This window comes from Salmo salar, chromosome ssa18 (assembly GCF_905237065.1).
Source record: "Salmo salar chromosome ssa18, Ssal_v3.1, whole genome shotgun sequence".
Classification (NCBI taxonomy): Eukaryota; Metazoa; Chordata; class Actinopteri; order Salmoniformes; family Salmonidae; genus Salmo; species Salmo salar.
The window spans coordinates 19,490,790-19,779,147 of NC_059459.1; the positions used below are offsets into that span (position 1 = coordinate 19,490,790).

The 288,358-nt window shown below is 42.2% G+C and overlaps 5 protein-coding genes and 1 long non-coding RNA gene across 13 annotated transcripts; 3 read left to right on the forward strand and 3 right to left on the reverse strand.

Moving 5' to 3' along the window:
• Positions 1-4,153: 4,153 nt before the first annotated feature.
• Positions 4,154-6,285, reverse strand: LOC106577088 (dickkopf-related protein 1). Its single transcript, XM_014154811.2, has 4 exons — positions 5,968-6,285; positions 5,668-5,806; positions 5,304-5,438; positions 4,154-5,061 (listed from the first exon to the last, which is right to left on the reverse strand). Exons 1-4 carry the CDS (start codon positions 6,166-6,168, stop codon positions 4,796-4,798), a joined length of 741 nt encoding a protein of 246 aa, XP_014010286.1. The 5' UTR covers positions 6,169-6,285; the 3' UTR covers positions 4,154-4,795.
• A 3,181-nt stretch (positions 6,286-9,466) lies between these two features.
• On the reverse strand, positions 9,467-153,284 carry LOC106577002 (cGMP-dependent protein kinase 1). 4 transcript variants are annotated; one of them, XM_014154633.2, is made up of 18 exons: positions 152,596-153,284; positions 122,001-122,167; positions 86,583-86,696; positions 56,981-57,086; positions 52,003-52,066; positions 47,526-47,603; positions 46,631-46,725; positions 30,775-30,840; positions 27,790-27,864; positions 17,236-17,332; positions 14,867-15,006; positions 14,421-14,510; positions 13,860-14,001; positions 13,583-13,746; positions 13,356-13,478; positions 11,179-11,241; positions 11,030-11,096; positions 9,467-10,939 (listed from the first exon to the last, which is right to left on the reverse strand). In XM_014154633.2, exons 1-18 carry the CDS (start codon positions 152,853-152,855, stop codon positions 10,841-10,843), a joined length of 2,010 nt encoding a protein of 669 aa, XP_014010108.1. In that variant the 5' UTR covers positions 152,856-153,284; the 3' UTR covers positions 9,467-10,840. The 4 variants fall into 4 exon arrangements, with proteins under 4 accessions (XP_014010108.1, XP_014010107.1, XP_014010110.1 ...); XM_014154632.2 differs by lacking the exon at positions 152,596-153,284 and adding an exon at positions 132,529-133,198; XM_014154635.2 differs by lacking the exons at positions 52,003-52,066; positions 56,981-57,086; positions 86,583-86,696; positions 122,001-122,167; positions 152,596-153,284 and adding an exon at positions 48,148-48,296.
• Positions 69,881-71,341, forward strand: LOC106577005 (uncharacterized). The gene is made up of 3 exons (XR_001322049.2): positions 69,881-70,259; positions 70,484-70,620; positions 71,016-71,341. It is a non-coding gene; the product is annotated as an uncharacterized lncRNA (long non-coding RNA).
• A 37,411-nt stretch (positions 153,285-190,695) lies between the features above and the next one.
• On the reverse strand, positions 190,696-235,678 carry LOC106577006 (phosphatidylcholine:ceramide cholinephosphotransferase 1). Of its 2 annotated transcripts, none has more exons than XM_014154639.2 (6): positions 235,425-235,678; positions 197,396-198,259; positions 196,949-197,066; positions 194,463-194,616; positions 193,797-193,963; positions 190,696-193,686 (listed from the first exon to the last, which is right to left on the reverse strand). In XM_014154639.2, exons 2-6 carry the CDS (start codon positions 198,007-198,009, stop codon positions 193,510-193,512), a joined length of 1,230 nt encoding a protein of 409 aa, XP_014010114.1. In that variant the 5' UTR covers positions 198,010-198,259; positions 235,425-235,678; the 3' UTR covers positions 190,696-193,509. The 2 variants fall into 2 exon arrangements, with proteins under 2 accessions (XP_014010114.1, XP_014010113.1); XM_014154638.2 differs by lacking the exon at positions 235,425-235,678 and adding an exon at positions 211,307-211,447.
• Positions 235,679-247,092: 11,414 nt separating this feature from the next.
• LOC106577007 (multiple inositol polyphosphate phosphatase 1) lies at positions 247,093-262,546 on the forward strand. Of its 4 annotated transcripts, none has more exons than XM_014154640.2 (5): positions 247,093-247,951; positions 249,898-250,092; positions 253,761-253,858; positions 256,241-256,389; positions 261,117-262,546. In XM_014154640.2, the coding sequence occupies exons 1-5, from the start codon at positions 247,369-247,371 to the stop codon at positions 261,493-261,495; spliced, it is 1,404 nt and encodes a 467-aa protein (XP_014010115.1). In that variant the 5' UTR covers positions 247,093-247,368; the 3' UTR covers positions 261,496-262,546. The 4 variants fall into 4 exon arrangements, with proteins under 4 accessions (XP_014010115.1, XP_014010116.1, XP_014010117.1 ...); XM_014154641.2 differs by having other exon boundaries at positions 256,259-256,389; XM_014154642.2 differs by lacking the exon at positions 249,898-250,092.
• A 300-nt stretch (positions 262,547-262,846) lies between these two features.
• LOC106577008 (bifunctional 3'-phosphoadenosine 5'-phosphosulfate synthase 2) lies at positions 262,847-283,487 on the forward strand. Its single transcript, XM_014154644.2, has 12 exons — positions 262,847-263,118; positions 275,643-275,757; positions 275,906-276,141; positions 276,314-276,452; positions 276,843-276,961; positions 277,203-277,316; positions 278,722-278,833; positions 279,076-279,281; positions 279,491-279,626; positions 281,449-281,717; positions 281,947-282,176; positions 282,367-283,487. Exons 1-12 carry the CDS (start codon positions 263,092-263,094, stop codon positions 282,506-282,508), a joined length of 1,845 nt encoding a protein of 614 aa, XP_014010119.1. The 5' UTR covers positions 262,847-263,091; the 3' UTR covers positions 282,509-283,487.
• The last annotated feature ends 4,871 nt before the right edge of the window (positions 283,488-288,358 follow it).

A 288,358-nucleotide genomic window follows, 5' to 3' on the forward strand; every position in this document is an offset into this window, starting at 1 on the left:
AGTAAGAGAGAAAGAAAGTGTGATAGAGAAGGGGGAGGCAGGGGAGAGAGAGACAGATAGCGGAGAGAGAGGGGATGCAGACAGACATCTCCTGTCGGTCGAAGGGTTTCATAATTTAATTTCCAAAACTCTGTTATTAAACAGAATGTCCAGAGACACCTATTTCCTGTTTCAGGGGAAGTGCTCTCTGTCTCCTGTGAGCATACTGAATTAGCTATGGTCACTTGTCTACTGACAAGCATTTACACTGGTTTTTGCCAAGCATTGCATTTTTGACGATTCACACTACTTCAGGCCTTCCACAAATGTGTCTGTGTCACGGATGGATATTAACTATATGTTGCCATTGAGTCAGCTGTTCTGAACACTGCCACTCCACAGGTCTACTCAATTAAAACATTATATGACAGCATAGCTTTCATTTTTACTGAGTAATGACTCTTTTCTCTGTTAGTGTTGATTTTCCAGCGTAGCTGCCATTGCAATTAATCTAATCTCTTTTTACATAGAAAAATGTACAAATAATGAGTAAATTATACGTGTGAAACAGCTTTGCACAACGTGGTTGTGGCTCGGAGAGACTTTATACAGCAGCATTCATGCCAGCTTTCTGGCTGCCAACAGAAAAGTTTCTGGATCAGGGATAATGTAGAGTAGGCATTTTTATTCCTAGCTGTAATTTTGCCCCCCCCCCCCCAACCCCCCTTCCCCCACCCCCCCGGTGCATCTGTTTGCTGTGTTTTGTCTGGCACTGAGGGCAGACATGGCATATTGGCTTATTATTTGTATAAACAATGGGCATATTGTTTGTTTGCAGTGAATGGGACCCAGCTGTGGCCAAGCTGGAATACTGGCACATCAGGAAGGAAGAGACGACCAATTGAATCCACCTGAAGAACGCAGGTGTATGAGACATTCGAAACTGAACACGTGCCAAGATAGCACTTTATAGTAGACTTCCCTTGCTGACATAAATTAGAAAGCCATGAAAGAAGTTAAAAGCATCAAGTGCAATGCAAATTTGTTTATAGGAAATGTAGTGTTCAAATTACAATGTATGACTGGTAGTTTCTCTTCAAGACATGTATGCTCCTTATATCAATGTCAAGACTGAGCCTCTGACATTTCACATGTGATTCAACTCAATGAAATCCAATTATGTGCCAGAATAGGGTCCACAAATCACTAGAATATGCCTAAGTCCTTCCTGTTTCAAGTTTACTACATATGTGGTGTTAAATGTCCTTTAGCATGACATCATCAGAGTGGGACAGACCTGAGACCACAGAGGAGGCGTCGGCCACAGATGGATGGAACACCAGCCTGGATCAAACCAGACACCCAGGGGCCCCCCAGAGCAGCGTTCTTGGGGTAGTACAGAAAGATGCCGAGCCTCCTGGCCGCCATATGAGGAGACCTGCAGACATCACTATGGCTAAGAGAAACATATAGGGAATTAATACATATGATGGGAAGTATATTATATTCTATGGTCTTCAATGGAACCAATGGATTCTAATTTGCCACAGCAAAAAGTTAGGCAACCAGCTGCATCACTGTATCATAACTAAAATAAGCCATTACTCCACTTGAGATACTACAACACTACTAGTTAGTTATTACCATTATTTTAGGACTGTTATAACTTTTGGGGGGAAGTGTAGGTCCCATCATAGCCTTTGAGGAACAAGAGCAATCAACAAGGCAGACTCACCTGTTGAGGGCAGTCTACGACACACCTTTTTGTACCCAATCCAACTTCCTCACTGTGTGAAAGACTCCATCGTAATCATTTTGAATTTGAATCAGTAGGACTCAATTGTTTTCAAATGAGACGGTCAAACACACAAAGCATTGTGTAGGATGACGTGTACCTTTTTAATTACAAATTTCCCAGAGATAGGGAGAGTCCCCCTGTTTCTCAATCTCTCAGATAGTCACTGTGATTACTTCACTAAGATGAATAGTGTGCATTGTGCCTCTATATGGGGCAGACCGTGCCAGCGCCCAACAGTATGATAACATCTCCCTGGGATAAATGTTTTGATAAGAACTTGTTTTGATCAAGATCCACATTCCCCAGATGCATGCCCCTATCATGTGACAGAATAGCAGGTATTATGCATGTGTACACGGCCTCATCTCTTTTGTCTTTTATCTGTGATGGGTCTCACTGCATATTTGTTTATATAGCCTTGTCAGGGATGTTTGGCAAACCTTTTAGAATAATAATGAAGATTACACCAGCCACTTTAGTGGTGAAATGGTTTATTGTGCTTATCAGATCTAAAAGTGAAATAAGAGATTTGAATATAGCTTGAAAATAAACGCAAGTAGGCAGGGTGTTATTATAACTCAATAAAGATTTGGAATTGATATGGGAAAATTGAAAAACACACATACACATAACTCAAAAGACTTATCAATGGTGGCCATCATAAGTGTTATGGTTTTATGGTCAATTGAAATTACAATCCCAGTGCACGTCATAAACAGGAGCGGCGATTCTGTGATCTTCTCGATACGATCAATGAATGTTATGGTAATGTTGAGACTTCTAGATAACACAATGGCATAATAAATCCATCTCAAAGCCCTAGAAGCATAACTGGTGTTTGGTTAATATTTTACTCATGTATAATTTACCACTCCTTGGACATGCCAGTGGGATGTGGGAGTGTGTGGTTAGCCTAATTATGAGTGGCTCTGCAGAGACACTGATTCCAGGAACCCCAGCAAACACGCTTTAGCTCACGCTGGAGCATTAGGATGACAATACAGGAATTGGCAGTCATTTAATTAATAGAAGCATGGGCTACTTTTTGATGTAAAATACATCTGTGTGTTTGTTCACCCAAGTGTATGTCAGTCTGCCAACCGCCATGCACAACTGGGGGTTGGGTGCTACATTTGCAGTGGATATGGTGAATTACCCCCATACAATGTAAAGTGCTTAAAGACCTGGGTCAAATCACTTCTGATATGGTATAAACATCCATCCTTAACCATCACAGTGTACTGTATATGGCCGTGACATGAAAGGTTGCAGAGGGCACTTTGCATGGTTACAAATCAAATGTTTCCCTTTGCCACCCTTTGATCCAAATCACTGGGATGTCAACATGAGAATCCGTCTGCTAGGCTGGGGCAGGAGACACAGTCGTTCCTTCACCGTCATGTAATCCACATCGTCCTAATTACAGACACGCAGGTAGAGTTTGGTCGATGCTTATATGTTATTGCACAAGTGCAGGAAATGCGGTGTGTCCCTGCCGTGCAGTGAGCATGAAGAACACTTGCGTTGCATCACAGTAAACCTAAGTCGTGTGGCATCCCCATTTCATGATCTTTCTTTAGATTGAGTTAGATAAAGTAATTAGAGAGTAAGCTCAGCTAGCTGGTAGCTACATTATCTCTATGTTCTGTTCAGCTTCACATGAAGGCTAGGAGAGGTGTAATTAGAAGTTAGCCAGAAACACCAAAGACTCAAGGAGGACACTGGGATACTTATCATAGACTATTTTCATTGGATACAGCATTACTGTCTTTGTAGTCCCCTGCTGTAGTGTTTCTGTCTTTAATGACTAGGTGTGTTTTTTACAGGAAGCAATGCCTGGCCCAAGGACTGTGCCACACCACTATGATATTTCTCCTATGGTCAAGCCCCCATACAAAGATATGTTGTTTTGTGGTAGTTGATGTGACGTTTGTGTGTGCGCGCGTGTGTGTGAGTGCGTGCGCGTACATGTGTGTATGCCTTTGTGTATGTGTAAAAACCATGACCAGGATAGCTGGGCCAAAAATTCTAACTCTCCAGTCTTAACCACTGATTTGTGTGGACCGGGTTAGGAGTTAAATGCTACCAAGAGCATGCCTAAATAACTCTTGCTCTCCAAAAGGGGTGGTTGTTAGCTTGGAATGCTAAAAACATTCCCTACCCCCTATCTTTGGAGAGCTTGACTGAATCATTAAGCTGTTGGACATCAAATTTGGGATGTAGAGTCAGAAACTATTGGCAGATGGGTTGTTTTGCACCTTTCCCCCGGATCACAATGTCAAATACTAGATTATTGTTGGACAACCATTGTAAAACAGACAAACAAGCTTTTTCCTTGTAGAACTCGAGCAGCCACACTGACAACATCGGTCAGATTATTATAATGTTTTAATAAAACAAATATCTTTACTTTTTTTTTTTTTACAAGTAAATTAAACAAATATACATTTTACATTAAACAGTAAATAACAATATAAATCATATTGTGTACACATTTACAATATTGGAAATGAACCATGCAGCACCGTGTTCTTATTTATCATACTGGTGTTGACAGAATTCAATAGCTCAGTTAAGTACCACCTCCAGTATAGTATTTACAATACAGTAATTTACTGCAATAATCAAGGTTAGTTCCATAAAAAGAGAAACAAAACAACTCTGCCATTTTTAATGACCTATCGATCTTTCCAAGACACATCCAATGACAACTTCCTTATTCGGCATCCTCCAGCATCCAGGAGAATCAGATTGGTCCATTTTACACCATCGCATCCCTCTGAGCATATCACTTTTCTCTGGAATCTGTTCTTCCTTTCCAGGTGGTGTGTGTGTGTGTGTGTGTGTGTGTGTGTGTGTGTGTGTGTGTGTGTGTGTGTGTGTGTGTGTGTGTGTGTGTGTGTGTGTGTGTGTGTGTGTGTGTGTGTGTGTGTGTGTGTCAGCATCTCTGACAGATGTGTAGGTTATGGGCAGTGTGTCAGCATCTTAGGCAGTGTGTATGTCCAGGATGTGTGTGTGTCAGCGTCTCTGGCAGGTGTGTAGGTTCCGGTCTGCGGTTCTGCTGACTCCAGGGTCTTTCTCTCCTCTCTCCGGTCTGCAGGAGAGACCACCTCCACAGTCGCAGCGCTGGAACAGCTCCAGGCCATGGCCACCTTTCCTACGGTGACGTGTGCACGCCTGGCCCTTCGTCAGCACCGGCTTACAGATACGAGACCAGAAGTGGCGTGCACAGCACAGACCCTCAGAGCAGTCAGAGGACCTCAGGCAGTTGTCACTTTCCCGACCTAGAGAAAGAGAGAGAGAAGAGAGAGATGTAAATATGACGTGTTCTGTTGGAAACTCGGGAAAGGCCTAAAAAGCTGGAATTTTTATAATGAAATGTTTTCTTTCAAACCCCTTGGCTTTGTGTTTTCAATGGTAATTTAGTCCGAAGTGGACAGTGTCGGGAGGACAAATCTATAGAATCTTTATGGGTAGTGTTTGTTGTGTGGGTGTGTGCATGTGTGCGTGTGTAATACACACCTACCTTTGACAGAATGTTGTGGTTGACCTTGGGGCAGAGGCAGTCTCTTGCCATGGTGTTCCATGGTATTGTTCTGCCTATTCCCAACACTGGTAGTGACTACAGCTTCAGCATCTTGATCACTGGCCTGACAAACACCTGAGGGAAAAGGTACACGTTATCAATAAACGCTAGTAAAGTTTTCATAATAATTACAATATCTCATGACACCCCAACTTTCTTATCCATTAATTGTTGTTGTACTCCCAATACCTCTCTTACCACATCATTAAAATTCAATACAAGACATCGCATGAATTAAAAGTATCATGATCTGAAAATGGTTGAAAAAATAACAACATGTAACATGTGGATATGTTGAGCTCACCGTTGATGCAGCGGTTCCCAGCGCAGCACATTGAATCCCTTGCGCACCGCTTCCGGATCTTTCGGCATGGGAGGCACGCGCCTCGGATATCATTGCAGAATTCATCGGTCCCACACTCATCATCATGTGTGCAAATAGGCTAAGATAAATAGACATAATAAAATATGTATTGCCATTGGAACTTAAATTCAGAACGCATTTCGGTAAAAGCGCAAAGGTAACGTGTCCAACAAACGTTTGGGCATTTGTTAGTGTTGGTATTACGCACAGCTCCTAGAGCTTTCTAGTAGGGTTTCTTACCTGCAAAGTGTCCACGACTGCTTTCTGTCGGTCACTATCTGGTGAAGACGGGCGTGGGCTCGGGCTAACCGTGTCGGTGCCACCAGGCAAGTTCTTGATGGCATTAGAGTTCAGTAAAACCGCCCCGGCATAAGCATCCCCAAGGTATCCAAACAGCATGAGATACACGGCCATAAAACGAAGCACTGACAGATGAGGCATACTTCTTCTTTATGTAAATTATCGGTCTTATAAATAAATCCGTCAAATGTATTGTTAAAAAGTCCGCGTAAGTCTTGAATCCTACCACAGTCTCAAGAGGTTGTTGTTAGTAGGGTATTTTGAGGTATCCTGACGCATGGCTCTGCGATGTTCTCTTTATACATGTGGGTCTGTATTTATTCCCGCCCCTCGCAGCACACAACAAAGGCGGAGGGTGGAATTTCAAAGGCTCCTGAGCTCCACTGTACGGAAATGGGCAACCGCCCCGCCAGGATTTCGTTTCACAATGTTTGTGTGATCAACAAGTCTCTATTGGGATTGCGCACATCACCTGCCTGGAGACCTCATTATTTAAACGATACTTAAAGGATGCCATTAGGATACAGCTCAGGATAAGTCCTGGCTTATTATGGCATTGTAGCCAATACCACATTTCTGTCAACTGGTTAGTGTAACCAAATGTTGATCAAATTGGCACCAAAGTTATTTACTCACATTTCAGACAAAATAAGTTGTGGAGCTGCTCAAATCCAGAACTTCTAATAGACTACGCTTGACGAGCAGTTGACACGGACCCTATTGCTTATTTTGGGTAAGATGGTCTGAAATCTATGAGCCATTCTGGCTCGCACAAGCCGCTCATGCAAGGCTACTTACTATTTGTACATAGTCTGAAATCTGCGCTCATAACTCGCAAATATTATGATTTAATATAGCATTTTTCCTTATTACCACGTCCTATGATTGAACTGTATCTGTTGTCTGGACACATTCTCCCATTCTTGCGCTCTTTTGGGAAAGTTTGGCACAGTGGAAGGGTCTTTCCTAAAGGCGCACTATTTTTCCTTTGACATTCAAGTAGCCTAACTGTCCTTTGGCTGTGTGTACACGGTGATTGGAAGCTACTTTCCGTAGATTAACTACTTGATTTGATCTCTCTGATTGCAAAGGGCGCAATCATCCTCTAAGTGTGCTTGATTACACTAGTGGCGGACATCAGTATAGGATATGCAAACCATTAAGGGGTGCGAAAGTTTACCGAATTAATGGGCTTCCGTGGAGAGGTCTTTCAGGGCTGACTGGCACATTGAGATAAAAGACAACTCTGATCTTTCATGCTTGCGATCAGGTTGCGCTTGGGAAGGACACAGGATAAAAGAGGCCACCAAATCGGACAGAGTGACTCTCTGCTCTTCCCATGGCCTGTAGCTCACTCCCACACAAATAGTCTTAAAAAGTTTACAATATATCCAGAAAAGGCACCAAAACAGTTCCTGTACGGAGTCAGAAAGCGAGGCCGTAGAGAATGTGCTTGCTTCTCTTGTAGGCTACAGAAATAGTTTGTCACTTGGTCCCCATCTGGTGGTTTATAACTGTATAGACAATGAAGAAGCAATGTCGCCATAGAAATATTGCCTACCTGAACACGAATTGGCTGTAAAGTATGTCTGGTGGTTTGGTTTGATGCTTTAGCTTTTAACCAAGGTGTTAACCAACGTGAATTAACAAGAACCCCTTTGATAGGTTCAAGTGATCACACAGAGGTGACACACTGTTAGGCCTGTCTCATGAGTCAATTCCATCTCTGGGAATACACTTTCGATGGGTCTGATTACTGGCATCGGAAATACTTATGAACCAGATGAAACATCTCTGAAAAGCTTAAGGTCTTCCTGTCAAAGCCTACAAGTTGCTTTCATTTGAATCGGGGTGAACAGGAAGATGCCAACCTTTTGCACACTCTTGTGGCTGTGAATGTTTCCTTCTCTATATTATTGACTTGGTGTTTTGAATAGAAAATCTTAATTTAACTTTAGATTGGCCACATGAAGAAAGGTATGAAAAGTATGTTGTATTTACTTTTTAAAGGGTGTACACGTGGCACTCTGAAAATGTATTTGCGGTAGAAACATAACAAAAACACAAGGAAAATATATCCGGCAACTCAGATTGTAATGGTTGGGGATACACAAATCAGTGGAAATTAAAGCAGTAAGGGTCTGTCAAATTGTGAATGACAAAGTGGTGTACAAGAAACTGAAATGTTTGCAATCTTTTCTATGGATCCCTGCATCAAGGCAACAATAGTGTTTAAAATAAGTAATGCAGGCCTAGGCTTTGTGTTCTTGTCTGTGGTGTATGATCTGGATTATTTGTGGCTTGGGTTGCATATGCTTGTACATGAGTGAAGATTGAAGCAAAATTCCTATTATAATCTCTTGGGCCTTTGCAAACTCAGCACTTTCTTAAATAAAAAAAAAGATTGACAGTGCTAAGCATTCCATCTCAATTTAACAAACCAGCTGTGCCGAAAACTGCAAATCATCTTTGCCATCTCTTTATCTGATTGAAGTGGTCATTCTAAGTGGTGGTTTATCCATCATATTGACATGTGAGTTTCTGTGCCCATTATCCACAAAGCGTCTCAGAGTAGAAATCGGATCTAGGATTAGGTCCCAACCTGCCTATATAGTCTTATTCATTATGATCTAAATGAGAAACTGATCCTAGATCAGCACTCCTACTCTGAGAGGCTTTGTGGATAAGGGCCCAGGTCTCAGTCTTCAGGTGCAACGACCCGCTATCATGTCCAGAGGAGAGTGTTCACATAATGCAGTCAGTGTTTCTACTTTGTTTCCATACCATGTGCACTCAGATTAGGCTACATATCCCTTAAATCTATCTTTTTGTAAAGGGTGAAAAGGAGCAAAATACTGTTTTATAGACAGACTTTCAGTTGTTGTCTACAGTGTTTTTTATTTTATTGTAAAAATATATATGAAAAGCAGCCATCTGGGAGACGGTGTGAGAACAGATTAAATGTTATGAGTCGCTTACTGTTCATGCAGTATTGAAACAATGACATGATGTTAATTGGGATGCCATTGATTTAAGGCACTTGCATTGTTCTACTGATGATGAATGATTACTGGGGTTGGACAGTCAGGTACTGAACCACAAGTGTAGAGAAAATGATGAATGAATGATTAGCATTACTCTTAAAACATAACCATGTTGGTTGTCCAGTCCACCAACTGTTTTACAAAAACTGTTTTTAAAATAGAGCTACTACAAAATATGACTGATGCACACTTCATACTTATGATGTCAACAAGGAATAGTAATTGGTTGCTAACTGTTCTTCTATGTGTGTATCATTGTCCTCTGGATTTAGCGTTCACTCCTATGACTTTACCTAAACACGGAGAATTAACACAACAAAAGTGTCAAATATTAAACAGACTGTCACTTAAGATTACAAACCAACACAATTCTCTAAAGAAAGAAAGCAAGTGCATTACAAAGTAATCAAGCACTTTAATATCAATACACAGTAACAATAACCAGTGCTCATAACATTTCATCCATTCAAATTTAATTCAGCACCTGTATTTACAATACTGTAGAAACGACAGCACTAAAGGCATTCAAATTCCATTAAAAGTGGTAAATTAAACTACCGTGGCGTGAAAATGGGACTTAACTATTTAAAGGGATGGCATTTATATTGATTGGTTAGCAACTACATGATGAAATAGCAACTCATAGGATGAGAATGTAATGAGAATGAGAATGTAAGGTTGATGTGTAGCTAAGAGCATATAGTGGACTTTCAAAATAAATCTTTATTATCTGATCGCTCAACGCCTGTGAAATGAAAGATGGTCCGAGGATCTTCGCTGTTGTTGCTGATGAAGTTTGTTAATAACTGCATAATAACAAATTGCTTTCCAGAAATGAGGGATGAATATGTGTGACTGATTACATTTGTAAGCAGGACATTTGAAAGGTCATCATTTTTCCATCAGAAGCACAGAACAAAAATGTTGCTTTTTTTAAGATAACTAGCTGCTGCATACAGTGTACATGAGTAAAGTAGATGAGTATAGCAGCCTATGTGCATGTGTGAGAATGTAACTTAAAATGATATGTACATATACTCTGTGGTTCTAAAAGTAATATTTTAAGAATAACAGTAACATTCTGGTTCGTCATGAGCACTTGGTATCTGTTTGACTTGTCAGACTCAGTGTTAAGATCCTGTTTCCCTATTGAGGAGGACCAGATACCAGATACTGTAGGTACTAGGTACTGCTGAGCCAAACCTCAGGAACCAGCTATAGTAATAGAAGTCTTGGAGAGAAAACAGGGTGCAGAGGGGAAGCCTTCCAAACATGGACCCAGCCTGTCTGTTTGTGTCTGTAGGAGCAGTGCAGGTCTGTGGCCGCAACAGAAAACTCATCTTCCACCCTATATATTTTACTTTTTTATCGTTCCTTATAGTGTCCTTACACTCTCACATATATTGTACACACACTCATTCTCACACGCGCTCTCTGCTAAAAGAAAAGGCATTGTTTTAGCTCCAGGACTTACCTCAGTGTGTGTGTGTGTGTGTGTGTGTGTGTGTGTGTGTGTGTGTGTGTGTGTGTGTGTGTGTGTGTGTGTGTGTGTGTGAGAACACTGAGGAAATGCTAAGGTCATTAAATTCTAGTCCCAGAGCCACGTATAGCGAAGGCATATTGGTGACCCACAGCGGTTGTGGTCCTCTTCCTCTCTTCCCCCTCTCCTCTTCCTCTTTATCGCAGTCTTTAGAATGCAACTACATAAGGAAGTAGGCCCCCAGGCCAATGACAGAAGAGAATTAGGTATTGGGGGTGGGGGGTGACGTTTAAAAATCGTTGTCCCAGCCAGAGTTGTCATCTGGGGGCGGGTCTTCATTGTCCTCTGGGAAGCTGTCAAAGTTACTCGTGTCCGTCGATGATGTCACCTGATTGACAGACAAAGACAGACAGAGAATTGAACCACTTAAACTTCTTATGAAAGCAGCTTGCTGCTGACATTTTTGTTTGTGACTTACATTAGGGATGATAGGGGGTGTCAGAGTTCCCTTCCGTAGACCTTCCCCGTTAAAGCCCTCGAACCATCTAGAAATGTATAGAAACTGTTATAAATATCAAAATGTGGAAAGATGAGTAGAATAATATGGCTCCATATCCATGAACTTACTTGTGCTTTTGGATGTCTTTAACACCGTTTTTCAAGTTTCCCAGTCTTTCTGAAGGATTGTCCCTAAAATGGACACATCATGGTTAAATTCTCTACTTAAGACCAAATGATATTAAAGGTCCAATGCAGCCATTTTTATCTCCAATATCAAATCATTTCTGGGTGACAATAAACTACATTACTGTGATTGTTTTTAATTAAAATAAGTTACAAAAAAAGCTTCTTAGAAAAGAGGATTTTATTCAGGAAAGAATTTTGCTAGGACTGTCTGGGAGTGGTCTGAGTGGGGACGGGAAAACTGAAAACTAGCTCTTACTGGCGGAGAGGTTCAGAACTCTCTTATTGGTCTATTAACTAATTTACTGTATGTTGATGTCACCATGTAAGGCCAAAACTCCCTCCCACCAAAACAGAAATTTCAGGTGGTCTTTCAAACAAATCTTACACTAACAGGGCATTATCATAATGTTTACAATTTCACAGAATTATTCCAACCTCGTAGTGTGGAAATATATACTGCTCAAAAAAATAAAGGGAACACTTAAACAACACATCCTAGATCAGAATGAAAGAAATAATCTTATTAAATACTTTTTCTTTACATAGTTGAATGTGCTGACAACAAAATCACACAAAAATAATCAATGGAAATCCAATTTATCAACCCATGGAGGTCTGGATTTGGAGTCACACTCAAAATTAAAGTGGAAAACCACACTACAGGCTGATCCAACTTTGATGTAATGTCCTTAAAACAAGTCAAAATGAGGCTCAGTAGTGTGTGGCCTTCACGTGCCTGTATGACCTCCCTACAACGCCTGGGCATGCTCCTGATGAGGTGGCGGATGGTCTCCTGAGGGATCTCCTCCCAGACCTGGACTAAAGCATCCGCCAACTCCTGGACAGTCTGTGGTGCAATGTGGCGTTGGTGGATGGAGCGAGACATGATGTCCCAGATGTGCTCAATTGGATTCAGGTCTGGGGAACGGGCGGGCCAGTCCATAGCATCAATGCCTTCCTCTTGCAGGAACTGCTGACACACTCCAGCCACATGAGGTCTAGCATTGTCTTGCATTAGGAGGAACCCAGGGCCAACCGCACCAGCATATGGTCTCACAAGGGGTCTGAGGATCTCATCTCGGTACCTAATGGCAGTCAGGCTACCTCTGGTGAGCACATGGAGGGCTGTGAGGCCCCCCAAAGAAATGCCACCCCACACCATGACTGACCCACCGCCAAACCGGTCATGCTGGAGGATGTTGCAGGCAGCAGAACATTCTCCACGGCGTCTCCAGACTCTGTCACGTCTGTCACGTGCTCAGTGTGAACCTGCTTTCATCTGTGCAGAGCACAGGGCGCCAGTGGCGAATTTGCCAATCTTGGTGTTCTCTGGCAAATGCCAAACGTCCTGCACGGTGTTGGGCTGCAAGCACAACCCCCACCTGTGGACGTCGGGCCCTCATACCACCCTCATGGAGTCTGTTTCTGACCGTTTGAGCAGACACATGCACATTTGTGGCCTGCTGGAGGTCATTTTGCAGGGCTCTGGCAGTGCTTCTCCTGCTCCTCCTTGCACAAAGGCGGAGGTAGTGGTCCTGCTGTTGGGTTGTTGCCCTCCTACGGCCTCCTCCACGTCTCCTGATGTACTGGCCTGTCTCCTGGTAGCGCCTCCATGCTCTGGACACTACGCTGACAGACACAGCAAACCTTCTTGCCACAGCTCGCATTGATGTGCCATCCTGGATGAGCTGCATTACCTGAGCCACTTGTGTGGGTTGTAGACTTCGTCTCATGCTACCACTAGAGTGAAAGCACCGCCAGCATTCAAAAGTGACCAAAACATCAGCCAGGAAGCATAGGAACTGAGAAGTGGTCTGTGGTCCCCACCTGCAGAACCACTCCTTTATTGGGGGTGTCTTGCTAATTGCCTATAATTTCCACCTGTTGTCTATTCCATTTGCACAACAGCATGTGAAATGTATTGTCAATCAGTGTTGCTTCCTAAGTGGACAGTTTGATTTCACAGAAGTGTGATTGACTTGGAGTTACATTGTGTTGTTTAAGTGTTCCCTTTATTTTTTTGAGCAGTGTATATAAAACACAGGAAAATCATGTTTTTGATTATACAGCATTTAAACAGTAATTGTTGAGGGTGGACCAAATCGTTTGCGACTCACCTGCATAGTTTTTTTATTAAGTTGGCAGCGTTTTTGGTAATCTTCTTTGGAAACTCAATCATGTCAATGCCCCTCAGGATGATGTTATAGGTCTTCATGGGATCAGGGCCAGAGAAGGGAGGGCTGGAAGACCGGGGTAGAAGTAGACACAAACATTTCTCCCAATCTAAATTTACATCTAGCCTTACACTTTTATTTAAGAGTAAGTATCAGGTTTGTCTGTATACCTGCCGGTGAGGAGCTCAAACATGAGGATTCCTAGAGACCAGTAGTCAGCTGAGATGTCGTGACCTTTGTTCAGAATGATCTCTGGTGCCACGTATTCTGGTGTTCCACAGAATGTCCACGTTTTCTTCCCAAACCCGATCTTCTTGGCAAAGCCAAAGTCCACCTAAACAAAGAACATGGGAAAATACATTCTTAGGGGTAACCTGCAGCGTTAATAGTTCAAAAGTTTAGAGGTTTGAGCCATCAAGCTTTGAATCCACAATGTGTGTCCCTTACTAGCTTGGCGTAGCCCCTGTGGTCCAGTATAAGGTTCTCTGGTTTGAGGTCTCTGTAGATGATGCCTTTGGAATGCAGGTAGGCAAATGCTTCCACCACACAAGCTGTGTAGAACCTGGTGGTGGAGTCCTCAAATGAACCCCTGGAGAAGGAAGTGACAATAATCACTAAAATAACCATAATATTTCAAACAAGCCCATATTGACCAGCTCTTCCACAGACTCACTGAAACACATGCGAGGCACAATGAAATGAGTTGAAATATTGGCCTAACATGCTGACTAGGCCGGCCATTCTACAAAGACACAGCAAAAATAGGACCATATGCATTTCAGGTAAAATAACAAAACAATGTTTATCTCCCAGGACAAATTAGCTAACAACAGCAAGCTAGCTAAATGTCCATGAATGTTTCATGTGTGTTTTGACCTGTCCCCAAATTAATATAGTTGATTCACAGTTGGTTTTGGTATTTTAACCTGCGTGTCATGAATGAGTATGGTGGGGATAGACAAAAGCAACAGGCGCACAATGGTGGTTTGGTCAAGGTAAAACACTCACCGGTCTCTAAGAATGGTCCACAGCTCTCCTCCCAGACAAGCCTCCATCAGCATGTATAGATACTTACTGTCCTTAAATGTCCTGTACAGTCTGAATTTCAAACACAGAGTACAAAGATATGAAGACAGTGGCGAGGGGAGGGTGGGTCCTCTGCAGTTTCACTGTGAATTAAAAGTGTCTGTGGACAGGTGTTGTGTAACCGATGTGAAATGGCTAGTTAGTTAGCGGTGGTGCGCGCGAATAGCATTTCAATCGGGTGACGTCACTCGCTCTGAGACCTGAAATAGTTGTTCCCCTTGCTCTGCAAGAGCCGCGGCTTTTGTGGCGCGATGGGTAACGATGCTTCGTGGGGTGTCAGTTGTTGTATGTGTGCAGAGGGTCCCTGGTTCAAGCCCAGGTTGGGGTGAAGACAGGGATGGAAGTTACAGTTGCATGAGTGTCTCTACCTGACAATGGAGTCAGAATGGGCCTCCTGCATAATGAGTTTCTCAGAGCGGATATGCTCCTGCTGCCGTGTGTCCACGATGTGACGCTTCTTCAGGATTTTCATGGCAAAAGTCTTCAGCTCATCACTCTTCAGCTGGACCTGTTGACAGAGGAGAGAGGAGAGCACTGTTAGCTGTAGGCAACAGTTCAATGAGACATCAATGCAATTCAACGTAAGTTGCAGCTTAGTGTGGACTTCTGACATTTGTCGCTAGATTCCAGAAGACTGAACAGTCCCTGTACCAGTCAGAATGTTGAATTAACTGTCTGCTGAGTTCGCCCTTATGCCGTTGGAAATTTTTGACAAAATATCCGTAAAACAGTATTATTAAACCGACTTCAATATACGGGTCTCTGTGCATGGCTCTCATGGTTTGTTTGTTCATCATCTGAGGCACGTGCACATCACGTAAATACAGTGAGGGAAAAAAGTATTTGATACCCTGCTGACGTTGTACGTTTGCTCACTGACAAAGATATGATCAGTCTATAATTTTAATGGTAGGTTTATTTGAACAGTGAGAGACAGAATAACAACAAAAGAAATCCAGAAAAACGCATGTAAAAATTTTTATAAATTGATTTGCATTTTAATGAGCGAAATATGTATTTGAGCCCCTCTCAATCAGAAAGATTTCTGGCTCCCAGGTGTCTTTTATACAGGTAATGAGCTGAGATTAGGAGCACACACTTAAAGGGAGTGCTCCTAATCTCAGCTTGTTACCTTTATAAAAGACACCTGTCCACAGAAGCAATCAATCAATCAGATTCCAAACTCTCCACCATGGCCAAGACCAAAGAGCTCTCCAAGGATGTCAGGGACAAGATTGTAGACCTACACAAGGCTGGAATGGGCTACAAGACCATCGCCAAGCAGCTTGGTGAGAAGGTGACAACAGTTGATGCGATTATTCGCAAATGGAAGAAACACAAAAGAACTGTCAATCTACCTCGGCCTGGGGCTCCATGCAAGATCTCACCTCGTGGAGTTGCAATGATCATGAGAACGGTGAGGAATCAGCCCAGAACTACACGGGAGGATCTTGTCAATGATCTCCAGGCAGCTAGGACCATAGTCACCAAGAAAACAATTGGTAACACACTACGCCGTGAAGGACTGAAATCCTGCAGCGCCCGCAAGGTCCCCCTGAAAAGAATACATATACAGGCCCGTCTGAAGTCTGCCAATGAACATCTGAATGACTCAGAGGACAACTGGTGAAAGTGTTTTGGTCAGATGAGACCAAAATGGAGCTCTTTGGCATCAACTCAACTCGCCATGGTGGGAGGAGGAGGAATGCTGCCTATGACCCCAAGAACACTATCCCCACTGTCAAACATGGAGGTGGAAACATTATGCTTTGGGGGTGTTTTTCTACTAAGGGGACAGGACAACTTCACCGCATAAAAGGGACGATGGACGGGGCCATGTATCGTCAAATCTTGGGTGAGAACCTCCTTCCCTCAGCCAGGGCATTGAAAATGGGTCGTGGATGGGTATTCCAGCATGACAATGACCCAAAACACACGGCCAAGGCAACAAAGGAGTGGCTCAAGAAGAAGCACATTAAGGTCCTGGAGTGACCTAGCCAGTCTCCAGACCTTAATCCCATAAAAAAATCTGTGGAGGGAGCTGAAGGTTCGAGTTGCCAAACGTCAGCCTCGAAACCTTAATGACTTGGAGAAAATCTGCAAAGAGGAGCGGGACAAAATCCCTCCTGAGATGTGTGCAAACCTGGTGGCCAACTACAAGAAACGTCTGACCTCTGTGATTGCCAACAAGGGTTTTGCCACCAAGTACTAAGTCATGTTTTGCAGAGGGGGTCAAATACTTATTTCCCTCATTAAAATGCAAATCAATTTATAACATTTTTGACATGCATTTTTCTGGATTTTTTGTTGTTATTCTGTCTCTCACTGTTCAAATAAACCTACCATTAAAATTATAGACTTATCATTTCTTTGTCAGTGGGCAAACATACAAAATCAGCAGGGGATGAAATATTTTTTCCCTCACTGTACATGCAGGCGATGCATGCTTATTAACCGAACTCGTGCAGGTGTTTACATGGTTTTGCGCATATGCCAGGTGATAGAAATTACAACGGCAGTACCAGCATTTTAAAAAGTCAGTTTAACAATACTTTTCTGTGGATATTTTGTCTCGTGTTTTTTGCACATCAACCATCGAAGTGGACAACCGGCAGAGTAAGTTCAAATGACAGTTTACTCAACATTTTGGCTACACAATGCTATTCAAGGCAATGTTCATTAAGCAATAGCTTGCTATTAGGTCAGGAGGCCAACAAGTGGCAGCTGTGGTTCCTACCAGCTCTACGCGGCCGAAGCCACCAACCCCCAGTGTGTCAATGATGTTGAAGTCAGCCAGATTGAGGTTGGAGAAGAAAGCGTTCTCTGCTTCGTACCTGCAGGGACAGAAAACAAGGACATGTTAACTTTGAGGTAGTACTTATTTTTTACTTATTTTAATTCTACACTGATTAAAACATGGGACAGATGGTGGAATCTCTGGCCAATCATTGGCATTGATCAATTAACTAACAGGTAGAAAAAAGACCTGAGGTACTCCAGACCTGTTTAATGTCTTGAGTCCTGACCTCTATCACAACACAGAACCTCCCTCTCCCGTCTGTTCCCATTGCACCAGAGACAGAGGGGGACAAAAGTCACATGAGATGACTCCTCTGGAACCAAATGGCTAGTCCTGTCACTCCCAGTGTCCTCTCTGGTTATTGTTTAATCCTGTGGGCCTTATCAGCTCAGTAGTGTGATCTAGAGGATCAGGACAGATAGAGGCCTGAGGGTAAAGGGTTACTGGGTCAACACCTTCAGCCTCAGGTGCATGCCAAAACAATCACTGTGACTGTGGACTGGTTCATACTTTTCCATGTGAAAGGGGAGAGAGCAAGGACAGCAGCTTCACAGCGATTGCAAATGTCACACCTGTCCAGCCACATTAACCCATATTGGAATTTTTCCTGGACTATGTGACATTACCAGGAAACATCTTGGCCCTAGTGGAGGGCAATTATGTTCATGATGATGACTCTGTTTGTGGTCTTCTCCACAGTCTCACATGTAGAAGGTGTTGTCTAGAAGGTGCTGTCAATGGAACCAACTTTGCCAGTTGGTACAACTGTCTGTATGTCTGCCCTGTTTCCCAGAAAAAGGACATGTTTAGCAGGGGCAGTGAGGCCCACTTGTCCATGAGCACTGAGTACAGATCTATTGGGCTTCACCAGGCTCTCCTTTCATCACTCCAGTCTACTCTACCCATCTCCTGGAACACAGCCCAGACTGCACTCCAAAAAGGGTGGCCCATTTACAGCTCAGGGTGACTGACAGCTGACCCCTCTTCCTGTCAAGAGTTTTACAAGTCAAGGGGTGACAGCAAGGCCCACTTGTCCCTGAGCACTGAACATGGCTCTATTGGGCTTCACCAGCATCTCCTTTCATCACTCCCCTCTACTCTACCCATCTCCTGGAACACAGCCCAGACTACACTCCAAAGAGGGTGGCTGACAGCTTACCCCTCCCACTGTCAAGAGTTGTACCATTCAAGGGTGATGGGTAAGGTCAAGAGATTTTCCTGACCAAGTGACCTGAGAAGGGAATCGTTACAGCTCATTTCAGATCTACCTCAGTCATAAGTTCATTTGATTGTAAGACTAGTTTATGACCACTAGATGGCGAGGTTGTACCATTGTCATCACAGGTAAAGGAAGTTCAACTTAACTCTTATTTGTGTGTAACCTTTATTTAACTAGGTAAGTCAGTTAAGAACAAAGTCTTATTTACAATGATGGCCTTTCCTAGCTAAACACGAACGACACTGGACCAAATGTGCGCCGCCCTATGAGACTCCCAATCACGGACGGATGTGATTCAGCCTGGGTTCAAAACCAGGGACTGTAGTGTCGCCTCTTGCACTTAGAAGCAGTGCCTTAGACCGCTGCGCCACTCAGGAGCCCATTTCAGTAGTTGAGAATGGAAGAAAGAAGAAATACATTTAAATGTATAGAATTAAGTGGAGGCTCCTCGGAGGAGGAAGGGGAGGACCATCCTCCTTATTGAATTTCATAAAAATAAAAATAGTAAAACATTAAAAAAGTTATGCTTTTTAAATAAAACTATACTAAATATAATCACTTCACCAAATAATTGATTAAAACACACTGTTTTGCAATGAAGATCTACAGTATCCTCAGCAGCACTCTGTAGGGTAGCACTATGGTGTAGCCGGAGGACAGCTGTCCTCCTCTGTTCTGTCCTCCTCTGGGTACATTGACTTCAATAGAAAACCTAGGAGGCTCATGGTTTTCAGCCACTTACATACAGTAGATTTACACAGTAATTATGACAACCACTGGAGGACGTCCTCCAACCTATCAGAGCTCTTGCAGCATGAACTGACATGTTGTCCACCCAATCAAAGGATCAGTTTTTTCGCCTAGTCACAGACAGCTGATGTGTTCTGCAGTTAAATCCACAAGCAAAGGGAAAAGGTGAGAGGAGGAGAGAGTGTAGATCGTTGTGAGATGGAATTATGTATACTGTACAACGAGCAAAGTGATCATGCTGTTTTAATGTGGCTGCTATGAAAGTGAACTGTGTTTGCGTTTGATCAGTGGTGTATTCACTCCGCCGATTCTGTTGAAAAACGTTTCTTAAACGGAAGCAAATGGAACGAAACAGGGATAAACATATCTGAATTTGTCCAGAGAAACTCTCATTTGCAACTGTTGGACTAATGATTACACCCTAGATCAGCTAGATGCAGGCAAGAGTGTGCCAGGCGGTATTGGATGTCCCTGTCTGTCACCTTGATTACTAAAAAGGATCTTGACGTGTGCACCTACGCTGTAAATTGTCATTCATAGGCTAGACTGTAGCAACCTCATGATGGGTACAGGGAAAATTCTAGTATCATGTACTAGCCTAAACCTATCGATGTTACATTGAGCTGGATGAATGGAATATGAATGACAGTCATCCAACATGATGTAATAGAAATAAGGCCATGCTCCCTCCCTCATCTTAAAAGGCACAAACCGCCACTGATAGAACTGCAGAAAATTGCAGATATAAAGAAAAGCAATCAGTTCATCTATACAAGTGTGATGAAAAAATATACACACTAGTGTTATAAATATAAATATACAGACTAGTGTTAAGAGCATTGGGCCAGTAACCGAAAGGTCGCAGGTTTAAATCCCATAGCCGACTCAGTGAAATAAAAAAGGCACTTAACCTTAATTGCTCCTCTAAGTCACTTTAGATAAGAGCGTCTGCTAAATGACTAAAATGTATAACCCGCACGTGGGTCATTAAATATTGTGTGGGGGACATCTAATTGCGATTTTTGGGGGGGCCAGATATTGCAATTGTGATTAGAAATAGCAATTTTTAAACACTTGGCGAAAACTTGGTAATTCCATCAGACATGATTAAAACAACTGTCAAGCTAGAAAACATCACTTCTAAAGTGAAATACGATCATATTAATGCATACATACTGTGCTAATCTTTTCCAACATTGTTATAGGCTACATATGATAATATATAGGATTATTACACCTACATATTAACAAACACATTTTTAACATGATCATCCAAATACACTCACCAGCCAATTTATTGGGTACACCATTCCTTTCAGTTTATTAGGTATACCACCCCTTTCACGAAAATCGTTCACTCCTACAGACAGTAAGTCACGTGGCTTGCTATATAAAGCAGGCAGACAGGCATCTAGGCATTCAGTTCCTGTTCGATTGAATGTTAGAATGGGCAAAATGAGTGACCTAAGCGACTTTGAGCGTGGTATGATCATAGGTGCCAGGCGCGCCAGATACAGTATCTGAGAAACGGCCCCCCTCATGGACTTTTCACGCACAACAGTGTCTAGGGTTTATAGACAACGGTGTGACAAACAAAAAACATCCAGTCAGCGCCAGTCCTGTGGGCGAAAACAGCTTGTTGATGATATATTTTAATGTGGTCACCACAAATCTGAGGTATTTTCTGCACAACACTTGCATGTGGTTGACATCGGTAGCCGAAATACTGCCATAGGCCTACTCTGAAGATGCGCCCTTCTTTGGCACCAAATAGACGTTGTCGTTAGCAGCACTCGTGTTTCCGACGCACACACAGGTAAAACCCTTTCACTCCTCACCAGCGTGTAACTGTGCAGAGAGTGAGAGAGCCTGCTTGTGATTGGTCAGCATCCTCTGTGCATGTAGAGAGTGAATGAACAAAGACTAGCGCATCTCATTGGAGGAGGCACCATAGTCTAGTTTTTGTTGTTTTAAGGGATGGATAAAAATATACAGAATGGTTACTTGGAGGAAAATGGGGGAGGGTCATGCTTTTTCAATTTCAGTTAAGGGGAGGGTTTAGTCGTTTTTTAAATCTAGTCATTTGTAATTGATGAAATTTCAATATTTCTCACTGTTTTAGAATTAGTTGCTTATTAGGCTATACTGTATATCGTGTGCCCAATGCTGCGACTCATCTCTGATTCTCCGCTGGGCGCGCAATATCAAGTGCGCCTATAGGTAATTTAGTGTGGTCTCAGTCAGATGATCCATAGGCTATAGGCTATAGGCTATAGGCTACGAAGTGCATGCTCCGAGAAGAACAAAGCAAAATTATATTTCTAAGATATCTGCTCGGATGGTGTAAATAAAACTAGTCTGCATTACACACTGCAATGGATATTCCAACCCTGAGCCCCGGCCTGCTCTGCACTTTCTGATCCAAAACCTTTTTGTGTGCTGCCTAACCAATGGCCGTGTTGTGTAGGTCTACAGTGGCAGTTCAGGAGGCTTCTTCCGAAAATACATTTTGATGTTGCGCACGGACTAGCCTATAGCCTATGTTCTGAACAGTTTGAGAAGGAGAGCACAAAGTTGAGAAGGAGGACCAGAGGTCAACTTTGATAGCTTGCTACTACTATAATTGATTTTATTAAAAACAATATGTTTCTTGACCATGATGTATTTATCAGAGTCATTGACCTCACAAGAAGCCAGATTTGAGTAACTTACATTGGAGTGCTAAAACAATAAATCGGAAATGGACAGCTTATGGTGTTGAAAGTAGACAAATTCGAGTAAGCATAATTCATTTAAACCGTCTTAATTTTAATTAGATTTGACTAACTTCAAGAGGGCTTTGTGTTGCAGCCTATTTCTTCCTATTTAAGAAGTAAGAGGTAGGCCTACCTATTTTGACATTTTCAATCTCTCCTTGTCCCAGTCTGTAATGCCAACATGTTTCAAGCTGACCACCACTGTCCCTGTTCACAAGCACTCCAAAGAAACCTGCTGGTCACGACACACATCAACACCATCATCCCAGACACCCTAGACCCACTCCAATTCACATACTGTTCCATCAGATCCACAGATGACGCAATCTCAAGTGCACTTCACACTGCCCTTTCCCACCTGGACAAGAAGGGAAATAACTATGAGAATGATGTTCATATATTACAGCTCAGCGTTCAACAACATAGTCCCCTCCAAACTCATCACCAAGCTAGGGATCCTGGGACTAAACCCCTCCCTCTGCAACTGCATCCTGGACTTCCTGATGGGTCGACCCCAGGTGGTGAGAGTAGGCAACAATACCTCCGCCACGCTGACCCTCAACAAGGGGGACCCTCAGGGGTGTATGCTTAGTCCCCTCCTTTACTTCCTGTTCACCCTCGACTCCGTGGCCGCGTATGACTCCAACACCATCATCAAGTTTGCTGATGACACAACAGTGGTAGGCCTGATCATCGACGACGATGAGTCAGCCTAAAGGGAGGAGGTCAGAGACTTAGCAGTGTGGAGCCAGGACAACAACCTCTCCCTCAATGTCAGTAAGACCAAGCAGCTGATTGTGGACTACAGGAGAAAGAGGGGAGAGCACGCCCCAATCCACATTGACAGGGCTGTTGTGGAGCGGGTCCTTGGCATCCACATCACTAAGAACTTAACATGGTCCACATACAGTACACCCGCACAGTCGTGAAAAGGGCACGGAAGCACCTCTTTCCCTTCAGGAGGCTGAAAAGATTAGTCATGGGCCCTCAGATTCTCAAAAGGTTTTACAGATGCACCATCGAGAGCATCTTGGCTGGCTGCATCATCACTTGGTATGGCAATTGCACCTCCTTTGACCGCAAAGTGCTACAATGGGTGGTGCAGACAGTCCAGTACATCACTGGGGCCAAGCTCTCTGCCATCCAGGACCTTTATATCAGGCGGTGTTGAAAAACTGGCAAAGACCCTAGTCACCCAAGTCATAGACTGTTCACTCTGCTACCATCCGGCAAATGGTACCAAAGCATCAGCTCTTGGACCAACAGGCTCAGAGACAGCTTCTACACCCAAGCCATAAGACTGCTAAATAGACAGACTGCTAAATAATCAAATAATGAACTATCTGCTCTGACTCTATCTTGCACTGACCCTACGCACACTTACTAGACTTTATATACACACCATATACACACGCTCTCACACACACACACACACACACACACACACACACACACACACACACACACACACACACACACACACACACACACACACACACACACACACACACACACACACACACACACACGCACACGCACTTGCTGCTGCTACGCTGTTCTTTATTTTACTCTTATTATTATCTATCCGGATGCCTAGTCACTTTACCCTGCCTTCATGTACATATCTACCTCAAGTACCTTGTACCTCTGCACATTGATCTGGTACTGGTACTCCCTGTATATACTGTATCTCCATTGTTGTGTATTTTATTTCATTCTTCTTGTGTTAGTTACTATTTTATTTTGTAAGATTTTTTTTACTATGCATCATTGGGTAAGGTCCGTAAGTAAGCATTTCACTGTAAAGTCTACATCAGTTATATTCGGCGCATGTAATAAATACAATTTGATTTGACTTGATTAAATAGCCTACCTCCGTGTCAGTTAAGTTAAAACCAAAACTCAAATTCAGGGGGTACGCCATAGGCCTACATTTTATTAAAGAAAATGGGACAAAACACAGGCCTACCCCTTGTTAGCTTAAGATTTTGAAGAAAATAAAACTGATCTGATTATATAAAGTGATCTATAACAGAGCTTTGGTCGGCAATGCAAGCTGTGTACACGCGGGAAAGTAGTTACTTTCTTTGACATTCAGAGGCTGAACTACAACCTTCTATAGCCGAGGAGACAAAAAATAGACATTGCTTGGGAAGTAATCTAATTCTGTCACTATCAACTGATTAAGCTATTCACTTTCTGTACAAAAGCCAGACAGCTTTTAGGGAAAAACTTGAGTGACCTTCTCTCGTTGGGTTAAGCCACAGAAGAAGAGTAGCCAGCAGTTAATAGCCAGCCTCCATTTTTTGGCATCAGTAGCTCTACTCTGTCTGGGGTCAAAAGAAAGGCCTAACTTTTGAAAGTACCATGCTCAGATTCCAAATTATGTTTCAGATGTAATTATTTGCAAACAGGGACAGTTTGGTTTAAAACAAGACACATTGATTTGGCATTGGAGAAATATGATCAGATGAACACATAGGCCTATCTTTCTGTCCATTCTTAGCCTGTCATTTCTGTCATTTGTGTGGTATTAAGAAATATTCTGCTGATATGTAAAGTGACGTAGAATTGCATAACATTTTTATAAAAGTAAATTTTTTCTCAGACCTGCAAATACAATGATAGATTCATGCAATGCTTTTACTATAAAGGAGATCTTTCCACCCCTACTCTTGTCCACGGTGGTCTGTGAACCCACAACCTTCTGGCCCACAGCCCTGTGTGCTATCAAAATTCCTGCGTTGCCACGTAATGCTTACAGGACGAAGAAATGTTTCTAAAACTGCATATCTAAGGCTTTGGTCTGTCCAAGAAGGGCGGGTAAACATTAGACATCTTCTCTGCTATCCACTTTGTTTTAATTATAATTTTATGTATAGGGGAGGGTCACTTGTTTTCTTTCTAGCCTTTATTATAAATAACATTCACTCCCTAACAGTGTCAAAGAAAGAAGAAAATCGCAGCCTCTTGCTATATGGATATTGCAATTGCAATTTCTATCTGAATTTGATTAATCGTGCAGTCCTATTTCAACCTAAAATATGCATCCAAGCAGAACAAAAATATTTCCTCTATTTGCGGGTTAGGGTCAGGTGAGGGCATCAGATTTTCACTTTATCACATAATAGTTGGACGGTTGCGGAAGGGTTATCAGAAATTGCAGGCAGGTGAACAAACAGCTGACCCGTGCACCACTAATACCCCCATTTCTTGCAAATCTGCCTAAATTAATTTTGAAAGATGAGATCCTTTATGAGATACAACAACACACGCATTTGTATTGTATAGCAGTGGTGGAAAAAGTACTCAATTGTCATACTTGAGTAAAAGTAAACATACTTCAATAGAAAATGACTCAAGTAAAAGTGAAAGTCACCCAGAAAAACACTACTTGAGTAAAAGTCTAAAAGGATTTGGTTTTAAATATACTTAAGTTTCAAAAGTAAATGGAATTGCTAAAATGTACTTAAGTATCAAAAGTATAAACCATAAGCAAACCAGACGGCACCATTTAACAAAAACAATTGACGAATAGGCAGGGGCACACTCCAACACTCAGACATAATTTACAAACTAAGCATTTGTGTTTAGTCAGTCCACCAGATAAGAGACCGTAGGAATGACCATGGATGTTCTCTTGAAAAGTGTGTGAATTGGACCATTTTCCTGTCAAAATGTAATGAGTACTTTTAGGTGTCAGGGAAAATGTATGGAGTAAAAAGTACATTCTTTTCTTTAGGAATGTAGTGAAGTAAAAGTTGGCAAAAATATAAATAGTAAATTAAAGTACAGATACCCCAAAAAACTACTTAAGTAGTACTTTCAAGTAGTTTTACTTAAGTACTTTACACCACTGGTATACAACAACCTTGAATCCAACTGCACAACCAGGGATGGAAATATTGTTGAAAACATTACCACTGTATCATACTGGACACAATGCAGAAGACTGTACAGTAGGTTCCATGACAAAGACTCTATTCACTGTCTTACTCAGACGTGGGCCTCACTACAGTGACCAACACACAGTATCTTTCTCCATTCTTATCTCTTTCCAGGATGTAAGCAAAACAGTGAAACATTATTTATATTTTGTACACAAAGAATATAATCCTCTGTAGTCCCCCCCGTCCCCCAATATAAGAATTTCAGTATGAGAGAGGCTGACATTTCAAATGTACCATACGAGGTACACAGGTATGGAATTATTGTATGTAAGGTTTATAATAACATGTTTAAACATCATACAGACTTCCAACAAAGAACATAATACTACCAAAATAATTCCCTAAGGTGTAATAAAACAACTATATTTCTGACATTAGTGGATTAGTGAACAGTAGACAGATAAGATCATAAAGAATTATGTCATTCTTGTCTGTAAGTGTGTGCGTGCGCGAGTGTGTGCCTGGCTGTATGAGTGTTTGCCTGCATGTGTGTATCTGTATATGACTGTATATAATGTATCAAACACTCTAACCTCTAATACCCTATTGCTCAAATGCTTCCTGAAGAGAGAGGGAGAGTGCTTCCCAAAGTCCCCCATGAGATCTTCTGATGGGACACAGCTGCCAGTACCTCCATTTTCATCACATCAGGGACTGGAGCCTGGAACAGACCAGACCCTTTCTATACACGGTGTGTCCAAGCGCAAACACACACTCAAAACTAAGTTGTAGGTTTTGCCTTTGTTACTAAATTCTGGATAGAAACACCTGCTTAAGTGACAGAAATTAATACAAATGTTCCACAAACTTTGGTCAGGATATTCCTTTATGTCAAAGGGCGAACTACCACCCTTACTCCATTGAGGAAATAATCAAATGATAAACAAAAAGTGTAGTGTTGAGGAAAAGGCAACTCTCCCTAATAGCGAGAAGCTGTAGTCAAGATGCGGTTGCCGTGTGGCGCCCAGCCAGCTGTGGCCAATTAGACAGGTTCCATCTCAGTAGCGGTCTGATTCGGGCTCCTCAATCTCCCCTGGCGACCGGCTCCCAGGAAGTAACGAACGGGAAAGGAAACTCCGGGGATACAACAGACAGTAGCGGGACGGTGAAAAAGTCATTTTATCAGGGTGACAAAGGCACATATTTTTGATTTGACAGACAGAGGAATTAGAGTTGTATTTATTTGGTCTTGTGTGGCTCAGTCTGTAGAGCATGGAACTATCAATGCCAAGTGTTGTGGGTTTGATTCCCGCTGAGGTCAACCATAAGCAAATGTATCCACGCATGACTGTAAGTCACCTTGGATAAAAGCATCTGCTAAATGATACATTATATTACCACAGAGGGGATGTAGAATAGGGATATACAATAATATAACACTAGATATACCACTGTCAACTCTCTCCGAGTGTCTTGGCTAGTGACAAGCTGACCCCGGTGTTTCACTTTACTCACAGCTTTGCGGCCAGTCTGTCCTGTGTTTCAACCACAGTTCTGGTTTCTCCTCACCTTGTCTCACAACATTACCCTGCTCTGAAATGGCATCTCTTTATGCCAACAAGAACATGCCACAGCACCAAGGTGCCCCTGTGCCAGGGTGTCCAGTGTCTGGTGCTGTGCTCCTGTTCTCATGGTCACAGATAACATATTGGTTCCTCCAAGGGCTGCAGTAGAGGTTACGACCTTCACTTCCATGTCTGTCACCAGAGAATTGCATTATGTAACAGACCGAAGGTTGACCAAACCACAAAGCCAAACAAAGCCAGTTGATAGAATGAGTAATGAGTAGACAGTAAAAGAAAGACAGGGGACTTACCTAGCCTTGGCCTCAGCATCCTCACAGCCTTTACTGGACACCTCCTCCAACCCTCCAATCAGGTGCTTGAAGGAGCTGCAACACAGGAAGTGAAAGAGTGTGAAACATTACTTTTTATATGAGTTCAAGACATTGATCCCATTGCATTGATGTCACCCTCCTCCTCCTTAAATGACATTCAATAAACTGTAATATCGTGATATATAATTATTGTTGTCTTCAAGTAATCACGTCAGTAGCATAAATGACAAAACCATTGCTAATTGGCATTGTGTTTCATTAAGTGTGGTGTAACTGCTCCAGCCCCTTGATAATTGTAATTGACATGACATACTTAATAAGCGGGTCTCTATATACCCCTAGCCACTTATTCTCCATTAGTGACAAATGACTAATCTAGTGCAGCTGTGTATTGCATCTTTATAGTACCTATGAAAACTTTATGAACGTTAAATAAACCTTTGTAAGAGTGTTGTTTGTTTGAAGTGGAAACCACTTGGTCTCAATTTATAAGACCCCAAGACCACCTGATCAATTTATAATACCCAGATTCCTCACACATATCATCTCTGTTTGGATGTGCTTGAACTCTAGACCCATAAATCCTTAAGCAAATATTGATGAATATGAAAATGAAGGATAATAATGATAAATATACATTTCAATTGATATCTTTACAACTGAAATACCAGCTGACAACCCTGGCTGCCAAGGCTAAATCCTCATGCCAAAATACTTACATGGTGTCATACAAACACACGTGCAAGCACACACACACACACACACACACACACACACACACACACACACACACACACACACACACACACACACACACACATATATACAGTTGAAGTCGGAAGTTTACATTCCCGTCGGTTGGAGCCAATAAAACTTGTTTTTTAACCACTCCACACATTTCTTGTTAACAAACTATGGTTTTGGCAAGTCGGTTAGGACATCTACTTTGTTCACGACACAAGCAATTTTTCCAACAATTGTTTAGAAACAGATTATTTCACTTATAACACACAATATCACAATTCCAGTGGGTCAGAAGTTTACATATATTAAGTTGACTGTGCCTTTAAACTGCTTGGAAAATTTCAGAAAATTATGTCATGGCTTTAGAAGTTTCTGATAGGCTAATTGACATCATTTGAGTCAATTGGAGGTGTACCTGTGGATGTATTTCAAGGCCTACCTTCAAACTCAGTGCCTCTTTGCTTGACATCATGGGAAAATCAAAAGAAATCAGCTAAGACCTCAGAAAAAATAAAATTCTAGACCTCCACAAGTCTGGTTCATCCTTGGGAGCAATTTCCAAATGCCTGAATGTACCACGTTCATATGTACAAACAATAGTATGCAAGTATAAACACCATGGGACCACGCAGCCGTCATACCGCTCAGGAAGGAGGCGCGTTCTGTCTCCTAGAGATGAACGTACTTTGGTGCGAAAAGTGCAAATCAATCCCAGAACAACAGCAAAGGACCTTGTAAAGATGCTGGATTAAACAGGTTCAAAAGTATCTATATCCACAGTAAAACGAGTCCTATATCGACATAGCCTGAAAAGCCGCTCAGCAAGGAAGAAGCCACTGCTCCAAAACCGCCATAAAAAATCCAGACTATGGTTTGCAACTGCACATGGGGACAGAGATCGTACTTTTTGGAGAAATGTCCTCTGGTCTGATGAAACAAAAACAGAACTGTTTGGCCATAATGACCATCGTTATGTTTGGAGGAAAAATGTTGAGGCTTGCAAGCCGAAGAACACCATCCCAACCATGAAGCACAGGCGTGGCAGCATCATGTTGTGGGGGTGCTTTGCTGCAGGAGGGACTGGTGCACTTCACAAAATAGATGGCATCATGAGGTAGGACAATTATGTGGATATATTGAAGCAACATCTCAAGACATCAGTCAGGAAGTTAAAGCTTGGTCACAAATGGGTCTTCCAAATGGACAATGACCCCAAGCATACTTCCAAAGTTGTGGCAAAATGGCTTAGGGACAACAAAGTCAAGGTATTGGAGTGGCCATCACAAAGCCCTGACCTTATTCCTATAGAAGATTTGTGAGCAGAACTGAAAAAGGGTGTGCGAGCAAGGAGGCCTACAAACCAGCTCTGTCAGGAGGAATGGGCCAACATTCGCCCAACTTATTATGGGAAGCTTGTGGAAGGCTACCCGAAACGTTTGATACAAGTTAAACAATTTCATTTAAAGGCAATGCTACCAAATACTAATTAAGTGTATGTACACTTCTGACCCACTTGGAACGTGATGAAAGAAATAAAAGCTGAAAAAATAATTCTCTCTACTATTATTCTAACATTTCACATTCTGAAAATAAAGTGGTGATCCTAACTAACCTAAGACAGGGAATGTTTACTAGGATTGACATTTACTAGGAAATGTCAGGAATTGTGAAAAACAGAGTTTAAATGTATTTGGCTAATGTGTATGTAAACTTCTGACTTCAACTGTATCTGTGCTGAAGTTTCCCTCTCACCATTATCCCCTAATTCTCATTATCTCTCTCTTTCCCTCCCTCTCTCTTCCCACCAGAAAGATAGCTAGCAGGCTGCCTGCCACTGCTAACCCCGCATTAGCGGTCTGTGTGACAGAGTGACAGACCATAATAATAATTTCATTCAGATGACTCACTCACTAAGGGTTGCCCATGGGAGGCCTGCTCCATAACAGGGGCTAACCTGATACCACCCAACCCTGCTCTTACATTACAGCTAACTGATATACTGCCTGATGTTAGTAGTGACACAATGAGTGTCCTGTAAGGCTCAGTTGGTAGAGCATGACACTTGCAACATCAGGATTGTGGGTTCAATTGCCATGGCCACTTGTACAAAAAAAAGTTGCTTTGGATAAAAGCTTCTGCCTAATGGCTTATGTTATGTAAGATTCTAGACCAAATTATTAAAACCATTTCAGAATACAAGAGAAGGTTTTGAACACTCACTCTCTGTCGATGACCAGACATGTAACGGCCTCTGCAGCGATGACGTTTGCTGTCCTGATGTCCTCCCTGCAACAGAACACACATATGGTCATTAGTAACAAATATTACACAGAATACAGCAGCACTTTATTTTATTAAACATTAATGACCAGGTATGTGCTTAAAATGACATGGAAAATTAGTTATTACACAATAAAAACATTTTGTTCCACATTTTGATAAATCATTCCAACACCACTTAACAATCAGTAAAATAAAACACAGTATAAAGACATTTGATACATTAAGAAACACAGACTTGCCATAGAAACATTTCATCATAGGATTATCAAGCTTTGTGTTGACAAATACATGGACATTAGCGACAGTAAACGGTACCAAAAGTAAAACCAGCTTTACTCTGTATTGTTAGTGACATCATCGATATCCTCTTCTTCCGAGGACTCGTCTCCCCAGTCGCTCTCAGAGTCTGAGTCGTCCCAGGACTCCATGGCCCCTCCAGTCTAACTAGCACGACCAGTCCTCACACACACACACACACACACACACACACACACACACACACACTCACACACATACACACACTCACACACATACACACTCTACTGAGAACACTCAAATCTACACTTACAGCTGGGAAGGCGAGTCCATGCAAGCTGTCCACACACACTTTAACAGATCTCAGGGTCAAGTGAAGACCACTCTAAGACACACTGAAAGCTAACACTTAATGCGGCAGCTGGAGGAGTCCATACAGTATTCCACTTCATCCAAATTCAGAACAGGAAAACTCTGTTGGCAAAAGATGAGCATACACTAAATACTGTACTGAACAAGTACGGAATCAAGCTTTACTCCGGATCGGTGAGAACGTGTATCAGCATTAGAGCTGTTGACATGTGAGTCAAGTCACACTCTCGTGTCTAAGTAGGGGAGGAATGACCCATATGTTTTAGCTTCTACGCAACCTATTTCACATGGACCGAGGTGACAAGCCCTTCTCATGCCATCTAGCCTCCTCATACACCCCCCCACCACTACCCACTGTCCAAACACACACACACAAACACACACTCCCTATCTCAAAAGGTGACAGCTGCTGGAAACGACAAGGGTTTCACCAGTGGAAAAGAGAGGAGAGGAGGCAACCATTAAGGAGTGTTGGGGCAAAGATGGGCTAAAGAGGAAAGAGAGAGGGTTTTTTCTCACATGGGCATGCACAGGGCATGTGGAGGGAGGGAGGCAGGAGGCTGAAGGGGGTATTAAATTGAACTAAATCCAGTCCCTGAGTGGTACATCCTAGTACTTGCCATCATAAACACCTGCTGGGTGTGAATTGGGACTATGTGCCAAATGTAGCCTCTCTGCCATTGTGCTACTGATGTCAACAGTGTTTTGGCAGATACACCTGCCTCTCAAGAGGACAGGGTACATTGCTTTTTCCATGTCGGAAGAAAGAAACCCCCAACACACACATATACGCATGCACACATTCACACACACACACACACACACACACACACACACACACACACACACACACACAAAATCTATTTCGCTTTCTATCTCAGATAATGAGCAGAGCCCACAAAGAGACTGAGCTGCTAGCTGTTCACTGTTAAAGGGGCAATCTGCAGTTGCTACATCCATTTTTGGACTTAAGTTAATGACGTGATACCATTGATTCTTGAAAGATATAATTTATAAATGCCTCGTGAGCTTAGTTAAACTGTTGAACCCCATCAGAACCCAAAATCTAATCCTGTTTTACTCCACTGTTTGTAAACAAACACTGTATAGGTGACAACTATACTTTTATATCATGGATGATGGTCAGTCCTTGCATCCATAGCTCTGTCTATGAATTTGATATCCAGCCCCATCCCTCAGCTTTTTACAGAAACAGTGGCAGGGGTGGCTTTGTTATTGTTTCAACTCCGAATTGCCCATTTAAGGGACCTCCAGGGTTTCATATTAGAGGGGGATTTCCATCACCTGCTCTCTTCTTCTCCTTTTGTTGCCGGGGTAACGTTTTTGTTGATATTGACAATACTTGTTGTGAAACTATTTCTGCTGTCTGTTAACCTCTGCTAACAATTGATTTACTCTGATCACCGCACACCTTCACAATTGCTTGTAAACACACACACAGAGAGAGAGAGAGAGAGAGAGAGAGAGAGAGAGAGAGAGAGAGAGAGAGAGAGAGAGAGAGAGAGAGAGAGAGAGAGAGAGAGAGAGAGAGAGAGAGAGTAGTCAAATGTAGCCTCTCTGCCATTGTGCTACATTGTGCTGTTGTCAACAGTGTTTTGGCAGATACACCTGCCTCTCAAGAGGACAGGGTACATTGCTTTTTCCATGTCGGAAGAAAGAAACCCCCAACACACACATGTACGTACGCACGCACACACACATAGATTCGCCGGAGGGGATGGCTGCCGTTTTACTGGCTCCTAACCAACTTTACTATTTTGTTTGTTTTTTCGCATTTTTTGTAAATCATTTTGGACATAATGTTGCTGCTACCGTCTCTTATGACCGAAAAAAGCTTCTGAACATCAGAAAAGTGATTTCTCACCTCGAACTGGACAAAGATTTTTCTTTAATGAGTCCAACGCGAAGAACTTACTGCCTCCCAAGACCAGGCCCTCATCCCCATCATTTGTGTGAAGAAAAGACAGGGGGCGGAGGCCTGGTTGCCTTGTGAGAATTCGTTGGCGAGTGAGTAAACCACCACTACCCTTGGTATTATTGGCCAACGTGCAATCATTGGAAAACAGACTGGATGATCTACGTTTAAGAATATCCTACCAACGGGATATTAAAACCTGTAATAACTGGAATAATATGTTTCACAGAGACTTGGCTGAACAACGACATGGATTATATAGAGCTGGCTGGCTTCTCCGTTTTTCGCCAAGACAGAGCAGCTACGCCTGGTAAGACGAGGGGCGGCGGTGTGTGTCTATTTGTCAATAACAGCTGGTGCGCGATGTCTAATATTAAAGAAGTCTCGTGGTATTGCTCGTCTGAAGTAGAATACCTCATGATAAGCTTTAGCCCACACTATCTACCAAGAGAGTTTATTTTCTATATTATTCGTAGCCGTCTATTTACCACCACAAACTGATGCTGGGACTAAGACCACAGGCCATAAGCAAACAAGAAAATGCTCATCCAGAAGCAGCGCTCCTAGTGGCCGGGGACTTTAATGCAGGCAAACTTAAATCCGTTTGACCTAATTTCTACCAGTATGTCACATGTACAACCAGAGGGGAAAAAACTCTAGACTACCTTTTCTCCACAAACAGAGATGCATACAATGCTCTCCCTTGCCCTCCATTTGCCAAATCTAACCATGATCCTATCCTCCTGATTCCTGCTAACAAGCAAAAACTATAGCAAGAAGTACCAGTGACTCGCTCAATACAGAAGTGGTCAGATGACAGATGCTACGCTACAGGACTGTTTTGCTAGCGCAGACTGGAATATGTTCCGGAATTCATCCAATGGCATTGAGGAGTATACCACCTCAGTCACCTGCTTCATCACTAAGTGCATCGACGACGTCATCCCAACAGTGAGCGTACGTACATATCCCAATCAGAAGCCATAGATTATGGTAAAGGCTAGAGCTTCCGCTTTCAAGGAGCGAGACACGAATCCAGACGCTCATAAGAAATGCCGCTATGCCCTCAGACAAACCATCAAACAGGCAAAGTGTCAATACTAAGATTGAATCCTACTACACCGGCTCTGACGCTCGTCGGATGTGGCAGGGATTGAAAACTATTACAGATTACAAAGGGAAAACCAGCCGCGAGCTGCCCAGTGACGGAACCTACCAGACGAGCTAAATGCCTTTTACACTCGCTCTGAGGCAAGAAACACTGAAGCATGCATGAGAGCACCAGCTGTTCCGGACGACTGTGTGATCACGCTCTCTGTAGCCGATGTGAGCAAGACCTTTAAACAGGTCAACATTCACAAAACCGCGGGGCCAGACGGATTACCAGGACGTGTACTCAAAAGCATGCGCAGACCAACTGGCAAGTGTCTTCACTGACATTTTCAACCTCTCTCTCACCGAGTCTGTAATACCTATATGTTTCAAACAGACCACCATATTCCCTGTGCCCATGATAGTGAAGGTAACCTGCCTAAATGATTACTGCCCCGTAGCACTCACGTCGGTAGCCATGAAGTTCTTTGAAAGGCTGGTCATTGCTCACAACACCATCATGCCAGAAACTCTAGACCCACTCCAATTCGCATACCGCCCCAACAGATCCACACATGACGCAATCTCAATCACACTCCAAACTGCCCTTTCCCACCTGGACAAAATTCTCACATATGTGAGAATGCTGTTCATTGACTACAGCTCAGTGTTCAACACCATAGTGCCCACAAAGCTCTTCACTAAGCTAAGGACCCTGGGACTAAACACCTCCCTCTGCAACTGGATCCTGGACTGCCTGACGGGCCGCCGTCAGGTGGTAAGGGTAGGCAACAACACATCTGCCACGCTGATCCTCAACACTGGGGCCCCTCTGAGGTGTGCACCTAGTCTGTACTCCCTGTTCACCCACAACTGCGTGGCCAAGCACCACTCCAACACCATCATTAAGTTTACTGATGACACAACGGTGGAATGCCTGATCACTGACAACGATGAGACAGCCTATAGGGATGAAGTCAGAGACCTGGCAGTGTGGTGACAGGACAACACCTCTCTCTCAATGTGAGCAAGACAAAGGAGCTGATAGTGGACTATAAGAAAAGGAGGGCCGAACAGGCCCCCATTCTCATCGACGGGACTGAAGTGGAGAGGGTCGAGAGTTTCAAGTTCCTTGGTGTCCACATCACCAACAAAGTATCATTGTCCAACCACACCAAGACAGTTGTGAAGTGGGCACGACAACACCTTTTCCCCCTCAGGAGACATGGGTCCCCAGATCCTCAAAAAGTTCTACAGCTGCAACATTGAGAGCATCCTGACCGGTTGTATCACCGCCTGATATGGCAACTGCTCAGCATCTGACCGGAAGGCGCTACAGAGGGTAGTGCGAACGACCCAGTACATCACTGGGGCCAAGCTTCCTGACATCCAGGACCTATATAAACTCAGCAAAAAAAGAAACGTCCCTTTTTTATGACCCTGTCTTGCAAAGATAATTTGTAAAAATCCAAATAACTTCGTAGATCTTCATTGTAAAGGGTTTAAACACTTTCCCATGCTTGTTTAATGAACCATAAACAATTAATGAACATGCACCTGTGGAATGGTTGTTAACCTGTTGGGTCTAGGGGGCAGCATTTGCACGTCTGGATAAAAAAAATGTACCCGATTTAATCTGGTTACTAATCCTACCCAGTAACTAGAATATGCATATACTTATTATATATGGATAGAAAACACTCTAAAGTTTCCAAAACTGTTTGAATGGTGTCTGTGAGTATAACAGAACTCATTTGGCAGGCAAAACCCTGAGACATTTTCTGACAGGAAGTGGATACCTGATGTGTTGTATTGACTTTAAACCTATCCCATTGAAAAACACAGGGGTTTAGGAATATTTTGGCACTTCCTATTGCTTCCACTAGATGTCACCAGCCTTTACAAAGTGTTTTGAGTCTTCTGGAGGGAGATCTGACCGAACAAGAGCCATGGAACGGTGATGTCCCATTAGACACCTGGCGCGCTAGTTCATGTTGGGTACCCCGCGTTCCAATACGTTATAAAAGAGTATGCATTCGTCCACCTTGAATATTATTCATGTTCTGGTTAAAAAAGGCCCTAATGATTTATGCTATACAACGTTTGACATGTTTGAACGAACGGAAATATATTTTTTCCCCTCGTTCATGACGAGAAGTCCGGCTGGCTTACATCATGTGCTAACGAGACGGAGATTTTTGGACATAAATGATGAGCTTTTTTGAACAAAACTACATTCGTTATGGACCTGTGATACCTGGAAGTGACATCTGATGAAGAGAATCAAAGGTAATGGATTATTTACATAGTATTTTCGATTTTAGATCTCCCCAACATGACGTCTAGTCTGTATCGCAACGCGTATTTTTCTGGGCGCAGTGCTCAGATTATTGCAAAGTGTGATTTCCCAGTAAGGTTATTTTTAAATCTGGCAAGTTGATTGCGTTCAAGAGATGTAAATCTATAATTCTTTAAATGACAATATAATATTTTACCAATGTTTTCTAATTTTAATTATTTAATTCTGACGCTGACTTGACTGCCGGTTATTGGAGGGAAACGATTTCCTCAACATCAATGCCATAGTAAAACGCTGTTTTTGTATATAAATATGAACTTGATAGAACTAAAAATGCATGCATTGTCTAACATAATGTCCTAGGAGTGTCATCTGATGGAGATTGTAAAAGGTTAGTGCATCATTTTAGCTGGTTTTATGGTTTTGGTGACCCTGTCTTTGACTTGACAAAACATTACACACAACTCTTGTAAATGTACTGTCCTAACATACTCTAAATTTATGCTTTCGCCGTAAAACCTTTTTGAAATCGTAAAACGTGGTTAGATTAAGGAGATGTTTATCTTTCAAATGGTGTAACATAGTTGTATTTTTGAAAAATTTGAATTTTGACATTTATTTGGATTCAAATTTGCCGCTCTTGAAATGCACCTGCTGTTGATGGAGTGCACCACGGGTGGCACGCTAGCGTCCCACCTAGCCCCAAGAGGTTAAGACACTAACAGCTTTCAGAGGTAGGCAATTAAGGTCACAGTTATAAAAACGTAGGACACTAAAGAGGCCTTTCTACTGACTCTGAAAGACACCAAAAGAAAGATGCCCAGGGTCCCTGCTCATCTGCGTGAATGTGCCGTAGACATGCTGCAAGGAAGCATGAGGACTGCAGATGTGGCCAGGGCAATAAATTGCAATGTCCGTACTGTGAGATGCCTAAGACAGCGTAACAGGGAGACAGGACGGACAGCTGATCATCTTTGCAGTAGCAGACCACATGTAACAACACCTGCACAGGATCGGTACATCCGAACATCACACCTGTGGGACAGGTACAGGATGGCAACAACAACTGCCCGAGTTACACCAGGAACGCACAATCCCTCCATCAGTGCTCAGACTGTCCACAATAGGCTGAGAGAGGCTGGACTGAGGGCTTGTAGGCCTTTTCTAAGGTAGGTCCTCACCAGACATCACCGGTAACAACGTTGCCTATGGGCACAAACCCACTGTCACTGGGCCAGACAGGACAGGCAAAAAGTGCTCTTCACTGACGAGTTGCGGTTTTATTTATATATACTGTATATATATATATATATATATATATATATATATATATATATATATATATTTTTTTTTTTTTTTTTTTCACTGACCTGCCTAGATAAATAAAGGTAAAACATTTTTTATATATATATATATATATATATATATATAAATATATATTTTTTTACCTTTATTTATCTAGGTAGGTCAGTTAAGAACAAATTCTTATTTTCAATGATGGCCTAGGAACAGTTGGTTAACTGCCTTGTTCAGGGACAGAACGACAGATTTTTACCTTGTCAGCTCGGTGATTCAATCATCCAACCTTTCGGTTACCACTCTAACCACTAGGCTACCTGCCGCCCCAGGTAATAAATATTGTCTCACCAGGGGTGATGGTCAGATTCGCGTTTAGGAATAAGCGTTACTCCGAGGCCTGTACTCTGGAGCGGGATCGATTTGGAGGTGGAGGGTCTGTCATGGTCTGGGGCGGTGTGTCATAGCATCATCGGACTGAGCTTGTTGTCATTGCAGGCAATCTCAACGCTGTGCGTTACAGGGAAGACATCCTCCTCCCTCATGTGGTACAATTCCTGCAGGCTCATCCTGACATGACCCTCCAGCATGACAATGCCACCAGCCATATAGTGCTCATTCTGTGCGTGATTTCCCGCAAGACAGGAATGTCAGCGTTCTGCCATTGCCAGCGAAGAGCCCGGATCTCAATCCCATTAAGCACGTCTGGGACCTGTTGGATCGGAGGGTGAGGGCTAGGGCCATTCCCCCCAGAAATGTCCAGGAACTTTGCAGGTGCCTTGGTGGAAGAGTGGGGTAACATCTCACAGCAAGCACTAGCAAATCTGGTGCAGTCCATGAGGAGGAGATGCACTGCAGTACTTAATGCAGCTGGTGGCCACACCAGATACTGACTGTTACTTTTGATTTTGACCCCCTCTTTGTTCAGGGACACCGTATTCCATTTTTGTTAGTCACATGTCTGTGGAACTTGTTCAGGTTATGTCTCAGTTGTTGAATCTTGTTATGTTCAAACAAATATTTACACATGTTAAGTTTGCTGAAAATCAAGGCAGTTGACAGTGAGAGGACGTTTCTTTTTTTGCTGAGTTTACTAGGCGGTGTCAGAGGAACCAGAGCGCCAAGTCTAGGACCAAAACACTCTTCTACCCCCAAGAAAAAAGACTGCTGAACAACTACACTATTCAAATGGCCACCCAGACTATTTACATTGAACACCCCCCACCTCCCCTCACCCGGCTGCTACTCGCGGTTTATTATCTATACATAGTCACTTTACAAATGACCTTGATTAACCTTTACCCCCACACATTGACTCAGTACTGGTACCCCCTGTATATAGCCTCGTTATTGTTATGTACATTTCTTGTGTTACCTTGTGAATGATTCCATTTTTTTTTTAACTTTAGTTAATTTAATAAATATTTTATTAACTCTATTTCTTGAACTGCATTGTTGGTTAAGGGCTTGTAAGTAAGCATTTCACGGTAAGGTTGCTTTCTATCTCAGATAATGAGCAGAGCCTTTTCCTCTAAATGGTACATACACACAGAGACTGAGCTGCTAGCTGCGCTAATTTGCCTCATAAAAGGTGTACAGTTTTTGTATTATTTACACACCATGGTGATTTCCTTTCATTAAGACACCAACAACCCAATACAGCCAGTGTGTGGGATAGATAGATAGATTCACTGTTAAAGGGGCAATCTGCAGTTGCTACATCCATTTTTGGACTTAAGTTAATGACGTGTACCCAATGATTCTTGAAGGATATAATTTATAAATATCTTGTGAGCTTAGTTCAACTGCCGTACCCCACCAGGACCCAAAATATAAGCTTGTTTTACTCCACTGTTTGTAAACTAAGTAAATGTAAACAAACACTGTATAGCCTCAAAACATGGTTACAACTATACTTTTTATATCATGGATGATGGTCAGTCCTTGAATCCATAGCTCTTTCTATGAATTTGAAATCCAGCACCATCACTCAGCTTTTTACAGAAACAGTGGCGGGGATGGCTTTGTTATTGTTTAAACTCCAGATTGCCCATTTAAGAAATATAGGGGGGTCTCCATCACATGCTCTCCTCTTCTCCTTTGGTTGACGGGGTAATGCTTTTGGCTGTCATATTGTTGATATTGACAATAGTAGTTGGAAACTATTTCTGCTGTCTGTTAACCTCTGCAAACAATTGATTTACTCTGATCACCTTCACAATTGCTTGTAAACACACACAGAGAGAGAGCGAGAGAGCGAGAGAGCGAGAGAGCGATAGAGAGAGAAGCTCTGAAATGTCCTTTAGAGCAGCACAGCAGAGACCCGGCCAGCAGTGTACATTTCCAGTCGAGCGTTTGAATTAAACTGGTAATTGGATGGTGATCTGGTGTCCCAAGGAGGGGTTATGAAAATACAGGCTGAGGTGGGACCTGAGACCGGCACCAATCATATTGTTTCCCTTCTCCGTCAACGATGTCACACTCTTTAAATAAGCTCTCATCCTCTACTGACCCTCCTATCAACTCACACACATGAACGCACACGCACAACACACACACTCCCCCGAAGCACAGCACACATCGTCTGAACTGTTGATGGATCTACACCTCAAATGGGAGTTCATACAAGAATGTGACATCAGATACTATGCTGCCCTATCGGGGACAACAACTATGTTTTGAGGTACCTCTGTTCCTAGAACTGCCAACAAGATTTATGTACATGATAGACTATAACCTAAGAGGAGAGTGGAACAATTTCTGTTGCGCCTAAACACGCACACGCATGAAAACACGTGCGCAGGCAGACACACACACACACACACTCCAGTATCATTGCTAAGAACAGAATGTGATGTGCAAATATTGTAACAAAAGATCAAAGTCAGAGTCTTGAGATGTAGCGTGTCCTTCATCACACACGTATTGAGTTTCATAAGCATCGACACACACCATTAACCTCTGATTTAAAACCTAGCTTGAAGCCCCCTGGTCAAAAGCATTCATTGAAGAAGCTGTGGTCTTTATTTCAATTTGGGAGGCATGCTTGACCATCAAAGCAAACGTTGTGCAGACCGCTTTGCTCAAGACGCCCCGAGACAAAGACTTGTTGGTAAATGGTTACAATAATAAGTGAGCACTGCGTCCTTCTGAGGATACATACAGATGGCCTTAGATGTCCTTAGGGAGAATACAAGAGATAGGGAAAATAAACATGATTTTGAAGAAGGTTTTCCCTGAATCTTAAGAGTTATTTACAGCAAACAGACTTTCTAAACTCCATAAAATATTATTCTGAAAGTGTCGCTATGACATATTATTTTAAACAGAAATGTGTACAGATTCTTCTTCTGGGAAAAGCGATGAATCCTATTATAATCAAATGGGTCAGTCCAATCTACGGTATCATTAGCATGACCATCAGAAGAAGGAATGTTTCACTCATTACTGTGAAATGTGGGACACTTTCTTTCTTATATCTGTTTCACATATCGTCTTCCAATGGCAGCAGAGCTACAGTAGCCCTGTCCCATATGTCCCACATACATTTTAATGATGTCATCTTACATCTCTTATGTTCATTAGCTTCAGATAAAGAATAGACCATACTGTACTCAATTTGCTACACTGCATTTGCCATATAATTACCACCTTATGTATGCTGTATTAATATCAGACAATGATCTTATATAACTGTTTGTGTGAGAAATATGACACGCAACAGATGATCTAGACTGGAACATATCTCTCACTCCAAACGGGTAGAGATTTCTCAGTGAATTATTGCTTCCACAGCAATTGGTTGTCTGCATTACTTCTAATCAATACATCAATATGCATTGTAACTGTTTTGCTTCACACAGGTAAATAGAGCTCAATGGGGATTGTTCCTCATTCAGTCACCACAAGATGGTGCTAGCTACATCCCTTACTTTTTACTCACGTGCAGTGTGTGTGTGTGTGTGTGTGTGTGTGTGTGTGTGTGTGTGTGTGTGTGTGTGTGTGTGTGTGTGTGTGTGTGTTTGTGTGTTTGTTTGTGTTTGTGTGTGTAAGGGGGGGATCTATGGAAAGTTTGGTTCCTCTTTTGCTATTATCAAACCCACCCAAGGCTGAAACGCACTGGAGACTAACCGGGTGATTCTCATGAAACCAGTTTTAAACATGTCTGTAGCAAATTGAGTTACAAAACCATGATCCATCTGCAAAAATCAACTACCATTCTGAGAACTAAGATGTCTAGTTCTCAGCAAAGTGTGTTATTTTAAATACGTTTTACACTTTAGCCTGAATTTTGTACATTTTCACCCCAAATTCTCATTACTGAAATGCGTCCGGATTATGTTCTCGGGTCATTTCATACAATTTTACTTTAGAAAAACGTAACTTATTTTAATAAAACACAAAATATGTTGTTGTAGTTTGTCCATAAATCATAAAAATTGTATACTAGTTGATAATATTTATTATGTACAAACAGTGTCTGTGGACATCTCATTACGTAACACTTTTTCAAGTTCCTGTAAAAACTCCAATCAGTTTTTTTACAAAGTTGTATTCATCCATGATGCATCATCTAGAGGAGGAGTAGAGGTTAAGTTAAGGAAACTAGGCATATGTAGCGTGTCACTACTTCACAGGAGAGCTGTTTGAACATAAACTTTTTTAAATGCGTTTTTTTTGTCAGAAATGCCTTCTCAAACATATGAACTTTCATGTGCCTTTATAACAAACTTGTATGCCATCTGCAAACACAAATAAAATTGTTAAATTATGAGCCTAGTTGGTTTAGCCACAGAAAAAGTGAGCAACCTTCCCACTAGCCATGAGTTTAGATTTGTCTGCCATATAGCATGCTTCTGTCTATTTGAGCTGGTCAGTATGTCTACGTGATCCTCTCTAATGCAGGCTTTAAAAAACAATTTATCGTGTAGTAAAACTGCATAAGCCTAATGTCAAGGTAAAGTGTACTGTTAGCTAGCTAACGTTAGCTGACTGGCTCACTAGCTAATGTTACGTGTATGCTCTCCACTTTCTGGAGGACCAAGTTTTTAAATCAGTGGAATTCGAGGATGATAGCTAAGGAGAAGGAGAAAACATCTCTTTCCGGATTAAATCTTCAAACTAAGGGCAACCATGGCATCCAACAGGAGATGTGTCCATCCATGATATATACGGGAAAGATAGTCTAGCTAGCTACATTTTCAGACATTCACATTTCTAATTTTGACAGAAAGTGGTTTCATTTCAAGTTAAAGTGTACTGTTAGCTAGCTAACATTAGCTGGCTCGCTAGCTAACGTTATGTGTATGATCTTATTATTCGTATCTCAGAGCCATTTGCTTGACTAGTTATAGCCTAATGTTAGTTAACTAACATTGAACCTGGTTGGTTAGCTACCTGCAGATTCATTCAGGGTAGTAACGTCATGAGTTGGCATTATGATTCATTGTTTACCTAGCATGTCTTAACAAAAGACTCTCGTCTGAGTGTGTCAAAGCGCAGAATAACTGATGAATTTACGAACACTGAACACCCGTTGAATATGGCCGGTGTCAGTAAACGTCGGCAAAATAGCGTAACTAAATTGTTGCCACCAGCACAGTTACAGTCACCAACGATCTGGATAACATGAAAACAGCCTAACCAGCTCTGCTAGGGTGAATGAAATGGTCAGAGTGGGGTGTTCTCTCATTATATGCCTGGAAGTAGCTAGCAAGCTAGCCAATGTTACCCAGTTAGCTTGGGTGCTTGACTGCCGTTGTGAGGTTAAAACGTTCGGATCAACCCTACTCATCGACCAGAGCGTCCAGTGTGTGCTCTGAACGCTCCGAGAGTGAAACGCTCTGAATATACAAACGGACAATCTGACAGCACAGTTGCAGTCACCAATGCTCTGCATAACATAACAGCCTAACCAGCTCTGCTAGGGCAAGTAATGTTCAGTGAGCTGTTCTCTCATTTGTGTCTGGAAGTAGCTAGCAAGTTAGCTTGGGTGCTTGACTGCTGTTGTTTGTACAGAATGCTTGGATCAACCCTTAAAGAGATGGGTGAGACTAAAGCTTAACCTGTTAGGGCTAGGGGGCAGTATTTGCACGGCTGGATAAAAAAAATGTACCCGATTTAATCTGGTTACTAATCCTACCCAGTAACTAGAATATGCATATACTTATTATATATGGATAGAAAACACTCTAAAGTTTCTAAAACTGTTTGAATGGTGTCTGTGAGTATAACAGAACTCATTTGGCAGGCAAAACCCTGAGACATTTTCTGACAGGAAGTGGATACCTGATGTGTTGTATTACCTTTAAACCTATCCCATTGAAAAACACAGGGGCTGAGGAATATTTTGGCACTTCCTATTGCTTCCACTAGATGTCACCAGCCTTTACAAAGTGTTTTGAGTCTTCTGGAGGGAGATCTGACCGAACAAGAGCCATGGAACGATGATGGCCCATTAGACACCTGGCGCGCGAGTTCATGTTGGGTACCCTCGTTCCAATACGTTATAAAAGAGTATGCATTCGTCCACCTTGAATATTATTCATGTTCTGGTTAAAAAGGCCCTAATGATTTATGCTATACAACGTTTGACATGTTTGAACAAACGTAAATATATTTTTTCCCCTCGTTCATGACGAGAAGTCCGGCTGGCTTAGATCATGTGCTAACAAGACGGAGATTTTTGGACATAAATGATGAGCTTTTTTGAACAAAACTATATTCGTTATGGACCTGTGATACCTGGAAGTGACATCTGATGAAGAGAATCAAAGGTAATGGATTATTTACATAGTATTTTCGATTTTAGATCTCCCCAACATGACGTCTAGTCTGTATCGCAACGCGTATTTTTCTGGGCGCAGTGCTCAGATTATTGCAAAGTGTGATTTCCCAGTAAGGTTATTTTTAAATCTGGCAAGTTGATTGCGTTCAAGAGATGTAAATCTATAATTCTTTAAATGACAATATAATATTTTACCAATGTTTTCTAATTTTAATTATTTAATTTGTGGTGTTGACTTGACTGCCGGTTATTGGAGGGAAACTATTTCCTCAACATCAATGCCATAGTAAAACGCTGTTTTTGGATATAAATCTGAACTTGATAGAACTAAAAATGCATGCATTGTCTAACATAATGTCCTAGGAGTGTCATCTGATGGAGATTGTAAAAGGTTAGTGCATCATTTTAGCTGGTTTTATGGTTTTGGTGACCCTGTCTTTGAATTGACAAAACATTACACACAACTCTTGTAAATGTACTGTCCTAACATACTCTAAATTTATGCTTTCGCCGTAAAACCTTTTTGAAATCGTAAAACGTGGTTAGATTAAGGAGATGTTTATCTTTCAAAGGGTGTAAAATAGTTGTATGTTTGAAAAATTTGAATTTTGACATTTATTTGGATTCAAATTTGCCGCTCTTGAAATGCACCTGCTGTTGATGGAGTGCACCACGGGGGGGACGCTAGCGTCCCACCTAGCCCATAGAGGTTAAGGGGGTGTGAACGATGCTGAATGGGTGTAGACAAAGAAGAGCTCTCCAGTAGCAGTACCAAAACATTCAAAGTCAATTTTCTAAAAAGTGAGTTTACAAGTTTATCAACTTTCAAAGCAAAATTAATTTCCCATTATTCCTGTAGCGTATGATATACAATTTTGTAGCTCTGAGTCTCTACTTTTATCCAATATAAAATCACAATTTCAAATAAGACCGTCACATATGCCTTCAGAATGAGGTTCTTATTCTCAAACACCTCTTTTACCCCACTTGGCATTCTCATTACTGAAACAGCTAAAAAGCTCAAATTAGGGAAAAAGTCTGGTTTAATTTTATTATGTTTTATAATTTCATTTTACATATTTGTCTTTTCAGTGTTATGTTTAATTCAGGCCTTTTCATTAGAGGAGCAATGTTTAAAAATATATTAGAAATTGATTTGTGTATTCCTTTTTTGGACTGTTTTTGGACTGTTGCGGTAGTGGTAAAATGCATAATGTGATCAAAAAAACATAATAATCATTATGAAATACAAGGTAATAAGGAATGAAAAGAAGGCTACGTCAGACATTGGGGTCCTTTGTACAGATGAAGTTCATGAGTACATAACTACAGATAAATACAATGAAGTACATACTGTAAGTACGGTCTTACCCAATACATTTGCGGACAATGATAATGATGCATTGGATTTATACAAACACTTGCTAGGTTCTCAAGGTACTTCACAATGTGTCAGGGGGGAGATCACTCAGGCAATGTGATGCATGTGGTTTATTGGGGGTATGCACATAACAGATATTCTGGTCACAATTCTGATTTCTTCCATTACCACAGAGCACCTGCCTAGAAAGAGGAAGAGGAAAAGAGAATGAAAGGGAGAGAGAGGGTGAGAGAGATGGGCAGGTAGAGAGAAAAAGAAAGAGAAATGGAGGAAAGACAAGGAGGGAAAGAGATAGATAAAGAGAGAGAGAGAAAGAGAGAGGGCAGGGCAAAGAGTGGGAGATAGAAGTGTGAATAGAGGGGTTATCAGTCTTACCCGTGCAGGGCCTTCTCTCCGAACCAGTCTCCTTTCCCCATGCTGCGGAGGTAGACAGGATCCCCGCTGGGCTTGTCTTCCCTGGTCACATTCACCTGGACAAAGGGGTGGGGTGCCACTTTAAATCCATAAGGGGGGAGTGAGCAGTTATACATTCTGAGAGAAGGGACCTATGGGACCATGAGCTGCACTGTAAGTACCACAAACCCTTCTGTAATGGACATTTCTGTAACTGTATGGTTGACTAATCACTACATTATTCAACATCAAAGTGAGGTTAATGCAGAGCAGGGGTGATGGACATATCTGTGCATGCTAAATCTTTGTACATCTTTGATGGACATTATGGTGCTATGGTCTGTGAGGAACCACTAACCAGGTCATTAGCTAGCTGACAACTGAGCGATGGAGGTCCAGCAGAAATGGTCAAAGTGAAGATATAGAAGGTCGTTTGACTTAATTAAGGCTTCTATCTTCATTCATTAGAAGGTTCTATTGCGGTATGACATCACGTCCACCAGAAATACATAGCTAAATCTGAGGGACAGAGTGATAATTCAACTTTTAATATGATCTGGAAGACAAAAAGGGAAAGACAGACCCAGGAAAAGAAACATAAAGAGAGAGAGAGAGAGAGAGAGAGAGAGAGAGAGAGAGAGAGAGAGAGAGAGAGAGAGAGAGAGAGAGAGAGAGAGAGAGAGAGAGAGAGAGAGAGAGAGAGAGAGAGAGAGAGAGAGAGAGAGAGGTTTGTTCCACTAGTTGAGACAGATGGATACTGTACATCTTGATAATTTGAATGGGGTAAATCGTTGACCTTATCTGGCTCCCTGGCTGGGACAGAAGGTAACATGTCTGGCTGAGAGCCCTATATCAATAATGATGATGAGGGTCTCACCATTCCCTTACTGACAATGAAGAAGGTGTCTCCTGTGGCTCCCTGTCTGACGATGTACTCTCCATCCTCATAGTGTGTCTGGAACCAAAGAGGAGAAGATAAGTGAGAAGGATGAGTCACCCAGGCACCTCTGTCTAATACCCACTTCACCCCAGGGTGAGACACCTTGAACACGTTGCATTGGTGAAAAGGTTTTCCCTCAGTACTGTATCTTAGTTGGGGTGCAGAGTCCCCTGAAGCAACAATCCTTTGAAAGCACACACACATTCACACATACAAGCACATAGGCACAGCCGCACGTGCATGTGCACGCACGTGCACGCACGCTTCATATTCTTCACACTCTCATTTCCTGTTTTTTCTCTTGATTTGAAAGCCTCTCCTTGAACCTCATACACACACACAGGTAGGTGTGTTAACCTGTAAAGACAGGATTATGTGTAACACACTGCCATTTATCCAGGTAAAGATGGTTGAATGTGGTATGTGAGAGTGAGTATCTGGCCTTTGTAAGACAAAGCTGTGACATTTAACTTGTAGAGGGCTCAGCCGATCAATACACTGTGACCAATGTGCCACACCAGACCAACTAAACACACTGCCCATGGAAACAGATGCTGACCTTTGTATATTATGGTCATCCAATCTCAAAACGTAGAGGTTACATTGTCTTCTTGTTGTTCGGTCTAGCAGTCAAATCCTGGGTGGTGTTCTAGCGATCTGCCCCAATATACCTGTTAGCAACAGGGTTTAGATGTGTGCGTTCTTTTACTCATCCATCTAGACACAATACCCCATAATGAAAAGCCAAAACAGGTTTTTAGAAATATTAGCAAATGTATAAAAAAATCCCAAACTGAAATATCACATTTACATAAGTATTCAGACCATTTACTCTGTACTTTGTTGAAGCATCTTTGGCAGCGATGACAGCCTCGAGTCTTCTTGTGTAACCATCTGCGCTGAGAGTCGGGAAGCAAGTTTAGGGAGTGAGTGTCTTAATAAAAATAAACGGAACATAATACATAACAAGAACCTGGAACAACGCACAGACATGGAACAGAAACAGAAACAATGATGCCTGAGGAAGGAACCAAAGGGAGTGACATATATAGGGCAGGTAATCAAGGAAGTGATGGAGTCCAGGTGAGCCTGACGATGCGCAGGAGCACGTAACGATGGTGACAGGTGTGCGCCATAACGAGCAGCCTGGTGACCTAGAGCACACTTGACAGTACCCCCTCTCCGACGAGTGGCTCCAGCCTCAGGAAGCAGACCCAAATGACGATCCCGGGAAAGAGGAGCGGACCGGTCACCTCTGCAGAGGTGCAGGAAACCCGTCAATCTGGCTGAGACGCAGGAGCATGGCAACCTAGAGCGCTGGAGAGAAAACATAACTGATGGTACCCCCTCCCCGGCACGTTCGGCTCCAGCCGCAGGACACCAACCCAAGAAACGATCCTGGGGATCAAGAGTGGACTGGTCACCCCTGCTGAAGCGCGGGAACCTGTCGCCGGCTGGGATGCGGGAACATGACAGACCGGCTGAGACAGGGGAGCCGGGCGATCCAGTTGAGGCATGAGAGCCTGACAAGAGTGGAAGCAGGGGAGCCTGGCGATCTGGCGAAGGCATGAAAGCCAGACGAGCCGGCTGAGGCGGGGGGGCCTGTCGATCCGGATGAGGTACGAGAGCCTGTAGTGGCTCCCTAACCCACGTCATTCCCACTGACACAATTTTTTTTAAATAACACTCCCTGATGCTTCCCTTGGGTGAGGAGGCATTCTGTAACAATGTGCGCTGAGAGTCAGGAAGCAAGTTCAGGGAGTGAGTGTTTTAATAAAAATAAACGGAACATAATACAAAACAAGAACCTCGAACAACGCACAGACATGAAACAGAAACATTGACGCCCGGGGAAGGAACCAAAGGAAGTGACATATATAGGGCAGGTAATCAAGGAAGTGATGGAGTCCAGATGAGTCTGACGACACACAGGTGCGCGTAACAATGGAGACAGGTGTGCGCCATAACGAGCAGCCTGGTGAACTAGAAGCCGGAGAGGGAGCACACGTGACATCTTGTGTATGACGCTACAAGCTTGGCATATCTGTATTTGTTGAGTTTCTCCCATTCTTCTCCACAGATCCTCTCAAGCTCTTTCAGGTTGGATGGGGAGCGTCACTGCACAGCTATTTTCAGGTCTCTCCAGAGATGTTCAATCGGGTTCAAGTCCCGGGCTCTTGCAGGGCAATTCAATGACATTCAGAGACTTGTCCCGAACCCACTCCTGCATTGTCTTGGCTGTGTGCTTAGGGTTGTTGTCCTGTTGGAAGGTGAACCTTCGTCCCAGTCTGAGGTCCTGAGCGCTTTGGAGCAGGTTTTCATCAAGGATCTCTCAGTGTTTTGCTCCATTCGTCTTTCCCTCGATCCTGACTAGTCTCCCAGTCCCTGCCGCTGAAAAACATCCCCACAGCATGATGCTGCCACCACCATGCTTCACCGTAGGGATGGTGCCAGGTTTCCTCCAGACGGGACGCTTGGCATTCAGGCCAAAGAGTTCAATCTTGGTTTCATCAGACAAGATAATCTTGTTTCTCATGGTCTGAGAGTCTTTAGGTTCCTTTTGGCCAACACCAAGTGGGCTGTCATGTGCCTTTTACTGAGGAGTGTCTGGCCACTCTACCATAAAGGCCTGATTGGTGGAGTGCTGCAGAGATGGTTGTCCTTCTGGAAGGTTCTCCCATCTCCACAGAGGAACTGGAACTCTGTCAGAGGGACCATCACCTCCCTGACCAAGGCCCTTCTCCCTTGATTGCTCAGTTTGTCCGCGCGGCCAGCCCTAGGAATAGTTTTGGTGGTGCCAAACTTCTTCCATACAAGAATGATGGAGGTCACAGTGTTCTTGGGGACCTTCAATGCTGCAGACATTTTTTAGTACCCTTCCCCAGATCTGTGCCTTGACAAAATCCTGTCTTGGAGCTCTATGAACAATTCCTTTGACTTCATGGCTAGATTCTTGCTCTGACACGCACTGTCAACTGTGAGACCTTATATAGACATGTGTATGCCTTTACAAATCATGTCCAATCAAGTTGTAAAAACATCTCAAGGATGCACCTGAGCTCAATTTCAAGTCTTATAGCAAAGGGTCTGAATACTTATGTAAATAAGGTATTTCTATTTTTTTTATTTTATACATTTGCAAACATTTCTAAAAACCTGTTTTCACTTTGTCATTATGGGGTATTTCCACAAAATGTGGAAAAAGGGAAGAGGTCTGAATACTTTCCGAATGCACTGTATGTCTCAGTCTATCTCAGACAAATCAATAAGACAGCACCTGATTGATATTAGAATGAACAGTACTTTGGTGAATACAACATAGTATTGAATGACACAGAGGGGCTCTCACAAACCTAATGTTAACATGTTATTTTGGTTTGTGTTTGGCAGTCAGTGTATGTCCCAAGCATTATTCAGATGGTCTGTTCTTTTTTAAATGCATTGATTCATTTTACCACTGCAGTCACGAAGGTTCTCATTTTCTACGACATGGCAAGCGATATACACACATTGAATAACATGCAAAAACAATATTATAGCTTTAAAATGAACTTGAATGATTTTGTGTCATGTATTCATTCTCTTGAAAGAGAGGTAAATATTGATGTCGAAAGAAACTAAATGGAATAGGAAAAACCTTAAGTTGTAGAGAGTGCATGGATTTTCATAGTTTAGCATAATTGATAGATTTTTCTGTCCTTGTGAAGTGAACACTTTATGGTCAAAATTGGGACCACTTCCTGGTCATTATCTGAAACACACACACACACACACACACACACACACACACACACACACACACACACACACACACACACACACACACACACACAGAAATGCAAATGCTACAGGCTTCTAAAAGCCTGCAGCACAAAATACATGTAAAAAGCAGTGTGCAGCCAAAGTAAAACTTCAAAACATATCAAAGGAAAAAGGATAACAAATAGAATAAATGGAGCTCAGAAGTGTAGTGCTAAATAAAATCTTTGCTATTGCAATGTCAAAAGAAAACATATAACCTTTTACAAAACCACCAGAAGTCTGAAATAATTCAGAGAGGAAACCTAAACAAAAAAGGTCAACCAGAGAACAGGTACAATATATACATTCCTCTGGGCAAAAGTGGTGATCTGACCATCTTTGACTGGTGAGATTCCTTCAAGAATTTCAATTAGTCTTTCAAGAATGTCAATTATATTTCAATTGTATGCGTTGTCACATCACATACAAGTTCATCAACACCATACCCAGTTGCTCAGAACTCTCAAACGTCCTCTGCCTTCAGCATAGCAAGAACATCCTCAACCCGTAGGCATCCATTATCCATTCACACAATGCACTTTTGTTTCCATAGAAATGTGTATCCTTGGCGAACACATTTGTGTACATAACTGGCTTTCAACGGAGGACCTACCTCCTCAAGGACATCAGCCAGCTTGCTTAGTATCTCCTCCGGAAGTTCATGGAATGTTGGAACACTGCAGGAAGAAAAGAGTCAGGAAGTCAAGGAAGAATAGGGATCCACAATGCAACAGGGCATTGACGCCAATAGACATATACACTGAGTATACAAAACATAACATAGACTGACCAGGTGAATCCAGGTGAAAGCTATGATCCCATGCTGATGTCACCAGTTAAACCCATTCAATCAGTGTAGATGAAGGGTAGGAGCCAGGTTAAATAAGGATTTTTAAGCCTTGAGACACAGAATGTGTACAGTATGTGTGTCATTCAGAGGGTGAATGGGCAAGACAAAAGATTTAAGCGCCTTTGAATGGGCTATGGTAGTAGGTGCTAGGCGCGGGTGCTAGGTGCTAGGTTTGAGTGTCATGAATTGCAACGGTGCTGGGTTTTTCACGCTCGACAGTTTCCAGTGTGTATCTAGAATGGTCTACCACCCAAAGGACATCCAGCCAACTTGGGGAAGAATTGGAGTCAACAAGGGCCAGCATCCCTGTGGAAGACTTTCGACACCTTGTAGAATCCATCCCCTGACGAAATGAGGCTGTTCTGAGGGCAAAAGTGGGTGCAACTCAATATTAGGAAGGTGTTGCTAATGTTTTGTACACTCAGTATACATTGAACAGAAGGTCATGTAATATCGGCAGCTACACAGTCAATAGGTTAGCCTGAATAGAGTTTCTGTTATTACGGTCGCTCAGTTTTCTTAACGTTGGTGAACGTATAATCCAGAAATGAACCTATATAAATACACTACACATGTACTATGTGTGGTATTCTGTATGCGTACACACACACACACACACACACACACACACACACACACACACACACACACACACACAAACACACTCTGAGGTTGAAGAGGCTTGATGTTTGTTCCTTGCAATCCTCTGAATCCTAAATCCTATCTGCTCGTTATCGACATGGACTAAAGAAAACTGGCCAATGTTTATCAGAGGGGAGAGAAAAATAGCACCCAGGCATTGGAACAAAGGCTTTTATCTCTCCATATCATCTCTCTGTTTCTCCATCTCCAACTCCCTCTCGTTTTCCATGCTTTATTAAAGTAATCTGAACCATCTCGCCCCAGCACTGACTCCTGGTGCTGAATTTCCTCCATGGACCCTGGCCAGAAAATGGCTTGTCAGATAGCTCCTTACTATGGGAAACATATGTGACTTTAGGCCCCGAGCCGTGAAACAATTCCGGCAAACAAAAAGCCTCTGTTATGGAAAGTTCTGCATCTAACGACTTAATTGGGTTATAATAAAATGGTAAATTTGATCATCATGTTGTTAGGTTCAAAACTGTTAAAGTGGAATAGGATGGTGTTTACATGTGTCTTTGTGTGTGTGTGAGGGTTTGCATGCACGTGGCTTAGACTCCAGTCTTCTGAAATGGGACTGTGAACCATCTGAACTCGAGTGCCACAGTCCCGCTGATTTTCATTCCCCCCGGCCCTTAATTGATCAATTAAGGTAATTGATTTGCTGGAAAGTGGGTTACCCAGGTGTTATCAATCTCTAATTGAATGGCAATGATGAAAAAGAATTGGGGTCAATTCAGGAAGTAAACTGAAATGCCACCTATTTTCAACAATTTCTCCATACACTGAAAAGAGAAGCTAATTATAAAAAAATTTAAAATCAATTTTTGAATTTAAAATTCAAATCACTTCCTGAATTGAGTGACTTCAATTCTAATTGGCAAAAACCCTGGATGAAAAGCAGCCGTCACTCCAGGACCAGAACTATACCCCCCTGCTAACAAACTAGAACATCTTGGCTCCTGGACCCTGTCCTCGCATTTCAAGGCAGCGTTGAGACAATGACTTATCAGTGACCTAAGCCCTGCTCAGATAATCCTTACCATTGTGCTGCTGAGTTGTCGTAGTGCTGCTGCAAATGTACATTGTCCCAGGGGCGTTGGCAGTCATAATTTAAGTAACCTAAACCTATAATTTAAGTAACCTCCGCTGAATGCCTCTGTCAATCCTACGCTGTAATCATGTGCCTAAGAACCTATACTGTTAGCACTGAGGAGGTAAGCCTCAGCCCTAGTAGGAAGTCCATTTGGGGGCAACTCACCATGCACTGCATCAGCTCAAACATAAATATCACTGTCATGTCTACCTCTGATAAGCCTCCCAGTAAAATCTAATCATATCAAACTTTATTTGTCACATGCGCCGAATACAACAAGTGTACACCTTACAGTGAAATTCTTACTTACAAGCCCTTAACCAACAGTGCAGTTGAAGAAGAGTTAAGAAAATATTTACCAAATAAACTAAAGTAAAAAATAATAAAAAGAAACACAATAACATAACAATAACGAGGCTATATACAGGGGGTACCGGTACTGAGGGGGTACCAGTACAGAATCAGTGTGCGGGGGCACACTGATTCTGTACTGGTACCCCCTCAGTACCGGTACCCCCGGGATAACATAATCCAGGTAGAGTCAGGCATTCCCCAGGGCAGCTTTCTAGGCCCCTTATTTTTTTCAAACTTTACTAATGACTTGCCACCGGCTCTGAGTAAAGCCTGTGTGTCTATGTATGCTGATGTCTCAACACTATACACATCATCTACCACAGCAAGTGAAATCACTGCAACACTTAACAAAGAGCTGCAGTCAGTTTCAGAATGGGTGGCAAGAAATAAGTTAGTTCTAAATATTTCAAAAACTAAAAGCATTGTATTTGGGACAAATCATTGACTAAACCCTAAATCTCAATCTTGTAATGAATAATGTGGAAAATGAGCTGGTTGAGGTGACTAAACTGTTGGAGTAACTCTGGATTGTAAACTAATGGGGAGAGGTCTGTCCATAATAAAGCGCGGTTCTGCCTTCTTAACAATGCTATCAACAAGGCAGGTCCTAAAGGCCCTAGTTTTGTCGCACCTGAACTACTGTCCAGTCGTGTGATCAGGTGCCACAAATAGGGACTTAGGAAAATTGTCCCAGAACCGGGCAGCATGGCTGACCCTTAAATGGACACAGAGAGCTAACATTAATAATATGCATGTCTCCAGGCTCAAAGTATAGGAGAGAATGACTTGTATTTGTGAGACGTATTGACATGGTGAATGCACCGAGCTGTCTGTTTAAACTACTAGCACACAGCTCAGACACCCATGCATACCACACAAGACATGCTACCAGAAGTTTCTTAAGTCCAGAACAGACTATGAGCGCACAGTACTACATAGAGCCATGGCTACATGGAATTCTATTCCACATCAACTAACTCATGCAAGCAGTAAAATCAGATAAAAAAAACCTGATAAAAATAGACCTTATGGAACAGTAGGGACTATGAAGAGATACACACACACACAGACACACGCATACACACACACGATAACATACACAATATACACACACGTACACATAGATTTTTTGTTGTAGATAAGTGGTGGTAGAGGAGTGGCCTTATCTGCACACATTTAATGGGAAATCTGTTGTGAAATGTAATGTAATGTTTTTAATTGTATATAACTGCTTTCTGGACCCCAGGAAGAGTAGCTGCTGCTTGGCAGAAAGAGGGAAAGATTGTGAAAGACAGAACAGGGGGACAATCAGAGGGACAGACAGCAGAACAGACAGAGAAAGCAGTGAAAGCAGTACATTTCCAATGCACCTCATATATCCTGCTTGATGCATATGACACACTCCTCTCCCTCCATCTTTTGATGAGGACATATTTTATCCCATGCAGTGTGTCCGTGCAACAAAAATCTGCCTTTAATATGATAATAGGCTTCCCTGTCTTCAGCCCCTCTCCTCTGCCAAACCCTATGCTAATGTCAACGTCAGATAGAGAGAAAAAAGAGAGCAGGAAGAAGGGATAATAATTTTTTCCGGTAGAGTGGGTACTTCCAGATGCGTAACAAACTTGAAGGAGACATTGGGCTCTATTTTAACAAACCAAACGCAATGGTAAATCTTAGCACTGGTGGTAGGGCTATGGGTCCTGGGCTGTGTCAGACATATTGTTGCTATTTTGATTGTGTGAATTGGGGCTGGGTTTTGATTCATTTACATTCTTTGGGTTTTTGATTAATTAAGAGGTCTCACGAGTCAAACCCTTTATGAAAGGTTTGACTAAATGTCGAATGCATTGGTCAGGACCAAAAACAGCCTTCATTGAGAGGAGGGGAAGCTATGCTTGGTTTTTAATCAAATTAAACGAAATGTGAACAAATATTTGTTTTTATGTTTCTAATTACAAGGTTTACGGGAACAAAAAGAAAATGTAACTTGTTCCATGTGCATGTGGTCGTCATGGCTGGATAGGCTGCACTTCCGCTGTCAAAATCCATACCATAACCAACCAACTTACTGCTAACACCAGCTTATGGTTGGTCTTAAATATCCCCACCAGTGCTGCCTGAAATTGGCACTTTGGCGGATGTTTTTAAGGACACACCTCAGATACCCCACCCCTCCCACCTCAGCGCAAGCGAACTCATATAAGACAGACAGGTCAATTAACAAACCCGGCGCTAGGGTTTGAAAACAGAAGGGCGCCGGCTCTAACAGGTCGAAATTGCAAAAAAGCGTGCGTTTGACAGTTGCACTGGTTAACTATCATTATGTAACTGAATGCGAATGGGGAAATGTGACTTCAATGGTAAATCACTTCAATATCGCCAACCCTAGGTCGTATCAGTCTGGTATATTGATAAATTATAAAATGTTATAATGTAGTCAAATCAAATCCAATGTTATTCATCACATGCACTGAATACAACTGGTGTAGACTTTACATTGAAATGCTTGCTTACAAACCTTTCCCAATGATGCAGAGTTTAAAAATAATAAAATAAAATAAAATAGTAACTAACAAAAGAGGAATAAAATAAAATACATAAGAATGGAGCTATATACAGGGAATATATAGTATTTCTGTTCCTCACCTTTTTAAAAACTCCATGTATTCGGTGTGTTTGATCAGGCCCGTCCTCATCATAATAGTCTGAAAGCATTGTCGGTCGATGGCCCATAACTTCACATTGGTGAGAGCTGGAGAGGGAGAAAAGGAGTGATCAGAATAGTCAGGGAGAAACATGGATACCAGGTCATTTTCACAATAGAATGAGTCATCATTATATCATCATTAACCAGGTATCTACTTGGACAACATGAGTGCACTTTTGAGAGAGATGAGGAGAGTAGGAACTTAAACCGGCCCAGGCTATCCCATAAGAACCCACAGCAGAAAGGCTATTAGAATAACTTCCATCACTGATGAATGGATTCATTTGGCTGACCCTGTCTGTGCATGTTTATCTGTTTGTTGCTTTGCCTGTTTGTTCTGATCCTGACCTGTCTACTTGGATGTCTGTGTCACTGTAACACTGACTCCTCCTCTTCCAATCTAGAACACACACAAACACCAATTCATTGACAAACAGACACTTAAGGGTAGGCAAGATAACACACACACACACCCACATACTTCCAAGGAGCAAGAGTTGAGCCCAGTGTTTTCTGTGTAATCAAACACTGCCAGACCACAGGAGAGATTCTCTCATTAGACGGTCAGGCTCTTTTTAGTCCCAGTTAGATCAGTTTTCTTCACAGGCTGAAACTGTCTGCAGCCCATGTACCAACTAATGAGGAAGGAGATAGCAACAAACACTATGCATCCTTCTTTAAGCACTAAATAACTAAAACACTGAGGCTGGGTCCCATTCCAAAAAACCTACTTCTCTTGGGCCTAGATAACTCACAAACACGTAGCTGAAACACTGGTTAAATGGACGCAATATGGCAGATGGAAATTTCACAGCCTAGCAGAAGTCTTAGTGAAGCCACAGTATCACCCTTTTGTTGTCAGCTTTCCAGTACTATCAGGCTGCATAAAATCAAGGGATACAACCTATGATTACTAGGGAACAGACCGCCATTCCAGACCTCTAAAACCCAAGCCTCAGAGAAGAGGGCTAGAAAATATTTTGGAGTAACATTCCTGTTAGGCGCTAAAGCAACAGCTGTTAAGAGGAGAGACGTAGTTGTGTAAACACAGAGCCAACAGAGTGCTACGGCGGTGAGTGGGCAATTCACAGGGCATGGGGAAATCAGATATTGAGAGGCCAGGAGCGCATTGCAGTGAGGGTAAGTGGGTTATTTGGAGACTTGACTAAATTGCAGTGAGACTTGGGGAGCTAGTTAGCCTGCAATGTGTGTAGATGAATGTCTTAATGCTTGTGGGCCGTTCAGCCATTAGCTCGACAGCGTACTAAAGCCACTCCAGGCCCTGGGTTGACAACAGGCAGGGATGGAGGTGGAATGTGAAGGGTCTTGAGAAGTGTGGGAGTCTGGTAGTGAGGGAATTATGTTGAAGCAGACTGAGAATACATGCATGATGCATACTGAATATAACGTACTAGCAAAAATGCTCATCCCTTAGAGATTGGAACAACACTATTGCAACCTCAAAAAAGGTGTGCGATCAAGTCTGCTATGAAGGCCCATCAGGATTTATGTTCCCCACAGCATACAAAGTGTGATCTTTCAGCCACAGTCTCCTCTTCCTCTACCTTGTCCTTGACAGGCCCATACATATTTACATTTTTTTTTTACTTTCACCCCTTTTTCATGGTCCAATTGGTAGTTCAAATCTTGTCTCATCACTGCAACTCCCCTACGGACTCGGGAGAGGTGAAGGTTGAGAGCCATGCGTCCTCCGAAACATGACCCTGCCAAGCTGCACTGCTTCTTGACACACTGCTTGCTTAACCCGGAAGCCAGCCACACGAATGTGTCAGAGGAAACACCAAAGTCAGCTTGCAGGCGCCCGGCACAACCACAAGGAATCGCTAGAGCACGATGAAACAAGGAAATCCCAGCCGGCCAAACCCTTCCATAACCCGGACGACGCTGGGTCAATTGTGTGCCGCCTCATGGGTCTCCGTGGCCCATACACCCCCCCCCTTCCCTATCTTAAAAAGGCAGTAGCTTTGCCCTGATAGTTTGTAGTTGTTTCCCCTCCCCCTTCTTAATCTGTCCCACTAGCTCTTGAGAAGTTTCCTGTTATCATGCTAGCAAGTCAAAGTGCAGTGATGCCACCATCACTCAGAAGCACCTGTTCATAGGACATCTGTTCTGATTCATATAAGGCATCACCCAAATTAAAGAGTATTGTAAGGTCAATGTTTCCCTTAACATTATCTGGCTCTGTCCCTATTTTTAGTTTCACTTGAACTGTCTCCCATACAAATGTGATCGATTGAGCTGTTGATTGGGATTATCACAAAGCCTGTGTGTAATCAAGGATGTGTGGTAATCAAGGATGCGTGTAATCAAGGATCAGTTGATTTGCCTTGTGTCACCCTCAGGGAGAGAACAGCTTTGTTTAAGCCCTTATACAGCAACTGAGGCCAGAGCTCTGTTTGTCAGGGGCTGGAGAGAAAACTTCACAGAGCAAAGGAGAAAGGATTGAACAGAACTACTTTGTCCAAAGTAACCACAATAAAAAGTATTTGAATATCTTTACTTCTGAATGTATGTCACACCATTTAAATACAAGTGGGGTGACTGCCAAAATGATTTGTAATAGAATTCAATACAATAGAATGTCTGTGTAACTTTGTTTTTAATAGAGGGCAGAAAATAATTATACGTTTTAATTTGTGTACTGATATTGTTCAAAGTTTTTAAAAAAAGAAGCACCCAAATGTTAAACCATCACACCATTGTACTCTCATGGTGAATGTTCTCTATGAAGTTGAAAATGACTCCAATATCTTTGAAACACGGTCCCTCTCTGGTCCCGGATGGCTCTGATACACAGCGCTGCTGCAGTTGCTTTGTAAAACTGCATGGCACCAGGATTATAATGAGTTGTGACACCCCCTCATATCAGTTTCACAAGAACAAAGACAACCATGAGAAAATACACATAAATAAGCAACTTTGTGAATATTCTTACACAGTTCAAGTCACATAATCCTGACTGTCCAATGGAGGGAGAACAATACAATGGCAGGGAGAAGAGACACACAGCATGTATACAACTGCATCTCCTGGGGAACACAGCAGAAAAAAGAATACCAACAAAGGGTGGAGGACAATTGTTCATATCCGGCTCTAAGGACTATGAAAAAGAGTGCCAACTTGTACCGTTCTCGTTAGGAACAATAGAAAGGATACTGAGTTTATGAACCTAGACTCCTATAGGCACTGTTTCACTCAGAAGTAAGGGAGAATTAGATAGTCGCACTTTGAGAGTTACACTTTGTAAGTGGACTGAGGGTTTTCTACAACAGTCACACCCCACTATTATAATGGAGGATAGACTGACTGTATTTCTCTCCCTATCTTTCTCTGATTTTGCCTCTTTAACCCCCCCCTTTCTGTCTCTCTATCAACCCCCCCTCTCTTTCTATGTATCTCTCTCCCTTCTCTCTCTGTAGCCCCATTTCCCCTCATCATACTCTATAATTATATCACTGTGGCATGGAAAGGCAAATGTGTTGGAATACTGAAGGAATATTAATTAACATGCATCTTTATCCGAACCTTCGGAGCGGTGGTTATTAGGGTATTAGCTACTCTGAGAATTATCATAAGTCCCTCTCTGTAATTAACCTGATGATAGTTAGGCAGCTCTGAGAGGACAGGGGGCTTGTCTGTCTCAACTGCTGCTGCTGTTGGGCACAAAATCTGGTCTGAACATTCACAATAAGAAGAGGCATGCTGTCATACTATTGTGGTGTACGACAATGAAGAGCTTTCAAACAGGCTTCAAACACATACCTGCAGTGTCGATCTATGTTACTGTTGTTATACATGTTAATCCTCTTCATTCACTCTTACTTTGTGGCTCACACCGCATATCACCATCTTTCACTATTGTCCTCTCTTGTCCCTCTCTCTCAATTCAATTTACATTTTTAAGGTGCTTTATTCGCATGGGAAGCATATGTTTACATTGCCAAAACAAGTGAAATAGATAATAAACAAAAGTGAAATAAACAATAAAAGTAAACATTACACTCACAAAAGTTCCAAAAGAATAAATGAATTTCAAATGTCATATTATGTCTGTATACGGTGTTGTAATGATGTGAAAATAGTTAAAGTACAAAAGGGAAGATAAATAAAGGTTGTATTTACAATGGTGTTTGTTCTTCACTGGTTGCCCTTTTCTTGTGACAACAGGTCACAAATCTTGCTGTGATGGCACACTGTGGTATTTCACCCAATAGATATGGGAGTTTATCAAAATTGGATTTGTTTTCGAATTCTTTGTATGTCTGTGTAATCTGAGGCAAATATGTGTCTCTGATATGGTCATACATTTGACAGGAGGTTAGGAAGTGCAGCTCAATTTCCACCTCATTTTGTGTGCAGTGTGCACATGTCTGTCTTCTCTTGAGAACCAGGTCTTCCTTTGGCGGCCTTTCTCAATAGTAAGGCTATGCTCACTGAGTCTGTACATAGTCAAAGATTTCCTTAATTTTGGGTCAGTCATTCAGCCACTGTGTACTCTCTGTTTGGGGCGAAATAGCATTCTAGTTCTCAGTTGTTTTGTAAATTCTTTCCAACATGTCAAGTAATTGTCTTTTAGTTTTCTCATGATTTGGTTGGGTCTAATTGTGTTGCTGTTCTGGAGCACCGTGGGGTCTGTTTGCAAACAGAGTCCCAGGACCAGCTTGCTTTTAAAAAAAAAAACTTTATTTAACTAGGCAGGTCAGTTAAAAACAAATTCTTATTTTCAATGACAGCCTAGGAACATTGTAAACTGTCTCATTCAGGGGTAGAAAGACAGATTTGTACTTTGAAAGCGCAGGGATTCGATCTTGCAACCTTTTGGTTACTAGTCCAACGCTCTAACCACTAGGCTACCTGCCGCTGCCTGCTGCCTAGGGGGCTATTCTCCAAGGTTCATTGCTCGGTAGGTGATGGCTTTGTCATGGAAGGTTTGGGAATCGCTAGAATTCTGGATTTTGATCATTAGCGGGTATCGGCCTAATTCTGCTCTGCATGCATTATTTGTTGTTTTACGTTGTACACAGGAGGATATTTTTTGCAGAATTCTGCATGCAGAGTCTCAATTTGGTGTTTATCACATTTTGTAAATTCTTGGTTGGTGAGCAGACCCCAGACCTCACAACTATAAAGGGCAATGGGTTCTATAACTGATTCAAGACTTTTTTGCCAGATCCTAATTGGTATGTCAAATTTTATGTTCCTTTTGATTGTACAGAAGGTCTTTCTTGCCTTGTCTCTCAGATTGTTCACAGCTTTGTGGAAGTTACCTATGGCGCTGATGTTTAGGCCGAGGTATGTATAGTTTTTTGTGTGAATTAGGGCAACAGTGTCTAGATGGAATTTGTATTGTATGGTGCTGGCAACGGGACCATTTTTGGAACACCATTATTTTTGTCTTACTGAGATTTACTGTCAGGGCCCAGGTCTGACAGAATCTGTGCAGAATATCTAGGTACTGCTGTAGCCACTCCTTGGTTCGGGACAGAAGAACCAGAACATCAGCAAACAGTAGACATTTGACTTCAGATTCTAGTAGGATGAGGCTGAGTGCTGCAGCCTGTTCTAGTGCCCTCGCCAATTTGTTGATATACACTACCATTCAAAAGTTTGGGGTCAGTTAGAAATGCCATTGTTTTTGAAAGAAAATCACATTTTTTGTCAATTAAAATAACATCAAATTGATCAGAAATACAGTGTAGACATTGTTAATGTTGTAAATGACTATTGTAGCTGGAAATGGCTGATTTTTAATAGAATATCTACATAGGCGTACAGAGGCCCATTATCAGCAACCATCACTCCTGTGTTCCAATGGCACGTTGTGTTAGCTAATCCAAGTTTATCGTTTTAAAAGGCTAATTGACCATTAGAAAACCATTTTGCAATTATGTTAGCACAGCTGAAAACTGTTGGTCTGATTAAAGAAGCAATAAAACTGGCCTTCTTTAGACTGAGTATCTGGAGCATCAGCATTTGTGGGTTCGATTACAGGCTCAAAATGGATAGAAAGAAAGACTTTTCTCCTGAAACTCTTCATTGGAACCCATTTTTGTTGGTTACGTTGTCGTAGTTGTGTCTAGGGGGTCATATGGGGGCGGGAATGCTGTCACCTCCAGGTAGGTTAGGCCAGGACCATCACAGTAGGAGTGAGCAGAGCATGTTGAGCATCTGATACATACCTCTTAGGTTGCAGGATGGGGCCTGGGCGGGTGTAATAGTGGGGTTGGGCCTGTTGCTGTGCTCACGGCCTGGGTATATGTCCTGCTGTCATGTTGAGGTCCTTGCCGCAGGGGCGGGGGGCATGGTGTGGGGAGAAGTGGCATAGGTCTGATATGGGGGGGGCATATATAGGATGGGGCAAGGGTTTTCTTGGGGTGGTCTTATCTGGTTGTGGTGTGGCTGGTGATGCTGTAGTCTGGGTGTAGGTCCTCTTGGCATGGGTTCGCTCGGTGCAGGTCCTTCAGGAGGGGGTCTTGCAGGTCTGGGAGGGTGTCTCGCTGGTCTGGGCGGGGTGTCCGTTGCTCTGTTGCTCCTGTGTGAGGTGCTGAGGCTACGGTTGAGGGTGACGTCCTTCAGGGTCCTGGCAAAAGTTGGGATTGCTGCCTTGCAGAGGTGGACCTGGTCGTAAAGGCTGTTCAAGTCCAGGGTGGAGTGGTGGGCCAGGTAGACATTAGGTTTTGAGTCACAGCCTCGCAAAATGCTTGCATTCACCCGCTGTATGGTAGCAGGGTGAAAGTCTTTTCATCATAGCAGGGTGGAGATAACCACTTGTATGTTGGGGAAAGTGGAAGTAGCTTTTTCAATCACTCCCTTGAGTGCTGCGGCCACCCTTTCCTCCTGGGCCCTCAGGTCATTTGTGCCGTGTGAATTATGATGTAGCTGGGGGACCCTAGTCTGTCTTCTGACAACAATTCCAAGGCATGCCTAGTGTTTGAGCACCAGAGTTTAGCCACTTTGTGTTTCTCTCTCTCCACACCACACTTCTCTTAATCTCTCTCTTTCTCACTATCACCCCTCTCCACTCCCCCGCTCTCTTTCTCTCTCTCATCTCAGGGGAAGATCCTAGGGCATTAACCGTAGGGCCAATGGAGTCTGTCTGAGAGCCGTAGGGTGCAAAAGACTGCTTGAGAGGCTTAATTTCCTCCCTCCCCAAAGTCATTAATAACTCCAGTCTTATTTGATTACATCTGCATGAGTTCTTAAGAGCGTGAGAAATTTTGACAGGCCATTTTGACTAGGCAAAGTAGAACAGAGCACAAAACAACGTTAATGGAAAATAGGAAGCATCTTACTAACAATGCACACTGAAGTGTTGTGCTATAGCCTCAAAGAATGGATTGACTCTTTGGTGAACAATTATTGATGGTAACACTTGAACTGTAAGAATGTGTATTTTGATTAATTTGTGACCGAAAAATAACATATAACCTTTGATATACTGTGAATGCATAGCTCCCACTTTCAGTGTCAGTGGTAGTTTTGTGCAAAAACTGGTTGCACTAAAACTTTATCAGAACTTAAATGTGCTTGTTACTTTGTCACACGTGACTGACTGAGTGACTAAGTCAGAAGCAAAATGAAGACAATCTCCCAGCTGCAAATGGTCTCCCCATGTGGGAGAGAGGAATCTATGGCCCTACAGTGGAGAAGCTGCTAGAGAAAATATGCCACTGTTCTTCATCCTACCACCACCCACACCTAATCACCATTTACCAGACTCAGAATACAAATCACTACTGTTCACCACATCACATCTAACCGTCTCTACACCAAATGCATATACTGCATACTGTACGATACATCCAGCTATCCGAATGATAATCTATGTCATGCAAATAAGCTAGCTGTTAAAAAAAAGCTCTCAGTTTGGCAATGGTAACACTTTGTTCACTCAAACCAGTGCTACTGTATGACAATTAACACAGGAAATTATTTAGCCTGAGCTGAAGTGATACTGGCTTGCCCATCAGACATGTTTATCACACTGATGTTCCAACTCCATCAAACTAGTGACAATTTTTCTGGGGTAAGACCAAATAGCATTGTTCTTGTACTTAGAGAATTCACCCTTGGGTTCATGTAGTCAATAAAACACATGTAATGTACTCACAGGAAACTGAACTGGATGGTTAGCGTTTTCTCACAGTGTAGGAGGAATGTTGTTTTGCCTCGGAAACTACCAGTTGTCAGTGTTTGATTGAACAGGGCTCTGATTTTTATTACATGGTGGAGACATGGCTTCAACAACCCCGCCTGTATAATATTAACCATACCGCTAAGCCTGCAGTCATCATGTAACTTTGGAGATGTTTTGGAAGTTCACCATAAACATTTTCCCATTAACGGACCAGGTACTTGGTCAATGTAAAGTCAGTGTTATCGTAGAAGCAGAGTGGCCCTTCTGAAAGTACTTTGCAGCATGCCCTGTGATTGCAGGTTTGCTAATGTTATTCATGGCCAAGGGATTACACATTACCTCACATCTTGCGACAACTAGATTGCCTTTCTTTTTTTTTTACATTGCACAGTGAGTTCGGAATATTCTGGATATTGACCAAACATAAACTACCAGTAGCCAGTTACTGTTTCAATATAGAGGATTGTCGAATTAAAATCATTCCTCTATCTAAGGTATTTTTCTCTCAGAGTCAGGGCCCTAGGTTATATCTTTTATAACGTCAAATTAAAATATTAAAGAAACACTTTCACCTGCTCGGTACTATAAATTGAAAAAACTTGTTCAGCAGCACACTGCATCCAGCTCAGAAGCTCTGGGGTTTTATACCCCTTTGCAAAAATATGTAATGAAACTGACCAGGGAGCCTGGATAGTGACAGTGATTGGACAAGTTTGTGGCCACAGTTAAGAAGAATGAGGGAATTAATTAATGATGAGAAAGAAGTGGTTTGAGGGGATGGGTGGTTTGAGGGGACCTGTGATCTGAGTACAGTTGAGATAGGCTGATAAGAGAATGACTTGACATTTGGTGTGTTGATAACTAAAGGCCAAACTTACTGAGAAGCAAACTCTCCACATTTGCAGTTCATACCTGCTATTAATAAAGGAAATGAAAAATGAGAGGTAGGATAAAAGTGCAAATGGGGTGAATGTTAAAACTAAGGCAAAGAATATATGGTATCTATTATCTATCTTTCCAAGTAAAAAATCTAGCATAAGAAATAGCATATGACCTTGTTGAGACTAACAAAAGGTCCCCAGATGTCAGAAGTGTGTGCGTACCAGTGTACCATCTATGTGAAACTTGTCTCCTAAAGAGGACTCTGAAACTGCAGTCTCTCTCTCTCTCTCTCTCTCTCTCTCTCTCTCTCTCTCTCTCTCTCACACTCTCTCTCACACTCTCTCTCACACTCTCTCTCACACTCTCTCTCGCTCTATATATATATATATATAAATATATATATATATATATATATATATATATATATGATCTCTGTGGTAACTTGTATCTCTGTACAGGGTGAACTCTGAATACTCTATGCAAAAGGGTTTTATGGACCTCTCAAGACTTCTGTCTTATTTACATTGGTCTTATCCCCGACACAAGCCTTTTCTCTCTCACCCTGTGTCACAGCCTGGTGGTCAGGTTAATGTCAACTTGGTATAGTTTGATTGGTCAATGGTGTTTGGTTTTGGGTTGAAACAGTTAGACCTTCATATGTTATAAATTGAATTAAATGCCTTTGTTATCTCTTATCCTGTAGCCAGTCCATGGAGGAAAGTTGCATGATCAATTCTAATTTCCTCTGGCCTAGTAGGCATCTCTTTGTTCATATTTTGTCTTGTAAGTTAAAGGGATAATTAGGGATTTGGTGATGTGGGGTGATTTGCTACTTACCCAGAATCAAAACAAACTCATGGATACCATTTGTATGTCTCTGCATGCAGTTTGAAGGAAGTTGAAGATATCATTATCATTACCTTAGCACAATTTCTGGAAGTCAATTGATATGTACTAGCCAGGTATGTACCAAAGCTGTGTGGCTAGCACCTTTTACACTAAGTATTATTTACAAGTATATATAGAATTATAATATACTGCTCAAAAAAATAAAGGGAACACTAAAATAACACATCCTAGATCTGAATGAAAGAAATAATCTTATGAAATACTTTTCTCTTTACATAGTTGAATGTGCTGACAACAAAATCACACAAAAATAATCAATGGAAATCCAATTTATCAACCCATGGAGGTCTGGATTTGGAGTCACACTCAAAATTAAAGTGGAAAACCACACTACAGGCTGATCCAACTTTGATGTAATGTCCTTAAAACAAGTCAAAATGAGGCTCAGTAGTGTGTGTGGCCTCCACGTGCCTGTATGACCTCCCTACAACGCCTGGGCATGCTCCTGATGAGGTGGCGGATGGTCTCCTGAGGGATCTCCTCCCAGACCTGGACTAAAGCATCCGCCAACTCCTGGACAGTCTGTGGTGCATCGTGACGTTGGTGGATGGAGCGAGACATGATGTCCCAGATGTGCTCAATTGGATTCAGGTCTGGGGAACGGGCAGGCCAGTCCATAGCATCAATGCCTTCCTCTTGCAGGAACTGCTGACACACTCCAGCTACATGAGGTCTAGCATTGTCTTGCATTAGGAGGAACCCAGGGCCAACCGCACCAGCATATGGTCTCACAAGAGATCTGAGGATCTCATCTCGGTACCTAATGGCAGTCAGGCTACCTCTGGCGAGCACATGGAGGGCTGTGCGGCCTCCCAAAGAAATGCCACTCCACACCATGACTGACCCACCGCCAAACCGGTCATGCTGGAGGATGTTGCAGGCAGCAGAACGTTCTCCACGGCGTCTCCAGACTCTGTCACGTCTGTCACGTGCTAAGTGTGAACCTGCTTTCATCTGTGAAGAGCACAGGGCGCCAGTGGCGAATTTTCCAATCTTGGTGTTCTCTGGCAAATGCCAAATGTCCTGCACAGTGTTGGGCTGTAAGCACAACCCCCACCTGTGGATGTCGGGCCCTCATACCACCCTCATGGAGTCTGTTTCTGACCGTTTGAGCAGACACATGCACATTTGTGGCCTGCTGGAGGTCATTTTGCAGGGCTCTAGCAGTGCTCCTCCTGCTCCTCCTTGCACAAAGGCGGAGGTAGCAGTCCTGCTGCTGGGTTGTTGCCCTCCTACGGCCTCCTCCACGTCTCCTGATGTACTGGCCTGTCTCCTGGTAGCGCCTCCATGCTCTGGACACTACGCTGACAGACACAGCAAACCTTCTTGCCACAGCTCGCATTGATGTGCCATCCTGGATGAGCTGCACTACCTGAGCCACTTGTGTGGGTTGTAGACTTCGTCTCATGTTACCACTAGAGTGAAAGCACCGCCAGCATTCAAAAGTGACCAAAACATCAGCCAGGAAGCATAGTAACTGAGAAGTGGTCTGTGGTCAACACCTGCAGAACCACTCCTTTATTGGGGGTGTCTTGCTTATTGCCTATAATTTCCACCTGTTGTCTATTCCATTTGCACAACAGCATGTGAAATTTATTGTCAATCAGTGTTGCTTCCTAAGTGGACAGTTTGATTTCACAGAAGTGTGATTGACTTGGAGTTACATTGTGTTGTTTAAGTGTTCCCTTTATTTTTTTGAGCAGTGTATTTTGAAGCATTTATTTTTGTATAAAAAAATTATAATAATCTCAGAACTACTCATTTCATTCATCCGCAGTGATGGTGGGCACACAGATAGGCTGTGTGCGAGTGTGAACACATTTGGCCAGCTGAGACAGCAGGACAGTGGCAGTTAATGAGTCCACTAGATATCAAGTAAGAAAAGTGTGGGAAGAATACATTAACAGACTGCCATTGCTTTTCCAAAGCAATAGTTTTACCTCGCAACCGTGACTGAAGATTGTTGAGACTGCTGGAAGTACTTTCAAGGTATTAGCTATCTTACATCAAGTAGCTAGCTAGCTAGCCCACGTAGCTATCTAACTGTGGTGAGATATGCTACATCGATGGACTACCATCCCTTGTCCAATATGGTTTGTGTGTGTGCTGTTTGCAAAAACAAACCAAGGACGTGGTTGGCTAAAATGTTTCACAAATTTCCATTGCGGGATCCGGATCAATTTACACTATGTCTAGTTGCTCTGAATATTGGTAACAACACTCCAACCGAGGACCTCAGAAAGTAACTAGTTTTCTCTGAAACATTTTCAATGGGGGACTTCATGGGAGGATGGAACTGACAAGCCATAATGATGAGATGTTTCATGTGACAACATCTCAAGCAAATTTGCTGGTACACGAAGCAACTCAAACGCGATTGAAATTGCATGCAACATCCAATCTTGTCATACACCACATCTTGGTTTCACAAATTATTCATTTATCCAACCGTTTTGTAATCGTAACAGCATTTATATAGACAAAATGCAGGCTGTAGAATTTAGATACCTAACTAGCTAGTGCAGTTCATGATGGACAATTACAGTTGAAACTGGACGGAGAAAGGTCTGGGTTAACTGAAAAAAATTACATTTATCGACTGCCAGACCATGTACATAAACCATGAGTAGGCATAATATCTAGAATTCTTTATACATGACATTTTTGGAATGTCTCTTCTGTCGCGGTTTTCAGCAGCACGGACAGCTGTGTTGACTTGACAATTCATGTCAACTTTTTTCTACTCACTGAAATTGCATCCAGTCAGTTGTGTCAGTTGCTTGAAATAGGGTTGATATTCTCTCTCTTACGATGCATCCAGATTGCTTAGAGTGACAGTGTGACATCGTGTAACTGTAGAAAAACAACCCCACTAATATCTCACTCCCCTCAGCTGGTCTCAGACTACTTTGTAGTGTTTGTGACAGTATCACCCATCCCCCGCTGGTGCCATGAGGTCTAGGGCCATACATTTGCCCTGTCTATCAGGAGCCAACAACCTACTCACCCTGACAGCCTCCACTCTTTCACCACTTAATTTCCCAAAACAGTGTGCCGATAGCAACAATGCTATCCGTTGAACTCATGCCTATTTGTGATCAAATGTCATTTTCAGGATTTAAAGCGCAGGTTCAAGTCAATGCTCCATCACATCTGTGGAGTCCATCGCTGGGAAGAGGACAAAGTGGAAGAACGCTGTTACCATGGACAGCTAACAGAGGACCAGCAGAGGAAGCCCTCTACTCAGACAACACTGTTCAAGCACACAGGTTTGTTCCACATTGAATTAGCATGCATATCAAATGAAACACATAGAACCTTTCCTTTTCACAGATGAGAAATGCTTTCTTAGAATCTACTGTGCTCTGATTTGTGTGTAGGTGTTCACAAGCTAAATACTTAGCACATAATAACTATTTGGTACTAGTCATGCCTATGTTATTTCATGCTCCATCTAAGGTTGTCTCTCTTCTCTTTTACTATGTTTTACCAGGAACACGTATATGTTGAAATACTGTCAAAAGCGTCTCCACTTCAAAGACTACAGCATGAAAGCCCAAACCCAGTTGACAGTTTTGGACCACAATGAGAATCAGAACCGGAATAGAGGACAAGCCTCAACTGTTGCTGGTAACTACGAAAACTATGCCATCAATGTTATGATTTACACTTGAGCACTTCCTTGGTCATATTGGGATGGTAATGCAATCATTGGCCTGTCCTGACAGATCTATTCTAACAAAAGGCCAGGTGATTGCCCCTCCAAGATAGGTTGGATGACTTGGGGAAAGTGGGGGGTTTCTTTGGGGGATGGTGCTCAGAGACACCCTTTTTTTTCTCTGTGGGATGTGTGAAACCTGCCTATCTCCACTGCACTTATCTGATCATTTGCATCCAACATGTATCTTGGAGTGTAATGTAGGAAACCAAGAAGTGTGCTTGTGTTTTGTGTTTTATATTTATAAGAAGTGTCCTTGTCCTTGTGTTTTATATTGTATTTATTTTCTTATCTTTCCTGATTTCAGGCAATCCAAGACACAGCATTATTGTGTTGTTGTACAGTGGATTGCCCGGGCCAATATACCAGTTCACCACTCAAACATTCAGGAATGACCTGATGTAGCACGTCCTGCAGAAATGCATGGACAAATTAGTGAAATACTGGGAACCAAAATTCTGTGGAAGCGGCCGTCATCTGGCTGCCAACATAGCCCCATCCCAAAACCCAGCAAGGAGGTTATTGCAGAACACACATCAAGATTCAAGAACACTTGAGTGCCATTTTGAGAATGCCCTGTCTATACTGTGTATTGCTCATTATGTGCAGTGATTTACCTTCAGTATTGAAACGTTACTGACACAGTGATCTGACTGTTTTATTTAATATACAAAACTATCGTGTGACACTGTAATAAATCACTTATAGTTGATAGTAACAAAACAGGTGGTACTGGTTCAAATAATGTAATGTATTACTATGACTCGACAGAACTGTAACAAAATAGAATGTACTGGTTTAGAGTGATTTGACAAAATTAGTTGGTTAGGCAATGTCTGGCTATGAAGATGAGTCATCGTAGTGTAATTACAATAGGCCCCTCACATTCTCTGCCTCCTTGAATCCCACATAAACACCTGTTGGCGAGGGATATTCACGGCAAATGGCACAAACAACACATGAAGCTCATTCAAGCACCGATAAGAAATCAGCCTGTGTTGACTAAGAACACAAATTGTTATTCATGAGTAGCTAGATAAAAATGATCTAATCACAAGAAAATGTTTGATTTGATCAGAGTGCATTTATAAAACTGCAAAGGTGATCAATATATTATCTTTCTTACACTTTGTTAGTGTGTGCCGGGACAAGAAGAATAATGTCACTTACTCGATGGACAGCTGTCCTTTCGGTCCACAGGTCTAGGCTGCTTCTTCCAATTTATTTCCAGGACATGGAAGGATGACTCTGTAACACCACGATTGATGAACACAGAAAAGTCCTTGTGATTTGTTACACTGTCTCTCGTGCGCTGCGTTCTTCCTTGGAGATATCAAGCCACCCAATCGATAGCAGTAACAAGTCCCACTCTGTGAAGCACAAACACTCATCATCCGTTGTCATGAGTTGTCATTTCCCGCAGTTGCACCACCAATCCCCCTTAGACCTGGCTCTCGCCACCGCTCCAGTTAGCTTGTGCACTGGCTCCACCACTGATTCAGGCTCAAATAAATATGGCTCTGAATAAAAATAGTCTTCTTCTACCTCAAAGTCCGACATGATTTTTCAATTGTTATGATGATTTGCCAATAAGAAAGAAAGTAAGCTAGCTAGCTATGTTAGTTACTATAGTAAGTGACAACAATATTATGGTTCAAATAAAATATACTAATTGATAAAGAAAACAATATTTTTGGAGAAAAAAACACTGTATAATCTTTACAAATGATATCATAAATAGGACTGGTGGAGTTGTCACACATGCAGCAAACAAAATATATGGAAGTGTCTGCTCTGCTCAAAATGACAACCAATTACTTGCAGCATTATCGCAAAAATGGAAGAGGCAAGTGGAAAATTAAGGAACTTGTCTGTCGGCCCTGCATTTAAGACCAAAATTGGTTAAAAAAAATAGTGATAGACAGTTTCATTTAAGGACCGGAAAATCGACAGCTGTGCCATATAGTCTGCAAAATAGTTGGGAAGAGATTTTCGATGTACCGATTCCATGGCACATGGTTTATGAACCGATACACAAAACGATGCTGGGTTCAAAACTTTGAGTTTTTCAATTTAAATTATTGTACAAAATTCTTGCAACCAATATAATGTTATATATATCGGGGATACAACCATCCCAGCATTGCAGATTTTGTGGCAAAGAGACAGAATCATTAGATCATTTGTTTTGGTACTGTCCACATATAGCATGTTTTTGGTCACAGGTTCAGGAATGGCTGAAGAATTCCAACATTTACCTGGCACTGCAAATAGCACTGCTGGGTGATTTAAAAAGTCATAGTCAATCGATCAATAATATAATAATACTTTTAGCAACAATGCTTATTTTAATTTACAATCTGTAGACACTATGAGAATAGAAAGGTTCAGAATGTTGTGAAACATCACAGCCCAAATGAAAAATACATGGCAAATAGAAATCAAAACTGGATGGTCTTCAGAAATAGATGGGAAGGGTTGATTGTAGCTGAAAGACGGGACTGAAAACAAACAAAAAATAACTATTGTAAAATATATTGTGTCCGTAAAATGTATATAGAATGTATAAGCTGGAAGTAGAGACCTAAGTGTTGTTGTCCATTAGTTTACTCCAATTAGGGGAGGGGTGGTAGGGTTAGGGGAAAATAATAAAGGAAAATATATTTTAAAAAAAATATATATATATATATATATATATATATATATTTACTATATACATTTTACGGACACAATATATTTTACAATAGTTATTTTTTGTTTGTTTTCAGTCCCAGACAATTACATTGATGGAAGCCACAATCTATCTGCAATATAAAAGCTGATCTTCCCCCTTAATTTTTTTAAATAAAAAAAACATTTGACCTGCTTATACATATCTGGGCATCTAGATTGACGAAAATCTCTTTCAAAAAGCGTGTTGGCCTCCCGAGTGGCGCAGTGGTGTAAGGCGCTGTGCCACTAAAGATCCTGTTTCGAGTCCAGGCTCTGTCGCAGCCGGCCGCAACCGTGAGACCCATGGAGCGGTCCACAATTGGCACAGCGTCGTTCAGGTTGGGGGAGGGGTTTGGCCGGCAGGGATGTTCTTGTCCCATTGCGCACTAGCGACTCCTGTGGCGGGCTGGGCACAATGCACGCTGACACGGTCGCCAGGTATACGGTGTTTCCTCTGACACATTGGTGCGGCTGGCTTCCGGGTTAAGCGGGCATTGTGTCAAGAAGCAGTGTGACTTGGCTGGGTTGTGTTTCGGAGGACGCACGACTCTCGACCTTCGCCTCTCCCGAGTCCATACGGGAGTTGCAGCGATGGGACAAGACTGTAACTACCAATTGGATACCACAAAATTGGGGAGAAAAAGCGGGGAAAAAAACATTATATATATATATATATATATATATATATATTTAAAAAACGTGTTGATGAGTTAGTTAATAAATTGGTACTATGCTTTATTACGGACAATAGGTTCAGTAGACATCACTGCATTCTGTATCAGAAAGTAGGCTGGCTCTCTTTGAAGTCTCGTAGATTGATGCATTTCACTATTTTTGTTTATAAAGCCTTCCTGAAAAAACTTCCGCCGTACCTTACTTCATTGTTAATTTACAGACGTATGAGATACCTGAAGCATTCTCAGGGATGGCCAACTCTGGAGATACCTTCAATCTTCACTGAGTTAGGTTAATCTGATTTGAGTTTTTCTGCACCTTACTTGTGGAGTAATCTCCAAGACTCTCTAAGTGGATGAATTGGTGCCTTTAGGGAAATTCAAAAGAAAGATTGAGGACCTTTTTGCCGAAGAATGTTTTTGTTTTCTATGATTGTGTTTTGCTTTTCTTGTATTGATGTGAATATTGACGTGCACAGTATATCGATGTGTATATTGATGTGTATAGTGTGTATTGATGTGTATACAGGGCTCATCTGTAAAAGAGACCTAGGTCTCAGCATGACTTCCTGTCAAAATAAAGGTTATTTTTTTATCTGAGAGTTTAATTAAAGAGCCTTTTCAGCCAGTCTCAGTCTTCTCTTCAATTCTCAATCAAAACATCGAACAATGACAAAGCTTTGTTGCTGTGATTATTTTGCTTCCCACTGGTGCAGAATGCAGAGACAATATTGTCCGTCCACCCTAGACTGTTTCCTTGGAAGATAAATGGTAATTCTTTATTTTCCACGTCATTACAGAAAATCACCCAAACAATCATTCTCCACCAGGAAATCTATTGGAGTGACCTGGTATATTTTAGTCTGGTCGTTCTGAGAAAATCACACAGAGAAAATTTATGTTTTCATCTATTCATCAATAGATGCGTTATCCTAATCTGGGGCTACAGTCTTCTCATATCTGCTTTCACATATCTCCAACTCAATTGACTTAGTTCCGTCACATTGTTGATAGCCTGCGTCACATAGCAGGGTTGAAGAAAGGCAAGGGACATTGTGTCCAAGTCCTTGCAGCAGGACACTGGCTGGATTTGTCCATCAGCTCAAGAGGGAAAACTGCTTCAACATTAGACCATCAGATGTTGAATACAAATGTAGATTTATTGATAAAGACTAATAGTTTTTTTAGAAAGCTTTTTACCATTGCTACCACAACCGTTTTATGCATCTCTGTTGCCAAAGAAGATGTAATTCCTGGGTTGCACTTCAGAAGCACATCAAGGTACCAGCACCTTCCTGAAATAACTCCAAAATGTAGCAAACATTTCAGAGGGAGATATACACAGCGCCAACAGCAGCATTGTTTTGACCTGTGTGGGTCTACAGGTAGTCTATGTGAGCATCTAAGCAATATGCATCGTTTCTCATTCCTCCTTCCCCTCTGATAACCTTAGCACTAAAATAGCCGGGCCTCAACGAGTACCAATAGCCACCAATGCCGCACCCCTGGGGCATCTTTTCTCAAAGTCTAATCCATCAATTAAATATACTATTATTTTGATTAGGCAGGTCCTAAAGGAATAATCCACTCAAAAGCTATATTTTGGTATTTTTTTCATTAGTCCACTGTGATACAGTCCCAAAATGTTTTGCATGTCAGCAATCAAGTTTTCAAGATATAGGACTTTTACATCATTTTGCATCATCATGATGATGTGGCAAGTGACAATTAGCTTTTTAAAAGTCTTATATCTTGAAAACTAGATTACTGACACGCAAAACATTTTGGGACTGTTTCAACAGTGGACTTATGAAGTGAAGAAAAATAACAAAATATCGTTTTTGAGTGGATTATTACATTATGATGCCAAGAACAAATGTATTTCAAAATAACAGAATAGCCTATTTTGTCCTCCTAAAGCTGCTTTCTGTTTGTGTTATCAAAATACTAACAACGTCAGTGTGTTAAATAGACTTATTTAGGAAAAGTCAAGGACAGAGAGGGACATCACTTTTAAAATGACAGAGATATGTAAATGTTTTATTCACATGGCGTTCAAAAGGCGTCGTTGGCGGTTCTACTGTTCTACAAATTAGTTGCAATGTTTTTGTAGATCGAACAAGGTAGCTGATTCTCATAAGTCTCATCCTCTGACAGCTCAGGTACGACACTTCCCCCCTGAGGCAAAGTGGAACAATCATCAAAACTCTGCTCCAAAAAATAACCCTGGTGCCACTGTAACAATTCTTCTGGCTTTGGCAGCTTATGATGAGTGTCTTAGTGTAGTGTGGTGAGAGAAAGCATCCCTCTCTTTACAGAAACACCAATGACTCTGACTAAGAAGTTTCCTATCTCAGCGGGGGCCTAGGGTTCGGCTACACGTCTGTAAACCCATGTGGGAAATAGCTCATTAAGACGAGCAACCAACCATGGTTCAAAATCACTGTGAAAAAGAGTGAAATGCGAAAAGTTTGTTTGGTAACTTTGCATTCACTCTTGTTTCAATAGTGACTCAAAACACATCCAATGTTCCCTTCGGTTTAGCTGTTCTTGTGGGATACTAACAGTTTAGTCTAAAAAAGATGCACGGACACATGCACACAGATGCACACACATTCACAAACACACATAGACACACACATACCTTTTGTCTAGTTGAATCTTAATGATGACTCACATGTTATTTTCACTATCATGTCCTTCCCTGAGGGAGAAATGCTAGTTCATATTACCATGCCTGTTTCCGCATTCACAAATATTAGCACAGAAATGTCCATCAAACATTGTTTAAAGAGATAGCTGCAGGGCTATTCTCTCACTGTAATTCTGGAGGTCTCTTTCTCTCCCTGTCTTTTCTTTCTCTCTCCCTTTCCCTCCTCTCGTCCTCCACAGCGCACTCTTACTAGGTGTGTTAACTTTTTCAACCGTCTGAAATCCTGATGCAGCCTCTGGCTCCAACACCTGCGTTCTCTCCAAGAAAATAACAGCTTACACAAACACACAAACGTTCACACACGTGCATTTATAAACCCTCTCAGATATAAACTCATACGCAAAGCACAGATATGTAAACGCACACACCGTCTGCAGTCTGGCTTAGGTCTGAGTGACCGTAACCCCCACTGTACTGATCACCCCGATCCCCTTAACCCTCACGCCTCTGTCCCTCCACTGTTCCTCGCAGGAGAGGGTTACCATGGCAGCCAATGGAAGCTGAGGGCTGTTGATTACCACTCATGGAGGACCGTATAAAAACATCTTCCTCCTCCTCCTCACTTTCCATCTTGTTGTCTCTCACCATATCTCTGTCTGTGTCTCTCTCTCTCTCGCTCTCATCACTCATTTTAATTTACCTCTATCTCTTTTTTTCATTGTCTGCAGCTCTCTGACCCCCTATCTCTATTTCTTTCTCTCTCTCTTTCATCTTTCTTTCGAGGGCAGACACACCAACTCCATTAAGACTCCTGTGTGTGGTAATATGAGATGTTTGTGACAAGTGGAGACACAAAAACACAGGATACCTCCTTCCGAGAGTCTGCAAGTGCTCTCCTTTCACTGCCTCCCTCAATTCTGAGTGCCCTCTTCTCCACCAGAGTCCCCATTTAGTCACACCGCGGGAGAATATACCAATGTTTACAATATCCAAATTGCTATTGATTTCAAATAGCACTATCATTTCCTATAGAATGGTTAAAAACAAATGTACATCAGGGAGAAGACGAACCCCAATCACACAAGCATTTGCAAATTAGTGGACATGTGATTGAGTGGGACACATTGTCAGTGATGCCTGCTTTAATCAAGTCGATATTAAATCACTTTACCCTTGCTCCTACTTTAGTTCTTTAAGGCTACAAAACATGATTAGTATTCTGGGTCAACCTCTCTGTGAGCAGAGCAGGCAGTCTGAGAAGGACAAGGAGAGGAGACAGTTTAACATTGTAACAGCTCGCTACTGGAACTACAAGGTCAGTGTCATATGGAGGTTGACTATAGTCTGAAACTCACCACTCAACTGCCTGTTGCCATGGAGAACATGAAATATGTTGTTTACACATGGATGTGGAAGTGTTCTGGGAAGTCTTTTTGTGGTTCATAACCGATTGTATAAGCTCTGCACATACATTAATGTGTGGTGTACAGGGTTGGGTAGGTTACTTTCTAAATGTAAACGGTTACAGTTACAAGTTACCTGTCCAAAATTGTAATCAGTAACGTAATATTTGGATTACCCAAACTCAGTAATGTCTATCAGAATTCCAGTCATTCCAATAAATGTTATACCCCTTGATCTTCAAGAATAGGACTTGGAAATATGGAGGTATAGATTAGCCTAATTGTTTTAGCTGAGCATAATCCCAAAACCAAGGACTTATTAGCCAGCTCTAATCTGTTGTTTGTTTATGATTTTGTTGTTATGGAGGACTGATTGGGCTCATTGATTTGAGTTGAAAATGAAATGCTGCGCTCATGGAATGGCATACTCAACAACAAACTAGAATGGTCCAAACACACCAAGACAGTCGTGAAGAGGGCACGACAAAGCCTATTCCCCCTCAGGAAACTAAAAAGATTTGGCATGGGTCCTGAGATCCTCAAAAGGTTCTACAGCTGCAACATCGAGAGCATCCTGACTGGTTGCATCACTGCCTGGTACGGCAATTGCTCGGCCTCTGACCGCAAGGCACTACAGCGGGTAGTGCGTACAGCCCAGTACATCACTGAGGCCTGCCATCCAGGACCTAAAAGGGGCCCTAAAAAAGGCCCTAAAAATTGTCAAAGACCCCAGCCACCCCAGTCATAGAGTGTTCTCTCTACTACCGCATGGCAAGCGGTACCGGAGTGCCAAGTCAAGGACAAAAAGGCTTCTCAACAGTTTTTACCCCCAAGCCATAAGACTCCTAAACAGGTAATCAAATGGCTACCCGGACTATTTGTATTGTGTGCTCCCCCACCCCTCTTTTTACAGTTATGCTACTCTCTGTTTATCATATATGCATAGTCACTTTAACTATACATTTATGTACATACTACGTCAATTGGGCCGACCAACCAGTGCTCCCGCACATTGGCTAACCGGGCTATCTGCATTGTGGCCCACCCACCACCCGCCAACCCCTCGTTTACGCTACTGCTACTCTCTGTTCATCATATATGCATAGTCACTTTAACCATATCTACATGGACATACTACCTCAATCAGCCTGACTAACCGGTGTCTGTATGTAGCCTCGCTACTGTTATAGCCTCGCTACTGTATATAGCCTGTCTTTTTACTGTTGTTTTATTTCTTTACTTACTCACCTAATACCTTTTTTGTACTATTGGATAGAGCCTGTAAGTAAGCATTTCACTGTTGAATTCGGCGCACGTGACAAATAAACTTTGATTTGATTTGAGCACAATTGAAAAGTGCTATTTACATTTGAAAAATGAATGCCATATGCTGCATTTGCTATAGGCCTATTGTCATGTATACTCACTCTCCGGCGCGCGAGGTCACCAGGCTGATCAATATTACACACACCTGTCACCAACATTACGCGCACCAGCATCTCATCACACTCACCTGGACTCCATCACCTGCCTGATTACCTTTCCTATATACAGCTGAAGTCAGAAGTTTACATACACTTAGGTTGTCATTAAAACTCGTTTTTCAACCACTACACAAATTTCTTGTTAACAAACTATATAGTTTTGGCAAGTTGGTTAGGACATCTACATTGTGCATGACACAAGTAATTTTTCCATCAATTGTTTACCGACAGATTATTTCACTTATAGTTCACTGTATCACAATTCCAGTGGGTCAGAAGTTTACATACACTAAGTTGACTGTGCCTTTAAACAGCTTGGAAAATTCCAGAAAATAATGTCATGGCTTTAGAAGCTTCTGATAGGCTAATTGACTGCATTTGAGTCAATTGGAGGTGTACCTGTGGATGTATTTCAAGGCTTACCTTCAAACTCAGTGCCTCTTTGCTTGACATCATGGGAAAATCAAAAGAAATCAGCCAAGACCTCAGAAAAAAAAGTAGACCTCCACAAGTCTGGTTCATCCTTGGGAGCAATGCCCAAACGCCTAAAGGTACCACGTTCATCTGGACAAACTATAGTACGCAAGTATAAACACCATGGGACCATGCAGCTGTCATATCGTTCAGGAAGGAGACGAGTTCTGTCTCCTAGAGATGAACGTACTTTGGTGCGAAAAGTGAAAATCAATCCCAGAACAACAGCAAAGGACCTTGTGAAGATGCTGGAGGAAACAGGTACAAAAGTATCTATATCCACAGTAAAACGAATCCTGTATCGACATAACCTGAAAGGCCACTCAGCAAGGAAGAAGCCACTGCTCCAAAACTACCATAAAAAAGCCAGTCTATGGTTTGCAACTGTACATGGGGACAAAGATCGTACTTTTTAGAGAAATGTCCTCTGGTCTGATTAAAATTATGTTTGGCCATAATGACCATCATTATGTTTGGAGGGAAAAGGGGGATGCTTGCAAGCCGAAGAACACCATCCCAACCGTGAAGCACAGGGGTGGCAGCATCATGTTGTGGGGGTGCTTTGCTGCAGGAGGGACTGGTGCACTTCACAAAATAGATGGCATCATGAGGAAAGAAAATAATGTGGATATGTTGAAGCAACATCTCAAGACATCAGTCAGGAAGTTAAAGCTTGGTCGCAAATGGATCTCCAAATGGATAATGACCCCAAGCATACTTCCAAGGTTGTGGCAAAATGGCTTAAGGACAACAAAGTCAAGGTATTGAAGTGGCCATCACAAAGCCCTGACCTCAATCCTATAGAAAACTTGTGGGCAGAACTGAAAAAGTGTGTGTGAGCAAGGAGGCCTACAAACCTGACTCAGTTACACCAGCTCTGTCAGGAGGAATGGGACAAAATTCACACAAGCTTGTGGAAGGCTACCTGAAACGCTTGACCCAAGTTAGACAATTTAAAGGCAATGCTACCATATACTAATTGAGTGTATGTAAACTTCTGACCCACTGGGAATTTGATGAAAGAAATACAAGCTGAAATAAATAATTCTCTCTACTATTATTCTGACATTTCACATTCTTAAAATAAAGTGGTGATCCTAACTGACTTAAGACAGGGAATTTTTACTAAGATTAAATGTCAGGAATTGTGAAAAACTGAGTTTAAATGTATTTGGCTAAGGTGTATGTAAACTTCCGACTTCAACTGTATGTCACTCCCTTAGGTTCTTTCCCTAGGCGTTACTGTTCCTGTTTCAGTGTCTCGTGTCTGTACACTACTCGTGTTTCTTCTTTTGTTCCTCGTGTTATTTATGATTAAAGTCACTCCCTGTACTTGCTTTCCGACTCCCAGCGTACACGTTACACCTATTGTTTACATTTTTGTTGGTGACACTTTGATATGTTGATAAGATGCAACTGTTTAAAGGTCAAATCCACAGATGAAACAATAACAAAACGTCTGACCAGCCTATGTTTTGGTAAAACGCTGAAAGATGGGCCTAGAGAAATGTAACCACTCTCACATTAATAGACAGAGCTATGGATGCAAGGACTGACCATCCATGATATTAAAATGATTGTTTTAATCATGTTATGAGGCTATACAGTGTTTGTTAACATTTACAATGTTTACAAACATTGGAGAAAAACAAGCTTATATTTTGGGTTCTCATGGAGTGTGACAGTTGAACTAAGCTCATGAGGCATAAGTTATATTCTTCAAGAATCAATGGATATATATATATATATATATATATATATATAGAAACTACAGATTGCCCCTTTAAGTCTATCAAAAGTGTGCGAGTTTGAGCATGTGTCCATTAGGCCTATAGATTTCTTTTTTTATCACATTGAATAAGATTGCAGCTGCAAAAAAAGGTTGCAAAAGGGCATTTTTCACTGGCTGTCCACTGGTTTCAAAAACAATGATTGATAGGCAGCTTAAACTTCTTGAATTCAACCATTATTGGATTCAAATACACATTTAGATTTGTGAACAGCCATCCACAACGACCACAATCTGTAAGGCGCAAATAACTAAATGTGCAGCAGTGTGATTCACATCAATGCGCTATGTAGATATCAATAATAAGTGATATCCTAATCGCCGTAGACTGCACCACTGCTGTCATCCTTACCTCAAAGCTTTTATTCAAGTTGGATAATCTTTGGATGCCGACAGCAGCCACACCATTTGAAGACATAGCTTGGACTGTAGCCTACAAGAGCCCATTCCTGCTCTTTTCCCATGATCCATCAAACACATTTGGTGTGTCATCATAGTGGTCTCTGATTTGTGGTCAGACTCGCTCAGGTGGAACAAACTTAAACTTGCGCCTTTTTTCAATGCTGATTTGAATGTCATTGAGAAAAACATGTCATTGAGGAAAAAATGATTTTTTTCGCAAACATTCTTTCTGAATGTAGAAGTAATCCTCGAAGTAATCATCTAGTTTTTCAAAAGTATCTGTAATCTGATTACAATATTTTTGCTGGTAACGTAACGGATTACAGTTACCGTTTTTTTGTAATCCGTTACATGTAACGGTTGACATGTAATCCGTTACTCCCCAACCCTGGTGGTGCACATACTGTACATCTACAAACACACCAGGGTTGGGGTCAATTTGAATTGAAGTCAGTCAGTTCAGGAAGTGATTTGAATTAAATAAAAAAAATGGAAAAACCTTTGAAATAAATAGCATCTCCTTTTCAGTTTATTGAGAAATTGTTGAAAATAGATGCCCTTTTTACCATTATTAAATTGGAATTTCAGTTTACTTCCTGAATTGACTGACTTGAAACACAGACACCTGTATAGAGACACACATGTGAAGACACATACATTAACTTACTTAAACACACACACAGAGCCCCTCCCAGCCTCACACATACACAGGAATCTGCCACAGAATTCCAAACAACAAGTTTTATGATTTAAACAGTGAGTCCCTAGTGAAGCTACCACTGTCAGTAGAAAAGTTCCAGTGTTTAGTTTCATGTCTGTTCTCCTGAGGTCAAACCTGTAACTTCCAACTCCTGTCATAACAAAAGCCCAGTAATTTTGGAAAGGGTGAACTGAGAGAAAGCCCAAGAAGGGAACAATGAGTCCCACTAAACTGTCAGACAGACAGACAGACAGACAGACAGACAGACAGACAGACAGACAGACAGACAGACAGACAGACAGACAGACAGACAGACAGACAGACAGACAGACAGACAGACAGACAGACAGACAGACAGACAGACAGACAGACAGACAGACAGACAGACAAGAGTTTGGTCATTCACTGGAGGAAAGGCTTTTCATACATCTCAACTCTCCAAACAATGGAGCCTCTAAAAATGACTACACTGCATTGCAGCCTGACTAAGGTTCATTTTTGTTTTCATTTTTTGCTTTCTGCAATGCAAGGAGAGATAGTGTTGGGTTGGTGACTGTGTGTGTCTAATGAAAGAGGCAGGGTGGTGATGGGTGTGTGTGTGTGTGTGTGTGTGTGTGTGTGTGTGTGTGTGTGTGTGTGTGTGTGTGTGTGTGTGTGTGTGTGTGTGTGTGTGTGTGTGTGTGTGTGTGTGTGTGTGTGTGTGTGTGTGTGTGTGTGTGTGTGTGTGTGAATCCTTATTTGAATGCATTGTTGAACATGAGCAAAATGCTTTCAGAGTTTAATCTCAAGGGAAATTGAGGTATATGTTGGTTTATGTGATCAAATCCACAATAGCTTAGAAAAAGGGTCAGGAATCTACATTACAGAAGGATTATGGGTAGAGAGAAAATATGAATCATAGTATCATAATATCACCGGGGGAATTTCTCTTTAAAGTCAGAGTTTACCTGGAAACACTGTTGAGTGGCAGATATCTCAAGGTCTGAGCTATCTTGTGCTGTACTGCACTGTGTTCTTCAGTGTTGTGCTGATGAGCAGGCTGGACTGCTTTTTCCTAAATGCCACTACCCTCCAGTTCTGGGGAAAAAGCACTGCATATTTTTTCAACATTTAGGCATGCATCTCTCGTTCCTTTCCTTGTTCCCATCCTTGCTCTCTCTATCGTTTCCTTACTTGTTCTCCCTCGCCCAATCTCTCTCTCTCTCTCTCTCTCTCTCCTGGTCTTGAGATTGTAACCTCTTTAAAACCGTCCTTAAAGCCGTTTGTCTTTAATAGGAGAGAAAGTGATGCATGACTTGTTTGAGTCCTAGTGGAAATATAACATTGTTTATTGTTGACGCTACAGATATGACCCGGTGGAATTTATAAATCCTTTTGAAATGTGTCTAATAATTCTCCAGGGTCTGTAATGAGTAATCTTAGAGCATGGACCATACAATCAGAAACATGTGAACCGAGAATAGCCCTGGAGTGATTTGGCTAGCTTTAATCATTGTCTTCAGCTCAATTGTATTTGACTGTAGTCTCAAATCTATTCATATTTAATACTTAATGTATTTATAATTGATAAGCTGATGTTCCTTCAGTGTGTATATTTAATTATAAGTCTACATGATCGTGACAATCTCTCTCTCTCCTCTAACCCCCTCCCTCCCTCTGCCAGACCCAAATCCCTCTATCCTTACAGCATGGCATGTGATAATGAGTGTTAGGCGTCAAACAAAGAGAGATCTCTGCAAACCTGTAGTCTGTATTTCAACACAGAGACCAACCCTCTTGGATTGATGTAACACTTTATGTAGCAACGAATGTGGTGCTTTTCCAGATGCTCAAAGAAGCATGACATTGTAATTTAGTATTTCTTAAGAAAAGCCATCATCTGTAATAACAGCACTCTTGTGAAACAGTTATTGTCCTCAACTTCTCATATTGCTTTATGATTATGCCATGTAATCCACAGATATGCAATTATGTTTCATGTTGTCGGTACATTTAAAGGAGGGAGGGGGTGGGCGGGTAGCAGGGTGGGTTTGTATTATGGAGAATCTTTATTGACAGGCTCATTTAACATCTGAAGAAAATGCTCCTCAAATGCCAAGTCATAATTACACATGCAAATTATACTTTAAGGAGCGCACACTGGAATAATCCCTTAGAAGAACATGTGCATATGCATTCCTAGATGCTTCATAATGGCAGCACAATGAATTGGTTGATTAGATAACACACACACACAGACTTCCTCATGCACCTAGATAAATTCAACAGGTCTTGTGTGTGAGCAGTGGTTGTGGGAGACATGTGAGTGGGAGTGTAGGGAGTCAGGGGACCGTGATGGTTGAGACACTCTGTAACTGTTGTGTAGTAGATCTAATCCCTCAGATACTCAGTCCCAACCCTCCCTTAGGACTCCTCACCATGGCAACTGAGTCATGAGATCCAACACTTTGGAGGAACCAGAGGAACAGGTAGGAGGTGGCAGACTGACTGATAGCGTGACGGCTTCCTCACCTCTCATCTTTCCATTCCTCACCTATCTCCCTTCTTTTCTGCGCCTCACCTCTCCCTTCTCATCACTTTCCCGCGCATCTCTCCTCTCAGCTCACCCTTCAACTCTCTCCCCCCAACCCCCTTCCTCCCATCTTTCTCCTCCAATCTCAGCCATCACCTCAGGGACTCTATCTCCTTCACACCTTGGCTACTGCACATCCTAGCGGTTTAGTCACCAGCCACTACCTCATGAAAATCCATCAACTATGTGAGTAATTGATTAATGAATCAATAGTGGTTAAGTGATTTAAGGGATTTTATGTGAAGCTGACTGGGGCCTGTCAATGAAACTGTTTCAGATACAACATTCTTCAGCTGTGGTGTACAAAAGTGTACAGTACGTGCGTATGTGCACACGTGTGAGAAGAGAGTGCTTGCGTCCCTTGTAAATGTCCTAACACACAGTTCTATGTCGATCCCGTGTTATTCATATCCAAACCCTACAGCTCCAGCCTGTACCCATTTCCTCTTTGCTCCATAAACACACATTCCTCATCCTGACACACTCTCATAACACACACAGGCTCACTGAAATATGGACACAGACTTAGAAACCTTTCGGTGTATGTATATATTCATGTGTGTAGGCCTGTGATGATAAAACCTGAGGTGAAAACTAAAGCACAACCATTAGGAGAAAAAAAGAATGGTGAGCTGCATGTCAAATGCACCACTTTGGGTGTTCTGAGCTACTCAACCAGAGTAAAATCCAACATGTTTTGGCTAGAGGGCTGTTTCACCTTGACTGGAACAATGCTATCAGTGTGTTCCATGCTTCTGCTAGTACATAACAGGGTGATTCCTTCCTATGTCTACTGAGGGATGACTCACCGTCCGGCAGGTCCTGATTGACTCCACACTGAGCTCTCTCTCTCTCTGTGTGTGTGTGTGTGTGTGTGTGTGTGTGTGTGTGTGTGTGTGTGTGTGTGTGTGTGTGTGTGTGTGTGTGTGTGTGTGTGTGTGTGTGTGTGTGTGTGTGTGTGTGTGTGTGTGTGTTTAGACAGCGATATAGGGTTGGTGTGTGTCGACTCACTCTTGACAGTTGCTGTCCTGGTACAGTTGTAGAGGATGGCCAGCTCTCCAAACACCTTCCCAGGTCCCATGGTGCACAGCTTCACACTCTCCTTTGTCACCTCCACTCTACCATCTGAAAAACACACACACACTTTTAATATATCTGGAAACACACATACAAATACACACTCTTAATAATATAACTGAAAATACAGTTATATATCCCTTGTACTTGACTTTGCACATCATCGTGGCCCATCTAGCAAAGTACATCAGAGCAGGATGCTAATAAACTGATAGACTGCAGGTTCAATCTCTGTATGGATCACATACTATTATCCCCTAGTATGCATGACTAAGCAGTAAGATACAGCATAAAGTAGACTGTGAAATCACACAGTTCACAATGGCTTGGCATTCAGCAGCAACAGTATGACAGATCAATATAAAATATTAAACCCAAACCAAGGAAATAGTTCAGAGACAACGGGTTATGTCCTGAAATTGTGCAGGACATCCTTTCTGTGTAATTGGGGCCTGTGAAGGCTGATGGGTGTGATTGCCCAGCCTGTTTGTCTGTGATTGGAGCAGAGTATAGCTATTGTGTTTGGATGCACCTCATCACGGAGATATCCATACTCCAGAGGAACTAGAGCTCTGATTGGGTAAGAAAAGGGGAACTGGGAAAAAAGACTGTGGTGATTGGCAGGTACCTGAAGAAAATAACTGAAGCAGAAGATTAGAAAGGAGGTGAGAAAAGGAGAAGAGAATAGTGAGTCACATTCTGGAAGTTGAACTTTCAGAAGCTCTAGTCCCAAACACCTGTCAGAGTTTGTGATAATACAAGGGTGACAGACATGCATATGTGATGTCACACCTCACCACCACCAAAAAACAGAACTTTCGCTTTGTAAAACAATAAAAAAAATTGGGGGGGGGGGACGTACAACTTCTTTACTGCTCTTCAAAGCTCACTTTGTGTTACGACCTTTGTGTAAACTCATCCTCTTTCGCTAAGCAGACAGAGAGACAGCTGGAGAAGAGAGGATAAACCAGAATGCTCCACCATAAAAAAACACATTACCTCTTATATGTTAAGTTACCTATTTGGGAGACTTTAAGCGGTTCTGGACTGGTTCCGACTGACATTTTGGTGTACAAAGTGCTCTGTGAACGCTCTCCACTACCACTCTCAGCAGAGTTGACTTGAAGTATCAGGTTTCAGACCCCACATTTGCATAGGGAGTGACGTGTCATATTTTCTGGCCTATCCAGTCAAAGAATCAAGTTGCTCTTCCTCTGAGCGATGGAGCTCAGCCTGGAAGACAGTATATGCAAAGCGACAGTTGAGCGAATCCAAAAGTTGAGGTTTCATCTCACTGTGTATCAGCAAAGCTCAGTGGATGTTTAGGAGAAAAGACTGTCGTCAGTTATATGAAATGGTGGCAATGTTGTACCGTCACTAAGTATGATAATATTTATTTTACAGTTATAAGAAAGGTAAAATCTTATAGTCAATTCAATTTTTACTATATTTAAAAAGAATTTCAGTCAATTCAATCCCTATTTTGTTGAATAGGAAAAAAGATCTTAGGATTTTTCACATTTGTACAATGTAATTGAGCTTGTGTCCTCAAAAGTGAGTACACCTCAGCAATGTGTATTTATTTTTACAAGAAAGGTGAGTTCCAGACCTTTCTAAAACTATGCAACATTACAAATGATTGTTTATGGCCATCTCATGAAAATAATTACGCTTCGGTATGTCTATTTAGGCGGAAATCAACATTTGTCCCGATTATTAAACACTGCAATGGTTCACCCCGCGCTATCATTGCATTCTAATCAAACTGAAGGCTAGCCAATAAACCACCATGGCTCAGTCCGTAAGGACAGATGCTGGGAGATGAGAAGCAAGTACAGGGAGTGAACACAATAAATAACCGACATAAAACAAACAAGGACAGTGTCACGGTTGTCGTAAGGAGAAGCGGACCAAAGTGCAGCGTGTGTGTTGGTCCACATTTTATTTACACTGTGAAACTATGCAATACATATAAATAACTGAAAAACAAAAACAACAAACCGTGATGCAGAGGTGAAACATACACTGACTCAAAGATAATCTCCCACAAACCCAGGTGGGAAAAACCCCTACTTAAGTATGATCTCCAATTAGAGACAACAAGGACCAGCTGCCTCTAATTGGAGATCATCCCAAATAAAACCCCAACATAGAAATACAAAACTAGAACTTGAACATAGAAATAGAAAACATAGAGAGAAAAATCTGTCACGCCCTGACCTACTCTACCATAGAAAAAAACATATTTCTATGGTCAGGACGTGACAGACAGCGTCTGGACAGGGGAATCATAACGACAATAAGGCTGACACGGGGAACAAACTGAGGAACAGACAGATATAGAGGGAACAATCAACAAAGTTAAGGAGTCCAGGTGAGTCCAATATTGCGGTGATGCACGTAATGGTGGTGACAGGTGTGCATAATGATGGGCAGCCTGGCGCCCTCGAGCGCCAGGGAGGGGGAACAGGCATGACAGTACCCTGCCCCCCCTCTAGGGGTGCCATCCGACGTCCCACCTGGGCGAGCCTGACAGGCCGGCCGAGACATGGGAGTCGGATGAGCCAGCTGAGGTGTGGAAGCCCAACAAGCCAGCTGAGGCGTGGGAGCCTGACAAGCCGTAAAAGCATGACGATCCCGCTGAGGTCTGGGAGCCTGGCGATCCTGCTGAGACGTGGGAGCCTGATGAGCCGGCTGAGAAGTGGGAGCCTGACGAGCCGGCTGAGGCATGTGAGCCAGGCAAACCGGCTAAGGCATGACGTGGAGTGGAAGCCAGACGAGCCAACCGAGGAACCCCGGTTTCTTCGGCAGAGGCCGCGGACCCGACTTCACCAACCGAAACAAAAAACTTGTTGTGTCTGCATTCTGTAAGGACAGACGCTGGGAGATGAGAAGCAAGTACAGGGAGTGAACATATAGTAAATAACCGACATAAAACAAACAAGGAAACAACCAAGTCTTCCCTGTGGCTCAGTTGGTAGAGCATGGTATTTCCCACGCCAGCATGGTGTGTGCAACGCTAGGGTTGTGGGTTTGATTCCCACGGGGGGCCAGTACAAAAAGAATGTATGAAATGTATGCATTCACTACTGTAGGTCACTCTGGATAAGAGTGTCTGCTAAATGTAAGGACAGTGTAAGGACAGTGTAAAATGTAAGGACAGTGTCTGGACAGGGGAAAAATTACGACAATAATGAGGAACAGACAGATATAGAGGGGGCAATCAACAAAGTAAAGGAGTCCAGGTGAGTCCAATATTGCCTTGATGCATGTAATGATGGTTACAGGTGTGTGTAATGATGGGCAGCCTGGTGCCCTTGAGTGCCAGTGAGTGGGAACAGGTGTGACACAGTCTGTTGAAAACGCATAATATTCTAATGTCACTCCTGCATGCAGCACTGACTTTGTCCACAGTATATAAAACTCCCATTTAACCCCTTAGTTATTCTGCTAGAACATATCAAACTCACATTAACACCTAAACACAATGTTACTACTTCAATACACAGGCTATGTAGTTGGCTATAAGAAGGACACACAGGTAGTTAAAACAATAATCTGAACTGCTGGAAATGTGTTTCTTGCAGTCTATGGACCATGAAGGTCAAAATATTTATTATTATGCAGCGATGTGAGAAGACACTTGGACGCCTGAACTTATAGGCTATATCCAGTGGATATAAAATGTCCAAGTAAATTGGTACCCTAGCCTAGATAAAATCTAGACGATATCTAGATGATAACGTTCTATGCAGACAAGTGAAAATCCAATTCAATATTCTATGGTAATAGAAGCAGTCAGTCAGTTCAAAAAGGGGATTTGTTTTGCGTGAGTTCATCTGATGACACGATGTATGATTACCGTGCGTTATAGGCAAATAATGCATGCACTAGAACAGTAGTTCGCAAACTCGAGCACGCATAGGTCAGCATTTCTATTATTATTATGTTTTAAAGGAACTCAGTCCGGCTTTAAACTTACTCTTGAACGTTGTAATAGTAGAATGCACAAGGTGCAATTTCGAAATCGGGTAGTGCAGCATCAGTTCCTCTTGTCATGTTAGTCTTTGCATACCTTAAAGAGCTATTTATAACTTGTCAGAAATGTCTACATCAACTAGCCCATGTCAGGCACCATTTTTTTATTTTGGTTTTTTAGCCCATAGATATTGTTGTATTTTCTTTGTCACTCAAATAACACATGAATACACATCAGACACGGCAAAATGTATAGAATTGCAAGAAAATAAGCTTTAAAACTACAACATTTTCTTTGCACCCCATGACAAAATGTGTAAAATAAGTTTTAAACCTGCAAAATTATCTCCACCAAAAGGGTTGAGGACAGTTTGTCTCATGAATAGTGCTTGTGCCCATAGAAACAGATATGGCATGCGTGTGCTGGGGGTGGCGCGGGATGTTCCCCAACGATGGAAGGGTGGCCCAGAGTGAAAAAGTTTGGGAACCCCCGCTCTAGAATGCCGTTCAAGCCAATCAGAAACAAGTATTCAACAATGAAATAATACCCGAGGGGTATTTAGTATTTAAGCAATAAGGCATGAGAACCTGGGGATTATCAATAATAATTCATGTTCATGTACTACATCATGTAATTGTGGTCACAGGCAGGCAATGGTCATACACAGGTAGGCAAACAGGCAGGTGAAAGGTGAACCTTACAAGTAAGGGCTGTTCTTAGGCCTGAGGGAAGGTCTGTTCTTAGGCCAGGGTTCGAGGGCCTTAATGCTTTTATAAAACGGTTGCCAACATACTTATAAAATATTCATGACATTTCTTCAGTAAAAAACGTTATTTTTCATGAGTACATTTGTTTTTGCATTCTGAAGTTGCTGGTCAAGCGGGCTGATTGTTAGTTCTTTTCTAGCCTCTTCACAAACCAGGTTTCCCTAAAATGGGAAGCTTGGGGAAGTTCCATGGCAGAAATCAGCTAAAGAGGGGTGGTAACCTGGTATAAATCAGTGATGCCTCGTAACACGTCATACCGATCAAATGCCTTGCTTGGGCGGAGCTCCAAAGGTGCTCACTAGATTAGTGCTACAGGATCAACAGTGCATGAGGGCAAATCATTTCCACAAAACAAGCACTGGTGACAATTGTTTTTTGAATGTTTACAGCACGCTGGTTTTCACAGCATTTCTATGTTATTTCGAGATGAGCTAAAGCTGCAGCATGAGGGGATAAATGGTCTACAATGCTGGCCATATCAATATTTTTTATTTAGATGTTTCTGAAGTGATATTTGTCTGAAAAGGCGACCATGAGGTACAAGAAGTAGCTAGCCACAATGAGGTTTGTTTTGGGAAAAGTCAGCTAACCTAGGTATAACTAATTATACAGTGTCTACTGGTATCATTTTAAATTGAGCTGTTCTCTGCTTCAGATGGCCAGTAATGCCATCAAACTGTAGGCCAATGGTTGCATGGACGATGCATCCCATATGATAAACTGGAAAATGGATTCACATAGCATATACTGTGAGAGAGTGACAATCAAATAAAACAGATTGGAGATCTTACAACTAGACAAAAGGAAATGTTCATTTGAGAATACAACACAGAAACAAAGACACATGAAATACATAACTGCACTTTATTGCATGATTGTGTTATGTGATTCATCAACATCCACACTAGTTCATTTTGAATAATAGTTTAAACACTTCACTTCAAAGAAGCAACACTTCATCACTTCAAAATGTACAAATAAGCTAACTTGTATGTAAAGATTATTTCACACCCTGATCTGTTTCACCTGTCTTTGTGATTGTCCCCACCCCCTCCAAGTGTCGCCCATCTTCCCCATTATTCCATTATCCCCTGTGTTACAGTGAGGGAAAAAAGTATTTGATCCCCTGCTGATTTTGTACGTTTGCCCACTGACAAAGAAATGATCAGTCTATAATTTTAATGGTAGGTTTATTTGAACAATGCGAGACAGAATAACAACAAAAAAATCCAGAAAAACGCATGTAAAAAATGTTATAAATTGATTTGCATTTTAATGAGGGAAATAAGTATTTGACCCCCCTCTCAATCAGAAAGATTTCTGTCTCCCAGGTGTCTTTTATACAGGTAACGAGCTGAGATTAGGAGCACACTCTTAAAGGGAGTGCTCCTAATCTCAGTTTGTTACCTGTATAAAAGACACCTGTCCACAGAAGCAATCAATCCATCAGATTCCAAACTCTCCACCATGGCCAAGACCAAAGAGCTCTCCAAGGATGTCAGGGACAAGATTGTAGACCTACACAAGGCTGGAATGGGCTACAAGACCATCGCCAAGCAGCTTGGTGAGAAGGTGACAACATTTGGTGTGATTATTCGCAAATGGAAGAAACACAAAAGAACTGTCAATATCCCTCGGCCTGGGGCTCCATGCAAGATCTCACCTCGTGGAGTTGCAATGATCATGAGAAAGGTGAGGAATCAGCCCAGAACTACACGGGAGGATCTTGTCAATGATCTCAAGGCAGCTGGGACCATAGTCACCAAGAAAACAATTGGTGGCACACTACGCCGTGAAGGACTGAAATCCTGCAGCGCCCGCAAGGTCCCCCTGCTCAAGAAAGCACATATACATGCCCGTCTGAAGTTTGCCAATGAACATCTGAATGACTCAGAGGACAACTGGGTGAAAGTGATGTGGTCAGATGAGACCAAAATGGAGCTCTTTGGCATCAACTCAACTCGCCGTGTTTGGAGGAGGAGGAATGCTGCCTATGACCCCAAGAACACCATCCCCACCGTCAAACATGGAGGTAGGGATGTCAAACAACATTATGCTTTGGGGGTGTTTTTCTGCTAAGGGGACAGGACAACTTCACCGCATCAAAGGGACGATGGACGGGGCCATGTACCGTCAAATCTTGGGTGAGAATCTCCTTTCCTCAGCCAGGGCATTGAAAATGGGTCGTGGATGGGTATTCCAGCATGACGATGACCCAAAACACACGGCCAAGGCAACAAAGGAGTGGCTCAGGAAGAAGCACATTAAGGTCCTGGAGTGGCCTAGCAGTCTCCAGACCTTAATCCCATAGAAAATCTGTGGAGGGGGCTGAAGGTTCGAGTTGCCAAACGTCAGCCTCGAAACCTTAATGACTTGGAGAAGATCTGCAAAGAGGAGTGGGACAAAATCCCTCCTGAGATGTGTGCAAACCTGGTGGCCAACTACAAGAAACGTCTGACCTCTGTGATTGCCAACAAGGGTTTTGCCACCTAGTACTAAGTCATGTTTTGCAGAGGGGTCAAATACTTATTTCCCTCATTAAAATGCAAATCATTTTATAACATTTTTGACATGCGTTTTTCTGGATTTTTTTGTTGTTATTCTGTCTCTCACTGTTCAAATAAACCTACCATTAAAATTATAGACTGATCATTTCTTTGTCAGTGGGCAAACGTACAAAATCAGCAGGGGATCAAATACTTTCCCCCCTCACTGTATACCTGTGTTCTCTGTTTGTCTGTTGCCAGTTCGTATTGTTTGTCAAGTCAACCAGCGTTTTTGTCTCAGCTCCTGCTTCTCCCCAGTCTCTCTTTTTCGCACCCTCCTGGTTTTGACCCTTGCCTGTCCTGTCCTGTCCCTGAGCCCGCCTGCCTGACCACTCTGCCTGCCCCTGACCCTGAGCCTGTCTGCCATCCTGTAGCTTTGCCCCGCCTCTGGATTACCGACCTCTGCCTGACCCGGCCCTGAGCCTGCCTGCCGTCCTGTACTTTTCCCCCACTACTCTGGTTATTGACCCCTGCCTGCCTTGATCTGGCGTTTTGCCTGCCCTCTTGCTGTAATAAACATTGCTACTTCGACACAGTCTGCATCTGGGTCTTGCCTTCAAACCTGATAGATTAGACATCTTAGTGTAAACAGCAATATATAGTTGAGTAGTAACATGTAGGCTATTATTACTAAAGCATCATTTCAGGTGAACAAAAAAACTCCATAACAGCGGTGGCCAACCTTGCTCCACAGATCCCTGATCTACTGGGTGAGCACACTTCCAGCCCAGCAATAGCACACTTACATTTGATAAGTTCAGTCAGGTGTGTTATTGCTGGGCTGAAACAGAACCCTGCACACCCAGCAGACCACCAGCAGGGTTGGCCTGCTGCAATTGTAATAGGTTGATACATTGTGTGTGATGTTTAAGTGTATTTTTTTATATAACATGTGCTAACATAGATAGGCCTACACATATAACCCATGGTATAGGATATACCCTTAGTCTCTTGGGACATTCATTGAGACGTCTCTCTTGAGCTGAAAACAGGCTTTCACAGCTTTCCATATCTGAGGACAGAAAGTATCACAAAGAAGCAGGCTTCATTATACTCAGACAGCACTGAATATTACAGTGCCTTCAGAAAGTATTCATACCCCTTGACATATTCCACATTTTTTTGTGTTACAGCCTGAATTCAAAAGGAATTAAATATTTTTTTCTCACCCATCTACACACAATACCCCATAATGAAAAAGTGAAAACATGTTTTTAGAAATTATAGCAAATTTCTTGACAATTAAATACAGAAATATCACATTTACATAAAGTATTCCCACCCCTGAGTCAATACTTTGTAGAAGCACCTTTGGAGCATAAGAACATTCAATGTTGTCTTGGTAAGCAACTCCAGTGTAGATTTGGCCTTGTGTTTTAGTTTATAGTCCTGCTGGAAGGTGAATTAGTCTCCCAGTGCCTCTCAGATTTTGCCTGTGCTCATAGCTATATTCTGTTTCTTTTTATCCTAAAAAAACCTCCCTAGTCCTTGCTGATGTCAAGCATACCTATAACATGATGCAGGCACCACCATGCTTGAAAATATGAAGAGTGGTACTCAGTGATGTGTTGTGTTTGCCCCAAACCTAACGCTTTGTATTCAGAATAAAAAGTTAATTTATTTAGCAAATTTTTTTGTGGTACTACATAAGGATCGGACCCTTTTTTTACATTTTCGCCTAAAATGACATACCCAAATCTAACTTCCTGTAGTTAGACCTGAAGACCTTCAAGACCTGAAGTAAGGATATGCATATTCTGTGCAGAGACACAGCAGGGGTTCAAACTGTAGAATCCAGTTCCTACATTTGAATATAAAAATGTATTTTCTCAAACAAAACTATGCTACATTTTATCTCTGAGACCCTCAGGATGAAAAATCTGAGAAAGATTACTGAATGTCAGTACATTATTTACCTTCAGAGGTGAATGTATCAAACCAGTTGCCGTGGTAAAAGTTTTTTGTTGTTGTGCACTCTCCTCAAACAATAGCATGTTTTTTTTGTGGTGGGAGGCAGAATGCCTAGTGGTTAGAGTGTTGGGCCAGTAACCAAAAGGTTGCTGGATCGAATCCCCGAGCTGTCAAGGTAAAAATCTGTTGTTCTTCCCATGAGCAAGGCTGTTAACATACCTTTCCCCGGGCGCCGAAGATGTGGATGTCGATTAAGGCACATTTCTGATTCAGAGGGGTTGGGTTAAATGCGGAAGACACATTTCAGTTGAATACATTAATTTGGACAACTGACTAGGTTTTTCCCCTTTCACTGTAATAGCTACTGTAAATTCAACAGTGCAGTTAGATTAACAATAATTTAAGCTTTCTGCCCAGATAAGACATGTCTATGTCCTGGGAGATTCTCTTGTTACTTACAACTTCGTACTAATCACATTAGCGCACATTAGCTCAACCGTCCCGTGGGGTGGGGACCGATCCCGTAGAGGTTAAGTGACTTGTTGCAAACAGAATGCATGCTTAGGAATATTTTTATTCTGTACAGGTTTCCTTCTTTACACTCTGTCACATTAGGTTAATATTGTGGAGTAAATACAATGTAACTGTTTTAAAATCACCATTGGCCTCATTGTGAAATCCCTGAGCAGTTTCCTTCCTCTCCGGCAACTGAGTTAGGAAGGACACCTGTATCTTTGTAGTCACTGGGTGTATTGATACACCATCCAAAGCCTAATGAATAACTTCACCATGCTCAAAGGGATATTCACTGTCAGCTTTATTTTTTTTACACAACTACCAATCGATGCCATTCTTTGCAAGGCATTGAAAAAACCTTCCTGGTCTTTGTGGTTGCATCTGTGCTTGAAATTCACTATCTATTGAGGGACCTTACAGATAATTGTATTGTATGTGTGGGGTACAGATATGGGGTAGTTAAAAAATGTAACAATCCTGTGAACCACTATTACTGAACACGGAATGAGTCCATGCAACTTATTATGAGATTTGTTAAGCACATTTTTACTCACATTTCAGCTTTAAATGTTTTATTAATTTTGGTTCTACAAACAAAATTCCACTGGGACATTATAGGATTTGTGTGTAGATCAGTGATCAGTAAATTTAAATTCAGGTTGTAACACAACAAAATGTGGTAAAAGTGCAGGGGTTTGAATACTTTCTCAAGGCACTTTTTATTGCTATTATCTCTCTGCCCTCAAAGTTTCCCCTCTATGGACTGGAGAATCTTTTTATAATGTCCTCCCACAAAATGACCTTCCCTATCCAGTACAGTAACCTACACTCACCCTTACTCACTCTCCCTTTACTGACAGCTGAAGCTGCAATTTCACCCTTTTCCATGGCTGCTGTCTACAAAGACATTTGGAAACTGTGTTTTTAATTTACAATGATTTCGTCAACATAGCTAGCTAATAGGAATTTAGATAGCTGACGACACTTAATTAACTTAGTTTAACATTGTGTAAAGTTAGCTAGCTAGCTAGCAGCTAAGTTAACTTGACCTACAAAGTGGCCTACTGTAGCCAGCTAGCTTGCTAATAATAAATAGTTTTTTAACATAAAAAAAAGTATTTACTTACTTGAATAGGTTCTCCCACTGCCTCTGTTTTTTCGGTCCCTATAATGATAATCTTCCAAATAATGAGTAATCTTCACTATTTTTGGTGGTAGCAAAGCGCACCCAGCAGCCATGTGGGGAAAAAAAGTATGTTTGTCATCAGTGCGGTTTAGAACGTGTTATGACATTTGACTTTACCAGCGTAATCCACTTTCAATTTAAAATGATATAAATCGCAGACTGTCGGCCACACTTGATAACTTGAAAACTAGCATTTGATACTAGCATAGGCAACACCTAACCGGACGTAAAACAGTGACGCATATAACACAGCAGCCCTTCTATGTGCATCTGAGGGGAGGGTTCTTGAAATGTAACATCCATTTAAAATCTTGCCAGTGTACTGTTCAAACCATTTTTGCAATACAAAATTCTCCAGACCTCCAAGGGAGGCATGACAACAACATGATTTTGGAGGTATGGCGAGACTAGTTATTTTCTCATGTTTTGACCCAGTCATTAATTCTAATCATTCTATTCATTTGACGTTGCTATGCTAAACAAATAATTGGTGTGTAGCTAGCTAGCAGAGATTCAATGATGATGAGAGACAAGAACTTCAATAAATAATGATTTAATAAATATCCAATAGGCCTACATAGGCCAAAATGCGCTGGTTAATGAATTCATGGAATTCTGAGTGTTTCCGGTTTCTATGGTGAATTATTAGTTTCACGTTTATTCTTGGACTAGTTAGCCTACTGGCACATGAATGGTCGCATTTGTAAAATTATACATTGTTGCACAGTTATTATAGGCAGTCAGTTAGGTTTATACAATCCCCAACTGTTGTAAATCAAATAGTAGCATGGAAAAATAACGTGTAGGAGCTTTTATCCCCAAGGGAGATTAAGTTTATGAATTTCCTGCCTGGGCTGCGGGACAGTGGAATTATGACATTAACACATCATGGTATTTTGTGGCATATCAACCAATCAGCATCCAGAATCCAAAAAAACAGTTTTATAAATGGTCACAATGGCTACGATGCCTGAGCCTACTACCCGTTTTATAATAGAGAAAAAGGCTGCAGGTAAGACTCATGTTTTGCCTTCATATGCATATGACTGTGTACTGGATCTGTCAACGAGTATTATAAAATATATACTGAGCGTACAAAACATTAGGAACAACTGCACTTTTTATGACATACACTGACCAGGTGAATGCTATAATCCCTTATTGATATCACCTGTTAAATCCACGTCAATTAGTGTAGATGAAGGGGAGGAGACAGGTTAAAGAGGATTTTTAAGCCTTGAGACAATTGTGGCAAGTGGATTGTGCATGTGCGCCATTCAGAGGGTGAATCGGCAAGACAAAATGGGTATGGTAGTAGGTGTCAGACGCACCGGTTTGTGTCAAGAACTGCAACGCTGCTGGGTTTTTCATGCTCAACAGTTTCCCGTGTATATCAAGAATGGTCCCCACCCAAAGAACATCCAGCCAACTTGACACAACTGGAAGCATGGAAGTGAACATGGGCCAGCATCCCTGTGGAACGCTTTCGACACCTTGTAGAGTCATTGCCCTGAATTATTGAGGCCATTCTGAGGGCAAAAGTGGGTGCAACTTAATATTAGGAAGTTGCACCCTTAAATGTAATGTAAATGTGTTCCTAATGTTTTGTACGCTCAGTGTATATAGACATGCAGGCATAATCAATTTGTATCTTATCGTACTTTACCATTTACATTTACATTTACATTTAAGTCATTTAGCAGACGCTCTTATCCAGAGCGACTTACAAAATGGTGCATTCACCTTATGATATCCAGTGGAACAACCACTTTACAATAGTGCATCTAAATCTTTTAAGGGGGGGGTTAGAAGGATTACTTTATCCTATCCTAGGTATTCCTTAAAGAGGTGGGGTTTCAGGTGTCTCCAGAAGGTGGTGATTGACTCCGCTGTCCTGGCGTCGTGAGGGAGCTTGTTCCACCATTGGGGTGCCAGAGCAGCGAACAGTTTTGACTGGGCTGAGCGGGAATTTGAATTACCATTTGCTGAATGGTTAATTCTTCCCGACCAAGATGGTCCAGCAGCTTATTGTTGATCCAGTGTAATTTGTTGGGATTGTTCAAGCAGAACTACATGCATGATTACATGCTGATCTAATTAGCTAAAATCCACAAAAGCTGTTTGTTCAGGGAAATTCCATAGCTCAGACAGATCGTGCTCTCTCACACACACACACACACACACACACACACAGCCTATTCTTACATCATTACATTCATTTGGAGATTTGTTTTGAGGATCTGTTAAGAGGACGTGGTGTTGAGACACTGAGGTCATCTAGATCACCACGTCCATGCAAACTCAACGGCAGTGCTATTCAAATCCCATTCAAATAGAACTGTGCTGTGATGACCCCGTTCACTGCCTATGAGGGCCATACTGTAGAGCAACTGAACATCAGCATGTCCATTCACCACCCCAGTCACTGAATTACAGGCTGCGCTAGAGGGCCAATAAAATAGTTGATATCTGAAGTGAAAATGCAAAGTACCATAAAACACTTATCTACAGTGCTTGCTAAATGTAATCAAGCTTTGTACTCGTATTTTATTGGGGCACATCCCGTTCTCTTGCTCGCCTATTGTATATACCCTCATTAATGTGGGTTCACATTTTAATGTGAGTGATAAGGGAGACTTCAGGGCTCAGTTTAAGGCAGAGGAAACACTGGATGCATTCCAAACCAGAGGCCTGCTGCTTTTCCTTTGCCCTTGATGTTGGGAGCAGCCCGGGGTAAGAGATATGGCCTCGGCTCCACCCTGCCTACTCCTAAACGGTAAACGACACAGGTCTATTATATCCATATATCCACCCTCGTCATCTCAAGTCCGTTTGGATGAGTAATACAAATGGTTTAGTGCAAAGGGGAATACATAGTATACCTTGGGAAAGAGGAGACACTTGAGACAGTACCGTTTAAAATGGTTTGTAGCAAGGCCATTGTCTGGGCGCCATTCAGTGAAATTTCATGCAATGCTTATTTATTACTATACGTAAACCTAATTTGGAAAAGCATCAGTTCATTTCCTGCAGGCTATTAGGTAATGAGTTTCAAGGAGTTTGAAGGGTCATCCATGGGGTACAGCGCAATTATTTCTTTATGACAGATATTTTTTTCTCACAACACAACATCATGGACAGGAAATGGGGGAGGATTTGTCTCATAGAGGATAACACATAGCCCAGGCACAGTTGACAGTCCCACTTCTATGCTCGGGGTAGAAGGTCCCCCAAGCCACAGATCTAGGATCAGATTACCCTTCCTCCAATGTGTAACCTTAAAATAATAACATCTACACGATGAATTTAGATCAGTTTATCAAATATAATTAGATTGAATATGAAATTTACATTTAGCAGATAATCCTAATTACTCCTGGATAAGAGTAAGTGCCTTACTCATGGGCACATTGACATATTTTTATCTGGTGAGCTCAGGGATTCGAACCCCCGACGCCCTTTGGGTTACTGGCTTAATGTTCTTAACTGCTAGGCTACTTAATATGAAGAGATTTGAAACTATAGTCAAAGATAATTGAGCAGAAGATTATTTCTGATTGTATGGGCCGTGCTCTAATTAAGTTTAGTCATTACAGACCCTGGTGAATGATTAGCCAACTTGGATAATGATTTATAAATTCCTCCTGATCATATCTGTAACGTCAACAATGAACCATGTCATTTTTCCAATACACTCTTAGAAAAAAAAGTGCCATCTAGAACCTAAAAGGGTTCTTCGGCTGTCTCCGTAGGAGAACCCTTTTAAGAACCCTTTTTGGTTCCAGATAGAATCATTTTGGTTCCAGGTAGAACCCATTTGGGCTCTATGTCGAACCCTTTCCACAGAGGGTTATTTTTAGCACACTATGACATTAGCGGTTAGTGCCGCATATTATTGTGACATTTAAAGTACACTAATGGGCCGACTTCATTTTCTTCCTGGCCCGGCGAATCAGAGCGCAGATATCGCTGAGGCTCATTTACCAAGAGGATTCAATTCCTCTGTCTATTTCAACATAGTGCCGGACGCACACACACAAACTCACACACACTGTTGGCATGGGTTGACAGGGTGACATTACATGCCGTGTTAACACATGGAACACGCTAGCCTATTCTACCAAACATAAAAGATTTGACATGATAATTTCACAATTGTCAAATGACATGACAAAGGAACACAGCAGAGGATTTATTTTATTTTATGCCTCAGGGCAGCCTAGACTTCATGCTTTTTGGGGCTGCTTCAGCACAACGAGACTAAAAAACTACCTTTTACCTATCTTTACCTTGCTTGTTATCTCAAAAATAAGGCTTGATTTAAGTGGCATACTTGACTAATGGGCTATACTATTTTGAACATTCTGAAACCCTATTCAAATATGTTCTTCCAAGTACCTTGCCCTAACATCCAGAGCACAGGAAATGCAATTACTGAAAATACCATACAACAAAGGTCAGTGCTTCAAAGCTGGATATTTTCACATGGCGGTAATGACGGCTGCTCTCCATACAGCCATGATGTTTTGCAGCTTCTAACAAGGCCAAAAAAGGTCTCAATGCATGCTGAACCTGAGCAAAAAGAGAGAGAGTAAGCCAGCCAGAGCTCCATCAGTCTCTTCCCTAGACTAGAACATAGGGCTACCTCACACACTCTAGGCAAACAGGCACAGATATAGACCACACACACACACACACACACACACACACACACACACACACACACACACACACACACACACACACACACACACACACACACACACACACACACACACACACACACACACACCCTGTCCACAGTTGACAGTCCCACTCCTACATTGGGGGTAGAAGGTCTCCCAAACCACAGCTCTAGGATCAGATTACCTTGCCTCCAATGTGTAACCTTAACCTTCAGGGGATGAAAAAATAGCTGACCCTGTATCAGTGGTTAGGGGAGGAGGAGAAGACATGGCCTCTAAAGATTATAGATAGGAGAAGGATTAAGTCGCCCCTGGACACTGACCTAATTTCTGTATTTTGACCCTTATAGTTAAGGTTAGGATTGGGGGAGGGTAATCCTAGATCTGTGCCTAAAGCCAACTTCTACACTGGGAGGTTATAGATTTCCCCCAATCCCTGTGGCTCAGTTGGTAGAGCATGGTGTTTGCAACGCGAGCATGGTGTGTGCAACGCCAGGGTTGTGGGTTCGATTCCCACGGGGGGCCAGTACAACATATATTTTTTTAAATACATGAAATGTATGCATTCACTACTGCAAGTCGCTCTGGATAAGAGCGTCTGCTAAATGACTAAAATGTAAAATGTAATAGACGAGGCTTTGATGGGTCCTCTAGAAAAAACTGAACTCATGATCCACTTTTCAAAGGGGAGTTCAAGAAGCTTGAGGTTGGCACACATATACACACATGCAAACTTTACGAAGTGTAAATGTATCACCTTATTGTTGAGGAGCTCTCAACAGTAGGTTTATACAGAGTGAGAGTTAAAGACTCAGGGATCCCTCACAAATGACTCATTAAGTCTCCCTCTAAAGCATATTCATCTAACCCACAGACTGGGAATATGAATCAATATAGCCTCCTGGGATAAATACTAAACATAGAGAAAGAGAAAAAGGAAGATGGGGGCTGACGGAAAGAAAAGAAAGGAAGTGGATAGAAAGGGAAAAGTGGGACAGATAGATACAGAAAGAGATTAATAATAAGGACAAGGACACATTAGAGTGAAAAGGGAGGAGGACAGAGAGTGACAAAGAGAAGTTGGGAATGATAGGTGAAACGAGACTGGACAGTTCTCATTGGGTAGATGAAGGACGGATCAATAATAACACGTTGAATGGAACCTATAAAGTTTGTTATAACGTGTCCTTTTTTTTAACAGGAACTCTTTCTTTCTCTGCAAAAAGCTTATTTTCTTTATCACACAGATCACTACAGAGCACAGATGTCATGCATATTTTGCAAACTGCAAATTAACTTTTTCATTCTCATATACAAAGTAGAAATCAAATGAGAGAAAAGTGTATTAGAGAGAAAAAATAATCTATTTTTCGTACCTCCTGATTAAATCAGCAATCCAATCTCAAGGACACACACACACACACACACACACACACACACACACACACACACACACACACACACACACACACACACACACACACACACACACACACACACACACACACACACACACACACACACACACACACACACACACACACACACACACACACACAGTACCTTCAGAAAGTATTCACACTCCTTGACCTTTTCCACATTTTGTTGTGTTACAGCCTGAATATAAAATGGATTAAATTGAGATGTTGTCTCACTGATCTACACACAATACCCAATAATTTAAAGTGGAATTATGTTTTAGAAATGCTCATTGATTTATAAAAAATTGAAAAGCTGAAATGTCTTGAGTCAATAAGTATTCAACCCTTTTGTTATGGCAAGCCTAAATAAGTTCAGGAATAAAAATGTTTTTAACAAGTCACATAATAAATTGCATGGACTCACTCTGTGTGCAATAACAGTGCATGCTTTTTGAATGACTTCCTCATATCTGTACCCCACATATACAATTATCTGTAAGGTCCCTCAGTCGAGCAGCGAATTTCAACCACAGATTCAACCACAAAGACCAGGGAGATTTTCCAACGACGTCACTCCAATCAAATCCCATTGAAAGCATACGTCACTGACAGAAAAACTGGAATTGTTGCGTCTCATTGTGTTGTTGTCCTCCGGTGGCTAGCTAGCTAGCTAAAACGGTCCCTTTCCTAAATTAACCAGGGATGGAGATAGGGTTTTTATTTAATTCTCCGTGTTGGCCAATGATTATAACGCCGATTCTGATCCAACCATTAATTCATACATTGTTGTGCCCCTGGCCTGAGAGTATGGAAGTTCAATATGTAGCTAGATCTACTAGGCTAATGTTAACTAGCTAACGTTACCCATGAATGGAAGTTAGGCTAGCGAGCAAGCATTTTAGCCAGGTAGCCTAGGACAATAAATAAATAAAAGTGTGTACTGTATGACAGAGTGATAGACTGTTTCATCAACATGAAAGAGAGGAAGATGGCATTGGTGTTTCTCTACAAGTAGGGTGAGTCAACATGTTTTTCTACATGCACACACACGCACACAAACACACACACACAAAAATCAGAACCATGGACAGCCACATTATATTTAGCTTACGTTGATTGGACTAAATTGTTTTTGGTATCTTTTAGCTGTCACTGTATTAGACTAAGCAGAGGTGATTTAATGATGTTGAAATGGTGCAGCTCCTGTTTTCCTTGCGACTTGCGGTAACTCTGTGGTTCTAAAACAATAGTTGTTTAGTGGTCCGAAAATGTCGGAAAACATTAACTTGCTTGAACATGCATAGATCATGTAACTGTCTGTTACTGTACATGCAATATGCTTTGTGGAATTCACTGGACAGAGGTTGCTATCCGGTTTTGCGATAAAACTAAAGTATGGGGCCTCCCGAGTGGCACAGTGGTCTAAGGCACTGCATCACAGTTTTGCAGGGTCATTACAGCCTTGGGTTTGATTCCAGGCTGTGTCACAACTGGCCATTACCGGGAGTCCCATATGGCGGTGCACAATTGTACCAGTGTCGTCTCGGTTAGGGGAGGGTTTGGCCGGGGGGGCTTTACTTGGCTCATCGCACTCTGGCGACTCCTTGTGGCGGGCCGGGCGCCTGCAGGCTGACTACGGTCGTCAGTTGAACAGTGTTTCTTCCGACACATTGGTGCAGCTGGCTTCCGGGTTAAGCCAGCAGGTATTAAGAAGAGTGGCTTGGCAGGTCATGCTTCAGAGGACGCATGATATGACCTTCGCCTCTCCCGAGACCGTTGGGGAGTTGCAGCGATGAGACATGATTGTAATCCCCAAAAAATGGGGCAAAAAAACAAAGGTGTGGTTGAATTTATTCTGCCATTGGGTCTTTTTATTGTCTCTGCCTTTAGGCCTATATATCATGGTTGCAAAGCATATAAAGTAACAGGTTATAGAACAAACAATGCAATTATCACAACGATGGTCGTTCGGTAACGAAAGGTTGTTTTTGAACGGATCGTTTTGGTGAACGTCGGTAACCGAATTGCATCGGTGAAAGAGCCGTTGTTTACGCTGCTGTGCGTTTTGTTGCCGATCTTACTTTGTTACCTGACGGTTTTTTACTTTTTCATTACCGTATATTTTTACTTTTTCCCTCACTCAACTTTTTCATTCAACTTTTTCACCCCGAAGGTTTTATCTGGACATGGTTCGTCAGGACTTCAAACAGCCGAAGCTAAGTAACATTAACATGATGCCTTCTAATTGCAGTCGTTGTACTTATAATATACAGGAGAACGATCGCCTTACGGCAAGGATAGCTGTGCTGCAAGCCCAGCTTCAGACGCGATCGTTAGGCAAGGGTAATTTCAGTGTAGGAAAGGATGAAACAGCGTCTGTGCCACCAGTAAGTACAGATAGTAACGTTAGTATAAACCCCCTCGCACGGTCCCCGCAGCCGGACATCTTTCTCATGGCTTCTGGAGGGAAACGCTGTAGGAATGCTCAACCGGTGTCGCTTATTCAGCCGACAGAAACTTTCAACCGGTTCTCCCCATTAAGCGAGTCGGAGTCGGAGGCCGAGACTTCTCTGGTCTCTACTCCTCCCGTTGTGGGGTCTGAGACGCCGACGGCTCCCACCATTAGCTCTGACAAATTGAAAACCCTAGTCATTGGCGACTCCATTACCCGCAGTATTAGACTTAAAACTAATCATCCAGCGATCATACACTGTTTACCAGGGGGCAGGGCTACCGACGTTAAGGCTAATCTAAAGACGGTGCTGGCTAAAGCTAAAACTGGCGAGTGTAGAGAGTATAGGGATATTGTTATCCACGTCGGCACCAACGATGTTAGGATGAAACAGTCAGAGGTCACCAAGCGCAACATAGCTTCAGCGTGTAAATCAGCTAGAAAGATGTGTCGGCATCGATTAATTGTCTCTGGCCCCCTCCCAGTTAGGGGGAGTGATGAGCGCTACAGCAGAGTCTCACAACTCAATCGCTGGTTGAAAACTGTTTTCTGCCCCTCCCAAAAGATAGAATTTGTAGATAATTGGCCCTCTTTCTGGGACTCACCCACAAACAGGACCAAGCCTGGCCTGTTGAGGAGTGACGGACTCCATCCTAGCTGGAGGGGTGCTCTCATCTTATCTACGAACATAGACAGGGCTCTAACTCCTCTAGCTCCACAATGAGATAGGGTGCAGGCCAGGCAGCAGGCTGTTAGCCAGCCTGCTAGTTTAGTGGAGTCTGCCACTAGCACAGTCAGCGTAGTCAGCTCAGCTTTCCCCATTGAGACCGTGTCTGTGCCTCGATCTAGGTTGGGCAAAATTAAAAATGGCGGTGTTCGCTTTAGCAATCTCACTAGTATAAAGACCTCCTCCATTCCTGCCATTATTGAAAGAGATTGTGATACCTCACATCTCAAAATTGGGTTACTTAATGTTAGATCCCTCACTTCCAAGGCAGTTATAGTCAATGAACTAATCACTGATAATAATCTTGATGTGATTGGCCTGACTGAAACATGGCTTAAGCCTGATGAATTTACTGTGTTAAATGAGGCCTCACCCCCTGGTTACACTAGTGACCATGCCCCCCGTGCATCCGGCAAAGGCGGAGGTGTTGCTAACATTTACGATAGCAAATTTCAATTTACAAAAAAAAAACAATGACGTTTTCGTCTTTTGAGCTTCTAGTCATGAAATCTATGCAGCCTACTCACTCACTTTTTATAGCTACTGTTTACAGGCCTCCTGGGCCATATGCAGTGTTCCTCACTGAGTTCCCTGAATTCCTATCGGATCTTGTAGTCATAGCAGATAATATTCTAATTTTTGGTGACTTTAACATTCACATGGAAAAGTCCACAGACCCACTCCAAAAGGCTTTCGGAGCCATCATCGACTCAGTGGGTTTTGTCCAACATGTCTCTGGACCTACTCACTGCCACAGTCATACTCTGGACCTAGTTTTGTCCCATGGAATAAATGTTGTGGATCTAAATGTTTTTCCTCATAATCCTGGACTATCAGACCACCAATTTATTACGTTTGCAATTGCAACAAATAATCTGCTCAGACCCCAACCAAGGAGCATTAAAAGTCGTGCTATAAATTCTCAGACAACCCAAAGATTCCTTGATGCCCTTCCAGACTGCCTCTGCCTACCCAAGGACGTCAGAGGACAAAAATCAGTTAACCACCTAACCGAGGAACTCAATTTAACCTTGCGCAATACCCTAGATGCAGTTGCACCCCTAAAAACTAAAAACATCTGTCATAAGAAACTAGCTCCCTGGTATACAGAAAATACACGAGCTCTGAAGCAAGCTTCCAGAAAATTGGAACGGAAATGGCGCCACACCAAACTGGAAGTCTTCCGACTAGCTTGGAAAGACAGTACCGTGCAGTATAGAAGAGCCCTCACTGCTGCTCGATCATCCTATTTTTCCAACTTAATTGAGGAAAATAAGAACAATCCGAAATTTCTTTTTGATACTGTCGCAAAGCTAACTAAAAAGCAGCCTTCGCAAATAGAGGATGGCTTTCACTTCAGCAGTAATACATTAATGAACTTCTTTGAGGAAAAGATCATGATCATTAGAAAGCAAATTACAGACTCCTCTTTAAATCTGGGTATTCCTCCAAAGCTCCATTGTCCTGAGTCTACACAACTCTGCCAGGACCTAGGATCAAGGGAGATACTAAAGTGTTTTAGTACTATATCTCTTGACGCAATGATGAAAATAATCATGGCCTCCAAACCCTCAAGCTGCATACTGGACCCTATTCCAACTAAACTACTGAAAGAGCTGCTTCCTGTGCTTGGCCCTCCTATGTTGAACATAATAAACGGCTCTCTATCCACCGGAGGTGTACCAAGCTCACTAAAAGTGGCAGTAATAAAGCCTCTCTTGAAAAAGCCGAATCTTGATCCAGAAATTATAAAAAACTATCGGCCTATATCGAATCTTCCATTCCTCTCAAAAATTTTAGAAAAAGCTGTTGCACAGCAACTCACTGCCTTCCTGAAGACAAACAATGTATACGAAACGCTTCAGTCTGGTTTTAGACCCCATCATAGCACTGAGACTGCACTTGTGAAGGTGGTAAATGACCTTTTAATGACGTCAGACCGAGGCTCTGCATCTGTCCTCGTGCTCCTAGATCTTAGTGCCGCTTTTGATACCATCGATCACCACATTCTTTTGGAGAGATTGGAAACCCAAATTGGTCTACATGGACAAGTTCTGGCCTGGTTTAGATCTTATCTGTCGGAAAGATATCAGTTTGTCTCTGTGAATGGTTTGTCCTCTGACAAATCAATTGTAAATTTCAAGGTTCCGTTTTAGGACCACTATTGTTTTCACTATATATTTTACCTCTTGGGGATGTCATTCGAAAACATAATGTTAAATTTCACTGCTATGCGGACGACACACAGCTGTACATTTCAATGAAACATGGTGAAGCCCCAAAATTGCCCTCGCTAGAAGCCTGTGTTTCAGACATAAAGAAGTGGATGGCTGCAAACTTTCTACTTTTAAACTCGGACAAAACAGAGATGCTTGTTCTAGGTCCCAAGAAACAAAGAGATCTTCTGTTGAATCTGACAATTAATCTGGATGGTTGTACAGTCGTCTCAAATAAAACTGTGAAGGACCTTGGCGTTACTCTGGACCCTGATCTCTCTTTTGAAGAACATATCAAGACTGTTTCAAGGACAGCTTTTTTCCATCTACGTAACATTGCAAAAATCAGAAATTTTCTGTCCAAAAATGACGCAGAAAAATTAATCCATGCTTTTGTTACTTCTAGGCTGGACTACTGCAATGCTCTACTTTCCGGCTACCCGGATAAAGCACTAAATAAACTTCAGTTAGTGCTAAATACGGCTGCTAGAATCCTGACTAGAACCAAAAAATGTGATCATATTACTCCAGTGCTAGCCTCCCTACACTGGCTTCCTGTTAAGGCAAGGGCTGATTTCAAGGTTTTACTGCTAACCTACAAAGCATTACATGGGCTTGCTCCTACCTATCTTTCCGATTTGGTCCTGCCGTACATACCTACACGTACGCTACGGTCACAAGACGCAGGCCTCCTAATTGTCCCTAGAATTTCTAAGCAAACGGCTGGAGGTAGGGCTTTCTCCTATAGAGCTCCATTTTTATGGAATGGTCTGCCTACCAATGTGAGAGACGCAGACTCAGTCTCAACCTTTAAGTCTTTACTGAAGACTTATCTCTTCAGTAGGTCCTATGATTAAGTATAGTCTGGCCCAGGGGTGTGAAGGTGAACGGAAAGGCTGGAGCAACGAACCGCCCTTGCTGTCTCTGCCTTGCCGGTTCCCCTCTTTCCACTGGGATTCTCTGCCTCTAACCCTTTTACAGGGGCTGAGTCACTGGCCTACTGGTGTTCTTCCATGCCGTCCATGGGAGGGGTGCGTCACTTGAGTGGGTTGAGTCACTGACGTGGTCTTCCTGTCTGGGTTGGCGCCCCCCCTTGGGTTGTGCCATGGCGGAGATCGTTGTGGGCTATACTCGGCCTTGTCTTAGGACGGTAAGTTGGTGGTTGGAGACATCCCTCTAGTGGTGTGGGGGCTGTGCTTTGGCAAAGTGGGTGGGGTTATATCCTGCCTGTTTGGCCCTGTCCGGGGGTATCATCGGATGGGGCCACAGTGTCTTCTGATCCCTCCTGTCTCAGCCTCCAGTATTTATGCTGCAGTAGTTTATGTGTCGGGGGGCTAGGGTCAGTCTGTTACATCTGGAGTATTTCTCGTCTTATCTGGTGTCCTGTGTGTATTTAAATATGCTCTCTCTAATTCTCTCTTTCTCTCTTTCTGTCTTTCTCTCGGAGGACCTGAGCCCTAGGACCATGCCTCAGGACTACCTGGTATGATGACTCCTTGCTGTCCCCAGTCCACCTGGCCGTGCTGCTGCTCCAGTTTCAACTGTTCTGCCTGCGGCTATGGAACCCTGACCTGTTCACCGGACGTGCTTGTTGCACCCTCGACAACTACTATGATTATTATTATTTGACCATGCTGGTCATTTATGAACATTTTAACATTTTAACATCTTGACCATGTTCTGTTATAATATCCACCCTGCACAGCCAGAAGAGGACTGGCCACCCCTCATAGCCTGGTTCCTCTCTAGGTTTCTTCCTAGGTTTTTGGCCTTTCTAGGGAGTTTTTCCTAGGGAGTTTTTCCTAGCCACCGTGCTTCTTTCACATGCTTTGCTTGCTGTTTGGGGTTTTAGGCTGGGTTTCTGTACAGCACTTTGAGAATATCAGCTGATGTACGAAGGGCTATATAAAAATACATTTGATTTGATTTGATTTGATTTGAACACATGGGGGAGGTTTTGGCTTCCCCAGTGATTTCAATCGCTACTGAGATGGGGTATCAATACACCCAGTCACTACCAAGATACAGGCGCCCTTCCTAACTCACTTGCCGGAGAGGAAGTAAACCGCTCAGGGATTTCACCATGAGGCCAATGGAGATTTTAACCCTTTGACACATACCAACACATGGGTGTGATCATTCTACAGTGGTCCCTGCAGCGTACGCTCAAACCGGTGGGATTAGACTGCTTATTTAGAACGTCCAGCTACGATTGACGCAACAGTCTGCATTTGAGCAGGCCGAACAGTTTTTTCAAAGAACCATTTTGTACAAACAGTCCTTACAACGTTATGTCCTGAATGTAAGCAGTTTATTGTTGGATGAAATATTCAGACATTAACAGAAGAAGCATAAGAGCATTACACAATCATCTAAACAGGAAAATGTAGGCTACATTAGTCTTAGTGCTAAGTGAGGAAAGATAAGACATAAGATTGACATAAGATTGACATAACACAAGCAGTCATATTTATCTAACTCTCAGCTGGTGTTCTAATCACAGCGGTTTGAGCGTACGCTAAAGGGATACCTAGAATGGCACCGGAGGGAATGGCTGCCATTTTACGGGCTCCTAACCAACTGTGCTATTTTATTTATTTTTTTGCGTTGTTTGAAAGTAAATTTTTTTACTTAATTTGTACATAATGTTGCTGCTACCTTCTCTTATGACCGAAAATAACTTCTGGACATCAGAACAGCGATTACTCAACTCAAATTGGACGAAGATTTTTGCTTTAACGAGTCCGACGCAAAGGATACAGTTGAAGTCAGAAGTTTACATACACTTAGGTTGGAGTCATTAAAACTCGTTTCTCAAACACTTCACAAATATCCTGATAACAAACTATATCGTTTTGGCAAGTCGGTTAGGACATCTACTTTGTGCATGACACAAGTAATTCTTCCAACAATTGTTTACAGACAGATTATTTCACTTATAGTTCACTGTATCACAATTCCAGTGGGTCAGAAGTTTACATACACTATGTTGACTGTGCCTTTAAACAGCTTGGAAAATTCCAGAAAATAATGTCATGGCTTTAGAAGCTTCTGATAGGCTAATCAACATCATTTGAATCAATTGGAGGTGTACCTGTGGATTTATTTCAAGGCCTACCTTCAAACTCAGTGCCTCTTTGCTTGACATCATGGGAAAATCAAAAGAACTCAGCCAAGACCTCAGAGGTCTTTTTTTAAGACCTCCACAAGTCTGGTTCATCCTTGGGAGCAATTTCCAAACGCCTGAAGGTACCACGTTCATCTGTACAAACAATAGTACACAAGTATAAACACCATGGGACCACGCAGTCGTCATACCGCTCAGGAAGGTGATGCATTCTGTCTCCTAGAGAGGAACATACTTTGGTGCGAAAAGTGCAAATCAATCCCAGAACAACAGCCAAAAACCTTGTGAAGATGCTGGAGGAAACAGGTACAAAAGTATCTATATCCACAGCAAAACGAGTCCTATATCGACATAACCTGAAAGGCCGCTCAGCAAGGAAGAAGCCACTGCTCCAAAACCGCCATAAAAAAGACAGACTATGGTTTGCAACTGCACATGGGGACAAAGATTGTACTTTTTGGAGAAATGTCCTCTGGTCTGATTAAACAAAAATAGAACTATTTGGCCATAATGTCCATTGCTATGTTTGGAGGAAAAAGGGGGAGGCTTGCAAGCCAAAAAACACCATCCCAACCGTGAAACACGGGGGTGGGAGCATCATGTTGTGGGGGTGCTTTGCTGCAGGAGGGACTGGTGCACTTCACAAAATAGATGGCATCATGAGGCAGGAAAATGATGTGGATATATTGAAGCAACATCTCAAGACATCAGTCAGAAAGTTAAAGCTGGGTTGCAAATGGGTCTTCCAAATGGACAATGACCCCAAGCATACATCCAAAGTTGTGGCAAAATGGCTTAAGGACAACAAAAATCAAGGTACTGGAGTTGCCATCACAAAGCCCTGACCTCAATCCTATAGAAAATGTGTGGGCGAAACTGAAAAAGTGTGTGCGAGCAAGGAGGCATATCAAGAAGATGATCGTGGACTTCAGGAAACAGCAGAGGGAGCACCCCCCTATCCACATCGACGGGACAGTAGCGGAGAAGGTGGAAAGTTTTAAGTTCCTCGGCGTACACATCACGGACAAACTGAAATGGTCCACCCACACAGACAGCGTGGTGAAGAAGGAACAACAGCGCCACTTCAACCTCAGGAGGCTGAAGAAATTCGGCTTGTCACCGAAAACACTTACAAACTTTTACAGATGCACAATCGAGAGCATCCTGTTGGGCTGTAACACCGCCTGGTACGGCAACTGCTCCGCCCACAACCATAAGGCTCACCAGAGGGTAGTGAGGTCTCCACAACGCATCACCGGGGGGCAAACTACCTGCCCTCCTGGACACCTACACCACCCGATGTCACAGGAAGGCCAAAAAGATAATCAAGGACAACAACCACCCGAGCCACTACCTGTTCACCCCGCTATCATCCAGAAGTCGCGGTCAGTACAGGTGCATCAAAGCTGGGACCGAGAGACTGAAAAACAGCTTCTATCTCAAGGCCATTAGACTGTTAAACAGCCATCACTAACATTGAGTGGCTGCTGCCAACATACAGCCTCAAATCTCACAAGCATTTCGCTACACTCGCATTAACATCTGCTAACCATGTGTATGTGACCAATAAAATTTGATTTGATTTGAAGTGCTTTGAAAGGCTGGTCATGGTTCACATTAACAGCATCATGCCGGATACCCTAGACCCACACCAATTCGCATAACGCCCCAACAGAGCCACAGATGACGCAATCTCAATCGCACTCCACACTGCCCTTTTCCACCTGGATAAAAGGAACACCTATGTGAGAATGCTGTTCATTGACTACAGCTCAGCGTTCAACACCATAGTGCCCAGAAAGATCATCACTAAGCTTAGGACCCTGGGACTAAACACCTCCCTCTGCAACTGGATCCTGGACTTCCTGACGGGCCAACCCAGGTGTAAGGGTAGGCAACAACACGTCTGCCACGCTGGGGCCCCTCAGGGGTGCATGCTTAGTCGCCTCCTGTACTCCCTGTTCACCCACGACTTCGTGGCCAAACACGACTCCAACACCATCATTAAGTTTACTGACGACACAACAGTGGTTGTTCTGTCACTTGAGTAGGTTGAGTCACTGACGTGATCTTCCTGTCCGGGTTGGCACCCCCCTCGGGTTCGTGCCGTGAGGGAGATCTTCGTGGGCTATACTCGGTCTTGTCTTAGGGTAGTAAGTTGTTGGTTTGAAGACATCCCTTTAGTGGTGTGGGGGCTGTGTCTTGGCAAAGTGGGTGGGGTTATATCCTGCCTGGTTGGCCCTGTCCGGGGGTATCGTCTCCCGACCCCTCCTGTCTCAGCCTCCAGTATTTATGCTGCAATAGTTTATGTGTCGGGGGGCTAGGATCAGTCTGTTATATTTGAAGTATTTCTCCTGTCTTATCCGGTGTCCTGTGTGAATTTAAGTCTGCTCTAACTCTCTCTCTCTTTCTCTATTTTCTCTCTGAGGACCTGAGCCCTAGGACCATGCCTCAGGACTACCTGACCTGATGACTCCTTACTGTCCCCAGTCCACCTGGTAGTGCTGCTGCTCCAGTTTCAACTCTTCTGCCTGCAACTATGGAACCCTGACCTGTTCACCGGACGTTCTACCTTGTCCCAGACCTGCTGTTTTTGACTCTCTCTCTCTCTACCGCACCTGCTGTCTCTAACTCTGAATTATTGACTATGAAAAGCCAACTGACATTTACTGCTGAGGTGCTGACCTATTGCACCCTTTACAACCACTGTGATTATTATTATTTGACCCTGCTGGTCATCTATGAACATTTGAACATCTTGGCCATGTATCGTTATAATCTCCACCCAGCACATCCAGAAGAGGACTGGCCACCCCTCAGAACCTGGTTCCCCTCTAGGTTTCTTCCTAGCTTCCTGCCTTTGTAGGGAGTTTTTTCTAGCCACCGTGGTTCTACATCTGCATTGCCTGCTGTTTGGGGTTTTAGGCTGAGTTTCTGTATAGCACTTTGTGACATCGGATTATGTAAAAAGGGCTTTATAAATAGCTACAGTAGGTGAAACAAACAATTATCCCATGCCATGATAAAATAATTTAAAAAACACACCAATCTCTTTCATAATTTCTTTCAACAATTAAAGTTCAGCTACACAAATACATCATTTATAACAGCGAATTTCACACATAATAGTGTACAGGAACAAGTTTATGTCTCTTGGCATTTCAAGTCAATTGCATTGAGTCTATGAGATCAAGTAGCTTATAAGGTTACATGGAGGGGAGGGGATGGCAGGGAAACTAAGGGGTGTAGCCTATCACATTAATAAAATATGCATAATAGAATAAAAAGTGGGAAAAAAGTAAACACTTGCATCATTTTCTGATAGCTTTTATATTAGATTAATATGCAAACAAAGAATAGAAAAGGAACAGTTAAGGAGAGCACATATGAATTGGGGTATATCAGGACAATATCAACTAGAGTATCATAGGAAAACTTGTTAAGGTATTTCACAACATTAACAATACAATCAAGCGTCAAGCAAAGTTGACCTTTCGGAAGACTTAGAGAAAAGGAACAAAAAAAATGCAAATGCTCTGTTAGTCGACAACGTCTTTCAAGGGACTATGCATAAGCCTCAGACAGTGTGTATTATTTGCCAAAGTGTGTCATTTTTTATCTGACTGGTTCTAAACGTGGTGGTGACATCTAAAACAGACCTTCAATCCAACAATTGAACTCTAATAGGAGCCAATACATCACAATGCAACATTTCTCATTTCTTAAAGTGTGGTCGAAAAACATAATTGGGGAGTGTGTCCAATTTGTGTCAAAACGCAAAACGCTAAATCCCTCAGGATATGCCATTAACTTTAAATCCCCTGAATCCAATAGTGTAGATTTTTTCTGGTCTCGTAGAAATTCTGAAACGAGGGAAAGAAGGGAAAGTCTGGACAAACTTGGGATCAAGAGAGGCGGATTCAGCTGAGGCCCTCTACATAAGTGGGAAATACATTTGATTATAACAGATTTATAACTTAATGGGAGTTGTAAATTGCATTGTCAAGGAAACACTTGATAATAATGGGATCTAATTAACTCCATTGTTATCACCATTATCAACCTGTAAGAGCGTTCAGATCCCAAGCACCCAATCAGAACCCCCAGTCTTCAAGAGCAGCTCCATGTCAACTACATTGGACCAGAGACTTAAGTCAAACTCATTAATTTAGGCCATTATTCATCAAATTGAACAGCACAGTAAGTTTACCTCAGCCCAAGTTCTGCAACTATTCAATCCTCAAAAAACTGGTTCCATTTTAAAGTGCTGAATGTACACTCCCCATCCTGACCGCAAGGCATTACAAAGGGTAGTGTGCACGGCCCAGTATATCACTGGGGCTAAGCTGCCTGCCATCCAGGACCACTACACCAGGCGGTGTCAGAGGAAGGCCCTAAAAATTGTCAAAGGCCCCAGCCACCCCAGTCATAGACTGTTCTCTCTACTACCGCATGGCAAGCGGTACCAGAGTGCCAAGTCTAGGACAAAAAGGCTTCTCAACAGTTTTTACCCCCAAGCCATAAGACTCCTGAACAGGTAATCAAATGGCTACCCGGACTATTTGCATTGTGTGCCCCCCTAACCCACCCACCCCTCTTCTTACGCTGCTGCTACTCTCTGTTTATCATATATGCATAGTCACTTTAACTATACATTCATGTACATACTCCTCAATTGGGCCGACCAACCAGTGCTCCCGCACATTGGCTAACCGGGCTATCTGCATTGTGTCCCACCCACCACCCGCCAACCCCTCTTTTACGCTACTGCTACTCTTTGTTCATCATATATGCATAGTCACTTTAACCATATCTACATGTACATACTACCTCAATCAGCCCGACTAACCGGTGTCTGTATGTAGCCTCGCTACTGTTATAGCCTCGCTACTGTATATAGCCTGTCTTTTTACTGTTGTTTTATTTCTTTACTTACCTATTGTTCACCTAATACCTTTTTTTTACTATTGGTTAGAGCCTGTAAGTAAGCAGTTCACTGTAAGGTCTACACCTGTTGTATTCAGCGCACGTGACAAATATACTTTGGTTTGATTTGATTTTATGCTGCAGGAGAGTGGCTACCCCGGGGCTAACGGTTCGTCACAAACACTGATACAATTGAGTTACACCAGTAGGCAGGTTTCCATTGACCCAGGTTTATTCGACAAAAGCATTGTAAACTGCAGATATCCTGTTAGGGCTAGGGGGCAGCATTTGCACGTCTGGATAAAAAAAATGTACCCGATTTAATCTGGTTACTAATCCTACCCAGTAACTAGAATATGCATATACTTATTATATATGGATAGAAAACACTCTAAAGTTTCTAAAACTGTTTGAATGGTGTCTGTGAGTATAACAGAACTCATTTGGCAGGCAAAAACCTGAGACATTTTCTGACAGGAAGTGGATACCTGATGTGTTGTATTGACTTTAAACCTATCCCATTGAAAAACACAGGGGTTTAGGAATATTTTGGCACTTCCTATTGCTTCCACTAGATGTCACCAGCCTTTACAAAGTGTTTTGAGTCTTCTGGAGGGAGATCTGACCGAACAAGAGCCATGGAACGATGATGTCCCATTAGACACCTGGCGCGCGAGTTCATGTTGGGTACCCTCGTTCCAATACGTTATAAAAGAGTATGCATTCGTCCACCTTGAATATTATTCATGTTCTGGTTAAAAAAGGCCCTAATGATTTATGCTATACAACGTTTGACATGTTTGAACGAACGGAAATATATTTTTTCCCCTCGTTCATGACGAGAAGTCCGGCTGGCTTACATCATGTGCTAACGAGACGGAGATTTTTGGGCATAAATGATGAGCTTTTTTGAACAAAACTACATTCGTTATGGACCTGTGATACCTGGAAGTGACATCTGATGAAGAGAATCAAAGGTAATGGATTATTTACATAGTATTTTCGATTTTAGATCTCCCCAACATGACGTCTAGTCTGTATCGCAACGCGTATTTTTCTGGGCGCAGTGCTCAGATTATTGCAAAGTGTGATTTCCCAGTAAGGTTATTTTTAAATCTGGCAAGTTGATTGCGTTCAAGAGATGTAAATCTATAATTCTTTAAATGACAATATAATATTTTACCAATGTTTTCTAATTTTAATTATTTAATTTGTGACGCTGACTTGACTGACGGTTATTGGAGGGAAACGATTTCCTCAACATCAATGCCATAGTAAAACGCTGTTTTTGGATATAAATATGAACTTGATAGAACTAAAAATGCATGCATTGTCTAACATAATGTCCTAGGAGTGTCATCTGATGGAGATTGTAAAAGGTTAGTGCATCATTTTAGCTGGTTTTATGGTTTTGGTGACCCTGTCTTTGACTTGACAAAACATTACACACAACTCTTGTAAATGTACTGTCCTAACATACTCTAAATTTATGCTTTCGCCGTAAAACCTTTTTGAAATCGTAAAACGTGGTTAGATTAAGGAGATGTTTATCTTTCAAATGGTGTAAAATAGTTGTATTTTTGAAAAATTTGAATTTTGACATTTATTTGGATTCAAATTTGCCGCTCTTGAAATGCACCTGCTGTTGATGGAGTGCACCACGGGTGGCACGCTAGCGTCCCACCTAGCCCATAGAGGATATAGGAGACGTTTTCGAAAGATCAACAACATTTTTATCTGTTTGACACGGGTGGATTTTTAAAACTTTTATTATGACAAATGATGAGAGAAACTGTGTTTTCGGATAAATTATGATTTGAAGGTACGCAGAGCACGTGATGTCAAGACGTAGCTATGAAGCTCCACTCCACATTTAATTCTAAATGCCTACTGCCTGCTAAATATACTTTCAACTATAAAAATGTTCTTTCTTTGCAGGATCCTTGTCCTGACTTTAAAGAATGGATGAATTACTTCACCTTGCTTTTCTGGCTGGCTGGATGCAAGTTTCCCCATCCAATTATTACAGATCTAGAGGAGGGCAAGTTTCACCATGGCACGGACCGTGGCGATAAATTGGCACATGAGAATTATTAGAACATGGCAAATATTAGTAAATTATTGCAATTTATCCATGTTGGCTTTTGCATCACTACGTCCAGCTGTTTTTATCGAAGCAAGATAGTTAGATGGAACGCACCATAGTAGGCAATTGTCAAATCTATTTTCTATGCAAAGTTTCTAAATGTCGACAAAAAAACCATTGGACAAGTTAATGGAAACATAGTTACTGACAGCAGAAATAAAGGCCAGAGGATGCTGGCTGTCAAAGGCTTGGCAAGGCCACGGCCAGCAGTCCTGTCGACAGTCCTGCTTAAAGGTCACAGACTGGACCTTTTCCCACTTAAATCAAGGCTCTTGACCTCAGGGTGAAACTACTAACATTTACCACTGAAGCAGATTGTGTTCAGGTAGAAACCTACAGCGGAAGTAAGGACAGAAGGTTAGGAGAGGTCTCCTACACACAAAAGAGCTCAGATAAGTCATTAAAAATGAAGATGTCAAGAGAAGTGGTTGAATGAAAGGAGGGTGCAGGGTAAATAAAGGCTTTATCCAACACTGTTTTAATCTCCTTTCATTCAAATAAAGGTTATATATAAAACGTTTAAATTTAAAAGTATCAAGCCTCTCAAGCCAATTCAAAAACCTTTTATTGAGAAAGCACCTTTTACTATGTGATTGTCACTGAGAAAAACCCAGTCTCCAAACAAACCCTCTGAAGCATGCTCCACATCATCTGTCTGAATGTGTCCATCCTGTGGGGAGATGTATTATCATGTGGTGAGGGAGACACTTGCACTCAACAGGAGATCCAACTCTATTGATGCAGATGGTGATATCGAATGCCACACACACTGTGAAAAATGTATTTGTGCGTGTGTGTGCATGGGGTTATTTGAGTGTGTGTGTGTGTGTGTGTGTGTGTGTGTGTGTGTGTGTGTGTGTGTGTGTGTGTGTGTGTGTGTGTGTGTGTGTGTGTGTGTGTGTGTGTGCGTGTGTGTGTCTTGCTTTCAGAACTAGTTTGGTGTCTGAGTCAAACTAATGGGAAAGTATAGGTGGTATTGATCAATGAGGTACAGGTAGCTGCCAAAATAAAGGAAACACTTGAGTAAATGAGGGATACAAAGTATATTGAAAGCAGGTCCTTCCACACAGGTGTGGTTCCTGAGTTAATTAAGCAAGTAACATCACATCATGCTTGGGGTCATGTATACAAATGCCCATTTGCCCATTGTTTTGGCTACCATGGCTAGAAGAAGGGATCACAGAGACTTTGAAAGAGGGGTCTCAAATAAGCATATAGGGGGTTTAAAGGGTGTGTGTGTGTGTGTGTGTGCTCGCGCGTGTGTGTGTGTAAAACACCAAATTATGGAATTTCCAGTGGAAGAATGGTGTCGCATCCCTCGAATATAAATATATATATAAATATATATATTTAAATATATAAATCCAGACACTTGTAGAATCTATGCCAAGGTGCATTGAAGCTATTCTGGCGGCCCGTGGTGGCCCAATGCCCTATCTATACACAGCTCACCTTGAGCCAAATTACCCCTGAGTAGATTCCACCTACATCACACACACCCATCCTGTATATAAACAATACAATCTGAAAACCTCTGCACACCCACAATCTCGCTGATGCTGTCAATCAATCTGACGAAGGCTAACCTTCTCATAAACATAATCAACTTTAAATGCCGCAGTGCTGATATCTACCTCTTGAGGTGTTCATATTTTAAGTCTACAGGCGAAGGAACCAGCTGTCTCTCCTAAACTCAAAGTAATATGTGATCTAAAAGGAGTTTATTTTAGCAGCCTTCCTGTTGAAGAGCCGTCAATGTCAGTGACAATGAGACAGCTCAGTCAACATAGTGTGCTTCCTTCAACACATGCCACTCGTTTTTACAGGTGGAGAGGATTAGCCGAGCTAGAGGACCACAATAGAAATGTGTACCAGACTTCTTTCCCCGATATACTCAATTCATGTACACTATGTGCTGCTATTTCAGAGGTGTTGGGACTGTATTCATTTTATAATGTCAAATATATTCAGTCAGCATTGGCCGTGATGGGGATTCCTCTCATGACCAGATCTAAAGAGAGAAAAATCCTGTTTGGGTTCATTTAAATTGACAACACAATGTTTACTGCATGACAGAAAAATCGTACCAAATGTTTATCCAATAACGCACCTAGAATCAATGACATAATTTAAATCAGTAGACTGCTCCTCCACTGGCGTCAATCAATAATCGCTCTAATTAACTTTAAATGCCACTCTAACTATTACACACACACATTTATCTCTGAGTAGTATCCCCCATAGACAAGCAAAGATAACACTATTGCAAACAGATAACTTTTAATAATGTTTCAAATTACTATTGCTATGGGTCGGTGGAGGTTTATAGTGCAGGGCAGTGACTTTTTCATTGTCAAGATCACTTAAATTCACTTATCTTTCCACAACTTTTTAGACACTAAAAGTTGTCTAAATGGCCCCATTCCAGAATCCTAGAAGTCAAGCCTGTGTTGATTATGGAAAAGAAAAAGTGTTCTGTGAAGGTTTTATTTGTGTAGGACTTTTTTAATACAATGTCATTGTGGTAAAGCATTAAACTAAATGGCACATTCCAAAATCCCTTGAGATTCAGTCTGGACAGAGGGGTCAAGCCCTGATCTCCTAACTGTAACGGTTATTCCCAATAATGCTTATCATTTCCTGTTTCAAACAACAACAACAACATTTAAGAGCTTCAAACAACCCCAATACCAGACATACACATCACAGTGTGTGACGCAGGGAGAGAGTAAAGCTACGGTATTTACCTTCCATGACGTAGACCAGTGAGCCCACATCACCTTCCTTGATGATACAGCTGTCTTTGCCATACTCCACAGGGTACATGCAGTCCACGATCTCCTGGATCTGAGACAGCTCCAGGTTCTTCATGAAGTCATTGTCCAATATGGCTTCCTTGATCAGGTCCTTAGACCTGGGGGTTAGAGGAGAAGGAGGTAGAAAAAATGGGATTAATATGGTAATATGTAATTGTAAGGAATTTGTGTTTTCCTTAGCATTGTTTAGGTGGAGTGGATACCCCCTAGCCATTTCTTTGCCTCTTTTTTACATCTTAATGTGCCTAAAAAAGCAAGGTGGAAACACTAAACAATTGCATAATACCCAACAAAAAGTTTACTTAATTTAGATTCAGCAGTTCAGTGTCTACTGTGGTTTATTTTGAGCCTGCAGAATTTGAAATCCTTTTTCAAATGAATTTTCAGAAAATAACTCATTAAAAAAACATGTTCTCAATTCTGTGGTTTCAAGGTGACTCGTATTTTATTTGCTTCAACAGCTGGAACAAGAAACACAGGAAATCAATGCCTAACAGAAATGGATTGATCTGATTAAAAGTACACTTTGTAAAGACTAATTCGCTTAGACTTTTCTACAATGGTAATCCACATTGCTCGTTTAGGAGATGTGAACAGAGTTGTTTTATGCTACGAATATGCTGTGCAACCTCTTGCTAAGGGATAGTATGAGCCAAAGCGCAGTAATAAAGGTCAGGGGTGTATTCATTAGTCACACACCGTAGCAAAGCGTTTTGCAACTGAAACAGTTAAAACCTCTTAAGGATCCGCCCCTTTTTTAAAATGTTTGCCTAAAATGACATACCCAAATCTAACTGCCTGTAGCTCAGGCCCTGAAGCAAGGATATGTATATTCTTGGTAGCATTTGAAAGGAAACACTTTGAAGTTTGTGGAAATGTGAAAAGAACGTAGGAGAATATAACACAATAGATCTGGTAAAAGATAATACAAAGAAGAAAAAAAACTTTCTTTTGTATTTTTTTGTACCATCTTTGAAATGCAAGAGAAAGGACATAATGTATTATTCCAGCCCAGGTGCAATTTAGATTTTGGCCACTAGATGGCAGCAGTGTATGTGCAACGTTTTAGACTGATCCAATGAACCATTGGATTTCGGTTCAAAGTTTGGTATCAAGACTGTCCAAGTGTGCCTAATTTGTTTATTCAAAATTGTGCGCTCTCCTCAAACAATAGCATGGTATTCTTTCACTGTAATAGCTAATGTAAATTGGACAGTGCAATTAGATTAACAAGAATTTAAGCTTTCTGCCAATATCAGATGTGTCTATGTCCTGGGAAATGTTCTTGTTACTTACAACCTCATGCTAATCGCATTAGTCTACATTAGCTCAACCATCCTGTGGAAAGGACACCGATCCCGAAGAAGTTAAATACTGTTTTTCTGTTTCTGTTTTGCACCGAAAACAAATATTTCTATTGCATAAATTCCGTCCCTGTTATTTTCTGTTTGCTTCCGTTCCGTTTGTTTGTTAGTGAATAGGCCTACACCCCTGGTGTATGCAGGAACCAAAAAACACAGAGTACAAGGCTAATGCCAAGTTTTCTATTCAAAACTGCCTCATTTTCCCAGCTGCTTTAGAAGCAAAATTCAAAGAAAGCCAGAGAGAATAACATATTCATATCAAAAGAGATGGGGACAGGGAGGGATGTCAATTTAGGCAGAGCCAAACTGAACAAATGCCCAAAATCTGTACAATCCTTTCAGACATGGGTTTGCAGAGAACAGTTTGTTGATTGAGTATTTTCTCAGAATGAGGTTCAGAAAAAGTGACAGATGGAGAGAAAGTGAAATGTATGTAGAGGTTGACCATTGAGAAGAAAGTAAACGAGGGGGAGAAAATTGGAAAAGGAAGGAGGGCGAAGATGCAGGGAGGGGGAGCAGTGCAGGAACCGGGGGCCATAAAAAAAAGTGGAGTTCTGTCAAATGTTTATGTGGCAATGCCACACATTCCACTCCAACGCATTTCCCTCATCTGGCGCCAACCACAATTTGCAAATCATTGCTAATGCTTGTTCATTTTGCTAGCATTTCCAAACATATTCCTATCGCTTAACATGTCCAACAGTTATTTCACAAAATAACACACACGAGAAGAAATGTAAACATTCTTTAATAGAGTTTAAAGTTACCACGGATTGTGTGATTGAACTGCACGTTCTCATTACTGACCACACGCACCTGATGGATAACTATGCGAATGTGACCGGCACGCACGCACGCTCAGTAATTAGAATGTTGAGGGCTATTTTCATAATCATCATTCATTATTCAAATGCTTTTTATGTGATATCATGTCCTCATATGTTGAAATGTACTATGGTATTGAACATTCATGTTTAAATTATTGTGAGTGATCTGATTATAGAGTGACATTTAATTGATGTGTTAGGTTCTAAATGACTGTAAAAACTGATGGACAACTATTAAAAACTCAAACCAAGTTTATTTAACCAATGGGTCAGACAGCTGAACAGACCAAGACGGTGTTCCCACCAGCACAAGTGTATATATACCCCAATTTAGGTGAAGTCTCCTCCTTCCCTCGAAACATGAATTATTTATTGCTAGGCAGGAAGTTAAGTGATGTGGGTAATAAACTGCTCCTTCTCCCTTAATGTGACCTGACCTGACCTTGGCCACCATTCCTCTCTAATCCACAACTCTCCACCCTTATCAGTGATCGCAACCATGTGATTGCCTTACCCTTACTCAATAACATTCCAATCCCCTGGCTCATATCCAACCTTAATTGACTCCACCATATGCATTCCTCCTACAGACAACCATTAACTGCTGGTGTAACAACCAGACTGTGGCCCTTCTCCTTTCCATAGGACACCTGTAACAATATTTGAAGTTTATAAATCAGAACCCATCAGATTAAATACCTGTTAAAGTGCATTTTGGATAACCCTATTTATATTATTGTTTATTCTTTTAAGAGTCTCTGTTTATATATCAGTGTTAGTTAACATCTTGTTAATATCCATGGTCCCAGCTCACCTTCTGCACCTAAACACCACAATTTTGCACCTGATTCCGTTGATGCTTTGCAGCCCCTTGACAAAATCTCAAATAAAACCCTATTCCCTAGTGCACTACTTTTGAACAGAATATAGAATTAGACTAGACAAGATTGGGTGTAATGTGCAGTATACTGAGATGTTCTGTGTCTGTTTTGTACTGAAATCCTTTCACAGGGAAGCAGACAGTGTAGTGTCATGCGGCTCTCTATCATCCAATTCTGTAAAAGAGGCTAATCACATGTAACAGGGTTAATCCAACGAGAACTGCTGTCTTCAAAGAGAAGCTTGTATAAAATAGGGACAGGAAACCCTTTCTAACTCTCAAAGGATGCTGAGAATAGAACTCACAAAAGGGAGACGGTTTGAAGTGTTGCCCGAGCTTCTAAAGTCCCGCCCAGAATTCTGTGGCAACACACCACCAAACACAACTCTGTTCCTAGCCTAGTGGTTAGAGCATTGGGCCAGTAACTAAAAGGTTGCTGGATCAAATCCCTGAGCTGACAAGGTAAAAATCTGTCGTTCTGCCCCTGAGCAAGACAGTTAACCCACTGTTCCCCGGGCGCTGAAGATGTGGATGTCAGAGGGGTTGGGTTAAATGCTGAAAACACATTTCAGTTGAAGGCATTCAGTTGTACCACTGACTAGGTATTCCCCTTTCCTCTTTAGGAGCGACCACACACAGCCAGGCTGACAAAATATAATACAATAATATATGTAATTTAGCAGACACTTTTATCCAAAGTGACTTACTTACAGTCATGCGTGCATACATTTTATGCTTATCTTTTTTGATGTTATGAAGGTATAAAAGGAGCATACTTTAAAAACAACACTATATTTCAATCTATACTTTAATCCTAACCATGAGAGAGTAAAGAGAAGCACAGTAGGGAGGGGTAACATTTTAGCATACCTCCAGAAACTTCTCTCCTTAACCCTAACCCGGACTTTGACAGATTTACACCCAGGAAAGGAGGGAGGGTTCCTGGCTTCCCTACTACACTACGGACCCCAGAGTGAAGGAGCCTGCAGTCCAGTAAAATCTCTCTGTTTCATGTCCTCTATACTCTAGCCAGCCACCCCATTACACACCCAACCTCCTCTCCTCCTCCTCTCCTTCCTCTTCTCTTTCTCTCCGTTGGAAGGGAAGATACACACACTCAGTCAGGTTTGGGGACTGAACACGGTCTGTCTTCCTTAAAAGGAGAAAATATGCTCTTTTAGAAGAATAAGGGAGAGAGAGGCTGAGCGAGTGAAAATAGAGATAGAGAGAGAGACCAACAGACATATTCCAGAGAACTAGTTTTAAATATAAAGAGAGTAAAACTGGGAGAGAAAGAACAAGGCCATTAATATACCTCAGCATTTTAAAGGCCACATCTTTTCAAAAACAGGTTTTCTAAACCCTCTGACGAAGGCCAATAGGCCGACACATACGCTGAATAAACAAAGTATTACTGACAAGAGCAGTCTGCTGTTTTTTCATTTTTTTCAGCTATCTAAACCAAAACAGACAAATAAATAAATATTGAAAGTTGGTCAAACAGAGGAGAGACATTGATTTCCAAGCCATTGAGTAAACATCACAGTGCTCTGTTCTAATTGATAGAGGAGCAGCTCTATTGAAACTCATTACTCTGTACCCAAAATGGTTGTCAAAGGCCTCTGCATTGACAACCATAAATGTCTGCTTGTTCAAGACAATGACGACAATATGCTTTTACTTAAAAAATGCGCCAAAGCTGTTATGAAGTTTTCATAAGGTGCATGAAAGTGAAGTATAACCTGTCAAACACTGACGGTACAAAACTTTTCACATTAAGTAATTGTCATTCATACATTTCTGAAATATCATATAGAGACAGAGGATGTGACATACAGACTTTCCAAAACATAATTTGATCCCTCCTTGCTGACACCAACACAGATAAGGGGAAGGAAAATAAGGGTCATTTTTGGCCTCCGTCTCGTGTCCTCATCTGGCACCAGGACAGATACCCAGCTGACCAACACAACCAATTTAATTTGCCTCACTGAAGAAAAACAAAGGAATGAAGCCAGAGGATTAAAAAGGGGCTTTGGGTGATATGCTGCACAATGCTGACATATACAACTAAGAAAAATAACTTTTTCCTCTTCAAATAATAACCTCCCTTCATGTTGACTCTTCCTCAATGAAACCCTAAAAGCATATTACATGTGCAGCAGGCCACCAGGACAGAACCATTCTTATCTGGCTTCAATGGACACAGCTGGCCACTCAGCAAGGCTTATTATTCAGCTGATTTCTATGCGTCTTTGATGTTTCATGTAGACTAAAACACCTTTTATAGCTACAGTACCACACATCTAATAAGCCTATCAGAATAACAGAAAATCTGAGAAAACATATCATCACCACCACAATCATATTCTCAAGGTAAGTGATTTCCAGGCTTTTTAAATTGATTAAACCTCAACTTAATTTTGAAGACAGTAAATAATTATAGCATCAATAACCCTTTTTGTTCAGGAGACAAGCATCAAATGTTTCTCATCCACCTTGAGGTGTGTATTGATTTTGAGTGACATGTTAGACAAACAATGCAACATGAGGTGCGGAATGTGTCTCTAAATGCATGAGACCACACACAAGTTTGTTGGCGAGAGAGAGAGGGAGACGTGTGTGTTGATTGCATACTGTACGTATGTGCATGTGTGCAGAGACAACAAGAGGAGTGTGTGTTTCTGTGTAGAGAGACAGATTTTACTGAGTTACAGTTTATATAAGGAAATCAGTCAATTGAAATAAATTCCTTAGGCCCTAATGTATGGATTTCACATGACTGGGAATACAGATATGCATCTGTTGGTCACAGATATTTTAAAAAGGTAGGGGCATGGATCAGAAAACCAGTCAGTATCTGGTGGGACCACCATGTCCCTCATGTAGTGCGACACATCTCCTTCAATAGGTGACCTTCTTTGCGAGGCATTGGAAAATGTTCCTTGTCTTTGTGGTTGAATCTGTTTGAAATTCACTGCTTGACTGAGGGACCTTACCGATAATTGTATGTGTGGGGTACAGAGATTAGGTAGTCAAAAATCCTGTTAAACACTATTACAGCCAGAAGAGGACTGGCCACCCCTCATAGCCTGGTTCCTCTCTAGGTTTCTTCCTAGGTTCTGGCCTTTCTAGAGAGTTTTTCCTAGCCACCGTGCTTCTACACCTGCATGACTTGCTGTTTGGGGTTTTAGGCTGGGTTTCTGTACAGCACTTTGAGATATCAGCTGATGTAAGAAGGGCTTTATAAATACATTTGATTTGATTTGATTTACTGCACAAAGACTGAGTCCATGTAACTTATCATGTGACTTGTTAAGCACATTTTTACTCCTGAACTTATTTAGGCATGCCATAACAAAGGGGTTGACTACTTATTGACTCAAGATATTTCAGCTTAATATTTTTAATTCAGGAATTAGTAAACATGTCTAAAAACACAAATCCACTTTGACATTATGGGATATTGTGTGTAAACCAGTGAGTGACTGTCACAACTTTCGCCGAAGTCGGTCCCTCTCCTTGTTTGGGCGGTGTTCGGCGGTCGAGGTCACCGACCTTCTAGCCATCACTGATCCATTTTTCATTTTCCATTGGTTTTGTCTTGTCTTCCTTCACACCTGGTTCCAATCCCATCAATTACATGTTGTGTATTTAACCCTCTGTTTCCCCTCATGTCCTTGTCAGAGATTGTTTATTTTAAGTGTTTGTGTACGTCTGTACTGGTGTGCGTCGGGTTATGTTTACCCATTGATTTTTATTATTATGTTTTCCGGTGGGTTTTTTGTAATAAACTGCGCCATGGGAAACACAGTTATTTCTCTCCTGCGTCTGACTTCTCTGCCGCCAGTTAAACACCCCTTACAGAATCTCCGTCCTTACTATGGAGTCAGCAGGAGATGGTACCCCGGCCATAGGAGTGGAGGAGCGAGTCCAGGAGCATGCAGCAATACTACACCATCTTGGCACCACCATGGACCGCGTTGTCCAGACAATGGACCGCTGGGAGAGACAGGGAGTTCTTCCAGCGTCTCCACCAGCACAGCCAGGGTCTCCCCTGAGCGCCCCTTTCCCGCCTGAACCCAGTGGGATTCGTCTCTCCTTGCCCCAGGAGTAGGACCGGAGTGCTGCGAACTGCCAGGGGTTCCTGTTACAATTAGACCTCTACCTGGCCACCATCCACCCAGCTCCATCGGGTCGTGAGAGGGTGTCCGCCCTCGTCTCGTGCCTCACCGGGAGAGCCCTGGAGTGGGCCAACACCATGTGGAGAGAGGGAGATGCGGCGTTGGACCAGTTTGAGGAGTTCACCCGCCGTTTCCGGGCAGTCTTCAACCACCCGCCCGAGGGTAGAGTGGTGGGTGAACGCCTCTACCATCTGAGGCAGGAGACGAGGAGTGTCCAGGAGTTCACGCTGGAGTTTAGGACCCTGGCTGCCGGCGCGGGATGGAACAACAGGGCCCTGATTGACCATTACCGTTGCAGTCTGCGCGAGGACGTCTGTAGTGAGCTGGCCTGCAGAGACACCACCCTCCCATTCAACCAGCTGGTGGATCTGTCCATCCGGCTGAACAACCTGCTGGCTACTCGCGGATGTCCAGATCAGGGTCTGGTGGTTCCATCCTCCCGCACCCCCTCTCCGATACCCATGGAGCTGGGAGGGGCGGTGCACAGGGAGACCGGAGGGGGTTCCCGCTTGTGCACCATCTGTGGCTGCAGAGGTCACACTGCCGGTCGGTGCCGGGTTGGTTCCTTTGGGAATCGAGGCAGCAGGCAGGGCGCTCTGGCGTCACCCCAGGTGAGCCGGCACCATTCTCACCCAGAGCCCTCTGTTGCACATATGTTTGTGTCTGTCACTTTTCCTGAGTTTCCCCCGCATTCCCAGCATAAGGCGCTCGTAGATTCAGGCGCGGCTGGGAATTTCATTGATAGAGCGTTAGCGCATAGTTTAGGGACCCCCATTGTTCCTGTGGATATGCCCTTCCCCGTTCACGCCTTAGATAGTCGACCTTAGGGTCAGGGTTGATTAGGGAGGTCACCGCGCCTTTGGGCATGGTGACGAAGGGGGGTCATACGGAGAGAATTAGTCTCTTCCTTATTGACTCTCCTGCGTTTCCTGTGGTGCTGGGCCTACCCTGGTTAGCTTGTCATAACCCCACTGCTTCTTGGCCACAGAGGGCTCTCACGGGGTGGTCGCGAGAGTGCTCAGGTAGGTGTTTAGGGGTTTCCGTTGGTGCTACAACGGTGGAGAGTCCAGACCAGGTCTCCACCGTGCGCATTCCCCCTGAATATGCCGATTTGGCTCTCGTCTTCTCCAAAAAGAAGGCGACTCAATTACCACCTCATCGACAGGGCGATTGTGCGATAGACCTCCTGGTAGACGCTGCACTTCCCAGGAGTCACGTGTATCCCCTCTCACAGGCGGAGACGGAGGCTATGGAAACATATGTCTCCGAATTCCTGCGTCAAGGATACATTCGGTCCTCCACTTCACCCGCCTCCTCGAGTTTATTTTTTGTGAAGAAGAAGGAGGGGGGTCTGCGCCCGTGTATTGACTATCGGGGTCTGAATCAGATCACTGTGAGGTATAGTTACCCGCTACCGCTCATAGCCACAGCGATAGAGTCAAGGCACGGGGCGCGCTTCTTCACCAAACAAGATCTCAGGAGCGCCTATAACCTGGTGCGTATCCGAGAGGGAGACGAGTGGAAGATGGCTTTCAGTACCACCTCTGGGCACTATGAGTACCTCGTCATGCCGTACGGGTTGATGAATGCGCCATCAGTCTTCCAAGCCTTTGTAGATGAGATTTTCAGGGACCTGCACGGGCGGGGTGTAGTGGTGTATATTGATGACATGTACTGGTGTGCGTCGGGTTATGTTTACCCATAGATTTTTATTATTATGTTTTCCGGTGGGTTTTCTGTAATAAACTGCGCCGTTGGAAACACAGTTATTTCTCTCCTGCATCTGACTTCTCTGCCACCAGTTAAACACCCCTTACAGTGACACAAAATGTGGAAAAAGTCAAGAGGTGTGGATACTTTCTGAAGGCACTATATGTGGTTATAGTTCCCCATCAATTTAAAATATATAGTGGACAGATTGGAGTGACAGCTAGTCTTGAACCTTAAATGGTTGAGCATCATCCCATATCTATTTGGTCTGTTTTGCCCTGTAGTTGCTGCCAGTTTGGAAGCCTTTGCTAATGCCTCTAGAAGTGCAAGTGACATAAAACACCAAATATTCATTAATATGATGTAATGTGTAAATACTTTACCTAGTAGCCAACCTGCTTGCACCTATCCCTTGTAAGTACATTCATTCATCCATTAATTCATTGCGATTATTGTAGCATTTGCTTTTTTACAGTATAATACAGTCAATTTTACAGTATTGTACTGTGTGTCATTACACAGAATTTGCCACCGAGCTGCCTGTAAATGACTGTCGAATTCATGGTAATCCCTTTACAGTGCATCTGTTGGGTGTCAGACATGATTAATCTACAGAAAGCTAAATGAGTTTATTATTCAACAGTAAAAAAGCTGCAATAAAGCTGGTATTTTCTGCCCTCTGTCTTTCTCCTGTTTATGTACTCACCCACATACATTTGCATATATCCTACTGACTGACTCTGCCAGGCTGGTGTGTTTGTGTGTGTGAGAGAGAGCGAGAGAGAGCGAAAATGAATTAAAGATGCAATACGTAACTTTTTGGGGACACACAAAACTCACATAGAAATTTGACTTGAAGAGCTGTCATTCTCATTGAAAGCAAGTCTAAGAAGCATTAGATCTGTTCTATGTGCAATATATTACTTCCAGTTTTTAAGTTTTGTTTTGTTTTTGCTCTTTTACTGTCGGTTTTGCACACCAGCTTCAAACAGCTGAAAATACAATATTATTGGATATGGAAAACAATATTTCACTGCGGTTTAGATGGTACAATGGTTCTCTACACTATACTTGCTTGTTTTGTCATAAACTGAAAATAGGTGAACTATTAGAATTTTACCAACCAGGAAATAGCAGACACAGTTCTGCATAGTGTATCTTTAATATTAATGGATGTGTGGATACATGAATGAATGAATGAATGAATTATTTGCCATTCTTCTTTCGGCTTCTAAAGAATTTACTCACTGAGCCATTACAGTCAAATGAGGTCTATCATTTGATACGCAATGGCAAAGTGCAAAAATAAAAATCATTCAATGTGGGAAACCCTTGATTTGAAATGGCAATATGATAGGTCTCACACCTGATGCGCCATACGCACACTTAAAATAATGCACAATGGATAAACACAGCCACGGGCTGTATCACATAACGTCAAAACATGATACAGTAATGCAGAAACAGGCACCCCTGTTGTAATTGTACACCTACTGTGGACTTTTGGGGTAGAAAGGCAGCGTGACATGGCTAAGTTCATGGATGTCGAATGCGGTGGGTTCGGCAGATATCGCCTGTCTCTTAGTTCGTTGGTGCTCGTGCAGCTCGGTCTGTTTGACGACCTGTTGGGTGGCCGGTTTGATAACGGACCGGTATTTATCCAGTTCGTTCTGTAGTTTTTGTATCAGTTCATCTTTCTGGTCAAGCTCCAGTTCTAGCTCATCAATGAGCGCGTCCCGCTGCCGCAGCTCCTCAATCTTCTCCTGAAGCGCGTATTGGAGGTCGCGCAAGGTACCCATGTTAATCCCAGACGCCAAGGGAACTTCAGAAAACTTTATCCAAAGCTATCCAGTTGATACTGTAGCCTATTCCTTCTCCTCTTCTACCCTGACTGAAAGCTGTATCCTGCATCAACAGCTTTAAACATATATCCTCTCTCCAGTCCTTGATTCCCAAACGGCTTGCTCTCCGTTGATGACAGTTTGAATATTTAAATAGGCAAATACAGTAGATGAGGCGACACTGAAGGTGAACCACCGAGAGCACCGCAGTCTGGAAATGTAAAGTTTGTCTTTATATCTCTGGCTGAGAGTGTCAGTGGTCAGGCAGGCTGGTCCTCCCCGAGTGCGTCAAACTGCGACCTGGAGAGAGCGCAAGGCGAGAAGGGCGCCTACAGGAATCCGAGGTACAATGCAGCCTGTGCGCACGTGAGTGAATCCTGTGAGAACAACATTTACAGGGGAACTGGACCAGTCTTTGGCTAAGGTAAGTTGTCATTGAAATACATACATAGCGGGGAAGTAGGGGTGCTGAGGGTGCTGCAGCCCCCCCCCCCCCCCCCTGAAAAATCTGAATCCCCGCAAAATATTAATAAAAAATTATTTTATTAGTGGACTGCTATAGCCATCTGTAGTGCAGGCAAAACCTTTTTTCAAGGTCACATTTCCCATCATCAATCATGAATGATAATTCTTCAAGTTGTACCTGTGAAACGTCTCCATGCCAACCATTTGATCTCAATCATTTTCATGGGAATATGAATGTAGATCTTGAGTTATGTACAGTGTTGTTTCGAAGTACCGTGATGTTTAGAATTATGTACAGTGTGCTAATTTTAGAGCAAATAGTGTTAACAAACTGTAGAATAACTGTGTTTTGTTTCAATCAAAGCACATACACTGAGTTAACAAAACATTAACAAGAATGAGTTGAAGAGAGACTGTGCTTAAAGTAGAGAATTCAGCACATGCGCAGAAGCTTCGAACCTTTAGGCAGCCACTCCAAAAGATGTAGCGTTATTACAATATTGCTAATATGCTATATATAAATAAGTATGTGGACACCCCTTCAAATGACGGGATTCGGCTATTTCAACCAAAATAGAGCACAGAGCCATGCAATCTCCATTGACAAACAATTGCAGTACAATGGCCTTACTGAAAAGCTCAATGACGTTCAACGTGGCACCATCATTGGATACCACCTTTCCAACAAGTCAGTTGGTAAAAGTGCTGCCCTGCTAAAGCTGCTAAAGTCAACTGTAAATGCTGTTTTTGTGAAGTGGAAATGTCTAGGAGCAACAACAGCTCAGCGGCGAAGTGGTCAGCCACACAAGCTCACAGAATGGGACCGCCGAGGGCTGAAGCGCGCAGCCCATAAAAATCGTGTGTCCTCGGTTACAACACTCACTACCGAGTTCCAATCTGCCTCTGGAAGCAACATCAGCACAATAACTGTTAGTCAGGAGCTTCATGAAATGGGTTTCCATGGCCAAGCAGCCACACACAAGCCTGAAAAGCCAAGCAGCAGCTGGAGTGGTGTAAAGCTCACTGCCATTGGACTCTGGAGCAGTGGAAACACATTCTCTGGAGTGATGAATCAAGCTTCACCATCTGGCAGTCCGACAGACGAATCTGGGTTTGGCAGATGCCAGGAGAACGCTACCTGCCCGAATGCATAGTGCCAACAGTAATGTTTGGTGGAGGAATAATGGTCTGGGGCTGTTTTTCATGGATCGGGCTAGGCCCCTTAGTTCCAGTGAAGGGAAAGCTAAACGCTACAGCATACGTTGTAGACTATTCTGCTCTTCCAACTTTGTTGCAAAAGTTTAGGGAAGGCCCTGTTTCAGCATGACAATGCCCCCGTGCATAAAGCGAGGCGCATACAGAAATGGTTGGTTGAGATTGGTGTGGAAGAACTTGATTGGCCTCCACAGGGCCCTGAGCTCAACCCCATCGAACACCTTTGGGATGAATTGGAAGGCCGACTGCAAGCCAGGCTTAATCGCCCAGCATCAGTGCCCGACCTCAGTAATGCTCTTGTGGCTGAATGGAAGCAAATCCCAGTAGCAATATTCCAACATCTAGTGGAAAGCCTTCCCAGAAGAGTGGAGACTGTTATAGCAGCAAAGGGGGGACCATCTCCATATTAATGCCTGTGGTTGTGGAATGAGATGTTCGATCAGCAGGTGTCCACATACTTTTGGTCATGTAGTGTACCGTTTTAAGTCCTTTCAGATGTCTGATGCACGAGGGGTCAAAAAGCTATACAAGGACTTGATTCATATGCACCATATAAAGGCAGAGGGATGGAGGGTGATAATGAGAATGATGATGGTGACCTGAGTAGGAGGTAACTGTATCCCTCTGGTGAGGTAATGACCAGCACCTTCCTTATCTAATCTGCAGTCTTCGCTCTGAGCTGTGGTGTCAGCTTGTGTTATGTCATTAATGCATCTAAAACCCACTGAACTTCATTAGACCTTATACTCACTGGTCTCATCCAGAAGACGTTACATCACTGATGAAGGCAAATGCAGCTGAGGGTTTATGTTAAATCAAAATGCAGGGATGTGTGATATTGTAAAATCAAAGGACGGTAGTCACTAGATGGTCATGTCAAAAACGCCATTGTAATTTCGTCACTAATGACAAACAAGTAGCCTACATTAGCTTTTTATTCTTAATTTAGTGGTAGGGTCAGGCTTAAGGTCAAGGTTGGGGTTAATGGTTAGAATCTTATTTGTGGTTAGAAAGCGCTGTAGCTCTGATCCTTCCACCATGGCCAGTCACCAGACAGTATGATGACCTGAAAAAAAGATAAAAACTGCCCTCTTGTGGTTGTATGTGATACCAGTGACTGAGCAGTTAGGGAGAATATCAGACAGCTAATAAAATGTCTGGTGCACACACACTTTTGTTCAATGCAACTTAGAAACCAATGATCTAGAGAATCCCATTATTCGATCCTAACCATGCTGAACTGTAATATATATCTTAATAATAATATTATTAATAATATTTTATTAATAATGATAATAATATATAATAATATATGCTTTTAGCGGCTTACAGTCATGCGTGCATACATTTTACATACGGGTGGTCCCGGGAATCAAACCCACTATACTGGCTTTGCAAGCGCCATGCTCTACAAACTAAGCTATAGAGGACCACAAACTGTGATCACACACCACAAACTGTGTCTAAAGGATCCTTCTCCATGTTTTCGAAAAGTCTAGATAGAAGAGTTTGTGCTGCCCAACCATTCAACAGCTGATTTAACCATGTTATTATGTGCTATGACAATGCTATTACAGCTCTATTATCACACTGTAAGACTGGCTATGATACGGTGACAGTGATATATCATATTGGCTGTAATAGTGTGGCGATGAGAGTTGGCTTGAAGATCAAGAGCCTGAACCTTTTAGTGGGTGCTTCAGGGACAACAAAGTTTAAACAACTCGGACATAATATATGATATGGTAAAACAAAAATGCTTATCACTTATGCAAAGGAACAATTTAAGTGCCAAATTTATCCTCGTTTCCCTTTTAGCTTCAGATGTAATTTGTGAGGAAATAAAGTATTAGTGTAAACAAAATACTTTACTGAAGACCATATTACATAAACCTACAGACCTACATATTCAGGATCTTAATTTGATCACCCTGTTGCAGGATAACTTTTCTGAAACTTTCCAGGAAATGTAAAACTTGTAGTGTATTTGAAGTTTGAAAAGGCTTCTGAAGTTTGAAGTTCCACTTTGAAATTCCAGTTGATTTTCCCTTACGAAAAATGTATTAACCCCTACAAAAATGTCCAATAATTATAATCCACATAATAATTCACATTTCCTGTCGCTGCAGGATTATTTTCCTGCTGTAGCAAACTGGCTCAAATTAAGATCCTACAACTGTATGAGGCATTCTAGGTACAGGACTTTTTCCTGGCCAAGTAATATGACCAGGAAAACATGCCCTGCATCACAATACTTCCCTTTATGGAAAAAAAAGACTGGAATAAGAAGTATAGTGGATGGACACTCAGTCGAACCCATGCTAAAACCAATGCTTTTATATTTGTAGGGAGTAGGGCACTGATCACATCAACTCCTGGCCCTAGGAATTATTTACATCTTCTGGATGGTCGCTGTTTTGCAAACTCCGACCCAACTTTGCTATTTTGACATTTATTTTTACTCTATTTTCACGAAATGTATCCGTTATTATTTCTTACAACCAACAAGAACTCTTGAACATCAGATCGGCAGTTACTTACCCCAATTCCTTCTTCTACTTCGATTCATCTGCCCCCGACTCTCTCTGTAATTCCAACCCAATTTCCGGGCTACCCAAGAGGAAAAACCGGTGTTACAGAGGCAAGAGAGGGGGGATCCTGGTGAGATTAAGGCAAAGGGAAAGCCGGCCACCTCTTCCCTCCATTCTACTGGTTAATGTACAGTCACTTGATAATAAAATGGATGACCTCTGATCGCGGATTGTCTACCAACGGGACTCTCGGAACTGCAATATTCTTTGCTTTTCAAAAACCTGGCTCTCGGACAAGATAACCCCATGGCTATCCAACTCGATGGATTCTCCATTCACCGGGTGGACAGGATAGTGAAGTCAGGGAAATCGAGAGGGGAGGGGTTTGCCTCTTCATCAACTCCAAGTGGTGTGCTAATTCCAGTGCGGTGGAAGTGTCAACCCACTGTTTACCCATCTTGGAATACCTGATGGTCAAATGCTGACCCTTCTACCTCCTGAGGGAGTTTTCAGCTGTTATAGTGACTGCTGTATGCAGGACAATGAAAAGAACAAGCCGGCGCTTGTTCGAACTGTACAAGGCTATAAACAAGCAGGAAAACCTAAACCCAGAGGCTGCCTTTCTGGTTGCCGCGATTTTAATTCGGCGTCACTAAGACATGTGATGCCCTATCTTCCATCAACACGTCTCCAACGCCACAAGCAGCGATAAAGTCCTAGACCACTGCTATTGTGCATGAAGCAAACTTGACAATGAAGCATTAGGTACACCTCTACTCCACAATGATGGTCAATAGGTCAACTTTCAGCAACCAGATAAGTAGATAATAAGCAAGCATACAAGGCCCTCCCTTGTCCGCCATTCGGTAAATCAGATCATTACTGCGTACTTTCGCTTCCTGTTTACAAGCTGAAGCTGAAACAGAAAGTACCAACAATTCGCTCCATTGAGATATGGTCACCAGAATCAGAGGTTATGCTACAGGACTGCTTTGCTAGCGTTGATTGGAATATGTTTCGGGACATTGGAAATACATCAGCGACATTGTACCCATGGTGAGTGTTTGCTGCTTCTCCAATCAAAAGCCCTGGATTAACACTGAGGTTGGTACTAAACTAAAGAACAGGGCTACCACACATGGAGCTTTTTCCTGGCCAAGTGATATGCTACAGCAAAAGACTGAAATAAGTACAAGAAGGCCTGCTATTTCCTTCGCAGAGTCATCAAACGAGCAAAAGAACAATATAGGAATTAGGTGGAATCATATTGCACAGGCTCCGATGCCCGCCGCATGTGGCAGGGGCTACAGTCCATTACAGATTACAAAGGAAGACCCAACCGTGATCTGCCCAACGATGCCTCTCTACCAGACAAACTCAATGCATTTTATGCACGTTTTGACAACAACAACATCGAGACGGGTGTGAGGGCTGTCACCGACCCAGAGGATTGGGCGATGTCGCTCTCCGAGGCTGACGTGAGAGGGTCTTTAATCAGGTCAACACGCGGGCCCCGAAGGTTTTCCAAGGTGCATTCTCAGAGCATGCGCAAAACAGCTGGAAGGCATATTCACAATAATTTTCAACCTCTCCTTGTCCCAGTCTGTAATCCCCACATGTTTTAAGATGACCACAATCATTCCTGTTCCTAAGAACTCTAAGGCTTCAAGCCACTATGACTACCGCACTGTAGCACTCACTTCTGTAATCATGAAGTGCTTTGAGAGGCTTGTTATGGCACACATTAACTCCACCATCCCAGCCACTCTAGACTCACTCCAATTAGCATACCGCCTCAACAGATCCATAGACGACACAATCTCAATTGCTCTCCACACTGCCCTCACCGACCTAGATAAGAGGAATACCTATGTGAGAATACTGTTCATTGACTACACCTCAATGTTCAACACCATTGTCCCCTCCCAGATCGTCACCGAGCTTAGGACACTGGGTCTGAACACCTTGCTCTGCAACTGGATCCCAACTTCCTGACGGGCCGACCCCAGATGGTGAGGGTAGGCAACATCACCTCTGCCATGCTGACCCTTAACACAGGGGTGTGTGCTTAGTCCCCTTCTGCACTCCCTCTTCACCCACAACTGTGTGGCCACGCACGACTCCAACACCATTATCAAGTTCGCTGACGACACGACGGTAGTAGGCCTGATCACCGATGACGATGAGTCAGCCTACAGGGAGGAGGTCAGTAATCTGGTAGTGTGGTGCTGGACCAACAACCTCTCCCTCAATGTTAGCAAAACCAAGGAGCTGATCGTGGGCTACAGGAAACGGGGGGGGGGGCGAGCACGCCCCAATCCACATCGACTGGGCGGCAGTGGAGCAGGTAGACAGCTTCAAATTCCTCTGTGTCCAAATCACTAAAGACTTAAAAGGATCTAAACACACATGCACAGTCGTGAAGAAAGCGTGACAGTGTCTCTTCCCCCTCAGGAGGTTGAAAAGGTTTGGCACGGGCCCTCAAATCCTTAAAAGGTTCTATAGCTGTACCATTGAGAGCATATTGACTGGCTGCATCACTGCTTGGTTTGGCAATAGCACCGCCCTCGATTGCATGGTGCTACAGAGGGTTGTGCAGACAGCCAAGTATATCACTGGGGCCGAGCTCCCTGTCATCCAGGACCTCTATATCAGGTGGTGTGAAAAGAAGGCCCGGAAAGACTCATCAAAGACTTCAACCACCCAAGCCATAGACTATTTTCTCTGCTGCTGCATGGCAAGAGGTACCGGTGCATCAAGTCTAACACCAACAGGCTCTTGAACAGCTTCTATCACCAAACAATACGACTGATAAATAGCTAACAAATTAGCTACACAGACTATCTGTACACCTTGTATCTTTAATGACCTTTTATTTTATTATGCACACTCACAGGGCCCTACACACTCACACACATCACACCCAAACACTCCATCATTTGCTCACTCACATATAATATGCACATACTGACTCTACACACCCGCACACCCAGTCACATACAAGCTGCTGCTACTCTGTTTATCCTATCTCCTGTTGCCTAGTCCCCTTACCCCTCTACATACAGTGCATTCGGAAAGTATTCAGACCCCTTGACCTTTTCCACATTTTGTTACGTTACAACCTTATTCTACAATGGATTAAATAAAAAATGTTCCTCATCAATCTACACACAATACCCCATAATGGCAAAGTGAAAATAGATTTTTAGAAAATGCTTACAAATGTATTCAAAATAAAAAACAGAAATAACTTATGTACTTAAGTATTCAGACCCTTTGCTATGAGACCCGAAATTGAGCTCAGGTGTATCCTGTTTCAATTGATCATCCTTGAGATGTTTCTACAACTTGACTGGAGTCCACCTGTGGTAAATTAAATGTATTGGTCATGATTTGGAAAGGCACATACCTGTCTATATAAGGGCCCACAGTTAACAATGCATGTCAGAGCAAAAACCAAGCCATGAGGTTGAAGGAATTGTCTGTAGAGCTTCGAGACAGGGTTGTTTCGAGGCCTAGATCTGGGGAAGGGTACCAAAAAATGTCTGCGGCATTGAAGGTCACCAGGGACACAGTGGCTTCCATCATTCTTAAATGGGAGAAGTTTGGAACCACCAAGACTCTACCTAGAGTTGGCCGCCCGGCCAAACTGAGCAATCGGGGGAGAAGGGCCTTGGTCAGGGAGGTGACCAAGAACCCAATGGTCACTCTGACAGAGCTCCAGAGTTCCTCTATGGAGATGGAAGAACCTTCCAGAAGGACAACCATCTCTGCAGCACTCCACCAATCAGGCCTTTATGGTAGAGTGGCCAGACGGAAGCCAAAAGGCACCTAAAGGACTCAGACCGTGAGAAACAAGATTCTCTCGTCTGATGAAACCAAGATTGAACTCTTTGGCCTGAATGCCAAGTGTCACGTGTGTAGGAAACTTGCACCATCCCTACGGTGAAGTATGGTGGTGGCAGAATCATGCTGTGGGGATGTTTTTCAGTGGCAGGGACTGTGAGACTATCAGGATCGAGGGAAAGATGAACAGAGCAAAGTACAGAAAGATCCTTGATGAAAACCTGCTCCAGAGCACTCAGGAACTCAGACTGGGGCGCAGGTTCACCTTCCAACAGGACAACAACCCTAACCATACAGCCAAGACAGCGCAGGAGTGGCTTCGGGACAAGTCTCTGCATGTCCTTGAGTGGCCCAGCCAGAGCCCAGACTTGAACCTGATCGAACATCTCTGGAGAGACCTGAGCTGTGCAGCAATGTTCCCATCCAACCTGACAGATCTTGAGAGCATCTGCACAGAAGAATGGGAGAAACTCCCCAAATACAGGTGTGCCAAGCTTGTAGCATCATACCCAAGAAGACTCAGGGCTGTAATCACTGCCAAAGGTGCTTCAACAAAGTACTGAGTAAAGGTCTGAATACTTATGTAAATGTGATATTGCAGTTTTTTTTGGGGGGGGGGTTTGCTAAAATATCTAAAAACCATATATATATTTTTTTGTTCTAGTAAAACATTGTTATTGATTATTGCATTGATGGGTTTTGAGTTTTCAAGAAAAGCATTTCACTGTACTTGTGCATGAAGCAAACTTGACAATGAAGCATTAGGGACACCTCTACTCCACAATGATGGTCAATAGGTCAACTTTCAGCAACCAGATAAGTAGATAATAACCTAAATGGCACCTGACCCTACTCCTTCTGGCTACGTCTTGAAGTTTCATCCACATACTGGCCAAATTTACATTACACATTAAATATGTGTTGCTCCCTTTGATCTTCCTCCTCTCATCCCCTCCTTTCCCCTCCATCCCTCCCAGCTTTGCAGCCTCCCTATGCCCTTCAAACCAACTCTGTGTCGGAGACAGGCTTTAAATTTCATCTCCCTTTACTTCCAGCTCAGCCCTTTCCTATGGCGATCAATAGGAACAGGATCCATTGCTACAGGCTCTGTAATCCGATGATGGCTGGTGCCAGGTTCTGACACTAATAGAGGTCACCCTGTCTCAGTGTCTCGGACCCCTAGCGGAGCCACGAGCAGGTAGACAAAGCCAGATCCGTTAAATAACGACACACATCCCATTCTTTAACCAGGAATTAAGACATGCCATCCTTTTCATCAGCTAACTGTGGCCTTGGAACACTACTGTAACAGCAACCCTGAAGGTATTCTTCTTAATAGAAGAGAACAAATACCAGAAGACTTGAAAGGAATTATTTTTCACTTTCATGGCATTACTCTTTATGGATAATGACATTGTCTTCTGACAGATGGCGTCATGCTAAAGTGACACATGTTTCCAGGAGCCAGCTGCCTTGCAAACTGTGGAAAAATCTAGATTTTGTTCATCAGCGTGACACTAGTTCCTAACTTCTGAAAATCACTGCGCTTTCCCGTTAATCGCTATGGAACACCAGCAGACCTAAAGGCCTGAATACATTTGTTATCAAAACATTATTTCTAAACATTTCTTCATTATTCTTATTTTTTCAGAAGGATCATTATGGCCTGACAGAGCACTGTATAATTCATTAACACTCTTGTCATCTTCTTGTCATTTAGTTCTTTCAGAGCAATTTGTTTGTGTAAAAATGTAAATTCCTTTTATCTGGTTACCTGACAGTCAGTTTCTATTGGCCTTTTATTGTTTGTGCAGTGGGTTCTGTTTCCAATTGAATCCAGACCCACATAATGGTTAGTATTTGATAACTGTAGGCAGATAATAACCCAAATCTAGTCTTGAGTTTCAGTAATGTAAATTAACAATGACGAGAGACAGTGCGAAATTGTCTCGCCACAAATTAGCTCATGTTAACACAATTTGGCTCTGTAATTTCACTGTGCACATCATGTCAGCATTGAGTCGTTCCATGTCATTTCAGCAAGCCATAACACCCACCATCTCAGATTGTTCTAAAATCCTTTGTGTAGTTAGAAACAGGTAAGATAGGCATAACTGAAACATTATTTTGTTGAAATGTAATTTGATCTCTTAGAAATTAAGCTAATTAAGTGCATCTAAATTGGTCATTTTAATCTATAGCATTCAGATAATATTCAATAAATATAGTACCCAAAATCCGATCTGGACGAAACTTCTTCCAATCAATGAACACATGAGAAATCAATTGAAATGGTCAAAACACCCACATATATTTTTACCTGTTCAGAGATATTAGTCATTGAAGTCACTTGCATTATTTACCATAAATTAGTGTGAAAGTACCTGGTTTTGACCACTAGATGCAGCGGTTCCTACTATACTGCCACACTCTTTCATCCATTCTGCTTGTTTCTTGTGTTTATTTTATAGATAATGATAATAAAATAATAATAATTGATTTAACTTGTTTATAGCTTTTCATTAAATTAAATCATCTCAAAGTGCATAAAAAGCGAAACAAACAAACAACACATTTAAATTGACATGGTACAGATGGAGATTGAATGTCTCTGTTCGGCTTGGGATGAAAGGCTGGGAGTTGAGGCAGTTTGGATTGGAAAGGCAGTGTAGCTTCATGGGAGGGGGCATCGATGGTACAGCCAGAGAGAAACAAAGACAGTCTGACAAACAGTTCACATCATCTGTTTCTCCAACGGTAAATTCCTCTATTGGACCCACTCCTCCGTAGGTACTGGTCCTCCATTGCTGAACATGTGGCACCCACCTGGGTGATGCCACGGCTGCTGCACAAATAAACACCACATCTTGCCAGTGGTCAAGAACAATCCCTGAGCCTCTTCTGCCATCTCTAGAAACAGCATGCAGTACTTGCTGTAATTCTTCCCAACAGATTAAACAACAGAGCCGGGGATGCATTATTTGAATCAAAACAGCCAGCTAGCTATAAGCCAAAAACACTGTATATACTTTCCAATCACAATTCTGCAACTCTAAAAGTCAAGATCACGAGATGTAAGTGATCAACCCCCAAAGCAGTCAAACCCCAAAACATCTATATAAGAAAATGCTACAAACATCCGATAGATCACAACATTTTCTTTGCAACTTTGTTTAGAAAACCAATAGCTTTTGTTGATGATGAAAATAAATTGTGTGGCCATCATTACAATTCAAGCAAGTTCTCCATGAAATTAATTCAGTTTGTCCTTCTCTTAGAAACCTAATTCTTCAACCCCAACTCTTCTTGAATAGTGCAACACATAGAAGCTCTCTGAGAGGGCTATCCCTATGGTGCAATTATCATACTGTATGAAGAATTTTGCTACAAGCCCAAAACTTTGATGGAGAAATGGGCTAGGGGGTAAAATGTTGCGACAACCCTAAAAATAAAAAAAATAAAATTCTAAACCATTGCATGGCAGTCGTATGTTTTTCAATCAAATTCTTAGAAAGCAGCTCTATCTGTAGTGTTTTTAGTGACATTTACTATTAAACCCAACCCAGCCCAATACCATTACCATTGCAAAACAATATACAGTGTGCGTTTGAGACTGTTACCATTGAAGAGCATTATAGGCCATAACATTGAAACCATTAGAACTTCAGTAACCTAAGGGTTTGCTTGTTCACCGTGAATGATCTAACACACACAAAGAGGCCGTGGACACAGATTAAGCATAAGAATTGCTTTTATGGAAGACTGGTATGAATTGTCGGCAGAAGCTACTGGTTTTCTATCCAAAGTTGCAAAGGAAATGTGATCTAAATAATAAACGCAAGAGACCAGCAAAATGTATAAAAGAGCGTGGCAGTATAGCAGGAAAAGTGGCATCTAGTGGTCAAAATCTAGTACTTTCACACTAATGGATGGTAAATAACGCAAGCAACTTCAATGACACATTTCTTTGAACAGGGGAAAATAACCATCACCAGATTCACAGGGAATACATTACATACAGTTTCAGTCAAAAGTTTGAACACACCTACATATTCAAGGGTTTTCTTTATTTTTACTATTTTCTACATTGTAGAATAATAGTGTAATGACCCGGCTGGGTCATAAAGGAAAAAGAGACGGACTCTAGGTGTGCAGGTCAGAACACAGGTTTATTCCTAAACTGGGCTATTGTTCAGGCCACAGCCCACGCCGCTAAATGCCGAATGTACACAATTATACCAAGTCTAATTAATGTTTACTCCCATAGGAACAGATCAAGGCCCCGAACAGAAAGAGAGAGAAGATGAGACAGTAATCCCTATTTATCATTTCCAAATCCCGCTGGATTACCCATCATACCCCCCCAACCTTTCCCTCTGTCCTGACATATTTAACCCCTGCTAGTAGCCATGAGAACCATAACACACCCACAAACACAGAACACAATACCGGGTCGTTACAATAGTGAAGACATCAAAGCTATTAAATAACACATATGGAATCATGTAGTAACCAAAAAAGTGTTAAACAAATCAAAATATATGTTAGATTTTAGATTATTCCAAGTAGCCACCCTTTGCCTTGATGATAGCTTTGCACAGTCTTGGCATTCTCTCAACCAGCTTCACCTGGAATGCTTTGCCAGTCTTGAAGGAGTTCCCACATATACTGAGCACTTGTTGGCTGCTTTTCCTTAACTGCTTTTCCTTAACTCTGTGGTCCAACTCCTCCCAAACCATCTCAATTGGGTTGAGGTCGGGTGATTTTGGAGGCCAGGTCATCAGGTCATCTGATGCAGCACACAGCCTGGAGGTGTTTTGGGACATTGTCCTGTTGAAAAACAAATGATAGTCCCACTGGGATGGCGTATCACTGACTGGGATGGCGTATCACTGAAGAATGCTGTGGTAGCCATGCTGGTTAAGTGTGCCTTGAATTCTAAATAAATCACAGACAGTGTCACCAGCAAATCACCCCCACACCATCACACCTCCTCCATGCGTAATGGTAGGAATCACACATGTGGAGATCATCTGTTCACCTACTCTGCGTCTCACAAAGACACAGCGGTTCAGAACCAAAAATATACAATTTTGACTCATCAGACAAAAGGACAGATTTCCACCGGTCTAATGTTCATTGCTCGTGTTTCTTGGCCCAAGCAAGTCTCTTCTTCTTATTGGTGTCCTTTAGTAGTGGTTTCTATGCAGCAATTCAACCATGAAGGCCTGATTCACTCAGTCTCCTCTGAACAGTTGATGTTGAGATGTGTCTGTTACTTGAACTCTGTGAAGCATTTATTTGGTCCTCGTTAGAGCCAGTTTCATCATAGCGCTTGATGGTTTTTGCGATTGCACTTGAAGAAACTTTCAAACTTCTTGAAAGTTTCCGGATTGACTGACCTTCATGTCTTAAAGTAATGTGAGCGTTTAGTCATGGTAATTAGGCTTCTCCAAGTTCTGATGATGCTGATGGTCATTAGTAGCCTACCAAACTAACTAACTGCCTGGTACTCAGCACTCTGTTAATCAAACACTTCATGAGAGCCCTTGAGCTCATATTGCACAATAACTATTATATAGGCTATGCAATTGCGTGAGAAAACAGAGTGAAGGCCTCTATTAAAAGAGGAGGACCCCATCAGCTTTCTACAGGATAGACCTACTATATTTATTTCTTAACTTTCCTACTATTAAGCACATTGCTTCTCTTTAAAACAGGACTATAGCCTACCTGGCTTTGATGAAAATGAACCACGGGAAAGCGCCCTCCAATCGTTATTTAAGTGCATACAGTAGATTACATTTTGTTTCGAGACAGATGTAGGATAATGGTCCATTCTAAATCAAAAGACATTTCACACATATTATTTAGTATATGTAAAGACAAGATTAAATCAAGAATAGTCTGATGGGTGATAATATTAGCCTATCACTTGTGAATAATATATTATCACTTGTGAATGCTGCCCAACTTGTGTCCAGTAAGGCAATAAACAGCGCATGCCTTTTTTTGCAACTTATTCAAATCATAGTCGCACACCTCATGTAGCCTAGCGAATAGGCCTATATGTTTTGATAAGGTTTGTATCACAACTAAAGTGGCCAAATAACTTCTTAAAATGAAGCATATTAATCCGCTTTACAACAGGTGTAGATGTCACAGTTGTCGTAGGCTGAAGGAGAAGCGGACCAAAGTGCAGCGTGTGTGTTGTTCCACATTTTATTTATACTGTGAAACTATGCAATACATAAATAAACTGAATGACAAAAAAAAAAAACGTGACACAGAGGTGAAAACATACACTACTCAAAATTAATCTCCCACAAAGCCACGTGGGAAAAAAAATCTACTTAAGTATGATCTCCAATTAGAGACAACGAGAACCAGCTGCCTCTAATTGGAGATCAACCTAAAAAACAACAACATCGAAATACAAAACTAGAACATGAACATAGAAATACACAACATTGAAAAACAACCCCTGTCACGCCCTGACCTACTCTACCATAGAAAACAAAATCTTATTATGGTCAGGAGGTGACAGTAGAGCCTAACTGGCATACTGTACATTCACAGCGCATGAGTTTCAAGTTTAAAAATACACCTTTATAACAAAAGCATTACATGCATAATCGCATTTGCGGTCACTTTTGAGAATGGGGTTTTTCCGCTATGGAACATTCGCACTTATAGCCTACTGCCATGTGCACATTGCTGTGCTTATAATATGAAGAAATAGCCTAATAACATTTCAACATTTTAAGCTAAACATTCTGATCCGTTGCGTCAGCCTCAATGCTTAAAAAAGTTTTTTTGATGCAAGTGGATGTATTAATTTGGGATGTATCGCATCACACAACTGTCCAAGACTATGTTTGGAATATTTATTTCTCGCACAGAACAGAATAGGTCAACTTTTGTATTATGGGGGAGAGTAGATTAAAATAGGCTAGTGCTTTTGCTGTTCATTAGGCCTACTCATCATGTTGACTGACAAAAAGAAAATGTAGACAGTTCTTCCAATATCTTCAATATGCGCCTTGGAATTGGATAAGGACGCACGCAGTTGTGTCCCCGATGTGTCTGTCTTCACTTGTAGCCTTTGAGACAGACCCGATCACGTGACGGACATTGGCTAATAATTATTGACCTATTTGAGAGAGCCATGTGAGTGACAGGGGCTTTGAAGCATGCAGCCAGGAGAAGGGATTTGTAATTATTATATTCAGCCCAAGGGCACAATGGCCACTGGCAGCAAAAGGCATGTTTTTTATTAAGGGGCATTATGGCCACACAAAGGGGATCCCGCCGGGAAATTTGAGAATGAATTGTGAATGAAGTGTGTACAGCCTTGAGGTCGACCGATAAATCGGCATGGCCAATTAATTAGGGTCGATTTCAAGTTTTCACAACAATCGGTAATCTGCATTTTTGGACGCCGATTATGGCCGATTACATTGCAATCCACGAGGAGACTGCATGGCAGGCTGACCACCTGTTACGAGAGTGCAGCAAGGAGCCAAGGTAAGTTGCTAGCTAGTATTAAACTTATCTTGTAAAAAACAATCAATCTTAACATAATCACTATTTAACTACACATGGTTGATGATATTACTAGTTTAACTAGCTTGTCCCGCGTTGCATTTAATCAATGCGTTGCCTGTTAATTTATCATCGAATCACAGTCTACTTCGCTAAACGTGTGATGATTTAACAAAAGCGCATTCGCGTCAGGGTATCTGCAGCAGTTTGGGCCGCCTGGCTCATTGCGAACTGTGTGAAGACCATTTCTTCCTAACAAAGACCGTAATTAATTTGCCAGAATTTTACATAATTATGACATCACACTGAAGGTTGTGCAATGTAACAGCAATATTTAGACATAGGGTTGCCACCCTTTCGATAAAATACGGAACGGTTCCGTATTGTTTTCGAAATGATAGTTTCTGGATTTGACCATTTATGACCTAAGGCTTGTGTTTCTGTGTGTTATTATATTATAATTAAGTGTATGATTTGATATTTGATAGAGCAATCTGACTGAGCGGTGGTAGGCAGCAGCAGGCTCATAAGCATTAATTCAAACAGAGCTTTCCTGCGTTTGCAAGCAGCTCTACGCAATGCTTGAAGCACAGCGCTGTTTATGACTTCAAGCCTATCAACTCCCGAGATTAGGCTGGCAATACTATAGTGCCTATAAGAACATCCAATAGTCAAAGGTATATGAAATACAAATGGTATAGAGAGAAATAGTCCTATAATTCCTATAATAACTACAACCTAAAACTTCTTAACTGGGAATATTGAAGACTCGTATTAAAAGGAACCACCAGCTCTCATAGGTTCTCATGTTCTGAGCAAGGAACTTAAACGTCAGCTTTTTTTACATGGCACATATTGCACTTTTACTTTCTTCTCCAACACTGTGTTTTTGCATTATTTAAACCAAATTGAACATTTCATTATTTATTTGAGACTATATTGATTTTATTGATGTATTATGTTAAGTTAAAATAAAAGTGTTCATTCAGTATTGTTGTAATTGTCAGTATTACAAATATATATATGAAAATCGTCTGATTAAATCGGTATCAGCTTTTTTTGGTCCACCAATAATCGGTATCGGCGTTGAAAAATATTAATCGGTCGACCTCTAGTACAGCCTGCGCAAAAAACAAAGCAGAGCTCATGCGTTTCATGCAACTTTTTGACAACAACAACAAAATCCTCATGTCTTACTCATTGGTAGTAAGAAGTCTGGTCCAAATTGGATATTTTTTACCTCTATTTATTGAATATTAGCTGGATCCTATAAATTAAAATGGCTAGTTTGGGTGCAATCAATAAGCTTCATTTCTCAGAGATCTAATTCAATTTCAACAAAAAGTTTCATAGATTCCAATTTGATCTGTTACTAACTACAGAAGCAATTTCAGGACAATCTGAAATGGTGGGTTTCAAAATCTTCTTTCTTGTGCTTTTTGAAGTGGAACGACCCTATGACAAGCCATTTGTCCTGATTAGCTTTTATTACTGTACTGAGGATATGTGGTGTGTGTGTGTGTGTGTCAATATCACAGGAATAAAAAGGAAATGACAGTGAAATCCACAGTGAAGCAGACTTTATGAATGAGCTTGTGTTGTTCAGGAAGCATATAAAATAACAGAAAACTAATGTAGGTGCTATTTGTGCATGACTGTGGTATGTTGAATTGCCCTTGTTAAATTGTCAGGAATATATTCCAATATTTTTATCAATACTTTATCTGAAGTGTATGCTTAGTAACTTCTTAGGCCGGATATCATTGAATCAATCTGATTAGGCCTACAGAAGAGGCATTCATCCCATTCTAAAATAACAGATCTGTATCCATTCATTTCCTCTGTGTTTGCTATCATGATGTAAAATTTCACAGTCAGTTACCAGACCAAGGGAGTCGGTCCTTCAAAGAATGAACCCTAATATTTTAGAACATCAAACACTGAAGCTACAAAGGCGCAAAGCAAGGTGATGAGGAGAGCATATTGTCAAACAAAGAGTTTTCTATTGGAGTATTTAAGGGGTAGTTCACCCAAATTACAAAATGAAATTGGTTTCCTTACCCTGTAGGCAGCCTATGGACGATGTACGACAGCAATCCATGCACTGGTTTTATTTCCCTGGTAATGTTTCCAAATGCTAATGTTCAAGAATTTTTGGCACATATTCCATTCAGGTCATGGGACCAATATTATAATTTTTAATGTCTAAACCATCCGAAAGTATCTCAGATGTATTGTGAAGCTCAACAAAGTCCCTTATTATAGAATGCTGTTTTAACATGTATTCATTAAAAAAATATATAAATAATTGCATTTTTATATTAATAATGATATTTTTATATCAAAAAAGTATTTATCAATATCAAAAATGTGAATTGTTCATATAACATTTACAATTGTCAATATTAATTATTCAAATGTTTTATATCGATAATTTAATTATTGATATCAATAATGTATTTATATCAAACATTTTATTATAATGACCTTTTTATTTGATTTATTTAACCTTTATTTAACTAGAAGAAATTGTTATTTACAATGACGGCCTACTCCGGCCAAACCCGGACGACGCTCGGCCAATTGTGCGCCGCCCTATGGGACTCCAAATCACGGCCTGATGTGATGCAGTCTGGATTCAAACCAGGGACTGGTTCATGGGGGCGGGATTATATTTGCATGCTCCTACGTACAGTGCCTTGTGAAAGTCTACACACCCCTTGCAGTCTTCACATTATGCTACCTTAAAATTAAATCAAAACAGCTATTCAATTTGATATTTTTCCTACTGATTAAATCAAAACATGTATTACATTTTATATTTTTCCTTAAAATTAAATCAAAACATCTATTCAATTTGATATTTTTCCTACTGATTAAATCAAAACATGTATTACATTTTATATTTTTCCTTAAAATGAAATCAAAACATTTATTGAATTTTATATTTTTCCTACAGATGTACACAACCTACTCCACATTTTCAAAGTGAAAGAAAAATGATAGAACATTTTCAACATTTATTGAAAATAAACTAAGATGTCTTGATTGCATATGTTTCCACACCCCAGGGTTAATAATTGGTGGAAGCACCTTTGGCAGCCATAACAGCTATGAATCATTTTGAATAACATTATACCAGCTTTGCACAACTATTAGGGCAACATATATGCATCGTTTTTGTCAAAATTGCTCAAACTCAGTAAATTTGGTTGGGAATCACTGATGGCCAGCAATATTCAATGATTGTCACTGATTTTCAATCAGATTAAGGTCAGGACTGAGACTACTAGACCATTCAGGAACACCCAACACCTCTTGGAAAGTCATTCTGGTGTGTCTGACATGAAAAATTCCAATTATTGATATTGAAAATTCCATTATTGATATAAAAAATACAGTTATTGATATAAAATATAATGAATATACGGCTTTCCATACACTTATAGATGATTTCAACATGATTAACTAAAAATGCTAATATCGGTCCCATGGCTTGAATGTGATTTGTGCCAATGCTAAATGGGATTTGTGCCACAATTGTTTTCTGAGTGCCAGGGAAAATAAACCAAACAATGTATTTCTGTCATACCTTGTCAATACACTGCTTATAGGGTAAGGTAACTGATGTAATTTTGTAATTTGGGTGAACTATCCCTTTAAATATCCTCAGACGTGCACTTCGGGCGCTCAGCATCCAGCTACTAAAACCAATAATGCATCGTGGTTCTTCCACTCTACCTCCGGTGGGAATGCAAAGATGGATCGGATCAATCATAAACTTCTCTCGGAAGCCTACCTTGGCGCTACGCCATCCGCCCCAAGAATGAACGCGCTCGCGCTACCCCATTCACGGAAGCGCGTCTCCATCTCCACAGTAGGAGGGCTCAGCCATGTTGTGATTGTGAATGATTGACATCCAATGGGCTGACATCACACTCATGTCTACCTATCTGTTTCAAGTAGGCTAGTCTAAATGCAACCCGTACCATTAGGCTACATTTGTTCCGTTTTTTCTATACTCCATCAATTGCACACGATGGATAAACAGACTTGTTTTGCCGTATATAAACCCTAAATAAATCGACACCAATAACAACCACTTTAAACTCTCTTACCAGTCGGACTTGACATATTTCCGAAAGGCTTGTCTCGACAGGTCTTGGTAGTTTTGAGGCTCCGCCGAGATGCCTTGCGCCCGAGTCCTGGTCCTCGGTCCTATAAGTTGAGCGCTGGGCAATACGGACTGACATTTGTGCAGTTTCCTCTTCAATTCTTGGATCTCGTCCTCCCTGTCCGCCAGACGCCTCTCCAAGTCCCGTATCCTGTCCTCCTTCAACATTAAAATCTTGGCAAAGTCCTCTTCCAGGTCGCTCATGATGAAATCTGCGGAGACTTCACCGTTGTTTACCCTCGAAAAACACAATTCCGATATTTACGGTCAGAATTCCGTTGTTTACAATGGATAAACGAGGCTCCGCCGTGCGTATTGAGAAGGATCCCCTTGTAATCCACGTGTTTATTTCGGAAGGTGCTGAGGGGTGGGGATTTAAATCGGTGTTCAAAACCGTCGAGCCGGCTGTTGATAAATCCGAGCAGCACTGGTCCACATACAGAGACCCTGAACCTCCAGGGAAGTTGGGAACTATTGATGATCCTTCATTGACAAACCAATTAGAGCAGCCCTTCCTCTTTGGGGACGCAGGCCGTCATGCTGCAGAGAAACTCGGTGTGCGCTCCAGACTGTAACCGCGACTGTGCATCACTGACTGCCCCAACACAGCCTAGAGATTTTTTTGCGTTGTCAAATTCTCACCGTTACAATCATCAACACAAAGCTTCTGGAACGCCCTTTGATCCGAGAGGCTGACCCAGCCCAGTGAAACTCGATCTGGCCAGGGATCTGATTTACAAGGTTGTTAGATTAGAGTGCTAGTTTAGGCATCCCCAAAAACACCCACCCTGTCGTTTTGTCATTAGACTAGCCAAATGAAACTCCTTTAGGCTATAACAACTCATGCAATTACTTTAGACATGGAATTTGTGGTTCCATACAAGGACCATTTCATTATTCAATCAAACATTTAGAGTCCCTTCAACCGAACACAATGTTTCATAGAATAAACTGTAATATGTAAACTAAACTGTGTAAGCAGCACATCACTGTCACTATCCTTGGTGGTCTGTAGCAGAGTAGTACCCCAGCAAACATGATGTGGGCCCAATGTAGGCTACAATATTGGCCACACTAGGCTTCCTACATTTGGCAAATCCGATGCGCATTTGCTCATCAGCCTCACATTGGCCCCCAAGGCATTGGCCCAGTGTAGCCCAGTGTGGGCAGCCCATATCAGGCAGCCCTCACTTTGCCTAAAATAAGCCCATCTTTTCCCAGCAAACATGCCCATATTGCCACGATGTGGGCCCAATGCAGGTTAAAACACTGGACCCATGTAGGCTGCCCACATTGGGCCGATATGCCTTTGCTCATCAGCTCCTCATTGGCCCCAAGGCAGGTGGCCCCAAGGACAGCCCTCACAACGCCTGAAATTAGTATTGGAAATCGAGACTTTCTGAAGGCTTTGGCGCTTTCACCAAATTGTTCCGAAAAACTGTTAATTACTCGGAGCTTCATTATCTGTTCACAATGCAAATGAGTGATATCTGGTCAGCAATAAATAGCATCGTGTGATTATCATAGACATGTTTTTCTGCTCTGTTTTCAGCAAAACTCCATGGCGCAGCGGTAAGTCAATTGCGTTAGTAGCGTTTTATACCTTGGCATTTTTGAAAACTTGTTTCTTATTGGCTTGAAGGGCATTCTAGGGCGTGCATTATTTCCCAATATAAACTGGGTGGTTCGAGCAGGGTATGACAACACATTTATTTTTACTGCTCTAATGACGTTGGTAACCAGTTTATAATAACAATAAGGCACCTCGGGGGTTAGTGGTATATGGCCAATATACCACGGCTACGGGCTGTATCTAGGCACTCCTGCGGAAGAACAACCCTTAGCAGTGGTATATTGGCCATATACCACACCCCCTCGTGCCTTATTGCTTAAATAACACACAGTACATTGGCACATTAGAATCTAATGGCTAAAGTTAATTCTTACATGTTTTGTTTGAGCTGCTTTTTAAAGCAAATGTTGAATTGAAAACATGATGGGTATTGTTGAATTTGATTTCATAATGGCAAGCTAGGACTGATGGTTTGGTTAGCTAAACTAGCAAGTCTGTTTGTTTGGTTACCACAGCAACTACTGTAACTATCTAGTTAACTTGCTGGTTAGTTCAGTGGATGTTGAACACATTTCTACCAACAAGAGAACACATTTCTAGAGGCAAATGTGTTCAATTATAGCCATGGTATAAAAGGGATAATCACCTCGGGCCTCTATGTGTTCTCTAGAAATGAATGCAACTCCATGTGTCGTGGAACACACCTTCCACGTTGTTCATTATTTTCAATAGAATGCATAGTTCCTCGTTGATTATCTTTTAAATAATGAGTTGGAATATCAGGTTAGCATCTTAAATCATGCTGCACTTCTTTGCCTTCAAGTTCACTATTTTTCAAAAACTGAATCTATGGCATTATTTAGGATGCTTAAGACAGAAGCTTATGCTATACTAGATATTCAACAGTGCAGAAAGTGTAGTTTCACATAAAAACAAATCTAAATAGCATGCATTAGACAGGATTCAACCTCTTACCCTAACAACCATGAATGTGCCATAGTTTCCTACTCTACCTGTTAAGCTACCAGTCAAGTGAACCTTCTTGCACAAAATCCTAATTATACTGAACAAAAATATAAATGCAACAGGCAACAATTTCAACGATTTTACTGAGTTAAAAATCAAATCAAGCTACAGCTCATATAAAGAAATCAGTCAATTAAAATAAATTAATTGGGCCCTAATCTATGGATTTCACATGACTGGGAATACAGATATGAATATGTTGGTCACTGATATATTTGAAAAAGGTAGGGGCGTGGATCAGAAAACCAGTCAGTATCTCGTGTGACCACCATTTGCTTCATGCAGTACGACACATCTCCTTCGCATAGAGTTGATCAGGTTGTTGATTGTGGAATGTTGTCCACTCCTCGTCAATGGCGGGAACTGGAACACACTGTCGTACACATCGATCCAGAGCATCCCACACATGCTCAATGGGTGACTGGTGGGTATGCAGGCCATGGAAGAACTGGGACATTTTCAGCTTCCAGGAATTGTGGACAGATCCATGTGACATGGGGCCGGGAATTATATGGATATGATCTTGTTGCCTTCTAATGCATATTCAAATGTCATAAATCAACACTGCAGAGCTCTCCCTGTCCTCTGCCGTGCCTTGATTGTATTACTGTTGATGATATCTGGAAATGTGCATGTACACCCTGGCCCATCTACTGTTGCTAGCCCCAATTCTGACTTATGCTCTGATATCTGTTTCACTGATTTCTGCTCTCGTAAAAGCCTGGGTTTTCTGCATGTTAACACTAGAAGCGTATTACCTAAAATGGATAAATTGAAAGTGTGGGTTCACAGCTCCAATCCAGATGTGTTGGTCATTACTGAGACAGAGTTAATGTAGGATAATATAACACATTAGATCTGGTCAAAGATAATACAAAGCAAAAACATGCATATATATATATTTTTGTTGTTGTTGTTGTTGTTGTACCATCATCTTTGAAATGCAAGAGAAAGGCCATGATGTATTATTCCAGCACAGGCGCAATTTAGATTTTGGCCACTAGATGGCAGAAGTGTATGTGCAAAGGTTTAGACTGATCCAATGAACCATTGCATATCTGTTCAAAATATGGTATCAAGACTGCCCAAATGTGCCTAATTGGTTTATTAATACATTTTCAAGTTCATAATTGTGCACTCTCCTCAAACAATAGCATGGCATTCTTTCACTGTAATAGCTACTGTAAATTGGACAGTGCAGTTAGATTAACAAGAATTGAAGCTTTCTGCCCATATCAGAAATGTCTATGCCCTGGGATCTTTTTTTTGTTACTTACAACCTCATGCTAATCACATTAGCCTAAGTTAGCTCAACCGTCCCGCGGGGGGGACATCGATCCCGTAGGGGTTAAAGTTGATGATGTGGTTGTTACTGACAAGAAGCACATGGCTGAGCTCTTTAGTCACCACTTCATTAAGTCAGGATTCCTATTTGACTCAGCCTTGCCTCCTTGCCCTTCCAACATTTCCTCATTTCCCACCCCTTCTAATGCGACGAGCCCCGATGCCGCTCCCTCTTTTTCTCCTGCCCCACTACAAAGTTTCTCCCTGCAGGCGTTCACTGAGTCCGAGGTGCTAAAGGAGCTCCTTAAACTTGACCCCCAAAAAACATAATTTCTTCTTTAAGGTTGCTGCCCCTATAATCGCCAAGCCTATCTCGGACCTTTTTAACCTGTCTCTCCTCTCTGGGGAGGTTCCCATTGCCGGGAAGGCAGCCACAGTTCATCCTTTATTTAAAGGGGAGATCAAGCTGATCCTAACTGTTATAGGCCTATTTCTATTTTGCCCTGTTTATAAAAAGTGTTGGAAAAACTTGCCAATAATCTACTGACTGGCTTTTTTGATGTCTATAGTATTCTCTCTGGTATGCAATCTGGTTTCCGCAAAGGTTATGGATGTGTCACTGCAACCTTAAAGGCCCTCAATGATGTCACCATTGCCCTTGATTCTAAGCAATATTGTACTGCTATTTTTATTGACCTGGCCAAAGCTTTTGATACGGTAGACCATTCCATTCTTGTGGGCCGGCTAAGGAGTATTGATCAAATTTCAATCAAATGTATTCATAAAGCCCTTCTTACATCAGCTGATGTCACAAAGTGCTGTACAGAAACCCAGCCTAAAAACCCAAACAGCAAGCAATGCAGGTGTAGAAGCACGGTGGCTAGGAAAAACTCCCTAGAAAGGCCAGAACCTAGGAAGAAACCTAGAGAGGAACCAGGCTATGAGGGGTGGCCAGTCCTTTTCTGGCGGTGCCGGGTGGAGATTATAACAGAACATGCCCAAGATGTTGAAATGTTCATAGAGGACCAGCAGGGTCAAATAATAATCATAGTGGTTGTCGAGGGTGCAACAGGTCAGCACTTCAGGAGTAAATGTCAGTTGGCTTTTCATAGCCGATCATTCAGAGTATCTCTATCGCTCCTGCTGTCTCTAGAGAGTTGAAAACAGCAGGTCTGGGACAGGTAGCACGTCCGGTGAACAGGTCAGGGTTCCATAGCCGCAGGCAGTATTGGTGTCTCTGAGGGTTCTTTGGCCTGGTTTGCTAACAACCTCTCTCAAAGAGTGCAGTGTATAAAGTCAGAACATCTGCTGTCTCAGCCACTGCCTGTCACCAAAGTTGTAACCCAAGGCTCGATCCTAGGCCCCACGCTCTTCTCAATTAACATCAACAACATAGCTCAGGCAGTAGGAAGCTCTCTAAGCCATTTATATGCAGATGATACAGTCTTATACTCAGCTGGCCCCTCCCCGGATTTTGTGTTAAACACTACAACAAAGCTTTCTCAGTGTTCAACATGCTTTCTCTGCCCTTAACCTTGTTGTGAACACCTTCAAAACAAAGGTCATGTGGTTTGGTAAGAAGAATGCTCCACTCCCTACTGTTGTGTCTTGGGAGTATGGCCAGACAGTACACTGTCCTTCTCTCAGCACATATCAAAGCTGCAAACTAAAGTTAAATCTAGACTTGGTTTCCTCTATCGTAATCGCTCCTCTTTCACCCCAGCTGCCAAACTAACCCTGATTCAGAATGCAAATACATGATATATACGAATGCATATACATGATTTATGAATGTATATGCATTCGTAAATCAAGACCTTTCTTGAGTTGGGCTCTGGGATGGTGCAACTGTTGAGAATGTGAGCCTATGGTTGTGTGGGGGAACGGGGTTGAGTGTGTATGAGTGTGTGGGTGTATGTGTATCCCACAACTATTGCGAAGGAGTAAAAGATGTTAGGGACAATATAGGATGATTCACAATAATTGTTTGCTAATATAATAATTGCTTGCAATAATGTAATTTGGTAATGGCGAGACTGGTGAGAGGTAAAATCCTTTGCATAAATTGCCCACATTACTACAAATATTAATAGCTAATTATGGAAAATAAGAAACATGATTTAAAAAAGAATATATATATACACTGCTCAAAAAAATAAAGGGAACACTTAAACAACACAATGTAAGTCCAAGTCAATCACACTTCTGTGAAATCAAACTGTCCACTTAGGAAGCAACAATGATTGACAACAAATTTCACATGCTGTTGTGCAAATGGAATAGACAACAGGTGGAAATTATAGGCAATTAGCAAGACACCCCCAATAAAGGAGTGGTTCTGCAGGTGGGGACCACAGACCACTTATCAGTTCCTATGCTTCCTGGCTGATGTTTTGGTCACTTTTGAATGCTGGCAGTGCTTTCATTCTAGTGGTAGCATGAGACGGAGTCTACAACCCACACAAGTGGCTCAGGTAGTGCAGCTCATCCAGGATGGCACATCAATGCAAGCTGTGGCAAGAAGGTTTGCTGTGTCTGTCAGTGTAGTGTCCAGAGCATGGAGGCGCTACCAGGAGACAGGCCAGTACATCAGGAGATGTGGAGGAGGCCGTAGGAGGGCAACAACCCAGCAGCAGGACCACTACCTCCGCCTTTGTGCAAGGAGGAGCAGGAGAAGCACTGCCAGAGCCCTGCAAAATGACCTCCAGCAGGCCACAAATGTGCATGTGTCTGCTCAAACGGTCAGAAACAGGCTCCATGAGGGTGGTATGAGGGCCCGACGTCCACAGGTGGGAGTTGTGCTTACAGCCCAAAACCGTGCAGGACATTTGGCATTTGCCAGAGAACACCAAGATTGGCAAATTCGTCACTGGCGCCCATTGCTTTTCATAGATGAAAGCAGGTTCACACTGAGCACGTGACAGACATGAGAGTCTGGAGACGTCGTGGAGAACGTTCTGCTGCCTGCAACATCCTCCAGCATGACCGGTTTGGCGGTGGGTCAGTCATGGTGTGGGGTGGCATTTCTTTGGGGGGCCGCACAGCCCTCCATGTGCTCACCAGATGTAGCCTGACTGCCATTAGGTACAGAGATGAGATCCTCAGACCCCTTGTGAGACCATATGCTGGTGCGGTTGGCCCTGGGTTCCTCCTAATGCAAGACAATGCTAGACCTCATGTGGCTGGAGTGTGTCAGCAGTTCCTGCAAGAGGAAGGCATTGATGCTATGGACTGGCCCGCCCGTTCCCCAGACCTGAATCCAATTGAGCACATCTGGGACATCATGTCTCGCTCCATCCACCAACGCCACGTTGCACCACAGACTGTCCAGGAGTTGGCGGATGCTTTAGTCCAGGTCTGTGAGGAGATCCCTCAGGAGACCATCCACCACCTCATCAGGAGCATGCCCAGGTGTTGTAGGGAGGTCATACAGGCACGTGGAGGCCACACACACTACTGAGCCTCATTTTGACTTGTTTTAAGGGCATTACATCAAAGTTGGATCAGCCTGTAGTGTGGTTTTCCACTTTAATTTTGAGTGTGACTCCAAATCCAGACCTCCATGGGTTGATAAATTGGATTTCCATTGATTATTTTTGTGTGATTTTGTTGTCAGCACATTCAACTATGTAAAGGAAAAAGTATTTAATAAGATTATTTCTTTCATTCAGATCTAGGATGTGTTGTTTAAGTGTTCCCTTTATTTTTTTGAGCAGTGTATATATATATATATATATTATTTTTTTATGGCTATATATAATACAGATCGAGGTGAGGGCGATGGAAATGCATTTGGCGGTTGATCTACTTCTGTTCTGTAAATGGCACTGTGTGCTCTTTTCAAAGGATGGATCCCAGTCTCTTCAGGGCTATGGGATACAGGGGGTCGGGGGTGGTCTGCCGGGCATTGGGATGACAACCCAACTCGGGATGAAGAGGGCTTTTAGAGGGTGGAATAGTGGGGACCAATTGGAGGCTTACTTAGTAGCAATGCAAATATCATGGTACAGCTATATAGACACTCAATCATCATGTTACTTTTTAATGGTATGTTTACAAACATATTTTGATAAATAGAATGGAAAGTTGTGTCTCATTATGTGTCACGTCCTGGCCAGTATAAAGGTTAATTAGTGTTGTAGTTTGGTCAGGACGTGGCAGAGGGTATTCGTTTTATGTGGTTCGGGGTGGTGTGTTTTGTTGAAGGGGCATTTGGTTTAAGTATTCCGGGGTTTTTGGGCACTGTTTGGTTTTCAGGTATTCTATGTTTAGTCTAGTATGTCTGTTTCTATGTTTGGTTAATTGGGGTTGGGACTCTCAGTTGAAGGCAGGTGTTGTCTATCTGCCTTTGATTGAGAGTCCCATATATTAGGGTGTGTTTGTTATTGGTGGGTGATTGTTCTGTGTTTCGCCTTGTGCCTTACCAGACTGTTTTTGTTGATCGTTCGTGTTTTGTTATTTTTGTACGTTCATTTTGAAAGTAAATAAACAGCAAGATGAGCATACACATACCTGCTGCGTTTTGGTCCTCCTTAACCGACGACAACCGTGACCGAATCACCCACCAACTATGGACCAAGCAGCAGAAGAAGGAGCAGAGGGACTTCGAGTTGGACTGGCGGGAGAAGTTCTGGACGGGGCCGGACCTTGGCACCAGGCTGGGGATTATCGCCGCCCGCAGTGGGAAATTGAGGCAGCCAAGGCAGAGAGGCGGAGGTACGAGGCCATGGACGCGCTGAGGGTGAAGCACGAGAGGCACCCCCAAGAAATGTTTTGGGGGGGGCACACGGGTAGTTTGGCTAGGCATAGGAAGAGCCGGAAGCCAGCTACCCGTGGTTATATGGAGGAGCGTATGGGGTGGAGAGCGCCATGTTTCGCTGAGGAGCGCACTATCTCACCCATACGCACGCACAGTCCGGTGCGCGCTATTCCAGCCCCTCGCAGGTGCCGTGCTAGAGCGGGCATCCAGCCTGGTAGGAGGATGCCTGCGCAGCGCATCTGGTCGCCAGTACGCCTCCGAGGACCAGGCTACCCAACTCCCGCTCTACGCACGGCTACCATCAGGCCCCTGCACAGCCCAGTCTGCCCTGTACAAGCACCCCGCTCGTACAGGGCTACTAGTTCCATCCAGCCAAGACGGGTTGTGCAGGAGGTAAGATCAAGACCGACTGTGCGCCTCCATAGCCCTGGGTTTCCAGCTCCTGTCTCTCGTGCGAACCCGGAAGTGCGTCAACCCAGTCCGACTCGTCCTGTTCCCGCTCCCCGCACTAGCCTGGAGGTGCGTGTTCAAAATCTGGTAAGCCCAGTACCAGCACCACGCACCAGGCTTCAAGTGCGTAAACCCAGCCTCACCAGTCAACAGTCAACAGAGCTGCCCGCCAGTCAACAGTCGTCGTCGGAGCTGCCCGCCAGTCAACAGTCGTCGTCGGAGCTGCCCGCCAGTCAACAGTCGCCGTCGGAGCTGCCGGCCAGACTGCGCCGAACTGCCGGAGCTGCCGGCCAGACTGCCCCGAACTGCCAGACTGGCCCGACTGCCCCCCGGCGATGCCAGAGTGGCCCGACAGCCTGGAACGGCCGGAACCAGAGCCACCTCCAGATATAGGTGGGTTGGGGAGGGGGGGGGGGTGTAGCACAGTGCCGTCGTTGACGGCAGCCACCCTCCCTTCCCTCCCTTTAGTAGAGGGGAATTTTGGTTTTGTTGTTTTTAAAAATAAAAATAAATGTATGGTGCTTCCGGGGTTAGCACCTTTAAGGGGGGGGGGGGGTACTGTCACGTCCTGGCCAGTATAAAGGTTAATTAGTGTTGTAGTTTGGTCAGGACGTGGCAGAGGGTATTCGTTTTGTGGTTCGGGGTGGTGTGTTTTGTTGAAGGGGCATTTGGTTTAAGTATTCCGGGGTTTTTGGGCACTGTTTGGTTTTCAGGTATTCTATGTTTAGTCTAGTATGTCTGTTTCTATGTTTTGGTTAATTGGGGTTGGGACTCTCAGTTGAAGGCAGGTGTTGTCTATCTGCCTTTGCTTGAGAGTCCCATATATTAGGGTGTGTTTGTGTTTGTTATTGGTGGGTGATTGTTCTGTGTTTCGCCTTGTGCCTTACCAGACTGTTTTTGTTGATCGTTCGTGTTTTGTTGTTTTTGTACGTTCATTTTGAAAGTAAATAAACAGCAAGATGAGCATGCACATACCTGCTGCGTTTTGGTCCTCCTTAACCGACGACAACCGTGACATTATGGTAAGTGGTGAAATAAGTATAGCCAGTTACAAATGTAATGGCTTAGCAGATAATAAGAAAAAACAATACGTTTTTACCTGGCTAAAAGAGAAGGAATATAACATCTATTGTTTACCGGAAACTCATTCAACAATTTTAGATGAAGTTTTGTGGAAAAAGGATGGGGGGGGGGGGACGAAATATATTTCTCCCATGGGCAAAGAAATTCAAAAGGGGCAATGGTATTAATTAACAGTAATTTTGATGCAAATGTGCAAATTGTCCAAACAGATCATCAAGGTAGATGGATTATTTTAAATATGTTATTGGACAATAAACAGATGGCTTATTAACCTATACGCTCCAAATAATGATGATCCAAGCTTCTTTGAAAATATATATAAGAATTTATCAACTCTACAAGCAACACTAGACTCTATTATTATGGTGGGAGATTTTAATACGGTCTTAAATACCTCTATGGACCGGAAAGTTTGTAGTGTGATTTCCTATCACCCTCAGGCACTTAAGGAAATCATGAATGTCATGGATATATTGGAATTAGTGGATATATGGAGGCTTAAATACCCTGACCAAATGAGATGTACATGGCGGAGGCTTAATCAAGATAGTCGTTTTGACTACTTTCTTATGCCATTCTCTCTGGCACCAAACGTTAAAAGTGTTGATAGGGGACAGAATGCGGTTGGATCATCACATAATTGGCATATATATTACTCTTACAGAATTTCCACGTGGGCGAGAATATTGGAAATTTAATCAAAGCCTACTAGATTAAATTTTTTTCGAACTAGGACAGAAGTATTTATAACTGACTTTTTCAGACATAACATAGGTACAGCAGATCCCCTTATTGTATGGGACACTTTTAAATGTGCCTTTTGAGGCCATGCAATTCAGTACTCATCTATAAAACAAAAGCAATTTAGATCAAAAGAGTCCATATTAACAAAGGAACTTGAAGGACTAACACTACAGTTAGATAGAAATAAAAACTGTACCATAGAGGCACAGAATAAGTTAGAGGAAAAACAAAAATAAATGGTGGAACTTATTCAAGAAAGATCCAGTGTAATATATTATAAAAATAAAGCGAACTGAATGGAATATGGGGAAAAATGCACCAAATGATTTTTCAATCTTCAATATAGAAATGCTACTATAAACAATGTATTGAAACTTGTTACAAATGATGGAGTCACGCATGATTCACCGAATTATATTTTGAAAGAGGAAGTAAAGTACTTTAACAATATTTTTTGTTTCAGTCTCCTCCATCTCCACTAACCGAAGCTAATTGTATGGATTTTGTTTCCTAATACTAATGTAAAATTAACATCTGTACAGAAAGACTCATGTGAAGGCAAAATTACAGAGGAGGAACTTCTTGATGCAATTAAAGACTTTAAGGCTGGGAAAACTCCATGGCTGGATGGCATACCAGTGGAAGTACACCAAACTTTTTTTGACATACACAGAGGACCATTATTAGCATGTTTTAACCACTCCTATATAAATGGTAGATTATCGGACACGCAACAAGAAGGTCTGATATCATTATTACTGAAACAGGACCCAAGTGGTAAATATAAAGATCCAGTCCATTTAAAAAATTGGAGGCCTCTTACACTTCAGTGTTGTGATGCAAAAATCCTAGCAAAATGCTTGGCGCATGGAATTAAAAAAGTATTGTCAGATATTATTCATCCTAATCAGACAGTTTTTTTTTACATGGATGATACATTGGAGATAATATAAGACAAGTACTGGAAACAATAGAATACGATGAAATATCAGGGACACCAGGCCTGGTTTTCATAGCTGATTTTGAAAAGGCTTTTGATAATGTATGACTGGAGTTTATATATAAATGCCTAGAATATTTCAATTTTGGGGAATCGCTTATGAAATGGGTTAAAGTTATGTATAGTAACCCTAGGTGTAAAATAGTAAATAATGGCTACATCTCAGATAGTTTAAAACTGTCTAGAGGAGTAAAACAAGGTTGTCCACTATCGGCATATCTATTTATTATTGCCATCAAAATGTTAGCTGTTAAAATTAGATCCAACAATAATATTAAGGGATTAGAAATCCGTGGCTTAAAAACTAAGGTGTCATTGTACGCTGATGAGTCATGTTTTCTTTGAAAACCACAATTAGAATCTCTCCACGGCCTCATAGAGGATCTAGATACTTTTGCTATCCTCTCTGGATTAAAAAAGTGTACTATATTACGTATTGGATCACAAAAAAATGCAAATTTTACATTACCATTAAATGGTCTGACGGAGATGTGGACATACTCGGTATACAAATTGCAAAAGAAAGAAATGATCTCACTCCAATAGATATTTATAGAAAGTTAGCAAAGAATAGATACGATCTTGCTACCAAGGAAGGGAAAATACCTGTCTATTTGTGGAAAAATCACCCTGATTAACTCTTTAGTCATATCACAGTTTACCTATTTGCTTAAGGTTTTGCCTACACCTAGTGACCTGCTTTTTAAATTATATGAACAAAAAATATTCAATTTTATTTGGAATGGCAAGCCGGACAATATTAAAAGGGCCTATTTATATAACGAATATGAATTCGGAGGGCAGAATTTATTAAATATTAAAGCATTAGACCTCTCACTAAAGACATCAGTCATACAAAAGTTATACTTAAATCCAAACTGGTTCTCTAGTAAATTGGTAGGAATGTCTCATCCTATGTTCAAGAATGGCCTTTTTCCCTTTATTCAGATTACAACTGCTCACTTCCGGTTGTTTGAAAAGGAAATAAATCTCCAAAATATAATTATTTTTTAAACAAGCTTTAGAAACTTGGTTGCAATTTCAGTTTAATCCACCTGAAAAGACAGAACAAATAATACAACAAATATTGTGGTTAAACTAAAATATACTAATTTATAAAAAAACCCTGAAATGTTTAAAAAAGGTATAATTTCAGAGAGAGAGTCAGCTTTGGCAGAGCAGAGAGCCTCTGTGAGACAGAGGAGAGTGATCTCAGTTGAGTGAGCCGCCTTGAAGCCTGACAAGTTAGGGTCAGGAAGATCTTAGGCGTCACTCCCCCCATCTGAGAAATCTGCAGCCCTCATCCTCCCTCATACAACACCTGTTCTGCCAGTCACATTCTGTTAAAGATCCCCAAAGCTCACACATCCCTGGGTCACTTGTCTTTTCAGTTCGCTGCAGCTAGCGACTGGAACAAGTTGCAACAAACACTCAATCTGGACAGTTTTATCTCAATCTCTTCATTCAAAGACTCAATCATGGACACTCTGTATTTTTAATCCCAGCCCTCGTCCCCGCAGGAGGCCTTTTGCCTTTTGGTAGGCCGTCATTGTAAATAAGAATTTGTTCTTAACTGACTTGCCTAGTTAAGTAAAGGTACAATATTTTTGTATATACAATTATAACCCCGAAACATGAGGTGATGGCGGCGGATGAATGACACGATAATGAGCCTCAGGATCTTATCACGGTATGTCTGTGCATTTAAATTACCATCAATAAAATGCGACTGTGTTTGTTGTCCATAGCTTAAGCCTGCCCATTCCATAACCCCACCGCTACCATGGGGCACAATGTTGACATCAGCAAACCGCTCGCCCACACGACACCATACACATAGTCTGCGGTTGTGAAGCCATTTGGACGTACGACAAAATTATTTAAAACAACATTGGAGGCGGCTCAGAAACAAATATTCAATTCTCTGGCAACAGCTCTGGTGGACATTGTGTTATGTGACAAAACTGCACATTTTAGAGTGGCCTTTTATTGACCCCAGCACAAGGTGCACCTGTGTAATGATCATGCTGCTTAATCAGCTTCTTGATGTGCCACAATTGTCAGGTGGATGGTTTATCTTGGCAAAGGAGAATGCTCACTAACAGGGATGGAAACAAATTTGTGCACATTTTAGAGAAATTAGCTTTTTCCGCGTATGGAAAATTGAAGGGATCTTTTATTTCAGCTCATGAAACATGGGATCAACACTTTACATGTGTTTATATTTTTGTTCAGTGTATATTTGTAAGTACAGTGTCCAGTAGAGGTCGGTGTTTTAAAGCAGCTTGGAATCGAAGAAAGCACCAGATCCACAGTGAAATCAGGGGGATCTCGCATTTTGCAACACATGATTTGAAAAACTTGTGATCAAATTAAGCTTTAGACGTCATTGATGACGTTCATTGATGACGTTCTAATAGTGATAAACGCATCGGCACACTGCTTCAAAGTTAGCTGCTTAGAGAATTTGACACATGCGTCGGAGCTCCAGTACCAAACATAACATCACTGTCTGAAATAAGGCCTCACTTTTGGATCATACATTGTATCAGAAAGACAACTATAATAACAGTTGCACAAAAATAACCTGTGAACTATAAGGTTCTATCTGATAAAAGATTATTCAGAGATAATTGGCTTTCTTGGTCCGAACCCTCAATGGTTTGAATGGTGCCAGCAATTTTTTAACATAACAACATGAATTGGATTGTTTGCTAACCACACCCTCAAATATTCTAATGAGCCCCACCTACACATTATGAAGTAGCTGGGCTTGGTGTTGGCTAGCCTGTGCAGGGCTTGATGTAGGCTAGTCCGTGTTGGGCTGTTGTGGGCTAGCCTGTGTTGGGCTGGTGTAGGCTAGCCCATGTTGGGCTGATGTGGGCTAGCCTGTGCTGGGCTGGTGTAGGCTAGCCCATGTTGGGCTGGTGTGGGCCTGGTGTGGGCTAGCCCGTGTTGGGCTGGTGTGGGCTAGCCTGTATTGGGCTGGTGTGGGCTAGCCTGTATTGGGCTGGTGTAGGCTAGCCCGTGTTGGGCTGGTGTGGGCTAGCCTGTATTGGGCTGGTGTAGGCTAGCCCGTGTTGGGCTGTTGTAGGCTTGGTGTGGTCTAGTCCATGCTGGGAGTGGTGTGGGCCAGCCCATGTCGGGCTGGTGTGCGCTAGACCGTGTTGTGCTGATGTGGGATTGCTGTGGGCTTTGTGTGGGCTAGCCCCTGCACACAATGGGGTCATGTTTGCTGGGAGGCTATGTTGAGTTTTGCAATAGGTAAATGTAGAGAAAGGCCAATGTTGTCACACACACACACACACACACACACACACACACACACACACACACGTTGAGCACTCTGTAAGCCTAATCTTCAAACAGAGCCAACCATTTCTCTGCATTATTTTTCATCCTCTGACTAAATCCATTTCAGCTCAATGAATTCATCGAAAGAGCGACTTGGGCTGCAGGGGGAATGTTTCGTTAATATTCTGAGTTAAAAATAGTGCCAGGGGATCCATCATTTGCAAGTGGAGTTCATAGTATTATGCCCCTGTTTTCCTACTCTCCTTCCCAAGTCCATAGAGTCTGGGTGGCTCAAAAGTAGTGCAAGTGACAGGAAAGGTAGGCTGCTTTCCAACTACTACCACAGACATAGACATCTTTGCTCATCACTTTTCCTTTTAAATTAGAATTCCAATCTCTAATGTTTTAGTTTTCAAAGTGAGGAGAAAGTACTTCAAATGACTCACACTGAAAAAAGGCTAAGATTTGAAGAGCAGTACCTTTTGATATACTGTTCAAGTGCAAAAGATCACTTAGAGACATGCTTGAGACCTTGGCCACATGACAAATCTTGGCATGAAGGGCACATCTTTACAGACATTCAGCTTTCTTTACGTGTGGTAAAGCTGTGTCAGTTACATTTAACAGTTTTGTCATTCAGTAGACACTCTTATCCAGAATTACTTACAATGTGAGGGGAACGTCAGGGGCTCAATGAAAGTTATTGAAGATACTCTTCAAAGAGGTAGGGTTTCAGACATTTTAGAAAGATTGGCAGGGACTCTGCTGTCCTGACTTTAGGGGGACACTTGTTCCCCCATTGGGGTGCCAGGACAGAGAAGAGCTTGGACTGGGCAGCGCGGAAGCGGCCCTTCCGTAGGGGTGGAAGGGCCAAGAGACCAGAGAGGCTGGAACAGAGTGCTCAGGTTGGAATGTCATTTTTTAGCATAGCCTGAAGGCAAGGAGTGGCAGTTCCCTTCGCTGCTTCATAGGCACACCAGGGTCTTGAAGATGATGCTAACTTCGACTGGAAGCCAGTGTGCAGAGGAGCGGGTGACATGGGAGAACTTAGGAAGGTTGAACAGCAGGTGGGCTGTGGCATTCTGGATAAGTCTCAGTGGTTTGATGGCACACGCCGGGAGCCCAGGACCTGCGCCACTTCCTCTGTGAGCAAAGGTCGTACTCTACGGATGTTGTAGATCATGAACCTGCAGGAGCGAGTCACTGCTTTGATATTTGCTGAGAATAACAGGGTGTTGTCCATGGTCACACCAAGGTTATTTGCACTCTGATAGGGGGACACCATGGAGTTGTCAACCATGATGGAGAGTTGTTGGAGTGGGCAGGGCTTCCCCGCGAGGAAGAGCATCTCAGTTTTGTGAAGGTTGAGCTTGACGTGGTGGGCCCACATCCAAGCTGAGATGTCTGCCAGGCAGAAGGGGTTAAGAAGAAGAGTAGTTTAGTGTCATCCGCAGAGCAATGATAGGAGAGACCATGTGAGGATATGACAAAGCAGAGTGCCTTGGGGTAAAGAGAAAAGAGAAGAGGGCCTGCAAATTAGTGCAGGTGTAGCGAAATGCTTGTAAAAGCAACCTGCCAGGTAGGATACAATCCAGGAGTGTGCAGAGCCTGAGACGCCCAACCCTGAGAGGAGATGGTGGAGAGGAGGATCTAATGGTTTACAGTGTCGAAGGCAGCGGATAGATCAAGGTGGATGAGAACAGTGGAGAGAGAGTCAGCTTTGGCAGAGCGGAGAGCCTCTGTGAGACAGAGGAGAGCGATCTCAGTTGAGTGAGCCGCCTTGAAGCCTGACAAGTTAGGGTCAAGAAGATCATTCTGAGAAAGATAAAGAGATAGTTGGTCAGAGACAGCATGCTCAAGTGTTTTGGAAACAAACGAAAGATGGGATACCAGTCTGTAGTTTTTGACGTCGACCCCTCTCTGGGTTGACCCTTCTGGTCGGGTGAGTTTCAGTTTTTTGAGGAGGGGAGCAACTCTGACCATCTTGAAGTCAGAGGGGATGCAGCCAGTGGTCAGGGATGAGTTGATGAGGGAAGTGAGGAATGAGAGAAGATCTGGAGAAGGGTAGGAGGGGATGGGTTCAAATTGGCCGGTTGTTGGGCAACCGGACATCACTAGTCGCAGCATTTCATCTGGAGAGAGAGAGTAGAAAGAGGCCAAGGCGTAGGGTAGTTCTGTGTAAGTGGGACCAGTGGACTCAGTAAGCTGATTGAATGAGGAACAGATTACGTCAAACTTTTTTTCAAAGTGGTTGACAAAGTCGTCCGCAGATCGGGATAAGGGAGGGGAGGAGGTTTAGGGAAGGAGGAGAAAGTGGAGAAAATAGTTTCCCAGGGTTGGAGGCAGAAGCTAGAGTGATAGAAAACGGCTTAAGAAGAGGATACAGAGGAAGAGAAGGTAGAGGGGGGGAGTGCAAGGATGATAGGTCCTCCGGAAGTTTAGTTTTCTTCCATTTCCACTCAGCTGCCCGCAGCCCAGTTCTGTTAGCACAGTGAGACACTCAGCTATAGATATGGCCTATGGACTGTGATCCAACTGGATGTGACAGGATCTGGGTGACAGGGTCATGACTGGAACAGCGCAATGGGCAGTGTAGATCAATCAATCATAGTTTAGTTCCTAACTGTACTCTTTATCCCACTAGCAAATATTCTCTACGTTTACAGTATCTAGGGCACTCCAGTATATCCATATTGTTGATAGGAATGAAAGAATGTTCATCCAATGACATTTGTACATAGGCCTGGGTCTGACATTTAGAGGTCATGTCAGGGTAATTGAGAAACAGAGTGTTGTTTGTGGCAATTTAAAGCATTGAACGTCAGTTCTGAATGTATTGAGTATGCCTAGTTTAGTCTCATTGTTTGTCTCAGAGAGTATGACTGGATGTGAGTGGTACCATTGTTATCAAGTGATTTCACATTGAGCCATTGCATTGCTGTAATGCATGGTTTAGTCAATGTTATTGGAGTGCTCCCAAAGCGTCTGGGCAGACTAAGCCCTCCCGATAGCCTTGGGGACAGATCAGTTTACAGATGAGCGTGGGCAGACGTTAGTCACTGCTTTCCTGTAACATGCACACAGACGCACACACACACACACACACACACACACACACACACACACACACACACACACACACACACAGACGCACACACACGAATGCATGGATGCATATACTCGTAGGCACAACTTTACATGTCCATACAAACTCACACACATTTACAGTAAACCAGCACAGACATCCCCATAAATCCTTAACCACCCACTACCACAAATGTTTACTAACGCACACACAACCTCTAACACACACACACCTTCATGGCTGCCTGCCACCCATATGGAAACCCTAGAGCGGTTGAGGGTGGTGGTGGCGGTCGATAAGGTGGCTGCTGGTGCCTGTGATGCAGTGATGCCAGCAGCTGGTTGGAGGCTGGGGCGTCTGCCTCAGAGGAGTCCGAAGAGGGGACGGGGATACGGAGAGACTGCAGACTACTGAACTACCTGTCTCTGAGCCTCAATACCCACATCATCACATCACACCACAGCAAAGAAACCCTGACTGATCATTCGACACGAGCCAAGGGAAACAGAGCCAGTGTTCTCTCCTCTGCAATTTGAGAGCATTGAAATATGATACTTAAAAAAATGTCATGCATCCCTCTTACCTGCCGTAGTGTCATCCTCTCTTAGGGGTTCTATAGTCTATTCAAATTGGAAATTGTATAAGCAAAATTATGTTTTCCATGATAATCAGCTTGAGGGTGGACAGATGCTCTTGTATTGTATTTACAGAACAGTTGTGCAAGATGGGTGTCTAGAGAGACACACACAGGGAACAGGCATGTGAGATGTGCAACAGTTCAGAGGTCAGAGGCTGGAATGTTCCCCTCCCCTCACCATCCAGGTGTGCCATGTAACTGGCTAAATGACCCAGATCATGTGACCGCAGGCCCAACAGGATCCAGACGGATGGGAAAAACAAGACGACAGAGTAAATGCTGTACTATATACTCAAACATCTGTTTATTTCAGGTCAACTTACCATGTTGGGCCATATGTGATGGCAATATTAGTTACAAAAATAGTCCTTATGCAATTATTGGAATTTTAAGTGCATGCTATGTAAGGCTAAGACAATACAACAGTGACGTGCAGTCAGGATAGACAGTGCTTACACTGTGATGATCTAATAAAAAAGCTGTTATGAAAAGCCAAATAAAAAATACAATTATATAAAAAATTGTCATTCTTTTTTATCTATTGTTTTTTCTCAATTATTCTGGTGGTTTTTATGTTCAAAGTCTAAACATTTGCTAAAATTGCATCAAAAGCTCAGGAAAGGCACTAGGGTATTCATGTCTTTCTTTCCATCCATTCGAATCCATTAAAATCCTTGAAGCATGCTGCCTTTCCTGACTCCAGTGACTGTCAATGAACAGGGTCATTGCCTAGCTTGAAGTAGCTCGAGCCTATTTTATATTTTGCACATTCGTATTGCCTAAACGTGTTGTGTGGCTATTGCCTGGGGTAGGCTGTGCAAATTTGAGCATGTCTACAGTACATAATTTGGTGCTCGCATCCCTTGGCTAGAACTGAACAATGCTAGATAGCTAGCAAAAACAACCTGACAAATTGACACTACTATACTGCGCCTCAACTATTTTCCAAGTTGGAATAGTGCCGTTTGGAGGGTTTGAAGAGTGGAACGTCAACTATAATGAAAGGTAGGACCAGACAGAGGCAGCATACAGCATACAAGATGTGACTTTATTCATGACAGGCAAGACAACCAACATCAATCTCCCTCACTGCTATCTGTCGGGCAGGCGAACAGTGAGTACTGGACAGTCCACTCATTACCAGTTAATACTTTATACCCAGACTTTTAAACATCTTGGACATTTTTGTTATTTTTTATTTATTCAACCTTTTTTTATTTGGGAGTCAAACTGAGACCAAATTATCTTTTACAGATGAGCCCTGAATTACATAAATTCCAGAAAATACAGACATCAAAATATAAATACAAAAAGCAAGCAGAAAGAAAAACACAGTCATAAAAAACAAACACATTCATCAGTAATAAGGCCCTCAATCAGCTTTCTGAACTTGCCCAAGAGGCACCAGCACATCAAATTTATGAACATTTTGAAGATTTCTCCAGAAATAAGGTGCAAGAAAACTAAAAGCTGATTTACCTAACTCAGTAGAGACCAAAGGAATTTCCAGAGTTAGCCATCCCTGAGAGCAGGTGTGGTAACTGGTATGTGTAAAGTTTAGTAATGATGTTCTGTATAGTACTTTTTGTATAAATGAAAACATAGCAATGTATCAACCTAAAGTATGTGACGTCAGAGGGCCAACCAAGTTTCTGGTAGAGAATGCAGTGATGAGTACTAAAATTGTCGCCCGTAATAAAGCGTAGTGAGCATCTAACGGCTTTAATGAAGTGGCAGCTGCGTTCATAAAGATGTCGCAATAGTCTAGGACCGATAGGAATGCTGACTGAATAATCTGCTTTCTACTATTTAGTGAGAGGCAGGACCTATTTCTATAGAAGAAGCCCATTTATATTCTAAGCTTCTTAACTAACTCATCAATATACTTTTTAAACGACCGTTTTTCATCTATCCAGATGCACAGATATTTGTAAGCATGGACATGATCAATATGGACACCATCCAAAGTGCATATGTGTAAACCTCAGGAGGCCTAAGAAATTTGGCTTGGCCCCTAAGACCCTCAAAAACTTTTACAGATACACAATTGAGAGCATCCTGTCGGGCTGTACGGCAACTGCACAGCCCAAAACCGCAGGGCTCTCCAGAGCGTGGAACGGTCTGCCCAACGAATCACTGGGGGCACACTGCCTGCCCTCCAGGACACCTACAGCACCCGATGTCACATGAAGGCCACAAACATCATCAAGGACATCAACCACCCGAGCCATGGCCTGTTCACCCCGCTATCATCCAGAAGGCGAGGTCAGTACAAGTGCATTTAACAGGCCATCAGACTGTTAAATAGCCATCACTAGCCAGGTAGCGCCTGGCTACTGAACCCTGCACCTTTGAGGCTGCTGCCCTATATACATAGACATGGAATCACTGGCCACTTGAAATAATGGAACACTAGTCACTTTAATAATGTTTGCACACTGCTATACTCACCTCATACATGTATGTATATACTGTATTCTATTTTACTGAATTTAGTCAATGCCACTCCGACATTGCTCGTCCTAATATTTATGTTTATATATTTCTTAATTCCATTCTTTTAATTTAGATGTGTGTATTGTTGTGAATTCTTAGATACTACTGCACTGTTGGAGCTAGGAACACAAGCATTTCACTACACCCGCAATAACATCTGCTAAATAGTGTATGTGACCAATAAAATTTGATTTGATTTGAAAATCATCAAACTTGTTTTTATGCGCTATAGAACAACATATACTTAGTTTTACCTGCATTCAGTACTAATTTCAGGTCAATTAAGTTGTTCTGTAATATAATAAAGGCAGACGGTAGATCAGATAGAGCCTGGTTAACTGTGGGGGCAATAGAATACACAACAGTATCCTAGGCATACAAGTGCAGATTACAGATTTTTTATAGACATGTCGATATTGTTAATGTAAACAGTACAGGACCCAGAATCAACCCCTGCGGGACACCTTTTGTAATATCCAGGAAACCTGATTTAACACCATCAGTAGATCTACATTGTGTTCTATCTGTCAAGTAATTTTTAAACCAGTTGCAAGCAGCCTGGTCTTGGCCAATTGAGGACAGCCAGTGAGTGATCAACAGTATCAAAAGCATTTGACAGGTCAATGAAGATGGCAGCACAATGTTGCCTTTCATCCATACAGTTAACCACATCATTTACAACTAGGGATACAGCAGAGATAGTGCTATGACCTGGTCTAAAACCTGACTGACGTACATTTAGAACACATTTCATCCTAGCTGAGAATTAATCAAGGATTCTAATATTTTAGCCAAGCAAGAAAATTATTATTTAGGTCACAAGGTTCACCACATTTTTGGAGGGGGAGTACATGGGCTGCCTTCCAATTCTTGGGGATAGTACCAGATATACAGTAATCGTCAGGTTAAAAATGTGGGTTAATGATTCAGCAATAAGAGGGGCAGAGAACTGCAGCAAAATTTGATCAAGCAACAGCTCCAGTGGATTTTTTGTTTTTTACATCAATCTTAAGCAAGGCATCTAGCACATCACAGATAGCAAATTGTTGAAACAAAAACTAAAATTCACTAGAAGTTGACGGGTTAACCCTCGAGTCAGCTAGAGGCTGGCATAGGCAAGAGCAGTCGATTGACTTACCAGGGTCAACTACACCACCGTTTCTCTCAAATAAAATTCCTGCCGAGATAAAACGATAGTTAAAAGCATCTCTTATCCCATTCTTCTCAGTTATGATGCCAGAGTCAGACAGAACTTGCTTAGGCAGGGCAGAAGAAGAATTTGTACTCTTCAGTGCATTTACTGTTTTATAAAATGTAGGATCACCAGCAGAGTCAGAGATAGAGCTTAACAAGTAGCTTGATATGGCTTTCTTAATCAAGATAGTACATCTTTTGCTTACAATTTGTACAATTTAGCACACATTTACATTTGCTTTGTGAACGTAGTGGGATAGGGGCTTCTTCTGTCCCTCAATGCAGGCCCTAGCCTTGGCTTACACAAGATGAATGTGCCTATCTGCACTACAACCATTCTATGTGCATGGCTGCCCTGCTGTGTGCATGCAGAATACAGTAATGGACATGGGGTTCTGCTGTGACTTCTACAACGCTTTCACCGAGAGGGAAGGACAGACAAATTGACTTAATTTACAAGTAAAGTTAGGCCTAAATGCATTTTCCTTAGCAATTTGCGAGTTAGGCTACTTTTGAATCATGGGAATAGACAACAACCCATTGAATGCTTTTGATTTACCAAGCTAGAATTTCATTTTGATGAGACACTTTTTTTGACGTTTTGAACTGCATTTTTCAGTCATTTCGATTGTTGATATGGACAGTTCGAAAACCTCTTTGTTATATATGTTTGTGTAATGATATTTCACATAATAATGTTATTATGTGTGTGTGTGTGTTTGTGCATTGGAAGAATTGTAAATCTATTGTAAAGCCTATGGCGTTTGCGTTGCGAATTATTTACATTTTGGTCTTTTAGTGCCACCTATTGGCGTAGCTGTGGATGCTGCATTGGTCTATGGCTGAGCCGAGTTGAGCAGTGTGTCATTTTGTCAGATTATATGATATATGCCTCCATCAAAGGCTAATGTGTATCTAGTCTACATTGGTATTTACATTCACAATTATTTTTTTGTCCGTTTCAGTTAGTAGTCTATGTCACTCTGATTGTTGGACCTATCTGTTGTATGGTGAAATTGGGCTTCATCAAGGTTTATTCGTGAGTAAATCTGGCTTTGATAATAGCCCATGCTTACACAGCCACCGACCTCACATCACTGCAACACAATGTTATGACCGCTCTACCAATTAGCTGCTTAAAAACATCATGTTTGGGAGGCATTTGCGAATATTACAGTAAGAAGTGAAGTAAAGTCTGTAACTTCGATTCTCATACCAAAAATAGACACTGCTGTATGTAGTCAGTCCTATGGTGCTGTCCTCTGATGAGGACATAGGGTTCTTCAGCGTAACCTTAGAGGGGTAATATGAAGTGGCAGCCTCATCAGTCTGATTCTGCACTGTCATCCTCTCCACTCAGCCCCAAGTTATTCACATATCATCTTCTTTTTGAGGAGAGGCGAGAGTTTCCTCTCTGTGTCCGCTGAGTTGAAACAGGATTATTTTGGGCCCTGCTTCTCCAATTATTCCTCAATTGCTTTTCCTACCTGTCCCAAACTGTCTGACACGGCTCTATCAGGGCAATGGTACACTGCAGTGTCATTCTGTTTCTTTTTCATTCAAAGCGCGACTTGGGCTGCAGGGGGAATGTTTTGTTAATATTCTGAGTTAAAAATAGTGCCAGGGGATCCATCATTTGCAAGTGGAGTTCATAGTATTATGCCCCTGTTTTCCTACTCTCCTTCCCAAGTCCATAGAGTCTGGGTGGCTCAAAAGTAATGCAAGTGACAGGAAAGGTAGGCTGCTTTCCAACTACTACCACAGACATAGACATCTTTGCTCATCACTTTTAAATTTAAATTAGAATTCCAATCCCTAATGTTTTCGTTTTCAAAGTGAGGAGAAAGTACTTCAAATGAATTGCACTGAAATAGTCTATGCTTTGAAGAGCAGTACCTTTTGATATGCTGTGCAAGAGATAATTTTGTGACATGCTTGAGACCTTGGCCACAGGAGAAATGCTCTTGGCTTGAAGGGCACATCTTTACAGACATTCAGCCTTCACTACGTGTGGTAAAGCTGTGTCAATAGGCTTGATATGGTGGATATGATCTGGTTCTGGGTGACAGGGTCATGACTGGAACAGTGCCTTGGGCATCGTAGATCAATCAATCATAGATTAGATCCTAACTGTACCCTTCAGCCCACTGGCAAATGTCCGGTGCATTCATTTAGGGCACTCCAGTATATCCATGTTGTTGATAGGGGTGGAAGGACGTTCATCGTTCTGTGTCCTTTTCAAGCTAATTTACTAGGTTTCTTCAGGACAATCATTTGGTTTCAGTGTCCTTTCAGGGTACTTTTTACTGTACTCCAACATGCTTTTTCACCATATTTTCCATGCTGTCGTAAAAGCAGTGTTTTGAAATAGCTCTATTCTTCAACTGCTCTATCTATGGTCCTAATATTGGTCTTTGTCCATCTGCTTCTGCTAAGTTGTTCTCTCAAAAACAGCACTCTTAAATGGATATGTAGCAGACCTTTATGACTGCACTGTTGGGCTAATATATGGGAATTTATTTATCGAAATGTGTTGTCCTAATTCTATGATTTTACTATTACTATTTCTGTTCTATCTGAATACTTTGTTGGTTGTTCTGTTTGGCTGCTTCAGGAAACCCAATGTAATATTGGATTCTCATACAGACTGATGGGGTGGACAGACAGAGTGTGTGTGTGTGCGCGCGTGCGTGTGTGTGTAAACATTTGTCTGGGTAGGGTAAGCAGCCGTTTGAAAAGGTCACCACCCATACCATACTGTTTTAGTCTCAGAGAACGAAGCTGTCAGGGAAGAGAAGTTGCTGTGTATTTTACTGGGAGAAGGCAACATGTGGCAACACTGGTGGGGAATACTTCTCTTCTCCAGAGATGCTCTTACGTAATAGGGACGTAAACACACCGGGTGACTCATGGAGCATTAGGTACCATGCTGTGTTCTGTGTGTATGCGATGGTTGATGGAGGAATCTCTGTTGAAGATTGTGGAAGATAAACACTGTATACGTGGAGTACACAACATGATCACTGAACACCTGGGTTGCAGTAGGCGGAATTTCATTTCAGTTGTAGTCAATTGCAGGTATTCTTGCAAAAGCAGGAAGAAATATTGCATTTCAAAACATAAGACTAATGAAAGTAGTTCTGTTCCACTCCAGCGCATGCCTATCTCTGTTGGTCACCTTTCATTCCGAGCACGCCTCCCTCCGACCAGCCAAACATGCCCACCATGACACTGTTAAGAAGCAGGCATCCCGGGTATGTTTATGCAAAGGTAGGAAATTACGTCAGTCACGGCAGAGGCCCTGTTGCGAGCGGCTGGGGTCAGGCCTGCTTGCCATCTCTGCCACAGCAGGCCTTCACTTAAACACTCTCATAAAATTCTGCCTGACTAAAGATAGACGCAGGCAGTCTAAGGGACAGACGTAAATCAGAAGGCCCCTGCTGCTGCTGGGAAGGACTTGTATGTGGGGGAGAGTCTTTCACTGACCTCCAACCTCTGCTAAAGTGAACCCCGTCTCTTCAACCCGTCTGTAGCTACAACCCAGGCGCTTACGTGTACCTCTTTTCTACTGCTGAACAGAGGCCATAGCTTTGCTCTAATGTTTCTCTGTCCCCAGTGAACTTATTTCAGCGTGGACTTCTGCAGGGACAGTACAGGTGGACTGTATTTACTGTATGTGTGATGGGTTATATGGGCTAGTTCTCTTACAAATACGTCTGTCGAAACATTGTGTTTGCACATCGAAATGTTGTGTTTACATTGCTGAAAGCTGAATTGAACATCAGTTGTTGGGCCTGGAAATAGTGAACGGGAATAGACATTACAATATTTATTTTAGTTGTCCTTTTTTGTCTCGGTCCTGTGCCAAGTGTGGATGTATGTAAAGTAAACACTGTGTTTTAGTAACTCTTCCCTATCCCCCTTCCTGTCCCAGGCTGTGAAGTTGATCTCAGCTATCCCATGCCCAGAGGGTATCCACATTCCTGCGTTAGCTTGACACTCAGCAGGCCACCACCTGCATGGTGTCAACAACCCAGAAGTTAACTACCCAGGGTTAACTTTTTCCCCTCTGCATTTACTACCACTTCTAACTGGTAGCAGTTATATACATGCCAGAAAATACAAAGGGGAAAATGTGATAGTTAACTGAAATTTCTTCAATATTTGAAGAGAGAGGGATAAGACTGTGAGACTGATAGTATTTAACATACAGTACAATGAGAGAAAGAGAGAGAGAGAGAGAGAGAGAGGGTGATTTATAGACAGGGGGAAATTAAGGGAGTCAGAGGAAGGCCAGGAGAAGTAGAGGGAGAAGGACAAGGACTGGGAAGCAAGATAGAAAATGTAAGACAGGAGAAGAGATAAAGATAGGGAAGAGATAGAAACAGATAGAGGTGCCAGAGAAACAGAGAGCCAGGTGGGGAGAAACTTGGGGAGAGGACAGGTGGGGAGAGATAGTACTAAAGAAAAATATGAATAAAATAACCTGAAATACAGACAAATCCTGCATAATGTGATCTGTGATGAGAAGTCACACTGTGTTCTGCTCCTCATGTTTTTATCCTCATCCTAAAAACAAGAGTGATGTTTTCCGGCCTGAGGTAGTGTGTGATAAAGATGATGAGAGCAGTTGGAGACATGGCGTCTTCTTTATGTATGTGTGTGTGTGTGTGTGTGTAAGAGAGAGAGAATGAGAGAGAGAGAGAATGAGAGAGAGAGAGAATGAGAGAGAGTGAGTGAGTGAGTGAGTGAGTGAGTGAGTGAGTGAGTGAGTGAGTGAGTGAGTGAGTGAGTGAGTGAGTGAGTGAGTGAGTGAGAGTGTGAATCTGCCCGCCTCAGGAGGATAGTCAGTCTAGTTTATGAGTCAAAGTCTAAACCTCAAAGCATTGCATTGACTACTCTTGACAAGCAATCACTGTCAGTAAATGTCATAGAGAGCAATTGCAACTACTCTCTATCAGTCAACTATTATCACTTGAATTTAGACAATGCATATTACAGTTGTGTTTGCTCTACTGTACACATCAGCCCCGACCTTGATATCTCAAGAAATCCTCCTATGGGAGATGAAGCTGCATGCTTCCTTGCTAATCAAGTGCAAATGTAATTACCCACACAGGCATGCAAAAACGAAAAGCTGATTGTTCTTGTCAGAGATAGTGGTCGGGGTATCAGTAATTCCCCTCACATTGTTTTCTGATTTGCGCCTCATTGCAGTTGCCTAGGAGCCAGTGGTGGCCTCTTCATTTGACTTCACACGGTGCCAGCGAAGCTCACCTGGAATAACAGAACAGGCCTTCAGAGACAACTGCTCGCTAATGTGATTCGCGGAAATTGGACTGGCAATGCCGACATCTCTATCACTGATATCACGGATGGAGAGACGGAGGACGGGGGAGAAGAAAGGGAGGGAGGGAGAGAAGAGATAGGGAGATTCCTTTGAGTTGCTTGGGTAATTTGTTCATGTATTGCATAATACACTCACATTGAATTTGTTCAGAATGGCACTTGTGATGTCCTAAAGGGTGAGCGAAGAGATGTCTCACAGTAAAGTTGTGTAATACAATATGGGGAATACTAGTACAAAGGGTGGTATATGGATTCAAGGTTTTAGCAGGCTTATTGCAAAGCCTCTAAGCATTGGCCTAATGGACCTGGTAGCTTCATGATCATAAACAGTTATAGGCTCCTACATCCATTTAAAAAGAATGTCTATCCTCCTTGTGCGTAGTTTCTACTGGCATGACCTCACTAGTCCACAGCTATGTCACAAGAGTTTTATTATTATTCCAGGGCTGCGATTACATGTGCAATTGCAACATTTTATCGGAGCAAAAGGTTATTCTCCCACAGCAAACAACTCCCATCATTCAAAATTGACAACTCATTGCAGTCAGTGGGAGGGGTTCAGTAGATAAATCAGCTTCAACTCCAATAAAGTTAAAGACTTCATTGGGTCTTACTGGTTCTGTATGAGAAATTCTAACCTCCAGTTAACCATTGGTAAGAGCCAGCATCTCTGTAGGTTACAGAGTATAGCGTTTCATTAGATATTTTCACGTCAGAGATTAAATGATATATGATGATTCTTTGGTCCATTGACCCTAGAGTCATCAATAAACCAATGGCCTACATACATAAAACAATGAACCTGCTCTCTGCCAATATGATTACTGTATGTTGGGTTGTTATTCTTATTTCTATATGAAACATACAGATGTAGGATCTTAATTTGACCACCCTGTTGCAGGAGAACTTTCCCGCAATGCTGGAAATGTAAAACTTCTAGTGTATTTGAGGCTTAAATAGGCTTCTGAAGTTTGTAGTTTCCACTTTGAAATTTCAGACTTGATTTAACCTTGTGAAAAATGTATCAACCACCACAAAATATGTCAATTAATTATAATCCACATAATAATTCACATTTCCTGTTGCTGCAGAATAATTTTCCTTCTGTAGCAAACTAAATTAAGATCCTACATCTGTATAACTCTTGAGGGTAATTGAATGTTGCACAGCTCTAGAGTTTTTGTTGAAGGATCCTCATAAGAGTATGAAATACCTTGATTCGTAATGTGATGGTTCTAATCCCAGTAAGAGCTAAAAGACTTTCAACACTGACCCACTGGGCATTGTCATACCCACTAGAAAATCAACATGATTTATTTCAGAAATATACACTACCAGTCAAAAGTTTTAGAACACCTACTCATTCAAGGGTTTTTCTTTATTTGTACTATTTTCTACATTGTAGAATAATAGTGAAGACATCAAAACTATGAAATAACACATATGGAACCATGTAGTAACCAAAAAAATGTTGAACAAATATATTTTATATTTGAGATTATTCAAAGTAGCCACCCTTTGCCTTGATGACAGCTTTGCACATTTTTTTAAAATCATGGATCTCTTGGAACTGCCTAAGGGCCAATGTCTGGGTCTGAGACCACATGTTGAGAGCCACTGCGGATTGAACACTTAGCTAACTAAACTAGATCATTAATCAAACTGTCCATTATATACAGTACATACAGTACATACAGCATGAGACAGATGTGTCAATTGTAGTCGCCACAATAATCCATATGACTGTGAAGAAGAGCAGCCAGCTACAGCTACTATGACGCATTGAGTTAGAGAGCATTTCATTATAGACTAAGCTGCATTATCTAGGTGACACTCTGACAAACACGCTCTGACAGGCGTCAATGGAGACCAGACAGACATTCTGACATCTGCTCAGACACGGTCACAAACATTTCCCATTTCCACCCTCCCCCAACCAAAAGAAACCTGCTAACAGCCAGAGATGAAACCCAGAGCTGAAGATGAAAGTAGCCTTCTGGGTAAAGGATGATATATGGAGGAAGTCACTTTCCTTGGCACCATAAGATTGTGGAGGACAGGAGCATGTTTAGTTTCACTGATGCTGAGAATCTACAAGGTAAAAGTGTCTCTACTATAAGACTTTCTACTTACTCTCTCCAGGCATAAGTGACATATGCGGATGATTATTAATTTATACACTATTTATACAAAAGTATGTGGACACCCCTCAAAATAAATTGATTTGGCTATTTGGTGTATAAAATCAAGCACACAGCCATGCAATCTCCATTGAAAAACATTGGCAGTAGAATGGCCTTACTTAAGAGCTCAGTGGCCTTCAACATGGCACTGTCATAGGATGCCACCTTTCCAACAAGTCAGTTCCTCAAATTTCTGCCTTGCTAGAGCTGCCCTGGTCAACTGTAAGTGCTGTTACTGTGAAGGCCATGTTCTGTTATAATCTCCACCCGGCACAGCCAGAAGAGGACTGGCCACCCCTCATAGCCTGGTTCCTCTCTAGGTTTCTTCCTAGGTTTTGGCCTTTCTAGGGAGTTTTTCCTAGCCACCGTGCTTCTACACCTGCATTGCTTGCTGTTGGGGTTTTAGGCTGGGTTTCTGTACAGCACTTTGAGATATCAGCTGATGTAAGAAGGGCTTTATAAATAGATTTGAAGTGGAAATGTCTAGGAGCAACAATGGCTCAGTTGTGAAGTGGTAGGCCACACAAGCTCAGAGAACGGGACCTCCGAGTGCTGAAGCACGGAGTAAAAATCATCTGTCCTTGTTGCAACACTCACTACCGAGTTACAAACTGCCTCTGGAAGCAACGTCAGCACAATAACTGTTTGTCGGGAGCTTCATGAAATGGGTTTCCATGGCCGAGCAGCCGCACACAAGCCTAAGATCACCATGCGCAATGGCAAGCATCGGCTGGAGTGGTGTAAAGCTCGCTGCCATTGGACTCTGAAGCAATGAAAACGTGTTCTCTGGAGTGATGAATCACGCTTCACCATCTGTTTTTCATGGTTCTGGCTACAGCATACATTGGCATTCTAGACGATTCCGTGCTTTACAACTTTGTTGCAACAGTTTGGGGAAGGCCCTTTCCTGTTTCCCCATGTCAATGCTCCCGTGCACATAGCAATGTCCATACAGAAATGGGTTGTCAAGATTGGTGTGGAAGAACTTGACTGGCCTGCACAGAGCCCTGACCTCAACCCCATCGAACACCTTTGGTATGAATTGGAAAACCGACTGCGAGCCAGGCCTAATCGCCCAACATCAGTGGCCGACCTCACTAAGTTCCTGCAGCAACGTTCCAACATCTAGTGGAAAGCCTTCCCAGAATGTCCACATACTTTTGGTCATGTAGTGAGTATATATATTATTTGTTTATTTATTGGGGGGGGGGCTCAGTCAGGTCTCAATTTACTGTTGAGAGTTAGAATAGTAGAGTACACAAGTTGCATTACCCCCATTAAGTTGCCCATCCCTGCTCTAGACTACAGAGACACATACAGTAAAAGAATAAGAATATCCCCATGGAGGTTTGGACCCACAAATCCTATTTTCCCATGATACCTTCTTTCCAGTCACCCATAAATAAATCTCGTTCTCCATTTGCTCTCCAAGAACGTGCTCCCAGACTAAGTTTGGTATTATGTTTTGAGAATGCACTTCTACTTGGAATAGAATGGCTTTGTGAACTCCTCCAGCAGAGTGATGTTTGCCTTGGCAGCATCTTGGTGAAAGGAACGGCAGAGCTGACATCACAGTGTAATGGCTTCATCTAGGCTGTTTTAGTATTGGTTTATTCTGGCCATGATAGTGTCACAGGGTCAGGTTCTGGTCATGTAATTGTACACACCAGTAGTTCATTTGTGACACATGTTGATCATATTGTGATTGTAGCACTGTGTTACAGAGCACTTTTAAGTAATATTTGTATTATTCAAGATGATTTGCAACTATGAGTGCATACAGCATAGCCTTGGGATGGTTAAATGTTGGTAGAAGACATGATGGCAGAGGACCGTAGAGTGGCCAGATTGGAAGACAGACTGATCCATTCTGCAAAGTGCCCCATGCCAGAAAAGACACAATGTCCTTGTGGACAGTTTCTCTCTATAGATCAGCTTATATCAAATCAAATCAAATTGTTTTAGTCACATACACATATTTAGCAGATTTTATTGTGGGTGTAGCAAAATGCTTGTGTTTCTAGCTCCAACAGTGCAGTAGTATATAACAATTCATAACAATACACACCAATCTAAAAGTAAAATAATGGAATTAAGAAATAAATAAATATTAGGATGAGCAATGTCAGAGTGACATTGACTAAAATTCAGTAGAATAGAATACAGTATATACATATGAAATGAGTAAAGCAGTATGTAAACATTATTAAAGTGATTAGTGTTCCATTACTAAAGTGACAGGTGATTCCATGTCTATGTATATAGAGCAGCAGCCTCTAAGGTGCAGGGTTGAGTAACCGGGTGGTAGCCAGATAGTGATGGCTTTTTAACAGTCTGATGGCCTTGAGATAGAAGCTGTTTTTCAGTCACTCTGTCCCAGCTTTGATGCACCTGTACTGACCTCCCCTTCTGGATGATAGCGGGGTGAACAGGCAGTGGCTCGGGTGGTTGATGTCCTTGATAATCTTTTTTGCCTTCCTGTGACATTGGGTGCTGTAGGTATCCTAGAGGGCAGGTAGTTTGCCCCCGGTGATGCGTTGGGAAGAACGTACCTCCCTCTGGAGAGCCTTGCGGTTGCGGGATGTGCAGTTGCCGTACCAGGCAGTGATACAGCCCTACAGGATTCTCACAATTGTGCATCAGTAAAAGTTTTTTGAGGGTCTTAGGGGCTAAGCCAAATTTCTTCAGCCTCCTGAGGTTGAAGAGGCGCTGTTGCGCCTTATTCACCACACTGTCTGTGTGGACCATTTCAGATTGTCAGTGATGTGTACGCCGAGGAACTTGAAGCTTTCCACCTGCTCCACTACGGTCCCGTCGATGTGGATAGAGGCGTGCGCCCTCTGCTGTTTCCTGAAGTTCACTATCAGCTCCTTCATTTTGTTGACGTTGAGGGAGAGGTTTATTTTCCTGGCATCACTCCACCAGGGCACTCACCTCCTACCTGTAGGCTGTCTCATCATTGTTGGTAATCAGGCCTACTACTGTTGTGTTGTCTGCAAACTTGATGATTGAGATGGAGGCGTGCTTGGCCACGCAGTCATGGGTGAACAGGGAGTACAGGAGGGGGTTGACCACGCACGCTTGTGGGGTCCCTGTGTTGAGGATCAGCGAAGTGGAGGTGTTGTTTCCTACCTTCACCACCTGGGGGTGGCCCGTCAGGAAGTCCAGGACCCAGTTGCACAGGACGAGTTTCAGACCCAGGGCCCCAAACTTAATGATAGGGTTCATAGTAAATAGAGCACACACAGAAGAGTGAATGTACAAGCCTTCATTCTAAAGTAGATTCACTCTCCAACCCTCCCAGAGACCATGATCACTCTGGCCTAATTATTGAAGTAAGTCTGTGTAGTAGTGTGTGGGAGTCAGGCTTGGCTGGCCAGCACAATCTTTCCAGACTGCCAGTAAATAGTTGAGTGAGCCGAGGACCCAGCACTTGAGATAAATATAATCTGCAGCTTCTTTCATCCAGTGAATAAAACTTCAGGGTTCTCCAGCTTTTCACAAGCCATTAGAATTACACTGGAGGTTATGCAAACTCCCCATCATCTAGAATGTAGGCCATGGCCATGCCCTAATAGGATGACAATGCCCCAATGTAGAACCATGGCCATGCCCTAATAGGATGACAATGCCCTCATCCTCAGGGCTCTAGTGGTCACTAAACGGTTTGATGAGCATGAAAACAATGTAAACCATATGCCGTGGCCGTCTGTCACCAGATATCAACGCAATTGAACACTTACAGGAGATACTGGAGCAGCGTCTGACAGCGTTTTCTACCACCATCAACAAAACACCAAATTACTCTTGAAAGTTGTAATAGTAGATTGCACAAGATGCAATTTCGAATTTGGGTAGTGAGTCATCAGTTTTTCTCTTGTCATGTCATTGCATACCTTAGAGGAGAACTATTTATAATTTCTAAGAAATGTCCAGATCAACTAGCCCATGTCAGCTAACAATTTTTTGCTAGCTTTTTTTTATCCCATAGATCTGGTTGTAATGTTTGAGTCACTCAAATATCACATGAATGCATGCACAATAGACATGGCAAAATGTATAGAATTGCAGGAAATAAGATTAAAACCTGCAAAATGTTCTCCTTGCCAACAAGAGGGGTGTGAACAGTGCCTGTGCCTATAGAAATAGACGTGGTGTATATACACACGGGGGGGGGGGGGATGATCCTCTGTGTTACACCATGTTGAAGGGGGCCCCAGAGTGAAAATGTTTATGAACCTCTGTGCTTCGTCCGGGTGGGACATAAGACCACAGCAATCTTGGGTTCCGTCTAGCCACAGCTTCCAATCATGGACAGAGGACACTGCTAAAATGCTGAATAATAAATTGTTTTATTTGAAAGCCTCCCAGATATAACTCTCTGTCCTATTCATTTATTCTAGCTTACAGCCATCTGGTATACACAAAAAAAACACATGAAAAATTGTAATGTTGATTCACACAAATTAAACATACATAATTACGTTAGCTGTCATTATTCTAAAATAAAAATGTTTTTTCCAGCTTAGTTTGCAACCATGGACTAACTTCTCTCCCAAACTATGGCCAGGAGACAAAAAAAGTGTTATATACAGTACCAGTCAAACGTTTGGACACACCTACAGTACTCAAAGGTTTTTGTTTATTTTGACTATTTTCTACATTGAAATAACACATATGGAATCATGTAGTAACCCCCAAAAAAAAAAGTGTTAAACAAATCAAAATATATTTTATATTTGAGATTCTTCAAAGTAGCCACCGTTTGCCTTGATGACAGCTTTGCACACTCTTGGCATTCTCTCAACCAGCTTCACTTGAAAATGATTTTCCAACAGTCTTGAAGGAGTTCCCACATATGCTGAGGTCATCTAATGCAGCACTCCATCATACTCCTTCTTGGTCAAATAGCCCTAACACAGCCTAAGCACAAACCAGATGGGATGGCGTATCGCTGCAGAATGCTGTGGTAGCCATGCTGGTTAAGTGTGCCTGGAATTCTAAATAAATCACAGACAGTGTCACCAGCAATGCACCCCCACACTATCACACCTCCTCCTCCATGCTTCACAGTGGGAACCACACATGCGGAGACCTGTATTTTTGGAACCAAACATCTCATATTTGGACTCATAAGACCAAAGGACAGATTTCCACCGGTCTAATGTCCATTGCTCGTGTTTCTTGGCCCAAGCAAGTCTGTTCTTCTTATCGCTGCCCTTTAGTAATGGTTTCTTTGCAGCAAGTCAACCACAAAGGCCTGGTTTCCAGTTTCCGAGCTAGTCATGGGTGCACCTCAGCCACGCTCAAGGTACTAAACGATATCATAACCGCCATCGATAAAAGACAGTACTGTACAGCCGTCTTCATCGACATGGCCAAGGCTTTCGACTCTGTCAATCACCACATTCTTATCGGCAGACTCAACAGCCTTGGTTTCTTAAATGACTGCCTTGCCTGGTTCACCAACTACTTTTCAGAGTTCAGTGTGTCAAATCAGAGGGCCTGTTGTCCGGACCTCTGGCAGTCTCTATGGGGGTGCCACAGGGTTCAATTCCCGGGCCGACTCTTTTCTCTGTATATATCAACGATGTCTCTCTTGCTTCGGGTGATTCCCTGATCCACCTCTATGCAGACGACACCATTCTGTATACATTTGGCCCTTCTTTGGACCTCCAAATGAGCTTCAATGTCATAGAACACTCCTTCCGTGGCCTCTAACTGCTCTTAAACGCTCGTAAAACTAAGTGCATGCTTTTCAACCGTTCGCTGCTTGCACACGCCCACCCGACTAGCATCACTACTCTGGACGGTTCTGACTTAGAATATGTTGACAACTACAAATACCTAGGTGTCTGGCTAGAGCGTAAACTCTCCTTCCAGACTCATATTAAACATCTCCAATCCAAAATAAAATCTAGAAATCGGCCTCCTTTACTCAACCTGCCAAACATACCCTCGTAAAACTGACTATCCTACAGATCCTCGACTTCAGCGGTCATTTACAAAATAGCCAACAAACACTCTACTCAGCAAACTGGATGCAGTCTATCACAGTGCCATCCGTTTTGTCACCAAAGCCCCATATACCACCCACTACTGCGACCTGTATGCTCTTGTCGGTTTGTCCTTGCTACCTATTCCTCGCCAGACCCACCGGCTCCAGGTCATCTATAAGTCTATGCTAGATAAAGCTCCGCCTTATCTCAGCTCACTGGTCACAAATAACAACTCCCACCCGTAGCATGTGCTCCAGCAGGTATCTCTCACTGGTCATCCCCAAAGCCAACACCTGCTTTGGCCGCATTTCCTTCCGGTTCTCTGCTGCCAATGACTGGAAAGAATTGCAAAAAAAATAAAAAAATGGCTGAAGCTGGATACTTATATTTCCCTCACTAACTTTAAACATCAGCTAACTGAGCAGCTAACCGATCGCTGCAGCTGTACATAGCCCATCTGTAAATAGCCCGTCTGATCTACCTACCTCATCCCCATATTGTTTTTATTTACTTTTCTGCTCTTTTGCACACCACTATTTCTACTTGCACATCATCATCTGCACATCTACCACTCCAGTGTTAATTTGCTAAATTGTAATAACTTCGCTACTATGGCCTGTTTATTGCCTTACCTCCTCATGCCATTTGCACATACTGTATATAGACTTTCTTTTTTCTATTGTGTTATTGACTGTACGCTTGTTTATTCCATGTGTAACTCTGTGTTGTTGTTTGTGTCGCACTGCTTTGCTTTATCTTGGCCAGGTCTCAGTTGTAAATGAGAACTTGTTCTCAACTAGCCTACCTGGTTAAATAAAGGTGAAATAAAAAAAAATAATTCACGCAGTCTCCTCTGAACAGTTGATGTTGAGATGTGTCTGTTACTTGAACTCTGAAGCATTTATTTGGGCTGCAATTTCTGAGGCTGGTATCTCGAATGAACTTATCCTCTGCAGCAGAGGTAACTCTGGGTCTTCCTTTCCTGTGGCGGTCCTCTTGAGAGTCAGTTGCATCATAGCGCTTGATGGTTTTTGTGACTGCACTTTCAAAGTTCTTGACATTTTCCAGATTGATTGACCTTAATGTCTTAAAGTAATGATGGACTGTCATTTCTCTTTGCTTATTTGAGCTGTTCTTGCCGTAATATGGAATAGGGCCATCTTCTGTATACCACTCCTACCTTGTCACAACACAACTGATTGGCTCAAATGCATTAAGGAAACAAAAACCCACAAATTAACTTCTAACAAGGCACACCTGTTCATTGAAATGCATTCCAGGTGACTACCTCATAAAGCTGGTTGAGAGAATGCCAAGCGTGTGCAAAGCTGTCATCAAGGGAAAGGTTAGCTACTTTGAAGAATCTCAAATATATTTTGATTTGTTTAACACTTTTTTGGTTACTACATGATTCCATGTGTTATTTCATAGTTTTGATGTCTTCACTATTATTCTACAATGTAGAAAATAGTACAAATAAAGAAAAACCCTTGAATGAGTAGGTGTCCAAACCTTTGACTGGTACTGTATATATATTTATCAGGGCACATATTCCGACTTTCACTGCCCGGTTTAAGTTAGGCATGTGCACTTCAAGTCAAAATATGGCCCTTAATGCATCTAACGTCGAAGGATTTCAGAAATGGTTCAAACATTCCACCACTACTGGCTTCCTTTTTAAGAGAGAAATGTCTGGATTGAAGGGGCTCAAGGCGAATATCCCCAAACTCCTCTCATGTTACAGCTGTAGATGGCTTTAGAGAGGTTTACATCAATAAGCCTATATAGAGACATCTGATCTGCCATTCACATTCATACATTTTTGACATAGCCGAAGCTGTCAATGAGACCAGCATTGTGTCTGTCACATGGGTACATGCTAAACTCATTAAAGTTTATGTACTTTTAATATAGCCATAAACATACAACCTTATACCCCTTGAACGAAGGTGTCCCAACCTTTTCTTTAGAGGACAACCACCGCTGCCTCCTCAAGCTAAGAGGCAAAATAACATTTGTCAAAACATTCACCATTAGAAGAAATAGCACATCAATTCAGCATTCAAATTATGTCATCATTATCGATTTAGTACTGCTACTCTTTAGGACACAAAAAAACCCCATCATGACATAAAAATGTACAACAATGATTAGAGGCTAGACCTCTTTTTAAAGAATAAATACAATTGAGGTCCATTATATTAACCTGTCCTGTCTCACCATTCAGTTCTATTATACTGGGCCATGCTGCATTTTCATAACAGAAAGTGTCATGTTATCATCAGTTCAGTCTCTCCAGTCAGACAGCTGAACTGAGGTAATTTCTTAAGACTCGATCCAGCTCTACTTCAGAGAAAACATGTTGTGCTGTTGGAATGGTAACACAAATCATTTTAATGCACCAGTGTATCGAGGATCATTAGAGACCATTTTCACATTCATGGTAATCAGTACGTTGTCTGTTGTGTGGATTTGTCCGTACATTAGATCCCCAGTACTGTGCATTTGGCCCCCTCGCCCATTGGCTTTGTACAATTTGTTAGCTTCTTTAGTAGGTAGTTGTGACTAAAGTATTTTTGGCATTGCAAACTTGCCAGCCAATGTAATTCAGGACAGTACCAATACATGATTGTAACTACCAACGTCCCCTTTCAGCCTCAAGATAACTTTGCCTCAAACTTCTGTTTTTAAACAAGTCAACATTGAAAAGCCCTATACATTTGACAAAGTTCAAAGATGGCATATCACCACTGAACTGCATTAAGATCAACATGTATGTCAATAAGACAGATAAATAATCACAAGAAGCTTGTCTTTATCAGTAGGGCCAGGATGATACCAGTATCAAGATACTCGTCAGTATCGTGGCAGGGAAACAAAGCACGAAGCGGGATTAACTTCTTTAGGAAAACAGTCCTAATGTCAGAAACAAACATCATTATGATGTCATCTATAGTCACATTTATTTCTTTTCCGAGCTATTTTTTTTATTTACCTTTATTTAACTAGGCAAGTCAGTTATGAACAAATTCTTATTTACAATGACGGCCTACACCAGCCAAACCCAGACGACGCTGGGCCAATTGTGCGCCGCCCTATGGGACTCTCAATCACGGCCGGTTGTGATACAGCCTGGATTCGAACCAGGGTGTCTGTAGTGACGCCTCTAGCACTGAGATGCAGTGCCTTAGACAGCTGCGCCACTCAGGAGCTATAGCACACTATTTTACATACAGTAGGTTTTTAAAAGGACCAAAGAGTTAGCCTGCTTCGGGTTTTCATTTTTGCAATGGAAAAAATATTGTGATACTGGTGTCCTTCCGGCCCTATTTATCAGTAAGACATTCTGGCAGGCTGCATTCAGGAACACACTGCTCTATTGGCCAAGTCTACAACAGCCAGTAAGATGTATTTTCTGGGTCTGTATCGAGAACACTGTTTGACAAAATAGGGATTCAGTATCTCTTACAAAGACTTGTAGGTGTGCTGCACAACTCTAGTACAGTCCTTGAGGTCCAGAGGGTTTCCTGGTTTTCATCATTCTTTCAAAGTTAGCAACTAGCCTTTGATACAAGATTATTAGCAAGTCAATGAGCTTTAAAATCTTAATGACATGTTAGAGGACTGAAAACCCTCTGGGACCATCTTGCAAGGACATGGTTGGAATAGGATTGGAACAAGATTAGAACACGGTCAAGACTGGCTAAGGGTCAGTAAATGATTAGGACATAACCAAACAATTTAACGGTCCTTCATTAACTGCTATAACATCACCGGCTATGGAAAAAAAATATTATATATGAAAACATAAATAAATAGACAGGACATTTCACTCGTCTCACTGTTTTTGGTTTTGGGAAGACTAATTACCATATAAGGCTGGCATTATTATTCTTACATTCATGCGAACAGGACTTGAACGATCATTTGGAACCGCTTCATGCCAACCTTGTGGGCAGTCAGACAGACACGCGCGAGGCAGAGGAACACAGACACATAGTACAATCAAGCTAAGGAAGGCACTGGAACAATTCTAAATACCACAGATTCTTCTGCTTTCAGCATTCAATCTTGAAAAAGGTAAAAATCTAAAAATATTTTTGGGGACATTATTTGTTTTGAAAAATAAAGTTGCAATTGTTAGAAAAAAATTTTTTTTTGCACCATTGCCACGTTGTAGTTGACAAAAAAGTAATTTGTTAAAAAATAAAAAAAATGCTTTGCATCTAAAACTCCCCCAGACAACGTATGGCATTTTGGTTATCAAATAAACATTTCAGTGACATGATTTGCACTTGGTCGACCTTATCGGACCAGAATTTCTCAAATTATTTGCAGAGAAAAAGAGTCTAAACTACTTGTTACAGCCACGGTCAAAACAAAAAAACTAAAATAATTGAAATATAATATTTAAATATCAACCAGATCTGCTGTAGACAACGCAACATTGCAAAGTGTCTCAAGCAAAAAAGACATGATCAAAGTAGTGTGCTAAGTTTTCAAAAACCTTTCCCCAAATAAAATTATTTTTAGCGCTAGTGTAAGACTATGGTCACAGTGCTAGCCAGAACTGGGATTTTTCTAATATGAGCCCAACAAGTCAAGGGAACAGCACTGGCTTGGCAACACGACACCATCTCCTTCAGACGATCACAACTTCAGGAGGTCTCTCGCTCAGCTCCCACCCCTCACGTAACCTGGGTCACTGGGTGTCCACTTTGCTGTACTTTACCCCCTGGCTCCACAGAGACGATCGCCATGAACACGGCAGCTGATAATTTCGAGGGACAATGCCCTTGACGTTTTCCTCAAAGTACTGGAACAGTCGAAACCACCAGACTCTGGAGAATGGGTTACTCTGGGACGTCTCTTTCAGCGCCTGAATGAAAACACAACAGAGAAAATAAATACAAGTAGAATAATGCCACTTAAGCTAAAATAAGCCACATTTAACATCAGATAATGGAGACCGGCGTGTTGGCTCCCCACCTGCTGGTTGGCCATGGTGTGGTACCACCAGAAGAGACGTGTTGTGATGAAATAAGCCACCACCACGTCCACAGTATAGTGGTCATGGGCCAGCAGGATGCAGAAGATGCCTACTGCACTCAGAGTCCAGCAGAACCAGTGGTACCACCAAAACCTCTTAGGGGAATCTGACAACAGAGAGAGACAGGGAAGGGTTAATGGAATATACAGAGAGACATTATTTTGTTTCAATAATCAACAATGAAATGCATTTACCTAACACATTGTTCCAAAGCAAACTATGTAGTCTTTCAAACCAGACTTCCACAACCATCCACTAGATGTCACTGCAGCATAAAAGACATGGCTAACATCACAACAGTACAGTTCAACATAATGTGACACCACTGTTATTAACACAGAATTTACACAAGAAGTCGGCTTATCTCTCTATTGCTTGGGCAAACCTTTACTGAAATTCTAAAACCTTTTGTATGAGCAGTGGAAAACAGCCAACTGGTAATCTCAGAGAAGAGAACAGAGAAAAGGTGAAAGGACAGAAGTGCTAAGCTTATAATGATAGAGTAAAGTGATGGTGTTAGCATGACGGTAAACCTGTAGCCTACTTTTACCCTTTGATAAAGGGATAGGTTAGCATTAGCATGGTTGTGTCTATGTAATACTTACACTCTTTGATAAAGAGATATGATAGCGTTAGAATGACTGTGTGGCCGCTGTACAGGTAGTCTCCACACATGGTGTGGGAGCCGGTGATTGACAGGCCTCCGCCGGCGATCAGCTTTATGATCCTCCTCATCTGAACCTCCCAGTTCCCAAATAGCTGCAACGACACACATACCGTTATGTGTCAATTTATGTGTCAATATGTCAATCATTCAACAATGTCCAGTAGAGGTCGACCGATTAATCGGAATGGCCGATTAATTAGGGCCGATTTCAAGTTTTCATAACAAAATCGGTAATCGGTATTTTATTACACCTTTATTTAACTAGGCAAGTCAGATTAAGAACACATTCTTATTTTCAATAACGGAATGGGGGTTAGCTGCCTTGTTCAGGGGGGATTCGGGGATTAGTTTTTGCAACCTTCCAGTTACTAGTCCAACGCTCTAACCACCTGCCTTACATTGCACTCCACGAGAAGCCTGCATGGCAGGCTGACTACCTGTTATGCGAGGGCAGCAAGAAGCCAAGTTAAGTTGCTAGCTAGCATTAAACTTATCTTATAAAAAACTATCAATCTTAACATAATCACTAGTTAACTACACATGGTTGATGATATTACTAGTTTATCTAACGTGTCCTGTGTTGCATATAATCGATGCGGTGCCAGTTCATTTATCATCGAATCACAGCCTACTTCGACAAACGGGTGATGATTTAACAAGCGCATTTGCGAAAAAAGCACTGTCGTTGCACCAATGTACCCAACTATAAACATCAATGCCTTTCTTTAAATTCAATATACAAGTATATATTTTTAAACCTGCATATTTAGTTAATATTGCCTGCTAACATGAATTTGTGTCACTTCTCTTGCGTTCCGTGCAAGCAGTCAGGGTATATACAGCAGTTTGGGCCGCCTGGCTCATTGCGAACTGTGTGAAGTCCATTTATTCCTAACAAAGGCCGTAATTAATTTGCCAGAATTGTACATAATTATGACATAACATTGAAGGTTGTGCAATGTAACAGGAATATTTAGGCTTAGGGATGCCACCCGTTAGATAAAATATGGAACGGTTCCGTATTTCACTAAAATAATAAACGTTTCGTTTTTGATATGATGTTTCCGGATTTGACCAAATTAATGACCAAAGGCTCGTATTTCTGTGTATTATTATGTTATAATTAAGTTAAAATAAGTGTTTATTCAGTATTGTTGTAATTGTCATTATTACAAATAAATAAATAAATACAAAAAAAAGCTACAAAAAAAAGGGCAAAAAATTAATAATATATATATAATACATATTTTTTTATTATTTTTTAATATAAAATCGGCGGATTAATCGGTATCGGATTTTTTGGGTCCTCCAATAATCGTTATCGGCTTCGAAAAATCATAATCGGTCGACCTCTAATGTCCAGTCAGCTAGTCACATGTCTGTATGCGCTCTCTTAAGGTTTTTGTTCTCCATTATGTATGCTACAGTTTAACTCAAATAGGGAACACAGAAGACAAACTTTGTGGATCAGGTACAGCAGGTGACTCAACCAACACTACATTGCATGCATGCATGTGGTAGGCACACACACACAAAAATAACCCCATGCACACACACGCACAAATAAACACGCGCACACACACACACACACACACACACACACACACACACACACAAATAAGCACAAGAGGAAGCCACTTCACAGTTGGTCTGTGTGATGGAGGACAGCCTGTTCCAATTCAGATAGAGGTTTAGAACAGGAAACCAGGCCCAGGGCATGACAGTACATAAAAAGACCTTCATCTGTTGCTGGGAGGGGAATAGAGTAGAGGAGGAGGGGAGGAAAGTTGGAGGGCGGAACGAGGGAACAATACACATCCCTCCCAATGGCCTTGGGCAACAGAGGGAGTGGGAACGTTTCTATACACTGAACTCCCACCCACCGCTTTGTTCTGTGGTGGGAGGAGCTACCATTTTGTAAACTTAAATTCTTCGATACTTCAAAAGAGTTTCAATAGGGAACTATATAGTATTAAGATGAGTCACATTTAAACCACATGCTACCTCAGTATAACTTGACCTCATCTGGCTCTTTAGTCACAGGGTTAGGATGTGAGAAGCGAAAACAGTGAAAGGAAACTCATGCCTGATGAGCACTCGAGCAGTTTAAAAAATAGCTCTTTTAAGTTGTACACATGCAACAGAATGGTTTTTATCTTTTTCATGTGATCAATGTCCTGTGAAGAGGACTGGGGGGCGTTAAACTGAAAACAAGGTCTAGATCTCTTTCTGTTGAGTTTGTCTTTAGGGGGTGTTGTTTTTAATATCCAACTGTAATGTTTATATGCAAGAATAGCCCAGAGAATCAGAATACTATAGCAGCAATGACACATCATTGATGGAAATAGATGCGGGTGCTGGTAGGTCACAGTGAGTGTTAGCAACTGACTGCCTACTGTTGCTTGGATTTGGAAGGAAACAAACCTTTGGAGAGCATTGGAAGTGCATCCCTGGAACAGGCAGAGTTGTTATGTACATGGTGACACATCTGTACAGGTAGAGGGTACCCACAATGAAGAAGAACCGACGGATGATTATTGATCTGGACACAGAGATACAGGTTATTGGTTAGTTATCTACGGTCACATTCCAGGCTGACTACATTGCAGATGTTGCATTGCATCAACCTATGGTTGCATGCCACATCATTAACTGCCAAGTCGAGCATCAGATTGCTATATCATATGTGGTTAGCTGATATGTTAAACGCATATCCAGGCGTGGTGAGATCTGGCAGACGATTGCAATTTAGTCAGCCTGTAATGTAGCCATTGGGTATCCCAGAAAAATAAAGTTCAAAGTTGAAGGTTACAATTTAAACAGGTAAACACTGCCCCATGGTCTACTCTTATCACACTAATGTTGTCTCACCTGTACTTGAGCAGGGTCCACTGCAGCAGCCACAGACTCACCAGCAGCATGCCATTGATCTCGCAGATAGAGAAGGCCCACTCCACCCGGTCAAAAATGTCAAAGAACTTATCGGGCAGCGGTGGGGTATGCTCCTTGGCCGGCACCCTCTCATGGACCACCGAGATGACCACAGTGGTAGTGACAAAGCAGCACACTGCGTAGAGGAACGCTACGCCTGTCTTGCCCCACTCCTGGGGGAACCCAGAGCGTTCAGCCTCCAACATGGGGATGGGGATTTGGACCATCTCCTTCCGGAAGCCATTAAGCCCCAGCGAGCTTTTCCGCAGGGGCTTGGCAGTGCCGTTGGGCAGCCTCCCATGGCCATTGGCGTGGCCGTTTTTTTGGTGCTCCTCAATGTGGTGCTCGATCCGTAGGGTCTCCAGCCGTTCCAAGAGCTGCCGCCCGTTGTCTGAGGAGACCAGTGAGAGGGGCGGGGTCAGGAAGTCATTCGGGGTGAGCCGCAGCAGGGCAGGGCCGTCCGCCTGCTGGAGGGAGTCGCCGTACTCCTGCATCCCCTCCTCGCTCAGCCAATGGGACACCTCCTCCGCCGACCACTGCCCCACCTTCTTCATCTCGGCCAATGGGGAAGGGGGGAAGGGGCCAAGGGGGGCCCGAGGACAGAGAGGGAAAGGCTGCAGGAGATATGGCAGTCTATGGAGTAGTAAATCCTCCCCAGCTGTGGCTCATGGCGTTTCAGGAGCATTGGATGGGGACACCCGGAAGACTTAGCAGAGTATGGAAGGTAGCTAGTAGCCAGCTGCTTCAGCCTGCTATGTGCTTCTTCACCTCATTACTTCAATGGGGTTCCCGTATGTCTCTTTCCTGGGAAAGGAGAGAAAAAGGGTTGAGACTTGAGATTCAACCTAGAGCAGACAGTGACCAATCGTTGAATTATAGAAAAGGATAATTAGCTTGTAACATGGCCTTTAGTACCACAGGTAGGTCACTGAAATCAACACTGAAACCAGTTAAGCTCTATTTCCTTCAGATGAACACATGCTATCAATTACGCACATCATTCAAAAGCTATTTTTACAACAGCAACACTCATAGGAACAACCCAATAGAAGCACGTTTCCGTCTTTGATCTCTACAGTAGACAATCCTTTCAGAGGACACACATCCTGTGTGGCTTTAGCCTTTTTATGTACCAAGCCACTGAGAAATATCTATGACTATCATATTCTGACAGCCAATTAAAACCAGTAAAACCACAACAGACAATGACATTGAGATCCCATTGTAAACTGTCAACATACTGTATATTACAGCCCTAAAAAAAAGGTAAATATTGCTGGTTAGGAATCTCCCTACAGTTTGATACAGTATACTGATTTATCAAAGACTTTGATAAGCAGAAGTGACAGGACTTGCTTCAGTATACCCTAAAACTAACCTAAGTCAGTCATCTTTTAGACAGTTACCACCTAAAACCACTGAACAAATTACAGACCAAGCAATATGATTGCTACTGTTGGGCGACCCAGACCCCAAAGTGATTCTTATCACCTGTATGCTAGGATTTCCTTTGTGTTGTTTTAGGAATGTTGTATTCTCCCTCTAACATGCTGACCACACCGCTCGCACAAAATAAATGTACAAATACATGTTATTCAAATCATTGAGCCAACCAGCGTCTGCGTTGCCAAGCGCTAAAATAGAAGAAGTCAGTTTTATTTGTGACGCTGAACGCGGTGCAAGTCCGGTCTATCCCATCTCCTCATTGGTTTATAGAAGCATATACCCAAGTGCCATCTCCTCATTGGTTATACCCACGTGGGTGATTGAAAGATAAACTGAGGTTGGTCGGGATAATACAGCTTATTATGAAAGTTAGATGCCAATTGCCATATAAAGATCAATGAAGAAAAAGCCTGGAAGGAGGAGAGATGACTAGAAAGATTCCGTTGACCGTTTTGTGTGGATTAATTGTCAGAGTAGAGGACCTTGTGCATTTCAGATAAAATAACTCTACGTTTATATCCCAGGACAAATTAGCTAGCAACAGCAAGCTAGCTAAATAGGACAAATTAGTGAGCAACTGCAAGCTAGCTAGCTAAATTGCCATAAACGTTTAATGCTTTTCAACCTGAATTAATATAATTGGTTAAGATTTTGTTTTGATATTTCAACCTGCGTGTCGTGATCGCGTTTGGTGTGGGGGGACAAAATCAATTTGCGGACGCACCCGCGCATCTGGTTTGGGCATGGTGTAACCCCCATTCTGTCTCACTGGGTAGCAGAGGTTCTGTTGTCTTTACATCCTGTAGGTCTGATATCTGATTGGAGGTTAACTCAACAGTAATGCTGTTGGTCAACAACTCAGATTTTGAATCCAAACAACTGTTATAAAAAGGGTTCTCAGATGCATCGTCTCCCTCCCTTTGATCCTGACCTGCGCTGGTGAGATATACCCCCTTTCTTTTGCTCTCTGCCCCTGGGACTCCTGGAGCCTGGCCTTTAAGGCTATGACTTCTCTTTCTCCCTCTCTGATCATGCCCAGAATAAGGCCTTGTAAAGCTTGTTAATGCTTTGTAACTTAAGCTTTATGCCTTGTATAATGTATTGTTCATTTTACAATGGTATTAAATATCTGCCTTTGATATGGACAATTCTCAGACCTTTCTATTACTTTTACTAATCTATAGACTCTTGCATATTGCTAAATAATCTTTATGGAGTTAGATAATTTTTATTTAACTAGGCAAGTCCGTTAAGAACAAATTCTTAATTACAATGACGGCCTAGGAACAGTGGGTTAACTGCCTTGTTCAGGGGCAGAATGACAGATTTTTACCTTGTCAGCTCGGGGATTCGATCTAGCAACCTTTCAGTTACTGGACAAACGCTCTAACCACTAGGCTACCTGCCGCCCCAAACACTTCTACATTAATATTGCTTGGTTATTTTATAGACTGTTAACATATTAATTGCATAGTCTTATTACGGGTCACATGTGAGGTATGCACATATTGTAAATACACTGCTCAAAAAAATAAAGGGAACACTTAAACAACACAATGTAACTCCAAGTCAATCACACTTCTGTGAAATCAAACTGTCCACTTAGGAAGCAACACTGATTGACAATACATTTCACATGCTGCTGTGCAAATGGAATAGACAACAGGTGGAAATTATAGGCAATTAGCAAGACACCCCCAATAAAGGAGTGGTTCTGCAGGTGGGGACCACAGACAACTTCTCAGTTCCTATGCTTCCTGGCTGATGTTTTGGTCACTTTTGAATGCTGGCGGTGCTTTCACTCTAGTGGTAGCATGAGACAGAGTCTACAACCCACACAAGTGGCTCAGGTAGTGCAGCTCATCCAGGATGGCACATCAATGCGAGCTGTGGCAAGAAGGTTTGCTGTGTCTGTCAGCGTAGTGTCCAGAGCATGGAGGCGCTACCAGGAGACAGGCCAGTACATCAGGAGACGTGGAAGAGGCCGTAGGAGGGCAACAACCCAGCAGCAGGACCGCTACCTCCGCCTTTGTGCAAGGAGGAGCAGGAGAAGCACTGCCAGAGCCCTGCAAAATGACCTCCAGCAGGCCACAAATGTGCATGTGTCTGCTCAAACGGTCAGAAACAGACTCCATGAGGGTGGTATGAGGGCCCGACGTCCACAGGTGGGGGTTGTGCTTACAGCCCAACACCGTGCAGGACGTTTGGCATTTGCCAGAGAACACCAAGATTGGCAAATTCGCCACTGGCGCCCTGTGCTCTTCACAGATGAAAGCAGGTTCACACTGAGCACGTGACAGACGTGACAGAGTCTGGCGACGCCGTGGAGAACGTTCTGCTGCCTGCAAAATCCTCCAGCATGACCGGTTTGGCGGTGGGTCAGTCATGGTGTGGGGTGGCATTTCTTTGGGGGGCCGCACAGCCCTCCATGTGTTCGCCAGAGGTAGCCTGACTGCCATTAGGTACCGAGATGAGATCCTCAGACCCCTTGTGAGACCATATGCTGGTGCGGTTGGCCCTGGGTTCCTCCTAATGCAAGACAATACTAGACCTCATGTGGCAGGAGTGTGTCAGCAGTTCCTGCAAGAGGAAGGCATTGATGCTATGGACTGGCCCGCCCGTTCCCCAGACCTGAATCCAATTGAGCACATCTGGGACATCATGTCTCGCTCCATCCACCAACGCCACGTTGCACCACAGACTGTCCAGGAGTTGGCAGATGCTTTAGTCCAGGTCTGGGAGGAGATCCCTCAGGAGACCATCCGCCATCTCATCAGGAGCATGCCCAGGCGTTGTAGGGAGGTCATACAGGCACGTGGAGGCCACACACACTACTGAGCCTCATTTTGACTTGTTTTAAGGACATTACATCAAAGTTGGATCAGCCTGTAGTGTGGTTTTCCACTTTAATTTTGAGTGTGACTCCAAATCCAGACCTCCATGGGTTGATAAATTGGATTTCCATTGATTATTTTTGTGTGATTTTGTTGTCAGCACATTCAACTATGTAAAGAAAAAAGTATTTAATAAGATTATTTCTTTCATTCAGATCTAGGATGTGTTGTTTAGGCATTCCCTTTATTTTTTTGAGCAGTATATTACCTCACTACTCTCGGTTTCCCGTTTTTCCAGCTGTAGTAACCACCACTCAACGGTATGCCTCTATTGCTTTAACTTAAAGCACAACAGCAACAGCTCACTTTATCCACTGTAGTGTAAACTGAAACAATCCACATCTGCTGGCTGGGGTGTGTTTATAAACAGTGTTGACAGCAATGGACACAGAGTGTCCCTGCTTATGTTTCAGGGAGTCCATGGTTCAGCTGGAGGCCAAGGCTGTGTTTCTGGAGGCTGGAGGCTCAGGGAGGAACTCATAAATCAGCCAGGCTGAGGGTCAGTGCTCAGCAGTGCTCTGTTCAGCCTGGGCCCCACCCCAGTCACAGGGCAAGCAGCCAACAGAACCATTCAACCCTTACCTCAGCCAACCGCCCTACAGACTGGGATACAGGTGTATAGGCACCAGCTGCCTGCTTTCATGAATACAACTGACAAGGCTTCAACTCTGATGAGACTGATGAGCAAAAAGTACAACTTATTTTAACATTCCAACAATGTCCGTAACAACAGGTTAGCCCACCACGATGAATGACAGAATGAACAGCTATAAAATGCTCTGTGTAAGGGCTGGCTGTAGCCTGTTTTGACACAGTGTGAGAGGTAACTCACGACAGGAGTGAAGTAGGGGAAAGGGTAACCCACAGAGGTGGTGTGTGTGTGTGTGTGTGTGTGTGTGTGTGTGTGTGTGTGTGTGTGTGTGTGTGTGTGTGTGAGAGAGAGAGATTAGAGATTTGCCGTCACTGAGTCAGCTGCGTGCGGTGGACCTTTGCTCCTTGAATTATCTTACAGGGCAGCCAGTGTTATAATTCCAGAGCAGAATTTAGCCATGCTGCTGAGGGGAAAACCACAAATGTATTAAACTCGGGGGTACAACTTTGGTTTTAGAAGTGGAGGGACAACCTGGTGGAGGGTCTGGGGGTCCTCAGAATGTTTTGGGCATCTAAAGATAATTTCCTGCCTTTCTACACAATCTAATATGACCCTTTTGGGGTCACTTTTATTGTAAATAACAATATAATATGTTTCTAAACACTTCTACATGAATGTGGATGCTACCATGATTATGGATAATCCTGAATAATGAGTGAGAAAGTTTGACGCACAAATATCAATACCCCCCCCAAAAATAATCTAACCACCCATTATTCAAATCAAATTTTATTGGTCACATACACATGGTTAGCAGATGTTAATGCGAGTGTAGAGAAATGCTTGTGCTTCTAGTTCCGACCATGCAGAAATATCTAACAAGTAATCTAACAATTTCACAACAACTACCTTATACACACACAAGTGTAAAGGAATGAATATGTACATTTAAATATATGGATGAGCGATGGTCGAACGGCATAGGCAAGATGCAGTAGATGGTATAGAGTACAGTATATACATATGAGATGAGTAATGTAGGGTATGTAAACATTATATAAAGTGGCATTGTTTAAAGTGACTAGTGATACATTTATTACATCCAATTTTGTATTATTAAAGTGGCTAGAGATTTGAGTCAGTATGTTGGCAGCAGCCACTCAATGTTAGTGGTGGCTGTTTAACAGCATTCTTACATAGGTATTCCTCTTGTCCAGATGGGTTAGGGCAGTGTGCAGTGTGATTGCATCGTCTGTGGACCTATTGGGGCGGTAAGCAAATTGGAGTGAGTCTAGGGTGTCAGGGAGGGTGGAGGTGATATGATCCTTGACTAGTCTCTCAAAGCACTTCATGATGACGGAAGTGAGTGCAACGGGGCGATAGTCGTTTAGCTCAGTCAGGAATAGGAACAATGGTGGCCTTCTTGAAGCATGTGGGAACAGCAGACTGGGATAGGGATTGATTGAATATGTCAGTAAACACACCAGCCAGCTGGTCTGCGCATGCTCTGAGGACGTGGCTAGGGATGCCGTCTGGGTCGGCAGCCTTGCGAGGGTTAACACGTTTAAATGTTTTACGCACATTGGCTGCGGTGAAAGAGAGTCCACAGGTTTTGGTAGCGGGTCGTGTCAGTGGCACTGTATTGTCCTCAAGGCGAGCAAAGAAGTTGTTTAGTTTGTCTGGGAGCAAGACATCTGGGTCCGCGATGGGGCTGGTTTTCTTTTTGTAGTCCGTGATTGACTGTAGACCCTGCCACATACCTCTCGTGTCTGAGCCGTTAAATTGCGACTCTACTTTGTCTCTATACTGACGCTTAGCTTGTTTGATTGCCTTGCAGAGGGAATAGCTACACTGTATGTATTCGGTCATGTTTCCGGTCGCCTTGCCCTGATTAAAAGCAGTGGTTCCCGCTTTCAGTTTTGAGCGAATGCTGCCATCAATCCACGGTTTCTGGTTGGGGAAGGTTTTAATTGTCGCCGTGGGTACATCACCACCGATGCACTTGCTAATAAACTCGCTCACCGAATCAGCATATACATCAATGTTGTTGTTCGACGCTATCCGTAACATATCCCAGTCCACGTGATCGAAGCAATCTTGAAGCGTGGAATCAGATTGGTCGGACCAGCGTTGAACAGACCTGAGCACGGGCGATTCCTGTTTTAGTTTCTGTCTATAGGCTGGGTGCAACAAAATGGAGTCGTGGTCAGATTTACCGAAAGGAGGGCGAGGGAGGGCTTTGTATGCGTTGGAGGTTACAGTAACAATGATCCAGAATTTTTCTGATAAAATTTAGGGAGCCTTGTTTTCAGATTAGCCTTGTTAAAATCCCCAGCTACAATAAATGCAGCCTCAGGATATGTGGTTTCCAGTTTACACTGAGTCCAATGAAGTTCTTTCAGGGCCGTCGAGGTGTCTTCTTGGGGGGGGGTTGGTAGATAATGCGGTCAGCATTTGATTGTGAGGAATTCTAGGTCAGGTGAACAAAAGGACTTGAGTTCCTGTATGTTGTTATGATCACACCACGACTCATTAAGGCATACACCCCCGGCCCTTGTAATGGTGGGTATGATATTACTGCATCTGTAACTTTCTCACTCATCATTATTCACGATTCATTCAGGATGATCCGTAATCATGGTAGCGTCCACATTAATGTAGAAGTGTTTGGAAACATTATATTATTATTTACAATAAAAGTGATTCCAAAACACAAAACATTATCTACCATTCATTTCTATTGGGCACAAAATAATCTGAAACACAACCAAAACAAACAGCAAATACATCCAACAAATTTGTAGTCACAAGCTTGATGTAGTTATTGCGTGCTATGAATGTGGGACCAACTTTAACCTCATAGTCCTTGTTTGATTTCAAATCCAAACTTTTGGAGTATAGCACCAAAAGAAGAAACAATTCTTCACAGTCCCAATAATTACAGAGGGCACTGTCTGTCATTCATATCATAGGCCTAATAGTAGTGTAGAGCTATTTTTACTTGCACACAATATAGCTGGATCGTCCCATCCTGCCCCTAGGGGTCCAGTGCCCCAACCCAACACACCCCACTCAGCTTTAGGATCTTAGTTAAACATTCATTATTGGTTTCAGGTGTGTTAGAGCAAGGCCAGAGTGACAACAGTACGTCAGACCCCCAGGGGCAGGACTGAGCAGCCCAGCAGCTAGTGATTGCCTAAATAGGTATCTCCCCTGACGTGGGCATTTTTCAATAGAGACTCCTTTTGTTGTACAGTATTCCATATAAGGCATCCAGACCGTATGAAAGATGCACAGTATACCCTTAAATCAGGTAATAAATCAAATCTAGTGATACATAACTTGACATTTCTGCCATTGTGGAAGGATAACCAACATTCAAATTAAATGTCACTGCATGGGGACAAGAGCTGTAATCAGTGGTGTAAAGTACTTAAGTAAAAATACTTTAAAGTACTACTTAAGTCGTTTTTGGGGGTATCTGTACTTAACTTTACTTACATTTTTGACAGCATTTAGTTCACTACATTCCTAAAGACAATTATGTACTTTCAACTCCATATATTTTCCCTGACACTCAAAAGTTCCCGTTACTATTTTAATGGCTAGCATGATAGGAAAATGCTCCAATTCACACACGTATCAAGAGAACATCCCTGGTCATCCCTACTGCGAACTAAACACAAATTCTTTGTTTGTAAATCATGTATATGTGTTGGAGTGTGCCCCAGGTTATCCGTAGTTAAAAACAAGGTGCTTAATATAGGGAATTTGAAATGATTTATACTTTTACTTTCAATACTTAAGTATATTTTAGCAATTACATTTACTTTTGATACTTAAGTATATTTAAAACCAAATACTTTTACTCCAGTATTTTACTGGGTGACTCACTTTTACTTTAGTTATTCTCTATTAAAAAAAAGGTCTCTTTACTTTTACTCAAGTATGACAATTGGGTACTTTTTCCACCACTGGATGTAATGGACCCTTGGGGAAGCATACTAAAACATGGGGTAAGGCAGCCTTAAATGTAAGATGCAAACATATGACAACATGTGAGGATGAGCAAAGTCACCCTTCACCTGAACAAAGGAATAACTAGTTACGAGTTTGCATGGATGAAAAAAATAAAAATACATATATAAAAAATGTAAAAATCACTGGCTAAATCACTTTCAGAAACATTTCACACGTTAAAAGAATCTCACCAAATTCATAACATAGTTTAGTTCCTCTTAAACCCCTCCCATGTCCCCTAGACTGGTCTATGGAAACCATGAGAACACCCGCATTAACTGCTTTTCTGTGCGACCAGAGAAAATACGCTGCATTCATGTCCTTCTACTATAATACTCAATGATGATGTCCCTGTGCTTTCTAACTTCACCATGTGTCTGAGTGTGAACCCTCTACCCAACGGTATTCAACTGCAGCTGCATGCTGTCTACTGGCCAACCATGTTGAGTAAATATTTGCATAGCTCATTTTATTTGGGTTTGTGGGTCAGGTAGTAGACCAAGTGATACAGGTGAGAGAATGGTGTTCACGCATTTTATTCACCATCGTTCTCAGAAGGTAACGTTCCGTAATGAGAGACTACTGTTTCAAATAAAGCATTGTCCCAATGTGTGAGTATTTTTTTGAACCTTTATTTAACTAGGCAAGTCAGTTAAGAACAAATTCTTATTTTCAACGACGGCCTAGGAACAGTGGGTTAATTGCCTTGTTCAGGGGCAGAGCGACAGATTTTTACCTTGTCAACTCAGGGATTTGATCTTGCAACCTTTTGGTTATAAGTCCAACGCTCTAACCACTAGGCTACCTACCTGTTATAAGGCAAGGCCTAGCATTGTCATGATGAGTAAATACACAGACAACTTTGCACAATGTTTACAAGCACTGCATTGACCAACAGGACACAGTTTATTTAGCAATTTACTGTCTACGGAGAGAGAGTATGTTTACAGGTAGTGGTGGTCAGTTTACTGCTGTTCAACCAACTTCGGAACAGAAGTATCACGGGAGCAATGAACACAGAACACTTAAAAACAACACCTTTCGTGTAGTGAACAAAGAGTTGGAAATTAACTCGACAGTTGACTTTGAAGATTCAGGAGTACTTCATGCCACTGTAATTCCAATGGCGAGTTGATATGCCATGTCTATAGTTGTGCATAGCTGCAGGAGAGGCATAAAGGAAACTGTAATTTCATCACTCCAACAGCTTGCAAAACATCAGCAATCTAATAGTCCCGTGTAGCTCTGTTGGTATTATAGCAGGGCGCTTGCACTGCCAGGGTTGTGAGTTCGATTCCAGCAGGGAAAAATGTATGCACTCACTACTGTAAGTCGCTCTGGATAAGAGTGTCTGCTAAATTACTAAAATGTAAAAAATATGTAGCACAAAGTAACTGAACTTCTCATAGGGCTGTGTAAATCTGTTTACTTAATAGGGTTGTAGCTGATGCTCGGCATTCACAGTGACGCAACAGCCTAAATAACAGCACCTGCTGCCCGACTCATACAAACAGTGAACACCAAACTGTGTTAGAAGAATCATGTATGTTCTTACTCAACCATCTGACACAGCTTTGTGTGCGCGCTTACAGACAATAATGAAAAGTCATGGCAGATAGAACTAGGGTTGTGACGATTCTAGTATATTTTTTCCATGAAAACACGAAGCAGACCAAACTCTTTGGTCCTTTAAAAACAAGCTGTATGTCAAATTGTGTGTGCAATAGCATGGAAAATAAATCAATATTACTCTGGATGACAATATAATGTTCGTTTCCAACATTAGGGCTTCATGTTTTGTTTCCTTGCCACAATACTAACAAGTATCGTGATGCTGGTATTGTCCCGGCCCTAGATACATTATATATATGAAAATAACATGAGCTTTTTAAAATCAAGGATGTTTTTAGGCCTACAGCCCCTCATAAATAAAACTAGTGGCCAGAAACCAGACAGATCGCTGACATTTCTGATGCTGGAAAAAATTACTTGGATCACAAAATGAAGTGGAAAACGCATCAATGATACATAGTCCAACCATACTGCTTCATGCTGTAAATTCTTCCCTTCGAGGTTTGGCCGTGAAATGGAAGAGTAACAACAGTGGTGGAAAAAGTACTCAGTTGTCATACTTGAGTGAAAGTAAAGATACCTTAATAGAAAATGACTCAAGTAAAAGTGAAAGTCACCCAGTAAAATACTACCCGAGTAAAAGTCTAAAAGTATTTGGTTTTAAATATACTTAAGTATAAATTATTTCAAAATTGCTTATATTCACACAAACCAGACGGCACAATTTTGTATTTTATTACAATTTTTACGGATAGCCAGGGGCACACTCCAACAAATAATTTACAAACGAAGCATTTGTGTTTAGGGAGTCTGACAGATCATAGGCAGTAGGGACGACAAGGGATGTTTTCTTGGATGATTTTCATGTCCAGCTAAGCATTCAAAATGTAACAAGTACTTTTGGGTGTCAGGGAAATGTATGGAGTAAAAAGTACATAGGTCTTTAGGAATGTAGTGAAGTAAAAAGTTGTCAGAAATATAAAAGTACAGATACCACAAAAAACAACTTAAGTACTTTCAAGTATTTTTACGTAAGTTCTTTACGCCACTGAGTAACTAACGAGGCAGAAAAGCAAAAGGCTGTGTCTGTGACCAGAGTTTAACCTTTCCCCCCAAAGCATGCCAAGTACACAAACGCAGGGCACCAGTAGCAGAGTGACTCATTCACAATGCTAAAGCATATGTTTCAGGGATGAGACTAACCAATTCAGGCCAAATAGACACAGCAAAAATATAGAGCTACAGATTGTTGTCAATATAAACTTTCCTCAGACTCTGGTTGACAAAGAAACGATAGACAGTCTCGCTGACAAACATGTTGTTGGAAGCAAGGTTATAGTAAACTGAAACTACTAATGAAAGACATTCGTAAACTGAAATAAAACAATTCACAAACCCGTTTGAAAAACTAAAACTATACAGAAACTTATCTTTGACAAATTAACAGTACACTGTACAAAAAAAAGCACACACAACCAGTCAAAAGTTTGTCAGCGTCATGAGGTAGTCACCTGGAATGCATTTCAATTACCAGGTGTGCCTTGTTAAAAGTTAATTTGTGGAATTTCTTTCCTTCTTAATGCGTTTGAGCCAATCAGTGTTGTGAGAAGGTAGGGGTGGTATATAGAAGACAACCCTATTTGGTAAAATATCAAGTCCATATTATGGCAATAACAGCTCAATTAAGCAAAAAGAAATGACAGTCCATCATTACTTTAAGACATGAAGGTTAGTCAATCCGAAAAATGTCAAGAACTTTTAAAGTGTCTTCAAGTGCAGTCGCAAAAACCAAACACTATGATGCAACTGGCTCTCAAGAGGACCGCCACGGGAACGGAAGACCCAGAGATACCTCTGCTGCATTAGAGTTACCAGCCTCAGAAATTGCAGCCCAAATAAATGCTTCACAGAGTTCAAGTAACAAACACATCTCAACATCAACTGTTCAGAGGAGACTGTGTGAATCAGGCCTTCATGGTCAAATTACTGCAAAGAAACCACTACTAAAGGACACCAATAAGAAGAATCAAATCGAATGTATTTATATAGCCCTTCTTACATCAGCTGATATCTCAAAGTGCTGTACAGAAACACAGCCTAAAACCCGAAACAGCAAGCAATGCAGGTGTAGAAGCACGGTGGCTAGGAAAAACTAGCTGAAAAACCACTGTTTCTTGGCCCAAGCAAGAGACTTGTTTGGGCCAAGAAACACAAACAATGGACATTAGACCGGTGGAAAGATGTCTTTTGGTCTGACAAGTCCAAATTTTAGATGTTTGGTTCCAGGATGTAACAACAAAATGTGGAATAAGTCCAGGGGTTTGAATACTTTCTGAAGGCACCGTACATAGTAATCAATATTTTATAAATGTGTTAATTTGACTGATAATCATATCATTCTATTCACTTCCTCCTTCTGTCTCATTGTCGCATAGACATATATTATATATTGATCGGCCTGCCTGCTCAATGTGCCTGCTAGCAACCACTAGGTAGTTTCATTGACAAACAGATGGAACTTAGCTAGCTAGCTAGTGATTGTGTGCACTGAAACAGCGTGTTGCTTGTGCTATATTTACAATAGGTTGACAGCTTGCCAATAAAGTTGTTCTCAGAAATCAGTTCTAAGCACAGGCTGCAGAAGCGGACTCAGTACTGTCTGCAGTGCACTGACTAGGTTATCCATGCACGTCTTTTTACTTCAGAAATACTGCACCAAACACCTTAGATAGATGTAAAATTGTACGACTAACATGTCCACTGCAAAACATCAAAATAAATTACAGATTTATTGGTTTATCTTAGATTAATTCTGACTATTTTGAGAAAGTGGTAGTGGCTATGTTGTGGATGTGGTGACTCAAGGAGGGACAAACATTAATTGCCAGGGTACGATATAGCGAACATAACACACCCACATCTAACCACAGCTCCAAGACCCAAATATAATTTTTCTTAATGAGAAGCAGAAAAACACATGGAATCGGTGCGTTCAGCTCCCCTTGAAAAAGAACCTAACCTATGACCTGGCCCATCAACTTGTGCATTACTGCCCCACAGTGGCAAAAACTTACATCCCCAAAAATCTAAACACTATACATAAATGTCTTCTCACAGGCTACTTTCGGTCCCTAACACTAAAAACAAGTGAATCAGATCTTAAACCTAACTAAAACTAAACTGAATTTCAAGGGGAAAAAAATCTATAAACTATAATAACATTGGTTGGAATGTTGAAGAGTCACATTCATTCCTCCAGGTTCCAAAGTTCCCGGACGGAGATAGAAATAATTATGTAAGCATAAACACCTGTGCCATAGGACTTACCCATATCTCCCCTGTGCCTCCTCTTCATTCTTCACCTGCTCTAATCACAAAACACATGTGGCTCTGAGAGAGAAAGAACAGCTCTGCAGCGGTTCCTCTGAACAAGGCTCTCTCTTTCTCAGACTCCTCCTCCTTCCCTCTTGGTCTCTCTGTCTATCGCTCTCTGGCTTGAACGGAGTCCCTGAACCCCACCCATTCTGAGCTAGCGTGTGTCCGCAAAATGCAAAACACAAAAAGATCTGATCTCCATCCATTTACCTTATTCATCCTTTAAGCACAATGGATATCATTGGAAAATTTCATATTTTTTGTTGAAAGGACACACTGTCAAGTGGTGGAAACAGGCATCCAGAATCAGATAAAGTGCACAGTAAACATAGCGCAGGGAGCTGGATACACATAGTAGAAAACACACTGGGGAGGGCTCATGGGGATTTGAAAACAGGTCAGCTCCTGTTATAGAACTAATTGTTTTAACGTCTCACCTAGGCCACACAGTCTTATCACCACGACTCAAACACACAAAGGAAGGAACTTAAAATGTTAGTCAGGTAACTGAACTTGAACCAATAAGCTAGGCTTATTTGTGCCATATAGATACATTATATAGACAGTCTGTTTGCATATAGAGCACATTTCAACGGTGAGCGTACCATGTTTCCTCTTTCTATGCCTAAAGTATATTTGTTTGAACATGTTGAATCAACATAAGCCACCACAACCAACATTACAAGTAAGAATGTCAAAATGACATTATAGTCATGGAAACATATTCAGGCCAACCTTTTGTTTGCTTTCCCCTCCTCCTTCCCTCTGGGTGTTTTCGCTTTTCTGGGACAATGCTTTATTTGAAACAGTAATCTTCCATTACGGAACGTTACCTTCTGAGAACAATGGTGAATAAAACGTGTGAACACTATTCTCTCACCTGTATCACCTAGCCTACTACCTGCCCCACAAAGCCACATAGAATGCATTTTACCCAACATGCTTGGCCAGTTGGCGATACCAGGGTGAAAATTAACAGCAAGCAGCTGCAGTTTAACACTGTTGGGTAGAGGAAGTTCAGACAGACAGACAGACACACACACGTAATACTTGTTATAGCAAACATGAACTAGGCTTCCTGGGGCCTTCCATGAGGTTGAGTGTTCTGATGTGTTGGAATACTTTTCATATTACTATAATAGACTGTTTTCCCAATTCTATTCTGGTATAGGCCTACTCGTTTGTATGTAGTAGGCCTGAGTGTGAAACTGCCTTGAAGGCTTTAGACAACACCTGCAGTCTCATAGAACACAGAAGCTACTTATAGAAGCAGAGACAAAGTCTCTTTGTTCAGGGTTTTTTTTATGTGAAGGTTCTCCAGTACCGTGGAGCAAGAGCAACCAGCTAAAGCGGCCTATGTTGGGGATCGGTTACATTTTTGGACAACTTGATTGGCAGAGGAGGTGCTTGGAATGAGTAGGAGTTTAGAGATTACATTCTTAGCATCAGCAATGCAGGTTTCACTTTACTGTGAGGTTTGCACTACTGTTGGCTAAATATTTTGGCCTACAGTACATCCAGATTCTTTAAATGCTGTATGGTCAGGACACCTCTTAAAACAAACTTTTAGACATACTTGTTGGAAACTCTGACACTGACAGCATTTTCACACATTGATGAATCAACCACACTGTCACTTATTTGACAAGTGGTTGAGGCTCACATCATTAGCACCTCCTACATTAACTCAAATGTACCTCATTCAATATTACGCTAAATGAACATTCAAAAATGTTTGCAGTAACCTGCATTAATTGTTTTTATTGTTTCTGTACAGTATGTGCAGTTGATTAATCAAAATTAGATTAACATTTGAAATATTGGTACTGTAGCCTCATGATCTAAGTTCTACATAGCATTCAGTAGCCAGTAAAGTCATTGAGTTAGTCTCAGGCATGTAGGCAAGTCTACAAGCACGATGTATGGGAACAGTGACTGAGACGTGCAATAAGGTCTCTCTTTAGTCTTTCAGCAAACCCTCAATTGTCAAAATTTCACAATAGAATACCTGAAAAGACCGAGCCTTCAAAGAAGAGGATATATGAAAGTTTGTACAATCATACTATACGGGCCTGATAGGGGTATAGCTTTTTAGTCTTCTAGGAAATAAATAAAATAGCCTACTTTGTAGGAAAGGGAACACTGAACAAGTTTCCATCTTGGCTGCAAAATAGTAAGTCATTAAAATAAGTAAGCTTCCTTTCATGATAATGCACAAGGCCATTGGTACTTTTGACAAACTCAAACAAGATAGATGACAACCCATATACAGTCAAATTATCTGAGGTTTTCAATACAAATGAGAATAAGCAATCAAATCAAATCTGCATCCACTGCAGAGCAATTGATCTGCTGTATGATTGCATTTATCCTGTTTCTGAGGGGAAATTGGCAATTAAGGTCAATTACAGGATTCTGAAAACAATGCACGTGTCTTTGGGCCTTCTGTAGGAAGTAATGAATCCACTAAGATAACTGAAAGTACCTTGACCTTTCAGAGGTACAATTTGCCAGTCTAAGGTCAGTTTGCCAAAAGACTAGAGTAGTTTTAGTTAGTAAAAGCTTTTTCCTCAAATTAGAAGCCAGCATCAAATTTAGAACAGTTCATTGGAGCAATACTTTGTGTTAGTTAGCATTTCTCTGTTGTGGTATTAACTAACCATCTTCCACAAGCACAGCTTGCGACAGTTGAATTGGCCAATTTTCCACTGTTTTTTAACAGCTTCCAGCCCTATCAATAGGGTCTTTTTCATGCGATTTCTCTCTCTCCTTGACTTCAGTTCAACCTTCCTCCCTTAGTACCAGGGAAAAAAACATCTCTGGACACTGACATTGAAGTGTTCATCTTCAACCTTTTGAAATTTCCACATGCGATAATGAATGATGTAATGGCCTAATGAGATCAGAAAGCAGTGGTGGAAGAACCGTCAGTGCTTTAATCAATCTGCCAGGCTTAATAGCTGAAGACAGTGGGTTCGGAACAGCAAGTCACGAATCTGTGTTTTGTGTCATGGTGTCTGACTACAGATAGCAGAGGTAACACGCTGGCCTCCGGGAAAGAGTATTTGCTGATGTCACAGAGGAATATCACACCTTCAATCTTCGCAGATAAACAGGCTCAGAACTCACCACTAAAGAGATAAGATTCGAGGAAAATACCAACCCTTGACCCTGTTTGGTTGGTTTCATGCAAATCTGACTGTCAAATGTATTGAATAGCCTACAACTTCCCTTCACCCAAATACGATCTATAAACATATTTCCCCCAGCAGCAGCGATGGTAGATGTGAGACAGAATCTATAAAACAGTCTCTGCTACAGTATTTTTTCTTTCAGTAGTTGCTTAACTTGAAAGAGAAATTAGTGGCTGGGTGGTCACATCTTAGCTAGGGCTGGGAATTGCCAGGGACCTTACGATACGATATTATGACGATACTTAGGTGCCGATACGGTGTGTATTGCAATTCTCACAATTCTATGTATTGCGATTCGATACTGTGATTTTATTGCGATTCGATGTTCCAAACAAATTGCTCAAACATGTCTGCTGCAAAGGGACAAGAGAGCCATGAGAAAACGAGTTTTGTTCAGACATGGTTATAAGTGCTGAAAACAAATTGGCTCCCTATAAAAAGATGAAGAACGAGCTATGAAGGAAAAATACTGGAGTCTTGGTGCCGGTATAGCTAACTAGAGCAAAAATAATATTGCGATTGTGAAAACGATACATTGTAAAAAATAATATTCCGATATGTAACTATCGATTTCCCCCCCCAATCACTAATCATAGCCAACTCATTGGCACATGGAGATCAATGTATGGCTTGACACTATATGGACAATTCAGCTGCTATCCCTTGGTGAAAGCCAAGGACTAAAATCCCAAATAGTAGATGGTATAGATGGTTTTGTTTCTTAACAACCAACCTAACACGTGTGGAACTATGGGACAAAACAGACAGGGTTGGCTTAGATTGTTGACAACATGTGAACTACACTGAATAAAAATATAAAAAGGCAACATGTAAAGTTTTGGTCCCATGTTTCACGAGCTGAAATAAAAGATTCCCGAAAATGTCCATATGCACAAAAAGCGTAGATCTCTCAAATTTCTTTACATCCCTGTTAATGAGCATCTCTCCTTTGCCAAGACAATCCATCCACCTGACAGGTTTGGCATATCAAGAAGCTGATAAAACAGCATGATCATGACACAGGTGCACCTTGTGCTGTGGACAATAAAAAGGTCACTCTAAAATGCCACAGATGTCTCAAGTTGAGGGAGCGTGCAATTGGCATGCTGACTGCAGGAATGTCCACCAGAGCTGTTGCCAGAGAATGGAATGTTCATTTCTCTACCAACGTCATTTTAGAGAATTTGGCAGTATGTCCAACTATCCTCACAACCGCAGACCATGTGTAACCACGCCAGCCCAGAACCTCCACATCTGGCTTCTTCGCCTGCGGGATCGTCTTGATCAAACTGAGGGTTTGGACAATCAAAGAATATCTGCACAAACTGTCAGAAACAGTCTCTGGGAAGCTCATCTGCATGCTCGTTGTCCTCACCAGGGTCTTGACCTGACAGCAGTTCGGCATCGTAAACGACTTCAGTAGACAAATGCTCACCTTCGATGGCCAATTGCATGGCACGCTGGAGAAGTGTGCTCTTCACGAATGAATCCCAGTTTCAACTGTACCGGGCAGATGGTAGGTCGTTGTGGTTTGCTAATATCAACGTTGTGAACAGAGTGCCCCATGGTGGAGGTGGAGTTATGGTTTTGGCAGGCATAAGCTACGAACAATGAACACAATTGCATTTCAAAGATAGCAATTTCAATGCAGAAAAATACCGTGACGAGATCCTGAGGCCCATTGTCGTGCCATTCGTCTGCCGCCATCACGTTTCAGCATGATAATGCACAGCCCCATGTCGCAAGGATCAATACACAATTCCTGGAAGCTGAAAATGTCCCAGTTCTTCCATGGCCTGCATACTCACCAGACATGTCACCCATTGAGCATGTCTGGGATGCTCTGGATCGACATGTACAACATCGTGTTCCAGTTCCCGCCAATATTCAGCAACTTCACACAGACAATGAAGAGGAGTGGGACAACATTCCACAGGCCACAATCAACAGCCTGATCAACTCTATGTGAAGGAGATGTGTCGCACTGCATGAGGCAAATGGTGGTCACACTAGATACTGACTGTTTTTCTGATCCATGCCGCTACTTTTTTTGTTTTAAGGTATCTCAGACCAACAGATGTACAGTATCTCACAAAAGTGAGTACACCCCTCACATTTTTGTAAATATTTGAGTGTATCTTTTCATGTGACAACACTGAAGAAATGACACTTTGCTACAATGTAAAGTAGTGAGTGTACAGCTTGTATAACAGTGTAAATTTGCTGTCCCCTCAAAATAACACAACACACAGCCATTAATGTCTAAACCGCTGGCAACAGAAGTGAGTACACCCCTAAGTGAAAATATCCAAATTGGGCCCGAAGTGTCAATATTTTGTGTGGCCACCATCATTTTCCAGCACTGCCTTAACTCTCTTGGGCATGGAGTTCACCAGAGCTTCACAGGTTGCCACGAGTCCTCTTCCACTCCTCCATGACGACATCACGGAGCTGGTGGATGTTAGAGACCTGGCACTCCTCCACCTTACGTTTAAGGATGCCCCACAGATGCTCAATAGGGTTTAGGTCTGGAGACATGCTTGGCCAGTCCATCACCTTTACCCTCGGCTTCTTTAGCAAGGCAGTGGTCGTCTTGGAAGGTGTGTTTGGGGTCGTTATCATGTTGGAATACTGCCCTGCGGCCCAGTCTCCGAAGGGAGGGGATCATGCTCTGCTTCAGTATGTCACAGTACATGTTGGCATTCATGGTTCCCTCAATGAACTGTAGCTCCCCAGTGCCGGCAGCACTCATGCAGCCCCAGACCATGACACTCCCACCACCATGCTTGACTGTAGGCAAGACACACTTGTCTTTGTACTCCTCACCTGGTTGCCGCCACACACGCTTGACACCATCTGAACCAAATACGTTTATCTTGGTCTCATCAGACCACAGGACATGGTTCCAGTAATCCATGTCCTTAGTCTGCTTGTCTTCAGCAAACTGTTTGCGGGCTTTCTTGTGCATCATCTTTAGAAGAGGGTTCCTTCTGGGACGACAGCCATGCAGACCAATTTGATGCAGTGTGCGGCGTATGGTCTGAGCACTGACAGGCTGACCCCCCACCCCTTCAACCTCTGCAGCAATCATACGTCTATTTCCCAAAGACAACCTCTGGATATGACGCTGAGCACGTGCACTCAACTTCTTTGGTCGACCATGGCGAGGCCTGTTCTGAGTGGAACCTGTCCTGTTAAACCGCTGTATAGTCTTGGCCACTGTGCTGCAGCTCAGTTTCAGGGTCTTGGCAATCTTCTTATAGCCCAGGCCGTCTTTATGTAGAGCAACAATTCTTTTTTTCAGATCCTCAGAGAGTTCTTTGCCATGAGGTGCCATGTTGAACTTCCAGTGACCAGTCAATATGAGGGCGTGTGAGAGCGATGACACCAAATTTAACACACCTGCTCCCCATTCACACCTGAGACCTTGTAACACTAATGAGTCACATGACACCGGGGAGGGAAAATGGCTAATTGGGCCCAATTTGGATATTTTCACTTAGGGGTGTACTCACTTTTGTTGCCAGCGGTTTAGACATTAATGGCTGTGTGTTGAGTTATTTTGAGGGGACAGCAAATTTACACTGTTATACAAGCTGTACACTCACTACTTTACATTGTAGCAAAGTGTCATTTCTTCAGTGTTGTCACATGAAAATATATACTCAAATATTTACAAAAATGTGAGGGGTGTACTCACTTTTGTGAGATACTGTATATCTGTATTCCCAGTCATGTGAAATCCATAGATTACGGCCTAATGAATTTATTTAAATTGACTGATTTCCTTATATGAACTGTAACTCAGGAAAATCTTTGAAATTGTTGCGTTTATATTTTTGTTCAGTGTACATTTCATCTCCAATATTTATTGAAAACAAATACATTTGCCCAATGAGCACTTGTCTGAAATACATTGTTACAGCTGTTGGTTAGCTAGCTAGATAATTTACCATATTAGCATAAGCATTTCATTGACATGAAATCAGTCAAAACACCTCAAAAACAAGACATGGTATCAAGAACAAGATGAAACTAGCTGAAAGAGTCACTCAAGATTCCCCACATGGCAGTTTCTTGTCATTGTTGGTAGCTAATTGGCTATCCAGAATCACAACATCTCACGGACTTCTGCACCACTGAAGCATGATCATTGTGAGGTTGTCAGCTAACCCATCTATGCAAACCGATTAGGTTCTCAACCAAGTACCAGGGATCAACACAGAACAAAGCTATGCTTCAGCAGTGATAAGCCTGTATTAAAGCCTATCAGGCAAATAATTACCACAACACATTTGTACGTGAATACGGTCACCTGGTCAGGATGAGACATGGGGTGTACTCATTAGTTCCGTACTGTAGCAAAACATTTTGCACAGAAGGAAAACAGTTCAGGTAGGTCCCTCCCACTTTAGTTCCGTTTGCTTCCATTTTGTTCCTAGTGAGCACACCCCTAATGAGTCCGTTTGCCTTGAATACTCTGAAGAGCAGAGCTGAAAAGCACAATAACAAATGCTCGCAGGTGCCACCCGTTAATGAGGAAACCACCTGTGAATTCATGATTAAATTATGACCATGTCAGGTCCACACACACAGGACAGCATAAAAACCTGTTTTACAGTATAGTTCAGCATACGCACAAAACCTAAAGACAAAAAGCCTATATGTTGACCTAGAGAGAAGATAAGAGATTGAAGAACATTGTATTAATATGGAGGAAGTGAGTATGTGGAAACACCTATAGTAGGCCAATTCCCCTTTTCAATTGAAACTGAGTCAAGAGCAACATTATTCCAAAGCAATTTACACATGCAGTAGTTGTTTCCTGCTTTCCAACATCGGGGCCTGTTTCGATGAATACATTCATTTAATGGTGCATGTTAATATGTTTACTAAAAACAGTACCTTCAGAAAGTATTCACACTCCCTGACTCTTTCCACATTTTGTGGAGTTACAGCCTGAATTTAAAATGGATTAAATAGATATCTCATTTACAGGTTCCCTGGGCAAGAAAAGACTGAATAATCCTGGTCTCTAGCTACCTTTTGTTGTAGTTTATAGCAGCTGCAGCCACAAGTGTTATCAAGGAGGATGTTTTTGCAAATTTGTTAACAACCTTCAAGATTAACTTTCAACAAGAAGTATCAAATTAATCTCTTTGAAAATAACGCGTGTGAAACATTTGTGTACGGAACGTGTTAAAAATCTGTTTGCAATGGAAGTAATAGTTGTACATTTTGATTTGGAAATGCTTAAAATTGTTGCGTTTTTGTTATTGGGGGCCTATTTTAAATGGGTGGCTTTTATCAGTATGCTGTGTGTGACTGCTAACCATGTGTTTTACAGAAATAGTTATCCTACACAGAGTGCGCAGATCACAGTCGATGTCCTTTCAGCACCACGAGCCTGTCACCTTTGATGTGTCATTGCTATTGGTGACAGTGACAGGCTACCACAGGTTGTTTAAGCGGTTGTTGCTTATGGCATTATTCCATGCTGGGCGTTGAGTGACAGCCCGATGCGCGGCTCAGGCCTGTTTGATTAATTCATGATTTCATCAAAAAGCATTGCTACTCCTACATTAAAGCTAGATATGTCTTGTGCATTAAAGATACTCAGCGAAATGACGTTGCCACGAGTAGCACCACAGATATTGAAATGAGCGAGATGCAAGACTTCGCTCTCACACAGTATCTGCACACGTGCATGGGTTCGCTTCACGCCGAGTCTACCTTTACGTGATGTTTGTTATTTTTCAGGTTGAAGTTTTGGAAGATCTCTCCCCCCCCCCACTAAAGGCCTAGGTGCAATAGTCACGGTTTGCCACTGTACCCAGCAAAGAATAGAATGCAAACAAAGGCAAAACAAGTCTGGTTTCAAAAAGGGGGTTCCCCCCTCTTCAAAATGTAGGGAGGTAGAGAGCAGATTATCAAATCAAATGTTATTCGTCACATGCGCCAAATACAACAGGTGTTGACCTTACTGTGAAATGCTTACTTCCAAGCCCTTAACCAACAATGCAGTTAATTAAGAAAATAGAGTTTATTTACGAAATAAACCAAAGTAAAAAAAAATTAAAAGTTACAATAAAATACCAATAATGAGGCTATATACAGGGGGTACCGGTACCGAGCCAATGAGTGGGGCTACAGGTTAGATGAGGTAATTTGTACATGCCAAGAGTGTGCAAAGCTGTCATCAAGGCAAAGGGTGACTACTTTGAAGAATCTCAAATATATTTAGATTTGTGTATAACTTCTTTGGTTACTACTATTTCATAGTTTTGATGTCTTCACTGTTATTCTACAAATGTAGAACATTTTTTAAATAAAGAAAAACCCTGGAATGAGTATGTGTCCACACTTTTGACTGGTACTGTGTATATATATTGTTGGATTCTGAGGTAAACTTGGAACATTGCTATACTCAGAAGTATAGGAACATTAATAACATAAGAGACATGAGGGGTGCCATAATGAAGCTTGGGAGGGGCGGAGTGCAGGGAAAACAATTGCATGTGACAGTACTGATAAGGGGAGAAACCGTTGAAGGTTCATATCACTTAGTTCCCCGCTTAGCAAGAATGATGCAATGTTGAGAGAGGAGGAGGAGACTCCACCCAAAGTGGGGTATGAATACCACCACGGGGGAAGCCATTTCTTTGTCTGATATGCAGCTGTAACGACCCTTTGGGAAGAAATAAACTTGGTTAAGCTTCTCTAGTGTCCGTGAGTTATTTACTCAGAAAAATAAGAACATAACTAACTTACACACACATATATGAATAAAACGGTTAGGTTGTTATGAATGCACTGATCTAAGTTAGACACGTGGCATTTCAGCAACAAAGAAAAATGACTTAATATCAGAGTTGTGCCTGTTGTTCACACACGTATCTGCCCTCTCATTGGCTAGAATGGTCCCACCTGATCCCACATGATCCTCCCGCCTGCCTTCCATCTTTGAGGACTTGTATTTCCATTGTTAGTGTGGTCACTCGACTATCTTACCATTTTAATAGATCATTTTTAGTGAAGCCTCATAATGAAGAGGGGGAAGCAATTTGGACTGCATTGAGCATTCTCCGGATGATAAACATTTGGCGTGTCTATGCAATTAGGCAATAGGTCTAGTTGGAATAGGAGAGAATAGCTGTACCTCTCTTTCATATCGTCTGAGATCCCCAAAGATTGGAAAGCTGCCACGGTCATCCCCCTCTTCAAAGGGGGAGACACTCTAGACCCAAACAGTATAGACCTATATCCATCCTGCCCTGCCTTTGTAAAATCTTTGAAAGCCAAGTTAATAAACAGATCACCGACCATTTCGAATCCCACCGTACCTTCTCCACTATGCGTTTCCGAGCTGGTCATGCGTGCACCTCAGCCAGGCACAAGGTCCTAAACGATATAACCGCCATCGATAAAAGACAGTACTGTGCAGCCGTCTTCATCGACCTGGTCAAGGCTTTCGACTCTGTCAATCACCGCATTCTTATCGGCAGACTCAATAGCCTTCTCTTCTCAAATGACTGCCTCGTCTGGTTCACCAACTACTTCTCAGATAGAGTTCAGTGTGTCAAATCGGAGGGCTTGTTGTCCGAACCTCTGGCAGTCTCTATGGGGGTGCCACAGGGTTCAATTCTCGGGCCGACTCTTTTCTCTGTATATATCAATGATGTCGCTCTTGCCGTTGGTGATTCTCTGATCCACCTCTACGCAGACGTCACCATTCTGTATACATCTGGCCCTTCTTTGGACACTATGCTAACAAACCTCCAAACGAGCTTCAACGCCTTACAACACGCCTTCCGTGGCCTCCAACTGCTTTTAATTGCTAGTAAAACTAAGTGCATGCTTGTCAACCGATTGCTGCCCGCACCCTCCCGCCCGACTAGCATCACTACTCTGGACGGTTCTGACCTAGAATATGTGGACAACTACAAATACCTAGGTGTCTGGTTAGACTAAACTCTCCTGCCAGACTCACATTAAGCATCTCCAATCCAAAATTAAATCTAGAAATCGGCTTCCCATTTCGCAACAAAGCCTCCTTCACTCATGTTGCCAAACATACCCTCGTAAAACTGACTATCCTACCGATCCTTGACTTCGGCGATGTCATTTACAAAATAGCCCCAAACACTCTACTCAGCAAACTGGATGTAGTCTATCACAGTGCCATCCATTTTATCACCATAGCCCCATATACTGCCCACCACTGCGACCTGTATGCTCTCGTTGGCTGGCCCTCACTACATATCCGTCGCCAAACTCACTGGCTCCAGGTCATCTATAAGTCTTTGCTAGGTAAAGCCCCGCCTTATCTCAGATCACTGGTCACCATAGCAACACCCACCCATAGCTCGCGCTCTAGCAGGTATATTTCACTGGTCATCCCCAAAGCCAACACTTCCTTTGGCCGCCTTTCCTTCCATTTCTCTGCTGCCAATGACTGGAACGAATTGCAAAAATCTCTGAAGCTGGAGTCTTATATCTCCCTCTAACTTTAAGCATCAGCTGTCCGAGCAGCTTACCGATCACTGTACACAGCCAATCTGTAAATAGCACACCCGACTACCTCATCGCCGTATTATTACTTACCCTCTTGCACCCCAGTATCTCTACTTGCACATCTATCACTCCAGTATTAATGCTAAATTGTCATTATTTTCACCTCTAGGGCCTATTTATTGCCTACCTCCCTACATTTGCACACACTGTACATAGATTTTTATTTTATTTCGTGTCATTGACTGTACGTTTGTTTATGTGTAACTCTGTTGTTGTCGCACTGCTTTGCTTTATCTTGGCCAGGTCGCAGTTGTAAATGAGAACTTGTTCTCAACTGGCCTACCTGGTTAAATACAAATATAAAATTGTGAGAATCGTTTTCTGAATGCAAGTCTTTGTTGTTGTGGAGTTCTTCAAAACCAAAAAGCATTCAACAAAATTAACGAATTAAGTCATCCAAGAATCAAAAAGAAGCCAAGTCTCAAAAAGAAAAGGGCACTTCCATGGTAACGGTTATGCTGATGTTACAAAACAAAAAACATTGATTTTAAAAGTTGAACAAACCATTCAACAATTCCCACTGAACATTTTACAATAAGACTAGAATAACTGTGCTGCTGTAACGTTTGGTAACAGTTTTGGTAAAATCTTCCTCAGTTTTTTGTTGACCTTAAGCATCATGAACTTCACCAACTAGGCTACCAGGACATTTTAGAGTCATTATCCTCGCAAGGGGTGGGTGCTAGAGTATTAAAAACAGGGGTGACAATTTTGACCCTGACACACGTTTACGTGAGCGGATCAGCGATGCAATCTGACTACAGATCTAGTCTTTGAGCTGTCCAAGACGTGCCAATATTTTCAAACATGTATCGGGACAAAATCTGCAATGCTCTTGTAGTTCTTGAGCTCGAGATGTGTAACGAAAAGTTGAGAACAGTGATCAGCAATAGCAAAATGAGAGCTCGCCAGAGAAGAAGCCAAGATGACGTTGCATCGTATCACCCAGAATGTGTAGACTCTCGAGAAGGAGTGATGACTACTACTAGTATGCGTTTGGCTTTTGTTAAAGGCAAGTACAAAGTGTAAAATTATTACAGTTCTGAAGTTCATAAGCAATGCTTTTTCAATTCAACATTTATTGGCTAGATATTTAAACTCTGTATGGCAAGTGTGAACGTCTGATTGATAATGTTTATGAGGCTGCTTTGAGCCACAGCTCGTTGTAGTTACGTTAACAATCTAAATCACATCATTTTCGTGAGACAGTGTGGTATCGAGAATCCTGACAACCATTTGAAGAATCTTGTAGTGTGTGAATCCCTCCATCTGTGATACATTGCTTAGTGTGTGCACCACTACGTTGGCAAGACGAAAAACTACAGGAAAGACGGTCGTTTAATGTGAGAGGTTCAGTGACGTTAGATATTTTAAAGTCGTGTATTGTATGCCCGGCATTCGTTTTCATTTGACACCCAATTTCACATATTCCAATGAACTTCATGTTGGTGCGCATGGGCCCTTTTACATGGAAATGCCCTAAATGTGCATACGACTCAGATCGTCAGATGTAAACATTAGATGGGATACATCCTCTTTCAACATAGATCCAAGTGCACTAGAACTCCAAGACCAGTTGCTAGCCAGGCAAATTTGGGCATATCATGTGAGTGTTGGTAGAACTTCATGCGTTTCTAATTATGCATGGAGAGGAACAGAGTGAAGAGTCATTGCCATCATGTGGTTCAGAGTATGCATACAGACTGAGGTAGGAAGGGTCCCATTTACCTCATAGCCTACATAAGAAATAATGTATAGGCTTTCAGTAAGCAAAGCCATAACTCCCAAAATAAGTTGATATAAAAACTCTGTCAAAGAGCTGTGTGAAAATGTTGGTTTGCTAAAATCTAGAAGCCTTCAGTTCGAATCCAAAATACAGAAATGTTGTTGTTTCTGCAAGCACACAAACACAGACTTGTCTTGTCTGCTTTGAACTCATCTGCTTGTCCATAGATAGGCTTGGCAATGAAAATTCCTTTGCAAAGTGAACTGGCCATACTGACAACAATAAAAAACAATTAATTGTTGTGTTCATTGACATAATGCCCTGACCCCTTACACATTCGTCATTATATCATCCCTCAAAGTAGGAAGTATCTTTGGTAATAGTAAGTGCTTTCATAAGAACAGCACCATGGCCATTCCCCCTTTTTGAAACCAAACCTCACATTTTCATTCTAGCCTCTCCCTTTCTCTGGACATTTGCACACAGTTTGGAAGTCCTCAGGGCTGCTTTCTGTTGTCGATTTTATTTTCATACTTCAGAGGTTGCCTGGCAGCATTCATGGCCTGCTATATGCTCTTCAAAAGCATGTGTAAAAATATCTGTGTTTATGTTTACTTCTCTCTCCCCCCAAGGTGGAGGACCATTTAGAGAAGCTTCATGGTAACTAATAGTAAATCAGGTCACACTCTCTCTGCCTGAACTTACATGCCTCATGTTCTCTCTACATTCAAACCATGAAAAGAATCAGCCAAATCAGTTCAAATCAGGATTACACTGGATCATAGATTGAGCAAACAAAAAAACACTGTGGCAACTTGCAAGTCAAAGAATTGTGAGATATACAGTTGAAGTCGGAAGTTCACATACACTTAGGTTGGAGTCATTAAAACTTGTTTTTTCAAACACTCCACAAATGTCTTGTTAAACAATAGTTTGGCAAGTCGGTTAGGACATCTACTCGTGCATGACAAGTAATTTATCCAACAATTGTATACAGACAGATTATTTCACTTATAATTGACTGTATCACAATTCCAGTGGGTCAGAAGTTTACATACACTAAGTTGACTGTGCCTTTAACAAGCTTGGAAAATTCCAGAAAATTATGTCATGGCTTTAGAAGCTTCTGATAGGCTAATTGACTGCATTTGAGTCAATTGGAGGTGTACCTGTGGATGCATTTCAAGGCCCACCTTCAAACTCAGTGCCTCTTTGCTTGACATCATGGGGGAAATCAAAAGAAATCAGCCAAGACCTCAGATAAAAACATTTGTAGACCTCCACAAGTCTGGTTCATCCTAGGGGAAAAAAATAAAAATATAACTCTTTGGCCATAATGACCATCATTATGTTTGGAGGAAAAAGGGGGAGGCTTGCATGCCGAAAAACACCATCCCAACCATGAAGCACGGGGTAGCCACATCATGTTCTGCGGGTGCTTTGCTGCAGGAGGGACTGGTGCACTTCACAAAATAGATGGCATCATGAGGAAGGAAAATGATGTGGATATACAGGGGGGGAGTATTTGATCCCCTGCTGATTTTGTACGTCTGCCCACTTACAAAGAAATGATCAGCCTATAATTTTAATAGTAGGTTTATTTGAACAGTGAGAGACAGAATAACAACAAAAAATCCAGAAAAACACATGTCAAAAATGTTATAAAATGATTTGCATTTTAATGAGGGAAATAAGTATTTGACCCCTCTGCAAAACATGACTTAGTACTTGGTGGCAAAACCCTTGTTGGCAATCAGAGGTCAGACGTTTCTTGTAGTTGGCCACCAGGTTTGCACACATCTCAGGAGGGATTTTGTCCCACTCCTCTTTGCAGATCTTCTCCAAGTCATTAAGGTTTCGAGGCTGACGTTTGGCAACACGAACCTTCAGCTCCCTCCACAGATTTTCTATGGGATCAAGGTCTGGAGACTGGCTAGGCCACTCCAGGACCTTAATGTGCTTCTTCTTGAGCCACTCCTTTGTTGCCTTGGCCGTGTGTTTTGGGTCATTGTCATGCTGGAATACCCATCCACGACCCATTTTCAATGCCCTGGCTGAGGGAAGGAGGTTTTCACCCAAGATTTGACGGTATATGGCCCCGTCCATCGTCCCTTTGATGCGGTGAAGTTGTCCTGTCCCCTTAGCAGAAAAACACCCCCAAAGAATAATGTTTCCACCTCCATGTTTGACGGTGGGGATTGTGTTCTTGGGGTCATAGGCAGCATTCCTCCTCCTCCAAACACGGGGAGTTGAGTTGATGTCAAAGAGCTCCATTTTGGTCTCATCTGACCACAACATTTTCACCAGTTGTCCTCTGAGTCATTCAGATGTTCACTGGCAGACTTCAGACGGGCCTGTATATGTATACTTGAGCAGGGGGACCTTGCGGGCGCTGCAGGATTTCAGTCCTTCACGGCGTAGTGTGCCACCAATTGTTTTCTTGGTGACTATGGTCCCAGCTGCCTTGAGACCATTGACAAGAACCGCCTGTGTAGTTCTGGGCTGATTCCTCACCGTTCTCATGATCATTGCAACTCCACGAGGTGAGATCTTGCATGGAGCCCCAGGCCGAGGGATATTGACAGTTCTTTTGTGTTTCTTCCATTTGCGAATAATCACACCAAATGTTGTCACCTTCTCACTAAGCTGCTTGGCGATGGTCTTGTAGTCCATTCCAGCCTTGTGTAGGTCTACAATCTTGTCCCTGACATCCTTGGAGAGCTCTTTGGTCTTGGCCATGGTGGAGAGTTTGGAATCTGATGGATTGATTGCTTCTGTGGACAGGTGTCTTTTATACAGGTAACAAACTGAGATTAGGAGCACTCCCTTTAAGAGTGTGCTCCTAATCTCAGCTCGTTACCTGTATAAAAGACTCCTGGGATCCAGAAATCTTTCTGATTGAGAGGGGGTCAAATACTTATTTCCCTCATTAAAATGCAAATCAATTTATAACATTTCTGACATGCGTTTTTCTGGATATTTTTGTTATTCTGTCTCTCACTGTTTAAATAAACCTACCATTAAAATTATAGACTGATCCTTTCTGTGTCAGTGGGCAAATGTACAAAATCAGCAGGGGATCAAATACTTTTTTCCCCCACTGTATTGAAGCAACATCTCAAGACATCAGTCAGGAAGTTAAAGCTTGGTCGCAAATGGGTCTTCCAAATGGACAATGACCCCAAGCATACTTCCAAAGTTGTGGCAAAATGGCTTAAGGACAACAAGTCAAGGTATTGGAGTGGCCATCACAAAGCCCTGACCTCAATCCTATAGAACATTTGTGGGCAGAACTGAAAAAGCGTGCGCGAGCAAGGAGGCCTACAAACCTTGCTCTGTCAGGAGGAATGGGACAAAATTCACCCAACTTATTGTGGGAAGCTTGTGGAAGGCTACCCGAAATGTTTGACCCAAATTAAACAATTTAAAGGCAATGCTACCAAATACTAATTGAGTGTATGTAAACTTCTGACCCACTGAGAATGTGATGAAAGAAATAAAAGTTGAAATAAATAATTCTCTCTACTATTATTCTGACATTTCACATTCTTAAAATAAAGTGGTGTTTCTAACTGACCTAAGACAGGGAGTTTTTACTCTGATGAAAATGTCAGGAATTGTGAAAAACAGTTTAAATGGATTTGGCTACGGTGTATGTAAACTTCTGACTTCAACTGTATCTGCATGGCTGTAAATCTGTTTGTTGATGTTTCTTTGCAATCACTACACTTTCACAAGGCATAGTGAGTTCATACTGAAAAGTAGCTCCTTAGTATGCCTACTCAACCTTAGTCTCATTAATCAGGCTGTAATACACAATTAATTGCCAATTCCTGCAAAATCGTGTAAATGTACACACCAGAAAGTTGAATAAAAGTTTTTTTTTTTTTTGAGACCCAGCCGGTATATGGTTGGTTTGGCACCAGGTAAAGTTAGATTTGCATTGGATATTCCATTCTCTCGCCAAAAGCTATTGAACCAAGCATGCCATGTCAATAAAATTGAAGATTCTGAATCAGGGGAGGATGGAGTGACAGGAAATAACTGACGGCCTTCCAGGTATTCATAGAACTATAGTTACATTCGTCAGTATGGTTGAAAGTATGGATGACTCATACCAACAAGGTCACGAGGAATAGCACTACTAACCTCTGAATTGGCAGATGAGGTAGTGGGCCCCTGACAATTTTCCATCGATGCGTAAATGGTTAGCCAATATGCCTGAGGCATACACCTTCAAGGTAGAGGCAGAGCGACCTGAGTGCAATAGTTTCTGAAGGAAGTTCAGTATAACAGGTACAGAGCAGGACACTGGTTACTCTGCCCCGGTAGAGCACCATTCGATAAAGAGCTTCCAGTGACCAGCATACATCTTCCTGGTACATGGGGCTCTGGCGTTCTGTAACGTCTCAATAATAATAGAGTCGCGGCTGATCAGTAAAGGGTCAAGCTCTTCAAAGGCCACACCCATAGCTGTAGTTGGTCTGGTCAGAGATGCCATATCCTGCCGTCCAACTGTGAGAGCAGGTCCTGTCTGTGAGGGAGCTGCCATGGCTCTCCCTCCAGAAGACTGAGGAGGGTTGGAAACCAGGATCTCGCTGGCTATCTGGGGGCTACAAGCAGCAGCCTGTGCTGAGCCTGAGAGACCCTGTGCAGCATTGCTAAGATCAGGGGGGTTGGAAGGAAAGCATACAGTAGGCCCTCTGGCCATGTGTGTTGTTAGGGCATCTATGTCCAGGGGGTTCTTTGACTCTGCCAGAGAGAACCAGAGGGAGCAGTGGGAAGTTTGCTCTGAGGTGAACAGGTTCACATGTGCTGTTCCATAGCGCTGACATATCATCCTCAATACTTGTGGGCGAAGTCTCCATTCCCCGGGGGCAGTTTCTGTTGCGACAAGAAGTCTGCCACCTCATTCACCTTGACTGGGAAATGAATGGCTTGTAGGGAGGCCAGGTGTGGTAGGGCCCATATCAAGAGCTGTTGGGCCACATGTAGGGACCCTACAGACCTCATATCACCTTGATGGTTGATGTGGAACACTGTCTATGTATTGTATGATCTTATCAGGTCATGTTTGTGTTTGAGAACCGGCAGAAAGTTATTCAGGGCTAGGTAAACTGTCTGAAGTTCCAGCACGTTGATGTGCGCTTTCCTCCAGCAGGGGCACCACTCTTCCCATACAGACCTGTTGCCAGACTGCTCCCCAGGAATTGATTCGAGTCGTACACCTGTAGTCAGGCAGGCTCTCTTCCTCCACGGCCTCCAGTAGCACACCCTTGACACCCGTATTTTGGTGTTTATGTTCCGGTTGGGGTCCAAGCAGAGGTCGTTGAACCACATTACATTTTAGTCATTTAGCAGACGCTCTTATCCAGAGCGACTTCCAGTAGTGAATGCATACATTTCATAAAAAAAAATCCCGTACTGGTCCCCCGTGGGAAACGAACCCACAACCCTGGCGTTGCAAACACCATGCTCTACCAACTGAGCCACACGAGACCACACTTGTAGTGAGACAGCAGGCTTTACGGTGTCAGTATGGAGGCCACCGCGAGCATGCCCATCAGTTGTTGGAACGTTCGTACCTTCAACTTATTAAACTGTAATTGTTGAGGAAGAAGAAGAATGCTGGCCACATGTTGAGGTGTTATACACGCCCTCATAGTGCGGGAGTTCAGAGCCATGACAAAGGTGACCAATTGGCTTGGTATGAAGTTCCTCTTTTCATTGTTCACGGTAAGACTCAGTGTGGTGACGTGGTTCAGTGTCAGCCCTGTGCCGTCGGCCGCAGATGAGCCAGTCGTCGAGATAAGTAAGAATCTACCCTGTAGGTGGAGAGAGCTCAGGACTGCGCTTACGCATCTTGTGAAGATGCGAGGAGCCAGGGAGAGACCGAAGGGTAATACCACAAACTGGTATACCCGGCCCTGGAAGGCGAACATTTAATCATTTTAAATGCAGAACTGGACGGAACCCTCCATCTTTCTTCGGAACCAGGAAATAGGTCAAGTAAAAGCCATCTTGCTGTTCTGATGCTTTTACTCGTGATCGCGCCCTGCAATCTCCTGGTTGAGGGTGCAAGCTTTCAGAGGGTCTGTGACTGAAGTCATTCTGATCCCTGAGAATGGTGGGGGCCGGTGTCAGAGCTGGAGCCTGTAACCTTGTGAGAGGGTCTGAGGAGTGAGATGCCAACGGCTGACCCCCGCCACTCAGTTTCTGCCCCTACGCCTGTTTGTGGGGGTGCTGACCACGGCTGCATCGCCGTCTGGGGCTGGCGAGAACCAGTGTTAGGATTGGTTGTAGGACCATAGGGGTGTGTAGGGCTGGGCCGAGTGAGAACAGTGAGTTTCACGCACATCAGGCCTAACCCTCTGCCACAATCTGATGCCTGGTTTCTGGGCTCCACAGCGGTGTAGCCTGACTCAGCTGTTTTCTATGTTCGATGGCCCACTCAGCCGCAGGGCCAAAGAGCAGTCCGGGGACTATTGGGACCATTCTCAGCGTCCGTCTGGAGTCATCGGACATTGGGGCTTGGGCAAGACAGTCGTCCTTTGACTATTTAAAACTCGAACGGATCACTTCCCTAGATAACTGTGTCTAGGAAGGTTGTTAGCCTAGCCAACTATAAGAAGTGAAATTCAGATTGCCTCCCCTAGGCATCCCTCTCCCCTGGTATTACTAGCACGCTACTAGCTAGCTAGTATACCAAACCAGCCTAGCTAACACTGTGTGTCGTCAGCTAGCTTACCAACTCCACCGAGCTGCCACTGTTGTCAGCTTGGTTAACCAGACAACAGCCATTCATGCGTTTTTCGCATAAAGAAGCCTACATTTAAACGTCCAGTACCAGTCAAAAGTTTGGACACACCTACTCATTCCAGGGTTTTTCTTCATTTTTACTATTTTCTACAATGTAGAATAATAGTGAAGACATCAAAACTAAAACTATGAAATAACACATATGGAATCATGTAGTAACTAAAAAAAAAGTGTCAAACAAATCAAAATATATTTTATATTCTTCAAAGTAGCCACCCCTTACCTTGACAGCTTTGCACACTCTTGGCATTCTCTCAACCAACTTCACCTGGAATGCTTTTCCAACAGTCTTGAAGGAGTTCCCACATATGCTGAGCACTTGTTGGCTGCTTTTCCTTCACTCCGCGATCCAACTCATCCCAAACTATCTCAATTGAGTCGAGGTCTGGTGATTGTGGAGGCCAGGTCATCTGATGCAGCACTCAATCACTCTCCTTCTTGGTCAATAGCCCTTATACCACCTGGAAGCATGTTGGGTCATTGTCCTGTTGAAAAACAAATGATAGTCCGACTAAGCTCAAACCAGATGGGATGGCGTGTCACTGCAGAATGCTGTGGTAGCCATGCTGGTTAAGTGTGCCTTGAATCCTAAATAAATCACAGACAGTGTCACCAGCAAAGCACCCCCACACCACCTCCTCCATGCTTCACGGTGGGAACCACACATGCAAAGATCATCCGTTCACCTACTCTGCGTCTCACAGAGACACGGTGGTTGGAACCACCAATCTCAAATTTGGACTCATCAGACCAAAGGACAGATTTCCACCAGTCTAATGTCCATTGCTCGTGTTTCTTGGCCGAAACAAGTCTCTTTTTATTGGTGTCCTTTAGTGGTTTCTTTGTAGCAATTCAACCATGAAGGCCTGATTCACACGTTCTCATCTGAACAGTTTATGTTGACATGTGTCTGTTACTTGAACTCTGAAGCATTTAATTGGGCTGCAATTTCTGAGGCTGGTAACTCCAATGAACTTATCCTCTGCAGCAGAGGTATCTCTGGGTATTCCTTTCCTGTGGCGGTCCTCATGAGGGCCAGTTTTATCATAGCGCTTGATGGTTTTTGCAACTGCACAATTTTCCGTATTGACTAACCTTCATGTCTTAAAGTAATGATGGACTGTCATTTCTCTTTGCTTATTTGAGCTGTTCTTGCCATAATATGGACTTGGTATTTTACCAAATAGGGCTATCTTCTGTATACCACCCCTACCTTGTCTCTGATTGGCTCCAACGCATTAAGAAATTATAGGCACACCTGTTAATTGAATCGCATTCCAGGTGACTACTTCATGAAGCTGGTTGAGAGAATGCCAAGATTGTGCAAAGCTATCATCAAGGCAAAGGGTGACTACTTTGAAGAATCTCAAATATATTTAGATTTGTTTAACACTTTTTTGGTTACTACATGAGTGTAGTGTTATTTCATAGTTTTGATGTATTCACTATTATTCTCCAATGTAGAAAATAGTACAAATAAAGAAAAACCCTGAAATTAGTAGGTATGTCCAAACTTTTGACTGGTACTGCATCGCTGCTGCTCCAGCCCTGTGGTCAAAACTACAGTAGGCTCACCCAAAATTATTTTCGAGTGCTGTACAACTCCCACCAGATTACTGTAGCTCTCTACCCTTACTGTGTGTTGTGGTAGCTGTTGTATACAGTCTCCGGTTACTAGTATACTAGTTCATTTGATTAATCAGTATTGCATAAGAAATATTTTGTAATTTTCTTCTACACATTCTGAGCTGAGAACACAAGATCACCATGATGCTGGGCATGCTTGGCTGATCCTCTTGTGAAGCTGAACTACAAGTAGAAGATGGTCTGACCTGTGCCCCCCCTCCCTAGGTGTTGACCACCTGCGTGAGGCCCTTTCTGACCACTGTATTAACTGTGCCATCCTGCCTGTGAAGGTGAGAGAAGCGCGGCTAGCCAGAGTCGAGGGCCTGGTTTTCACAGATAATTTACCAGCGTCTGGCATTGTTCGCCAGGACCCACCCAAGGCCACAAAGAGGGACAGCCCATGAAACCGATGCCCCCCGGCCCCTTCACCTGTAAAAAAAGTAAAAGCCTCACTCGTAAGATCGAATACTTCTCTTCTGAGATAGAGAAGCTAAAACGCTTTTGCATTCCTTCAAGCCCACTGAGTCGGGGCTCTCTAGCACTCCCTCCAGCATGGGGTACACAACAAAGGACACAGATAGCCGTGATGATGACCAGCTCTCCACTCGGGCATCTAACCGGCACTTTAGTGACCAGGGTGATGACACGCCCAACATGGTGGAGGTGCCAACCAGTGTTGTTTACCCATACAGTCACCGCTAAAGATGGGTCAGAGGAGTCAGAGGAGTCATTTCGATCACACGGAGTCAGAAGGAAGCTCTGCCTCACTACGCGCTGTCCTGCATGCAGCCTTAGCTAGGCTAGAGCTTGATGACCCTCAAGCCACAGCCTCTGCAGCTAACCCTTTATTTAACTAGGCAAGTCAGTAAGAACAAATTCTTATTTACAATGATGGCCTACCGGGGAACAGTGGGTTAACTGCCTTGTTCAGGGGCAGAACAACAGCATTTTACCTTGTCAGCTCAGGGATTCGATCCAGCAACCAACTCGACCTGTGCGGAGCACGAGGGATATAATTCATACTTTCAACCATACTGATGGTTTGAAAGGTATGAAGTAGAACCGAATAGTCAATATAAAACCTACCAGCTCTCTGAAAAGTCAGGTAAACAATACTATGAATATTTTGTCTCAAATGTCGAGACATTTAAGAACAACCCGCACAGACAACAGGTAGAGTAAGTTTAAATGTAATTGTATTAAACATTGTGGCTTGTAAGGAACATTTACACGATTTGGCAGGCATTAGTTTCAGGCTATATCCTATACAACAATTAATTGTGTATTACAGCCTGATTAAATCAGACTAACTCAACCTTCACAGCAAGGGAACAAACTGAGTAAAATTGACCAGACTACAACACAGATAATTGCAGGTAGCTAGATCAAGTATGGTGTAACCAGTGGTGGGAAAAGTACCCAATTGTAAATTGTCATTCCCTATATTAAACAAACCAGATGGCAACATTTTTTTTTTTTTTTTTAAATTTAAGTACTTTTGGGTGTCAGGGAAAACGTATGGAGTAAAAAGTACATTATTTTCTTTAGGAATGTAGTTAAGTAAAGTTGTCAAAAAATATAAATAGTGAAGTACAGATTTAAGTAGTACTTAAAGTATTTTTACTTAAGTACTTCACCCCACTGAGTGTAACAGAGTTTATGGTGTCCATTTATTTCCTCCAGTCTTTGCTTGTGTGGCTTAAAATAAGCAGCTAAAAATAGCACGTTATAGTTTGCTAAAATAAGCTGGCTTTCTTTAGCTTGTTAGCTACCAGATATTAAATGGAAATGTCAGCCAGCAACAGCTTTCAGTTTAGTCAAAGAGTACATTCGCTAAAAGGGCCAAAGGTTCCACATTTGACCGAACGGTTGGTGCGTTTGACATCGCTAGCTAGCTAACTGACAATATCAGGTTAAAGAGATTAAACAGGGTTGATAGCTAGCTCGAATAACATGTTAGCTAGTCAGGCAATGCAGCAAATCTAGTTAAATAGCTAGCTAGATGAAGAGACAAATTGCAAGCATGACAACTGATACAAAATATATGGTTGATAGATGGTGTAGCCCGATAATGTATAAATTCTGGTTGCTTGTACTTGCTACTTTGTAACGTCAGCTAGTTGACACTTACCGCATATAACATCACATTGGCGACTTGTAGCTATCAGAGGAATGTGGCGTAGCTATCGGGCGTACATTACATCAAAAAATATTCTTCTTAATTTCGAAATAAATCGTTTTAGGTTCCCTTATATTCCAATGGGTAGACGATATAAATGCAACACCGTTGAACGTAACGTTAGTCGGGATGGTTTGGGGTTGTTTTCGTGAGTAGGTGGTTTTAACCTATGTGAAGCTAGCTACAATAACGACTAGCCACAATAGTGGACTTCGCGGTTCGCCTTCAAAATAAAAAGTGCCTCATTGAAAGTGATGTAAACGGATACAAATAGCGGAATCGTGACATAATTGAACTAGATAATGCTTAACAAGTTTGGAATATTAACAAATGACAATTAGTTAATTTGACCTCCGAAAAATATAATCTGTTGAAATCGCACTGTGGATGTATTGATTTAAGAATTGCATTGGGGGCATACTTATATTTCACGTACTTATGGATTGTGGAGTCATGAAATGGGTTATCAGTCTACTCAGTGACACTGACAGAACACAACTGCGAAGAGTTTACACACATAGAAGCATTGTAGCTCTTATTGCGGGACTTTAACTGTGGGAATTAACCTCACAATTCAGCCTATTGTACATATTGACATTCATATATCACTGTACAGCCTTACCTATGGATTGTGGATCCATAAAATGGGGTATCAGCCTACTCAGACAGAGGTGAGACTGATACCCCAGAGCATCACTCTGGGCGAGCTCCCTGCCATCCAGGACCCCTATAAGGGGCAGTATCAGAGGAAGGCCCTACACATTTGAGTCCGGCCGATATTAGCCTTTTATGGATGTATTTTCATTGGCATTTAATCTACCGAAAAGGGCCGATATAAACTGTGGAGAAAACGCTTGGGGAAAAGCCGTTCTTCATAGAATTTGACTTTATTGTTGCATTTTATTATTTGTCCTGAAGAGGGCACTCTTTGCATGGCTATAAGCCTATCTTGGCTTGGCGGTCTACAGCAAAACTCGACACTATAACCACAGATAGAACCATGACACAGATATTTCACTGTAAATCTGAAGCATCCGCTTGGCCTTTCCACTCACTACCAGATATGTTAGTGAGAGGAGGCCCATTGGCCGGCAGTGGGAGAAGATGGAACGAGATGGATTTTGGCCGACATTCTGCCACTCAGTACAGTTTTCTGTTCCCAAAACTAAAATATGTTACGAACAATGTGGACAAAGGTTTGTAGACTTTATATTTTGCCAAAGTTGAAAAAAAAAAGCGTTGTTTAGGAGTGTAACGGTGAATTGAGTTATTGCACACGCGCACTTCACAGAAAAATAATTATGCAAACTCTTGCTAGGCACTAGGACTCATTGTTCCCATTAAAACTAAAATAGACTACACAGTCTGTCGTTTCCAAAGTGCAAAACATGCGCACTGGCTTTATACTGTTTACGTGAAATGTCATGACATTTTTTTTTAATGTTATGCCCAAATGTAAAGCAAGTGCCATGCTGAACGTTCAAACGATGTCCTAACATTAACGTTACACCCCTTTAGTGAAGCCCGCGAAATCTGGTGTGTTATATTTGGTTTTGGCTAAGGCTATTCCTCAAGCTCTGTCATTTAAATGTTTCCAGAGACACTAAAAGAATACCAGGTTACAAAGTAGTGCCTCGTAGCTACGTTTTGATGTTTGGGTTGTCACTTGTCAGGGACACGTCCAAATTCACGTTTCGCTTCGATGGGGGGTGGGGACGTCCCAATGACCCTGTATAGCAATGCATTCGGTGGCTATAGCTTTACAATCTATGAAAACATATCTAAATACCAATACATTGAAATGTGTCGTCATTGTTTTCCAGCTGGCTAGCATGAGGCAGCTCAGTCTTCAGAGCCTAGGCAACAGTTTTTTCTGGAATCAGTGCAGTTTATCTTCCTTTCACTAAAATCAGTTTTTCCCCATACAAAAACCTCATCTTCCTGGTGCTCCTAAATGTTATGTGGCGCTTACATTCATGTTCTTTCCTCAAATTTAAGAAATATGCTTTCTGTTTAGAACTACCTTTGTAGGGCTGCACCATTTTCTTTTCATTCCAGCTATAATAATTGAAATAATCAGATATTGCTCTAAAATCGGATGCAAAAATCCCATATGGTCGGGCGCTATTAAAATTGTCATACTCCATCCACCCAAGTCATAGACTTCTTTCTGCTACCACACAGCAAGTGGTACAGATGCAAAGTCTGGAACCAACAGGACCATGAACAGCTTCTACCATAAACTTCTAAGCCATAAACTGCTAAATAGTTAACCAGATAGCTACTTGGTAGTGGTGTTGCGGGTCAGCTGTTTGTTCACCCGCACCCAATTGCTAATAACCCATCCGCAACCACCAAACTGATGTGTTTATATGTGATAAAGTGAAAAGCTGAGGCCTGCACCCAACCCTAACCCTCTAATATAGAACATGCGGTATAGGCTATGATCAGATTGCGGAAAGATTTTTTGGCAGATTTAGTTATGTTTCTGCTTATAATTTCCAACATTTTGTAGGCTATTTGTTAGTCAACTTGTCTATAATTAGTAACATGCAGCTTCTCTTATGTAATAATATTTGAAGACTAAATCAACTCTTGCTTACCAAAATAATTTCATAAATTGATAGAATGAATGCTTCAATCTAGTTGACATCGGTAAAGTTCTCTGTGATCCAGTAGCAGTGCATGGGTAAAATCACTGGGGAAGCCAAGCCACACATTACAACCTGTGTTGTGATAAATGCATTGTTGTTTGTTCTTGCGACCGTGATATAGGCTAGAGGCCTAAGGCCAAGACAATAAGACACAGCGGAAGAATAAATTCAACCAAACCTTTGTTTCATCACAAAACTGGAACGCAACCTCTGTCTGGTGAAGTTCACAAAGCATATTTAATGTAACAAACAGTTACATGACCTACAGCATGGTCAAGCAAGTTAATGTTTCTGACATTTTTGGATCACTAAACAACTAGCCTATTGATTTAGAACCACAGAGTTACCGCAAGTCGCAAAGAAAACAGGAGCTGCCTCAACTATTCCAGCACCGTTTCAACTTTAACATCATGAAATCACCTATGCTTAGTCTAATGCAGTGACCACTAAAAGATATCAAAAACAATTTTGTCCAATCAACTTAAGCTAAATATGATGTGGCTGTCTATGGTTATGATTTCTGTGTGTGTGAGACTCACCCTACAGAGAAACGCTAATGTCATCTTCCTCTCTTTCTTGTTGAATAAATGGTCTCACTGTCATACATTACACATTAATTTTTTTGTCTAAAAATCTTGCTCGCTTGGCTAACTTCCTTTCATGGGCAACGTTAGCTAGTTAACATTAGCCTTCTACATCTAGCTACATATTGAACTTCCATCCTCTCTGGCCAAGGGGCACAATGTATGAATTTATGGTTGATGAGAGTCGCCATTATAATCATTGCCCAGTATGGACAATTAAGTTAAACCACAAGTCAAAATCCCTATCTCCATCCATGGTTAATTTAGGTAAGGGCTAATTTTAGCTAACTAGCTAGCCACTGGAGGACAACAACACAATGAGATGCATAACGAGTGACATATGCTCTCGATGAGATTGGAGTGAAGCCATATCCAAACTGTCTTTGGTGTGCCAAGACCATTCACAGTTGAGCTCAACGCTGATTGGCCGTATTTTCTTCTTTTTTTATCATCAATGGAGGCCAAATGATCCCTGGCTTCCCTTGCATTCAATGCTACGGGCGGCAACGTCATACTCTTTTGGACCAGACAACATCATGATGGCCTTCACATATTATGAAACAATTATAAAACACAGAGAGACAAAATATAAAATCTTTTTTTTCTTGGATCAATTTTTTGGGGGAAGCCTGGCTTTCCTTGGCATCCATGAACACAAGCCACTGCTGTGATCTCTGATTCTTTGCGGAGCAAAGACATTTAGGGACCGAGGAGAAAATGCAATAACTCTAAAGAAATGGGCAAGATTTTGATAGCAAAATTTCCAAATGACATCAGTTTGACTGGTTGTAAGCAAATAGAAAGCTATGTAAACGACCTAATGTGTTTTGATAAGATTTAAGTTCGGCTTGGATGCATATTTTATGTAGCCTAGTTGAAATACTATCAGCTTTTATGATGCCTATATATACACAGAACAAAAATATAAATGCAACATGTAAAGTGTTGAAAGATCACAGAATCTTTCCACACACAAAAACCTTATATCCTCTCATTTTGTGCACACATTTGTTTACATCCCTATTAGTGAACAGTTCTCCTTTGCCAAGATAATCCACCCACCTGACAGGTGTGGCATATCATGAAGCTGATTAAACAGCATGATCATTACACAGGTGCACTTTGTGCTGGGGACAATAAAAGACCATTAAAAACCAGACAGCTGATGAAACGGAGGAATATTTCTGTCTGTAATAAAGCCCTTTTGTGGGGAAAAACTCATTCTGATTGGTTGGGCCTGGCTCCCCAGTGGGTGGGCCTGGCTCCCCAGTGGGTGGGCTTGGCTCTCAAGTGGGTGGGCATATGCCCACCCAGGCCTACCCATGGCTGCGCCCCTGCCCAGTCATGTGAAATCCATAGATTAGGGTCAAATGAATTCATTTAAATTGACTGATTTCCTAATTTGAACTGTAACTCAGTAAAATCATTAATTGTTGCATGTTGCATTTATATTTTTGTTCAGTATAGATATCACCTCTACAGATGGTATCTAACTGCACACTCATTATCTCAAGATGCTGAAAGACAGAAATCATATTTCTCCACTCCTGTTCCCGAGTCAAAATTTAGTCTACATTTAGTGTATACTTTTACTGCAACAAATGTTTAATTCTGCAGAAGTAAATATTAAGGCTATGTGAGAGGTTATAAACCTACAGACAGTGTCCAGATTTCAGCTTCCAGTTGAACAGAAGGCTACAGTTCCCTTGACGTGCCATAGGCTTATCTGAAGTTCCTGTCTTGTGACTGTCGAATTTGTATAGCGCCTCACAATCATCACACATAATATCATCCTCTTTTACCATTTCACCAAATCTTTCCCAAACATTAGGCATACTTTTCTGGCTCTCCCTTCTGTTTATTTTCAACTCTCCATTTCGCAGCTTTTCTATTATTGAAATAAACTCCGACAGTCCTTTTTGCCTCCGTGGATCGACTAACATTTTCTGACCATTCCCAAAAGCATTTGGTGATATGTATATAGGGCAGCAGCCTCTAAGGTGCAGAGTTATGTAACCGTGTGGAAGCCGCCTAGTGATGACTATTTAACAGTCTGATGGCCTTGATATAGAAGCTGTTTTTCAGTCTCTCGGTCCCAGCTTTGATGCACCTGTACTGACCTCGCCTTCTGGATGATAGCAGGGTGAACAGGCCATGGCTCAGGTGGTTGTTGTCCTTGATGATCTTTTTGGCCTTCCTCTGACATCGGGTGCTGTAGGTGTCCTGGAGGGCAGGTAGTTTTCCCCGGGTGATGCGTTGGGCAGATTGCACCACCCTCTGGAGAGCCCAGCGGTTGCGGGCGGTGTAGTTGCCGTACCAGGTGGTGATACAGCCTGACGGGATGCTCTCAATTGTGCATCTGTAAAAGTTTGTGAGGGTTTTATGTGCCAGCCAAATTTCTTCAGCCTCCTGAGGTTGAAGAGGCGCTGTTACGGCTTCTTCACCACATTGTCTGTGTGGGTGGACCATTTCAGATCGTCAGTGACGTGTACGCCGAGGGGCGTGCTCCCTCTGCTGTTTCCTGAAGTCTACGATCAGCTCGTTTGATTAGTCGACATTGAGTGAGAGGTTATTTTCCTGGCCTCACACTCCCTGGCCTCCCTGTAGGCTGTCTCGTCATTGTTGGTAATCAGGCCTACTACTGTTGTGTCGTCTGCAAACTTGATGATTGAGTTGGAGACGTGCGTGGCCACGCAGTCATGGTTGAACAGGGAGTACAGGAGGGGGCTGAGCACTCACCCTTGTGGGGCCCCTGTGTTGAGGATCAGCGAAGTGAAGGTGTTGTTTCCTACCTTCACCACCTGCGGTTGGCCCGTCAGGAAGTCCAGAACCCAGTTGCACAGGGCGGGGTTCAGACCCAGGGCCCAAGCTTAATGATGAGCTTGGAGGGTACTATGGTTTTCAGGTCTCTCCAGAGATGTTCGATTGGGTTCAAGTCCGGGCTCTGGCTGGGCCACTCAAGGACATTCAGAGACTTGTCCCAAAGCCACTCCTGCATTGTCTTGGCTGTGTGTTTAGGGTCGTTGTCCTGTTGGAAGGTGAACCTTTGTCCCAGTCTGAGGTCCTGAGCACTCTGGAGCAGGTTTTCATCAAGGATCTCTCTGTACTTTGCTCCGTTCATCTTTCTCTTAATCCTGACTAGTCTCCCAGCCCCTGCTGCTGAAAAATATCCCCACAGCATGATGCTACCACCCCCATGCTTCACTGTAGGAATGGTGTCAGGTTTCCTCCAGACGTGGCACATGGCATTCAGGCCAAAGAGTTCAATCTTGATTTCAGACCAGAGAATCTTGTTTCTCATTGGTCTGAGAGTCCTTTAGGTGCTTTTTGACAAACTCTAAGTGGGCTGTCATGTGCCTTTTACCTAGAAGTGGCTTCCGTCTGGCCACTCTACCATAAAGGCCTGATTGGAGGAGTGCTGCAAAGATGGTTGTCCTTCTGGAAGGTTCTCCCATCTCCACAGAGGAACTCTGGAGCACCATCAGAGTGACCATTGGCTTCTTTGTCACCTCCCTGACCAAGCCCCTTCTCCTCCGAGTGCTCAGTTTGGTTCCGAACTTCTTCTATTTAAGAATGATGGAGGCCACGGTGTTTTTGGGGACCTTCAATGCTGCAGAAATGTTTTGTTACCCTTCCCCAGATCTGTGCCTCAACACAATCCTGTCTCTGAGCTCTGCGGACAATTCCTTTGACCTCATGGCTTGGTTTTTGCTCTGCCATGCACTGTCAACCTATGGGACCTTATATAGACAGGTGTGTGCCTTTCCAAATCATGGACTCAAATCAAGTTGTAAAAACATCTCAAGGATGATCAATGGAAACAGGATGCACCTGAGCTCAATTTCGAGTCTCATAGCAAAGGGTCTGAATACTTATGTTAATAGGGTATCTGTTTTTTTATATTTAATAGATTTGCTAACATTTCTAAAACCCCTTTTCTGCTTTGTCATAATGGGGTATTGTGTGTAGATTGATGAGATTTTTTTTTTTTAATCAATTTTAGAATAAGGCTGTAACAGTAGCAAAATGTGAAAAGGGGATGTGGTCTGAATACTTTCCGAATGCACTGTAAATGTAGCCTATAAATATAAATGACAAAATAATTATACATTTATGGATTTAAGGTATTATTTTCTCTTTATTCAACCCCCTCCGCCACCTACCTGCCTTTCATCCACACAATATCTAATGACCCTAAACCCGCCGGCTATGCGTTCTAATGAATGACATGGAAGGTGTGTTCCACAACGCGCTAGCAGAGTGGAACTGACCTTCCACAGAGTTGCATTATTTTCCAGAGAACCTATAGAGCCCCCAGTTTATTATCCCTTTTATACTTTTATAATTTAACAAGTCACTAGAAATGTGTTCATTTCCCAGTAGAAATGTTTTCAACATCCACTGAACTAGCTAGCAAATTTACTAGATAGCTACAGTAGTTGCCATGGTAACCAAACAGACTTGCTAGTTTAGCTGCCCAAACCATCAGTCCTAGCACGCTATTATGAAAATCGAATTCAACAATACCAATACTGTTTTAAAATTTGACTTTTACTTTCAAAAGCAGCTCAAACAAAACATGTAAAAATTAACTATACAGTGCTTTATAGGGAAATAATGCACGCTCTAGAAAACCCTTCAAGTCACTCAGAAAGGAGTATTCAACAATGCCATGGTATAATTAAGCAATAAGGCCCGAGGAGATGTGGTATATGGCCAATATACCATGGCTATGGGCTGATCTTATGCACAATGCATTGCGGAGTGCCTGGACACAGCCCTTAGCCGTGGTATATTGGCCATATATCACAAACCCCCGAGGTGCCTTATTGCTATTATAAACTGGTTACGAATGTAATTAGAGCAGGAAAAATAAATGTTTTGTTATACCCGTGGTATACGATCTGATATAGCACAGCTGTAAGCCAATCAGCATTCAGGGATCGAACCACCCAGTTTATAAAGCCTATTATAAACTGGATGGTTCGAGCCCTGAATGCTGATTTGCTGAAAGCTATATTTATCAGACCATATACCAAAACATGTATTTTTACTGCTCTAATTACATTGGTAACCGGTTTATAATAGCAATAAGGCTTCTCGGGGGTTTGTGATATATGGCCAATATACCACGGCTTAGGGCTGTATACAGGCACTCCGCTTTGAGTAGGCTACAGATTAAATAGAAAAAACTTCACAGGGTGGCGAAAGTGCACGTGATGAGCTAGATGCTCCTTTGCAATAAATATCGAGGGTCTTATTCTGGTGATATGATTGATGCTTTTATAATAATAATCTCATAATGTATGTAGCCTACACGCACTGTATCAGCGAGCTGTTGGCTAGAGCACACATGCCAAGATCAGAGTGAGCACATTTGATATATAACGCAACAGTTTGTGACAAAACCATCAGTAGAGTTGAACATGCGATGGAAACCCATTTAACTTGTATTTTTCATTCAATAAATGGGAATTTAACCACAAACGTTGTTTTTATGTGCACTACGTCATCACGCACATACTTTTATCCTCAATAAGTCAGTTTGATGGAAACACATTTCTGGTGTGAAAATGCACATGATTTTATGCAGATTATAGAATATTCGCATGAAACCCTGTCGCAAATTGAACGCAAACCTAGCTAATGAGCAACTTTTATTTTGAAGGCAAAACTCAAATTCCACTATTGTGGCTAGCTTCACATAGGTGTGGTTTTGTGACCTGCTTGGGTAAAGGCAAATATGTGCAAATTTGGAAGTCCAACCAGCAATGAACACTGGGTTATCTGTCATGATAAAATGTAAAATTATTAAGATTTTTTGCTCAAGATTGATATGTGTGTTAATTTTGATTACTAAAAAGTAGCCTGAATCATTTTGTTATCACAATAGTTAACATTTTTTACTATTTACTTAAAAGAAAAGATGAGTATGGCCAATTAATAATAGATTTATTTTATATATTTGATATATAGTGTTTTCCATTAAAGACAATCTCAAAGACACTTTAAAAATCAAAAACTAAATGTAGGGTTCTGGCAGTTGCAGGTCTTGACATGGCGATGGTCATGTCAAGACGCCTGGATAGGTTTTTTACGTATATCAGCTGACCACATAATGTTATTGCAATCTGGTGCCCAACGGCACAGTCAATGACGTGGCACGCAACCATTGGTTGACGCATGCAACGTCTGAGCAGTAGAACACAACACATGTGTTGATGCAGTTCAGAAAGGCAGTAGCGGAGGGAGTGATGATGGTACAGGGAGAGAGAAGCGCCAGTCGGGTAGACAGGCCCGGAGCTCGTCTGCATGATTTAAGAGGCCACTTATCAACATTAATGCAATTAAGGTTGCCAAAATGAGTTGGCTCTGATATCTAACAACCATGGTTAGACTAACAATATGATGTCCAAAATGCACTGGAATGGGCTGTTTTCTGTTACTTGATTGGAATAAAGTGTGTTGTACTCTCAAAACTGTCAACACTCCATACCCAACTGTGTGCCTGTGAGATAGATGACCCAGCTAATGGTCTGTCACCAAAGGGGCATGTGCTATGCGTGTTTGGCTCCAAACTCGCCCAAGTGCTGCTACTACTACAGTACATGTGTTGCAACATACTGTATGGCTGAATCCCAAATCATCCAATTCCCTCCGGCCCTCCATTTGCACGTTCACGCATTCCTCCATCATATGCACAAGTGTCCCAAAGCTGAGGGAGTGAAAACGATTGAGGATTTAGGGACTAATTAGACCCTCCAATAGCCACGTCGACCAAGGCTGCAGGCTCCAGAGCGAAGTGCTATCCCAACACGCACCGCAATATATGTTTAGAATTTGCTCAATTTCATACAAACTAATTGAAAGGTGTGCTTAATCATATGACGTGTGTTTGTTTGTGACTGACTTGACATATAAAACAAATGAAATACCCCCCAAATTAAAATGTTTTACTGTAACATCTTGTTAAACAACTGGAGGATTTGTTTAATTTAATGTTTTATTATTTAAATGTGAACATGAATTGCATCATTCAAGTCACCAGTGTGTTCTGAAGTTAATAGGTTTATTGATCCCCTCGCCACTCTATGGAAGTCTCCTTCGGTTATCACTGGGGCCTTTTCTCGTTTGGGCAAGTCCATCTTCCGCCCTCTCTCTCATTGATAAGTGGTCAAGTGGTTGATAGCCTCCTTTTGGCAAGGAAGCACAAGTGTATCCTACCTGAGTCTTTAGCGGAAGAGTTTTGAAATCTGTTTGTATAAGCAATTCTTTTCTCAAAGGAGAATAGCATGCGAACATTTAAAACGATATGCTACTTTCATCTGGAAAATGTCTCGCACAACTAGCTACATTTGTTTTTATGACTTTATAAATGTATTTTGGAATTCCACCCTGTAAACGTAATTTGCCTGGTGAGGCACGATTGGAGGAGTCTCATTTCATACGAGCACATTTTCGTAAATTTTCCCTCTCTTTGATTACCTTACCTTTTTCAAAAGGAAGCCTCAGAGAACGGAGAATAGAGGATGCAGGAGTTGAACAAATCCAATTGAGAAAAGGCCTAGATCGTATACAGCTATGGACAGAAGTGACTTTATGTAGCAGGTTAGAACAGCGCATATAAACCTGGGACAGTAACCACTCAAAGTTGGCCTTAGTGGGAGTGACCATAGAATTCTATGGGCGTGACCTATTGAGTAAAGTATTTGTCACCATTTAATGTTTGCAAATCATATGAGGCGTGGTTCTGTGCATACGGGGATGGTTAGCGGGAAGGTGCTGTGTGAGATGATTGGTTGCTAGCACTCACGTCTGTCATCATGAAGTGCTTTGAGAGACTGGTCAAGGATCATATCACCTCCACCTTACCGGCCACCCTAGAACCACTTCAGTTTGCATACCACCCCAACAGGTCCACAGACAACGCCATCACACTACCCTATCCCATCTGGCCAAAAGGAATACCTATGTAAGAATGCTGTTCATTGACTACAGCTCAGCATTCAACACCATAGTACCCTCCAATGAGCCATTGGACGCGCCCTGCAACCTCATTGGATAGCGCTGGACAGGCCTCTTGCAAGCCGTCACTCAAATGCGAGGGGCTGAAGCTCATAGGCTAGAACTCGAATTACTAGGGAGCTGGCCCATGTGGGGCTAAATGTAGGGTAAATGGTAGCTGCACAGCTTCAAGAAAACTGTCGCTTGAAACTAGAGATTTTGTGGTTAATTGAGGTAAAACAGTAATTCTGGTCATAGATTATGCGAGTATGAACTACACATTTACGCAACCAGCCCAAAGTGTGGGGTTTAAAAAATACGTTCTTAGTCACCAAAGTACAGGAGTATGTCTTTAATTGCTGACTATATGTTTTAATAGATTGACCCTAGGTCTAGCTCCAGGGGTATGACAGAGCTCTGACAATCCAGTTGGACATACTAGTATTTCAATTTATCAGAACCAAATTATCCATCCATAGTTTGAATGACTGAAATACTAAAGTGTTCTCTACAGTAGGCCATGGACCTGAAAACTCCGGGAAAGACACCAATAGGCCTGCTGATTAATATTTAACAACAAACCTGGAATGGTAATGCACGCCTGGAGTTGAGGGTAGGAATTTTCTGATACGTTTTTGGCGAAATAAAGTAAATATGCTGCTTACCATTCCGTTGAAAGTTATTATTGCGCATTTCTTCTTTAGTTACATCTCGTGTTGTTCATTATGGAGAAATGTCCTGACCACTCCAGATATTCCAGCGATTGCCAAATATTTCACCACAAAAGGTAGATATGAGGAAGTGAACCCTTACCTCATAGATGACATACTCGCTGTAAACAAATCTCTTGTAAAGCCCCCATCTGCAGAATGTCGCGAAATTCATCTGACCGCTATCATACGGCACGGTTCAAGGTACCCGACGATTAAAAACGTCAAGAAGATGCGAGAACTTCACAATCTTGTTGTACAGAAGGCCTCTGGAGAGGAGCGCTGGTTGCGTGAAATTACGCAGTGGAAGATGTGGTACACTGATGAGATGGATGGCCGTCTCGTTCAGAAGGGAGTCCTCGACCACAGGCATTTGGCAGTCAGGTTGTCCAAGTTATTCCCATCATTGATATCTAAGGAGAAGCTACAAGATGGCCACATCAAGTTCATGACCAGTTCTAAGCACAGGTGTGTGAACAGCACCCTTTCTTTCCAGGGAGGACTGGCAAAGCTCTGGGCCATAGAAGGTAGATATAATCCTACTCGATGTCTGTATGATAGCATCGTGTCAAAGTGCAAGCATATTGCATATAACGCTTTATTTATTATTTGCAAGACATAAGGCATATCTACTAAGTAGGTCAATGTTAGCCTGGTCGTATTTGAGAAAAGCTCAACTACGTTCTTAAAAAGAGGTGGGGTTGAGGATCGATAACTGGTCAATTTGCTAGTAACAGAGAGGAAGAGAGTGGCCCAAGTCGGAGGGATATCTGTTTCCCTCCAGCAGGTGGCGTTTTTTTTTTTGCGTAAATGATCAAATACAAGTTTCGTAATGCTTAAGTTGTTAAGCGTGTACTGACAAGGACACGTGACATCCAGGCAACTTTATACAGTTTATTTCAGAGTTGTCTCGAGATTGCTATGCATATTAATGGGATGAAATCTACCCTCATCGAATATTAAAAAAATATTACAATAATGCGATGTATCCACCAATCAAAAGAAGGGATAGGGCGGGAGCTTTGTTGCTCCCATTGTTAGAGAGGTATCTTGTCAGTATATCCATAATCTTTGCTAGCAACAACAGCAGTCGATACATATGGTGCTTTCAAGACAACTGGGAAAAAACGAGGTTAAATCATGACGTCAGTGATTTTCGGGTCGGAATGTCAGACTTTTAGAAAGATGCTCCCTTTTCCGACTTGGAATTCCGAGTTGGATGACTGTTCAAAAGTTTTTTCAGAATTCCCAGTTGTCTTGAACGTGGCATCCGCGCTATTCAATTAAATTCAATGGGCTTTATTGGCATGGGAAACATATGTTAACATTGCCAAAGCAAGTGAAGTAGATAATATACAAAAGTGAAATAAACAATAAAAATGAACAGTAAACATTACACCAACAGAAGTTCCAAAAGAATAAAGACGTTACAAATGGCATATTATGTATATATACAGTGTTGTAAAGATGTACAAAAGGGAAAATAAATAAGTATAAATATGGGTTGTATTTACAATGGTGGCAACAGGTCACAAATCATGCTCCTGTGATGGCACATTGTGAAAAAAAATGTACACTGCTAGTCTCAGTGTGTTTATTTTACCTTTATTTAACTAGGACTGAACTGCCTTGTTCAGGGGAAGAGTGACAGATTTGTACCTTGTCAGCTCAGGGATTTGAACTTGCAACCTTTCGGTTACTAGCGCTCTAACCACTAGCCTACCCTGCCGTCCCGTACCTCAAGGCTGCTACAGCTGCAGTTGAGCAACACAAATTAGGGAAAAAATCAGTGGTTGTATTCGATAAAAGTTTTGATTAAAAGTATGAATTTCAGCACCCCACAGAAGGACCACAGTTGTACAGATCAAATGTAGGTACAGGTAAGTGTTTCCAGAATTGACATTTTTACAAGTATAGACTGATAAATCACGCGACCAGTTATCAATACTCAACCACTTAGATATGAGAACAGAGTTTAGCGTTCCTCAGCTAGGCTGGTCCCAGATCTGTTTGTGTGTTTGCTTACACTATTTGTCATTGGCAAGCTAAACAATTGACCCTTCGCTAAGCTCCGACCCCATTGGTTACTGTTGCGTCCTCTGACAACATGTTCCCTGGAAGCCCAATTCTCCAAATTGTTTGGCATGAGTTGGCAGGAGAGCAGAAACAACACCCACGCTAGGTAAATGTAATACCGATATGATATTTTGTCATAAGTGTACATTTTTCATGATATTGCATTGGCCTGCAGTCTTTTGGAACTGAAATTATAAACTATTCAACATGTCTTACTGTATCATAACATGCAGGGTTATAACACTAGCGGTAACACTGTAAAAAACTTTCTGAACTTGTCACTAGCTTTTAATTGGTGCATTTCATTCACTTTCATTGACCTTAATATTATTATAATTTTCAAAACTTTGAAGATCTCCCTTTGAATGTCCAGTGTCTTCTATGTTTGATTTCAAAGATGAAGAGATTGACTACGAGGTGAACGATGCGCTGATGAGGTTCTTTGACAACTGCACCAGGTTTGTGGAGACTGTCGACAAGAACCAGTCAGCCATGGCTGAGCTGGACAAGTTCAGGTCCAGTGCAGAGATGAGGAGGGTGCAGGAGAAGATAGCAGACCGGCTCCTGGTCCCCTACAGCCACATTACATCAGGTCTCCATCTCTAGCCTATCTCTGTGTGTGTGTGTGTGCATACATTTGTGTGTGAGTTGTCACAGGGCGTTGGGAAACAAAATGTCTATTCTACAGTGGATAGTAAATATTTTATAGCTATTCTATTATTACTGAGAGGGCTATCCTCATGATGTTGCTCATGTTCTCTATACAATGAACGGCTCTGCTTCAGATCTGCTTGATTGCAAACATTTTACAGGATATTTAGACACTAGATGGGGCTGTTTTCTCACTAACAGTGCAAAACAGTTAAGCACTCCCATAAACAATTCCCTCAGCTGAATGGTTTTGTCAGAATGTCATCAATGAGCATCTGAGAAGTGAGGACATTGAAATAAGAATACCTGTATGTTTCTATTATTTGAAAAGTCAAACACAGTGGGAAATGTGTTGTTAATGCTAAGCCATACATGACTTTTACTTTGTTTTATATCAAAGTACAGATATGGTTACTGGTCTGTAATAATTATTTACATTTTGACGTGGAATGGCACCAGGTAGCCTAGTCGTTAAGAAATTTGGGCAAGTAACCGAAAGGTCGCTGGTTCGAATCCCCAGGTCGACAAAGCAATTAAAGTTCCAATGGAGCCTTATTTCTGGGTAACAATTAAGTACCTTACTGTGATTGTTTTTAGCCCGAGTTATATGTTTTTTGGGGTCCGATATGATTCCTGTATTTTGGGAGGGAAAACGTACCGATAACGATATATCTGCCGATGTACTGTTTTACAGTGGGGGAATTAGTGTCATTTTCCCACACTGAATTCTCATACATTGCCATCCAAAAGAGCAATTGTCCAATAACTGCTTCAAATATTGATTCCATACATTGTGGCAATAATGGTACATCATGAAAATGTCCGCAAGTGTTCAGATTAGTGCCCTCAAAAAGTATTCATACCCCTTGACTTATTCTACATTTTGATGTGTTACAGCCTGAATTCAAAATTGATTAAATAAAATAAAAAATCTCACCTATCTACACACTATACTTCACAATGTCAAAGCGAAAACATGTTTTTAGACGTTTTTGCTAATTTATTGAAAATTAAATACAGAAATATCTCATTTATATAAGTATTCACACCCCTGAATCAATACTTTGTAGACACACCTTTGGCAGCGATTACAGCTGATAGTCTTTCTGGGTAAGTCTTAAGAGTTTTGTAAACCTGGATTGTACAATATTTGCACATTGTTATTTTTTTTTTAAATTCTTCAAGCGCTGTCAAATTGGTTGTTGATCAATGGTAGAAACCCATTTTCAGGTCTTGTCGTAGATTTAAATCGAAACTGTAACTCGGCCACTCAGGAACATTCACTGTCTTCTTGGTAAGTAATTCCAGGGTAGATTTGTCCTTGTGTTTTAGCTTATTGTCCTGCTGAAAGGTGAATTCATCTCCCAGTGTTTTGTGGAAAGCAGACTGAACCAGGTTTTCCTCTAGGATTTTGCCTGTGCGTAGCTCCATTCTGTTTTATTTTTTTATCCTGACAACTCCCCAGTCCTTAACTATTACAAGCATACACATAACATGATGCAGCCATCACTATGTTTGAAAATATGGAGAGTGGTACTCTGTAATATGTTTGGGGCAAATACAATAAAACACAACATGTTGTATTCAGGACAAAAAGTGAAGTGCTTTTTTCCACATTTGTAGCAGTATTACTTTAGTGCCATGTTTCAAACAGGATGCTTGTTTTTAAATATTTTTTATTCTATACAGGGTTCCTTCTTTTCACTCTGTCAATTAGGTTGGTATTGTGGAGTAACTACAATGTTGTAGATCCATCCTCAGTTTTCTCCTATCACAGCCATTAGACTCTGTTTTAAAGTTACCATTTGCCTCATGGTGAAATCCCTGAGTGGTTTCCTTCCTCTCCGCGAACTGAGTTAGGAAGAACACCTTTATCTTTGTATTGACTGGGTGTATTGATACACTATCCAAAGTGTAGTTCATAACTTCACCATGCTCAACGGGATATTCAATGTCTGCTTAGGTGCCCTTCTTTGCGAAGCATTGGAAAACCTCCCTGGTCTTTGTGGTTGAATCTGTGTTTGAAAATCACTGCTCAAGTGAGGGACCTTACAGATAATTGTATGCGTGGGGTACTGAGATGAGGTAGTCATCTAAAGTCATGTTCTACACTATTATTGCACACAGTGAGTCCATGCATCTTATGTGACTTGTTAAGTACATTTTTACTCCTGAACTTATTTAGGCTTGCTATAACAAAGGAGTTGATTACTTATTGACTCAAGATAGTTCAGCTTTTCATTTTTTATTCATTTGTAAAAAAAAAAAAATGAAAACATCATTCCACTTTGACATTATAGGGTATTGTGTGAAGGCCAGTGACATAAAAATCTCAATTTAATCAATTTTAAGTTCAGGCTATCACAACAATGTGGGAAAAGTCAAGGGGTGTAAATACTTTCTTAAGGCGCTGTAAGCAAGAGATTCCCTTTTTTCATCCTATTAATTGAATATCGGTTATCGGTGGAGTTATTGGCCGATACCGATGTAGCGTTTTAAAGGCCAATATCATCTGATAATATCGGTGAACCTATATATCGGTCGGGCTCTAATTGCTTTCAGTTAAAATAGTCAAAAAGATTTTTTAAATTTTCTTCTTAGCAAAGAGCAATTTCTCAAGCAAGAATTTAGCTAGGACTGTCAGGGAGTGGTCGGAGTTGGGAGGGGAAAACTAGCTATTATTGCCAGAGATGTTTGGATCTCTTTCTTATTGGTCTGCTAACTAATTTACCGCCAGACAGGTCAAAACTCACAGGCTGATATTTCTGGCGGTCTTTTCAAGCAGCTCTTACACTGAAAGGGCATTATCATAATTTTTGCATTTATTATTCCAACCTCATAGTGTGGAAATATATTAGAGCTGGGCGATATGGACAAAAATACACGTTGCGATAAATTGCCTGAATTGATCCAAAAACGATAAATAGAACGATAAGTTTATAACATTAATGTGAACCACAGTTTAAAAACAAATATCCTTTAAACTAGTACTACTAGTGTGATGGTTGTAGCCATCATTTGTGTCATTAACAATCACCCATATTAGCAAACGTATTTAGTTTCATACTTCACATTATCGTTATGAGCAATATCAGCAAAATGTCTGCGATATGTGATCGGTATGGTTGGTGTCGATCAATTTCGGTTTATTGTCCCAGCTCTAAAATACACTACTTAACCAAAAGTATGTGGACACCTGCTTGTCGAACATCTCATTCCAAAGTTATGGGCATTAATATGGAGTTGGTCCCCCTTTGCTGCTATAACAGCCTCCACTCTTCTGGGAAGGCTTTCCACTAATGTTGGAACATTGCTACAGGGACTTGCTTTCATTCAGCCATGAGCATTAGTGAGGTCAGTCACTGATGTTGGGCGATTCACATTCTGTGAGCTTGTGTGGCCAACGGGTGTGGCTGAAATAGCCAAATCCACTAATTTGAACGGGGTGTCCACATACTTTTGTGTTTTTATAACACAGGAAAATCTCAATTTTGACTGCACTGGGCCTTTAACCCTAATTGTGCCATATGTCGCTCTGGATAAGTGTCTGCTAAATGACTAAAATGTAATGGCTCCTGTGATCACTTTGCCATTACTTTCCCCCTGTAGACATGGCTGAGGCTGCATTTTACCTGTGTGCTTACGAGTTGGCCATCAAAACCATCAACTCCCCCTGGTGTCAACTCTTTGATGAGGCAGATGCACTGGTACGTCAACTGTATTCCCTGCAGTAGTAATCATTTTACGTCATTGCAGAGTATTGACCAGTTCAAGTGATAATGGAGTCATTTATTATTTATGGGGAACTCATGGGGATTTTTTTAAGCAGTGATCAAAAACGTTGAAGTTCATCAATATTGGAGAGATGAATTAGATGCATCTAGCCTAACTAGTAATCCATTGACCTTTTTATGTGAAGTGTTTTTGCTGATAGGACATTAATCTAAAACATGATGAATGTATTATTTACAATCTCCTCACCTAATCTACAGTATGAATAGATGTCTTACATTCAGTCAATAAGAAGCTGGGCTATGTGGGTGTGTCCTGTGTTATAAGGTAAGTTGGCCCAGCTCTCAGGTGGCCTAGGGGAAATCCTACCACGACTCTACACAATGAGAGATTGTCTGTCTGAGGGCATCACTCACCGACGTATTCATACAAAACCTACCCTACATGCCATGGTATACAGTGCATTCGGAAAGTATTCAGACCCCTTGACTTTTTCCACATTTTGTTACGTTACAGCCTTATTCTAAAATGTATTCAATCGTTTTTTTCCCCTCATCAATCAAAACACAATACCCCATAATGACAAAGCAAAAACATTTTTTTTTTGACATTTGCAAATTTATATAAAAAAACAACTATTAAATATCACATTTACATTAGCATTCAGACCCTTTGCTATGACACTCGAAATTGAGCTCAGGTGCATCCTGTTTCCATTTATCATCCTTGAGATGTTTATACAACTTGATTGGAATCCACCTGTAGTAAATTCAATTGATTGGACATGATTTGGAAAGGCACACACCTGTCTATATAAGGTCCCACAGTTGACAGTGCATGTCAAAGCGATTAGGTTGAAGGAATTGTCCTTAGAGCTCCGAGACAGGATTGCGTTGTGGCACAGATCTGGGGAAGGGTACCAAAAAATGTCTACAGCATTCAAGGTCCCCAAGAACACAGTGGCCTCCATCATTCTTAAATGGAAGAAGTTTGGAACCATCAAGACTCTTCCTAGAGCTTGCCGCCCGGCCAAACTGAGCAATCGGGGGAGATGTGCCTTGCTCAGTGAGGTCACCAAGAAACCCGATGGTCACTGACAGAGCTCCAGAGTTCGTCTGTGGAGATGGGAGAACCTTCCAGAAGGACAACCATCTCTGCAGCACTCCACCAATCAGGCCTTTATAGTAGAGTGGCCAGACAGAAGCCATTCCTCAGTAAAAGGCACATGACAGCCCGTGTGGAGTTTAAAAAAAGGCACCTAAAGACTCTCAGACCATGAGAAACAAGATTCTCTGGTCTGATGAAACCAAGAATGAACTCTTTGGCCTGAATGCCAAGCGTCACATCTGGAGGAAACCTGGTCCCATCCCTACGGTGAAGCATGGGGGTGGCAGCACCATGCTGTGGGGATGTTTTTCAGCGGCAGGGACTGGGAGACTAGTCTGGATCAAGGGAAAGATGAACGGAGCAAAGTACAGAGAGAGCCTTGATGAAAACCTGCTCCTGAGCACTCAGGACCTCAGACTGAGCGAAGATTCACCTTCCAACAGGACAACGACCTAAGCACACAGCCAAGACAACGCAGGAGTTGCTTAGGGACAAGTCTCTGAATGTCCTTGAGTGGCCCAGCCAGAGTCCGGGCTTGAACCCTATCGAACATCTTACGAGTGGCGCAGCGGTCTAAGGCACTGTATCTCAGTGCTAGAGGCGTCACTACAGACCCCGGCTGTATCACAACCGGACGTGATTGGGAGTCGCATAGTGAGGTCCACAATTGGCCCAGTGTTGTCTGGGTTAGGGTTTGGCCGGGGTAGGTCGTCATTGTAAATAAGAATTTGTTCTTAACTGACTTGCCTAGTTCAATAAAAAAGAGACCTAAAAATAGCTGTGCAGCGACGCTCCCCATCCAACCTGACAGAGCTTGAGAGGATCTGCAGAGAAGAATGGGAGAAACTCCCCAAATACAGGTCTGCCAAGCTTGTAGTGTCATACCCAAGAAGACACGAGGCTGTAATCGCTGCCAAAGGTGCTTCAACAAAGTACTGAGTAAAGGATCTGAATGCTTTTGTAAATGTGATATTTCAGTTTCTTTTTTGTAATAAATTTGCAAACATTTCTAAAAACCCTTTTTTGTTTTGTCATTATGGGATATTGTGTTTAGATTGATGAAAAAAACAATTGAATCCATTTTAGAATAAGGCTGTAACGTAGCAAAATGTGGGAAAAGTCAAGGTCTTTCCGAATGCACTGTACTTATACAGCAATAACCCCACTAACAGGTTAATGTATATGGAAACTATCTAACGTGGTATCCAAACAAAGCCTACACCATCTAATCCCATGCTATACTTACACAGCATTTACCTCACAAACAGGTTTTGGAATATGCAAATGACCTGAAGCAGTTCTGGAAAAGGAGTTATGGTCATGACATCAACAGCAAGTCAAGCTGCATCCTCTTTCATGATGTATTCAGCCGTCTGGATAGAGCTGCCAATGAGATCAGGTGAGGGACTGGTTAGCCTCACGTGTCAGGCTTCATGTCATTCACCAGTATAGCAAAGGGATTAAAAGTGGATGGCCTTTGGGTAAAAATGTAACTAATGTAAAAAAAAAAATGTTAGGCTATATGTGTTTAAAAGGACAGGACACTCCAAAATCAAAGTTTGTCAGACGTTTACTAACCCAAAATGTAGTGTAATGTCAACATTAATTGTTGTCCCACGCCATTGGTTGTGTTGGTCCGTGTCTTTATATCCCACCTGAATGGAAAAAAATAAGCACAGAATAAAATCTGGAAATTATAGCGCTTATCTTTTCCATTGATTCCATTCTACTCAACAGATGTCTTGGAAGTGGATGTATCTCAATGCAAGACCACTTTGCCTGGGGCTGCAGTAGCCTTGAGGTTGCCTTTGTGTTGTTGTACCCTTGAGCAAAGCACTTATCCCCTAACCTGCTCAATGGATGCTCAGTGGCTGACCATGTGCTGCTTCCAGCCTCTTGTGAGTGTCTGGGTTGTGTCTGGGTTGTTGGGAAAAACAAGACCGTGAAAAGACAAATGTATGTTTCGCAATGGACCAAAAATTCAAGTGGTATTGTACTTGAGGTCTGAAAGATCTGACAAAGTTTGATTTTGGAGTGAATTGTCGTTTTTAAGGGATACTTCCAAAACCGATTAGGACTAAACTGTAATATTATACAAACAACGGCCCGGTACAGTATCTATTGCAACTGTTAGAAATACTGTTAGAAAATAACCTGTCAACGTGTCAATAGAATATGACACATGAACCTTCTCGTTTGCACCCTGTGTCCTGTTATACATCCTAGTTTAGCCAAGTCCTCAAACTGTCAGTGTCGTATACATGATACTGAGAGAAGTTTAACCAAAGCGCATACATATGGGGGTAGGATTATGGGCAATCCACATCCCTCATTATTCAATACTCATTAGGGTTAAAATGAATAATACAATTACCCATCCATAGCAGCTCATCATAGAAGTTTGCAGACCTTTTTGTCTCGTCAGGATCCTGTTGTGTGGGTGTGTGTGTGCCTTTTCACTGGACTGTGACGAAATTGTATTTTGTGGTTCACACACCACACCCACACGTCAATACACGTTACAGAATACACTGTTACAGAATGAATGTGTCTGTCATGCTGTGTTGCACGCACAGTGCATCTGATCATAGAACTCATAAGAATATGAATCTGTGAGTTGTGGTACTCCTCTGTTGTAAAGGTAAGAGGAGAATTGATTTGATTTGACTTTTCAAATAAAGTTAATTGATGTACCTGCCACATAATCTCATGGTTTCTTGTCAGTCAGTGGAACACTGTAGGGGAGAGTGGGGTAAATGGAGCCATTTTGTACATTCCGCCTTACTATGTGAAGGGAAATATAGTATTCTTTCTAGCCGATATCTACACATACAGTGCCTTGCGAAAGTATTCGGCCCCCTTGAACTTTGACCTTTTTCCACATTTCAGGCTTCAAACATAAAGATATAAAACTGTAATTTTTTGTGAAGAATCAACAACAAGTGGGACACAATCATGAAGTGGAACGAAATTTATTGGATATTTCAAACTTTTTTAACAAATAAAAAACTGAAAAATTGGGCGTGCAAAATTATTCAGCCCCTTTACTTTCAGTGCAGCAAACTCTCTCCAGAAGTTCAGTGAGGATCTCTGAATGATCCAATGTTCACCTAAATGACTAATGACGATAAATAGAATCCACCTGTGTGTAATCAAGTCTCCGTATAAATGCACCTGCTCTGTGATAGTCTCAGAGGTCCGTTTAAAGCGCAGAGAGCATCATGAAGAACAAGGAACACACCAGGCAGGTCCGAGATACTGTTGTGGAGAAGTTTAAAGCCGGATTTGGATACAAAAAGATTTCCCAAGCTTTAAACATCCCAAGGAGCACTGTGCAAGCGATAATATTGAAATGGAAGGAGTATCAGACCACTGCAAATCTACGAAGACCCGGCCGTCCCTCTAAACTTTCAGCTCATACAGGGAGAAGACTGATCAGAGATGCAGCCAAGAGGCCCATGATCACTCTGGATGAACTGCAGAGATCTACAGCTGAGGTGGGAGACTCTGTCCATAGGACATCAATCAGTCGTATACTGCACAAATCTGGCCTTTATGGAAGAGTGGCAAGAAGAAAGCCATTTCTTAAAGATATCCATAAAAAGTGTCGTTTAAAGTTTGCCACTAGCCACCTGGGAGACACACCAAACATGTGGAAGAAGGTGCTCTGGTCAGATGAAACCAAAATCGAACTTTTTGGCAACAATGCAAAACGTTATGTTTGGCGTAAAAGCAACACAGCTCATCACCCTGAACACACCATCCCCACTGTCAAACATGGTGGTGGCAGCATCATGGTTTGGGCCTGCTTTTCTTCAGCAGGGGCAGGGAAGATGGTTAAAATTGATGGAAGATGGATGGAGCCAAATACAGGACCATTCTGGAAGGAAACCTGATGGAGTCTGCAAAAGACCTGAGACTGGGACGGAGATTTGTCTTCCAACAAGACAATGATCCAAAACATAAAGCAAAATCTACAATGGAATGGTTCACAAATAAACATATCCAGGTGTTAGAATGGCCAAGTCAAAGTCCAGACCTGAATCCAATCGAGAATCTGTGGAAAGAACTGAAAACTGCTGTTCACAAACGCTCTCCATCCAACCTCACTGAGCTCGAGCTGTTTTGCAAGGAGGAATGGGCAAAAATTTCAGTCTCTCGATGTGCAAAACTGATAGAGACATACCCCAAGCGACTTACAGCTGTAATCGCAGCCAAAGGTGGCGCTACAAAGTATTAACTTAAGGGGGCTGAATAATTTTCCACGGCCAATTTTTCAGTTTTTTATTTGTTCAAAAAGTTTGAAATATCCAATAAATTTCGTTCCACTTCATAATTGTATCCCACTTGTTGTTGATTCTTCACAAAAAATTACAGTTTTATATCTTTATGTTTGAAGCCTGAAATGTGGCAAAAGGTCAAAGTTCAAGGGGGCCGAATACTTTCGCAAGGCACTGTATTTCAGGATGCTGTATATCCTTGGAAATAATACAAAATGTATATAAACATAAGTTTGTCCAAAAAAAAGTGTTCTTTTGGAACAACTTACGCTGGGTATGGGGTAAATTGAGCCGCCTTGGGGTAAGTGGGTGCTTGTGTCCTGTGACAGTGGCGATGGTGCTAGTAGGTCATAGAATGGGGGTGTGGTATATTGTATATCTTAAATGTATGTCTACATTCCGATATAGATCGCTGTTCAATATCGCTTACCCTTCCCATACCAGTTGTCTGGGACAGGGATTTTGTTTCGATGTGCCAATTCGTAGGCAAGATCTCTGCATTTGAGGTTACTAAGCCCATGAAACTGGTCTGTGAAATTCTTGAAATTTTTAGCAAGCTCAGACTCCATGTCATCAGATAAAACCTTGTGTGTCTCTGCTAATCTATCATAGCCTGTCGCACAGGTACATTTCTGTTTGTTTCTCTTTTTTTTACCTCTTCATTGTCACTCAGTAAAAAAATCATCCATTGCTGCTGCTCGAATGGACTTCTTCCCTTCTCTCACTTCCTTGGCTGCTCTATCAAGAACCTCAAGGGGGGCTAGACCCCTGCTTGTTTTACATTTGTATACACGGGGCACAATGTCTGCTCTGTAACCATACCGATTTTGTTCATATGCATGACACATTGTAAAAATACTAATGCATACTAATGTTTTAATGCATAAAACTGAGAAAATGCAATCATCATTTGAATAGGGTATGGTGGCCATTGGCTCAACTTACCCCAAGCCAAACATTTGGACTATATTAGCCCACACAGCTACAAGGATGCACATTCATGTTAGGTTTAATAAATTCATTTGACTTTCTGAAGAACAGTTTTTTGGACCTAACTTGCTTACCACTTTTTCCATGTGGGTTCTTCCTTCAGACTCCATGAAATGATGACCACATTGGCAAAGGGAAAAAGCTTACATTTAGTACAGGGCAACATGCAGGGTCAACATGTTTTCTAAAACCATGCGGTCAATTCCTGCATTCCATACATAAATACAAATCGTTCAAAACTGACACCCCCTTGAGTATATCTAGACTAGTGTATGACAACTTTGCAATTCACTGCCTCTGGTCAAGAAATTATTTTTAAAATTATTTTACCCCTTTTTTCTCCCCAATTTCATGGTATCAAATTGGTAGTAGTTACAGCCTTGTCTCATCGCTGCAACTCCCATACGGACTCGGGAGAGGCGAAGGTCGAGAGCCATGCGTCCTCTGAAACACAACCCAACCTAGCCGCACTGCTTCTTGACACAATTCACATCCAACCCGGAAGCCAGCCGCACCAATGTGTCGGAGGAAACACCGTACACCTGGCGACCTGGTCAGCGTGTGCTGCGCCCGGCCCGCCACAGGAGTCGCTAGTGCACGATGAGACAAGGATATCCCTGCCGGCCAAACCCTCCGTAACCCGGACAACGCTGGGCTAATTGTGCGTTGCCCCATGGACCTCCCGGTCGCGGCCGGCTGCGACAGAGCCTGGACTCGAACCCAGAATCTCTGGTGCCTTAGACCACTGTGCCACCCAGGAGGCTAAGAAAGTTCTTGTTCACTTACATACCACATTGTTCTGACACAAATAAATAATTACCCTCCTTAAGTATACATGTCCCATTCTGTCCCTCAGATCTGGCAGTAATGTCACAGAAGCAGCGACCATCCAGGTGGGTCACGCTGACACTCTCCTGCCTCTGCTGACCCTGCTGGGCTTCTTCAAGGACAGCGTGCCCCTGACCTCCAACAACTATGTCACCCAGGGCCAGCGTGCCTTCCGCACCAGCCGCATGATGCCCTACGCTGCCAACCTGGTCCTTGTGCTCTATGACTGCAGCGGAAACCTCCGTCTGCAGGCACTGCTCAACGAGAGGCCCCTGGCCTTCCCAGGCCTGGCCACCAACCAGGGAGAGGAGGGAGCCCCGCTCTACCAGGATGTCAGAGACCACTACGGGGAACTGCTCCAGGGCTGCGACTTTGAGAAGGAGTGCCAACTGTTCCCATCCAAATGAGGGAGTCAACGCTATCAACAGGTGTCATTCATCAGTAAAGTGTGTCTCTGATGTGTATTCAAATCAAAGTTTATTGGTCGCATACACAGATTTGATTTGCAAGTGTTATAGCAGGTGCAGCGAAATGCTTATGTTACTCGCTCCAACAGTGCAGTAGAATTTCTGAAATACACAAATAATATACAAATATTTGCTGTAATATTATAGATATGGTTAGACCAATGTGGTGAGCTGCTGTTGTAGAGCGCCACTTTACTCCTATGGCTAGATAATTTGATTGAGAGTGAAATTTCTGTGAATATGCGGAATGGAATTGTTGGAATTGAATATGTTGGAATGTAATTATGATTCACTCTTTTCAAGGCCACGACATCCGTTTATTCAAATGTATGGTAGTATTAGAGACACAAAACAGATTAAGCGGACAAAATTTACCAATTGAGATCCAGTGGAGGCTGCTTAGGGAAGGACTGCTCATAATAATGGCTGGAATGGAGCGCATGGAATGACATTAAACACATGGAAACAATGTGTTTGATGTATTTGATACTATTCCACTCCAGCAATTACCACGAGCCCGTCCTCCAAAATGAAGGTGCCACCAACCTCCTGTGTTGAGATCAATCCACCAAAAGTGCTGTGACTTTAATGTAAGCTTGCCACTGCTACCAATACAGAAGTATTACTAATATTACTAGAATCTGTCAAATCAAACGGGATACAGCTTATGACCAAAAATGACAGTTACTGTGCATAGTAGGTGATACACTGCCCCTCTCCAGAAACAACACCTATCCTCCATGTACTTGTGTAGACCTGAGAAGAACGCACAGGTGTAGTCATTATGAATGATTATTTTTATTTTTTTTATGAAGTGGAGATACTATCATATTTCGTACACTTATTGTGGAGGTATAGGCCAGAATTGTGTTTTCTGGACAAGGACTATGTAGCTTATATAATGTCCTGCTGCTAGACATTACAGAAGTTAGGCCTACTAATTGTTCTATTACTGTATAACTTGATTATTATTAAAGTATAATTTGAACTACTCAGGCTAGTTTATTTTTTTGAAACTTTTGAATTGGAAGTGTGAACGGGGAATTGTGAATGGTTGTCCTTTTCTTTGCAATGTAGGAAAATAAATGCCAAATTCTTTACATTTCAATTTATTAAAATGTATTTCATTTTCAGTCAGACATCAGGGGCAAAGTTTTACCGTTGTGTCATTGTTCTTTAGTTGGTTTGCCCTCAATCTCTATAAAAACACTACATAAGAATAGTCTGGTTGACGTCTACTTTTGCAATTTAACCCTATGTAAATTCACCGGTTCCGAAGCTCAGCCCCGCACTGTCGTGATCTCGATACATTGGTTGGCGTTCAGGAATATTCATATTTCTGAACCCTGGAGGAGGATTGGAGGCTGGGCCAGTGGAATGCTACGTGTCTTGAGGTCTTTCAAAAGCCCTTGTTCTTAGATGACTGTCGTCAAAGTTGTCAAGGAACTCGAGCGAGGCGACACATTCCTACCGGTTATTGGAGTTTATACTCTCCGGGTCAACAGTCCATTGGGGTTAACCTTAGCCTAGTGTACGATGTTGGGTGTCAAAACGCAGCAGACGGTAAGATATACATACACTTATTTAAAACATCATATTCGAATATAAAATAGACTTTGAAAGTTGTCTAATAGCATAAGCATGTATAGAAATGTTGTAGCCCACGCAGCCCAGAGTGCTAGAGCTACCTAGGCTAGAAATGGTGTAGCCTCAATGATGTATCAAATAATTCCTGTATAGTGCGCTTTGGGTGACCTTTATACGTGTATTTCGTTAACTGACGTTATAGCCTCATTCTAATTAAAACCTTTAACTGATAAGTTACATAATAGCAATTATGTGGATAAAGTGCTAGACATGTTTGTTCACCAAATCTGTTTCATCAAACAATGGTTAGAAGTCTGATACGATCAGCGTTGTCACTGTTGACGGTGAAGTAGGCTACTTTCACGTTTTCACTCTGGTAGAAAATTGGACTGATTTGATTTGACATAGGCATTGGTGGAAAAAGTGCCCAACTGTCATACTTGAGTAAAAGTAAAGATACCTTAATAGAAAATGACTGAAGTAAAAGAGAAAGTCACCCAGTAAAGTAGTACTTGATTAGAAGTATTTGGTTTTAAATATACTTAAGTATCAAAAGTAAATGTAATTGCTAAAATATATGTAAGTATCAAAAGTACATTCCTTATATTAAGCGAACCAGGCGGAACCATTTTTATTTATTTATTATTTACGGATAACCAGGGACACACTGACATAATTTACAAACAAAGCATTTGTGTTTAGTGAGTTGCCAGATCAGAGGCAGTAGGGATGACCAGGGATGTTCTCTTGATAAGTGTGTGAATTGGACAATTTTCTGTCCTGCTAAGCATTCAAAATGTAACAAGTACATTTGGGTGTCAGGAAAAAATGTATGGGTGTCAGTAAACATATATTCTTGGGGGGAATGTAGTAAAGTAAAAGTTGTCAAAAATATAAATGGTAAAATACAGATACCCAAGAAAACTACTTAAGTAGTACTTTAAAGTACATAAGTACTTTACACCACTGCATATAGGTTAAATGGTATATAATATTTGTTGTTGTTGAGAAGTAGCCTAATGGTCATTTACGACTTGTCATTTAATTAATTATATGTCCCACTTAGAATGAACCATAACTGAAGCCTTCACAAATCCTTTATAATACCTAGTCTATTGCAATAAGGCCCGTAATTAGAGCAGTAAAAATAAGTGTTTTGGTATACCCGTGGTATACAGTCTGATTTACCACGGCTGTCAGCCAATCAGCATTCAGGGCTTTGGCCGACAGCCGTGGTATATCAGACTGTATACCACAGGTATGACAAAACATTTATTTTTACTGCTCTAATTACATTGGTAACCAGTTTATATTAGCAATAATGCACCTCAGGGGTTTGTGGTATATGGCCAATATACCATGGCTAAGGGCTGTGTCCAGGCACTCCGTGATGCATCATGCGTAAGATCAGCCCTTGGCCGTGGTATATTGGCCATATACCACACCCCTTCGTGCCTTATTGCTTAACAGGTGGGTCTAATCCTGAATGCTGATTGGCTAAAACCACATTCCAGCCGGTGTCTATTCCACAAGTTACCACCAGCTAAATCTAACATTTCTTTTAGACTAACATTTAGTTTTCAACAGCAGATATTTATATAAATCTTGCTGTCTGTCTCACCAACATTTGCAACATTGTTTCAGTATTCAAATTTGATCTCCAGATGTCCCATAGTAATGAACGTGTCAGGAGTTGGGATGAGACAGACAGGCAGGCAGCTTTTCTCAGCCAGTTGAAAATCATGAATCAGCATCATTAGTATGGATATATACAATGTACTATCAATAGTTAACAGGTAAAACTAAACGAAGTACGGCTAGTTTGCTGTCTTTCCAGCTTAGGTTTGAAGTGAATGTGTTAGCTGTGTTGTTGGCTAGCTCCTCTGAACAAGTGTCCTGACGAGAGAGCACATTTTCTACGCCAGTCGAAATCGCGCATCATTAGCTCATTGTTATGGATGTATCCAAATTAATGTATCTAGAAAACAAATTAAACGCAAATGTAGCTACTTTACTGTTATTCTGGCTGCACTGTTTGACAGTGACTGTAAGTTAGCTGTAGTTGGCTAGCTAGCAAGCAAGCAAGGGATAAGAACGTTGCCAGCCAGTATGGCAATGGAACATTTAGAACGAACGACTAAGTCGCGTCCATAGATACAGAACAAAAAGACTGAACAACTGGGTCACGTCTCTAGCAACCGAACCAATAGAACGAATGACCAGCCGGCTTGGGTAGCAACCCTAGATTTGTGTCGGGACTATATCTTGTGGAAGGATGAAATAGTATGAATACATTTATCAAAATAACGTTTTTAATAAAAATATGTAAATCATTATTTGAATATGTTGGTAACCTGTTGTATAAAAGTGATAATGCCCTGAACACCCGTGCCAATATATCCAAACACCGGCTTCTCTGGCACTATTACTTAAATGTAGCAACCTTAAACCAACACCTAGCGACCTCGATCATTAAGAGTTTTGGACCTCTTGGTGTAACGTTTAAGGTGTTAGCTTGACTGTTGCTGGACACGGGTTTGAGTACCGGTTGGTGCTACCCCCTGAATTCGCTACGTTGGTGTCAGAATTGGGATTGAGCCCATGAGGCCATGGGGGAGGCGTGTACACGTGCGGGGCTTGGTAAAGAAAAGCATGTTAGACACACTCTCCCGAAGGAAGGGGGTAATGTAGTGACCTTAACCCAACACCTACAATAGCAACCTCATGAAGAGGTTCAGACCGTTGGTTCGAGACCTTGTTGGGGCCCCTACTCCCCGAAATCGCTACAATATGCTTCAAATCAAAGTTTATTTGTCACGTGTGCCGAATACAACAGGTGAAGGTAGACCTTACAGTGAAATGCTTTCTTACAGGCGCTAACCAATAGTGCAAAAAACAAATCATTTACTAATCACTAATCATTTATAAGCAAATGTTACACCATAGCCTTATAAAGGGTGGCACAGGTTTATGCCACATTTGACAATGCCACTGTTCATGTAATGGCTTTGATTAATTTGATTTGTGAAGTATCTAAGTGGTGCTATAAACATTTATGAAGCCTTTATAAGTAGGAAGTTTGTTTTTAATGTTGTGTAGCTGATACAGGCTACTTCTGCGCTGCTAAGGAACTGCCAAGGTTTGTGTGGCAGAAAACAATCGGCGTAGGCAGTAAACCAGCTAATGCCACAAATGCTTTGTAACAGTGAAATGTAGCTCACTTTAGTCTGCATAGTTTCTAAACAGGTTTACTTACAATGAGTTAGCCCAGTACTATATGTGGACAATATGTTAGCACAGTATACGTTGGAAGAGTGTGGAAAGCAGCAAGTTGATAAGGTGCTGGTTCCAATACTTAGCATGTGGTTTTGCACAGGTATCTTATATTATCATGTACTACTCACACAATCACAGTCTAAACTTGACCTGTATGGGGAAACATTTGTACCAAACACATGTAAGGAACTGATGTGTATCAACAAATACACCAATACCCTACATGTTTTTTCATAACCAACCTGTAGACAAAAGATAAAGAATGTCACTCAAGTCATTGTTTTCTCAATATTTTGATACACCTAGTACTGTAGGCTTACTTTGTCAGATTTCCACTCCACTCTGTATGGAGACTGAATAACTATGCAGTTAGGGTGTGGGAATAGGAAATGTTTCCAAGAGGTAGCACAACTGTTTATTTTGTTCTACAGATTAGGTATGATGATAAGGGCAGTAGGGAACATTTTGTTTATCACCTCCTATAGGCTATTCTAACAGAACCTATGTCACATGTTTTACTGCGCAGTATCCATATAGAAAATGGAATTTAAACTAGGATGTTTTTGTAGTTGGCCTTAGAAGAACCACTCATCCATCGTATGCTGGAAGGGGCAATGGTAACACAGAGGGAATGAGAGAGGGGGAGTTAGAAACGCATACGGAATAAGAGGGGAAGGAAATGAGAAGGAAGCAGAGTGAAAAAGATGAATGTATTAAACTACGGAGAATGAAAGAGAGAGAGAAACAGAGAGACAGATTGAGCTGAGTGTGTTTGTGATAGTGACAGAGAGGGAGGGAGGAAGAGGCAAATAGGCAAAGAAAGGTAGAAGTAGTGAAAGTTAAGTAAGAATTACAGCAAAGGGACAGAAACAATGAATCATGGATAGATTGATGGAGAGAACAGAGTGATAAAAGTAGATTAATTGCACAGCATGAGATGTGATTGGATCAGTGAGGTTGGGGCTGCTGAAGTGACAGAAGAAGAGGGTGGAGAGGCAGGGCTGAAAGTAAGGCTAAGGGGTCGTGGGTGTCTGCCGGGGTTTGATGAACGGTACTGTTTGTTTTTTCCACCCCGCTATATCTGTGTTTGTGCATGAGAGGGTGGATGATGATGGGGAAATGCATCGAATTAAGATGTATCACCTTTAAAAATGGCGCGTGTTTCGCAAGTTGACATTATTGTAATAATTACACTGTAAGAAGTTTGTTTGCCATTGATAGGTTCGCCAAAATGACATGACAGAAGCATAAGCAGAAGGAATTTTGAAAAATTGACAACTGTGTAGCATTTCTCTGCATGTAAATGAAAAATCGACTACAGTGCCTTCAGAAAGTTTTCACACCCCTTGACCTTTTCCACAATTTGTGTTATAGCCTGAATGTAAAATGGATTAAATTGATATTTTTTGTCACTTATCTACATATACAATACTCCATAATGTCAAAGTGGATTCATGTTTTTTGAAATGTTTACAAATTAACAAAAAATGTGAAGCTGAAATGTCTTGAGTCATTAAATATTCAACCCCTTTATTATGGCAAGCCTAAATAAGTTCAGAAGTAAAAATGTTCTTAACAAGTCACATGATAAGTTACATGGACTCACTCGGTGTGCGTTAATAGTGTTGAGCATGATTTTTGAATGACTACCTCATCTCTGTACCCCACACATACAATTATCTGTAAGGTCTTTCAGTCAAGCAGTGAATTTCAAACACATATTCAACCACAAAGACCAGGGATGTTTTCCAATGTCTCACAAAGAAGAGCACCTATTGGTAGATAGGTATAAAAAAAAGCAGACATGGAATATCCCTTTGAGCATGGTGAAGTTATTAATTACACTTTGAATGGTGTATGAATACACCCAGTCACGTCAAAAATACAGACGTCTTTCTTAACTCAGTTGCCGGAGAGGAAGGAAACCGCTCAGGGATTTCACCATGAGGCCAATGGTGGCTTTAAAACAGTTACAGAGTTTAATGGCTGTGATAGGAGAAAACTGGGGATGGATCTACAACATTGTAGTTACTCCACAATACTAACACAGAGCGGGAAAAAAAAGCCTGTACAGAATAAAAAATATTCCAAAACATGCATCCTGTCTGCAACAAGGCACTAAAGTAATACTGCAAAATATGTGGCAAAGCAATTCACTTTTTGTTTTGAATACAAAGTGTTATGTTGGTGTCAAATCCAATACAACACATTACTGAGTTCCAGTCTCCATATTTTCAAGCATAGTGGTGGCTGCATCATGTTAGGGGTATACTTGTAATCGTTAAGGACTGGGGAGTTTTTCAGGATAAAAAATGAACACCGACACCATCATTAAGTTTGCCGATGACACAACCTGATCACCGACAACGACGAGACAGCCTATAGGGAGGAGGTCAAAGAACTGGCCGTGTGGTGCCAGGAAAACAACATCTCCTTCAACGTGATCAAGACAAAGGAGATGATTGTGGACTACAGGAAGAAGAGGACCGAGCACGCCCCCATTCTCATCGACGGGGCTGCAGTAGAGTAGGTTGAGAGCTTCAAGTTCCTTGGTGTCCACATCACCAACAAACTAACATGGTCCAAGCACACCAAGACAGTCATGAAGAGGGCATGACAAAACCTATTCCCCCTCGGGAGACTGAAAAGATTTGGCATGGCATCCTCAGATCCTCAAAAGGTTCTACAGCTGCACCATAGAGAGTATCCTGACTGGTTGCATCACTGCCTGGTATGGCAACTGCTCGGCCTCTGACCGCAAGGCACTACAGAGGATAGTGCGAACGGCCCAGTACATCACTGGGGCCAAGCTTCCTGCCATCCAGGACCTCTATACCAGGCGGTGTCAAAAATTGTCAAAGACTCCAGCCACCCTAGTCATAGACTGTTCTCTCTGCTACCGCACGGCAAGCGGTACAGGAGCGCCAAGTCTAGGTCCAAGAGGCTTCTAAACAGCTTCTACCCCCAAGCCATAAGACTCCTGAACATCTAATCAAATGGCTACCCAGACTATTTGCATTGCCCCCCCCCCTTTTACACCACTGCTACTCTCTGTTGTTATCGTCTATGCATAGTCACTTTAATAACTCTACCTACATGTACATATTACCTCAACTAACCGGTGCCCCCGCACATTGACTCTGTACCGGTACCCCCCCCTGTATATAGTCTCGCTATTGTTATTTTACTGCGTCTGCTAAATGACTTAAATGTAATGTAATGTAATGTAATGTAATGCTGCTCTTTAATTACTTGTTACATTTATTTCTTTTTCTTATCCATATTTTTTTTTTTTTTGGTGCGTTGTTGGTTTGGGGCTCATAAGTAAGCATTTCACTGTAAGGTCTACACCTTTTGTATTTGGCGCATGTGACTAATAACATTTGATTTGATTTGAAATTCGATATTTCTGTATTTAATTTTCAATAAATTTGATAAAATTTCTAAAAACATTTTTTCACTTAGTCATTATGGGGTATTGTGTGTAGATATTTAATATATTTAATCCATTTGAAATTCAGCCTGTAACAACAAAACTTGGAATAAGTCAAGGGGAATAAATACTTTCTGAAGGCACTGTATAGGTTACTAGTGATGTAGGTACTAGAGTCATGGAAAATCTGCAAAAATGTTGCCCTCGCCTCTATCCACCTGAAAGACTGTACTGTATGTACCTGGAGTTCTCTCCACAACCCTGACAGAAACATACCTCTGTGTGTGGAGGCTGTCGGCCGGCCGGTGTGGTATTTGGTAGGAGATGGTGGGTGAGAGTGCAGAGAGAGTGCCCTCTGTTTATACAAGGCTCTCTGTCTGTGGTGGGGGTGTGGGGGCCCTGCTACGGTTAATAACAGGAGGTTGTGTGCGTAACCTACACTGGGTGGGGTAGTGGAAGGGCTGGGAAAGTTTTATGAGGAGTAGGCACTGGTAGGAAAGGTGGGGGGGCACTAGAGGGGAGGGGGGCATAGAGTGAGAGGAAAGGATGCCACATCATCGCTGGGCTGCAGGCAGCACACTGGCCACATTGTCTGGTCCTGTTCCCTTCATTCCCTGGAGCCAGCCAGCATCCCGTCACCACTGCCATGTCTACACAGCCAGAGACTGTCTCAGTCGGACTCACTCTGAAGGGGCCTATTCACCAAGTCACATTCGCAACGGTTCACATAGAAATGTGTTTTTTATAAACCAGACCTGACTTTCTATCAGGTTGAATGAAGAATCATGTCTGTTCTACAAAATATATCCCGCTCTGTAACACTCTGAATGATGTGAACATTTGAATATGCCTCTGGCGTATTTAAACTACCCCTAGAAAGGATGTAGTAGAGTCTGATGGGTTGATATAACTCACTTGAATGGCAAAGCCTTCTACATATCTGGTCTGTATATCCTGTTTATCTTCTGTCTGTATGTTCAGTTTATTGTGGCAGCACCTTTTCACCAAGTAAAATTCCTGTCCAAGCAAATTAATTTGGTGAGGAAAGGTAATTCTGATTCATTCAAGCAAAGACAGACTTACTAGGCCTTAAGCAAAACCACGTAATTTATTGCAAGGCAACCATAACAAAAACTTTATAATTAATCTAGTCTGCCGTTGGAATGTCTAGTCCTGCAGGAAAAACTAGATGTAGTTCAGGAGGCATGGTCCGTGTCAAACCTGAACTAAATGAAATGGATTATGGTATGTTTGGCATGAGATACCATATGTGGACCAATGGGAGAAAAGAAGTGAGATGCATATGGACAAGATAATATCACACAGGAACTGAGCAAAGCGAATGGCTAAACACAAGAACTCATTCCTTACTGTGTTTGTCACGGGTATCGTTGGTGAAGGAGGACCAAAACGCAGCAGGCATGCGGTTGTTCATTTTGAACATTTATTAACTCCAAAATGAACACAAAAATAACAAAAGAGAAAGAACGATAAACTGACAGTCCTGTAATGTTGACATACACTAAACAATCTCCCACAAATGACAAACACAAACACACCCTAATATATGGGACTCTCAATCAAAGGCAAATAGACAACACCTGCTTCAACTGAGAGTCCCAACCCCAATTAACCAAACATAGAAACAGACACACTAGACTAAACATAGAATACATGAAAACCAAACAGTGCCCAAAACCCCGGAATACTTAAATCAAATGCCCCTTCAACAAACACACCACCCCGAACCACATAAAACGAATACCCTCTGCCACGTCCGGACCAAACTACAATACCAATTAACCCTTATACTGGCCAGGACGTGACAGTACCCCCCCTTAAAGGTGCTAACCCCGGAAGCACCTTAACAAAAATAACCCCAAGCAACACCAAAAAGAAAAATTCCCCCCTACTAAAGGGAGGGAAGGGAGGGTGGCTGCCGTCAACGACGGCACTGTGCTACACCCCCCCTCCCCAACCCACCTATCTCTGGAGGTGGCTCCGGCTCTGGCCGTTCCAGGCTGTCGGGGCAGTCTGGCAGCTCGGGACAGTCTGGCAGCTCGGGACAGTCTGGGCAGCTCGGGACAGTCTGGGCAGCTCGGGACAGTCTGGGCAGCTCGGGACAGTCTGGGCAGCTCGGGACAGTCTGGGCAGCTCGGGACAGTCTGGGCAGCTCGGGGCAGTCCGGCCACTCCGGCAGCTCGGGGCAGTCCGGCCACTCCGGCAGCTCGGGGCAGTCCGGCCACTCCGGCAGCTCGGGGCAGTCCGGCCACTCCGGCAGCTCGGGGCAGTCCGGCCACTCCGGCAGCTCGGGGCAGTCCGGCCACTCCGGCAGCTCGGGGCAGTCCGGCCACTCCGGCAGCTCGGGGCAGTCCGGCCACTCCGGCAGCTCGGGGCAGTCCGGCCACTCCGGCAGCTCGGGGCAGTCCGGCCACTCCGGCAGCTCGGGGCAGTCCGGCCACTCCGGCAGCTCTGACGACTGTTGACTGGCGGGCAGCTCTGACGACTGTTGACTGGCGGGCAGCTCTGACGACTGTTGACTGGCGAGGCTGGGTTTACGCACTTGAAGGCTAGTGTGGGGAGCGGGAACAGGACGAGTCGGACTGGGTTGACGCACTTCCGGGTCTGCACGAGAGACAGGAGCTGGAAACCCAGGGCTATGGAGGCGCACAGTCGGTCTTGATCTTACCTCCTGCACAACCCGTCTTGTCTGAATGGAACTAGTAGCCCTGTACGAGCGGGGTGCTTGTACAGGGCAGACTGGGCTGTGCAGGGGCCTGATGGTAGCCGTGCGTAGAGCGGGAGTTGGGTAGCCTGGTCCTCGGAGGCGTACCGGCGACCAGATGCGCTGCGCAGGCATCCTCCTACCAGGCTGGATGCCCGCTCTAGCACGGCACCTGCGAGGGGCTGGAATAACGCGCACCAGACTGTGCGTGCGTATGGGTGAGAGAGTGCGCTCCTCAGCGAAACATGGCGCTCTCCACCCCATACGCTCCTCCATATAATCACGGGTAGCTGGCTTCCGGCTCTTCCTATGCCTAGCCAAACTACCCGTGTGCCCCCCCAAAAAAAAATCTTGGGGGTGCCTCTCGTGCTTCAACGCCAGTCTTGTCCCTCGGAAACGTTCCCGGTCCATACCAGCCTTACTCCTTTCCTCTCTCTTGCTTACCACCTGTCCCCATGGAAGGCGATCTTTACCGGCTTGGATCTCCTCCCAAGTGTAGGAGCCTTTTCCCTCCAAGATCTCCTCCCAAGTCCATCTCTCTCGTTTGTCCAATTCGAAATTCCTCTGCTCCTTCCTCTGCTGCTTGGTCCTGGAATGGTGGGAGATTCTGTCACGGGTATCGTCAGTGAAGGAGGACCAAAACGCAGCAGGCATGCGGTTGTTCTTTTTGAACATTTATTAACTCCAAAATGAACACAAAAATAACAAAAGAGAACAAACGATAAACTGACAGTCCTGTAATATTGACATACACTAAACACAGAACAATCTCCCACAAATGACAAACACACCCTAATATATGGGACTCTCAATCAAAGGCAAATAGACAACACCTGCCTTCAACTGAGAGTCCCAACTCCAATTAACCAAACATAGAAACAGACACACTAGACTAAACATAGAATACATGAAAACCAAACAGTGCCCAAAACCCCGGAATACTTAAATCAAATGCCCCTTCAACAAACACACCACCCCGAACCACATAAAACGAATACCCTCTGCCACGTCCTGACCAAACTACAATACCAATTAACCCTTATACTGGCCAGGACGTGACAGTGTTACTGTATTTAATCTCCAACTGCCTCAGAGAATATTCCACATTCTTTCAGCATTTGTATGTAGCCTACTGTAGTTAGTCAAATGTAAATGAGAATGTTTGTGAAAGACTGGAAATACCCTGAAAAGTTGAAGTTGTACTAAATGTGCTTTTGAGAGCAGAATGTGGGTGTGCATCATCGTTGAGCCAGAGACCACATTGATGTCATAACCTGTGGGACATGGGACTGGGGAGGTGTCCAAAGGGTGATGTCATTATATACTGCTCAAAAAAATAAAGGGAACACTTAAACAACACATCCTAGATCTGAATGAATGAAATAATCTTATTAAATACTTTTTTCTTTACATAGTTGAATGTGCTGACAACAAAATCACACAAAAATAATCAATGGAAATCCAATTTATCAACCCATGGAGGTCTGGATTTGGAGTCACACTCAAAATGAAAGTGGAAAACCACACTACAGGCTGATCCAACTTTGATGTAATGTCCTTAAAACAAGTCAAAATGAGGCTCAGTAGTGTGTGTGGCCTCCACGTGCCTGTATGACCTCCCTACAACACCTGGGCATGCTCCTGATGAGGTGGCGGATGGTCTCCTGAGGGATCTCCTCCCAGACCTGGACTAAAGCATCTGCCAACTCCTGGACAGTCTGTGGTGCAACGTGGCGTTGGTGGATGGAGCGAGACATGATGTCCCAGATGTGCTCAATTGGATTCAGGTCTGGGGAACGGGCGGGCCAGTCCATAGCATCAATGCCTTCCTCTTGCAGGAACTGCTGACACACTCCAGCCACATGAGGTCTAGCATTGTCTTGCATTAGGAGGAACCCAGGGCCAACTGCATCAGCATATGGTCTCACAAGGGGTCTGAGGATCTCATCTCGGTACCTAATGGCAGTCAGGCTACCTCTGGCGAGCACCTGGAGGGCTGTGCGGCCCCCCAAAGAAATGCCACCCCACACCATGACTGACCCACCGCCAAACCGGTCATGCTGGAGGATGTTGCAGGCAGCAGAACGTTCTCCACGGCGTCTCCAGACTCTGTCACGTCTGTCACGTGCTCAGTGTGAACCTGCTTTCATCTGTGAAGAGCACAGGGCGCCAGTGGCCAATTTGCCAATCTTGGTGTTCTCTGGCAAATGCCAAACGTCCTGCACGGTGTTGGGCTGTAAGTACAACCCCCACCTGTGGACATCGGGCCCTCATACCACCCTCATGGAGTCTGTTTCTGACCATTTGAGCAGACACATGCACATTTGTGGCCTGCTGGAGGTCATTTTGCAGGGCTCTGGCAGTGCTTCTCCTGCTCCTCCTTGCACAAAGGTGGAGGTAGCGGTCCTGCTGCTGGGTTGTTGCCCTCCTACGGCATCCTCCACATCTCCTGATGTACTGGCCTGTCTCCTGGTAGCGCCTCCATGCTCTGGACACTACGCTGACAGACACAGCAAACCTTCTTGCCACAGCTGGCATTGATGTGCCATCCTGGATGAGCTGCACTACCTGAGCCACTTGTGTGGGTTGTAGACTCCGTCTCATGCTACCACTAGAGTGAAAGCACCGCCAGCATTCAAAAGTGACCAAAGCATCAGCCAGGAAGCATAGGAACTGAGAAGTGGTCTGTGGTCCCCACCTGCAGAACCACTCCTTTATTGGGGGTGTCTTGCTAATTGCCTATAATTTCCACCTGTTGTCTATTCCATTTGCACAACAGCATGTGAAATGTATTGTCAATCAGTGTTGCTTCCTAAGTGGACAGTTTGATTTCACAGAAGTGTGATTGACTTGGAGTTACATTGTGTTGTTTAAGTGTTCCCTTTATTTTTTTGAGCAGTGTATATATTTTTAAATCCTGAGAGCGACATCAGAAGCTGATGAGCTTTGCTCACATGGATGTTTTTTTATTCAGTGCAAATTAAAGAGAAATAACGTAGACTAGAGCATTACTCATCAGCACAAGTCACTAATTTCCTATCATGTCTTCTTCTGCTTTAATTTCAGGATCTGAACAGATCCACCAATGTAGTGTTTCAAGCCCACCATGTGACCCGGAGCAAGAGAGGTCAGGTGGTGGGCACCAGAGGAGGCTTCAGGGGTTGCACCGTCTGGCTCACAGGTAAACCGCTCACCATAGCCAATACTCAATGGATTGTCACTATTACATGTTGCTATTACAGTAAAGTGCTACTAGTGACTTTAGTGATAATGATACTGTTGAGCATTGGCTAATCTCACCTGTACATTCTCCATGTGTCCACCGCCAGGTTTGTCTGGTGCTGGGAAGACCACCATAGCCTTTGCCCTGGAGGAGTATCTGGTGTCCCACGGCATCCCCTGCTACTCACTGGATGGGGACAACATCCGCCATGGCCTCAACAAGAACCTGGGCTTCACAGCCACCGACCGTGAGGAGAACATCAGACGTATTGCTGAGGTGGCCAAGTTGTTCGCAGACGCTGGCCTCGTCTGCATCACCAGCTTCATCTCTCCTTACACCAAGGTCAGGGGTCATTCTTGGGAGTGTTTGTCTACCCAATTCTGTTGGTATTGGTGGTATTGACTTGTGTAGAGTGTTCTGGTGCAAATGGATGCCGTATATCAAGTATTCTGTGTGTTACGATTGACAAGACAGAATTCTGACAATCCTGTTCCCTCTCCTCTTTTGTCTAAAGGATCGTGATGATGCGAGGAAGATCCTTGAGAGTGCTGGGTTACCCTTCTTTGAGGTGTTCATCAACGCTCCTCTAGAGGTGTGTGAGAGTCGCGATGTGAAGGGCCTCTATAAGAAAGCTCGTGCTGGAGAGATCAAAGGTACACACTTTTGGTCCTTTGTTTACATTTTGGTATCCATACATCGAAATGTAACTTCCTTATTATAAGGGAAAGAACATAACTATTCCCTCTATGTGTTTCATTTCTATCTGAAAGAGTCAATCAAACATCCTTTTTGAAAGTGATTTTTTTATTTAACCTTTATTTAACTTGGCAAGTCAGTTAAGAACAAATTCTTATTTACAATGACGGCCTACCGGGGAACAGTGGGTTAATAACTGCCTTGTTCATGGGCAGAACGACAGATTTTTACCTTGTCAGCTCGGGAATTCGATCGAGTAACCTTTCGGTTACTGGCCCAACGCTCTAACCAGTAGGCTACCTGCTGCCCCAACGTTGTACTAATAACTGATCTACCTGTGTTCTCAGGCTTCACTGGGATCGATGCAGAGTACGAGCGGCCCGAGGCTCCGGAGTTGGTGCTGAAAACAGGAGAGATCACCGTTACCGAGTGCATCCGGCAGGTTGTGGACCTGCTTAGAGAGCAGGTGAACATGACAGATAGCTCACCTTTTTTACCGCTTGTCTAGCGCTAAACTAGAACAAAAGTAAAGCGCATGTAATGGAATTGACACCAAACCTAGCTTATAACAAACATATAAAGACAAAACAAAACAAAACTTATCATAAGGGCTTGAAAAAAACTACTAAAGTGATAACTGCTAATGCATACAAACCAGCTGTCATGTTACCTTAACATGACATTGTCCTCTCTCTGTAATTGTTCAGAGTATTGTTCCAAGTGGAATCACAGAGGAGGTGAATGAACTCTTTGTTCCGGAGAACAAGCTGAAGCTGGTTCAGGTCGACGCTATCACACTTCCCACAATCAGCATCACCAAGGTAACAACATACATCTCCACTACTAATCCATATATTTTTTATGACGACCCAAATTACCATGGGTAAATATTTGACTGGATGGCAGGCTGTGCTCACAATTGCCTCTAGATCTCTGTCACGGTCGTCGTAAAGATGGGACCAAGGCGCAGCGGGAATGTGTATGCTCATCTTCTTTATTGTGAAGAAAACCAAAACAAACACTTAAACAAAACAACGACGAAAAACAGTCCTGAAAGGCACACAGCTAAACACGGAACAACTACCCACAAAAACCCATGAAAAAACACCCTTATTAAATAGGACCTTCAATTAGAGGCAACGAGGAACAGCTGCCTCCAATTGAAGGTCAACCCAATAAACTAAGCATAGAAATAGAACAACTAGACAGACATAGAAATAGACTAACATAGAACATAAACCAAAAAAATACGAAACAAATAAAACAAACACCCCCTGCCATGTCCTGACCAAACTACAATAACAAATAACCCCTTTTACTGGTCAGGACGTGACAATCTCTCTCTTTTGAATTGTATTATATGTTCTAATCGATTGGGCTGATTGCCAAGGTTTGAAAATCAATTCAAATCAAACATAGTAAATATGCAGCTACAGTATTTGCATTGTATGTGATATGACTTATGGTTGTCACAAGCATCATTGTAGGTAGACCAAAATGCAGCGGGTATATTTATCATCTTCTTTTATTGAAGGAAAAACAAAACACTTACACAAAACAAACGACGAAAACAGTCCCGTAAGGTGCTTAGACTAAACAGGAAACAACCACCCACAAACACAAGTGAAAACACACACAACTAAATATGGCCTCCAATCAGAGATAACAACAAACAGCTGCCTCTGATTGGAGGTCATTGACAAAACTAACATAGACATTGAAAAACTAGAAAAACCCCATAGAAATAGAAAACATAGAACATAAACCAAAAACCCCGAAACACACTAAACAAACACCCCCTGCCACGCCCTGACCAAACTACAATAACAAACAACCCCTTTTACTGGTCAGGACGTGACAATGGTTGAATTATAGTGATAGGTAAACCCTAGTATCCCGATAAGTGGAGTTGTTAGTACAACGCTACTTACTGTATTGTAGTAAAACTGTAATAATATGTGCACTTGGAAACTAAAACTTTATGATACCACCATGAAGCATGGAGGTACAGTATATCACATGAAACTGGTTTGATGAAAAGTCTTACTTTACTATCTCTGTTTCCTCATGAGCTGTTTTTCATTCAGCATGGTTTCGTGTGGACTCTGCCACCCCTGATAGCATCCAATATCTCTAACATATCAGCTGTTAAGGGACATTGTTAACAGTCAGTAAGTTAAATCCCAACCAGTTTGATGTATATTACCCCCGGTCTGTCCTGTTTAGTTGGACCTCCAGTGGGTGCAGGTGCTGGCTGAAGGCTGGGCCACCCCACTGAAGGGCTTCATGAGGGAGAGGGAGTTCCTCCAGGTGCAGCATTTCGGCAACCTCCTCGACGGTAAGAACCACACACACACCCTTATAATACATCATAACATTACTCAGCTAATTCTTATTCTCCCCTCTTCATAATGGAGCGAGTGACAGTGGATGGATATTATATAAGGTTGTTTCTAATTGTTATCCTGACCATGTGACTATAGCGAATAACCAGGGCCCTAAGTTTCCCTTGGTAGGTTCACATGGTTAGCACAAACTCCAGGCCCTATCATCACGCACATTTATCGTTCCCTGGTTCAGATGGAACCATCAACCAGTCTATTCCCATCGTCCTGCCTGTTACCACGGAAACCAAGCAGAGGCTGGACGGCTGTGCGGCGGTAGCTCTGGAGTTCCAGGGAACCCTCGTGGCCATTCTAAGACAGCCAGAGTTCTACGAACACCGCAAAGAGGAGCGCTGTGCCCGTCAGTGGGGCACCACCTGCCCCCAGCACCCCTACATTAAGGTTATCACCAACCACACACATTCATTCATAGTTGTTTAGCAAACATAGATGTCCTTTGTTGTGTTAAAGCAACACTCTGTGCACACACTTGTGCATCCAATTTCAAGCTATAATGGAGTTGAATGAAGTTGCACTTGAACATATCCATCACGTGAAATATCTGGATATTATGCCATTCATATCTCTCCAACATCCACCACTTTTTACAGATGGTGATGGAGGGAGGTGATTGGCTGGTGGGTGGCGACCTGGAGGTGCTGGAGCGAATCAGATGGAACGATGGGCTGGACCAGTACCGCTTTACTCCACGGGAGCTCAAGCAGAAGTTTAAAGAAATGAAAGCAGGTTAAAAGAGTTCCTCTAAAGGCAGTACAAATATACAGTACATGGCATATTAAACAAACTATACATTTGAGTTGGCCTTCACACTCGTACCCGTATTCAGGTTGAAAATGGCAGATTTGGCACTGATAAACGTCTAAATTGGAACCCAGTGGCTGTACAGTAACATGCTGTACATGATGTCAGAGCTCAAGCTCTGCGCTTCACCGCGCTGTATGGGCTTTGACTGACAGCTGTTCTGAACTTGAGCACTTCATGCGACAAGTAGTTGCCCCTATCCTTCCCGCTAATTGGGCAACTTTTGAACACTTTTGGAAAAAGCTGTAAATAAGAGGACTCTATGTATTTTCAAAGATGAGACGTTGAGGATTATAATAAATACCACTTCGATGTCATACAAGCAAGCCAAACACCCATGCCCTTCAAATTTCCATATCATAAAACTCATGTCATATACAGTGTCAACGTTTATGATCACTGTGTTTGATGAACAGTAACAAGATGACATGGTGTCACACCCTGAGTTGTTGTTTATTGTGAAGAAAATTCCTCCTTTCTATCTGTTTCCCTGAATTGCACTGTGAAATCCTAACACTGTAATATCGTATTTTGTAACTTAGCTAGTCATGCTGGCAATAGAACAGGCTTTGAAAAGATCCCCACTTGTCCCAGATTGCAATTTATAATGGACTGTTTTTCGATTGCTTAAACAACAAAAGAAAACAACTACAAGTGTGCTTGCTCTAGTCCCTCAATGGCAGAGCTAGGCGAGCTCAAAAAAAACCTTTATAGTTAAAGTCTGTTCTTTGAGTTATAAACGTGCATTGGAATTAATTAGGAACTGTGCACACTTTGGAGAGGTGTGTGGCCACTTGAAGACACTAGTTAGTCCTCTCACTCAAACCCTTTTAATTGTTTTGTCTTATGTTGCACCTACCCCACATTTTCCAGCAATATTCTTATCATGTTACTGAATATATCCAGAGTATTTTTAGTTTTCATTATCAACAAATGCCACGAAACGTACAGTAAATGTAAAATGCACATAAAATGAACAGTGTAATGTTTGGATTCAGTCTTGTGTCAGGTGAACAGTTGTGTCCTCAACTTTAGTCTAGTAATGTCCCATAATCTCCAAACTGTTATCTTTCAATTGCTACCATGGTTATGCATTTGCTTTTCATATTTCTTCTGTAAAAAAAAACATTCAATTTAGCCCTATCCATATAGGCCAATTCCCACGATTGTAAAGGGTTAAGTATTAAGTCTAAATAAATTAAGGTTTATGTCTAGCTAGAGAAACATGTTTTTTTTAGAAGCATTTGACAAAGGACCAGGTGCAAAAAGTAGCATGGTAAAATTGACCGTGCGCATCTGGTCCTTTGTCAAGTGCTTCTGAAGGAAAAACAAAATGTTTATATGTGCATGGTAGAATTTGTTGTTTGCACTAGATGGAGACATATTCCTCTGTGTGAGACGTTGAGGACTGTTTCGTCATGAGTCAACTGTTTTGCGTACATTTTCACCCCCTATGATATCTGCACTGACAATGGTGTTCACTGTTTTTGACCAGTGTTCATTAATTTATCCACAGGTTATGTGGATACCAAAAGGCATGCAAAGTACATACAAAACATTTTACATTTTTTATGGGCTCCAACATGACGTTATGTTCACTTGTACAGTTACACAATGAGACCACAGGATGCAAATGGTGAACTGAATGCAAATTATGTTTGATTTGTCCTCTTGTTACCAACCACTTGTAAGAAGGTCCTCACTGAAGTTAATTCCTTATTTCTCTCCTATTCTCTATGACCACCAGATGCCATCTTCGCCTTCCAACTGCGGAATCCGGTCCACAATGGCCACGCCCTGTTGATGCAGGACACCAAGCGCCGTCTCCTGGAGCGGGGCTACAAGCGACCCGTCCTCTTGCTGCACCCGCTGGGGGGCTGGACCAAAGACGACGACGTGCCCCTGGACTGGCGCATGAAACAGCACACTGCAGTACTGGAGGAGGGGGTACTGGACCCCACCAGCACCATAGTGGCTATTTTCCCATCCCCCATGATGTACGCTGGACCCACTGAGGTATGGGTCAACAACACAGCCATCAACACATTCATAGTTTTTGTGTGTTTAGCAGGGGATATGATGCGGTATTTAGTCAGTTACAGTAAGTAAACCCCCATTTGGCTAGGCAGATGATGTCACTGTAGGGCTGTGAATACCCTATTGTGTTAGTCCAGCACTAAGGTTAACATATTTAAGACCATAATGTGTGTGCTTATGTGTGAGCATACATTTGTTTTTCCCTCAGGTCCAGTGGCACTGCAGAGCGCGGATGATCGCCGGAGCTAACTTCTACATTGTGGGTCGTGACCCAGCGGGCATGCCCCATCCCGAGACCAAGCAGGACATTTATGAGCCCACCCATGGGGGTAAGGTCCTCACCATGGCCCCCGGCCTCACCTCTGTAGAGATCATCCCCTTCAGAGTGGCCGCCTACAACAAGACCAAGAGGGCCATGGATTTCTACGACAAGGACCGGTGAGCGGAATGTTAAAGATTGATTATGGCTTTTATAATGCATATTTACAGATGATTTTACACAGGGCCTGTGGTGGGAAATGTTTGTCAAAGAATCTTCAAAAGCGGACACTGCTGATCATTTTCCCTCTGTCTTTCTCTTTATCTCTCATCTCCATCTATCTCGCTTCCCCTCCTCTGCCTTTCCCAGACACGCTGAGTTTGAGTTCATCTCTGGCACCAGGATGAGAAAGCTGGCGCGGTGCGGGGAGAACCCCCCAGACGGCTTCATGGCCCCCAAGGCCTGGAAGGTTCTGACTGAGTACTACAGCTCCATACAGAAGGACCAGTAACCCAAACACCAGAGCTCTTAGAAGGGCAACAGCTCTAGTCCTCAAGGAATGTTCTAGTTTGATGTTGTTATCTGTAAGTTATAGGTTTCATTTCATTATCCTAGTAGATGATTCGGTGAGTAAGGAATCCATTAATGACTGAAATCAAGTGAGATCAAGCAGTCCTGGAGGATTGGAGTTGTGTGCCTATCTTCATTGAAGGAAAACCCATGTGATGTCAGAGGAGCTAGTGGTTGGGTTTAAGCAGTGAAAACATTCCTATGTTTGTCTATGTATCTGTAAATCATTATATTTAAAGAAAATGTATACATATATGAGATATATTTAATCTTTAGAGACTAACATGTATTCCATGATTTTAAAATGTCCCCCACTCTTCTTATTTTGTGAGATCATTATACAGGAAGTTATTGATCGCTTTACCTCCCAAAAGCATTTTTGGATATTTAAAGACGTGCCATTTATGATGATGCAGTAAATAAGTTGCAGGTGATATTTAATTACATTTTAACATTTTACTACCTACATATTTCTATTCCAGATGATTGATTTGTCATTGTTATCAGATTTATTTTTCTTGTATTTTCAAACAAAGCTTTTCATCTTCCAAACGTAAGTGCCTTTTCTTCAGAATGTAAACACTGTTTATCTGCTGTACTGTATAAAATGTCCCTTCATGTTTCTAAGAAGTTTGATATGAAGAACCATAAATAGCATTATGATCATCAATAACTATTGTATGAAAGATGTAAGCCAACTGTAAAGTCTATGTGAAGATTCAAAATGTCAGTGGAGAAATTGTGTGAAGAATGACATTTTATAGAAGGATGACATTTTATAGAAAAAAATATTAAAACTGTATTTATTGCATCAAACCAGAAAACTGTCTCAAATGGAATACTGTATAAACAATGTATATGTCCATACATGAATGTATCAGACAAGATTTTAAATAAATATTTTATTCTCAACAAAATCACTTAATCTGTATTTCCTAATTTCAGATACAATTTGATTTGATTTACAAGGTGTTAGTCAATCAGATAAAGATGAAAGGTTGGTACTTTGTAGTTTGGATTAATAGAGCCTGCATCTCTGCTGAGTACAAGACTGAAACTGCAACACTTGCCCTCTGCTGGCAGGAGATTGTACTGCAAATAGTTCAACATTTTACATTATGGATTTTATCTAGTTTTGTGAGTTGAATTGCACATTGACTCTTGGAGGTGCCTTAAAAGTAATTGGTGGGACCAAATGTAACATTGACAATGCTTATGGGGATGTAAAATGTCATATTGGTTTATGGGGGTATGCTGATAGGTACCTGTCTATCACATGTAGAGACCACATGCAGTGAGCTATAAAGTATTGGGACAGTGACACGTTTTTGTTTTGGCTATGTACTCCAGCACTTTGGATTTCAAGTGATACAATGACTATAACGTTAAAGTGCAGACTGTTTAATTTGAGTGTATTTTCATCCATATGTGAACTGTTTAGAAATTACAGCACTTTATGTACATAGTCCCCACATTTTAGGGGACCAGAAGTATTGGGACATTTTCACTTATTTGTATTAAATTAGTTCAAAGTGAACTATGTGGTCCCATATTCATGCTACGTAATGACTGCATCACGCTTGTGACTACACATTTGTTGGATGCATTTTCTGTTTGTTTTGGTTGTGTTTCAGATTATTTTGTGCCCAATAGAAAGGAATGGTAAATAATGTATTGTTTCATTTTGGAGTCACTTTTATCGTAAATAAGAACAGAATATGTTTCTAAACACTTCTACATTAATGTGGATGCTATCATGATTACGGATAATCCTGAATGAATCGTGAATAATGAGTGAGAAAGTTGCAAATATAATTCCCCTCCCCCAAAAATGCTAACCTCCCCTGTTATTGTAATGGTGAGAGGTTAGCATGTCTTGGGGGTATTATATTTGTGCGTTTGTAACTTTCTCAGTCATCATACTATGGGCCCGTGCACCCAGGTAATCCGTTTCTTGCTTATATTTATATGTGTTATGAATCACATTTTCTTCAGTGAGGCGGTCCACATTTGATGTGACATCATGTCCACATTTATGATCCATAACAGCAAATGAGTACATGACTCACTGGGCACAGATGTCAATTCAACGTCTATACCACTTTGGTTCAACGTAATTTCATTGAAACAATGTTGACTCAACCAGTGTGTGCCCAGTGGGGATTAAGTGGGCTAAAGAACTCCGAAAAATACATATTAGTATCATAAACTGATTAATCAATTCCAATGACAAGCAATGGTTTTATGGACCCTCTTTTAGATCCTAAATGCATTATGAATTCTTATTATATAAAGCAAAGTCAATAAACTGATTCAACTGATTTAATACTGAGTTAATGAGTTAACTAAGTTAACCTAATAGATTAATTGGACGCATTTAAAATCACCAGAGACTCATAGAGATGGTCCAATGTTCTTGAGGCAGTGATTAATTATGCTTGGCATTAAGCTGCTGTAAGGGCTTGTGTTACTATGAGATAAGTGTTCTCCCATGTAGAGGAACGGCCTTCCTTTTAATAGACAGTGCCAGTGCCAGAAAATCATACTTTTTTTCTTAGGTAATATTGGATTTTGGCCGACATATTGGATTTGGGGCAAAATCCAGGGTGGCCCAAAGCTTAATTGCAGGAGTAGGGGATAGACAAGCATTATTTACTGAGAAACATTTGACAGGACAAAATCAAATTTTAATCTTATGATTTGTTTAATCTGCTATATCCTAGGTAACCCCATTTAGATCTGCACCCTCAGACTTCCAACCAGGGGAACAGAACATGTACATCAAAATTTGCACATCATGTCGAGTCCAAGTGAGAACTATAGTGAACGCCACATCCTCCCGCCCAGCTGTCAGCAATGACTAGAGCAGGGGTGGGCAACCCTGTTCCTGGAGAGCTGCAGGTACTGCAGGATTTTGTTCCAACTAGGCACCACACCTGACCAACTGAGCTAATTGATCATTTCAGTGATTGCCTAAATTCAACACACCTGGTCTTCCAGGTTGGTTAAATCCAAATTATGAAGTGTCTGAGTCATTCCAGGGCCAGTGTTGCCTAACCATGAACTAGTGGCATTTAAAATCCAATATACCACGGATATTCAACTCTTATCCTGCTGGTTTTCTGTTCTACCTGATAATTAGTTGCCCACACCTGGTGTTCCAGGTCCAAATAAGTCCCTGATTAGAGCGGAACAATTAAAAAATGCAATGGATTTGGCATCAAGGTCCAGAGTTGAGTTTGAAGGCAATACAGTACTCTTGGCTACATGCCGTGTTACAGGGTTTTGTTCACAAGCCAGAAGGGTTTGGAATGTTCCTCAATATTTTGGAAATATTCTGTTTGATTACCTGGATGGTTGATCAGCCATTGTTTCAGTTATAAGGGGGTGTAACACCAACATTAATCATCTAACACAGAAGCAGAGAAACTAACTAGCCTTCTCTAAACAGGCCCTTTTATCCTAATCAGATAACACTGCTGTTCTATCAACAAATAGTTCTAGAAACTAAGAGGAAATCCAAATAAGGTAGTGAACTTCGTCAACTACTACAAAGTTAAAAACATCAGCTGTTACAGAGTTAGAAAACAGTAATAAAGGAATGACAGAAGTGAAAGGATCATCAGTTCTCAACAACATGAAACAGTAGTAATAACATCAAACAGTAGTCCTAAACTAATAACTAACAATGGTGCTAACATGCTTCTCCATTTCCATGTGAAAGCATGTGTCAGAGTGTCCCTGCTCCTACTCACACCGGGATCACAAAACAAATCAATTTGTATTTGTCACATACGCAGAATACAACCTTACTGTGAAATGCTTACTTACAAGCCCTTAACCAACAATGCAGCTCAGAAAATTGAGTTAAGAAAATATTTACTAAATAAACAAAAACATATATATATATATTATTTAAAAGTAACGCAGTAAAATAACAACAATGAGGTTATATACAGGGGTCGGTACCAAGTCAATGTGCGGGGGTACAGGTTATTCAAAGTAATTTGTACATGTAGGTATGGATAAAGTGACTATGCATAGATAAAACAGATTAATAACATGGGGCACCACGGAGAAGTTTATTTAAGGAGTTCCGTCTTCCGAATGAACTCTTAGAGATCTCTTACATTTCGGTCATCAATCAGTCATTAATTATTCTTTACCTTCTATCAGTCTCATTTGAACGTTGTAAAATTCTTGGTTATCTGCACGAACCCTAGTTTCCATAATGAATCAGCAATATACAAATTGGCTTAATTATTTATTTACTAACTAACTAAATAATCACAGAAATACATTGCAAACAAACAGTAGATATTGGTTACTAACAATGCTAGAAAAGTCCCTAGAGGGCTAAGCCGATATGATGGCTTGGTCGACAAAGGCAAGGGGTAGGTACTGAGAAAGAGCGGGAAAAACAAAATGGATTCACTACACACAGTCTAGAATTATATTAATTGCAATGCTAATCCTTTGCACATGAATGGCCGCTCATTCGAGAATAATTGCAATGTATATATATTTACACCCGTATGTCGTTGTTGTCTTCTCTGTTGGAATCCTCGATCGTCCTGTAGGGTTCATCAGAGTCTCTGGTTAACTTTCCCAGAAGTCACAATGTCTTTCGTGATTGTCGGTGGTTAGATGGGATACTTCAGAGTATCATTCGGAAATGTTCTCATAGAATAGTTGCTTCGGTGGTTGTCGGTATTCTCATTGTAGACTTATGTAATTTCTAGCTGCAGACTAATAATTTTACGTCTAAGATTTGCTCTTATTCTGTAGTGATTGATAGTCTCAGAGTTTAACCATTTCCAGCCGTGTAGCCAATGCGCCACGTGGTATGGTCTTGTCCTTTGGTAGAGCTATAGTGCCAACTATTTCAACATGTCGCATCAGCTGCATGTTTTCTAGTCTTAGAAATTCAACCATTTGCAAACTTAGCTTACACCGGGGTTTGCGTGGTCTGGTGTGAATTTCATCAGGAGTGGGTTTTATACATTTCAGCAGAAAAGGGTGGTTCCATGACGCCTACGTAATGTCTATGCTCACGTGGGTGTGGCCATTGATTTGGTCAACTTTATATGAAAAACCCATACTCTCATTTAGATAGTTAACATCACATTACATCTTTTCACAAAAAGTTTCATGTATAATCACATACGTTTCACAATACTTAGATGTAAACCTGACAGCTGGGAAATGTACACTTTAAGAGATACAGTTATGTTTGTTTCCTGTCCCTCATGAGATCACCAAATGAAACACACTCGTTATAACTGTCCCCTAAGTGTCCACGGACCATTCTCACATTCTCAAAAGTAGAAATATTGTTTAATTCTACCATTTTGGGGATTAGCAGTTGGCCAAGAGAGGTTCTTTGTTCTCTTAGACTCTCTCAATAGTGCATGGCAGTTTCTACCAGGTATTTATGACCTGTTGTAAAGTCATAAAACTGTGGAGAGAGAGAGAGAGAGAGAGGGGGGGGGGAGGGGGACTATGATCCTTCCCCCAGGGCACATCATGACAGTCCCCCTCTGGTGGGTTGAATCTTGTGATTATCCCTCAAGTTGCAAACCCACATAAAAATAATGACCACGTGATGTCCTGGTTGTGGATCATTGTTGCAGTCCCCCCTCTGGTGGTTGACCTTGGTAGGCTCTCTGAAGCGGAGCAGTCCACCACAAGGATTGGCTGTGGATGTCCGGTTGGTGATCGCCGTTGTGGTCCCCCTCTAGTGGTTTACCTTGGTAGGTTTCCTGGAAGCTGCAAAGTACCACAGGAATGG

Excerpts from the sequence above, each read along its gene's own strand:
- LOC106577002 (XM_014154632.2), bottom strand. The coding sequence starts at position 132,833 with ATGGGTACCTTGCGCGACCTCCAATACGCGCTTCAGGAGAAGATTGAG. Across the intron at positions 27,865-30,774 it reads TGTCTGGTCATCGACAGAGA|CTCCTTCAAGCACCTGATTG; the intron begins GTGAGTGTTCAA and ends CCTGTGTTGCAG. Across the intron at positions 13,479-13,582 it reads TTTGAGCTCCTCACCGGCAG|CCCTCCCTTCTCTGGCCCTG; the intron begins GTATACAGACAA and ends CCGGTCTTCCAG.
- LOC106577007 (XM_014154640.2), top strand. The coding sequence starts at position 247,369 with ATGCTGCTTACCATTCCGTTGAAAGTTATTATTGCGCATTTCTTCTTT. Across the intron at positions 253,859-256,240 it reads TTGATGAGGCAGATGCACTG|CATTTACCTCACAAACAGGT; the intron begins GTACGTCAACTG and ends ATACTTACACAG. Across the intron at positions 256,390-261,116 it reads AGAGCTGCCAATGAGATCAG|ATCTGGCAGTAATGTCACAG; the intron begins GTGAGGGACTGG and ends TCTGTCCCTCAG.
- LOC106577006 (XM_014154639.2), bottom strand. The coding sequence starts at position 198,009 with ATGAAGAAGGTGGGGCAGTGGTCGGCGGAGGAGGTGTCCCATTGGCTG. Across the intron at positions 197,067-197,395 it reads TGGACCCTGCTCAAGTACAG|ATCAATAATCATCCGTCGGT; the intron begins GTGAGACAACAT and ends CTCTGTGTCCAG. Across the intron at positions 193,964-194,462 it reads ATATCTCTTTATCAAAGAGT|ATTCCCCTAAGAGGTTTTGG; the intron begins GTAAGTATTACA and ends CTCTGTTGTCAG.
- LOC106577088 (XM_014154811.2), bottom strand. The coding sequence starts at position 6,168 with ATGCCTCATCTGTCAGTGCTTCGTTTTATGGCCGTGTATCTCATGCTG. Across the intron at positions 5,807-5,967 it reads CAGTCGTGGACACTTTGCAG|CCTATTTGCACACATGATGA; the intron begins GTAAGAAACCCT and ends TATTTATCTTAG. Across the intron at positions 5,062-5,303 it reads ACCACAACATTCTGTCAAAG|GTCGGGAAAGTGACAACTGC; the intron begins GTAGGTGTGTAT and ends CTCTTTCTCTAG.
- LOC106577008 (XM_014154644.2), top strand. The coding sequence starts at position 263,092 with ATGTTGGGTGTCAAAACGCAGCAGACG. Across the intron at positions 276,962-277,202 it reads TGGACCTGCTTAGAGAGCAG|AGTATTGTTCCAAGTGGAAT; the intron begins GTGAACATGACA and ends GTAATTGTTCAG. Across the intron at positions 282,177-282,366 it reads GATTTCTACGACAAGGACCG|ACACGCTGAGTTTGAGTTCA; the intron begins GTGAGCGGAATG and ends TGCCTTTCCCAG.